Below are 264,649 nucleotides of genomic sequence, written 5' to 3'. Positions count from 1 at the left end.
ACCCGGTGGTGGTTGGTGAACTATCAGAAGATACTTCACAGAATGACGTGTATTGTAGATACTGATAATAACTCTTACTTTGCAGGTACTGCTACAGACATTGATACAATTATTCGCCAGTTTTCCTCAGTATTTTTAGGTCTTGCCTGAGCCAGCGCATGCGCTGTCTCAAGCGAGACATTTAGTAAGCGGGTTTTGAAAGTGCTACCCAGGGGCTTTTGTTGACCACCAGCTTGCTGTTAAGCGCACAAGCGCGCGAGACGTGCACAGCTGCCGTGCTTGCCGTTGCGGGCGCACACCCCTGCTTTTATTTTTGCCTTTTGCGCGCTGCACCCTTACGGCATGCCTCGCTCTGCCCCCCCCCCCTCTCCCCCCACCACAGACCGCGTCCCCGCGATCACTTTTGCGTTTGGGGGCCGTAAACTGGATTCCACACTAAGCAATCTCCACGCCGATGCGCTTTGCTGCCTGCCTTCTCTCAGCTCCCCGCTGTTAGCTGACCACCAAGATCCCATTCAGGAGGGCGCTCCCCCCACCCCTCCCAGTTGTTTGTTTTTCTTTTTAATGCATTACTTCGCATTGGAATGCATGTCTTGGTTTTTAAAACGCGATCTTTAGCTTGACTTCTTTCCCTCTTCCCAGGACTTCTCCTTCAGCACACAAGGGGCTGGATGGCGGCCTTGGTGACACTCTGGATGTTCTACTTAACCAGTCTCTTCCCCTTCCAATGCTCCTTAGCTGCGTGCCAGGCGCCAGATGGTGACCTTGTGATGCCCTCGACGTTGTCATGTTGTACATTCCAATGTTGCTTCTCTCCATGGTCGTAGCTGCTATTGGCTTTGCCATTGTTTGAGGATTTTAAACTCTGCTGCCTTTGCAAAGTTAATAGCAGCGACAAGACATTTTGAAAATATAGAAAACAATGGGACTATTGTATTCTATACTTTCAAGATGGCCACTGCAATGTGTGATTCACCGTGCATTGTGTTAATGTTGCAGCAGGGAGGATGACGACGCAAAGCACCTGTTGGAGGGAAATGCAAACAAGCCATCAGATAGGAAGCACGCTAGCTTATTCTAAATGTGCTAATCTCGTACGAACTCTAATGCACGACTCTAAAAACCTAAAGACATTTCTCGCTATAATTCAAACACTGTTATTTTTCTTTAAACACCCACTTTGCAACTAACTCAAAAGGGAACAGAAGCAGTTTCATGAATTAACTGATTTATAGCTGAAGCTACGGATTTTTTTTTATAATGCACTGTTTAGATGGATTCTTTAATTTACTTAATTGTGATTTCCAACAGTCACACGCCGTCTGTTTCGAAGGGGAAAAAACGGCTTCTTCTAGGAAACGTTTTGTGGAGTACACTTTGTTAGTGTTCTTTTTACAAATAACCATGCCAATGAATTACTCACAAAGTACATTAACTATTGGCTGAGGTTACATTTACACTAATTATTGGCTGAGATTACGTTTTATTAAAATTACAGTCCCTTGGAGCGCTTTGTTACCCTTTTCCTGAAAATAATGCCCAAAATTCCCACTCAATGCTGTTAATATTTTATTTGCTTGAACTTCAAATATTAGTTCCCCTTCAACTGACAGCATATAGGTAGGAGATGTTAAATTATGTTAAGAACTTTTTTAAGGTGCCTGTATACCTCAATGGGTTTTGTGGCACTGACAACAAGCATTGGCATAGCCAATAGGTCTCGCTTTTGGGACCTTATAAGTATTTAGTTATGCAGCACAATATCCTTGGTGCAACAACATCTGCTGTTGCATGGCTAAACCTTGTACCTTATAAGTGTTTAGCCAAGCAACAGTTGATGTTGTTGCACCAAGGATATTGTGCTGCATAACTACAGACTTATAAGGTCCCAATAGCGAGACCTATTGGCTATGCCAATGCTTGTTATATAAGGTGGTGACCGTACTACGTTTTGCACATTGTATTCGGTTGATGCCCGAAGCTCACTGGTGGTACATAAGGTTTACCCTTTTCCTTTGAGTGTCCGGGATTAATTGAAAAGGGTATTGAAAAATCTTTGTTCTGAGGGGATAATTGTGCCATGTGATTCCTCTTCATGGGTGTCTCTCGTAGTTGTTCGTAAAAAATTCTGGGGAAGTTAGACTTTGCATTGACTTGCGCTCTCTTAACAGCAATATCCTCATAGATTATCATCCCCTTCCCAAAATACATGCTCTCTTGGCTAGCCTGGGGGGGCTCCAAGTTCTTCACCATAATAGATCTGCGGTCAGCCTACCCCCAAATTCACCTCACTGCTTTGTCTCAGGAACTTACAACATTTGTGACCCCATTTGGCGCATTTAAGTACCCCAGGCTGCCTTTTGGTTTGGCCTCCGCTGTTAGCATGTTCCAGAAGTTCATGGACACCCTCTTGGAAGATATACTTAGAGTCCAAGCTTACCAGGATGACATTCTTGTGTTCTGTCAGGCTCTAATTACGGTACTCAAACTTACACAGGAACAGAGATGCTAGTTCCCAAATCCACCCCGACAGCAATCCAGAGCTTAGTGTGACAAGTCTCTAGAGTGGCTATCTAGGGGGAAGGGGGAAAGTGGATAAAATAACAAAAGAGAGAAGAGACTGTTCTGCGGCTTCCTTCAGGAGTCCGTCCAGCAGACTTCTTTTGCTGAAGAGATAACCTGTAGATAAGAGTTATTGTTATAATAAACTTTAGTCCTTAACATCTCTTATCTCTCAACCCCAATTGCCTTATTTCCTTACCATGCCAATTTCAGAACTCTGCTTCTCTTCTATTTCTTTTCTGTGTGTGCTTTTATTTCATTAACTATATTCTTCGTCTGCAATTAAAAAAAAAGGAAATAGCTAGAACCCAAGGTTTATCTGCCTCATATAAATCTTTCTCTCTGAGCTTCTCACTTACTTTCCTATTTTTCTTTTTACTCTCCTATGTCTTATCTTCCTTGGTATCTGCCTTAATTCACAGCTTCTTTTTCTTTTTGCACACCTGTAATATAGTTACATTTATCTGTTAAGAACTTCTGCTTTCTTTTAAACCTGACGTTATCTATTTTAATTTGGTATACTACTTACTGTGTTTGAGGTCTTTTCCTATTGGTAATTATTCATCTGTGTGTTTAATGCTTTCTCCTCTTTTCGTGGTGGTATTTCACTCTCAGTACTTAGCTATTGGTCGACGACTTATTTCTGTGGTAAGTATGGTTTTATCTTATTCTATTATTTGTAGTTGCTCAAGAGTTCTAATCTATGTTGCAATTCTCTCTTCGACTTTTTCAGGACTTGTCGTTACTATTCGTTACCTCTGTGAAGAATTGCAGTAAAGCCACTTCCCTCACAGTAAGTACTATGACTCTGTTGCTTTCGGTAATTTACTTCAGTTCTCTGACGTGACTAATATTTACTTCAGTTCTCTGACGTGACAAATATACACTCATTAACTTAGCTTCATTTTTTCTTGTGCTTCCTTCAGATGCTCCTGTTGACGCTGCTTCCTCTCCCTGACGACTCGGTGCGAAATCTCCACAACTAAGATTTGCTGTTCTCCTCAAAAGTCACTTTACTTCATGGAACTCAGATTTCGAACTTGTATCTACTGACTTCAGAAAACTCTTCAGGGTAGATTCTGAAAAGCCTTCGAGCGAGAACTAAAACACTTTTAGTCAGAGCGCACTGGAATGCGCACCTGACTCTCTAGAATTCTTGGTGAAGTGCGCAGTTCCTAGGCAGCGCGAGCCTCACCTAGGATTCCAGCGCGTTCTCTGCCAAACACTAGAACGCTAACCTCTACTCAGTTCTGGTGGCCTTTTCTGGCGCCATTTCCGAGTCAGCTCCACCCATGAACCTTCCATTGCTCGGGGTGTACAAACTTTGAGTCTTTGATGCGCAATTAAACCTATCTGTAATCTTGGGTTCCTGACAGTACCCTCCAACAAGGTAGGTTCTCTCCTCTGGGGTTTAGTTGGTGATCGTAGGTGAAAGGCCTTGACTAATCTTGGAGCATGGACATCTTCCTCTCGTTCCCAAGACCTTTCCTCGGGCCCATAACCCTTCCAGTCCACCAAATAGTATAACTTCCCTTTTTGTATTTTGGAGTCTAGAATTTCCTTGACTTCAAATTCAGTACCAGTCTCTAGCTGAAGAGGCCTTGGAGGCAGGTTTTTTCGCAGATCTTCTGGAGCCTTCTTCAACAGGGATATGTGGAAAACTGGATGTATCTTCAACTTTGGTGGCAATTGAACTCGGTAAGTCACCGGATTTATTTTCTCCTCTACCAGATATGGACCAATAAATCTCGGTTGAAACTTCCGATTACCTTTCAATCTCAAATTCTTAGTACTTAACCAAACCTTGTCTCCTATTTCCAATGAGGGGCCTACTCGTCTCTTTCTGTCTGCATAACTCTTATATTTTTCTTTAGCTAGTTCAAGATTTTCAATTGCCCTCTTATGTACCTGATCTAACTGTGTTACAATCTCCTCCACCGCCGGAACTGAGATCTCGGTTTGCCTGAGGGTCGAGTTGGGATGTCTTCCATAATTCATAAAGAAAGGGGAATACCCAGTGGAAACATTCTTTGCATTATTATGTGCGAACTCTGCTGCCCACAAATAATCCGACCAATTTCCTTCTTGTTTCAAAAGAAACAATCTCAGATACTGTTCAAGTTCCTGGTTCACCCTCTCGGTTTGACCGTCAGTTTCTGGGTGGTAACTGGTGGAATAACGGACTTCTGTACCCAACCCTTCCATGAAAGATTTCCAAAAGTGGGAAATGAACTGTGGACCCCTATCTGTGATTACTATTTTAGGGATCCATGTATTTTCACTATTTGAGCACTAAAATGAGTCGCCAACTGCTTAGCTGTTGGCACACCCTTTAAAGCTGTAAAATGAGCCATTTTAGAAAGGGAATCTACTACTACTAAGATGGTATTGTAGCCCTGACTAAGAGGTAAGTCAGTTATGAGGTCTAATGTAACAGTGTGCCAAGGATAAGGTGGAGTGGGTAAGGGCATAAGTAAACCTTTTGGGGCCTGCCTTTCGGATTTTCCCTGAGCACAGATCTCACAAGTCTTAACATATTGCTCAATACTCTTCGACATTTCAGGCCACCAGTAGTGTCGCTGGATCAGTTCTCTGGTCTTTGCCTCTCCCTTATGTCCTGCCAACTTTGCATCGTGGCATTCCTTGATAATCTGTTGCTGCAACTCTTTAGTGGGAATATACAGAGCTCCTTGGAAGTAGAGCAACTGATTACGAACCTCTCTTCCTTCCTCCTTCGCCCACTCTTTCAAGGTCTTTTCATCCATTGCGTCAGTGATACCCTGTTCAAGATCAACTGAAGTGATTGCTCCAATAATCTTCTCACTTGGGATAATGGATTGATTTCCTACAGGTGTCTTTTGATTTTCTGTGTCTATCCTAGACAAGGCATCTGCTTTTCCGTTCTGGGCCCCTGGTCGATAAGTAATGACGAAATCGTAATCAGCAAAGTACAGCAACCATCGCAATTGTCTTGGTGTTAAGGTTCTGGCTGTTTTTAGAAATTTTAAATTTCTATGGTCTGTATATACTGTGACTTGATGCTGTGCCCCCATTAAATGATGTCTCCAATCTTTGAATGCGTCTTTTATGGCCAATAGCGCCTTCTCTGTGATGGTATAGTTTATTTCTGCCGGAGTTAATTTTCTTGACCTATAGGCGACTGGATGCAGCTGCCCCGTTTGCTTGCTTCGTTGGGACAAAATTCCTCCCACCGCCTGGTCAGAGGCATCGGTCTCCACATAAAATGGTTCAATCGGATCTGCATGTTGTAGGATTGGGGCTGACATAAAACTTCTCTTTAGGGATTGGAAGGCTTCTTCAGCTTCAGTTGTCCATTCAAATTTGACCCCTTTTTTCAATAGACGGGTGAGTGGCAAAATCTTATGCGAAAATTCTCCAATGAATCTCCGGTAAAAATTGGCAAAACCAATAAAGCTTTGTACTTCTTTGACGCTCTCGGGGGACTTCCAATTTATCACCGCTTCGATCTTCTTGCGGTCCATAAGAATGCCTGTTGGTGAAATTACAAAGCCCAAAAATTCAACCTGAGAGACACTGAAGGCACACTTCTCTAGCTTTACAAACAGTCTGTTTTCTCTCAGCTTCTGTAAGACCCTTCTAACCTGATCCTGATGTTTTTTTTGTTCTCAGAGTAGATAAGGATGTCATCGATATACACCAGTGCACACTGGTCGATGAATTCCTTCAATACATCGTTAATGAAGTGTTGAAAGGCTGCGGGAGCGTTACATAGCCCATATGGCATAACCTGATATTCAAATAGGCCGAACCTCGTTCTGAAAGCTGTCTTCCACTCATCGCCCTCCTTCATTCACACCAGATGATACGCTCCCCTCAGGTCCAACTTCGTGTAAATTGTTGCTCCTTTCACTTGATCTAGCAAAACAGATATTAGCGGCAATGGATAACGGTTCTTTTTTGTAATCTTATTGATGGCTCTGTAGTCAATGCAAGTCCTCAAATCTCCTTCTTTTTTTGGCACAAAAAATAGGGGCGAGGAGACTGGGGACTGCGAGGGACGAATGAAGCCGTTTGCTAGATACTTGTCCAAATACTCTTTTAGGTGACGGTGTTCTTTTTCCGTAAGGACATACACACGGCTGCAAGGTAGATTTGAACCGGGTTCGATCTCAATTTTACAATCATAAGGTCTGTGGGGTGGTAATTGTTCTGCCTCCACTTCATTGAATACGTCTTCAAAATCTCGATATTCCTCTGGTATGTCTTGCACATGAATTACACAAATTGATTCTCCCGTCTGACACAATGAATGTGCAGGATTCACCTCTTGCTCCTGCAGCTGGCCCCTGAAACAATTTCCCAAACAATAATCTGATTCCATCTTAATGGCTCTGGTACTCCAGTTGATTGTTGGATTATGTTCAGTAAGCCAGGGAAGCCCAAGGATCAACTGGAATTGGGGGGCATCGATTAAGTTAAACTGGATCTTCTCCTCATGTCCGTCATTCGAGATCAGATGAATTAATTCTGTGTGACTGACTATTGGACCAGAGGACAGGTTGGTTCCATCCACTGCCCTAACGGTCTCTGCTTTTAACTTTTTGATGGCTTCGATTCCCACCTTGCTCGCAAACTTTAGATCGCAAAAGTTTCCGGTGGCTCCCGAGTCGATCATCACTGAGACTTCCCTCAGCGTCACGTGTCGAAACCTGATTTCCATGGATAAGGTTAGATGTGGCGCTGCAGACTGTAGAGTATTGGCCACCCTATGTTCTTTTGGAGTCTGATCGAAAATCGCATCCACCTGTTCAACTCCTCCAACAGATGGTGCCTTTAGTTTTCCTTCGGCTTGAAACTTCCCTTGGGTTTCTTCGGACACGCACGTACAAAATGACCTCCCGATCCACAGTACATGCATAGGTTGTTGGTTCTTCTTTTTTCCTTCTCTTCTTTGGAAAGAGGACCCCGTATTGTACCAATCTGCATTGGTTCGATGCCCTGCTGACCTTCATTGCTTCGTCCTCCTTCCGACCTTACTCGATCAAATCGTGGAATTACTGACTTGAAATTCTTCATGACGGAAATCGATTTCCAGCACTAAATCCACCAACGCAGAGATTTCTGTGGGTCTATTGGGTATTCCGGCCAATGCATCCTTTAGCTCATCTCTTAAACCTCGATAAAAAACCGCTGCTCTCTTACTCTCAGGCCAGTTGGTTTCCACCACTAGTTTATTAAATTGAGCCAAATAAGAGACCACATCGCGGTTGCCCTGTTTCAGGTCGAGTAGTTCGTTGTCTATGGCTTGGGATATCCGCCTTCTGTCAAATATTCGAAGGAACTCTTCTTTGAAGTTCTCATAATTCCGCAATATGGGATCGTCTTTTGAAATCAGAGGCAAAGACCAGGATGCTGCATCCCCACTTAAGTATGACAACACAAAGGCCACTCGAGACTGAGCATCTGGAAAAATGGAAGGGCGGCACATGAAATGTAATGAGCACTGCGTAATGAATATTTGAGCCTTCTGCGGATCCCCACTAAAACGCTCGGGTGCCGCTAATGGAATGACAGGTGAGAGGGAGTGAATCACCTGAGTTGTCATCCTATTAGTCCCTTCTGTCAACGAAGCTTGAGCGTCCGACCCTGAACCAAAAGGTTGTCTAAGTCTTTGCGCCAATTCTGCGGTTTCTTTTCTAGAATTAACTACTTCTAATCTGAGGTTCTGGTTTTCCTCTCGGACTGCACTTAACTCTTTTTGTATGGTATCTAATATTGTTCCTAAACCTTGTACGTCTATTCCCTCAGCCATCTCTGTTCGGGTGTAAAATGCAACGTGGGCACTTCACTCTGTCAGGCTCTAATTACGGTACTCAAACTTACACAGGAACAGAGATGCTAGTTCCCAAATCCACCCCGACAGCAATCCAGAGCTTAGTGTGACAAGTCTCTAGAGTGGCTATCTAGGGGGAAGGGGGAAAGTGGATAAAATAACAAAAGAGAGAAGAGACTGTTCTGCGGCTTCCTTCAGGAGTCCGTCCAGCAGACTTCTTTTGCTGAAGAGATAACCTGTAGATAAGAGTTATTGTTATAATAAACTTTAGTCCTTAACCTCTCTTATCTCTCAACCCCAATTGCCTTATTTCCTTACCATGCCAATTTCAGAACTCTGCTTCTCTTCTATTTCTTTTCTGTGTGTGCTTTTATTTCATTAACTATATTCTTCGTCTGCAATTAAAAAAAAGGAAATAGCTAGAACCCAAGGTTTATCTGCCTCATATAAATCTTTCTCTCTGAGCTTCTCACTTACTTTCCTATTTTTCTTTTTACTCTCCTATGTCTTATCTTCCTTGGTATCTGCCTTAATTCACAGCTTCTTTTTCTTTTTGCACACCTGTAATATAGTTACATTTATCTGTTAAGAACTTCTGCTTTCTTTTAAACCTGACGTTATCTATTTTAATTTGGTATACTACTTACTGTGTTTGAGGTCTTTTCCTATTGGTAATTATTCATCTGTGTGTTTAATGCTTTCTCCTCTTTTCGTGGTGGTATTTCACTCTCAGTACTTAGCTATTGTTCGACGACTTATTTCTGTGGTAAGTATGGTTTTATCTTATTCTATTATTTGTAGTTGCTCAAGAGTTCTAATCTATGTTGCAATTCTCTCTTCGACTTTTTCAGGACTTGTCGTTACTATTCGTTACCTCTGTGAAGAATTGCAGCAAAGCCACTTCCCTCACAGTAAGTACTATGACTCTATTGCTTTCGGTAATTTACTTCAGTTCTCTGACGTGACAAATATTTACTTCAGTTCTCTGACGTGACAAATATACATTCATTAACTTAGCTTCATTTTTTCTTGTGCTTCCTTTAGATGCTCCTGTTGACGCTGCTTCCTCTCCCTGACGACTCGGTGCGAAATCTCCACAACTAAGATTTGCTGTTCTCCTCAAAAGTCACTTTACTTCATGGAACTCAGATTTCGAACTTGTATCTACTGACTTCCGAAAACTCTTCAGGGTAGATTCTGAAAAGCCTTCGAGCGAGAACTAAAACACTTTTAGTCAGAGCGCACTGGAATGCGCACCTGACTCTCTAGAATTCTTGGTGAAGTGCGCAGTTCCTAGGCAGCGCGAGCCTCACCTAGGATTCCAGCGCGTTCTCTGCCAAACACTAGAACGCTAACAGCTACTCAGTTCTGGTGGCCTTTTCTGGCGCCATTTCCGAGTCAGCTCCACCCATGAACCTTCCATTGCTCGGGGTGTACAAACTTTGAGTCTTTGATGCGCAATTAAACCTATCTGTAATCTTGGGTTCCTGACATGTTCCCTAGTCGAGAGGCCCATAATGGCATCTTCGACAAGGTTCTTTACAAAATGTGCTGTGCTGGTTTGGCCATTAGGCGTGAGAAATATAAGTTTGGATTTCAGGAGATTGATTATTTAGGACATTCCTTGTCTCCGGAAGGTATCGAGCCCAAATTTTCTTTATTCGGAGCAATATGTGATGCTGCTCCGCCCAAAGATAAGGATGCCTTGCGTTCATTCTTGGGCTTGGCAGAATACTATGTTCGATTTGTATATTGTTATGCACAGACAGTAGAGTCATTGAGAGATTTGTTAACAAGAATTGGTATAGCCAATAGGTCTCGCTTTTGGGACCTTATAAGTGTTTAGCCTTGCAACAGTTGCATAACTAAACACTTATAAGGTCCCAAAAGCAAGACCTATTGGCTATGCCAATGCTTGTTTTAACTGCTGAAATCTATTGAAGCCTCACGAGAACATCAAAGCAGCCGTGCGGCAGCGAAAGTGAAAGTAATTGCGGTGAAGCGCGACGCGTGCGCCCGCGCACATGCACTGTAGCTCTAGGCTGGCCTGGTAGCACTTTTTGGAGCCCTCACAAAATGTCTCGCCAGACCAGCGCATGCGCTGGGTCAGGCGAGACCTAAAAAAGGGCTCAGAGTACACCTGGACCAATGATTTACACAGCAATTTTGACAAAGTTAAACATCTAATTGTGGAGACACCAGCTTTGCAATCTTTCCGGGAAGGTGACAGATGCTTTGTGAATGTGGATGCTAGCTTGTCTGGCCTTGGTGCTGTTCTTGGGCAATGGATTGGTGGTAAAGCACATACCATTGCTTTCGCTTCCAGGACACTGCATCCTGCTGAAAAAGGCTACAGCACAATCGACTGTGAAGTGCTTACATATGTATGGGCAATACACAAAATCAGATCATATATTTGGAGGTGTGAGCTTGAAGTGTATACCAACCACAAACCACTTATGCATATCCTTAGTGTTGAGGGAAGAAACAAGACTTCAGCTTGGTTAGTATGTTTATTGTACACGTTACAAGAGTACCATTTTGTCATCAAACATTTACTATGAGGGAAGAACTTTAGAGCAGATTGCTTGTTGCGAATGTCTCTTGGTGGTGAGCAGGATGAAGTGGAGGATACGGAATGTGTTGTGGCAGCCTTGGACGAAGTTCTGGAGTGAGCACCTATTTCTGAAGGGAATTGGCAGGAGGCATATTCCAAATATAGCAATCTCACACAAGTCAGAAAGTTCATAAGCAAGGGCTGGCCAGAGAGTATAACTCTCTCCAGGGAAATGAAAGATTTTGCATTTGGGGCTACTGAACTCTCAGTAGTTTAAGCGATAGAGATGCGTCGTGACATTTTTGTCCCTCCAGAGAGTTTGCGCAAGGAAATTATTCAGACAGCACATCAAGGTCACATAGGGATTACCCAGACTTTTCAACGCCTTAAACAATATTACTGGTGGCCTTCTCTTGCATCTCAAGTTGAGACCATCATTGAGGGTTGTGCGGAATGCTTGCTTACGGACAAATATTGGAAACACACCACTTCATCCGTTGCTACGTCCCCAAGGTCCCTGGTACAAGGTTGGTCTCGACTTCTGTGGTCCCTATGAGGTCTTGCCCATTGAAAACAGATTTGTAATTTTAATGGTGGATCACTATTCAAAATGGGTGGTTTATTGGTTTTGTGATGACCATGCCATCAAATTTCTAGAGCACATATTCAAGTTAGAAGGACCACAAAAGTGTCACTGACAATGGAACTCATTTTTTGTCACAACGAACGTGTACGTTTCTTGAGCACAATGCTATTCAACATCTTAAAGTGGCTCTCCATTCTCCCTCCTCCAACGGATTAGTTTAGAGGGGGGAACAGAATAGTCAAGGAGGGTGTCCGGACAGCAGTGTACCCAGATTTAGATGTCCAAGAATTTGTATGAAACAAGATATGGTCCTATGATGTTACCACTCACAGGACCACTGGGCGGCACCTGTCACGTTACTTGGAGGTAGGAAGGTTCACACCAATTTGTGTCCTAATTTGCTGTTTGATAAGAGTGGTCTGGATCTCGAATCTTGGGATATTATGAAGTCGTAGGTTGATCTGAAACAAAAGGCCATGAAAGCTCACTTTGATGCTGGCAAGCATTTTGATAATGAACCTTTGAAAATAGGAGATTGGGTTTTAATTAAAAAAAGAGTGATTAAAGGGACACCTAGGTTCTCTTCACCTGTTTGGTTCCAACAGGCGAGTAAAGGTTCAGCACTTTGGAAAAATAAGGCCTGGTAGAACAAAATGAGTTTGGTGCACCTTACCAGTTCACAAGTGGACATCATTAAGAAATGTTCTGGCCTTAACACAGACCAGTGTGAGTGATATAATGGGCTGCAAGATTTTAAGACCTCCAGTTCAGTCACAGGAATCCCCACTCCTGTAGGCAAAACAATGTTGACGGAGTGTTCTTCGGTTCCTGGGCCACTTGCTGGTGAGGTATCAGAAAACGGGGGTTATGGCCGTCCTAGGAGGTTGCCTCGCAGGTTTAAAGACTGTGTATTGGAGTAACCAGATTACCTTCAGGAGTTAGTTTTGCAGGTTTTAGGACTAAGTATCAGAATAACCAGATTGTTATTTTCCTTATGTTTGTTGAAGGAGGAAATGTTGTAGTCTGAGGTATGTAGGGTCGTGGGTGTGAAAGAACCTCCACAAATCTTCATGAAAATCTTACCTCCTGCGTGCGGTTCAACTTACTACATGTACAAATACATATAAGAATACATTGGGAGATAAAACAACAGAGTAGTGGGTTACACAACTTTTTTTTCCCAAAGTTGTTTTCAATTCTATGAATTTGAGAACTGCAAACTTTTTGTCCAGCATTGGCACCACAGGAGTAAAGCATAGTGTGGTTTAAGTATCCAGATTACTTTTATGTCCTCCGACACAGATGAATCGAGTTTACCGGGAGTTAGGACTGGCACAAGTGTACACCCTCCACGCTGCTGGGTGGTTGTCTGATATCCATGCCATCTCCCTAGCTAGGTTTCAGCATGAGCTGTCCATGTTTGAAAGTGGTGGCTTTGTGTATCCCAAACAATACTTTACACAACACAAGCCTACGTAAAACGTGTAGAAAAGTTTGTTTGCTTCTAAATGTCTAAATGTGTCTATTTTTATAATAGATGGCTTCAGCCATTTCTTAGCGCTTCAAGATAAGTGAATTCTTGTAAAAGGAGATAAGTGTTGGGTCAAGGGAACACATTTTTTTTAATTCACCTTCGCCCGCAATTGAGATTAAGAGAAAAGGACTGCCAAGCTTTGCTATGAGCAAGGCATTAGTACTGTAGTTATTCAGAATGTTCTGTGTAAATGTAGATGTGTCCCGTTTGACACACAAGTTCCCATCTGCTGCACAGTTTGTAGGTTTAATGTTGCCAAAAAGATGTGAATGGAGTGGAAAACAATTCGGGAAATGTTGCCATGAGTACCTTAGAATGCTGGACTTCGCAGGTACAAGTATATTAGGCATCGAAGGCTGACGATGGGACGATGCTCTTAGGTTGCATTAGGTTGAAAGGTCGCAAGATGTCTATTCCCATCCACACCCCTTGTGGGGCACTACTGTATGGAATCCCTCGTACTGCAAAGGATTTCCCACACTTAGGGAAGGCTGTTAGACAACCCTCATCCAAAGAGCTCCTTCAATGGATAAAACCAAAGCTGCAGAACATAGGGCCTCCTGTACTAACAATGGATTCAGTAAAAGTTGTCTCAATTTGTTTAAATGCATTTATATTTTGTGAACTGACCTATGTACTAATAGGTCGGCTTACAAAATATCTAATCGTGTGGGTTGCAATATGACCTACCACAGGAATATTAATGAGGTAAGTCACAAAATCACAGGGTTGGTCGCCTGTTGGGATTAGCAAACCAGGATGTCTTTGATTGCTTTTGAATAAAGCGCTTTCTTTTTTTTTATGCACTTTTTTTTTTTTTTAATGTAGCCCGTTTTCCTGAAATATAAATGGGATGTGTTTAAAAACTAAAATTAAAACTTTTACAAACATTTGCAGGAGCAGGCAGAAGTCTCATTGACCTTCCTGCTTCTAAAAATGTATCTGTCCACATTTACAAAGGACGAGGGGTCCCCTGGGGACTCCTTCCTGTTTGCGAATGAGTTGCCACATTCTTTGAGGTGGTGGTAAAATATTAATGTTTTGTGACCAGATATCAGTCACAAAACATTAATACATACGATAAGGAATCTGTATGTGGAATAGGTCGCCTAGCTCATCCCTTCCAAATACTACGATTCCTTATGGTTTCCTAACCCCATTTAAGGATTTGGAAAACCTTTTCTGAATGATGAAATGGGCGTAATACTTTTCAAAAAAGGGTTTTCAGCATTCACAAATTCTCTGATTTACTAATTCATAAATGCAAAAATGCTTTGTGCATGACACCCATAGTCTACAATTGTGCTCGTTGGTATGAATCTCCTGAGCCGGGCTCTGTAACGCCTTGTTGCCATATTCTTTGACTTTTTAGTGGGTATCCGTGTGTGTTGGCTCTCCAGCACACTCACAGTGGTGACGGTGTGTATAGTCAGGAGCTGTTTTTTTTTCTTCTTCTATCTACCCAGGTTGGGGGTGGGAAGGCAGCCTTCTGGCTCTTCCCGAGGGAAGTCTGTGCATCTACATGACCTCATGATGTGTCAGACACGCATGAAAGGCTTCTGTCCGCATGCATGTGTGTGTGGCTGTACATATGTACTTTATGATTTCCAGCAGCACTCTTCAGTAAATCACCTTAGCTGCTAAACATGATACCAGTGCTTCTTGCCAGATAATCATTGTAGTTTCACATGTATTCCTGGATGGGTGAATGATGGAGTCCAGTGGACTTCACTTGCTTGACCTGCTCAAGATGATGTTTGTTTTTGTGTGAGGCTGGTAGTGGGCTTCATGTATACTGAGACCTGCAGGTTAGACTACTTATTAGAGCTGCATTATCCATGCCACAGTAAAATAAAACTTTGTGGCCACTCTTCCTGCTGGACATATGCATTACTTCAAAAACTGCCTCCTGTCTGCATCCATTCTACAAACTACCTCAGCCAACTCAAACAGGTCCCTCGAGCAGCTGCAGAGCTTCATGGCTTGGATATGAGCTGGCCACATCCCCCCAGGACTGGCGGTGCCCTGAACATTTGAAAGTTCCAGGTCACTTACTGCCACTGTCGCTAGTACCCATTGAGACTGGGTCGAAACCTGAAAGCATCTGAGGAGCCACCTTGGTGCAACTCTGGAAACGGATATACATGCCTGCTGAAGAGCTGTTGTCAGGAGCAGTGACTTGCTTGACAACTCAGCTGGTGAAAGGACCTACTGAAGCAGGGTCTAGTTTTACCATATAGTGCCCCAGGCCCATTCTGTCCACATCTGAAGCATGAGAGTCTCAAATGTCCCTGCCAGCCCATAGACAGGGTTGTGCTAAAATTGCCCACACTGCCTTGAGCAGCTACAGAGGCAGTAGGCCTCACGCCCTCCTGTAACCTCAGATGTATCTCTCCAATGAAGGCCAATAACCTCAGGTCACTGTCCTTTTGATGAACAAGTCTCCGAGCCCCTGTCCTCTGCATGTACATCTTTCTAAACATCAAGAAGATGTAGCAATAACAGGATTCATCTAGAAGAACAAGATGGGCTAAGAGTAGGAGTGTGGGCCAACTGTGACTTTCCGCAGCTTCACACCAGATGTTTTGCTAGCTTAGGAAACTAAGATAGCGACATGGCTTAAAATAAACAACGGCCTTATAAGGATCCTCCGCCTTAAAGCTTCCGAGAAGTGACGCAAATTGTTTTTAATAAAATGTTCAGCTTTTGTTATGTTCTGTGGTCCAACACCTGCTAAAGTTAGACTATACGGTCAACGGTTCCTAATTAAAGGTGTATAAAAGGGCTACTCACTAACTTATTAGTTGACCACCTCACAGTGTATTTTCGCAAGACCGAGGTGCTCCCAGTTAACTGATTTATTTAGCATTTTTCATAAAGGTTATTATGCTTCATTGTCTTTGATATTCAATTTCTCTCTATCTCCCTCTCCTTTGCATTGCCGCAATTTAAACTTATTAGATTGCATGTTTTTGCTCTTGATCAACGATATGTCTTTGACACTTGTTACTTGCTAGATTGCACGGTGTTATTTTTGATTAATGATGTGTCTTTGACATTTACTATTTAGTTATTTGAATAAATAATGTCACTCCTGACTCAATTCCTGCATTTTCAGGCGTGTCTTGTTATTTTAGACAGCACAGTTCTGTGCCAGTTTATGTGGTTCAAACCACTCTCCAACACTACGCAGGACAGCCTTGACGGACGGAGCCTGATCCAGAGATGAGGCAGGAACCCAATGGATGCAACACCAAGCATAACCATACCTGGGTTTAGGAAAAGCCTCCACTCATTCAGCCACTGAGAGTGAGAATCTGATCCCTCCTCGACCCGCCATTGGCCCGTGGGATGCTCGTACTCTCTTCTTAAAATGTCCTCTGGAGCCACGAGGAACCTTAATGTTGCCACCTAACATGGTGTCCCATCAGCTGGAAGGTCTGTATGGATTGTGCAGGAATTTACGCTGGTTTAAGCCAAGTTTGAGATTACCCAGTAATGGTCAGAAGTCCAAGACGAGAAAGGTGGACTATCCCCTCACCCACCAAACTGCCAACTGGATCCTGAGCCTGGAGTCCAGTGACTGTGCCCATCGACCTCCAGGCACTGGTCAGCAGATAAGTGTGAGAAGTTGGCCTGGTATATGATGTCCACTAGTTGTAGTGGGCATCTTGCACCAGTCCAAACACCCCTTATTGATGATAGGTTTATTGAAAGCTATCCTAGTGGTAGCTATGGAGAGCAGCCTTCAGGCTAAGTCTTGAAGGAGTGTAAAGCAGCTTGGTTTACCAGATTATAACCTCTTGAATCACTAACTGAAAGGAGAACCACACAAGGTATATATACAATATATGTATTTATTTCTAAACACTCTCTACTAACCACTTTATGAGATTAAAGAACAAGGTACAAAATAATACAGTTCTAAAACGACTGTAAATAGCACAATATACAATGGGCCCCAGGGGGGGGGGGCTAAACCAAATATTAAGAAAGTGGTATAAGAACCATGACTTGACTAGACACAGTGCCTAGAGCACGTAGAATCGCTGGGACCCCAAGGAACCACCCAAGGTAGTGACACAGGAGACCCACGGGGGACGCGTGCAGTGTGAGAACACAGGCGCGAGCCCCGTACTATTTTATAGGACAGTAGTGGTTGGAATTTTAGAAGTTAAGGACACTTAGGAGAGAACTTTGAGCAAACCCCTTTAGACTTAGGGGGTTCTAGGGCCAGCACCCATGGGAGCACCGGAATACTTGAGTTACCTCACCCAGGGAAGCCGGGTGCATAGGTGTCAATGATGTCGGGAATCGTCGTTGATTTGAATGAGGATCTGCTGCAAAGTGCTGCTGCCGGAAAGAAGAAAAGTGTCCGGTGTGATCCAAGCCTGGATCGAAGATCAGAAGAACCTGAAAGCAGAGGGGACAGAGTCTGGGTCACTTGCCAGTGACCAGGGGCACGATAGACGAATGCCCACTGATGTCGAGTGGTTCAGGTGCAAAGCGGTGAAGCTTGACTCTGCAGCCACGATGACCAGGAGGCATCGACGAGGACCAGGAGCTGGATTCCAGCTGTCCCACGAAGGATGTCGAGTGCTGCAGTGTCGGTGCTCAGATTGAACCCAACAAGCCTTGGCAACAGCAACGCATGCAGGAAGAGAAAAGATGCTTCGGTGCGGACCAGGAAGGTCCTGGGGACTCCCCAAGCGATGGAGAGTTAGGGCACATCTGGAGCAACCAGGTAAGCCCAATTAAAGTTAGATTTACCTTTACAGGGACCCGCCAGTCGACGGACCAGGGATCGCATAGGGACCTTGAGAGGAATCACACAATACCAGCCCACTCGGGGAGTGTAGGCAAGTAATCTTTGGTGGAGACACTGCTTGGGGTGTGGACTACAAGTAGCCCAAAGCTCAGCCTCAAGGATCGACGAGAAGCATATGGATTTGCAAATGTGCACGGTGTCCAGGGGTTCTGGTTCCACGCTTCCCACGAGGGCTATGGGTCTCAGCTTTGCTGGGAGCTCGGGTCGGCCTCCTCAAAATCTGGGAACCCACCTCCTGTGTTGCAAATTCTTCGGAGTCTGGCGGGAGCTTCGGAGATGCAAACCGGTCAGATGTGTCTTAGGTGCCTGCCTTGCAGCGGAGTAACTCCTTTACTCCAACGGAGATTCTTCAGTCATCTAGCACCTTGTAGATCGTCGAAGTTCCAGGATTATGTATCAGAGTTTCATCCAGGTAAATCTAAAGTCCTGTAGCCAGGGGTTCCTATCTTATACCCAAGGAAGGGGTGGGACAAACTCTAGGGACCCACCTATGGGAGGGTCAGGAAAGAGGGGTGGCTGCACCCATTTCCTTTGTCCAGTTTCGCACCAGAGCAGGGGCTGGTAGCCCCTGCAACCGGTTTGAGCTGGACTATGCACAGGGACACCAAATGTGCCCCCAGTGTAGACTTCAAAGCACTCTTGGAGTGCACCCACCTAGCCCCAATACACTAAAGCCTGTCTGGGAGGTGGTGACACCTCCCTGAGACAGGAAACCTATTGTCCAGTCCTCCCCTGCCGGAGTCTCGTCCAGCAGCAGGAGGGCAGACTCGTGTCTGTGGCTGGCAGCATCCATTTTGTTTTGCCAGGGCTCTGTTAGCTGGTACTGGGTATACCGGTGCTGTCATGGTTCTCACTCTAGAAGGGTGGGATCATACTCTCACACCAGTTACTGGTGTAGGGGTATGATTCCAAGGTGTTTGACACCAAACACGACATGTTTCCATGCAGCCATACCAAAGTTAGCATTTACCGCGAGGTTATAATGCACTTAAGAGTATATGGTTTGGCTGCATCACAGACAACCCTGGAATAAAGGTTCTGAAGGCTGCAGACGGGCTCTTTACATGCATGGGCACCCTCTCACATAAAACCCAGCAACCTGCCTTCAGGATTGGTAAGGCCTGCCATAGGGGTGACTGATAGGTTTATATGTGCAGTGATAGGGAGTGATATAGTGAACCTATATCTCAGTAAGGGGTGCATACACCACCTTACACAGGCTGCTGTAGCAGTCCTGTTGTGTCATTTTGGAAGGCTTCCCAGGGGTGGCATAATACATGCTGCAGCCCCTGGTAGGCCTCTGGGGTACCTATGCCCTGGGTACATAGTATACCATATACTAGGGACTTATAAGGGTACCCCAGAATCCAATCTGGACTGTACCTAAAGTACTGGTTATCAATTTAAAGGGGAAAGCAGATAGGCTCGGGTCCTGAATAGCACGATCCCAGCCAAACTAAGTCAAAAACCAGCAAAACACCAGGAAAAAAGTGGGAGCAACCATGCAGTCAGATTCCACCTTCCTACAAAAAGTTGCCTGCCTGGCTTGCAAAAGAAGGGATTACATACTGGAAAAGGTGCATTCGTCAGTTCTTTGGGTGGTGGGTCTATAGAGCATATTTTGGACATCTCTTTTGTTTTGTAGTAGATGCATCCTTGAGTATCAATATCAGAAATGTGAAAACGTTTGAAGAAGGGAGATTTTTGGGGTTTGGGGTGTACTGTGATGTTTTAGAGCAGCACCGACCGTTCCCCACAGGATAATATGGGCATAGGGCCAGCGTTAAATTAGACTATGGTACCTAGCATTAAGAGCTAAACATACTTTCGGGGTCCTAAGTTGAGCTCAGGAGGTGCTAGGCACTTCCGGTTTTCAATGCTAATGTCTATTTCTAAGGTGGAACATTTTCTATACCAGTCAATATATTCATTTTCTTTCTAGAGTTAAGAACTGTCTGGACACTGAAATTATTGCCTTTTACATGATGTGTAAATTCATTGAGTGTCTAACTTATCACTGTGCCTTGAGTAAGCCATGGCTGTTTTCCCCCGCTACTCTGTGAGAGTCATGGGCTAAACAAAAGCTCTTGGTTATCTAGTTCCAGTCCCAGGAAACACGTGCTGAAAGATGTTCTTTATTACACTTGGTGCCCAGTAAACTGAATCTCCTGGCACCCCAAGAAAGTGCCTCAGGTTCGCCTAAAAACCGAAAATCTCAAGACACCAAGAGATTTTTGAGCGCAGAGCTATACAAAAACATTATAACATAACCAGGTATTAATAAGGTGAAAATGGTGCCCACATAGTTATAATACCTACAGTTGATGGACTCAGGAAATTAATTTTGTCTGCAGGAGGGAACAGAATCTCTTAATATTTTAAATGTAATTCAAATAGGGTTTAAAATAATTATTTGTCATAAATATAGTTTGTATTAGAAATGATGCAAATTCATTCTTTCACCAGTGTTGCCAAGACAGACGATATTTCAAGAGAGCACTTGGAATTTAGACGAATCCCTAACATTTTATATCTCTCTTCAATCTGCTGCTTTGATTCTGTGGGTGAGCAGCTAAGCATATCAGAAGGTACTGCTTAGCCTTTATTGCACACACAAAGGCCGTAAGTGAGACATACTAAATAAATAAATCTAACACCAATATATAAAAATAACACATACTTTTATATGAATTTAGATCCCAAGATCATCGGAAGCCAGCCTGGCTTCCCGCCAGGCTGGCTTCCGACCTAGGCACTCGACTGAATCAGTCGTGGTATCAGTACTGGACAACCTCAGGAAGGGCATGGATCACAACAAACACCAGGCGCTGGTACTCCTCGATCTCTCCGCCGCATTTGACACGGTAGACCATACCATCTTACTGTCCCGTGTCAAGGCGGCCGGAATTGAGGGATCAGCCCTGGTGTGGCTTTCCTCCTTCCTGAGGGACCGCACCCAGGCGGTCCGGCTAGGAGATTTCACAACCACCCCACTCCCCGTCACCTGTGGTGTCCCCCAGGGTTCTTCTTTGTCCCCCCTACTATTTAATCTTTATATCTTTCCCCTCACCTTCGCTCTCCAGCAGCTGGAGGTCACCGTGTATAATTACGCAGATGACCTCCAGCTCATATTTGATCTATCCTCCTCTCCTCTTTCTGTCTCCAGCTTCCACCACACCATTACATTCATCAGGGACTGGATGAATCACAATCATCTCAAGTTAAACCCGGACAAAACCGAGTTGGTTCTTACCGGAGGTTCTTCCAGTCCCTGGAACTCTCTCTTCTGGCCCCCTACTCTTGGTCCCGCCCCCACTCCTTCTATCACGGTCAAAACACTGGGGGTTAAAATGAATAACCAGCTCACCCTTCACTCTCAAATCAGCTCGGTGGTTTCCTCCTGCTTCCTCACCCTCCGAACTATCCGCACTGTCGCTCGTTTAGACTCCCCCCAGGCACTCAAAATGATTATGGCCGCTCTAGTGATATCACGACTGGATTATGCCAATGCTCTCTACAATGGCATACCAGCATACAGTCTAAGGAGGCTACAATTGGTCCAAAACCAAGCTGCCCGGCTGGTTTTTGGCCTCCCACGCTATCATCACTCCACACCACTCCTCAGGGAGCTCCATTGGCTCCCCGTTAAGGAACGCTCTCTGTTCAAAACCGCCTGCATGGTTTTCCAGGCTCGTCAAGGCACCGCCCCCGCCTTCATTTCCTCATTAATAAATGAATACGTTCCCTCCAGAGCAATCCGTTCCTCCACCAAATCCCTCCTTCAAATTCCACGTTTCAGGCGTAAAAAGTGGGGTGGGTCCAATTTTTCCACCCTGGCCCCCACGTTCTGGAACTCCCTCCCGGACCATCTACGCGCGGCCACCCATTATGTATCCTTCCACAAGGAACTAAAAACGTTTCTTTTTAAACAGGCATTCCCTGTGTAATCCTCCCTTCCCGGCTCTACCACCGGTTCTCACCTTAGCCTCTGTAGCCAATACCCTTCACTAGCGCCAAGAAACCGTTCGGTGCACGTTGCGCTTTATAAATGTTTTAAATTAAATTAGGTCACCTCAGGAGGCTCTGGGGCGTCCAGGTGCAGAGGTGCGTCACGGCAACGGGTGTCAAATTCACTTAAATGAAGAATGGTCAGATCTGAAAGAGGCTGCAAGCTGGGACCGAGGACCAGTCCGTAGAACCCACAGGGGGGCTCGACCCTTGAGGTCCTTGGGCACGTAGCAACACCATTGGTCCACTTCTGCTTGGGCTGTGAGACTCAGGTGCAATGTTTTGTCTTTTGGAGTCAGGTTCTGTGCTATTGTCACTCACATTTGGAGGGGGCCTGCAGAAAGAGGCTGCAGGCAGTAACTGGAAGTCCAGTCTTGGCAATCCCAAGAGTGGACTGTAGGAGAGTAGGATCTGCTTCACATGGGTACCCCCACTTTTTGCTGGTGTTTCACTGTTTTTCGACCTTAGTCTGGCTGTGGCCCTGCTAATCAGGACCCCAGCCTAGCTGCTTCCTCTCTAAAATGGTTTGCATGTACATTAGATACATATCTAATTGGATTCTGGAGTGCCTTATAAGCCCCTAGTATATGGTATACTATGTACCTAGGGCATAGGCACCTCAGAGGCCTACCAGGGGGTGAAGCATGTATTATGCCACCCCTGGGAAGCACTCCAAAATGGCACCACAGGTCTGCTACTGCAGCCTGGGTAAGGGTGTGCTTGCACCCCTTACAGTGGTATAGGCTACCTATATCCACATATATATACAGACAAATATAAACCTATAAGTCACTCCTATGGCAGCCCTTGACAATCCTGAAGGCAGAGTGCTTGGTTTTGTGTGAGAGGGTGCCCAAGCATGAGCTGAGCCCCTCTGCAGCTTTCGGAAATCCTTCCTTATAGCTGTTCTGTGATACAGCCATACCATATACTCTTAAGTGCATTATAACCTCGGGGTAAATGCTAACTTTGGAATAGCTGCATCAAAACATGTTGTGTTTGGTGTCAAACGCTTTGGAATACTACCCCCCCCCCCCTCCGCCAGTCCTGGCGGCGGGGGTAGCATTCCACCCTTCTAGAGGGAAAGACATGTTCACACTGGTCAAACCCGGTAGGACTTTCCTGAGCCCTGGCATCACAAAATGGATGCCTCTGCCACAGACACGGGTCTGGCCTCCTGCTGCTGACCGAAACTCCAGCAGGGGAGGCCTCGACAATAGGCTTCCTGTTGAAGGGAGGTGTAACCACCTCCCCAGACAGGCAGATGTGTATTGGGGCTGGGCGGGAGCACTCTCTGGTGCTTTGAAGTCCTGCACTGGGGGCACATTTGGTGTCCCTGTGCATAGTCCAGTTCAAACCGGCTGCAGGGGCTACCTGCCCCTGCTCTGGTGCGAAACTGGACAAAGGAAATGGGTGTAACCACCCCTCTTTCCAGGCCCACCCACAGGTGGGGCCTTAGAGTTAGTCCATCCCCTAAACTTACTATAAGTATAGGAATCCAGTCCCTAGGACTTTAGATTACCCTGGACGAAACTCTGCAACATATATCCTGGACCTTCGACGTTCTACTTTAACTAGAAGACTGAAGAAATCTCCCTTGGGGTCAAGGAGTGACTCCCCTGCTTATCAGGCACCAAAGAAGCAACTGACCGGTCTGCATCGCTGAAGCTCCCGACGGACACCGAAGTCTTTTCATCACCAGAGGTAGATTTCCAGACTTCCCTGAGGCTACCCTTAGTCCACAGCAAAGCTGAGGCCCGTGGCTATCGTGGGTGACATGGAATCGTGACCCCTGGACACCGTGAACGTTTGCAGCAACACTATCTTCCTGGTCCTCCTCGAAGTTGTGCTTTGGGCTTCGAGTAGCCCCAGCCTTGAGCACCTCCTGCACCGAAGATTGCTGGCTTCCACTCCACGAGTGACCCGTGGGCCAGTTTCAAGTTCGATTGCTTGAGGCTCCTTCGCGATCACTAGCCTGTTGGCTTGCAGGTCCCCACGAAGGCAACTCCTCTTCTGCTTGGGCTTTCCTGGTTGCTCCAGACGTGCCCTGACTTACCCTCGCTGGGTGAGTCCCTCAGACCTTGCTGGTCTGCACCGCAGTCCTTTCTCTGAATTTCAGTGACTTGCCGTTGCCAAGGTTTGTTGGGTCCAATCTGGTCGCCGACACCACAGCACTCGACAGACTTCGTGGGACAGCTCGAATCCGGCTCGTGGACTTCGTTGATGCCTCCTGGACCTGGTGGCTGAAGAGTCAAGACACCCATCAACTCACCTGAAGCACCCAACATCTGTGGGCATTTGTCCATCCTGCCCTCGGTCACTGGCAAGTGACCCAGACTCTGTCCTCTCTGCTTTCAGGTTCCTTCCTTCCTAGATCCGGGCTTGGATCTCTGCGGACACTTCTCCTCTTCACGGCAGCAGCAGTTCTTTGCAGGCTTCCATTGACATCGACGACGCGACCTCACACCAAAAGACACCTATGCACCCGGCTTCCCTGGGTGAGGTAACTCGAGTACTCCAGTGCTCACGTGGGTGCTAGCCCTAGAACTTCTTAAGTCCAAAAGGGTTTGGTCCTGACTCGATTAGAAGTGTCCCTAATCTTTAAATTTCCAACCGCAACATTGCCCATAGAAGATAACGGGAACCCGCGGTTGTGTGTACACACTGTATACAGTCCCCGTGGGTCCCCTGTGTCACTACCTTGGGTGGTTCCTTGGGGTCCCAGTGATTCTACAGGCTATAGGCCTAGTGTCTATTCCAGTCGTGGTTCTTATACCACTTTTTTGGTATATGGTTTGGTACGCCCCTAGGGCCCAAACGTGTATTTGTGCTATTACTGATGCTTGCTCACTTGTAAACAAAGTACTTCGAACTCCAGTCTCATAAAGAGACTATAGGGGTGTGTTTTATCTTAAATACATATATTTTGAATATATACCTGGTGTGGTTGTCCCTTCATTTGTTCATTCAGGAGATTGTAGACTGGTAAAACAAGCTGCTTTACATTCCTTCAAGACTTAGCCTGAAGGCTGCTCTCCATAGCTACCACTAGGATAGCTTTCAATAAAGGTTGTCTTTAACCTATCACCATAAGGGATTGTGTGGACTGATACAAGGTGCCCACCAGAACTGGTGGACAGCATATATCAGGCCACCTTCTCACAAGAGCTTAGCCTTTGAGGGTCTCAGGACCCCGTTGGCACCATCACCTTACTGGAACTAAGGCTGTGGGGTGCAGGTGCAGCGGCACTTTGAGGTGTCAGCGGTCAGAAACTCTCTCTTTGTCTTGATTTCTGCTGGTGAGGGGCAAACAGGACAGCTGGGCCACTCACAATATGGGTCTCACTGTCCCTGAAGTCCCTCGACGTGCAGGTCGGTTTTCCTCGGCATTGGTGTTCGGACTGGACACATCAAGCCTTGGTTGCTGCAAGGGGTCCAGTGTTGTGCAGCTCCCGTTGGTTCTGTCGCCCCAAATGTGGAGGGAGGATGGATCTGACCTGTAGGAGCACAGCTACTCTTCCTCGGCAGCTGCTTCATCAGTATTCCAAGTGAGCAGCAGGTCAGTGGAACCGACTTTGCTTATTTGATGCCTGCGGCTGCATGGAAGTAGCTCCTTTACTCCAAGGGAGCTTCTCTGGTGATTGGCGAAGCATTGGCAGCCCTCTGGGTTTCTTGGACTCTTCACAGTGGCATGACAACTCAGTTACTCCATGAGGGTTGTGTGCAGCAGGCAGGTTGGCAGGGTTGGCACCAAGTCAGTCGTGTTCCTCGGTTCTTGGGTCAGCAGTCTTCTTTGTCCACTCCTTCTTTTGTGTCCGTTGAAAAAAAGTTCAAGTCCTGATTTCAAGGGGTCGCCTGTAGGAAGCTGGCTCTGTATATACTATACCAAAATGAGATATAGTGTGCACACAGTCCAGAGGAACCCCAAAGGTAGGCAGAGGTAAAAGTGGATAGCACCTCAATCTTCTATTTGTGGTATTGTGGTCGAGCAGTAAGGCAGTATCAGAAGGAAGTGTTAAGCATTTGTTGTACACACTCAGGCAGCAAATGAAGTCACACACTCAAAGACTGAACTCAGACCAATTTGTTTGTATCAAAAATATTATTATTTTTTTATTTCTAGAACCAAGCCAAGCCTGGTGCAGGAAAGGGAGATAATACTTTGCAAAATCGTATGCAATGTTTTACAGTTGAATGCAGGTTCAAATGCAGTTGGTTGAATTACAGGTAAGTCAATATTACTTTTTAGTTAGTTTACAGATTACTGTGCATGTCATTATTGGGTTACTTTTTAAGTTACTTTTGCTAATCAGTGTGATATGCCTAGATATCACACTGAGACATTTCTTAGACAAAAGGTAAGTAATTCACTTTTGGTACATTTGCTGTTTTTCAAGTTTTTATACAAACCAACTCCACACAGAAGAATTTTCATAGAAAAGCAGTCAATGCAATCCTATGAGAGGTAATTAAGTTATCGGTTTACAGGTAAGTCCCCAGGGTCGAGGATCCACTCTCAAAGCACCCTCAACGGCACTAGGATTGCCGGGTGCAGAGTGCTGAGGCCCAATGTTATCCTCCGGTTGGTGGCTGCTCATGAGCAGGCCACAAGGTTGTGGGAGCAAAGCTCCTGGACCTAAGCTCAGGGCAAAGGGGGATCCGAGCTAGCACACAAGGTGCCCTGTTGTTTTCAATGGGAGTTGCCAGTTTTGGATTTTGGCTGCAGTCTCGGTCCAGGGAGACTTCCGGGAGGAACCAACAGCTGGGCAGGTAAGTTGGAGGGCTCAGGGACGTAGGTGTATATTGGGTTCTCTTCTCTAGGGTGCAGGGCGGCAAGATGCAGGGGTGTCTTTTGAGGTCAGATTTCACCTTACCGGGCCAATCGCGGTTGGGGGGGTCTCCGTGCAGAGGCGGCAGGCGACGTCGGGGAGTCCTGGAGGGGTCAACCCATGGTGGACTCAGACTCTGGAGAGGTGGGGGACCTCGCTGGGACCAGTGGGCCACCCGGATTCGGGTAGTAGGAGTCGGGTTTCTTTGTCCTCAGCAGGCTCAGAGTTTGTCCTGGGAGTTTCTTTTGAACAGAGCTGCTGTTCACAGGAGATCCCATCTTTGTTGAAGGAAGTCAGTCCTCCCAGGGTTCTGGTTGTCGCTGGCTGTAGGACAAGTTGACTTTTGGTGCAGGATCTCTGGAAACTGCAGACTGGCTGGTAGGGCTGGGGCCAAGTCAGTTCTTCTCTGCAGTCTCCTCTACTTGGGATCTTCTTTCAACCGTCTTCTTCGTAGGTTGCTGGAATCTGTCTTCTTGGTTCAGGGCTGCCCCCTAAATACTGTATTTAGGGGGTGTTTTAGGGGTCTCGAGGTCAGAAGCCAATGGGCTACTGACCTTAGGGTGACTACACCCTTGGTGTGCACACCACACTTGGGGGAGTGGGCACAGTCCCTAATCCTGATTGGAGAGTGACTGCCATATACAAGATGGCAGGCACTGAAGAGTCGGCTTCACCTCTCCTCCCCAACTGAGGGGTGGGGTTGGCAGAGGTTAGCAGACCATCTGGGCTGTGCTAATTTTTCCCCAGCTGCCATCCCACCGAAAAGGAGGGGAGACAGGAAGGGGGCCTGCTCCTGATAGCAGGAGAGGCTGGGGGTCACGTTACAAAGGTGGCAAGGCCTTTAAAGCTCCCCTGCCACAGATGACTCTTGCTGGCCTGGGGGAGGTGTAACCACCTCCGCCCAAGAAAGTCTTTGTTTCTGGGCTCAGGGAGTGAAGGCTCCCACCCCAGGGGTTCAGAAACATGTCTCATGGTGGCAGGCTGGTGTGTACCAGTCAGGGAACCCACCAGAGGCTGGTCGTTTTTCAGGGGGCATCTCTAAGATGCCCTCTGATTGCATTTTTCATTAAATCCCACACTGGCATCAGTGTGTGTTTAATGTGCTGAGAAGTTTGATACCAAACTTCCCAGTTTTCAGTAAAGCCATTATAGCGCTTTGGAGTTCCTAATGACAAACTCCCAGCACCATATACTCTTAATGGCCTTACTGCACTTACAATGTCTACGAATTGGTCTAGACACTGTAGGGGTACAGGGCTCATGCACCTGTACCCTCGCCACTAGTATAGTGCACCCAGCTAGAGGGGTGGCTGACCTATGCCAGGGCAGTGGGTTGTAGGCATGGCACACAGGGATGTGTGCCATGTCGTCTCTTCACTTTCTTCTGCATCTAGACAGGCAGCCTGCAATGGCAGTGTGTGTGTGTGTGTGTGTGTGTGTGTGTGTGTGTGTGTGTGTGTGTGTGTGTGTGTGTGTGTGTGTGTAAAGGTACAGGGCCTCTAAGGGTGGTACAATAAGTACTGCAGCCCTTAAAGGCCTTCGCTGGCCACAGTGCCCTTGGTACCCATGGTACCTTTTACAAGGGACTGACATGTGGCCAGAGAGGTGCTAATTGGGGGTACAAGGTACAGTTTTGGGGAAGAAAACAGGCCCTGGGAACCCAATTGGCAGGCAGGGACCCAGGGCACATCAAGTCAAAGTGCATCAGTAGTCTGGCAAAAAGTGGGGGGGTTACTGCAAGAAAAACACAGCTTCCTACAGTCCCCTAAATAGTACTCAATTTAGGAGCGTTCAGGGGAGTGAGGGGTAGTAGCCAATGGGCTACTTAACTTACCCCCTAGGCTCACTACAACCCCTAGATGACCACTTCCATTCCAGAGTTCCTAATCCCACAGCACACAAGATGGTGGAATTTCTGTATGAGTTCGGTTCTGGTTCCCTTAGAGTGGCACAAGATAAGCTACAGCTCTTCAGTACGCCCTTTAGGACCTACGCCCTAGGTACCAGAGATACCACTTACTAGAGACTTACAGAGGTGCTTAATGCCTGGTCAAATGAGGATCAAGTCACCAGTTGGTTTGTTTTGGGGAGGAACACTGGCACTGGAGACCTGGTTAGCGGAAACCCACTGCACTTTAGTCAAAGTTGCATCAAATACCAGGCAATAAGTTGGGGGACTACTGTAACAAAAACTTTCTTACAGGCGCTATAGAGCAACCGTGAAACTGAAGAGAGGTTTTTAAAAAATGGCTGGGATGCATAAAATAAATGAAACACGCCTTTCATTTCATGAAGTGTGCACATCTAGGCCTGATTTCTTCTGAGTGCAACATTGTGAAAGTATTGCATAAGTACTTTTAACCTAGGAGGTGGAAAAACCTGTGTTAATAAAATGGCATTCCGCTGCTTCCAAGAAGGACAACATCATTAATTGTCGGTGCATAACATTTTGAGTAGGATCTACAGAATATACGTAGTTTGGGATTTTAAGTGATACACACCCTTTTTGTAGCATTAAGATAATTTTTCATCTGTTAAAATAGCAAGTTAATAACAAAATCTTACAGATGATTTGCCTTTCCTCTCACAATATGCAGCATAATGTTGCCTGGGAAGATTAACACTTCCTTTGCTAGGGATAAGTGATCCCCATGCACACAATATTCAGTAAATTTGCCTTGGGAAAATAATACTTTCTGTGCTAGTTGCAATTAATACATTTGTTATTGCACACTTAATTACAATCATTGCAATTAACACAAAAGCTGTTAAAAGTAATTTCCATTCTCTGTTAAAAAAGGGGTTTATATTAAAGGAGGGTTCATGACTGGCATGGCTGAAATTCATGGCGATCGTCTACAGGTAAAATAGATTTGATCTCAGACATGTATTTTACAAAACGGCGGCCATCTGGGCTGAGTCACTCTTTATAAATTCCTCTACGGCCTCTTGACATGTCAGCACATTGAGGGTGCGCCTGATTGGACGCAGCCAAAAGCTTTGCAAGGGGTGCAAGGTCCTGCAGATGCATAAAACCTGAATTAAGGATTCTTCCCCGTTGCCACTGAAACGGCATTCTGCCGGGTGGGTCTTCCTTATACCTCTGGCCATACTTGTACGCCATCAGGCGGATTAGGCCAAAACGTAGTCTCATTAAATGATGTTTCACTGATGGCTTCAGGGTGGATGACAAACAGTGTGGTGGAGTTTCACAAGCGTAGAGTTTTTTTAACCCAGCTACCATGGGAGAGATTCTTCACAGCAAGTGCATCATCGTCCACTGACAAGAACTTCGCTTGTTTGGTCAATACTTTTGCAGCCACCCCTGTGGGTAGCGAGCTCGCCCATATATCTTGGGCGTCTAATGCATCCAAGCAGTGTGTTAAAAATTGACTCTAGATGGTTTCTAGGGTTTTTTAGCAGGGACCAGATGTAACGTTTTAGTGTGAGGTCACAAACCTTTTTAGTTTTTTAGCAGTAGGCGATGAATCTTACTCTCATGATCCAATGTTGAGATGGCAGGCTAAATTCCATACGGATTTGGGAGTGAGAGGTCAAGTTGGGTAGATGGAGCACTCTGCGAAAACAGGCTGATTGCGCTCTGTCTAACCAAGTGAACATTTTGTCTTTGAAGGTTAGTGCGCCAAAGGCTAAAGTTGGTAAAAGTTTGGCACCTATCATTTGGATGAACTGCGAGAAATCGGGGGAATGAAGGGCTTTCTTGGTTCTTAAGAAGGACCCCTCCAGGCAGCGAGCCACTCCTTGCATTGCAGCAATATGTGGAGCCGGTCTTCCTCTGTGATCTATCCGGACTCCCAGGTACTTGTATGCGGTCACTACCTCTATTGATTTTCCTTCAATATACCAGAAGCACTTTTATGCTCGTTGTCTCAAAACTATCCTCACCTTAGTTTTGGCAATGTTGATCTCTAAATTATTTATTTTGCAATACGAGGCCAAAGAGTCAAAGAGCCTCTGGAGGCCCATCTGGGTTTGATCGAGGAGAATCGCATTGTCTGAATATTGCATTGATTGCGATTCTGAGCCGAAATGCTCGAGAGAGAGAGAGAGACAGCCACTCAGGCAGGTCTGCTAGGTACACATTGAAGAGTAGTGGGGCCAATATGCATCCTTGCTTTAAGCCTCTGTTGGTCATCATTTTATTGGCTGTTGTGCTAGGTGCAAAGATTTCACGGTTCAAAGGAAAGAGGAAGAATTGATAATAACAAAACAATGAAGTAGAAGCGCTCCTAACAGTAAACAGATTAAACAGGGAGACACTCTCATAAAGAACAACATAGTAATATATTTGAGGCGGTAGCAATAACACATATTACATAACAACTCGTGAAATATATCAGTTCCATCATACGCTCCTTTGGATTCAAATATCAAAGATTTGATTACATCAGATTGTTCTAGTTAGTAAATACATATAGTTTATTTTTAGAATGAGCAAAACTTTGTAAGGTAACGCCCTGCGCATCTGGTGCTGAGATCCAAAGAAGTATTTGTGACTTCCGCTGTGCATGGTTGTACAACGTTCTTTATGTTGAATTTAGAAACAAGAATTGACCAGGTGAGTGAACAGGACCAAGAAACAGCCGGCATTTGTTTTGCTGCCGAAGGACCTTTTTTTAAGGCTGCAAGAGTCCAGTGCTGAACCAGTGGGCAAGTAAAACATTAGGAGTCACCAAAGAACGCAAAATTGAAGAGTAGGGAATACAGAAAAGATGTGCTCTCTTACCCTAAACCACATTGCTGAAGAGTAGGAAGAAACATGCTTTGTTGTGTCATACTAGGGCGGAAAAGGCATATGTCCATAAATGAATAAGTGTAAAGGTAGGTGGTCTATTAAACTATTGGATAGAACAAGTTGAAACATAAGGAAACCTGTAGCAGTGTAGCAAAGTGTGAAAATATAAGGATAACTGAAATGACAAGAGTGTACATACATATAAATATATATATATTACCTACTGGCGGTCGCCAGTAGGTAGTTATAGTTAGGACCTAGTATATATATAATCGTACTTTTAAACTCTAGGCAAAATGTATAGTTGTGTAATGGTACTGTAAGACTCCACGGGGATGAGAAACATTGTCTCTGTGTAAAAAGTGTATAGGTTTTAACCTCACATATTGATATTAAGTGTTAACAGAACATGTCAAAGTAAGGTGTATTTACCTAGTTATAATGATGTCTGTAAGTCCTTATACCTAGGATGGTGCCTCAAGTAGTAGAACGAGTCTTGGAGTACATGCATGTGACATCTAGCATTAATCTAGCACAGAATTAAAAACGTACTTAACCCCTTCCCCGCTCATGACGGAACCGCTCCGTCATGAGCCACGGTTGCCGTGTGCTCATGACGGAGCGGTTCCGTCATGCCGCGACCGTTGGCGGCTGCTCCGCCCACGCGGCGCTGTTTCCCCGCCTGTGCGGGAGGACAATGCAACTGGGCGGAGTCATGACGGAACCGCTCCGTCATGAGCACAGCTCAACCGTGGCTCATGACGGAGTGGCTCCGTCATGAGCACAGCGCCACCGCGCTGCCCCCCCACACCCCCCAGTGCTGCGGCGGAATTCCCGCCGCAGCGAAGGGGTTAAAAGAGTGTGCAATATATATTTGTTGTTTTGTTTTATTTAACGCGAACTAGACCCGAGGATATCAGGTATCAGAGTGCATTACATGAGCACCAGTTTCTTTACAGATGGACACATTCATTTTTGTTAGGCACGGGGAGATTAAGTGATTTGACCAGAATCACAGGATGTTGAGCGTTGTTGCAGAGACTCAAACCCGTTTTCCCAGATTCGAGGTCCACCGCTCTAGCTGTAAGGCTACATCCTCTCCCAGATAAAGTAAAAATAAAGTGAGATTTAGTCTGCTTGGACTGAAGATATGTTGAGAATTCACTGCATCTGTGGGAATCTATAAGTGAATAGTAACTAAACTGTGCTGGAGGATGTGCGGAATTGTAAAGCTTAAGAATAAAAATTGTCTCTATCTATTGGGTTATTCTTTGTTTTTGCTTCATCCACATTTTGCACATGTACATCATTTGGGGGTCATCATGGGTCACAGCTGCAACCCCTGGCTTGCCCCTTGTGCCCCAGTGTGAAACAAGTATCATCTGAAAAGAGTACCCAAACCATATCATTATATAGTCGATTTTAGTTCCACAGTGTATAGTCCAAGGACATATAAAATATGACTTACATGTGGTCCTTAAACCCGAAAGCCAATGCTTGTCAGGTTCTGCAGCTCAGGGTGAGTACATACCCATATTGCAAGAGATCCAAAAGTAACATATCTGCCTGGAGACAGATACATATTGTCAGTGTTTAGAAAAAAGAAAATAAATAAGACATAACGTGTCAAAAAAGAAAAGTGAAGCTACCCCAAGTGTTTGGTGACAAGTAAAAACTCACTGTAACATTTCGGAAAATCCTGTTGCCAAAAGGCATGCCTATCAAGGAGTCTTATCTTGGACAGAAAAGTTACAATAGTACAACATGAGTAACTATCTCCATTTCATAAGTTCAAGAGGAAGGAGTGAGAGAGGGCATAGCGTAAAAATCCAGAAAATATCTTTACCCTATTAAAGTAACATAAATTTGGGTAAAACAGAAGAAGTTGTCCGGTCTCAAACCCTCGGTTTTAGCGACGATATGTGAGTTGGTAGCTGTATAGTAAAATCATAAGAAAAAACGTCCAGTCAAAACATAGAGCATACAAAGTCTATAGAAGGCCACTGATGCCAAATGACCACGGGGTCTCTTACCTAAGGACCCTGCGAAAAGTCGGATAGTCTAGGATGTACTGTGTCTGATAGATCAGGTGGGAACTGAGCAGACTTCCTACCTACATAAAATGAGAAATAAAATAGTGAGATGAACAATTAAACATCTTTATTTATAGTAGTGAGAAAGACGAACTACCTTACCCATAAGACCGTATTCAGGTATGGCGGTCGAAGTGTCAAAGGTAGTGGTAGGTGGAGACCATAATAAGTTCCTACCTATGATGTTAGAAATAAAAATAAAGATAAAATTAGAATTTAATTTTGTGTCATACAATAGGTCCTACATGAACCAATAATAGCCCTAGATGTCAATACTGGCAGTAAGTATACAATAGTATCTATGCAATTGGAATGGAAACGGAATAGTACTGTTGGTTTGCAAGCATGGGTTAGTATGTTGAGCCTGTATACAATCCTGTTTACATGTGACAGGTGCGTAAAATATATAAGAGGCAAGTAGAAGTACTGATATTTCCCTTCAGTAAGTAAAATACGGTATGAATGTACACATGGATCAAGTCCGTAGACAGTACTATTTGGCGGGAACATAGATACTATGAATAAGGCAAGCAAGTAGCAGCACTTTACTCTGCACCAGTGTATGCCATTGTACTCTACACCAATGTACTCTATGCCACTCTACTCTACACCACTGCACTCTATGACACTATACACTCCAGCAGTGCACTCTCTGCCACTGAACTCTACTTTGTACCACTCTACTCTGCACCACTTTACTCTATGTCAATGCACTCTACTCTGCACCACTCTTTGTCACTCTGCGCAACACTCTGATCTACTGTGCACCACTGCACTCTGGCACTGCACTCTACGCCTCTCTACTCTACTCTTCGCCACTCTACTCTATGCCAGTGCACTCTATCCCACTCTACTACACACCATTGCACTCTTCGCCACTGCACTCCAGTCCATGCCACTCCACTATGCAACACTGCATGCTACACCAATGCACTGTACGCCACTGCTCTACACCACTCCACTTTACCCTGCACCACTCCACTCTGTGCCACTAAACTCTAATCTGAAACAATCTACTCTACACCACTGCACTCTATGCCACTGCACTTTATGCCACTCTACTCCACACTGCACCACTCCAATCTATACCTCTTCAATCAATGCTGCACCACTCTACTCTATGCCACTGTACTCTATGCTGATGCACTCTACGCCACTACTCTATGCCACTGCAGTCTACCTTGCACCACTATACTCTATCCTGCACCACTTCACTCTACTCTGAAACAATCCACTCTAAGCCATTTCACTCTATGCCACTGCACTCTGTGCCACTCCACTCTATGCCACTGCACTTTACGCTGTGCCACTCTACTCTAAATCACTGTACTCTACGCCAATTCCCTCTCCACCAATGTACTCAAAACCAATGCACCGTACACCACAGTACCTCTGCCAACTACTATGCACCACTGCACGCCACTATACTATACAATATTCTACTCTATGTCACTGCACTCTACACCATTGCACGCTATGTCACTCTACACCATTGTGCTGTACATCATTGCACTCAATGCTACTCTATTCTACTCTGCACCACTGTACTCTGTCACTGCTCTCTGCACCACTCTATGCCACTGCACCACTGTACTCTAAGCCAATGCACTGTACACCACTCTACTCTGCATCACTCCACTCTAATCTCTCTGTATGCCACTCTACTCTACGGCAATCCACTCTAATCTACTCTGCACCACTGCAGTCAACGACACTCTACTCTATACCACCAGCACTCTACGACACTTCACTCTACTCTGAAACAATCTACTGTATGCCACTGCATTCTACGCCAGTCTTTTGCATGCTGCGCTAATCCAAACTACGCCATTCCACACTACGTTGCTCTCCACCAATTCTCTTTACACCACTTTACTCAAAACCAATACACTCTATGCCACTGCACTCTATACCAATCTACTCTGCACCACTGAACTGTACCCCACTACACTCTACACTACAACACTGCACTCTATGCCACTCCACACCATTGCACTCCACACCAAAGCACTCAATACCACTCTACTCTACACTACTGCACTCTACTCTGCAGCAGTGTACTCTGTACCACTGAATTATATGCCACTCTACTCTGCACCACTTTACTCTATGCCACTGCACTCTCCTCTACACCAATGCACTCTGCGCCACTCTAATCTACTTTGCAATACTGCACTCTTTGACACAGCACTCAACACCACTCCAGTGTAGGCCACTCCACTCCATACCACTCCACTCTGCAACACTGCACTCTATACCACTACTCTATACCACTCCACTCTACCCTGCACCAGTCCACTCTACACCACTTCACTCTACTCTGAAAGAATTTACTGTACGCCACTGCACTCTGTGCCACTCCACGCCACTGCAATCAATGCTGTGACACTCTACTCTACACCACTCTACTCTATGCCACTGTGCTCTACTCAGCACTACTATACTCTACCATGCACTACTCCACTCTATTCTGAAACAATCTACTCTACGCCACTGCACTCTACGCCACTGCACTCTACGCCACTGCAGTTTATGCTGCTACTCTACTCTAAACCTCTGCATTCTATGCCAATGCACTCTACACCACTTTACTCAAAACCAATGCACCCTACCCTACAGCATCTACGCCAAGTACTGTGCCCCACTGCACTTTACGCTACTATGCGACACAACATTATACTCTATGCCACTTCACTCAACACAACTGTATGCTGCGTCACTCTACACCACTGCACTCTACGCCACTGCACTTTACACCACTCTATTCTACTCTGCACCACTGTACTCTACGTACTGTTCACTGCACCACTCTACTCTGCAACACTCTACAACCCCTCACTCTGATACTCTACTCTGCATGACTGCTCTCTATGCCACTGCACTCTACTTTGTACCACTCAACTCTATGCCACTCTACTGCAGGCTACACCACTGCACTCTACACCTCTGCACTCTACCCCGCATCATTATGTCATTTCACTCTACGCCACTCTACTCTGCGCCATTCAACTCTACACCATTGCGCTCTACGTTACTGTAATCTACTCTGCTCCTCTGTACTCTTTGCCACTGCACTCTACACTAATCTATGTCACTGCACTCTACGCCACTTTACTCAAAACCAATTCACTCTAAGCCACTGCACTCTATGCCAATGTACTCTGCACCATTGTATTTTATGCCAATTCACTCTAGGCTACTCTACTCCACTCCACTCTAATCCACGATACTCCACTCTATGATGCTCTACTCATTAAACTCTGCTCCACTGACACTCTACTGCACTCTCTGTCACTCCACTCTACAGCACTCTACTCCACTCTAGGACATTCCACAACACTACTCTACGACGCTCTATGCCGCTCCCTCTATGCCCCTCCATGACACTTTACTCCACTCTATTCTATGACTCACTACCCCACTCTTGTGGAAATTTAGCTTGTAACTGAACATTATCTGCGCCATCTTGCCTCTCCCCAGCGCCACGCACAGCGAACGCACGGCCGCCATTTTTAGGCACCCCACTCTCTCCCCCGCTCATTGTCGATCGCCAGCACGTTCCCCATGCGCTGCAAGCATCCCCCGCGCGCCGGCCACCCCCGCTCTCTCATACACGGGCCATAAACCCTCTCCTTCTGCGCGACCCTGCCATGGAACCACATCCTACGCCTGACCGACATCCCATACATGGTCATGCATCTCTTTTTGATAACCCCCTTCCTCTGCGCCCCATTGTCCGAATCGATCCCAGGCCATCACCTAGCCCTGCGGATGCAGTTTATTGCCCCTACTTTAAGGGAAACACCCCACATCAAAGGGATTACAGTAGATCAAAGCCCCTACTCCCTGAGACCCGGCCGGTCGCACACACCGCCGGGAATTGGCGGAATGTCCAGCTGTGTGATAGCCATCTCCTACTGTGGATGGGGTGGGGACTTCCACTGTAGATATGTGTGGGAACGAGCTCGAAGTGGGGATTCCGAGGATGTTCTTTCATGTTCCAAGACAATCTCAAGAATGTGCCATGTATGATAAACCTGCAATAAAGTCATAAACCTGTGTATAAGAGGCCAGGCCTCAGAGATACAGTTAGGGCATCTCGTGACGATACCTTGCTGTCTGATCTGATGTGTTCTGCTCCGACGGAATAAAAACTTTGTTTCCTGCCTTCCAGTCTCCGGCGCCTGCCTCTTTCATTGGTAAATTATCGAATGGTATGAGAGGCGATTACCGCCGGGCAATACTTGAAGGGTTATCGACTGAAATTGCCGCTACCATTTAACAATTGGCGTCCCAAACGTGGGGCCCATCAGCGACACGTGGATCCAGTGGGAGAGGTCCTGACGACAGAGTGAACGACTGCAACGATCGGGAGAGCTCCTGCCCGATAGACCCTCGTCTGGCAGCCGATCATCCGAACTTCACTGGTTCCGAGCAGACCTCTCTCGAGTGATCTACGGTCCTGACTGGGAACCATCAGGAGTGCCGCGGCAAATACGGAGAGTAGAGGACGATCGGGCGCTGGAGGCGGAAGACGAGAAACTGTCCACGCGGTCCGGGTAAGGTCATGAAACACGACAAATTGCGAAATAATTGATTGATTGTTTGAAATACTAGTATTGCTCATTGATTGTTCTCTTTGAGATATTCGCTGTCTACAAACGGGGAGGAGTAGAAATACTCTCTCTCTCTCCCTTTGCAGATAGTGAAGGGTAGGTAACGCAGACTTTTGTCTCCGTTGTAACCCGTCGTGCCTATCTTTATCTCCCCACTGATTGATTGTCCGAACATTGATTGTTTTGAAGAATAGTGCTCTTTGAGATATTCTCTGTTTGCAAATAACGTAGAATAGAAATATTCTGTCTAGTCTTTGCAAATAGTGATGGGTAGGTAACGCAGACTTTTGTCCCCGTTGTAACCCGTCGTGCCTATCTTTATCTCCCCATTGATTGATTGATTGATTGTCCGAACACTAGTTGTTCGATATTGGTTCTTTTGGAGGTATTCTCTGCTTACAAATAACGAGGAATAGAGATATTCTGTCTAGTCTTTGCAAGCAGTGAAAAGATAGGTAGTGCTGACTTTTGTCCCCGTTGAAACCCGTCATGCCTATCTTCTCCCCACTGATTGGTAGTTGGTTCTGCCCGGACCGCTTATTAGAGGTGAACCATCCGGCTCCTCTGGAAGGCACCCCTAATAAGGACATGTTCACTAAAATACGAACTAATCGCCGTAGTTTATAGCAAGCTATGGCATAAAATATACAAAGGGGGACCCCGAGAGTCAGTGGCCACTGGTATGATCCTTTTTGACCCTACAAAACTAAAGAAACGCTAGGAAATAGCCCTTTGTGGGATATATGGAACTAGGGGAAGGAACCAAGCTCGCGGTCAAGACGGCCACGAGGTAGCCCGGCTCCATCGCTCTCGCTGCCTAAACATGTCTGCCCTACCACCCACCCCGCCCAGTAGACACAACCGGAAGTCTGTTGATACCCACCATCAACGTCACCGAACTTGACTAGGATCACGCGTAATTGGATAATGCCATTTTTCGATTACACTAACTAGATTGCAAATATGTGCAACACTCCAACAAAGTAGTATGGTTAAACATTTTAATAACTTATAGGTATAACAACATTCCGACAAGATGAACAGATTAAAACACATTTTAAACAACTATTTACATGACAGTCTGCTGCGACCTGCATCCCAAAGCATTTACGTCCACGTGACACCGTCCTCGCCTCTCCTTCCTCGAAGTTGCAACATTGGCCTGTTTTGGGCGGTCCTTTTAGTCGGTTTTGGTCTATAAAAGCCATGCAAAAATCCATTGGCATCAGTGGCGGACAACTGTGCGAATAGTCCGGAAGCCATACGCGGCGCCAAGACCCTGGCAACGCCGAGGTGGGTCTGCCACGACGTGCGGATCTTCCCATTCTCTTCTTCTTCCTTCAATAACGGAGGGTGCCCTGGCGGGGGGAAGCGACGCGGACAGGCCTCCCCCACCTCCCCAGGTGGAGGCTCGCCAACAGATGAGGGCACCCCAACCGTCTCTTTCACCAGCCAGCCGAGTTGCGCCCTGCCACTTCATTCGCCGTTCGGCTGAGTTGGCGCCCCTGCACTCGACCGCCGGACAACCACCCAAGCACGGGTTCACCAGGGTTGCCACTAGCGCCCGACGCGAGGAGTGGGCCCCCGCAGCCGAGTAATCGGGGACCCACCCCGGTGGCGATACCATCCGAACTGCTGCCGTTGCTGCTACTGGACCCACCCCGGTGGCGATACCATCCGAACTGCTGTCGTTGCTGCTGCTGGACCCTCTCCGGTGGCTGTACCGAAGAGCTGCTGCTACTGCTGCCTTTTGACTCCGGCGGTCGGTTCTCCGGATCCAGGCCTAGCCCACCGTGAGACGATTCTGACTCGAAAGCTTGTCTGCTTGGGCGTGGGCCCCACCTTTGACAAAACGCCCCCTCAGCTTTGCAGAGTCTGCGGGAGTCATTGGCACTCGACTCCCGCGGACTTCCGGTAAAGGACAAACCGCCGCCATTGCTCTTTGCCCCGGACGGCAGCCACCTTGCCTCCGCTTGAATGCAGTAAGGAAGACTGATTCAAGGCGTCGGCGGAAGAACCCGCCTGCTGCCCCGCCCCAAGAACGGACCACGGCATTGCTACAAGATCGCGGTGACGCCATGCTGACGCAAGCTGACGCTAACGAAAGTTCTCGAACTACCGAAAGGAATTCTGGTCCAACAGTTAATTCATGGAAAGACTTAGACTGTACACTGGCCCGACCTCGCCCCAAAATGGCGCCGATGTAGGAGAGGCCTGCAACTCCTTGTGGCGTTCCAGTCACGTGGCATTTGTGTTAAAAAGAGATATGTATGCGATGTTTCCACACATGATGGTCGGGGGGGGGCGGGGAGGGAACCGATTTTATGCTAAAGTAGTGTTGCTCATGATACTCGACGCCTCTCACGCCATGGCCGGCCTATAGCGATTGTAAGCCCGTATTTGCATACTGACATTGTTTTAAATAAAGGGCTTCTTAAAAGGAATTACGGAATCAGTGTCATGACAAATCATCTAGGTTGGTAAAGGTTTTTTCTTTTGGATAAATGATTGTTACTCCCAAGCAATAGAAAACAGATAATGCAGACCCCATTTGCCTGAATCTTTTTGATTAACGGAATTTGTACCCATCACACCTGTCTTTTTCCAAGAGTTGTCAAACAATGGTCAACTATAGCTTAAGGCATATGCCGAACGCAAGGTATGGTATCTTGCACCATAATACACGACCGATTGAGAAATGCATGTACGACCAGGGAACCCGAATTTAGGAGATGAATGAAATAGAGCATCTTTGTCTCGGACAAAAAAAAGAATAATAGGTCTGTGGTATTACCCACTCCTGTGGCTAGCCTGGTACGTGGTAAGTAGAACTTTTTCGTGTCTACACGCGCTAAGGTACTTTTGAATACTGCGCATCCCCTCCCCTCTTTTTCCCCTCTATAGGTCACGACGAAGTTCCAACTGAAGAATGGAGTGGACATGGACCGCACCGTGTTCAATATCAGGAAAAACATAGACAAACGTTGTGGGATAGTGCGTAAAGTGCAGACCACCATTGGGAACATGAAAAACTGTATGGTATGATTGTGCGTGTGTGCTACGATTATACGGTATGAATGTGTATGCATTTCATGCTTGGGTCACTTGAAGAGAGCGTCACCGTATGATTGAAGTGCTCGTCCATCGATCAAAGGGAGGAGAGTAAAAGGTCCGAAACCCCCCCCCCCCCAAGATAAACTACAAAATACTGAAAATACGCAGCATGTATAGGAAAGAGGACAGGAAAGGAGAGGTCCCCATACTCAACGTAGCCCCGAGTCTCCGTCTTAAGTTTCTGCGCTTGATGCATGTACTGTCACACCCTATCCGGCATGTGTGTATACGTGATCACCAAATTTATGTCTTTTCCCCGCTTGTGTTTTCTTACATAGAACAGACCCATGCTACTCCATGTTGTGTGTGCACCAAGTGGCCTATTATCGTACCCATGTCTCTCTCTCTCTCTCTCGTTTTGTGTCGTACGTATGCCAAATAGCCTACTTGATGCACACATCTCTCTCTCTCTCTCTCTCTCTCTCTCTCACTCTCACTCTCACTCTCACCCTCACCCTCACTCTCACTCTCACTCTCACTCTCACTCTCTCTCTCTCTCTCTCTCTCTCTCTCTCTCTCTCTCCCTCTCACTCTCTCCCCCTCCCTCACTAAAGGCTTTCTTGCCCTCTTTCTTTTTGAATAAATTAACAACACATACCTCTTCGGTAAGTGTATAATTGGCCTGAAACACGGTGGTGTTCGAACAAATTGACAGAAACAAAACGACCATACTTTACCACGTTACTACCTCTCCTTTCTGCAAATGTTGAGCTTAATTGGCTGAGAAAGAAAGGACAGGTAAGACGACTGATGTCTCCCAATCTGGCCCTCATCACGGGGACTATATGTCAGTGGTTTTTGTTTTTAGAGACACCATCTCCACCGCCCAGAATTGCCCCCGCCCAATTACCCCGAAATAGAATGTCTAAAGCACCCCGTTCTCCCAAAATAACCCCAGCCCTATACTAGCCGTCTCAGAGTATTTCGAACGAAACAGCTGATGACCTTATTCTCTAAAAATACATCGCCTAAACTGATAAGGGTTACCTATTGTCTCCAGCAAGAATAATGTTTAGCTTATGTTCCTCCCCGAAATAGGATACTCATGAACCCATGACAGTAGCACCTCGCACTTTTTCATAAACTTAGCAGTCCTCGGAGGAAAATGTGTATTAACAAAACTTGTGTTGAAATGAACGAGTCTCTACCGGAGAAGCCGGTTCGAATTTTAAATAGACCAGAAGGTTGACAGATGTCAGGCTTCCTGCAACGATTATAGGGCGCAGGAATCGACACCTAGAAGGCCAGACGATGGACAGGGACACCCACAGAAACCTGCACCACAGCAATGATTAATAGATTAGTAACACGCACACTAACATCAGAGTTAATAGACATCAATCATACAGCAACCGATAAAAGCATTTCCGCAACTACTCGGTGGTTGGGAGAGAGGATGAAGTATGTAAATGTCTTCCCTGCCAACTCTCTAAGATTTTTGTTTCTTGTACCCATTCAAAGATAACCTGCGGCCATCGGAAGAGAGGGGTCGGACTTGACGCACAGCCTGGCTGCGGACTGTAGGAAGGTGGATATCTGACTATGGTTACCCCCAACTTTTTGCCTAGTGTCTAGCTGGTTTTTCGACTTAGTTGGCCTGAGATCCTGCCATTCAGGGTCTCAGGCTGTCTGCTCTCTCTGTAAAATGGACTCCATGTACCCTAGGTACATAACCAATTGGTAAGGATCACCTTATTGGACCCTGTACAGTGTACCCTAGGTACCCAGGGCATAGGTGTACCCTAGGCCTCCCAGGGGCTGCAGCATGTATTATGCCACCCCTGGTCTGGCCTTCCAATCAGACACAACTGGCTGATCACTCAGCTGGGGCAAGGTCGTGTAATCACCCCTTGCTTAGATATAGTATACCTATATCTACCCTTTTATATAGACACATGTGTACCTATCAGTCACTCCTATGGCAGGCCTTAACAATCCTGGAGGCAGAGTGCTTGGTAACATGTGAGATGGTGCTCTAGCATGAGCTGAGCCTGTCTGCAGCTTTCGGAACCATGTCCTTATAGCTGTTCTATGATATAGCCTACCATATACTCTTAAAGTGCCTTATAATCTTAAACGGTTATGGTAACTATGGTTGGGCTGTATCAAAACATGTTGTGTAAGGTGTCTAACACTTTGGAATAATACCCCCATACCATTTCTGGTGATGAGGATATTATTCCTCCCTTCTAGAGGGAGAGACATGTTAAAATCCTACTTTGCTGTGTAACCTCTGACCAAAGCCTCAGCATCACAAGATGGATGCTGCTGCCACAGACACAAGTCTGACCTCCTGCAGCTGGGAGTGATCCCAGCCAGGGAGGCCTGGACAATAGGTTTCCTGCTTGGGGAGGTGCTAGCACCTCCCCAGACAGCCTTTAGTGTATTGGGGCAGGGTGGGCTGAAAGGAATGAGACATGCCTGGGGCACACAAGGTGTTCCTTGCATAGTCCAGTTCAAACCAGTGCTGGGGCACTCCAGCCCCAGCTCTGGCGCGAAACTGGACAAAGGGAAGTGGGTGTAACCACCCCCTCCCAGGTCCCACCCATAAGGCGTGACCTAGCAGGTATCCCAGCCCCCCAGATTAGTATAAGAGTGGGAGTTGGGCCTCAAGACTTTAGATTATCCTGAACCTGCAAAACTGAACAGAAACTCTGGACCTTCGACATTCGACGAAAGAAGAAGACTGAAGAATCTCCCTTGTAGCCAAGGAGTGGCTACCCTGTGCAAACAGGCACCATCAAGAGACTACCCTTTGCTTTGTGAAACGTTCGACGAGGAACCGATTGCAGAGCCCGACCAGAGCCTTGATTTCCAGACTTCTCCGACCCTCATCCACATCTGCAGCAGAGCTGAGATCCGTGGAGGCGACGAGCGACGTGGGACCGGCTACCTGGGAAAAGTGGCTAGTAACTTACAGCGCAGCTTCTGAGGTACCCTCGAAGTTGTGCACCGGGGATTGAGAAGCCCCAACCCCAAGCACCAACTGCACCGAAGATCAGCCCCCCACACTCCACGAGTCCTGCGTGGGGCCCTTCAGCATTTTCCTGCTTGCCGCGTCTGTCCGGTTGCTTGCCCGCTGGCTAGTGGCCTCTGTGACGACGCTCCCTGAAATCTTCTGCGCTGGTTTGGCTCCTCCAGACTGGCTCCCGCTTCTCTGCAAAGAAGAAGCACCCCAGACCTTCCTGGTCTGCACCAGAAGCAAGTCCCTTGTTCTTCGTGGGTTCCGCTTGCCAAGGCTTGGTGAGTCCTAGTCCAACTTCGACGCCGCCGACAGCAAGAGCCTTCGTGGGACAGCTCGCCTCCTGGTCCTGGTCGTCCTCGACGCTTCCTGGTCCTCCTGGCTGCAGCGACAAGCTTCACCTTCACCTGCAACTCTTCACGACATCGCCTGGTTCCTTCCTGGTTCCACGTGGTCACTGGCTAGTGACCTTGACTCTGTCCCCTCTGCTTGCAGGTTTCTTCTCTTCTTGATCCCAGGCTTGGGATCCACCGGACACTCTCTCCTGACTGCCTGTCAGCATCTTTCTTCAGGCATCCATAGGAGTCGACGACGAAAACGACGCATCTTCACCCCTATGCACCCGCAGCCTGTGGGCTAGGTAACTTGGGTACTCCGGTGCTCATCAGGATAGTGACTATCCTAGTGTCTAGTTTTCAAGTCTCAACTCCCTAGCTACTCCGGAAGTGTCCTAAATCTATCTATTTCTAAACTGTAACATTGCTATTGACTTTTACGCATTACGCGTGAGTGTTTCCACTCTGCACACGAATCCCGTGGGCCTCCCACTCCCTAACTAACGCTAGTGTAGTGTAGCCCCAGCGATTCCCTAGGCCTAGGCCTATTCTATTTCCGTGACAGTGGTTCTTATACCACTTATTTAGTATATGGTTTGCGTGGCCCCTAGGGCCTAACTGTATTACTTACCTGTGTGACTTACTGTATGCATTAATAAGACTGTGTTGTACTTACCTCTAAACTCATAAAGAGTGCTGAGGGTTTGCTTAGAATAAATACACTTTATTTTATATATATATCTGTTGTGGTGTCCTTTCATTTGGTATTCAAGGGATTATATATGGTATCACAGCTGGCTTCACATGCCATTCAGAGTTTAGCCTAAGACTGCTCTTGTCCATGCTACCACTAGGATAGCTGGTCTATAAGGTTGACTTTACAACCAATCACCATAAGGGTATTTGGACTGATATAAGGTGTACACTATAACTAGTGACATCATACATCAGGCCAACTTCTCACATTGGTGGGCAGCGGTTGGGATCTGAGCTTGCTGTTGTAATACCATTGTAATCTTGAGATACTAAATTGAAAGATCACACAGATATTGTCTAGGTACATATAACATAGTTTATAATACTTAAGTCCTACTGGACTTAGTAGTTGTAGGGTGAAGGGAGTAACACACCCTGACTACAACTACTAGAGAGGTTTAGTAGATACAACTAGTGTAGGTAGGTGCACACACCACACCCTCACTAGAATCATGCCCCTGGATGGAGATCACACTGATGCTCCCTCAGGAGAGGAGAATCCTAGACAGGTTCCCTCTAGGTATGATGCATTCACATTCCAGGAGATGAGACAATTGTGTACCTCCAGAGGAATAAAACAGGGTGCAAACCCTACCCTTAGACAGCTAGTGGAGCTTCTGGAGGCCTATGATGCTGAAAGAGCTGCCAGGGATGGTGCCATAGCTGTAGATAAGGGTCTACCCACCACAGATGAGTCAGATGGGACTTCAGAGGAAGAGGTAGACAGCCAGAGCCAAGTAAGGAGACTTAGCCAGGCTAACTTAAGCTTACATGGGAGTTTGCATGGGGTCCCCCCATACAGACCCACAAGTAGGCATTCACAGAGAAACAGGAGGGACAGATCCCCTTCAGGGGAATCCATCCACTCCCATGTCTCTAGCATCTCTAATGCTTCCTCTCACAGGGGAATGACTTCACCTGAGAGAAAGGAGCATAAAGCCAGAATGAGGGAAGCTAATCTGAGGATTCAGAGGGAAGAAATTGCCCTTGCCAAAGAGAAGCTTGCTCTGGCTAGAGAGCAAAAATTGTGTGGGTCAGAGCCCACTGGTGGCAGCAACATCCCTAGAGATAGGGATAGGTCTTATGACCATAGAAACCTAAGCAAGATAGTCCCCCCATATCAGAATGGGGATGACATCCACAAATGGATGACTGCTTTGGAGAGGGCCTGCAAAGTACAGCAGGTACCCCAAAGTCAGTGGGCAGCTATCTTGTGGCTCTCCTTTTCTGACAAAGGTAGGGACAAGCTCCTCACAGTCAGTGATGAGGATGCAAACAATTACAAAGTCCTGAAGAGTGCTCTGATAGATGGGTTTGGCTTAACCACTGAGCAATATAGGTTGTTGTTCAGAGACACCCAGAAGACACAGACACAGGACTGGTCTGATTTTGTGGATTGTGCCACTAAGGCTTTGGAAGGTTGGTTAAATGGCAGCAAGGTGCAGGACTATACAGGATTGTACAACTTGATTATGAGGGAGCAGATCCTTAGTAATTGTCAGAACCAGCTTCTCCATCAACACCTGGTAGACTCAGATTTGACCTCTCCCCAAGAATTGGGAAAGAGGGCAGATAAATGGGTCAGGACCAGGATTAGGCCTAAAAATCAGGGTGGTGACCAAAAGAAAGATACCACCAAGCCTCAAGAGAAGGGTGGGGATAAAGCAAAAGAGAAATCTTCCTCAGGGCCCCAAAACTCCACACAGGGTGGTGGGTCCCAAGCTCCCTCCTCTACCACAGTTAAAAAGCCTTACTGCCATGTGTGTAAAACACCTGGGCATTGGAAAACTGACAGCAGTTGTCCACAGGCTAAAAACAAAACTGTTCCTCCAACTACTCCTGTCACACCACCTATTACTGTCAGCAGTAATCCCCCAGGTGGTGGGAGTGCCCCCAAAAATTTGGTTGGGTTTTCTTGGGGAACACAGGGGGATCCTGGCTTAGCCAATTCCCCTGCAGCAGCTACTCTTGTCTGTGATGGTGGCATGGGGTTTGCCAACTTCACTGCCTGTCCCAACACTTTGGGTAGGTACAGACAGGAACCCTACATCAATGGTAGAAAAGCTGAGGCCTACAGAGACACTGGAGCTAGCATCACTATGGTGGCCCATAGGCTAGTTCCCTCTGAGCAGCTTTTGCCTGGTTTCTCATACCAGGTAACTAACATTGATGGCAAACAGAACAGTCATCCCATGGCAGAGGTATGTCTCAGCTGGGGAGGTGTCACTGGCCCTAAAAGGGTGGCAGTGTCTCCAACCTTGCCTGTGGACTGCTTACTGGGGAATGACTTAGAACTCTCAGCTTGGGCTGGAGTTGAACAAGACACCCATTCTAAAATGGTAGGCCTTTCTAAAAAGGGTAGTGGGGTTGTGCCAGTCACAACCCCTGTCCAAGTAGCTTTCCTCCCTGAAAAGGTTGGAAGGGCAGTGGTAGCCACAGCCCAGGCACAGACAGACTTCCCTGTAGAAATTGGCAGAGCTGTGACAGTCACAGCTCAAACACAAACTGAGTGCCTTCCTGAAAAGGTTGGCAAGGCTGTAATGGTCTCAGCCCACACTCAGACTGATATAGGTGTAGTGAAGCCTGAAACTATGGATCACTCCACACAAACAGAGAGTAGTGGGGAGGAAGAAAAGTCTCCCTCTCCCCAGACATTAGGAAAAGGTCAGCCTCCTCAGGGATCTGACCTCACCCCTTGTGAAGGAACTGCCCCAGAGGTAGCCAGGCCTGGCCTGGCAGAGCCTCTGATGTCAGTGGCCCCTTCCAAGGTGGGACCCAGTCTGGTGCAGGTAGCCTGCCTCTCTCTACCCTGCCTCAGTCAGCCCAGGGCTGCAGAGGTCAGGGAGGCCAGTGGACCCCAAGAGGGCCCCTGTCCACAAGAACCCCCCCTTCAAAAGAATGAGGATTGCCTAGTTAGTTGCCCTAGCCAGGTGATGGGTAAAAACATTCCTGAGGGATCCCCTTCACAGGTAGTTAGGGACCTCCCCCAGAGGGATTCTGTTGGGCACAGGCAAACATGGGACCTTAGGGCCCCAAACCTGACCTGTCCCTCCAGTAAGCCCACAAAAGGGACCCAGCCTCCAGCTTTAGGTAGCCAGAGGCTGACCCTGAGAGCACAGTGCAACTCAGTTAGAGAAAGAAAGGCATCCATGGTGGAGGATGATTGGAGGAAGCTGAGGCCTCACTTTGGGGACACTCACTTCAGTACTCCATCTCAACACCAGCCTTTTACTTTGCAAAGACACACCAAAGGTAGAAATTCCCTATGGTGGAGACCCTATGATATCTTTAGGATGAGGGATTGCTTAGTGGACCATGAGACAGGGGGTAACCATGCCAGTGCTGGTTCTTCCTTATATGGCCACTCAGGCAATAGAGGCTTACCTTGTCAAGGCCAGCCTTATCTCCTTTCGTTTGGGGGGGGGTTGTGTAGGAAGGTGGATATCTGACTATGGTTACCCCCAACTTTTTGCCTAGTGTCTAGCTGGTTTTTCGACTTAGTTGGCCTGAGATCCTGCCATTCAGGGTCTCAGGCTGTCTGCTCTCTCTGTAAAATGGACTCCATGTACCCTAGGTACATAACCAATTGGTAAGGATCACCTTATTGGACCCTGTACAGTGTACCCTAGGTACCCAGGGCATAGGTGTACCCTAGGCCTCCCAGGGGCTGCAGCATGTATTATGCCACCCCTGGTCTGGCCTTCCAATCAGACACAACTGGCTGATCACTCAGCTGGGGCAAGGTCGTGTAATCACCCCTTGCTTAGATATAGTATACCTATATCTACCCTTTTATATAGACACATGTGTACCTATCAGTCACTCCTATGGCAGGCCTTAACAATCCTGGAGGCAGAGTGCTTGGTAACATGTGAGATGGTGCTCTAGCATGAGCTGAGCCTGTCTGCAGCTTTCGGAACCATGTCCTTATAGCTGTTCTATGATATAGCCTACCATATACTCTTAAAGTGCCTTATAATCTTAAACGGTTATGGTAACTATGGTTGGGCTGTATCAAAACATGTCGTGTAAGGTGTCTAACACTTTGGAATAATACCCCCATACCATTTCTGGTGATGAGGATATTATTCCTCCCTTCTAGAGGGAGAGACATGTTAAAATCCTACTTTGCTGTGTAACCTCTGACCAAAGCCTCAGCATCACAAGATGGATGCTGCTGCCACAGACACAAGTCTGACCTCCTGCAGCTGGGAGTGATCCCAGCCAGGGAGGCCTGGACAATAGGTTTCCTGCTTGGGGAGGTGCTAGCACCTCCCCAGACAGCCTTTAGTGTATTGGGGCAGGGTGGGCTGAAAGGAATGAGACATGCCTGGGGCACACAAGGTGTTCCTTGCATAGTCCAGTTCAAACCGGTGCTGGGGCACTCCAGCCCCAGCTCTGGCGCGAAACTGGACAAAGGGAAGTGGGTGTAACCACCCCCTCCCAGGTCCCACCCATAAGGCGTGACCTAGCAGGTATCCCAGCCCCCCAGATTAGTATAAGAGTGGGAGTTGGGCCTCAAGACTTTAGATTATCCTGAACCTGCAAAACTGAACAGAAACTCTGGACCTTCGACATTCGACGAAAGAAGAAGACTGAAGAATCTCCCTTGTAGCCAAGGAGTGGCTACCCTGTGCAAACAGGCACCATCAAGAGACTACCCTTTGCTTTGTGAAACGTTCGACGAGGAACCGATTGCAGAGCCCGACCAGAGCCTTGATTTCCAGACTTCTCCGACCCTCATCCACATCTGCAGCAGAGCTGAGATCCGTGGAGGCGACGAGCGACGTGGGACCGGCTACCTGGGAAAAGTGGCTAGTAACTTACAGCGCAGCTTCTGAGGTACCCTCGAAGTTGTGCACCGGGGATTGAGAAGCCCCAACCCCAAGCACCAACTGCACCGAAGATCAGCCCCCCACACTCCACGAGTCCTGCGTGGGGCCCTTCAGCATTTTCCTGCTTGCCGCGTCTGTCCGGTTGCTTGCCCGCTGGCTAGTGGCCTCTGTGACGACGCTCCCTGAAATCTTCTGCGCTGGTTTGGCTCCTCCAGACTGGCTCCCGCTTCTCTGCAAAGAAGAAGCACCCCAGACCTTCCTGGTCTGCACCAGAAGCAAGTCCCTTGTTCTTCGTGGGTTCCGCTTGCCAAGGCTTGGTGAGTCCTAGTCCAACTTCGACGCCGCCGACAGCAAGAGCCTTCGTGGGACAGCTCGCCTCCTGGTCCTGGTCGTCCCCGACGCTTCCTGGTCCTCCTGGCTGCAGCGACAAGCTTCACCTTCACCTGCAACTCTTCACGACATCGCCTGGTTCCTTCCTGGTTCCACGTGGTCACTGGCTAGTGACCTTGACTCTGTCCCCTCTGCTTGCAGGTTTCTTCTCTTCTTGATCCCAGGCTTGGGATCCACCGGACACTCTCTCCTGACTGCCTGTCAGCATCTTTCTTCAGGCATCCATAGGAGTCGACGACGAAAACGACGCATCTTCACCCCTATGCACCCGCAGCCTGTGGGCTAGGTAACTTGGGTACTCCGGTGCTCATCAGGATAGTGACTATCCTAGTGTCTAGTTTTCAAGTCTCAACTCCCTAGCTACTCCGGAAGTGTCCTAAATCTATCTATTTCTAAACTGTAACATTGCTATTGACTTTTACGCATTACGCGTGAGTGTTTCCACTCTGCACACGAATCCCGTGGGCCTCCCACTCCCTAACTAACGCTAGTGTAGTGTAGCCCCAGCGATTCCCTAGGCCTAGGCCTATTCTATTTCCGTGACAGTGGTTCTTATACCACTTATTTAGTATATGGTTTGCGTGGCCCCTAGGGCCTAACTGTATTACTTACCTGTGTGACTTACTGTATGCATTAATAAGACTGTGTTGTACTTACCTCTAAACTCATAAAGAGTGCTGAGGGTTTGCTTAGAATAAATACACTTTATTTTATATATATATCTGTTGTGGTGTCCTTTCATTTGGTATTCAAGGGATTATATATGGTATCACAGCTGGCTTCACATGCCATTCAGAGTTTAGCCTAAGACTGCTCTTGTCCATGCTACCACTAGGATAGCTGGTCTATAAGGTTGACTTTACAACCAATCACCATAAGGGTATTTGGACTGATATAAGGTGTACACTATAACTAGTGACATCATACATCAGGCCAACTTCTCACACGGACCATGGAACATCTATGTTAAATGGTAGCGGCAGTTTCAGTCGATAATCTTTCAAGTATTTGCCCGGCGGTAATCGCCTCTCATACCACTCGATGATTTACCAATAAAAGAGGCAGGCGCCGGAGACTGGAAGGCAGGAAACAAAGTTTTATTCCGTCGGAACAGAACACATCAGATCAGACAGCAAGGTATCGTCACGAGGTGCTCTAACTGCATCTCTGAGACCTGGTCTCTTATACACTGGTTTATTGCTTTATTACATATAGTACATTCTTGAGATTCCCTTGATGCCTGAAAGAACATCCCCTGAAGCCCCGGCTCAGATCCGATCCCACACATAGATACAGTAGAAGTTCCCACCCTACCCGCAGTGGGAGATGGCTATCGCGCAGCAGGGAATTCCGCTAATTCCCGGGGGTGTGTGCAACTGGCCGGGTCTCAGGGGGTAGGGGCTTTGATCTACTGTAATCCCTTTGATGTGGGGTGTTTCCCTTACAGTAGGGGCAGTAAACTGCATCCGCAGGGCTGGGTGATGGCCTGGGACCAGTTCAGACAATGGGGCGCAGAGGAAGGGGGTTATCAAAGGAGAGGCATGACCATGTATGGGTTGTCGGTTGGAAGTGGTTCCGTAGCAGGGTCGCGCAGAAGGAGAGGGTTTATGGCCGGTATGAGAGAGCGGGGGGTGGCCGGCGCGCGGGGGATGCTTGCAGCGCCAGGGGAAAGCGCTGGCGGTCGAGAGTGAGCGGGGAGAGAGTGGGGTGCCTAAAATGGCGGCCGTGCATTCGTTGTGCGTGGCGCTGGGGAGAGGCAAGATGGCGCAGATAATGTTCAGTTTGCACGCTAAATTTCCACAGTCCTCCCTTTTAACATGTCTCGCCAGCTTGCCTAGTTTGGATCTATCCCCATAATACCCCGTACCTCCACCTCGTTCAGAGCTTTCATCCGCTCAGTTTCAAAGTCCAAAGTCTTAGGGCAGATGCAGTTCATAAAAAGCGAACATAAAGGTGGCAGACACTGAATCCCCAAGCAACATCCACATAGTATCACAATCGGTATCAGGATAAATGAAAACAGCCTCCATCCCCAACCTTTAATAGTGTCCCAAAACCAACTCCCCAGTGACCATTCTTCTTGTTCTTGATGAACCTCTGCGGACAGTCTGTGGAGATGTTCAATTGCTTTGTAGACTGAGGGTGAGTTATCCGGTACGTAGGTACAACAGCTGGACCCAATGATGCGACATGCTCCTCCACGATCTGCCAGAACCACGTCTAGAACAAGGCGGTTCTGGAGAGCCACCAGGCGGACGGCCTGAAGCTCAGCGGTGTTGTTGGCGAGGGCGCCAGCTGTAATGTTCATTGCCGTTTCGACTGCCTGGGTTAAGTGGCGGATGGCACGGCTGTTTGCCATTGGACCCCAGAGTGGAACAAGGCCTTTGACTGCGTCCATGAACTGTGCTCCGGTGGAGTCGGCCTGCACAATGTCTTTGGCCCGTTTCTGTCGGTGATGGTTTGCTGGAGCCACATACGTCGGAGGAAGGACAAAGGCGATGTAGCAGGTGCCTCCCCAACCTTTCGGAAGCCAGGTGTAGGCCTTAGTACCACAGACGAAGTACATATTCGGGGAGGCAACAAAGGAGGGTGGGTCAACTGAGTCCAATGTTCGGGTGATGAGGCAGGAGCTGTGGCCCACCAGCTGTGCCCCCAGGCCTTCGAGGCATACAGACCCAGTGATGTTGATGACGGACAGGGCCACTGTTAGGGTGGCGGCCGTCCGTTTCCGGAGGTAAGAGAAGGTGGGTCTGGCTGGATTGTTGAACACTTGCATTTCAACTCGTTCTTTGGCAGGGATGTCCATGTGAAAGGAAGTGTTCGATCTCAGAGGGCAGAAGAGGGCAGAAGTTCTTCCAGTTTTGTTCAGCCAGAACCCATGGTAAAAGTGTGACATGGTTCTGCCGGAAGTGGCATTGTCCTTGTAGCTTTCTTGCAGGAGGATTAGCCAGGCGAGGCAGGAACCATGGACAGAAAAAGGTGAAGGGATGAAAGGGATAGAGTGTCCAGTGGCATGTGGTAGCAGTCCACAGATCCAGCAATTAGTGGCGTTGGTAGCAAGATTGTGTTGGTGGAGCAACTGCACAAAAGAGTTATTCCAGAACTCCTTACGCCTTTCTCGGAGTTGGGGTGAAAGCGAGATCAGATGATGTTCTTTCGTGGTGGTAGGTTGAACGGTGGTCAGTAATGTCTTATGAGCGGGTGTGCTCTCCTCCATGATCCAGAAGGTGACCATGAGGAGAAGGCAAAAGAGAAGGGTAATGAAAAGTGCAATAGTCTTTAAGCTGTGCATTCGGTCAGTCTTTGGGTTTCTGTAGTGGATCTTCGGACGTCCGGTTGCTTCCATCATCTTCATGTTGGGCGCTTCCATCACCTTCAAGAGACTCGGTAGCGGGCAGAACCACAGACTTTGTTTTAGTTTCTCTCCTGGTGGCCTTTTAGGTGACTAGGCTACCGTTCTGAGATTTCCGCTTAGCCTGTGGTCTGCTTAGCCGAAGTTCTCTCCTTTCGTCGCAAGTTATACCCTTCTTTGGATGGCACAGTGGGATCGGGATATTCAATCAACTCAAGTGTCTCTGTATCCGGGCAGCGGCTCAGGGATGGTCGGTCTTTGTCCAGTAGTTCCTCTTGGGCGGTGATGTTGTCCGTGGTTGTCAGGGTCGGTGATACCTTCTTGCAGTGGTGTGCATGCAGCCAATTGCGTTTCCCTTCCACTCGAAGAGCTGTTCGGGTGGTGATCAGGACTTGCAGGGGGCCCGTCCACCGGGGCTCCAGACTCTTGGTGCGCTGGAAGTTACGCACTAAGACGAAGTCACCGGGTTGGATGTCGTGTCCCGGGCCCCTGGAAACATCGGGAATGGCGTGCAGCACCTGCTGGTGGATAACAGACAACGTCTTAGTTAGGTTATACAAATAGTCAGACATGAGGACGTCCAGGACGTCGTGGATGGATGATGGTTTTGGTGCAGTCCAAAGGTTCATGGGCCGCCCAAAGACGACCTCGTAGGGGGTTAAGTGGTGTTTGGTGGGGGTGGAACGCATTGATAGCAATGCCAGTGGGAGAGCGTCTGGCCATCTTAGCCCTGTGGTGGCGACTATTTTTGCTATTTTAAGCTTCAATGTGGCATTGTGTCGCTCAACCAAGCCTGCAGATTGGGGATGGAAGACCGCATGGAACTTCTGTTTTACACCCAACCCTTTTAAGATGAGTTGGATAACTTCGGCTACGAAGTGGGGGCCGTTGTCGCTCCACAAAATTCGACAAAGGCCGTATCGGGGGAAGAACTCCTTCAGTAGTACTTTTGCGGTAGTCATAGCGGTGTTGTCGTGGGTTGGGTAGGCTTCCACCCACTTGCTGAAGGCACACACAACGACAAGCACATACTTTAAACCTTGGCACCGTTCTAGCTGGACGTAGTCCATTTGTAGGACTTCAAAGGGGTGATTGGGGACCCCAAACCCTCCCCGGGGTACAGCAGTTCCTTTCCCAGGGTTGTGTTGGAGGCATACTAGGCATTGTTGGACCAGACGTTTGGCTGAGTCTGGTATTCTGTCGTTGTGCCAGACTTTGGAGATGAGTTCGATCATGGGGGCAGACCCTATGTGTGCGGGGGAGTGTGCCATGGTCAGCATGGGGATCAAGTATGAGTCGGGTAGCAGCCATTTGTTCGAGTCTTTAGTTCGCCAACAACCGTCATCGTCCTTCAATCCTACCCGGGCCCATTCAGTTAATTCGTGTGGTGTGCTGGCTAGTTGGATATCCCTAATCGTTTCCCTAGCATCCTTCCATTTCTCAGTTTGTGACCTGGTCACGTACATGCGGGTCGTGGACCTATTCTCGGCTGTGGTTCGGGCAGTAATGTCAGCTAGTGCATTTCCCTGTCCTATAATGTCTGTCACCTTCTTGTGTGCCTGGCATTTGATCACAGCTAACCGTGTGGGGAGGAGGACTGCTTCGGTCAGGGCAGAGACTAGGTCTCCATGCAGGATGGGTGTGCCATGAGAAGTCAAGAATCCCCTCTCTTTCCATAAGAGCCCGAAGTGGTGAACTACCCCAAAGGCATACTGACTGTCTGTGTAAATGTTTGCGGTTGTCCCTGCTGCCAGGATGCAGGCTCGTGTGAGGGCAATTAGCTCAGCCGCCTGTGCGGATCGCTGTGTGATGCGGGCTGTCTCAACAACTGTTCGGGCTGTGGTGACTGCATAGGCAGCTGAGGTGGTGCCATCAGGGAGCTTGATGCATGAGCCATCCACCCACAGTTCTCCGTCAGGGTCCGGGAAGGCGGTATCCCGGAGGTCAACCCTACTCTTGGTTTGTTCGTCGGTGAGGGTCACGCAGTCATGTATAGGGGATGCATTGGGGTCAGCGTCAGGGAGAGGTAGTAGAGTAGCTGGATTCAGAGTGGTGCATCGTTTCAATGTGATATGGGGTGCAAGCAGAGTCAGTTCATACCCAGTCAGTCGTGCGCTAGTCAGGTGTTGAGTCTTGGTTTGGTTCAGGAGGGTATCAACAGCATGGGGTACCAATACTGTGAGGGGGTTCGAGAGCACGATCCCCTCACTTTGTCGGATAGAGACAGCAGCGGCGGCTACTGCTCGAAGGCAGGCGGGCAAGGCTCTGGCTACGGGGTCGAGAGTGGCAGAGAAGTAGGCACAAGGGCGTTGCTTAGGGCCTATGGACTGGGTTAGGACAGACAACGCACATCCCTCCCTTTCGTGGGTGTAGAGGGAGAAAGGTTTAGTGTAGTCTGGGGTTCCTAGGACTGGGGCCGAGCAGAGGGCGTCTCGTAATTCTTTGAAGGAGGATTGGCATTCGGGTGTCCAGGGGAGGGGGAAGGGGACATCCTTAGCCAGCAGGGAAAGCAGAGGCTTTATGGTGAGACTGAAGTTTGGCAACCACTGTCGACAAAAGGAGGTGAGGCCCACTAGGGATCGTACTTGCTTCTGAGTTTTGGGAACAGGGGTTTCTAGGATGGTTTGAATTCGGTCAGGGGTAAGTTTCCTCCCGTCTTTGGATAGTAGGTGGCCTAGATAAGTTACCTGGGGCTGGCAGAATTGCAATTTCTTTCTGGAGACCTTGTGACCGTTCTCCGCAAGGAAGCGGAGGAGGTGAATGGTGGCTGTGACGGCAAGAGGAGTGGTGTCGGCCGCCAAAAGAATGTCATCGACGTACTGTATCAATACCACTCCATCGGGTAGTTGGACTGCATCCAGTTGCCTCTTGAGGGCTTGGCTGTAAATACTGGGACTCTCAGTGTAGCCTTGGGGTGCCCTGCAGAATCTGTACGAACGGGCTTTTAAAGTGAAGCCGAACAGGTAGCGGCTGTCTGGGTGGATGGGGATGGAAAAGAATGCGTTCTTGAGGTCAATAACAGTAAAGATGGTGGCGGTGGATGGAATCAGGGTGAGGATGGTGGTGATGTCTGAGACTACGGGGTACTGGGGTATGACTACTTTGTTAACCTCTCGCAAGTCAACAATGAAACGGTAGGCTTTCTCATCCCCCTCGCCTTGCTTCTTTACAATGGGTAGGATAGGGCTGTTGCAAACATTACTCACTACTTCTTCTACCACTCCTGCCTCGACCAGGGACTCGATGATTTCCACCAATGCCTTCTCGCCCTCGGGTGATATCCGATACTGTGGAAGCTTTGGGAGCACTGCGTCCGGTCGGACGGTTATGTGTACCGGGTCGATCACCATGCGCCCTACATCTGAGTCGGTTTTAGCCCATAGATGTGAAGGTAATGTGTCGAGTAGGGACATATCAGCATCGGTTATAGAGAGCATACGCCGTGTGTGACAGGGTCTGGACAGATCTGGGTTATCGTGTAGGATGACTCGAACTCCGTCTGGGGAGCATCTGATAGTGGCTCGAAAATGTTTTAGCAAATCAAGTCCCATAATAGCATCGGGGGTGTTGGAGGAGAGCAGAAAGGTCGTGTCAGTGGTGTTATCTTCTAAGTCAAAGGAGATTGGTGCTGACAAGGGGTTAGTGGAGGGCGTTCCGTCAAAGCCTATTGAGGTTACGTGTGAGCCAGACAAGGGTGCCCTAGGAATCAGTCGTTTAGATAACGCACTACGTGTCGCCCCAGTATCTACCAGGAATGGAGATTTTGTGCCCAAGACCTTAGCGGTGACGTAAGGACCTTGCTGGTCAACACGGAGTTCGACTGGATCCCTCCCTTGCCCCTGGCGGTCCTATGCGAAGTCATGAGTGCTCTCATAGTCGGACTGCTGACACTGGTTTTGGCGGGGGCGATCAAAGGCGTTTGGTCTGCCTGGCCTGTCGTTGATGGTGTTGTTCGTGTGCCCTCGTCCCTGTCCTCTATTTCTGGGGTCATATGCTGCGTCTCTGGGGTCCCTATTCTTGTTTATTTCCAGAAGGACCGGGCACTGGGATTTCCAGTGTCCGAACCCTCTACAGAACGCACATTGATTTCCATCTAAGTCTCTCCGTCCGTTGTAGGGTGTAGGTGTATGGTCTCTAGGGGGTAGCTTTCTAGGGGCGGTTGGTTGGTAATTCTCTTTTGGGGGTTCCCTTCCTATGGTCACCCCTTGCAACTGTGCTATCATCACCCTCTCCTTTAGTTCCTTTTTCTTCTTCTCTGACGCCCTATCGTTCTCGTTCTTCTGGTTTTCGTAGTATTGGGCCATCTGGAGAATTGCTGCGGGTTTGGAGGCTGCCCAACTACTCTCGCTGGTCTGTAGCTTCTGGGAGACTTCTTGAGACAGACCCTTTACATAATTCTGGACAAAGAGGTGGTGTCCGGTTGCGGTGGTCATGTCTTGGCCACTGTAATCGGAAAACACAGTCTCGAATCGGGAGAAGTATTCAGACACATCCTCCTGGGGTTTCTGGCGGCAAGCCGTCACTATCGACCAGTCTACCTTTCTTTCTGGGATTAGAGTCTTCAGCTTTTGTACAATCTTGTCTGGGAGCTCTAAGATGGCTTTCGGGGGTTTCTGTCCTGGCTCTCGCTGTTTATCTATGGTATCGAGTTGTACCCAGGTATATCCGAACGGCTCAGCGTGGTCAACTTTCCGGATTTGTTTCCACACATCAGCCGGCAGGCATAGCCCAAAGAACAAGTCGATATCTGCTAACGTCATTATCGTTGAGCCTAAGGCTGTGCCTAATTCAGTGTAGAAGGCAGTCGGGTTCTTTCTCAAGTCGGGTAGGGTCTTTCTAAAGGTCAAAATATCTTGCCGGTCCCACGGCTGGTAGACCCAGTTATATACAACCCTTCCCTTCGCATCTTGGTGGTTGATGTCGTCGTGTGTTCCCTGACCCCGTGGGGGGACCCAGTAGGGGGCAGCTTCTTTAATGGGCATCATGGCATCGGCCCTTCCTCCCTGGGGCTTAGTTGCTATGGGGGTTTCCGTTTTGGTGGTCTGTCCATGTTCTTTAAGGTGTCGGTAGACCTCGAGTGTACGAGTGAAGAGGTTCGTTACATCGCCCTCTCTTTCTTCCCCAATGTCTACCTTCCTATATAGGGCCGCTAGGCCTTCGGGACCTTTATCGTGGTACCTATCCTCATATGTATTCAGGGTGTGATAACAGAGTCGTACGACGAAGTGTCGTCTGCGGCTGTCGGCATACGATTTATACACGTCCGTTATATACTCCTCACTTTCTTTTCGCTCCACCAGCGTCCCTACTATCTTGTCAACTCCTGCTCGTTCATCTTTAGTTAACCGATTCATTCTGGTGGACTCTTTCTTTCCTATCTCATGGTCGTCTATCGTTGTAGTCGACGTTAGGTTCAGTACAAGAGGCTCAGCCGGCGCGGAGGCCGTGAGGGCCGAGGCCCCTGTACTGCTTTCGTTCGTGTTCGGGGGTTGTGGGTGTTGCACTACCGATTGGGAGGGTGCATACGGAGGGGGCATGTAAATGGTCGGGGGACCTAACAGTAATTCGTCATTCGTTTGCTGCTTGGAGGACAATACAGGGTAGAGCAAAGAAGGGGTCCTAACAGCGTACTGGCCTGAGGTTTCGGGCTCCTGTCTTAGTTTAGTTTCCCTTCTCTCCTTTATGTCTTCTTCTAACTTTTTAGCGGCTAGGTGAGCTGCCTTTCGTAATTCCTTTTCTGCTTTTACTTCTTCCCTCTTTTTCCGTTGCGTCGCTTCTTTGCGCCACATGCCAATACTGTCAAGCATAGTAGGCGTCGTCTTATTGCTATGCAGAGCTACTTCTAGCGCTTCTATCTTGCGGTCGTCGAAGGATCCCATCAGTGGCCACTGACTTTCGGGGTCCTTCTTGGTATATTTATGCCACAGCTTGCTATAAGCTACGGCGACTAGTCCATATTTAGTGAACATGTCCTTATTAGGGGTGCCTTCCAGTGGAGCCGGGTGGTTCACCTCTAATAAGCGGTCCGGGCAGAACCAACTACCAATCAGTGGGGAGAAGATAGGCATGACGGGTTTCAACGGGGACAAAAGTCAGCACTACCTATCTTTTCACTGCTTGCAAAGACTAGACAGAATATCTCTATTCTTCGTTATTTGTAAGCAGAGAATACCTCCAAAGAACCAATATCGAACAACTAGTGTTCGGACAATCAATCAATCAATCAATGGGGAGATAAAGATAGGCACGACGGGTTTCAACGGGGACAAAAGTCTGCGTTACCTACCCTTCACTATTTGCAAAGACTAGACAGAATATTCCTATTCTACGTTATTTGCAAACAGAGAATATCTCAAAAGCACTATTCTTCAAAACAATCAATGTTCGGACAATCAATCAATGGGGAGATAAAGATAGGCACGACGGGTTTCAACGGGGACAAAAGTCTGCGTTACCTACCCTTCACCATCTGCAAAGGGAGAGAGAGAGAGAGTATTTCTACTCCTCCCCGTTTGTAGACAGCGAATATCTCAAAGAGAACAATCAATGAGCACAATCAATGAGCAATACTAGTATTCAAACAATCAATCAATTATTTCGCACTTTTGTCGTATTTCACGACCTTACCCGGACCGCGTGGACAGTTTCTCGTCTTCCGCCTCCAGCGCCCGATCGTCCTCTACTCTCCGTATTTGCCGCGGCACTCCTGATGGTTCCCAGTCAGGACCGTAGATCACTCGAGAGAGGTCTGCTCGGAACCAGTGAAGTTCGGATGATCGGCTGCCAGACGAGGGTCTATTGGGCAGGAGCTCTCCCGATCGTTGCAGTCGTTCACTCTGTCGTCGGGACCTCTCCCACTGGATCCACGTGTCGCTGATGGGCCCCACGTTTGGGACGCCAATTGTTAAATGGTAGCGGCAGTTTCAGTCGATAATCTTTCAAGTATTTGCCCGGCGGTAATCGCCTCTCATACCACTCGATGATTTACCAATAAAAGAGGCAGGCGCCGGAGACTGGAAGGCAGGAAACAAAGTTTTATTCCGTCGGAACAGAACACATCAGATCAGACAGCAAGGTATCGTCACGAGGTGCTCTAACTGCATCTCTGAGACCTGGTCTCTTATACACTGGTTTATTGCTTTATTACATATAGTACATTCTTGAGATTCCCTTGATGCCTGAAAGAACATCCCCTGAAGCCCCGGCTCAGATCCGATCCCACACATAGATACAGTAGAAGTTCCCACCCTACCCGCAGTGGGAGATGGCTATCGCGCAGCAGGGAATTCCGCTAATTCCCGGGGGTGTGTGCAACTGGCCGGGTCTCAGGGGGTAGGGGCTTTGATCTACTGTAATCCCTTTGATGTGGGGTGTTTCCCTTACAGTAGGGGCAGTAAACTGCATCCGCAGGGCTGGGTGATGGCCTGGGACCAGTTCAGACAATGGGGCGCAGAGGAAGGGGGTTATCAAAGGAGAGGCATGACCATGTATGGGTTGTCGGTTGGAAGTGGTTCCGTAGCAGGGTCGCGCAGAAGGAGAGGGTTTATGGCCGGTATGAGAGAGCGGGGGGTGGCCGGCGCGCGGGGGATGCTTGCAGCGCCAGGGGAAAGCGCTGGCGGTCGAGAGTGAGCGGGGAGAGAGTGGGGTGCCTAAAATGGCGGCCGTGCATTCGTTGTGCGTGGCGCTGGGGAGAGGCAAGATGGCGCAGATAATGTTCAGTTTGCACGCTAAATTTCCACATCTATGGCATCGACCAAGGGGGAAGCATCGAAGCAAAAAGGGCGTGAGACGAGGCACCATTATCAGGATGATAAGCGATAGAACGAAGGGCTATATCAAGGCCCCCTGCTCACTGACCAGCGTGCCTGAAGTCCCAACCCGTCGGGCCCGATTGATGGGCCCAGTGCTGGAAGATTCTGCTCTCCTTGGTCCGCATTTTGATCCGATCCCACTCCACCCCCTCTTCCCTCGGCATCCCGAAGCACGTCACACCCTTCTCTCTCTCTCCCTCTTTTATATGGATTATGAATTTGACTTAACTACAGAAGAACAAAAAGCGGGTACCCTGTCTCAAAGTACCTATGATGAACTGTGTTAAGGAACAGGACTGTGATCGGAGAACAGCGAATGGTCACACCCTGCCACGTGAGAAATTGGATTTGAGCTGGACCTTAGCTCCACCGCCGGTGCTCAACAGTGCCAACGAAAGAAGAACAACAATAAGTGCTTACCAGTGATGGCTCTTTATAATAGGACACTGGAAAGAAGAACCCATGTTAAGTTGAAAATCCTCTCCCAACCACCTTTTTATATTAACTATCTTCCTATCGAGTTTTCATGATGTTGCATCAATCACTTCCGACTGTACACTGAGAAGTTAAGAAAATCTAACTTTGTATAATGACATTCATACAACACCAGCCATGCACACGACTATACTGACTATTTTTGATCCACACGAAGTCTGGGCCTTAAGTAATGTACGAAATATCCCTTGTTTTGCCAGAAAATTTTTTTTTGCTTTACAGTATCCTATTTGTGCTCAAACAAGCTCCCCTCCTCCTATCCCTGGGCCTGACATGCGGCGCAGCTGATGTAATTTTGTATGTACTACCTCCTCGCCTACTTTATCAACTGTATGTAACTATGTATAAATGTGTCAGATTACTCCTGCCTGCCCTAAACACTCTGTATCTTTAAGGAATGTATGGAAAACATTAACGATATTATAGCTGGAGGGTTAACGAAGGTGAAATGTCGGCCAGGCAAGCTGGCGAGATATGTTAAAAGGGAGGACTGTGGAAATTTAGCTTGTAACTGAACATTATCTGCGCCATCTTGCCTCTCCCCAGCGCCACGCACAGCGAACGCACGGCCGCCATTTTTAGGCACCCCACTCTCTCCCCCGCTCATTGTCGATCGCCAGCGCGTTCCCCTGGCGCTGCAAGCATCCCCCGCGCGCCGGCCACCCCCGCTCTCTCATACACGGGCCATAAACCCTCTCCTTCTGCGCGACCCTGCCATGGAACCACATCCTACGCCTGACCGACATCCCATACATGGTCATGCATCTCTTTTTGATAACCCCCTTCCTCTGCGCCCCATTGTCCGAATCGATCCCAGGCCATCACCTAGCCCTGCGGATGCAGTTTATTGCCCCTACTGTAAGGGAAACACCCCACATCAAAGGGATTACAGTAGATCAAAGCCCCTACTCCCTGAGACCCGGCCGGTCGCACACACCCCCGGGAATTGGCGGAATGTCCAGCTGTGTGATAGCCATCTCCTACTGTGGATGGGGTGGGGACTTCCACTGTAGATATGTGTGGGAACGAGCTCGAAGTGGGGATTCCGAGGATGTTCTTTCATGTTCCAAGACAATCTCAAGAATGTGCCATGTATGATAAACCTGCAATAAAGTCATAAACCTGTGTATAAGAGGCCAGGCCTCAGAGATACAGTTAGAGCATCTCGTGACGATACCTTGCTGTCTGATCTGATGTGTTCTGCTCCGACGGAATAAAAACTTTGTTTCCTGCCTTCCAGTCTCCGGCGCCTGCCTCTTTCATTGGTAAATTATCGAATGGTATGAGAGGCGATTACCGCCGGGCAATACTTGAAGGGTTATCGACTGAAATTGCCGCTACCATTTAACAATCTATGCTAATCTACTCCACTGTACGCCACTCTAATGAACAACACTCTACGCATAACCTGTACTCCACTGTGCTCTACACTCTCCACAACAGTCTATGCCACTCCACTCTACAACACTCTACTCAACTCTAACACTGTACTCCACTCTACGTCACTCAACTCTACGGCCATCCATTCTACGAAACTTTACTCCCTCCACGACATTCCACCACACTGTACGCTATTCCAAGACACTACAGTTCACTTCACTCCTCTCCATGCCACTGAACTCTATGCCACTCCCAAACACTCCACTCTACGATACTCCACTCCACGCCACTCTCCTTTATCATACTAACTTTTAGCCATGCTGAACAGCACCCACTTTGAAGTACAACATTGCTAAAACATATTGGCAATGCAAATAGCTCTTGCATAGGCAAAACCTATTAGATTTGCCTTTGCGTGTTCTCCAGGTCCGCGCCTTTTGAGAGCTTGCTTGTGCTGCACCTTGTACAGATTTTAGAGCAAACCTTGTCTGTAAATAACAAGCCAGCTAACTTGTCCCGTGCCACAAGATGGCGATGGATGCTAGTTCTATCTTATCTTTCCTTGCAGAATATTTTGTTTTAAACTTTGAAGTTGGGTCTCAAATCAGTTTTCTGTCCCAGGCAATAGCCAGGGCCACTGACATAAACAGAGGGTCAAATTATGTGGCAGGGTTTCGTGAATTATGCGGCAATAAATGCAAAAGATGCAGCATAACGCGGCACACTTTGTAATAGTATTACTTCATTATTTTGAAATTTGGTAACACTCTCTGGGCACTGGTTGCACCTGAATTAGTACCACTTTAACAACGAAATTTGGCAATAAGTAACAGAAGAGTGTCCGGTCCAGTTTTGCAAAGGGCCTTCCACCACAGGGTACGTGTCGCTGCATTTTTATTAATATTTGAACCATTTGAGATAAAAGCAACATTTGTTTCGGTTAAATTCTGCAGATTATGGCGCAGGTGATGGATTATGTGGCAAATGCGGCGGATCTATAATTATGCGAAAATCGCCGCAGCCGCACAATGGCATAATTCCGGTGGCCTATATATAAATGATAATTTCCCGCCTTCCATATATTCCAGGATACGGCCACTTACTATCCAGTCCTAGATTAATTGGAAAATTGTGTGTTTCCGTACGATAATTGTTTATCCAGGGTTGTAAGAAATGGTGCTTCAAAAAATACAGTGGGGCTTATTTACAAGCCCCTTGGGCCGTCGGTGGGACGCTTATTCCCTTGTTAAAAGTGACGCACAGTTGACGCAAGGGGCTTGTAATTAAGGCCCAGTGATTTATATCTCATCCTACACCTGCGTGATAATAAAATCGTAAGTAGCGCGGCTGCCATCTTGGAAGAGAAGTCGAATGAGCTGAAAGAAGAGCGTTGTGTGAAAGAGGCGGCTACCTCTGAATGACTACTACAAAACTATAGGGGTCAACTTTTATTAACAGGTTTTTAGACTATTCTTTTTCTGATCATATATTTACTACTTTAAGCATACTATTATCAATTGCAGATTAAATATGGTTAATACTAGTTCTTGAAATTTAGAGTTTTTTTTATCAATGTTTTCTCGTAGTTACTGACTTTACCATAGCGGAAGAAATACATTTTAATAATGTCATGTTTTTTAGGCCAACTGCTTTTTACAAGATTCGACCTATTCCAACATGGCTGCCGCTGCTTCATCCGCTTGGTTAGACCGCGTCCATGATTAATACTGCAGAGAAAGCTTCCGGTGTCCTACATCCGGGTCTTGTCTTGAGTGCCCAGGCTCGCATTGAGCACCGTGCGACGGCCGGAAGCCCTGGTTCCTTTTTGTGGCGGCTGAAGGTGCCAGAGAGGTAAGGCGGCTGGAAGTTCACCGGCAGGGCGCCCAGGCTTGGTGCTCAGCGGGGTCCCCACTCTTCTCCTTTCTTCCATTCCAGCTGTCCCGCATCACCTCTCTTTCGCCAGGCGTCCTCCATCCTGTCTACCCTCCTCTCCCGCAGTTCTTCGGTTCAGCTCTCCCACAGCCCTCCTCGGCTACTTTAATCTCTTCCAGTCCCTCTGCCTCATTTTAAGCCCCGTTGCATTGCTCCTGTCCTGCCCTACCCCTACAGTAACTTCTTGTTCGCCAGTGCATCCATCCTCTCAAAGCTATCAGCACTTGTCCTTGCCACCCCCTCGATGGCTCCTTCAGCTTCCCTCCCTGCAGCCTTCGTCCTCTCCAGGTACCTACAGCTTTGCTGCCCCTGCTCCTTTTTGCCCCCATCCCTCTCCCTGCGCCCCACACCTAGCCATGGTGCATTTACACCTTGCACCCTTGATCTTTGCATCATTGTTAGTTTAGTATGTGTGTGTATATGTATGTATGTATATATATATATATATATATTCGTTCATTCATTCATTGCAAAACCCAAAGGTTACAGTAAAAAAAAAAATAGTAACACAAAAAAAAATCCAAAGGTTGCAGGGACGTTATAGTTGGGTTCAGAATTTACAGACCCAAAACCATAGACATTCAGCAGTTAGTTATCTCAATTAAGTAGAACATGTGCCCTAAGGTAACTATAACTCGCTCCCTCGCCATGCATAGTTTTCTCATCAATAATATTATTGCAAATGTTTTAGTGATATTATAAATGATGTCATGACTGATGTAATATGTGGCATAATTATCAATGCATGGCGAGGGAGCCAGTTATAGTTACTGAGAGAACGTATATAATAACTGCTAAATTTATATGGTTTTGTGTCTGTAAATTCTGAACCTAACTATAACGTCCATGAAACCTTTTCGTTATTTTAGTGAAAAATTCATATATATATATATATATAGTTCGTATTTGTTGTGGCATGATTACAATGGAAATGTTTTGTGTGCAGTGGCGCAGAGCTGATGGTGCTTAGCCGCCTCATTGTTCCTGAAGTATGTTTTGGGACGCAGCGTAGAGGGAAGTGTACTGTAGCAGTGAAAGTGAGGGCTGGTCAGAGCACCTATTCTGAATTTGCTATGATGGTAAGAGTGTCTATTTCACACTGATCTGCACTGTATTAAAATAATGGCTGGTGTATTTGTTTTAATGCAAATTACGTTGTCAACATATTGAATCAGGTGACAATGCACACTGGAGGGCCACCCCCTGCAGCCTTTGTCCTTTGGACATCCTGAGTCGTGGTGCTGCTTACCTCCTACCGCAACCAAGCACAACGAAACCCCTCACCCAAGAAAATGACAAGTGATCTTAGCCCTTCTCCCACAAATGATCTACAAGCAGTTTGCATCTTTAGGTCGTGGTGGCCAGACTGGCCACTGGGAGAAGGAACTTTGACCATATATTCAATCCTGATTACATTTATTTGCTCCTTGTAGACAGAAGTATTGTTAAGGGAGCCTGCTTTATGCAGAAGACTGCTTATTTTACCTCCCTAACTTATCTAGCCCAGATACTAAAGCAGACAGTGTTGGTTGTGGAGTGCACAGCCTCAATTACTTAATCTCCCAAAACACTAAAGCAGTCTTGTTTACTTACAGGGGGTTTATCGCCCGGCCATTGCTTACCATGGGGTAGCTTTATCATCACACTAATTTGATTACTCCTCTTATGCCAGCGCGTGTGAGGCCCAAGTATAGCTTCCTTGTTCTTTGCCTTCCACTGCTTGTGCTTCGAGAAGTAAGAGTATATGTTTGCCCTGTCCGTCGGTTTGGTTGTCCCCTCCTGCTGTCCTTGGTGTTCTCTCCCACACACACATCTTCTGCTGTCTGTCATGTTCCTACCCTCTCCCGCTGTCCCTGTTGCGTGTCCTACCCATGTTTTAGCTCCCCCCTGCCCTCTTATGCTTTGCTTCTCCTACCCCCCTCTCCTCCTGTGTTGTTGCTCGTCCCTCTCCTCCTGCGTTGCCTGGCTCGCCCCCCCATTCATTGCGGTGCATGCGCACCCCCTCTCCTCCTAAGTTGTGTGTTTTCACCCTCCCCTCTTGCGTGGCTCACCCACCATCTGAATTTCATCCCCTTCCATGTTGTGTTGCTTTCCCCACCCCTCCTGTCAGAAAAAAGAAGCTTTATGACATGGCCAGCACTGGTTCATCTTAGCGCTTCTTTTCTAACTTTGTCATGCAGCCCCTCTGCTGTGCTGCACTGCTAAAAGAGATTGACAAAGCTATTAGCTCTTGTATAGGCAAAACCTATTTGCTTTCCCAAAGCTTGTTCAGAGAAGAGACATTAAGCACAGCATTATTGTGTGGTACTCTCAGCTGAGTAATTCTGTTACAGCATCTTGCTTTATTACCCTACAGCGGAATTTGTATCCTAATTCAGAGTTGGTGAGCTAAGACTGTGTAATAACATGTAGGTGAGTTTTTACTCACCAGAAATCCACACCTACCGTATTACCAACCATTTTCCTTGCACTAATTTCTTCTTGTAATACCTGGCGAAATTTGTACAAGAGAAATTTGTACAAGTAACCCTCGGAGGTGCTGTAATCGTTCACAAGTTTGTACGTTTATAGACTATTATCCAGTAGAAACATCAATTATGAGGAAATGTGTGTTTTTAAAAATAGGGTTTTGTCATGTCATTTGATTTCATATTTGATTTGTGACCTTTTAGACAGAAAGATGAGAGGCAATACAAATTACACGGCAAAGCTTCAATGTTCAATAATAGTTCTTTCACTGGTTTTTTGTGTACTTAGAAAGATTCTTTATTACTTAAATTCCTTTGACAACTAGGCACAGCCAATGCATTTAGCCCTAGAAAGGGCTTCTTCAGAGCAATGTATTTTAGTAAGCACTATCCAAGTAGTCCTGGTGGGAAACGCCAGCATACAAGTGTGCTTGTACTGTCCTTTGGTCACTCATGTAATTCCTCTAGTGCATAAAGTGCTACCCTTTATCAAAAGAGTTAAAATATGGATCAGAAGGTGTTCCATTTAATTTATCTGGCGTTTCTGAGTCCGTGGGTTATTTCGAGTAAGGATAGTCCCGTGTCCGGAGAGTCGTCATGAGTGACCAAAGGATGGTACTAGCACAGTTGTATGCTGGCATTCCCCACTAGGACTACTTGGATAGTGCTTACTAAAATACATTGCCTTTAAGAAGCCCTTTCTATGGCGAAACGTGTTGGCTGTGCCTACTTGTCAAAGGAGTTTATGTAATAAAGAATCTTTCTACATACGCAAGAAACCAGTCAAAGAACTATTATTGAACATTGAAGTGTCACCGTCTAATTTGTATTGCCTCATCTTTCTGTCTAAACTGTATTCAATTCATGACCATGTGGCAGCTGGTCGTTTGAGGTGGGCAGTTCATGTGCTGTAATACAGGAGTGACTAGACTAGCCTTGCTGCCATCTTCTGCAGCGACCATTGATCTGTGATCTCTTGCACTATTTGAGTTGTAAATTTTGTGGTTATTGGATTTTTCCGGGTGCTACAAAAGTTGAGGTGGGTGCTGTTTTTAATCATTGAGTAGCTGGTTACTGCAGAAATGTACTGGTTCTCCGCCACCTTCCACAGAACTGCCTCATTAGCCCAATTAAAAGCATTTCATTTTTGCAGAGAAGTTGTGCAATTGCCTACCTATAAATATAGTTTGCCAGCACAAAGTGTCGGTTTTACCAGATTAAATATATGCCTTCCCTGCCGTTGTTTACTATTGCAACCCCTTTCACAAATGCTTGTGCTACATATTTTAGTATATATTTTACCGTGGTTAAATTTTAAGTGTTTACTACTCCGGTGAGGTGTTAAAATGCTTTATGCCTGCAGAATGCTGCTCTGGAACACAATGTTAGTGGTTATTGTTGGTTACTGGGATTAGTCTTGTGCTCTCAGGGGAACCATTCCATGTATTTACTCTAGATTTTTGTGGTGGATTGAATGCATGAGAGTTAGGTGTGATAAATAGTGGGGGTACATGAGTTCATACAGATAGCGGTGGAATTAATGGATGTGCTATTGGAGAGTGTGCTATTGACTAGAAGTACCAACCTTGCAAACGAGAGCTTATATTGTATAGTCTTATTTTAGCATGCAGCATACCTGCTGCAAACTGTTAGCAACATAATATTTTAATTATGCAAACAATTTTAGATGCACCAGTACTGCAGCGAAGGTAACCGAAGAGTTTACCGAAGTTTACTTTGCCTCTGCAGTCTATTACCTGACTGTGGCAGTAAACCACCTTAGTTCTACCAATTGTATCCCTCCTCTCTTCTTTGGTGGGTACCCAATGGCACAGTTTCATCTATTTCCACCGCTGGATATGAGACCCTCTTTACCCATCCATAAGTTGCGTGCCAAGGCTAACTTGATGCAGTACATTTTTGAGTGGGAGGCTCTGCCAAACTCGTGGAGCAGTTTCCTTTCAACACTTGATGTCTCTCCGTGCGTGCTGTCTGCTGCTGAATGACGCCAGCCACACCGTGTTGCGGTCCCAGCTGCAACACTTGACTTAACACCTTCCCACTCTCGCCTCAACTGCCCTCTCCCAAATTCACCCACTTCTAATAATACAGTAAATCACATATTCAGGCTTGTGTCTCTAGTATGCACCACAGAATTTGCCCTCAGCTTCCTTTTTTCATGCTTCTATTAAAAAAAATAAAAAAAAACAAAAAAAAAAAAAACTTAGTAGATTGCCCTGCTCTGTACTTTCCTCTGTTCGATTATGACATTCTGTTTGGAAAACTTTAGATGGATAAATATACTGTATAGAAACAACAACTTCAGTAATGTGTTTTCCTACGGTCTGTTCAACATGATTAGCATTGGTACTTTTTCATTGAATGCCTAGACTGAGGACAGTATTCTGCAGCTCACAAACACTAGCAACGCTTGTTTGTTCTTTCTGTTAAATGCTGAATTGTTTCCATCTATTTGGCACAACACCCCTTCCCTACTCCCCTCCCCCCTCCAACATACCCACCCTTCAAGTTTCTTATGAATAATTGTGGTGCAGGCATGGTCTCCAAGACTGGCACAGTGGGAACAAACCCCTCCGAACTGGACATCTCACTCCACATGTAGCCAGTGCCAAGCCCAATGTGCATGAAGTAGCCTCTAAGTGCAAGAAGAAGCCTCTGTAAGTAGCAGTATTGCACCACTTCAGGCATCAAAAACAGGATATTACACTCCAGAGCGGTCCACAGGCGTTGGTTCTCAGGCACTTGTCTCAATACCTCATGTTACCTCTCCACTATTGGGCAAAACAAATACCAGATGTGGTTATTAGGTCAAAGCCTACCAGACAGCAAGCTGTCTGGTTTACTAACTACTCCTTGTGGGCATTCTGAAAGCTTCCTTGGGAATGCATTCCTCCCATTGCTTACCATTGGCTTTGTAGCTTGTTGCTCACTGTTGCTTGCTTCCTATGTTCTGGCTTTATTTGTTTTAGGCTGTCCAGCCTGAGTTCGTCCTTCAGTGAAGCATGACATATTTACTGTATCCTTCCGAGGGCTCGCTTTCTGTAAACAGGCCTTTAAATCTAAACTTGTCACATGCTGTACATTTAAAGACCGATGTCAACTGCCTGGCTCTGTCTTCTAAGGGAGCTTGGTGTTTACTTTTCTTTCTCTGACTTCAAAGTGAGAGAATTTATGTGACATTCTTGCTGTGAAACAGGAGCCTTTTTTTCCTGCCACACAACAAAAATGAACAGTGCTGATATTTCAGAATTAGGAGAGTACAAATTAAACAATTTTTGGGGAATTCTGAAGTGTAGTGGAAACAAACATATGAATTCCATCAAAACACTAGGTGATCACATTCCCATACATTGTGTATGCCCAGGAAACTGTGTCTGTGCAAATGTAATGGTCATTTCAGTTGAAAACGTGTTTTAAAAAACAAAAAAAAAATGATAGTGCCTTACTACACCATGCATATGCCACACTATGCCATGCCATTCTATGGTTCTACACTTTACTCCACTGCACTTCACTCTACTACATGCCACTCCATGACATTCTAATCTACTTCCCTCTACTCCACTTTATTTACTATTCTCCAATGTACCCCACTCCACCCTACAAACTTTTAGCCATGCTGAACAGTCACCACACTGGTGTAAAACATGCCTAAAACAAATTGCTGAAGCCAATAGCTCTCACATAGGCGAGACCTATTGGCTTGACCAGTGCTGGTTAAAAGTTTCAGCAATACTCCTGATGAAGCATCAATAACTTGTCACGATATTCCAAATGAGCCCTTTAGTTCTGGATACAGATCGATCTGACATATGCACTGCAAAGTTGAAGCAAAGAATGTTTTTTCTTGTTGGCCTTGCAGTATATTTATAAATTTCATGGAAGTTCAAGATGAGGTCTCAAATATGTTAACGGGCAAGAGACTCTTATGTGGCTTCATGTACTGTACCTTATTGGGTGTGGTGTACAGCTACTGGCACCAAAGTATAGTCGCTCTGTAAAAGCCATAGAGTTTGTGTTGCCTGTGCTTGTTATTTGGCCATGCGCACCTGTGCCTGGTTTGAGGACTCTGCTTATAGTTATGGATGATGCTGCCTTACCCTGATGCATAAACCAAAAGTGAACCAGTGGTCTGACTTTCTGAAGGAGCTACACCTGCCAAGATAAATCATAATTTTGTCATCCAGCAAATGCAGTACTTCCTTTCTCTTCAGAGGAAGGATACAGAAATAAACCACTTCTCGAAGTATGAAAGGGAAAAATTATCTTCAGCAAAAACGTACATTAAAGGTCGAAACTACAATTCCAGAGAAAACAAAGCTTCAATAGATGGCCCTGGAGAGACTGAAACCCTAAAGGAAGATCCCCATGTTGGAGATGTAGAACAAGCTGCAGGCCTGGATGGAGGGGGAAAAAAATCTTTATCTCTGATTAACACGGCACTTTACTTCACACGTTCCAAGGATTCACAAGAAGCTTTGACACCAGTTCAGTGAAATTTTAGAGTGGATAGAGAAAGAACATTGAAACACATGCCAAAGGAGTTGCAGAATACAAGGAAGAGGGCAATCGAGAGACAAGATTGAATAAGCTGTATAGTACTTATAAAATGAAACCTGATGCTGATTGTGAGATTCCAAAATGGGTCTGAGAATTTGGGATAGCTTGTATGGAAGACCTTTGCAGACACCCGGTACAAGTACCACTGTATGCAAGGATTGAACACATTTCCATTATCGATTCCACTGTCAGTGTGTTGTCAAAGCACACTTAGACATGGTGAAGCTGAACTTTAGATTTAATATGCAGAACAGCACAAAAAACAGTTGTCTCCATCTTGCAGACCAGTGAATCTCCATCAAGGACCATCGGGCTTGGCATGGCCGAGTCCAGTATTCTTCCCCCCCCCCCCCCCCCCCCCCGGCAACTGGCATTTTTCTTTAATGCCAGTGGTGTTCTTGAATGCGTTGTCAAACATTTGGAAAGTGTTAACGATTCAGCCACCTCTGATGGGCTGACTTTTCTGATGTCAGTGAAAACATTGCTTCAGTTGACTGAAGTGCAGTAAACTAATGTCTCTGAAGATATGTAAACAGTGGTCTAAGGAAGTTTGGCCCGTGGAACTGCAAACGCACTTTTTCTACCGTGTGACTCTGAACTTCCACTGACTTGCGGAATCCTCCTTGAAGATCCAGTAGAGATGGGGGTGGGAAGCTAAGTCTCTGATTGCTTGGTTCTGGTGGGAATATCTTGCTCATGCCTCTCGGTAACACTTGCGCTGCTTCATTCTCTGCTTGTATCCACCGTTTCTTCCAAAAAAACATATTAAAGAAAACAAGCAAAGGGAATAGGCTTCGCCAATGTCTTGCTGCTTTTGAGCATGACTAAAAGGTAGTGAAGTGACGTTGAGTGGCTTGTATGCCTGTGTTAAAAGTAGGAAAGCACATTGTATGTCAAGATAAAACACAAACGCTTATTAAAAAAAATAGTTTGTTGTGAAAAGAGAAGGAATAACACGTACTTGGTCAAAGGAGGAGCTAACATAAGAAACGATGGGAATCTTATGGGAGCTAAACAAGCAAAATATTACAAATTCGTGACCACGAAAACCGCGAATAGTATGCTGTGGGCATGAACGGACAAGAATTCGGTCCTGGTGCCAGGATTTTCTTAATTGTGATCAGTTGGTATATGGTATAAGGGAAAGTCCTTTTTTTAGGCCTCCCCTTGGCAGCTGTATTCAGGTATGGACTTGATGCTCCGCCCATCTATTTAATTGGCTCCTGTTGGTGTCCTTTCTAAATGGTTGCTTTTGATACGTGATTAGGCTTAGTAGCCCCTCCTTAGTACTGCAGTTTCTCCTTTGTAACCTTCCATGAGGACCGGTCCTCTTACGTGTATTGTTACTCTGTATGTTCTATATACAGTCTGTGAGCACTATTGTATTTCTGCCTTTCCCCTATCTGCTGTTCTAGGCACGATAAGCTTTCCCGCTTTGTCAGCAGCAAGGCACACCTTCATCTTCTTAACAATGGCGGCTGCGCCTTTCTTTTCTTGGGCGAAACTGGCCAAACTCTATTTTTTCAATATTGATGCTTTTACAAAGCAGCACAGCACAGTCTGCATGCTGCATCACTAACGAAAACGTAAAATATTGAAATTCTAGAGTTTAGCGAGTCACACCTGGCTTTTCTTGGGAGCTGCTTGCCCAAGTCGTTTGTTTCAATATTATATGCTTTTAGTAATCGGCGCGGTACATGCTGAAAACTTATAATATTGAAAAAATTGTTTGAGCCGCACCTTTCTTTTCTTGGGTGCCGCTCACTAAACTCTATTTTATTTCATTCAACTTTAATTCTGGCGGCCGCGCCTTTCTTTTCTTTGGTGAGGCCGCCCAACTTCCTTCTCTCCCTTTCTCGCCCCATGCATATTTGCAATGCAATAGGTCTCGCATTACTGAAAGTTTGAACTATTGGCGTTGCAAATAATAATGCAACGGCAATAGCTCAAACTTTCAGTAATGCGAGATCTATTGCATTGTAAATGCTTGTTTTTTAAAAAAAATTATATTTTTTTAGGGCAAGTTAGCTAAGAAGTATGTGGGCGTTAGTCATCCAATGAGGGAGAGGATGTTGTGTTGCATCCCGAGATGGCATTTTATTAACAAATTTGAAATCGGCAAATTAATATCAAATATGCAGTGTTGCAAACAAAGATGTTGTGTCAGGTTATGAAGATACCAGCATACTTCTTTACTTTTGATGCTATTGGTTAACATTATGTGTTTTTAAGTCCCGATATTGGGACGCTGTGTCACATTTACGTGTAAAATGTGACACTTTTATTGCAAGAGGTGGAAGGTTGCAAACTGGGGTTAGTGGGGGAAAAAGAAGGATAAAGTGAGGGTGAGAACAAGCAGGCATTAGGAAAGACATGGTGCCAAGAGTTTGGATTAAAAGTTCTCCATGGGGTTTATGGCCAGTCACAAGAAATGCTGGTATGTTACGTGTTCAAGGAAGCCAGCTAATTGGCATGAGAGATTAAAGGCAGAATAGGGTTGTTTGTGTTCTAAATTGTTAATTTAACCTACTGGGATAATGTTCCGAATGAGAGATTTAAAGAAGGAACAAACGTGTTTAGAGAGTAGGTGTGGAAATGTGATCCAAATGCATTGTGGTCACATTCTTCTCATGCGCTGTCGTGAGTTACCCCAATGAGACATTTAGAAGCGTACTCTTGGCACCAGATGTTTTTTTCTATAGAATACTGTAATGCTGAATAAAACCACCTCTAAATTCTAAACTACCAAATTTAAAAACAAGAAAGTAGACGCTACCTTGTCGAACATTACATTTTTGAAAAATATGGTGTGGAAACTGCATCAAATAAGTGAGTATGTTTAGTGAGTCCTAATCGGGGACAGCAGCACACTAACCAAATCTTTGTTTCTGACCTTGTATATTTGCTATAAATGATGCTATGAGGGATTTTAAGTGCACATACGTAACCTTTAAACCAAGAACACGTTAGATTTGAATGTATCTCTTTATCTCTAAATGCTAATAACCAGCAATATGTAAACTTTGTAGCATGTACGCAACACAACTTATTTTTGTCGGGCTGTCACTTGAAATTATTCTAAAGTTAAAACATACTTATTTACTTTGAGGTTGTGGTCAAACTTTGTGTTTGCAAAAGAAACTTGCTGCGGTGTCCTATTCGTTTTTTTTTTTTTTTCCATTTTTTGTTGTTGTAAATTTTGATCATTTTATTTAGCTGTTAATAAATAAATATATTCTACTGGCGGTCGCCAGTAGATAGTTATAGTTAGGACCCTGTTTCCATAGGAAATCCGCAACATTCTATTTGGAATAACTTTGGCGCCGGTCGACTAATCCTCGCGAAATTTTCAAAATAGGTGGGGCGCTACGCTCCGCTCCTACCCTGAAAGTCTCGGGGGGGATTCGTCAAGCGGGGGCTGAGAAAAAAGGGGGGTCCCAAAACGCGTTTTTCCCATGCATTTTTCCATAGGACCTTTAGACACAGCTACAGCCCGAACGGCTGAACAGAGTTACTTGAAATTTGGCAGAGAGGTAGTCCTCAGGTCAAGGAAGTGCCTTTTGTAGGTCTGGTGTAAATCTGTTCAGTAGTTCCTGAGAAAATAGCATTTAAATCAATATATATATCTGAGCCAGCTTACGGTAAGCTTACCGTACGCGTACGGTGACGAGCGCGATTCTGATTGGCTGTTAGATCTTAGTAAACATTCGAAACCAGGAAGCGGCGGCCGCCATTTTCTCTCTCGCACTCTTAAGGGAGGAAGAATAATAAAGGCAAAAAACATGTAATGGGACTGTTTAGACAGCTCCTAACCACCTAGCCATGATTAATGGGTCCCCAAAGTTCCCCCAAGGTCAAATTCATTTTTATTTTTTTAAGAAAAATCGCCGATTACGCTTAGCGTACGCGTACAGTAAAAAAAAAAAATTATCCCCACTTTCCACACCCCGTGTGCAAATGGGGCCAGACGTGCACCATTTGTGCATGGCATATGTACAATGTCGAAAATTTAAAAGCTTACCTTTCACAACGAAGCGCATAATATGTCCTCCATGTGCGCACGGTGCGCATCGTGCGTACATGGGCCATCCACGGCACTAACTGTGTAAAGTGGGCGCGCGGTGCGCGAAGCCACGAATGGCGTAAAGTAACTTAGCATTTAAAAAACCGTACAAATTCACTGAAAAAACCATAGGTTTCACACACGTTATAGTTAGGAATTAGCATTTAAAAAACCTTGCAAATTCAGTGAAAAAACCATAGGTTTCACACATGTTATAGTTAGCTGGACATTTTACTGATAAAAAACCAATGAAATTCCCCCGTTATAGTTAGTGCAGGCAACTATAACTCACGCGACCGCAATCCTCTGCTGATGACATGTGTCTTTATGAAAAAAAAATATTTGTAATATATGTATAGCTAAAATTTAATGGAAGAAGACATGGGCAAATAAGTGTCTAAATACAGTATTAGCATCAGCAGAGGATTGCGGTCACGTGAGTTATAGTTGCCTGCACTAACTATAACGGGGGAATTTCATTGGTTTTTTATCAGTAAAATGTCCAGCTAACTATAACATGTGTGAAACCTATGGTTTTTTCACTGAATTTGCAAGGTTTTTTAAATGCTAATTCCTAACTATAACGTGTGTGAAACCTATGGTTTTTTCAGTGAAAAAAAAAAAATATATATATATATATATATATATATATATATATATATATATATATTCCATATGCATTTGTTTTATGTTTGTTCTTCAACAAAATTACACTTAAAATTATTTTAAGTATGCGTCCAGGATATGCATCTGTTAATGACATAGTCACAGGGAGCTTTTAAATTGTACTTGCAAATGTAAATACAAAATAAATAAAAGCAGTTGAACCAAGTATTTAAAGTATGCTGCCAGGATGTGCACCTGTTAATCACTTTCAGAAAATCGTAAGATGAAGAGTGGGGGCTGGATTGGCTGACTAAATAAAACCAGCATTGGCAAAGACAAAAAGCCTCGGCAGTGCCCAAACTATTTCCATTGTCAATTTCATTTAGCCATGTTGTATAGCAACACATCTGTTACTCCGATACAAGTCTACTATGGAATCCTGAAAAACCAGAAGCCCCAGTACTTAAGTTATCGTTATGAGTGCTCACAAAATCCATATGATGACCCCCTTTGTGCAGTAAGACAGATCGTGTTGATAAAGTGGCTGATATTGGTACATTTGTCAGTGTGGTATGGGCAGGGACCATGGAATTATGTGACTGATGAGGGCCAAATTGTGTTGCAGTGATGACCAAATTATGTGGCAAGAAACGGCAAATAGTGCGGCAAATTTTGTGATAGTATTACTTCAATATTTTGTCATTTACACTTGCTGAAACTGTCTGGGCATAGGTTGCACCTTATTAGTACCAGTTAAACACCCAGATATAGTAGGAAGTAACAGAAAGGAGGCCAGTCAACCTTTGCCAAGGTCATTCCACCGCGCTGCCACACATGTTGCTGCATTTATTTTGGTAATGTTTGAGTTGGGAACAAATCTTTTTGTTAAAATCTGCAGATTATGCAGCAGATGATTGTGGCAAATGCTTCAAAAACATAATTATGCATAATTCCAGTAGCCCTGAGTATGGGATGCCAAGTTGTAGGAATGAGTGTATGCAGTCTTTGACTACTTCAAACAATGCCTTTGTTTCATAATCAGCCGAACGTATGGTCTTGGAACATGACATTGCTTTGTGAACGATGATTTTTAGGCAGCAGTAAGCAGTCTGTAGAGCTAAGAGGCTATATATCTAGTATGAATGTCCAGTGTTAATAGACGTTGAATATTTGTTCCATCTTGGTGGTGGTGATTGGTCTGTGAGTCAATGAGTGCAAGTACTGTGCTAGTAAAGTAAGTGAGGTGTATGGCAACATTTTAGTTTTTTGATAGATCAGCCAGGCTTTAAGAGTGGGTGTCGCGATATTTCCCATAATCATCTTTAATTTGGGCTGTCTATTGTACAGAGACCTAATAGGGAAGAAAATAAGCAACAAGACAAAATTGTTCATCCAGTCTGGAGGGAGATTGTGATTTGGAGTCGGTAGTGCTGTGATTTTGCGAACCACAGGCTTTATGACCGCAAGCAAACTATTCATTAGGCCCAAGATCGTGTAGTTTGTTGGTGGCACAGGTAATTCATAGAAGCAAACCTTGAAAAATTTTACTTTTTTAGATTGTTTAAATCATGCAGTGCAATACATGACAAGCCACTAAAAATGAGTTGCAGGAAACTGAGAATTGTGTTTTTTTTTTTTATTTTTTTATACAAAATTGAAATTCACTCATCCTCTATGCATGCTGGTTGGAAATTAAAGCAGTCTAGTTTGTTTGGGGTCACAAACAAAACTGAAACCACCTTGAAAAATGTCAAGAGCCGATGGGTATAGTGCAAGTGCTGACTGTGAGCGCATAACTCTGGACCTTGATAAATTACGTCCGCTGGGTCCCATCTCAGTCGGAATCAGATCTTGCCTATTAATGCAGTAAACATATCACATTGGCATAATTAGTAAATGTAGCACAATGCTCTGCCTGCGTCCCTGAGTAACACTGTTGTTTAACTACTGAAACTAGAACTTTGTTTTCATCTCAGCGCCTTGTGAAATGTAAACTTCAAAGAAAACTCTCTATCTCCCAGTTCTAGCTTATGGGTGCCTTATAAGTGTAATGTAGAAAGGCAGGCTTAGCGATAACTGCTGAGCAAAGGATGACGTGACACTGAAACACACTGTAAACTATCACAGAAGCACGCATTTGTAGCTGAGAACTGCTGCTCCACAGAAGACACAAGTATCTGCTGTCTCGGATTCAGCAATGAAAATATATGTAACCTTACCTTTTAGAAGTGCAGGTTAGATGCATAATGTGATCGTGCTTAGCCACAGTCCAGTGGTTATAATGCAACAAACAATACATTTTACCCCTTATTCAGTGGTTCGGCATAAACACTTTAATTGGGTGCACTGGTCCCTCGCACCAATGTGCCGCTACCATATATTTGCTGCACTACTGATTGTTTTTTTTTTCTGGGGGCATAACTGTCTTCTTCGCACTGCTCGGTCATGAAAAGAGGAGGACAGTGTCGGAGACATAAAGAAAGAACTAACGCATTACTCTGAGAGGAGGAGGAGACGGAAAGAGTGGCCAACAGCAATAGGGAGCACTGATGGATGGAGGGGGGCAAGCATCGATGAGGGAGGGAGTGGGGAGATGGGTCAAGCAGCGAAGAGGTTGGGGCACGAAACCGGTGCCCTCGGAAAACAGTGTGACATTTTTGATCTGTCTTTTAATGCTTAGCAAATGTGACGAGAAGAACAAGATTTACAGGCCCATTGACAGAAACAGCGCTCGAAGGGAGTGAAAACACGAGCAATCTTGTGAAGTTCTCAAAATTAAATAAAGTAGTTCCTTAAACAGTTGCTAAAATGAGAGCAATGGATGGATAGTAGTAATTGGCCCCGGCTGTTGGGAAGGGCTAAACACAGACAGAGGCATGTTGCATGGACCAATGGGGAGAAAGAATAGGAGAGCGAAAATGGAGCCAGCAAATGGAAATCCTAAGGGCATGCTGAAGCCCACAAAGTATATGCAACGTGTCTTTACGGGGCAGTGCATGCCCTGTCTAAGCCCAGACCTAATAAACCAATTCAAAATGACAATGAAGCAAACCAGTTGTAAGAGTTGGGCTGCCTATTTGCCCATTGTAAGTAAACAACATGTCTCAAGAGTGACAGTGCACGTGCTGGCTTAGGCTCGATTTTAAAAAGCGCTTCCAGAAAGCGAGCCTTCATGGAAGAATATTCGGAGCCAGTCACAGGTGCTATGTTTCAGTCCACTACTGAAAGCTGTGCCCTAGTGTGAGAAAGTGGGTTTCTGTTACAGTAAACCCCCCCCCCCCCCTTTTTTTAAAAATGTATTTTCTTTTTTTTTTGGTTCACGAGCCCTGTACCCTTACAGTGCCCAGGTCTATTCCTGGGCCCTGTAAGTGCAGTGCTGCCATTAAGAGTATATGGTGCTGGGAGGTTGTTATTATGAACTCCACAGCACTGAAGACTGGGAAGTTTGGTATCAAACTTCTCAGCACATCAAGCCCACACTGATGCCAGTGTGGGATTTAATGTAAAATACACAACAGAGGGCTTCTTAGAGATGCCCCCTGAAACTCGACCAACTCCCAGTGACCTAACTGAGTGGCTGCACAGGCTGCCACCACCAGACCTGTTTCTGGACCCCTGGGTCGAGAGATTGCTGCTCTCGGGGGCCTGAAACAATGCACATCCTGGGACGAGGTGCCAAGCCTCCTCCCCCAGGATGGGCAGGGTTCACGAAGGAGAAGCTTCAAAGGCATGCCACCTTTGTGAGCTTCTCCAGACCACTTGCTGTACTCAGCAACTGGTCCCCACTGGTTCTACCCCCCACTTTGGGCGGGAGACCCGGCGGGAAAAACAAAATGAGGAAGAGAGGTGTGCCCACTTCTGCCAACTCCACCCCTAAGGTGGGGGGGGGGGGTGAAGCACAACCTAGAGTCCCCGCCATCTTGAGGATGGGTGGGACCCAGTCAACCAGGGACACGCTCCTGCCCCCCCCCCCTCTCCTCCCACTGGAGAGTGGCCGAATAGGGGGTGTACACAACCCAGGGAAGGGACCCATTGGTCCCTGCCCTTTACCTACCTGTATTGCCCCTGAATTTAGTATTTAGGGGCACCCTGAACCACCTTCCTCAGATCCAGCAACCGCAAGAAAAGGACGAGAAGCCGTGCAGAGCTAATAAGTTGACGGCGCCTACTGACTTGGCCCCAGCCCTATAGGCCTGTCTCCCCTCGAACCTGCTCCTGCAAAACCCCGGCGTGTCCAGCTGCCAGCAACCTCCAAAACCCCGGAGGACCTGCCTGCATTCACACTCCAAGCTGTCTCTCCCGTGAACACCGGACGTGTTTGAACTGCAGGTTCTGGTGCCATACAGAAACCGCAAATCCAGCACTCTGCACTCACCGAGCCCAGCCTGTGTTTGAGTTAACAAACCCCATGAGGAGGTTCTTCCTCCCCCCCCCCCCCCCCCTCTCCCCACCTCCTGCGATACTGACCCGAGATCGGCGACCCCTGACCTGCCTCAAGCCTCCAGACGACACCTGCAGCCTCAGTCCAGGAGACCATAGAGCAATAAAATAACAGTGAGCAAAACCACCCCTTAAGAATATATCAAAGTAAAGGGCAAATCACCCCACCATGAAATCTTGTAAGTGTTGAGGGAGTCTCCTAGCTCGTAAAGGTCTTTGACAGAGCCGAGTATCTTGGGAACCTGAGAAGTAGGAATATTAACATAGGGCCTAAGGTTGTTACTCAAATGATCACCACTGGGACCGGCCACTCTCAACTCTGCATCAGTGCGGGAACTGTTGAGCAATTGGTGATCTTGAGCCAACATGTATCCCGAACAGGAATTTCTGTTGGCTGTGACTTTAGGAGGGTTGTCTCTTGAGACATACTTGGCTATCCTACGTAAATTCCACTTTTCCCCATTAGCCAACACCACATACAAAGGATGCACTTCTTGAACTTTGAAAGGATCTCGAAACTTACGTAGGCGTTTGATCTAACGACCAGATCGGACTTTGACCCAGTCTCCTACAAGGAATTTGGGGGAAGACTCGTTTTGGGAATGTACGGGAGAGTGTGCATGCATGGGGGTACCCTGGTCCCTGTCACACACATTTCCCTTCCACCAACCCTCTGATCCGTGAAGGCACTAGTTTGGAAGAAGGTTTTCTACCTCGCATGGTAACGAAGGGAACAACGCCAGTAGTAGCATTTTCAGTGGTACGGTAAGGCCACACCAATTCATTCAAAGTTTCATCAATGTCCAGGTTGTTGGTGAGAGCCAAACCAATAGCCCCTTTAATCATGCGGTTGGCTCTTTCCACAATACCATTTGATTGAGGATTGTACAGTGTGGTGAGGGAATGTTTGATGCCGCACTCACGAAGGAAGTCGCACATTTCTGTAGAAGTTAATTGGGTGCCATTGTCCATAATAAGGACCGTGGGAAAACCTTCCTCTTTAAAAATGGTACACAGCACTTTAATGGTGACTCTGGTGGTTATCTCTGGGAGAAGATACACAATAAGCCATCTGGAGTGGACATCCATTACGACCATGCCAAACCTTTTGCTAGGGTGGACTCTGGGCATGGGTCCAATGAAGTCAAGGCAAATACTATGCCTCACCACACCAGGATCATGGATGGAACCCGGGACAGACTGTGGTCCAACCTTGAGTCTCTTCTCACATTCTATGCATTCACTGCACTTTTCAACCCAATCAACTACTTCCTTATCCATTCCTGGCCACAAATTCATTCCGCCAACTTTTTTTTTGTTGTCAAAGTCTGCCCTAAGTGTCCTTCATGGGCTAAGTTGAATAATCTTTTGCGAATGCCAAACGGGGGAATAATCTTGTCGCCGCGAATGACAATCTGGTTGGCAACAATGGATAGTTCGTCAATGACCGCATTAAAGGGCCTAACGCTTGTAGGTAGGGTACGCTCTCTCCGCCTACCTTTAAGAAGGAGGTTGAGAACACCTTTAAAGACCTCATCTTGTGACATGGCTTCTGCCCACTCCTCTCTACTGACAACACCACAGCTCCACTGAACAACATCATAGACGCTGGAGATGGCTCCTTCTCTCTCATACTTTGACACACAATTTGTCCACTTGCTCCCAGTCTAAGGGCAGGCGCGACAGGCAGTCAGCTTGAATTTTTTGCCAACCAGAAATAAACTCCATGTTGAAGTTATATTCTTGCAGCCTGGAGGCTAAGCGAGCTAGTCTAGCTAACCCCTTCCTAGTTCCACCAGGTGACAGAATTTTTAGTAAAGTTTTGTGGTCGGTGCGAAGGAGAAATCTGCGCCCCCAAACATACGTTCTGAAATATTCTACACCCCATGTGGCAGTTAGGGTTTCTTTCTCTATTACTGAGTAATGACGTTCAGTAGAAGTCAAAGTCCGGGATGCAAACGTTAGTTTGTTCTGGGGTACCATCCTTCTGAGATAAAACAGCCCCAATGCCAGTATCACTGGCATCAACAGTAACTATTGTTTTAGCATTGACATTGAAAGGAACCAATATTCCAGCATTACAGATTTCAAGCTTAATATTGTCAAAACAGTTTTGTTGATCAGTGCCCAACATGAAATTGATTCCTTTCCTCATGAGTACGTTTAACGGTTCAGTTTTACTCGTGAAATTCTCACAAACTTTTGGTACTCAATTAAACCAATGAAGGAACGCAACTGGTCCCCGTTACTTGGAACGGGAGCCAACTGTATAGATGCAAGTTAACCTCTTTTGGGTTTTCAGGGGTGTGGAATTTAATAAAATATCTACTTGTCCATGGGGCAGGTTGCTTCATAAATCTACTTGTCCTGTAACAAACTCCACTTGTCCCTTTTGTGTAATGCGGCGACAAATAATGGCAGCAATCTTATTATATATAAGTGCTCTGAAATATCCTCTCTGATTATGCCAGGGCTCCTTCCATAGTAGGGTTTGAATACTAGCAATTCCCTTATGGTGCCATGTTTCCGCAGATCTACATATTGGGGCTGAAGGTAGTGGTAGGCAACAGTTCCAGGGTTGGAATGCCCATTTGAGTCTGTGCATACCTACTAACCTGCATGTTTTAAGGGTTTTCACTAACTCTTCTCTAATCCTTTTCCCATACTGAGAAAGGTTGGACATTTACTCCTGACAATGGCAAACACAAAGCTTCTTCCAGGGTTGGGATACTATTTCTTGGCCTACTTGTGTAAAGTCTTGTGAATTCACAAAAGTAGTATATCTGTACTCCATACAAGGATATGGGTGCACTTTTGAGACTTTATTTAATAATTGGGCCCCTAACCGGGTCTGGCGTTAACCACAACCTTTTGTGTTTATTAAAAGTCTGTCTGTCTCTCACTCTATCAGCTAGCTTCACAAGGAGCATATCAACACACAGTCGTTTTGTTCAGTGCCAGGAACTACTGTAGCAATGTGTGCTTTTTGAGACCAAAAGAATTTCTGCTTTTGCCAATGTTTGTTACAATGGTGAGGCCCCCCCAACTCCCACACCAATAAGGTTTTACAAAAACCATGCCAAAACAAGTTGTGCATTAACAAAACCAAAAGGATGACCAACAATTTCAGGCCTACTGGCTTTACCAATGCTTGTTTATTTTTGTTTCCCATAATCTTATTAAAACTGGTTACACTGATTTTCCATTATATATATTTTCGGGAAATACTAGCATACATCAACACATTTTACTAAATGATGTTGCAAAGAAATGGTACCAAAAATGTTACAGTAGTTCAGCGAAATGTATTTGCATTTTTAGTGAACATTTTATTTTGAAAGCAAAGACTTATCAATCTTGCTTTCAAGCTTCTGCAAATATTTACATCTAATCCGAGAGCATTCTGGGAGTAGTATACTTAGCCTCATATCGCTAAACATTGAAAACGTGTTTTTACGTTTTTATCCTGGAACATCCATTAGTAGAGCAGTCCGAGCTTACAACATTTACTTACCCTAATAATAAAGGCTTTACATTAATGAACCATATATACAAGTTTGAACAGCATTAACACATGGACATAAATATTACCTTAACTGCAGTCAATGCTTTACCCTGATCTACAATGTGGTACTGTAAACTGGCAGCCAAAGGGTTTGTGCTGTAGGGGGTTGGGCCTTCTTGTCCCAAGGACAAAATACACATGAAAACTTTTTGCCCTTGACCCCAAACAATATGTCCCGGGCGTCGGGCTATAGGAATTCCATATCCCTGGTTTTACACCTTCAGAAGAGATTGTGTCCTAAGTTCTCCACTTCTGTGGCAAAGAAGGAACACTTTCCTCTGCGTAGCATTAAACCAGATTCCTAAAGTCTGGCAAGGGCATCCTTTAACGCCACATTATGGCTGTTCACAGTATCGCCAAAGACCAGGATATCATCTTGAGAGTAGATGATATTTTTCAGACCGTTAAAAGACTTCAGAGACCATCCTCTGAAAGACACTAGCAGCCGATGACAGCCTGAAAGGCATCCTGCTAAATTGAAAGATGCCTTCTGTGGTGGTAAAGGCTGTTAAGTGTTTCGAGGAGTCGTGCAAGCGTATTTGGTGGTAGGCATGACGAAGGTCTAATTTAGAGAAAAATTTAGCTCCTTGTAACAACATCATCAAAAGTGTCAGGAATTATATTTTGCTTTAAACTCCTCAAATCGATACAAATGCAAATTTCGATGGGAGAAACCTAAGGGGAGCACTCAACGGGCTCGATGACACCGTTGGATCGCATATCATCTAACCTCTTCTTGACTTCCCCTCTCACCATGATAGGGACTTTCCTAAGCTTATGTTGAATGGGGATGGCACCTTGTTTGATTTTTATTTTGTAGATGTAACCTTCCAAATTACCTAGTTGGTCTCTGAAAACTTGTTTACCTCCCTCTAAAATGTCTTCAACTGAGAGGTCATCTACCACCACAACCTGTTCAACAGCGTGAGGGTCAATCCTAATATGGAGGTCGTACTGATGATACCAACCAAGTATGGGAGGTCCAGATTCCGCTACATAACTTTTTCCTTTGACAGACCTGTTTTGGAAAATAATATCAGACAAAATGTAACCTAGTATGTCAATCTGCTCCCCTTGATACCCACCGGGATTTATGTCTTTGGGTAGTAAATTCATGTGGGGCCATTCCTGTTGATATAATCTCTTGGGTATGATGGTATATAAGGACCCCGAGTCCACCATCAGATCAACTTTTCTGTCCGCAATAATGAACTCCGCTTTGGGTCTACGTCTCCTTTTACAGTCTAAGGTGACAGGATTGGTGAGATGGTCATCCTCATTACCTACTTCATCCATTAGGGAAGGTTCCACACATAGAATTCTGTCTGCCCTGAATGAACAATCTCCAATGTTTGCCTCCTCAGACAACATTGCCACCTTTCCCTTGTTAGCATCTCTACACATCCTAGCAAAATGACCTTTACGGCCACACCTCCTACATTCTTTGCCAATGGCCCAACAATTTTTTGAGTCCGAGGTGTGATGAGTACTACCACACTTACCACAAGTCTTGGTGCCAAACTTACTTGGATACAACCTGCTGCCACTGGTACCCCTCCCAAATTTACATTTGGTAGAGGCAGCCACATCTCCTTCACCACCCTCTACAACAGATGTTTCACATTCATTTGTAATGTTCAGTTTAGAATTCCTGCGATCCATTTCCTTCATGCAGTAGTCAGATTCCTCAACAATTTTTGCAATGTCAATTGCATCTTTGAGTGAAGGGTCTTTGGCAGCCCATAAGCGTTCCTGTGTCTTTCTGCCTCTACATTGCACAATGTGTTGGTCTTGTATCATTTCTTCAACCATGGTGCCAAATTTGCATTTTAATGAAAGTTCACGGAGTCTTGTGACAAAGTCATCTATGGATTTGGCTACTTTTTGGGGTTGAGTATAAAACTTGTCTCCTCATTACTACGTTAGTTTCCTTGGCAAATTTGACCTCCAACCTTTTATGCGCTTCTTGAAAAGGATCCTCAATGGGTTGACCACGTTCATTTGTGACCACAGGCAAGTATTTAAAAATATGTTGGCCTTCTTTTCCAAAATTGGGTGAGCAAAATCGCTTATTTCCAATTTGAACTGTAATCTTGAGCATCTAATGCTTCCAAGTAATTGTCAAACATTTCTATCCACTCATCCCACTCTATGCTGGGCCTGCCTGGTTGACTGAGGAATGCGGAGGAGAGGAGACAGCTGACACATCTAAAGGTGTGACCTCCATGTTTTACTTCAAGGATGTGCTTCGTTATACATCAAAGATTTCTAGAATGAAAAACAAGGGTTTGTGCTTCCAACCTCTCACCAGCAGAGGGCAGCGTCAATCACCTCAACTTTTGACTGCTACCGCAATAACATGCAGGGGTTAATGAGCTGAGAGAAAATGATCGTAAAGCGTGACAGTTCCCAGTCAGCTGCTCACACTGCAGTCAACTCTGCATACTCTGCCTCCCTCAGAGCCCAGAATGAAAGAAGAAACACCACACTTGCTGAAGCGAAGAACGATGATGTGGTGTCGAGCTAAAAGCTGAGTTACCAAGATTATTGCACTCTCCACACTCGCAGGGGCGATTCTCAAAAGTTCGATGCGGGCGTTTCTTCAGGTAACTTAGAGGGCACAGCGTCAAACTTCAATCCGAAATTATGGACACACCATTTGCTTAACAATTTTCTGCGCGTTACGTTGAGGTTTACTTCATGCGTCTCTCCACCTTGCACAGCAAACTGTTTCGACACCACACTGCAGGCGTTAATTACAGGCCCCTCACCACATGTCGCTCAATACACCACAGAGCACAGCTTTATTCACGGTCCTAGTGTTCTTCATCGGTGTCAAGACGTGCGTCACGTTGGTGTTTCACAATGGGCGCTTGATCTGCTGAAGACACCGCTCTCTGATTTCTCACAGCGCTTCACATATTTTCAGACAGATTGTGCCGTAATAAACAAAAGGGTATTCTTAGGGTGTCAATGTCGATAGCCAAGCGTAAATTTATCTCTAAGTAAGTCTTGCCACGCGGTGAAGTTCCTGTTCCTGTTCATGTGCAGGTGTAACGCCGACACCCAACACGCATAGATTCTTCGCTGTATGTTACGTGCTCCGCTGACCGCAGCTCGTCACCAAGAACATGTTGTAGTCACAACATGGTACAGAGACAGTGGCTAGAATACTCTGAGTTTATTTCTCCTAGCAAGTAACATCAGCACGCCTCATCCTTCAGTCCACAGTTGTTCCACTGACAGGACGCGAGCGCACCGTTCACATTAGAACATTCGCATTCCTCTGAGGCGTACGTCGTGCTGCTGCAGTGACAACAAGATCACAACACATTTATTCACCTGTTTTCAGGAAATGTCCCAGGGCTGAATCTCGGATCCAGTCCTGTGGTTAGAAAAGTAATCTGAAAAGTAATTAACTGCATTTTACTTAAAAAGCCCATTCAGCCGAATGTACTATACCTGCAATGTGTTGCAAACTGCTTTCTTAAACCTGTAATCCAAACCAGTACCAGTTATACTGCAATTCTGAACTGTGTTCAAACAAGTCAATTACTACTGCAAAGTATTTATATGCCTACCTGTACCAGGCTTGCTTGGTTCTAGAAATAAAACGGTATATTTGTTTTTTATACAAAACAATTGGCCTAGAGTTCAGTTCTTGAGTGTGTGCGACTGAGTGTGTACATCAAATGCTTTACACTGTCCTCTGATACTGCCTTACTGCTCGACCAAGCTACCACTTTAGAGAGTAAGGTTCTCTCTAACTTTAACCTCTGCCAAACCTTTGGAGACCCTTGGGCTCTATACACACTGTACCTCACTTTGTTGCAGTGTATATACAGAGCCAGTTTTACACCTAGCCACTAGTTCACTATGCAGTTCACCTTGAGTTCAATTCACAAAGGCAAATTTACATAAATATTCCCTGGGTGCATTTGCCGCGACACCTACGTGCAACTCTCCACTCTTCTACTATTCACCATTTTAGAGTAGAGATTTACACCTAGGTGTAAATGTACATGTTCCCCCTTCAGTGTGGAATTGTGTGCTCCTATAATGGTATTTACAACAGTAAAGCTACTGCAGACAGCTTTACAGCAGTATTTTACATTCTGCCTAGTTGTTAGATAAGTCTGCCACTGGCGCAAAGTCCCCTGCCATGCATATGATCTCGCTGTCGGAAAGTAGAGGGACATTTAATAAAGTTTATTAGTTAAACATATTTTAATGCATAGTAAACTCTTAATTATTTTCAATTATTATCCTGGATTTGAGGAATGCATTTTTACAGCACATTAGATCCTCGAATTAAATAAAATTAACTTTATAATTTTCTTTTTAATGTACTCCCACTTACTACCATTTGTTTTTAGTTATGGTAAACCTGGTTAAGGTATTTAAAATATATATTTAATGCTAAAAATTTGAGCTAATTTAATTTCACATTAGCTCCTATTGGGTGGCGCTTTAAATAAGCCTGGGTGGATTTTCAACTACCCTGGTGTAATTCGTATCACCCTTTTTACGCAAAAGCACGCCATTGCTCCTCAAGTAATTGCTGTGTGTCTACACTAGAATTATGGGACCGGAAAAATGTGAGAAACTGTTAACACCACTTGTGCATTTTGCTCTATTTTTTGCCACCAAATGCATCTTCACATGTAAAAAAAAAAAAGAGGGAGCATTTGTGTTAACAAAAATCTTGCTAAATGTCGTATTTACAGTTCCCGCGATAATGCAAATGTCACACACCCCTAGAAAATTCCCTTCCTTCGTTGACTTCTGTGAAAGTGTGCTGCAGAGCTGGTGGTTGGCCATGTGGTGCTTGATATACACTATTTTTCAGCCAATCACTCGTGTCCGCCCCACGTTTACTATGAAAACATATACCTATATGTGCGGGATCTCTGCTCATGTGGAGACTATAACATAAGACAGGTCCAAGTCGTTATGTGTAAGTCGATTTATTCTGTAAAACCCAGCAGAAGCGAGGAGGACAGTGTGGACACTCCTCTTCCAACATCGGTCGGCCAGCAAGTGATCTCACCGGATTCCACAGCTACAGAATGTGCTAGTTGGAACCCAATGAGGTCACCTTGCCTCAAGCACAAACACAACACTTCCCCTTTCTTATACAAATTTCAAAACATATATAACAATAAAGCTTGAATGAAACATAGTAAATAAATTTGTATGTGATAACATGCTCATTCACGAAGAACAAATATGTGTAATGTAATCCTTTAAATACAGCGGTTTTACACAAACCCGACCAGCTCTGGTAACATCATAATTAGGAATGGTACACTCTTCAGACTCTTCAGACAGGGCGTTTGATAAGGCGTTTGTGTCATCAACACTCTCTTCCCCTTCTATAGCAGAAGAAGACTGTTCAGGATTACATGAATGTACATTGTGGGTGATAATTTCAGCAGTGCAAGAAGATGAATCAATTTCAGAGGGACAATCCTCAATCCAATCATATTCAATGGGCCGAGTATTATTCTCATCTGTGAAAGAATCATCTACATCACCCCTGAATTTGGCAATCTTGCTAGCATGCCACACCTTTCCGTCGCTTAACAATGCAGCATTGCATAACACTTTAATTACCCTTAAAGGAGTTGAAAATTTGCTTTCTCCTTTACGCACCAACCTTCCTTTTTTTACTTTAACAATGTCATTCACACAAAGTTGTACTTTTTTAACGTTATGCATGTGATCAAAGTAATTTTTTTGTTTCTGTTGATTATCTACTAAAGTTTTCCTTACCACCTCAGGAGACCAGGCTGCAGATCTGGTATTTCTTAACCAACCCATGTTATCGTTTGTGCGTGGTAATCTACCTCTCATTAATTCAAACGGGGCATAACCTGAAGACTCACAACGAGTTACTCTATATGCATTTACAGTTTTCCGTAGTTCATCTACCCAGTCTAGATGATTACTGCCCGAGAGTTCGATAATACCTTTGATTACTCTAAAGCGTTCCACACAACCATTTCCCTCTGGATGGTACAGTGAGGTGGTTCTATGATTGATACCTGCTTCTTTAACAAATTTTTTAAATGATTCGCTGACAAATTGTTCACCATTGTCGGAAATAATATCCTTGGGAAGACCTTCACGACCAAATATATCAGCTAGGAATAACAATATAGCTTCAGTGTCAGCTTTGTCTACAATCTTGTATTCAGGCCATTTTGAAAAATGATCGACAATGACGATAATGTATTTCGCAAAATTATGGTTATGCTGAACCGGGCCAAAAATATCGATGCCAATTCTTTCCCATGACATATGGGGAACAACAATGGGATGTAAAGGAGTTTTGTGAGTAACTAAACTCTTGTCCGAATTAGAACATTGGACACAATTTCTTATCTCCCTCTCAATATCCTTATCTAGACCAGGCCACCAATATGACTGTTTTACCCTGGCCTTGCACTTTACGATTCCTAAATGACCTTCATGACAAAGGTTAATGATTTTGTTGCGAACGTCTAAGGGAGGAATTAATCTTCCACTTCTAAGTAATAAATCTTCTTCCACTGAAAGGTCATTCCTAACCTCCCAAAAGGCAATTAGACTATTGTGTATAAGTGCCTTTGCTGGCCATCCTTTTTGAACATACTCAACTACTAATGTCAAGTTTGAATCCTTTCTCAAGCTTTGTGTCCACTCAGAATAGGAAATACTTTGTAACTCATTACCAAACACAGAGGCAACCATCCACTCGTCACTTTCACTCTTATCCTCACTAATATAGTGAAGTGGACATCTGCTTAAAAAATCAGCAATTCTATTCTTTACACCTGGGACATACACTACATTGTAGACGTAGTCTAATAGTTGAATTGACATTCGTGAAATTCTGGGTGACACATTGCTCAAACCTTTTGAAGTAAGGACTTTAGTTAAAGGTTTGTGATCTGTCCTAAGCGTTACACACGTACCCCAAATATACTGTCTGAAATTCTTTAAAGCCCAAATACAGCCTAAAGCCTCTCTTTCAATCACTGAGTATTTTTCTTCTGTCTCAGTGAGAGCTCTAGAAGCAAATGCGACAACAGACTCACTCCCATTATCCTGGATCTGTGACAACACTGCGCCTAAACCTTTCCCACTGGCGTCTGTGGTGATTATACTCTCTAGATCTGGGGAGAAGCCTTTGAGCGCTGGTGCAGAGCATATATCCTTTTTTATGCTCTCAAAACTTTTCTGACATTCGGGGGACCAAAAGAATGTACACCCTTTCTTCATTAGTTGTCTAATACTGTACATTTTTCCTGAGAAGTTTTGTACAAATTTAGAATAAAATTCGGCTAAACCTAAAAAAGATCTAACTTCATCTTTGTTCTGGGGAACTGGAGCATTTATAATAGCATTCACTAGTTCCGATTTCGGGAAAATTCCTTTACTACTTATTTCATGCCCTAAGTAGGTAACATTACTTCTTGCTAGTTTACATTTAGACTCTTCAGCAGTTAATCCTTTGAGCTCCAGAACTTCAAGAACTTTGATCAAAGTATTATCATGCTCAGTTTTGTTCGAACCCATGACCAAAATGTCATCCTGAAAGAAAACAATGTTTTCCAAATCTTTGAAAATTCTATACATCAACCGCTGAAACATGGCTGCAGCTGATGCCAAACCAAAAGGTACTCGTTTAAATTGAAAAAGGCCAATAGGAGTAATGAACGCTGTTAGGTGTCTGCTTTCTTTATGAAGTGGAACCTGATGGTATGCAGAGGTTAGGTCAATGGTGGAAAATAATTGTTTGTTTCTGGTGGCAGAAAGTAATTCTGAAATTCTTGGTAGTGGAAACATATCAACAAAAATATTCTTATTGAGTTCTCTTAAATCCACACAGAGGCGGACGCGGCCGTTGGCCTTGCGTGCAACTACCAAGGGGGCGACCCAATCTGATGATTCAATATGTTCAATTAAACCATTCTGCACCAATTTGTCTAATTCTTTGATAACCTCATCTTTGACACTCATTGGAATGTTCCTGACCTTATGAATACATGGACGGGCATCACTCTTCAGAATAATCTTATGAGAAAATCCTTTTAGTTCTCCTACTTCCCCTGAAAAGACTTTAGGAAATCTTGCCGTGATTGTGTCATACTGTTTCTTGTTGAAATCAACAATACTTAGCACTGGGTCTGCGCTATTAGGATCCAATAATATTCTTAATTCACCCTGGTCCCACCATCCTAGGACACAAGGTCCTGACTTAGAAACATAAAGTTTGCACTCAGCATTCCTGCCTTTATATTCGAACGGTAGTTTCTTAAATCCTATAAGGTCAATGGGTTCGCCTGTATAACTTACAGGATGCACATCAGGAACCTCAAATTTGTTACCCAATTTTTTTCTAAAAATTTCGTTCCATGTATTACGATTAATAATCGTGTATGGTGAGCCAGAATCAGCCATAAGTGAGACTGAGATATCTTTGATAATATTACAAACTGGTTTCTTTCGGACAATTTTTCCCAAAACCTCAGGTTCTTGAATGATACAAATAACATCATCAGTGTCTGAACCTTCACCCTCACCTGCGTATTCATCAACTATGCATTTTACAGATCTTGATCTTTTTTGACACACTTTTGAAAAATGACCCAAAACTTTGCAATTAGTACATCTTTGTCCCAATGCAGGACATTTTCTGTCATGAGCAAGGTGGGATGTGCTCCCACACCTATAACATTTTCCTCTTAGGTCACTTATTCGTTCATTCTGGTAACTTTTAAAACTTTTTTTTTTCTCTAATTGTAACATCTTTATCATTTTTTTTTTTTTGTTTGTTCATCTGAACGAATAAGAGTCCTAACAATTTTTATGACTTCATCACTTTGTGTACTATTACTATTGCTAGATGCAATTACTGTTTTTGCACATCTGGAAGTGAGTTCAGCCTTGGAAATAATAGTAGTTATTTCTCTTAGGCTGGAATCACCATTCATCCATAACTTATCCTGTAAATGCGTATTGTTGCAATGCATCACCAATTGATCTCGGATCAATTCTTCTTCTATTGTTCCAAATTTAGCTGGTAACGCCAAGTTTTTTAATGCTGCAATATAGTCTCCCACTTTTTCATTAGACCCTTGTTTGCGCTGATAGAAATTATAGCGATGTACTGCTTTGCAGACTGTGGGAGCAAAATAAGAATCCAGATCAGCTAATGCGTGTGAAAAGACGTCTCCTTCATCTCCACTTCTAGTCTTTTTATCCATCCTTTTGTAGATACTTAATCCACCAGAACCTAAACAGTGCAAAAGTATTTTTTTTTTCCTTTGTGGTGATAACTCCTCATTGTCAAAAGCTTCCAAATAATTTATAAAATGATCTTTCCATACTTCCCACTCCAAACTAGTCACTTCACATTCTTTAACCATAAAAGATTGGGGGGCTGGTAAGTTCATTGTTGTTGTCATAGTGTATTCTTTGCTCCTTTCTCCTGTGCTAATAGCAGTTTTTAAATGCACAAGACTAATGGAAAGGTACAAGGAATAAAAGAGAAGAAAAAAAAATATCTTTAACTTGATACACGGTGTGTGTATCACCGTAGAAAGACGACCTTTTGTTTAGGTTTTTCCTGTGAACTATTGTGGCTGAACGCGTGTTAAACGCGAGATTGTTCTCCGTGTATCAGTTGCTAAGATACACTCTGATGCTCCCTAACTCCGTAGCGTGATGACGATTGCCCGTGTGCAGGCGTCGTGTTGCCAGGATACAGCGCGTGAACAGCGTTAATCTCAGTAATCTGCGTGTGACGTGTGAATTGTTACGCACGTCACAGCGCAAGGAAACTGAAAATGGCAGCGCGGACCTTGCGGATTCAAATCACGCTTAACGGAGGTTTCCAACGATGCTGTATACACAGCGTTACACTGACCTTGCCGATTTGCCGATCTTCACTGGTGAGGATGCAAAACACTTCCGTATAAAAGTAACGATGCGTTTAAAGACCGATTTTTTTATCTTTTGGAAGAACGAAGCGTTTCTATTCTTTTTGTCCTTTGATGTGGGTCCGTTGTTGCTGGGTTTAGTCGCTCGTCGCCATTATAACATAAGACCGGTCCAAGTCGTTATGTGTAAGTCGATTTATTCTGTAAAACCCAGCAGAAGCGAGGAGGACAGTGTGGACACTCCTCTTCCAACATCGGTCGGCCAGCAAGTGATCTCACCGGATTCCACAGCTACAGAATGTGCTAGTTGGAACCCAATGAGGTCACCTTGCCTCAAGCACAAACACAACAGAGACCTGCGCATAGAAACTGTATTCGAGGCAGAGGTCTCGGGCCATAGGCTTGTGAATTGCATTTTGTTATATGTGAATATAACTATTGTAGTGCTACTTAATGCGCTGCAAACTGCAGTTTCAAGGCAGAAATGTGGCTCAGAAAGGTGGTCAGTAGAACAGATTACAGTTTGGTTGTGGACTAGTCAGGTAACGAGACCCTGCCGAGAGGCGGATGTAAGGCTAATTAGTCTCTAAATGCAATTACAGGTGACAAAGTAGCAGCCTTTATAAAAGCGTACCAATTGCCTTCACATCTTTTCCCTCTCTCTTCCCCGCTTTTCACATTTCTTCACTGTTCGCCACATTCTGCCTTGCACATGACACACAGACCCAAGACCGCAGTTTTTAACCTTGAGTTTTTGAAGACTTTCAAACTAATGTCATCTCCTACTATAACGCCTCCAATTAGACTGTTATCCAGTGTGCAAATAGATCACTAGCTGTGTGTACCCAAAGTTCTCTGGAGCAGTTTAAATAGCATGCAGTGCTGAATAAATTATTTCTTCCCTAGTCCGTCAGTACACCTTACCTAGGCTTACTTTCTCCATACCGGGTCAATAGCTTTATGTAGCTCCACTGAATAGGTGGAGTTCAAAATATTTAATTGCCTTAGGGTTATTTTTCGATTGTTTTACTTTTCAAAAATATATGCACCTGTTACCAGTGCCCAGTCCCCTTCTGAGTCCTCAATTTTGGAAAGATTGATTTTCTAATCCTTTTCTCTCCACAAAGGTTCTTTGGAGACTCGTGGTGAGATGGCTGACAGCGATGATGAGTATGACCGTCGGCGGAGGGACAAGTTCCGACGAGAGCGCAGCGACTATGACCGGTCCCGAGAGCGTGAAGAGCGGCGCAGAGATGACTGGAATGACAGGTGAGCCGTCTGTCGCTGTATTATAAACAGGAGAATTACATGCGATTTTATTTGTTCGGAATTCAGGTTCAGAGAAAATGCTACTTGCCACTGAATAGGCACTTTTGCAGTCAAAACATTGTCATGATTACAAAGTGCTCCCCTTTCTTTAGTGAAAGTGTATCGATTAAAGTCATAGCTAGCATCCTTGTCTATAGTGCAGTTTACAGTTTAGCTTGTCTTTCTGGTCAGTACCATGAACCGTACCCTATAACTTTGTCTTAGTGATGCACGTCTGTTCTCTGTGAATTATGGAAACTTCCTACTTGGATTCATTAGACGTAGCAGCCAGTGTTGCAGTTCTCCATGTTTTTACATTTCCTTCCCTTGCTGGATATGGTTGTCAGAATGTTTTCTCTGTGAGGTCATCTTGTGATGTGGCTGTTCTCAAACAATGAATTATTCTGTGTTGCCCTTAGTTACACACCGGGGTTTGTGTTCTCTGCTCTCCTAGCATCTGTAGTCTGGCTGGGAAGTGTTCACACCACTCAGTGTCACAAAGTTTGTCCTGAATTTGGGGGAGATTTATTTAGTCTGCACTTTGGGTGTATAGTTTTTGGATAACAGAAAATCGTGCAACGTTTTTGTGAATCAGTAAGTCTTTACTGGACTTGCTTTTGGACATTTGAGTATTTACTGGCTTCATTACATAGTGTCCAGCATGTGGTTTTTTGTTTGTTTTTAGCAGCTGTTAGTGAAATGTAACCAGGTATATATAGTGTGTCACATTCTTGCATGTGATTCATAGTTGTCACTTTCTGTAGTGCTTTTCACAAAATCCCTTTACCAAAGTGTATGTGGGACAAAGCATTAATGAAATGATTATAAGTTTAACCACAGTAGTAAAAGAAAAAGACCAGAAGAAAATCCAGAAGAAACAGATGAGAGGAAAATCAGCATGATTAAAGGAAACAGGCAGGCTTTTAATAAGTGACTAAATGGTTAAAATGATATGAACCTAAAGTCCAGAGCCGTGGAAACCATAGTAGAGGGGAGACAAATCATCCTAGCATCATACCTGCACTAATCACGAGTTCACAGCTGAAGGAAATGACCACAAGGTTGGCAAAGATTGCCACAACCCAACATAGTCCACAAAAGTGAAGCAGCCAACGAAGCCACAAGATGGTGATCATGAGGGCCAGATGAAACATGTCCCGAAGTACCCCGGACAATAAGCTCCTTGCAACAGCAGGTCCCAGCTCCACTACTAAGTAGCACCCTTCCCCCCCCCCCCCCCCCCCCCCCCCCCTCCAAGCAGGGAAATGGAGGAGCAGTAAGGAAGTGGCAGGCAGAACCTTTACTTTTTGACTGTCACATGCAGCTTTGCTGTACATGTCCATCCAGCAGCGAACGGCCAAAGTCACAGCAAGGGACGTGGGAGCCCATCAGGACCAAAGCTCCCCTACAGCAATAATTCCGTTCAACCACTGGCCTCTGTGGCTCACTGGACATCGCCAAGCACAGCAGGTTTGGGAAACATAGGGTAGGAGCCGTCAAAAGCCGACACTACTCCAGCGGCTGCATCTCCTCTTCTGATGCTATCTGAGAATTGTAATGTCTATCCACAGGTCTTGTTGCTTTCGTGGCCATCATGCAAGCAGTCTGTACTGGCCACAATTTATCTGTCACGGAACCACTTTGTATCTCAAAGGGGGCTTGTTTTTTTTGGTTGCACTTCCGTATTGTGCTGCTCAAACTCTGACATTTCATTTTAGCTGCAGGGAACAGTCCTTTATTGCAATCCCACATTGCTGGCAATTCATGCAGATAAAATTAGCAAGAGGCTACTCCTTCCGGGATGTAGGATTGTAGCTCATGGCAATGGTCTCTTGCGTACATTAAGAGTTCCATCATATTAACTCCTATCGGTTTCTTTGGTCATTGTGTTTGGAAGAGAAATTGGCAGGCATATGCCATTGAATATTTTCCAGTTGGTCTTGTTCTTACTGATTTTCAGTAATGAGGACCACAGTCTGCCAGTTGTCACTTTAATTCTTTTTTTTATCATGATGCTGTGGGTTATTAAAGGCATTCCTGTTTTATTTATTGCTCAGGTGAACTTTCATTTCGTGCATGTGTGCAAAATTTGCCACAAGCAATTTCATTTTATAAAATTGCAATTTTAAAATATTTTCTTATGGCAACTTCAAATTATCTCTTAATAATGGAGTAAATATGCACTTGTTGTACCTACTTCACCCCAACAGTATTGGACATTTTCTTCCTTGTTTGTTCATCCACCCCTGTTAAATGTTTAAAGACCTGCTGAAATCAAAAAAACAATAATGGGATGAATACTGGGGAAATAGGGCAACAAGCAGTAAACATTATGGGGCTTTTCTTGCAACATATTTAGTGGGAAGGTTTGGCACACCTGTGGATTGTTAGTCGAAGTCATCTGTACCAGGAATCTCATAGGGATGCATAGAGTAGATAAGATAGGTCCCTTTGTGTTGTGGCTGTTTTCAGGGAGATTTGTAACTTTCACATGGCTTGGCTGAATCCTAGTTGGGCAATCAAGCCTGTTCGTCCTTTTGAGCTCAATTAAACAATTGTTGAATTTTGAGTACTAGATGGATTCAATGGCGTTACTGTTGGGAACCTAGGCCTTCCATTTATGCAGTTGGGAAATGTTGTCACTATGATCCTGTTGCTTCTAATCCCTTTCTATGCTTTTATTTCCTTCGCTACAAGGGAGTGGGACCGGGGTCGTGAGAGACGGAGCCGGGGAGAGTATCGCGATTATGACCGGAGCCGGCGGGATCGTTTCTCTCCTCCCCGCCGCGAGATGAGTCCTGTACAAAAACGCATGAGACGAGACTGGTAAGCTAGCTTTACATTCGCTGACCAGAGTTTGTGAGACTTGTTTCCAGGAGTTAAGCGTGTTTGTGTTTATATTGGCACTAGACCAGCCTGCTGACTTGTATAGTTTTTGGCAGGATTTTGTCCTCTGCTTGTGTGGTTTTTGATGTTTAGGTATGAAGATGGGTATCTTCAACCTATACCTTGTGTTAATTTAAAGTGTTCAAGTACAAGGTAAAGGACATAGTATTTTGGGCTAGAGTAGAAAACATACTCTACAAACATACAAAAGCCTCATGTTTGTATCAGGTTTATGCTGGACATACTTAAATGTTGCATTTCCTGTCTGGCTCCATCCTTATTTGCCAAGAATGCCTCTGCTGAATACAGAGCACCTCCTGACTGTTTTGTATTCTCAACCTCTAGGTCAAATGTTTTGGGCAGGATTCTGTGTCGCAATAATAAATTGTTTTCTCCGTAGGGATGACCATATTGCTGACCCCTACCACCCTGGCTATGAGGTACCTTTTGGCGGCACAGCAGGTGGTCCTGCATATGGACCCCCTCCGCAGTGGCCTCACGGTGAAATGCATGTGCTTCAGCACCATGGGCTTCCAATTCAAGCCAGGTGAGTGTGCTATGCCTACTCTGAATGTGTGACAACTATTGAGTGGTGGCTACGAGGATTTTCCAGATGTTAAACTTTATTTGAAAATATGCTTTTTTTTAAATTCTTCCTACTAGTCTTGTAAAACACAAACCTAGCCTAGTTTCACATTGAGATATATATATATATATATATCTCTATGTATGTATAATATATCTATATGCATGTATGTATAATATATGTGTGTGAATATATATATATATGTATGTATGTATGTATATATATATATATATATATAACACTTCTTAAGGTTTGGACCAACAGTTTGATCTACAAAGGTTTAGAGTTGGTGATTGGCCAGTTGTGTATGTTGCAGGACATCAAATAAGCTTCCTACTGATTTCCTTCCTCCGTCCACAAATTTGGAATCTGTGTGACTGGGAACTTCTGGGTGGGTATGGGCCACTCTTCTGGCAGTCTGCCTGTTGAAGATAGATCACAGGATACTTCTAGTTAAGTTGCAAGATAGATTTATTAAGACACAGCAGAGCACTACACCTCGCCAGCTGACCAGACCATCAACTGACAAGTGTGGAACATTCAAGTACAAAGTAGAATGCACACAGGTATTCTGGGAGGCTTAAGAGGTGAGAACACCGAGAAAGGTCTAATGACCAAAGGTGGCCATGTTGCGAGGAGTATACGTTTTTACTACACATCTTCCTCCTTTACATGGAAAAGAAAATAGACAATATATAAAACGAAAGCATAAAGCATGGGAGACCACAACAGTTAACATCAAAACAAGTAGATGGTCAGCGACCTCATGGACTTCCAGATGGTGAAGGCAAAGAAGCATTTCGGGTCAAGGGTGAAGAAAGGAACAGGATTATCATGACCACCTCCTCCCCTTCGATTGACCAAACAGGAAGAGATAGTCTGCAATCCATCGTTGATCAGCAAAAGGAGAAAGACAGTGTATTTTCCTTGTCCGACGTGGCTTCCCGCTCATAGTTGAAGATGCACAGTTGAACGGGTGCCTCCATGCTCAAAGTTCTGGAAGGATGTTCCCGAAGAGACAGTTGGAGCCAGTTCTCTCACAGTCCAAGTTGAAGTTTTGGACCAGGTGACTCGGTTCTGGTTCTCTTTCTCGGGTTATGGGCCTCTTTCTGTGGTTCAGGCCTCTGTTTCTTTTATTTTTCTGTGGACTATCTTTCTCAGTACTGTGGGCTATAAAGCCCGGTTCTAGTCGCGGAACATTCGTCCCGGTTCTGGGAACCGCTGTCACAATTTTGTGTCGTGGTACTGGAAACTTTGTCCTGGCTCTTCTGGGAATCGCTCTATCACGAAACTGTGTCGTGTTTTTGGAACTCTTGTCCTCTTCTGGTTCTGAAATCTTTGTCCCCTTCTGATTCTGGGACCTTTTATCCTTTTCTGGTTCTGGGATGACCTTTATCCACTTGTAGCTCTTGGGGCGACCTTTGTCCCCACCTGGTTCCGGGACGACCTTTGTCCCCTGCTGGTCCTGGGACCACCTCACCGGTTCTTGGACCTTAGGACGATCTTAGTCTCATCCTGGTTGTGGATCATCTGGCCTAGTCTTGGATTCTTTTCCACTGTACTTTAGTTTCCTTGTTCTGAGCTCACAGTCGCTGTCCCTGAGAGTAATTATACCTTGTTGATGAAAATGACGCGCTAATATTGGCAACGGGCTTTGCTGCTGGAAGTGATTTCAAGTATTTCTCTCACTTGACTCGTACTGCCTTAAAACGGAACACAGATAAAATACTTTGAAAAATCCACAAGTTGGCACTCTTGTCAGATATTTCACACTGTCACTTGTATCGCTGTGCTACTCAATATCACGAACGCTGTGAAACTGGTGGTCCTTTCATTGAACATGTGCATTGTAACATTTGTGATCTGGTGCCAAACTCAAAGCGTGAACAAAATACACATATTCCAGTACAGCATTGACACACACAACTCTTGTCATACTTTTACTGTCTCCCAGTTAAGATGGCCAACGTAAAAGGTTTTCCATGCTGGATAACTGTTGCCGTTCTGACACCTTTAGCAGCTCTTTCTCTTGAATGAAATCAAGTAAGATCATGTTTCTAGTCCGGTTTTAAGGACAATATAATTACTATATTTTTGGTGATTTCGAAAAGTGAGATGGTTTTTTGGTAGTCAATGGATAGAAAGAAGGATCCCTTCATTTGATGCCTCCTGTAATCACTTGCTCTGGAGGGAAGATTCCTTGATGACCACTTTACCAGTCTCGACTTCCTGCAAGAATTTTAACTCTGCCATAATTTTGCTTGAGACGATTGACAGGCGGAGACTGCAGGTGTCAGATGTACTGCGTCAGCGTGTGAAGTGCAATGAGCCGTGTCTTCATGCTGGGAAACTGGCAGTTTAGCTCTGTGTTCCCATAACCAACGTTGCCAGCTGACCAGACCATCAACTGACAAGTGTGGAATATTCAAGTACAAAGTAGAATGCACACAGGTATTCTGGGAGGCTTAAGAGGTGAGAACATAGAGAAAGGTCTAATGACCAAAGGTGGCCATGTTGCGAGGAGTATAAGTTTACTACACTGCCTGTTATCCGGTTGGAATGAGACCTAGTTTAGAAATTGACGCAACTCTGTCTTCTTTAGCTACTCTAGGGAGGGGATGGATAATGCACTCTGTTCCACTGGAGTTGAAATTTGTTTCTGAACTTGTCACAAGTCCCTGGAGTGGATTGGCTGTGTACTCCAAAGAGAAACGCAGCCGAAGGAACCCAGGTGGCTTTTTATGTAAAGGCGAGCTTGGCTGGTATAGATGTGTTTCCATGCATGTAGTTGGACTCCACACTATGCCCAATGGGTCAGATTTGTATGTATTTCTTTGAAAATGATCCCCTATAGTATTAATCCCCCATGTGAGTGCCTATGTTGGTTATTTGGGAGACCTCATGTGGCACTTTACACACCCACGTTTTGGCTGTATAATTTAACATTATTGTCTACCAGAGTTTGCATCTCTCTTCATTAATTCTAGGGGGACAAAAATCCACGTGCTGTCTAATTGCCAAAGCCACCACACTGGCAGAAGAGCGCTAACCAGACTATAACTTTTTGACCTTAAATGCTGTCTCTACATTTCATTTCCTCTAGTATATTCTGGTAAATATGAATATACCTGTCTTGTTAACTGAACATTAAATGAATTGTCTTGTGCTGTTAATAGTGTAGGAACAAAACTCCATAATTCAGATCACCCCAAAATTCAAATGCCCAACATCTGGTAGTTCCATTCCAGGGTTGATCTTGTATCTGAGACACTGCAGCGTCCTGCCCAGCATTAGTTTGGCAGAGTAGCAAATAAGTATCTGGGTCCACTCAATTTAAGTTCTAGATCAGGAAAAAAATTAAAGGGTTTTATTTCAAAATCGCAAAAATCAAGCAGGACAGAACAATTAGTAAATGCCATAATGCTTTTCAAAATTCCAAGTGCATATTCAGAAGTCAGAAATATTTTAAATCCCAAATGAACAATAAAGTTATAAAAGAAATGGGTAGCATCCCTTGAGGCAAATCTTTAAAATCTGGCCCACCACCAAACTGCAGTTTAATCGTGGCATTATCAAATCTAACCAATATTGGGCAATATTGTCACATCGTAAGTGCATAACATACCCCACTTTTAAGAAAGAACGGAGTGCTGACATAGGAAGTTCAACTTTTATGGAACATTTCTAAACCATAGCCTCTGCACGAGTGAAAGACTCCTGAGCTCAGCAACGGAACTATAGCGAAAGATCCTGCAACATTAGGAACATGAAGAAATGCATCCACCTTACATGCATGTTAAGAAAAAAAAACTACATCACTTGTCTTTGCTTCTGCGGAGCCTGTGGGGAGAGCAGATGTGCAGAGGAACAAGATTGGAGGGAAAGTCTGGAATGAGACCGCAGACAGTTAAATAAAATAGCGTTTTCGACAAAATGTGGCATAAGGAAAATGTTAACAATTACATTTCTATACTTCCTATTAAACTAATTTCAACTGTAATCGTTATTTTACAATGTACGCACTAAATGCATTACAAAAATAATTATTCATCAAAAAGGTTTCCTAAAAATACAGAACCCAGAAAACTTTGACAATAGCAGTGCTTCTGTCAGCTTTGAGGTAGGACCCTCGCACTATACAGCCATACTCTGTTCTGTATCTTCTTCATACCGGTCTCTTTTGATTGTTTCTTAAATAGAATGCTTCTGTGTTTGGTAGCAGTAGCTTTGCACCATTTTCTTTTTCCTCTGATTACTAGCTTTTATGTTCTTGCTCAAAGATACAAGATTTGATAGCTAATTAAATGAAAGTACTTTTGGGGCATCAATCTGTGTTGTTACCCTTAGTCAAAATATGCATTCTTTTTCCTTCTTAAAGATCAGTATGTTTCGTCAAAGATGGTACTGAAAAATATTCAGTCAACAAAGATAGTTTCATGTTCTTAGTCATGTATAGGCCGTTTAGCGGCCACTCAAATTTCCCTAGCCAGTCTTTGATTCCTGAACAGTGATCTGGTGGAAATGACAGGCAAGCCCTTTAGTAAGTGCTATTTATTGCCCCTAGAACTAATTTGCTTCCTGTAGGAAGTTGGCTCTTTATATAGTCTACCAAAAAGAGGTACACTATGTAAAGACTCCAGGCAAACCCCAAAGGAATTAATGAGGCACAAATGACACCCCAAATGCTCTTTTGTGGTAGTGTTCGGGTCCAGTGCGCCGCTCTCCAGCCACTCTTGCCGCCAGCTTTGTCAGTTCACACTAAGCCAGAAGATGCCGGTTTGGTCCCGGGTGACCGCTGCCAGCTAAACTCCATTGAGCCCATATCTGCTTTATTTTGCCTTATTTGCTTTAATCTCTTCTCTGTATTTTGTGCCTTTGTGTTTCTGCTGCTGCGCCAGGTGACTTGCTGCAGTCACCACCCCCCTCGCACTACCGCCTTACCCCGCTTCTGCCCTTCTCGGTCCCCGCCCTCTAGCCTAGCCCCTTCCAGGACTACAAATAAAGGCTGCTGCATAGCTGCCCACTGGCACGCCAAAGGCAAGCCTGTCTGCGCCCAGCGCAAGGACCCCTGGTCCTCCCACCTTCCACTGCTAAACCTCCAAGGAGTTCCTGGCCATGAACCTCTGACGCCGCAAGGCCTACTGCTTCACGTCCTCTCTGCGTTCTACCAAGGACCCTTTACCTGTCGCCACTGCCACTTCTCCTACTACACAGGACCTCCTACCCACACTGGACCCAGCGCGGCGACTGCTCAGAAGACCACATACAACTCAGACCCACTCCAGTGCATCCCGCTCAACACTATCCATCATCAAACGCACCACGTACATCTGGGACACCATCACCACCCTCGTCCCGGCCTTAACCACTGAGACGTAGCTCAACCCCACTGCGAACCCCTACATTGCCACTGCAACACCCGACAAATACAAGATGATACACTGAGGCTGCAGCCACAAACATGGTGGGGGGAGTAGCCATAATCTAAAAGGAAACTGTGAGATACACCGCCTAAAATGACGACGCAACTCCCCTCATGGAACTGCAAATCGACTCCAAGACCACAAAAAGAGGCATCCTTGTTTACAGACCCCATGGACCCCGACCACCCTTCTGCAACGCCATCCCCCCTCGCCATTGAATCCCTCCACTACGTCCTGCTCGGCGATCTCCATTTTCACATTGACGACCCCAAGCACTCCAACTCAACCTCCATCCTAGAGAACTTAAACAACATTGGCCTCGCCCAACTAGTCACTGAACCTACGCACAAAGCTGGACACAAACTCTCCGCCCTCTTTCCCTCCAGCGACCGAATCAAATTCATGCACGTCCAAGGGCTCACCTGGAACCGACCACACCATCACCAAGCACCACAGCACCACCCACCAGTGCTCGGACATGGTACACCACCCAAAACATCAGCAGATCTCGTCTAAGCCGTCCACCACTTCTCCCCCGGGATCAACAAATGCGCCAACCGAGTGGCCCTGCTAAAGTCAGCAAAAACCAACATAACCTCAAGCAAGTCGCCTGGTATACCCCAGAGATCAGGACCACCAAAACAAAACTGTTACCAACTTGAGAAGCTATTGTGCATCACCAAGGACCCCTCCGACAGAGCCACTCTCAAAGCAACCCTGAGTGACGACCACCTGCACATCTAGGAGGCAAAAAGAACAGCCATCACTAACCGCATCAACACCGCGGCAAACCGCACGCAGGAACTCTTCAAAATCTCCAACCCAGCAGCCACCGAGAAAACCGTGCACCCATCCCAACAAGTCTGAGATACCCTCTCGGACTACTTCCACAGCAAGATTGCCACCATCTACAACAACTTCGACCCTACCCCCTCCCCAAACCCACTACACTAGGCCTCAACAACATCAACCAACCTACGAACACCAGCCAAAGGATATCAACCTGGTCTCAATTTAACATCCAGACCACCACGAACATCTTGTCATCTGTCAACTCCGGAGCACTCAGTGACCCCTCCCACACCGCCATCTCTTCAACGTCGGAGCCAACATAGCCTGCCAGAACTTGCCAGCATCCTCAATTCCTCGATCTCCGCAGCAGCTTTTGCAGATGGATGGGATCCAGCATAGGTCAGAACCCTCCCAAAGAAGCCCTCTGCCAACCCCAGCGACCTAAAAAAAAAGTACTGACTGATCTCTCTGCTCCCATACCCAGCCAAAGTACTTACAAGCCATCAACCAACTCACAGACTACCTGGAATGAAACCACCTATTCAACACCGGACAATCAGGATTTCAAGCCGACCACAGCACTGAGACCATGCTTATCGCTGCCTCAGACTCAATCAGAAGTCACCTCGACTGGGGAGATACTGCAGCCCTGATCCTCCTCTACCTCTCTGCAGCGTTCAGCACAGTCTTATCTCCACATCCTCATCGGCAGACTGCCCAATATCGGCATACAATAACATTCCCTCGAGTGGATTACTTCCTTCCTCTCAGGACGCTTCCAGCTACCTCTGTTCATCTCCGCTCCTAAGGAAGTCATATGTGGCGTGCCCCAAGGATCATCCCTCTGCCCCACCCTGTTCAACATCTAAATTCGCCCCCCCCCCCCCCCCGTAGATGCTTTCCGATCCCATGGACTCAATATAATCTCCTACTCTGACGCCCTACCCATCCTCTCTCACCGACAACCCTGCCAACGCCAAACCAACTTCTGCAACGCTGTGACCGATGAAGCTAAATGGACGAGGGACGGCTGTCTCAAAGTCCACTCTGGCAAAACCGAAGTGCTGATCTTTGGAAAAGACACCTCCACATGGGACCACAGCTTGTGGCCAGCAGTACTTGGACCAACCCCTACATCGACGGACCACGCATGCAACCTTGGTATCATCCTCGACAGCCAACTAACCATGAAATGTCAAGTACAAGCAGTTTACTCCTCATGTTTCCAAACCCGGTGCATGCTCTGCAGAATTGTCAGATGGATCCCAATCAACGCCAGAAAGAACGTCACACAGGCCCTCGTCACCAGCCGCCTCGACTACGGCAATGCTCCCTACGCCAGAATTTTCAACAAACTCAAGAGACTCTAGACCATATAGAACCCTGCAGCCAGACTCATTCTGGACCTCCCAAAAACGGACCTTCCACTGGCTTCCCGTTCAGAAGAGATGCCAGTTTAAGATCCTAACGCACACATACAAGGCTCTACACAACCAAGGACCTTCCTACATCGATTGCCCAAACTTCCACCTGCCTGCAAGACACCTGAACTCCACCTCACTTGCCCTCACACGCATCCGCTGCAGCAGGGGGCGCTCCTTCTCCTATATCGCTGCAAAGAGCTGGAACGACCTGCCCATCCACCTCCAACACCACTCTTCCCCCAACTCACTTCAGAAAGCAACTCAAGACCTTGCTCTTCGACACTGCTCAGTCAGCGCCCAGATACCTCGACAGACACTGCACCATCAACGCCTTTATACCCTTAGGGGTGACAGTGCTGCGCTATAAAAATACTGATTGAGTGAGCATTTAGGCATATCGGAGGGTAGTACTAACACTTATTGCACACACAGCCAGTAAGTGAGAAACACGCCATGAAGAAATCCAACACCAATTTCTAAAAATAACCCTTCTCTTTTATATCAATTTAGATACCAAGAGAATCAAAATCGGGTAAGTACTTTTCGAGTTATGAATTTTTTATCCGTTTCACAGGCTCCAGAAAGCATGATCATATCACACCTGACTTAATTCAACTCAACTGGCTTACCATTGAAGCTAGGATCCGCTTCAAGATAGCCTTTCTGACGCATAAAGCTATTCACTATGACGCACCCCTTTACCTGGCAAAAAGACTTGAGCTCTCCGGCTCTAGTGGCAAGTTGAGAAGCTCTAATATTCTACCTTTTTGAAACCTCCTAAATTCAACAAAAAAAGGAACTTATAACCGTGCCTACTCTGGGCTTGTTCCAAGAATTTGGAATACCCTTCCGCCGAAGATCAGATCCAACCCCTTGACGGCTTCATTTAGAAAACATGTCAAATGGCTATTCCTGAATGAACTTCATCAACAATAGCCCTGAGGACATTTGCAAGCCCCTTCCTTCTCCTGCTTGACAATCGTTAATTACATTGTGTTTCAAAATGTATTTTGTTGTCCTTTTGACGTATTGCTCTGCTAAAACTTCACTGCGCCTACTAGTAGGGCTGTTACCTGTTTATCACTTGTTGTTTCGTCTTCCCCCTGCACCCCCATGTACTTTTTATGTTTCAGGTATTTCTTATGTCTCCTTATAGCATTGTACTCCTGCTGTTAACTCATGCCAACGTTTGTTACTTTGTACAGCGCTCTCATACCCATTTGGGTCTTGTTCGTGCTTTATAAAACATTTCAAATAAATAATTATGTTCCGCTGCAATTTCTCGAACTGTAATGTTATCCTATGGGGTAAAACACGTATTGCATTTGGGCACTTGTCAGTGACTTACAAGACCCTTCTCCTGGAATTAATTTAAGTATGGGGGGGAAAGATCCATGGCCATACCATCAAGGGCTTCTCGAGAGGCTCTGGAGTGTCTGATTGCAGAGGTGTTACTGTGTCGGGTGTCCCATTTCCTTCTTTGGGAAGCGGTTTGGTTAGACAGAGGCTGCAAGCTGAGGCTGGGGCGGGCAGGGGAGGGGGGGCGGCAGTCCGGGGAAAGGCAACGGGGGGCCTGACCCTTGAGATGCTCGGGCACAGAGACACCTTTGATCCACTTCTCAGGCTGTAGAGCACGTGTGCATTGGTGTCTGGATCATGTGCTAGAGTCACTTTCGGTTGGAAGGGGCCTGTAGAGAGAGGCTGCAGGCAGTGAATGGAAGTCCAGCCTGAGTAAACCCAAGGGTTGACTTGGCTCCTGTGCGTCTTGGGACCTCGTTAGCACAGCCACCTCCCTTGGACTCTGGCTGTGGAGTGCTAATGCAGAGGTACTTTGAGGTGTTGGGTAGCGGCGGTCGATGGCTCACTTCTTTGTCCTGCAGTAAAGGGACAAACATGACAGCTGGGCCACTATTGATGTGGATCTTGCTGTTTCTGAAGTCCCTCGATGTGCAGGTCTGTCTTCCTTGGCGTTAGTGTCTGAACTAGACAAAACAAGCCTTGGATGCTGCAAGGTCTCCGGTACCCCAGGTATTGGTACTGCGTAGCTTCGGTCGGTCCTGGCATCCCCACACTTGAAGGGAGGATGAATCTAACCTGTAGGTGCACTGTGGCCTTTCCTTAGGTAGCTGCAGCGTCGTTAGTTCCCGTAGGTGGCAGGACAGTAACCAAGACCTTGCTTCTTTGGTTCCTGCGGCTGGAGGGGTCTACTCCAGGTTTTTTTTCATGTGATTGGCGATGCACTGGCACCCCTCCGGGTTTCTTGTATTCTGCACAGTGGCAGGACGAGTAAGTTGCTCCACAAGGGTCTGGTGCAGCAGGCAGGCTTGCAAGGTTGGTGCAAAGGCAGTCGTGCTCCTCTGTTTGCGGGTCAGCAGTCGTTTAAAGTTGTAAAGTATTGGCCTTAGGGGTGCCACCTAAATACTCTATTTAAGGGCGCCACCTAAATACTCTATTTAAGGGCGTTGCAGGGATTGTTGGGTATTAGCCAATGGACTACCTGCTTTTTGGGTGACTACACCCTCTATATGACCACTTCCTGTGGGAAGTTGGCATAACCCTGACCCAGAGGACCAAATTCTACCAAAAACCAAAATGGTGGAAATGTCCTAGTCCTGTTCACTTCAGGAAGCCCACCTTGGGGGTGGTACTAGCCGGAGGGTGAACACGCCTTCTGACTAGATAATTTTCCCTCTTGTGCTGGTGCCTGTTAGAATAAAGTAGACTGGTCCACTTAGTATCTTCAGGTATCTTTATTCAAGTAGGATGTTACAAGATGAGCGCCACACCAGGAGCAGCCTCACTGCAGCTCAGCCCATCACCAACTGACTCTCTCACAAATGAGCATTCCATTCACCAACATTCTCTCACGAAGTCTTCCAGGCCGCGCAGCTGTATAACACCGCCAAATGGGCCCAGTGCAGGGGGTGGTTTCCCCTGTCTGAGGGAAGCCAGGGCTGCATATCACAGGGGGTGGAGGCCTTTGATGCCTCCAGCCTTGATATGCAGATGACTAGTCATCCTACCAGAGCAGCCTTTGTTTCCGACCTCCCGTGAGCATTGGCTCTCACCTCCAGGGGGGGTCAGACACACGTCTGTGGTGGCAGGCTTGTCAGAGCCAGTCAGTCAACACACTAGAGGTCAGTAGGCTTTCAGGGGGTGCATGTATTGATCCAACACTGGAATCGGAGTGGGTTTATTAATATGAGGTGTTAGATACCAAACACACTAGGTTTCAGTGAAGCCATTCTGTAGCTAGGAAATTCATTCTGACCAGTGCCCAGTACATACCTTAAAATCGCTTCCCTGTTCACTTGTACTGTCAGTAATAGAATGGGCCAGCACTGGGGCACATCTGCTTATGCAGATATGTCTTCACATGTAATATGATGCACCCTGCCTTAGGGCTCTTGGTCCTGCTGTAGGGGTGACTTACAAATATTACGTGCAGTGTTAGGGGAGATGGCAAACAGGGTGTTTGTTTTGTCATCTTTTGATTTTTAAGAGCACCTTGTCACACAGCCTGCAGTGACATTCTGAGTGAATTGGTGCTGGGTCCCTTAGAGTGGCACAATATATGCTGCAGCTTTTTGGACCCTCTTTATTACCTATGCTTTAGGTACCAGAAGTACCACTTACTAGGGACTTGCAGAGGTGGTAAAGGCCTGGTCAAGTGGGGATCAATTGATCAGGGAACTCGTTTTGGGGGAAACACTGGCCCGAGGGACCTGGTTAGCAGGAACCCAGTTATTTTGTCACAGTTGCATTAAATTCCAGCCCAAAAGTGGGGTGATTTCTGCCTCAAAATCCCAGTTTCCTCTGCTTCCGGACTTGGTTTTTGATTTTTGTGTACTTGTTTTCCTAAGTAAAATATATGAAAAGATTAGAGATTTCAGATTTGTGTTTATGATGAAAAACAAAAGCATTGACCATGCCATCTGTGGCTGCTCCTTCAAAAAAGTTGTAGTTTATTATACTTAATCTATCCACATCTTTCACCTCTTCTCTCTGGTGCAATGACTGTGTGGAAAGGAGGGTGGGGAGAGTAGTGCATAGATGACCTTGCATGAAAAGATTTTTTATTTTTTTTAAATCATCGCTGTTGAAAATGTGTGATACAGGCTTACATTTTATCTTGATCACTTACTTTCAAAGGGCACTTCCACTTGCCGAGCTGTAATGTCGGTGCACAAATTCTGAGTTGCCTTATATATATTTTCTGTTTAGGGTTCATTATTCAGTATGGAATGTGAAATATTCAAGGGTCTGCAGTTGCCTTCACACTTGACTGGACAATCATTTGTGGTTGCCAGTATTTCGGGACCTCATGGCAACATTGAGCCCTGGATACCTGTCCGAGCCCTGGATACCTGTCCGAGCCCTGGATACCTGTCCGAGCCCTGGATACCTGTCCGAGCCCTGGATACCTGTCCGAGCCCTGGATACCTGTCCGAGCCCTGGATACCTGTCCGAGCCCTGGATACCTGTCCGAGCCCTGGATACCTGTCCGAGCCCTGGATACCTGTCCGAGCCCTGGATACCTGTCCGAGCCCTGGATACCTGTCCGAGCCCTGGATACCTGTCCGAGCCCTGGATACCTGTCCGAGCCCTGGATACCTGTCCGAGCCCTGGATACCTGTCCGAGCCCTGGATACCTGTCCGAGCCCTGTTCAGCTCTGGTTTCAAACATAATCGTAAACTATCGGTCGGTGAGCGGACCCCGCATAAAGGGTTTGGGTAAAGCTGCAGGGGTTGAAACCTACAATATGTATTTCGGAGAGATTGTCAAAACAAATGTTATTCAATAACTAATTTGAACTTTCACCATCCTCAATATTGAGGGGGTCCCCGTCTAGATGCATAAAATAATTTACCTTTAAATGCCCTGTGTTAGACCTGTCAGCCCTTTGGCAGTTCCCTCCTCATTTTATTATTTTTATCCCTTGTCCCCTTCTCATTTTTTTTCTGTCTACCAAACTTTTTGGGGTGCTGATGTAGAGGTTCTGGGCGCCTTTTCCACCTCACATGAGAAAAAGGCGCAAGGTGCTCCACTGAGGTAGATAGAGGAGGAAGGTAGGATTCACAAAATGGTGGCTCCAACTGTCACCTCAGCACCCGGGCCATGACTGCCATGGGAGGTTCCAGAACCTTCTGGACCCCTCTGGCAAGTCCAGCCCAAGGTGATAAGTAGAGGTGACAGGGGGGCGGCCATTTTAGAATCAAGCTGGGCTGTGGAGTAGTCAGGAGTGAGGCACCTGAGTGGTGAGGTGGTTGCGCGGGATTGGGAGAGGACAGACCCTAGGGTCTGCGCGAACCCCCTACTCAGCTAACATCACCCTCTATCATTTGACCAATCCCTGAACTCAGCCATCGACCCTGGGAGGCATTGTGTTCTGGTTAAGGATCCCTAGCGTAACCTGGAGGCCTGAAGAGGGATTCCGTGTGGGAATTGCCGTTGGGACTGCCTAGACCTCCCTGGATGACATTTGGGAATCCAAAACTTCCCCCCCAGTGGCGTCAGCGACAGCGCCCCATCGTGGACTTCAGGGCAGGGAGTTGTGCTAAATACTCCCCGGGCTAGTGGTTCTGCCCATCTGATCTGCTGTGAGCCAAGCCCCTTAATCTCTGCCTGCCCGCCTGGCCGATCTAAGTTCCTCACCTTTGTGGATTCGAGGCGTGGGCCTATCTGCGAGACCCCGGTGGAGTCCTGAGGGATCAGTGAAGGCTGGTGGGGTGCTGGGACTCTCTGATGGGGCTTGCGTCCATCGCGCGCGTCAGCTGTGTGTAGAGCTGTCATCGCGCCGATCAATTGCTTGGAGAAGTGGCGGCCAGGAAACTGACTCGTAACTGGCTGTGAGGCTGTCCCCTGGGTCACGTGAGCCGGGCCAACAGAAGTGCCGCCCCTCCCAGCAGCCGTGTGATGAGGCCGCACCCCCCACGAGTTGCGCAGCGGTGAAAGAGCCTGACGGAGTCAGGGCCGCGCCCCCGCAAGTCGCGCTGCAGTCGGCAGTGGCGGGAGCGCTTGTCGAGTGTAAAGCCAGGAAGCGTCGAGGGGAAGGCCCGTGGCAACAGAGGACATCCGCTGTATGAGTGAGCGCCGGGTGAGGTATTTCAGCGGGGAGGGGCCTAGTGAGACGCCCTCTAACCGTATGACAGGATTTCCCCATCGGAGGTTGTAAGGACGGCCACCCGGGAACTGGTTCCTCCTGTGCAGGATTGTGCCCTACTACGCGCAGGTCGGTCCGCGCGATTACAGTAAGCAGGGTATCCCGGGAGGGGGGGTTCAGTTCCTGGGGAACACCAGCACTCGGCGACTAGCACGAAGAAAGTGACTGGAACTGACTATTGGGGGATACAGTCCTGTTGCTCAGTGTGGGGAGGGAAAATCTCTCAGCCAGTGATAATTGGGGATTGTATCCCATGCTCATGAAACTGTTGTGGGTTGATTAATAAGAAAGAAGGCGGGGTACAGCTGTGAGGGAAACCCTCGGATCGAATATTTTGAGGGGACTAAATTCTCTTTTGAAAGGCAATTTGAAAGTACGCCATGGAGAAATGTGACTAGGTCTCCCTATCCGGGGTGGGAGAAGCTAAAAGGGCGATTCCAAGACTACTGTATGAAACGTATTGTTTGGAGTGAATTGTTATTTCCTCTGCAAGTATAAGGTACATTGTTGTCATGTGGAATTGAGGATTCTTGTAGAGTAAGACAAGTTTATCTAGTACCGTAACGTACAGGTTTGACCTTGGACAATAGAGAGAGGTTCTTATGCAAATGAAATGAACCGGTTCCAATTGTAATGTCAAATTGAAAACTGAATCTTGATCAGAAAAGAAATGTTATAAAGTTTACAGTAACTCTTGTACAAAAATCGGTGTAGTGTTCTTTTTGAGTGATGTGGCGCAGGATTGCGAGCTGAGTGGGATGCAGGCCTGAAAAGCCAAATGGAGTGATGAGCCAAGTGACCTGAGCCAAGCTACCCCCTTAGACGTAGGTCTAACACCCAGTTATAACATAACTCTCGAGCCAACAGCAGGAAGAACCTCACTCGTGAAAAAAAACGAATTGGGGAATGACTGGGCAAGTGTCAACTTCAAAATGACTGATCCCACCTGCAGACTCGAAGTTTAGCTTACCATTCCTTCTCCCAAGGTTTCATCAGCTGTCTCAATACTCTGTACCCTTTATCTACACCCTGCTTGTAGCAAGTGTGTCCTTTTGCGGGGCTACTCTTCCTTCCAGCAAATCTTTTATAACCACCATCTGAGAATCAAAGGGCTTGCAGCTGAGATGTAGATTTCTGCCTGAGCTTGTAGTCCCTTTTTAGGTATCTGCTGGTGCATGCGCTGCTCTCGGCATTCAAGAGCTTCTTGGAATCGGTACAGAATCCGAAGCTCTCGGAGGCGGAGTTGAAGCCCCGCCCATTTGTTTAATTGGGTAGCGTCATCTTCCATGCAAAACGCTGGCTTCTGATTGTAAAGGAGGCTTTTTAGTCCCTCCTTGTTGCCACCTTGTCTCCTTTTGGCCCCACCCATCAGGATTGGATCTCTCACTTGTGGCGTTACACACTGTCCTTCATTAGCTGCCACGCACTATATTTTTCGCACAACGCTCTGTATGTCAATAAGGTTGGAGTAAAAGCCAGCGGAAGCGCAAGCTGCATCCAATGGCTCATGTGAAAAGCTATGTCCGCTGAAAATGCTTCTTGGCAAAATGTAATATTAAAGCAAAATCCACATCTGTACAGATCCCCCTTGGATCATAAACCTGCTCTTGGACTCCATTCCAATCTCAGAAGAGAGCCATCAAATCCCTCCTCGGGAAACGATAAAAACATTTCGGATATTTCTCGGCGATGGCTCTTTGTGCATCACTCCCAAAGATCACGATCAAATAAAGCCCGGGTAAGTGGTGCGTGTGCCCAGCGTGGCGGAGCTGTACATCGCCAAGTTTGTCCTGCAGCCTGTGCCGGCTACCTGCATTTGCACTGCATGTTAGTAATCTGTCTGCAGTACAGTGAGCGATCCTCCGCTGATATTTCAGTCTCTGAGCTCAGCTCCATACTCCATACTGCAGGGGGGGCTCCTCTGCGCCCCTCCCCGCAGGCGGCGCTTCGCCAGTGCTTCTCCCAATTCCCAGGTTCATCTTTTAGCGCACCTCACCCCACCTCATGCTCAGAATTTTCAATGAACAGTGAAGGGGGAAAAAACATATATTCATAGACTCGTCTTACACCAGTCTCATCATTTCATTCCCAACATTGATTTTCTTCCTCTGGAGGTTCTGGGCTACTACGGTGTTTCATTCACTGACTGAGCTGTTGTTGCAATGAAAACCAGAGCAGCGTGCGGTGCCCTTCGCAGCACACTGCCACGAGTGCTGCGGCGCACTTCACAACTCCGCACTGCACACGAGGGATTTGTTGTGGAAACGTAACGTTTTATATGTATTACTATTTATTATCACGCGATCTGTGCTTCGCAAATAGAATGTGCCCGGGACAGTATTCCCGGGCAAGGCGAATTGTTGATTTCATTCATCGTGGTTGCGAGGAGTCTGGGAAAGGCCCTTTGAGATGGCCCATGTGAACTGCTGCTCTCTCCCTAAGGCAGGGCTCCCTCCCCTCGCGGGTGTGCTGATACAAAATTTGCCCGCAGAGCAAGTATCTCCTTGTGGCTTCCTCTCTCTGCAGAACTTCCGCATCCTTTCCACATTCCAATTCAGGAGGTACTGTGGGCGCCACGCACATCACTGCATGCATATCACAGCATCCTTGTAGGCAGGGCGATGAAAAGGTAACTGGCACGGTGCAGACTGTGCCCTTTGGTAGAGCTGTTGTGTTAGTGTTGGATAGCGGTACCCCGCAGCCATTGCGGGGATCAGTCCTTAAAATCGACTGTGCTCTGCAGATAGGCGCTCGGGGTTCAGTTCATAAGATGAAAACGGCATGTAAAACAACTGCTTGACACAAGTCTAATGTTGTGTACTCGATTGATGTGAAACGCAGGCTCACGAGTGAAAAGAAGGCTTCTTAGTCCCTCCTTGTTACCACCCTGTCCACTTTTGGTCCCGCCCACCGAGATTGGATCGCTCACTTGCGGCGTTACGCACTGCCCTTCATTAGCTGCCACGCACTATATTTTTCGCACAACGCTCTGTATGTCCTCTACGGCTTCCCATCCAGCTGCCCCTTGTCCGCCTCTACTAGCGTCGCATGTAACGCTAATATTCCTCGAGGCTATCCATGCTACCCCTGTGTACGGCTAGCACTGCTCGGTGACTTCAACATTCCTCCCTCCTTTGTTATTCTTTGCTGTTTAACTACTCCTCTCTTCTCCTGCCTCCAGACTCTTATTTACTTCTGCCTGATTGAAACGCTGCCTCACTGCGGTCTTCCTGCCTGGCCTCCTGGCGTGTAAGCAGTGCCGCCTCACTTCTGTGTCACCTCCCACTGTGCGGTCTTCCTATAATTCTGAGCCCCTCCTTGCTTTTGGCCTCCCTGCCGTCACTCTCTGCTGGCTCATTGTTTTCATGCTGGTAACCTACACTCCCACCTGCTGTGCTGCCCCCCCTTATTATGGGCAGCCTCCGTGTTCTGCTGTGTTCCCTCCCTTTTATATCACTCCTCGGTTGTTATTCAACGCTGCCACCGCGCTAGGATGCCTCCGTTATTCCAAGGAGCCTCTTTAGTCTGCTGCCTTGCTGCTGTGCCATCGTGAGGTGCCGCCACTGTTCTGAGCAGCCGGTGCCCTGCTGCCTCACTGCTGCTCCTCCGTGCTGCCTCCGCACGATGCAACCTCCCTGCTTTGCCATGCGGATGCCCCACATGGAAAAAGTAACTTTTCACCCGCCCAGAGCCATATCCAAGAATCGAACTAAAAAAAAATCTTACTAAACGATAAGCTCGGTTTATAAAATAAAACTTAATAGTTCCTAAGATTGGCCAGTTATAGTTAACAACTCATGCCCCTGCCATGCACTGCTTATGACCTCACACATCCCCACTGGTGACGCCTCAACCGACATCATTAATGAGCTCACAACATCACTGTGCAACTAGTGTAATGTATGCTGTGGAGCGTGTACATGTCCAGAAACCACAAGAAATCATTAACCAGCATGGACACAGCCAATGGGCCTCACCTTTAGGACCGAATGGATTTGCCAATTGCTTCTGGTGATGCTTCACAGGCTAGGGGGGGTGCTGTGCTGCATTGTAAAAGGAACATTTAGTAGAAAATGTTTTAGAAAGTGCAATTGCGGCTGTCTTAATCCCACTGACATCAGCATGCCTCAGAACATGTGCGCGCCAGCAGAATGACATGGGTACCATGTGTACTGATCTAGGATGGCAGAAAAAAATGATTTTTTACACCAGAAACCAAACCAAAGAAAAGGAGAGAATAGCGCGCAGGAAGAATAAGCGGATGGGATGAGAGAAAGCAACACTAAGTGGGGGGAAGCACTTGTGGGAGACGGCTAATAAAACCAGCATTAAAAATGCAATAGGCCTCGCTTTGATTAAGTTAAAGCCATTTGCTTTGCTAATGGTATTGTATAGCAAAGCAAATGGCTTTAACTTCATAAAAGACGAGACCTATTGCATTTTTAATGCTTTTTTAGTTATTTGGTAACGTTTGGGTCTGAGGCACCCACATAGCATTACAGCACAGCATCAGATTCTGTAGAATTACTGCAGTTGCTTTTGGGCAGTTGGAACTTGCTTCCTACCTAATGGGAGAAATGAGACCTCTTCCAAGTCGGGCTGGGGTAATGACCTCCGGCTCAGCTGACGAGCACAAACCAGGCGTAGTAACTTGCTTTCTATTGAATTACTAGAAGATGCAGATAAACTAGCAACAGCAAAAACACTTTCCGCAGATAATGGTTATAATCTGCTCCCTTCTAATTCTTTCCCATTTATAATTTTTTTTTCCTTCTAGGTCTTTATTCTTTAAAGTAGATCTTTAAACTACTCCATGATTTTTGTGACCTGTTACGTTGCACCCGTCTGTTGCCTTGCTGTGGTCTGTTCTTGTTTGTGGACAGATAATGAATGTCATGGTTATTCAGATTGCAGCCTCGTGACCCTCCGTGCAGAGGATCTATCGTACTTCTGCAGTCATAGAAGTCTAATGTAGCTGTGTATGATGTTTTGAAGTTGGGAACGTTCCATTCTTACTCTGGCATTACTCCGACTTTGGCATAATGTGACCCACCGTGTTCAAAACTAGAATAATTAGGCCGGCTCGTGATCACTGTTCTTGATTTGTCATTGATTGTGCCACTCCGATTTGGGAGCTGTTAGAGGGAGCACTTCTCACACCATAATTTGTGGGTGAAACCTATTTATTTCTCTGTTTCTCTGTTTTTGTTTATGGAGTGCTATAGAGCAAACGTAGGCAAGGCGAGAATAGTATCCAGTAAAATTTGTAACCAGAGTTGGAAGGAGGACTTACAGAAATAGCTAATAATTATAAAAACTGGGACACGGATATAACTGATCTGTTTGCCACTTATCAGACCTAAATGATTTCACACAACTCATTCAAACTGCACATTTGGTTACAGGTTAACTATGCTCTGCTAGTGTAGTAGACACGTCTGACCCTCAAACATTTAGCTTAGAGTAAAGGTTGTTTGATGTAAATTGACTGCATAAATATTCACAAGTTTGTTGTAATCTCGTTCTTAAAATGTTCTACTGTATTTTCCTTTCCCATGTATTCGGCATCAGCACCAAGTTTTCATCTTTGGACCTGTTTACACCTATACTTTGAGATTTTGCTTCTAGTGTAGTCTGTGGATGTTGTCAAAGGTGTTTGGACTGCTCAAAAAACAAAATGACCGTAGATGGAATGTCTTATTTAAACAAAGCTCTACCTAATACTTCTAACATGACAAAAGGCAACACATTATTCAGTGAAACTGATCCCTCTCCCTTTTGTTATGCCAGATTGGGAAATCTTGCAGAAATGGACATCGGGCCTCCTGCGCCTGTCATGAAAAGCTTCAAGGAGTTTCTTCTGTCCCTGGATGACTCTGTGGATGAGACGGAGGCCGTCAAACGCTACAATGACTACAAGCTGGACTTTCGCCGCCAACAGATGCAGGACTTTTTCCTTGCGCACAAGGATGAAGAATGGTAAGACCCACCTAAATCTCTGTGCTGTTGTCCACATCGCCTCCTGGCCCTACTTTTCCTTGGACATCATCCCAGTCGCACAACATTTTTGCATGCCTGTGTGCTCAGAATGTGTTTTTTTTTCTCCTCCAGTGCTGTATGTAAGACCGACACCCCTGCGTCCTAGCAGTCTCTGTAATTAAAATGGTTCAAAATCTACAGTAGGAAGGAGGTTCAGGAAGTAAAGTTATGTTGGCGTCCTCACAAGGATGTCCTCACTGAATACCTACTCAGCTGTTGGGTGATGGAGTTCAGAAGGGTCACTAGAAGTATTCTGTGGTGTAGGAACACATTATGAGACGGGCTTGGTTAAATTATGTAGCACCAAAAAGCCTCTTTTGTCATGCATATAAGTATTTAAGGTTTGAGTTTCCTGCTGTAGTCACACAAACCCAGTCCAACTAGGGATGTTAATACTTTAGTAGCATCAATGTCACCTCTTAAAATGACTCCTGGTAGTAATCGACAACCAAAGGTGGCCACTCAGTGTTTGATACAACATTACACTGTGTGTGCTGAATAACTTTTGATCCGCTTGGATGAAACTTTTTGTCAACCTTATTCAGCAGATGATTACGTGAAAAAATACTGCTGAGTGGCTTATGGTTTAGATCTTAGGGATGTGTCGCAGTGGAAGTGGGATAGTAAAACAGGCTATTTGTATCTTGTGCCCTCTGCAAATGTTTGTGGCAAGAGGAAGACTGGCGTGGAAGAAAGCTTTATCCGAATCTGAATCTGGTGCCCTTTGTGTCAAGCAATCTTCAGCTTAAGCCTTCATCCACGTGTACAGGCTAAACTTCGATCCCTGTTCCCACAGTCTGCTGGCTGCATGCCCTTTGCAGGCCATGAAATCCCATCTCTAGCATATATGCGTATCAATTACCAATTTGAAAAGGAGCTAAAATCTCCATATTAGTTTCTGGGAGTTGAAAAATAAGGAATCTCTCCAAGCAATATTGTCTCATGGGAATAGGACTAGATCTGTAAGTGCCTTAAGGCCTAATTTTGCCAGAATGAGTGTAGTTCCATGTTATTGCTTTTCATAGAGGACACTCTTAAAAAGAACTAAAATAATTGCCATTTGAATGTTGCGCAAAGATGTCTAAACGTAACATTTGTTTGCACTACTGCTTTTTTTGGTTTCGAGTCCCCTAGTTGTTGGTGTGTGGATATTGTTGCTCCTCAGTTATTTCTCCAAAGATTGACTGAAGGAATATTTCATGTTGAACTAGCACACTGCCAGTGAGAGTAAGAATGCAAAAAAGAAAACACCAGATTTGCTATTGATGTGCGAAAACCCAATGCATTCTCCCTTCTTATCCAGCCCCCTTTGAGTTCCTTTTAGGACTAGTAGGGTTTGGAAAACACTATGGCTTCAGATCCGGCCACGCAGCTTCCTCTTGCACTGTGGCCCTTGACCCTGGTGAGGTCTTGGGCTACACAGCCTCAGTGTTTTTCCTTTTTTTTACAATAACCTCATGGTGGTAAATTGTGAAAAAAATCTTCACTATAATGTTGCATGCGTAGGGCCTGACTTTTCTTTAACTGCAAAAATCTGCTGTGGTTCTAATCTGTAGAGCTCAAAGACCTTACTCGTTACGGAATATTCCACCCGATTTTCTACTCTTTAACTGATGCCCTCTCAAATAATCCCAATACCCTCCTTTTAGGTACTTGGTGTTTTTTTTTTTGGTGTTACAGGGGTTTCATGATGTGACCAAAGGTAGAAACTGGTGGGATAAGTGAATTCTCAGGGTGGCGATAATGATGTAATTTGTGAGGAGTGCGGCTCTGAGAGGAAAGAAGATTGAGTGTAAAGGTGATTGATATGGCATGGAACATTTAAGTTGTAAAGGTAAACTAGTTGTGATGGAGAACGTAGCGGCATGTAACTAGGAGAAAAATAACAGCAAAGGAGGAAAAAGTTGAATGAGTGGTACAAAAGACTGGGTGAGATCGAGAGAAGGGATTTAAAATTGGGAAATAAGTGATTGTGACTAGGGAGAAGTTACAGTTGGGGGTTGTAGAGGTGCCCGACTAGTGCATGAAATGTGAAAAGGAAGGAGTTTAATTATCAGGATGATTGAAGTAGTCAGATTGGGACCAAGGACAAAATGGATCAGTTGGAGAAGGAAGAGCATGGGTGAACCTGAGCTAAACACGGAAGGAAGTACGAGAGATCAGTGGAAAAGTCATGCGTTTGAAATGCAACTCAAAAGGATGAGAATTTTTCCAGCTGGAGTGGGACTCTCATGTTGCTGGAAGGGATAAGATATTAAGGGGCAACAGGGAAAAGTTACATAGTTGTAACAAATTGCTCATGCGTGGAGCGTGGGCCTTGAACCATGATTAATCTACTGTGAACTAATTTGTAGCACTACTGTGTTGGGGTTTCCAGCAAGAAGAAATGTAGAAGATAAGCAGGACTGTATTATCCAGACATTCCTCTAAAAGTAAATCTCCTTTACTATCTTTAGCATGTCATTTGGAAAAGTGACCTCCGTAAAAATGGAGCTAGGAAGCAGGAGTGAAAAACTAATGACTAACCAGGCTTTGAGCGGATGTGTACGATTTGTGGGTGCAGCAAGTGTTCGTAGTGTTTCATACCTAGGAGATGCGTTCAAAGGTGGAACTTCTTTGATGGAAGGCACAGAAAACCTGTTTAAACTTCAGATGTTCAATACTTCTTGGGAGGGGGTTGAAATGTTGTACCAAAATGATTTTATGGGGTAGAATTATTTGGCAAATGCACACCAATCCAAAGCTCCTGATTTGTGCAATCCATCTGGCCTTTATAACAATTGTGATTCACCCACCTCTGTTCTTTGACTCCCTTCTCATTGTTTTCCCAACTCAACCCCTTTTCACCTGCAGATTTCTCTCCTAGTTTTATGTTGTCTTTGATGTTGATGTTTAATGACCACTTTTTTCCCCTCAAAAGCCAGAAAACAGGAGCAGATTTTGCCGCCCGCATCCTGAAGCAGTTGTGCCATCTTTGGTGTCCAATTTTTTTTTTAGCTAGATAGGGCATGCACTGCGCACAATGCAGTGTTTAGACAAAATAAGTGTTGAGGAAGTAGATAGACAGCTCGGAGACGGCAAAACGTTTTTTAACCCCCAAATATCTGAAGAGAGACCGTGTTGCGCTTGAAACCAGCCAGTCGGAGGTCCATAAGTATGAAAAACATGTAACTTATTATTTGTCTGACCTCGCCTCTAAATCCGCAGAATACCGAAGGTAAAGATGGAGTAAGAGGTTTTTTTTCATTTTACTGTTTGTTAACTTGCAATGACTTTAAAGTTGTGTTTAATGCTTTTATTATCTGGCATACATTGGTGTGATCGGTGTTGGCTGTTTTGATGGACCAATGGGATTACTGGGTGGGCTCAGGACAGTGGAGTTTCATGTCAGATTTGACTTCAGGTCTGCATGAGGTCCCAACACTTTGTCTCGACTCTTGTTAACGCTGAGCCAGATGTGCCTCTGACCCAGGGAATGTTTTGTCTGTTGTATCTCTCCCAGATCACCAAACACAAAGCATAATAGTTTGTTTAAATACATCTGTCCACAATGGGAGGAGGGCATCCTGGGGAACAGAATGCTTCTTCCTGCAGTAAAGGGACATTGTTTGAGGCAGGAATAGAAGTAACCTTGTGAGAGAACAGAGCATACAGCCTTATTTCCTCCTCTCCTTGTTTGGTTTCTCCCCTATACCTCTGTTTTTAAAATCTCATGATTTGTTTCTGACCTATGTCCTCCCCACAACCCACCATTAAAAGGTGTGGTGATCGGCCATATGAGTACAGCTGTGTTTTTTATTTCTCTACCTTGGACAAATCTACTGTTCTCCTTTCATTCTTGCCTTTCTTGTCTACATTGCCCCATTTCGATTGCTGTGTCTTTTCATTTTCACTCACAGCGCCTTTCTAGAATCACCTTGTCGGTCCCTACATTTTCCCTGAAATATTTTTGTGTTATCCTGCCCGAAGTCTCTTGTACCTTCAGCGCCCTTCGCTTTCTCCTCCCTGAGCTGTTTTTAATTGGCATTAAGTCTCCTTCAGTACAGGTCACCCACTGGAAATAGCGTTCTATACTCCAGACTATTACTCTAACATACTTAGGTGACATAAGCAATGCATCTTATCTAACTGTTTGAAGGTATGCATCCAGTCTGGGATTGACTATTTTTAATGCATGTCTAGCCTTTGGTCATCTCTCCATATTTAAGTGGATACTTTCACAAGTGTTGAATAATCTGCAGCTATTTTTTGCTCCGTGGAAAGGATGCACTCTGCTTTAAAGCCACATCTTCGAACTTTAGCGTCTGGGCATCGTGGCAAGAGGGGAGTCTAACTTGTGTTGGGGCCTCATGAAAAAGCATTTTTATCCTGGATGGGGAAAGTGGCCTAGTTTAGGGCGGGAGGTGTTGCTAGACATGCTGTCGAGGCCTAACATAAACTAATGTGCCTTTAAGATCATGGATGAGAGTGGGTGGCCCTTGTTGTGTCCCTTACTAAAGGCAAACTTTTGTCCAAGGTATCTGGTTTCTATAGCTTGCTGCTTTAAACACAGTGTTAATGTGAGCCCAGCGTCCTGAGAATGGTAGAAAGTGGTCTCCGCTTGGCTCTACAAAAAAAATTATCTAATTGCATAAAAATAAAGTTTGGTTATTGCTGTGTTTCTTGTCTCTTCTGTCTTGTCAAGACTGTCTTGTTTTTTTTGCTACCTATTCCTCTGTTTTGACGTGTCCCTCCTTTCCGTTTCTGGTGCAAAGGTTTCGTTCCAAGTATCACCCAGATGAGGTGGGCAAACGAAAACAGGAGGCTGCCAGTGGCCTCCGCAATCGCCTCAATGTCTTCATGTACCTGATGGAGAACCACTGGTTTGATAGCATCATGCTTGACCATGAAAATGCCACTGCCATCATCAAGCTGCTGGATGCCGGTAGGTATCAAGCACGTGTCCCTCACAGTAAAAGCCTGGTTTATTTCAGTAGCAGCAACCACAGCATTGCTTTAAGATTGTTGCACCACTGTAATAGGTGGTTAGATGGAGCGGTTTACCGGAAGTGTTTTGGCTCCTCTAGGTTTGGGGAGATGAAATGTTTTTTGACAATTTTCATTGCACCGGTGGCTGTCGCACCAACGGCCAGCATGCCTCCGGCCATACCTACCTGAACTATTTAGTTTTGCAGCGTGACTCTTTCTGGATTCACTATGCTGTGCATTATTCCGCCATCTTGTGGTTGGGTCCGGAATCGTAGTATTTTCTCTTTAAAAAAATGTTTGTGGCCCGGGTGGGCGGCGACGTCCCACCATTTGGTGTCCTTCGTGACATCGGCGCGCTTCCTGCGGAAGCTCCCACCTTTGGTCGCTATCTTCAGATTCTTTTTTCCGCCGTTATCGTTGCCGAACAGTTCCAGAGTTTTGGAAGAGGAATCCAGCAAAATCAAAGAATCGACGAAGAAAAAGTTCAACTACACCGGACTTCAGATCAGGTACCCGGAGCGACGAAGGAGTAGTTTTAACAAACAAAACCTCAACGTTCAGAGAATGCGCTCACAGGGGACTCACTGAGCGCGGGGATGGACAAAACACCATTCAAGTTTTGCACCAATTGCCACCACAAGTACACCCGGAAGGATCAGCATCCAGTCTGCAACCTCTGCCTGCCGCTCGACCACAGAAGTGAAGACTGCAACGCCTGCTCTGCGTTTACACCCAAGACCCTTAGAGTAAGGGAGAGGCAGAGAAGGGCAAACCACAACATGCAGGGGCAGGGGCCACCTCCAACGCTACAATACTTGGGCCTCTCCAGTGGAGAAGATGACAACATCACCGGAGGACTGCACGGTCGTCGAGGTCCATAAGGAGACATCGAAAGAGGTAAGGGAGTCGGCGACCCCTAAACATCCAAGCGACACTCGAAAGAGTGAAGCCCCGGGCGACACTCGTAGAGGTGAAGTTAAGTCCTCGAAAGGAGCTCTGCCGCCGAAACACTCGACAAAAGCAACAGCCTCCAGGGACAGTCAACCGAGCGGATCCTTCGAAAAGGAGTCCCAATCTGGGAAAACCCTCAGACATCAAAGGTTGCCCTCGAGAAGGACACCTCTGCACCGAGGAAAGAAGGGCCGACATAGTCGTCGACTGCCTCGAAGAGAAGCGCTTCAACCCTCCACGCGAACATGCTGCCGAGATGGAGAGGAAGAAGAGGAGGCTCGAGGCCGAAATGGCGTGCATCCTACAGCTGAAAAAGGACTTCGACGAGAAGATGGGTCAATACACCATCCCGCGTTCGAAGTCGAAAGGGATGACGAAGACGCGGAACCACCGAAAACGCCCCGAACCAGTCGAGGAACTGGGAGAAGACTACTACTATTTCGAGGGAGATGGCGACTAAGAGCTGCAATCCTACCGGGACTTTACGTCCTCGGAGGCACAAGACGTGGAAATGGCAAGACCTCGACGCAGAATCGACCGAAGAAGGCGTAGACACTTACTCTTCGAGGCCCTCGCCGCCAGACGACATGGGGATCTATAACCTGGTCGTACAGAAGGCTGCACAAACTTATGGAGTGAAAATGAAGGAGGAGAAGCCCAAGGCATGTTTCCTCCTGGAAACTCTACTGCCTCAACAGACTAGGAGCCAATTCCTGCCCATGCTCCCTAGTGTGCTGGACCAGGGAAGAGAGGCCTTCAAGGAGCCAGCAGTATGCAAAGCTGTGACACCTAGGACAGAGAAGTACAAACATTCTTCAGAGGACCCTGCATATATCCAAGGGTCAGCGCCAGCTGACTCCATAATTGCAGCAACGGCTAGGAAGAGGGCTAATGTTCCCACAAATGCCGGACCACCTCCAGACAAGGAGAGCAGGAGGATGGCTCTCGCAGGGAGAAATGTGGAGAGAAATGTGGCAATAGATTGGCGCATCGCAAATTCGAATGCCCTGATCAACAGGCACGCATACCAACACTGGGATGAAGTGGGGCAGCTGCTAAAGCATCTACCAGACCAGTACCAACAAAGGGCAGCTCACCTGGTAGAAGCAGGAAAGAACATGGCGAACACATGCCTGAAATCGGCATTGGATGCTGCAGAAACCTTGAGAAGGCTAATGATGATAGAAGTGACTGAGAGAAGACGCGCATGGCTCAGAATTTCGGGATTCAAGCCAGAGGTACAAAGTAACATCTTAAATACACCCTTTAATGGAGAGCAACTGTTCGGCACACCAGTGGACGACAAGTTGACACAGCTCAAGAAGAACGAAACAGCAAGGTCCATGGGAGCGTTGCAGTTCAGAGGAATGAGAAGAGGCACACCCACGAGAAGACCGGGTGGTAGAGGAGGCAACGTGCCTAGCACATCTCACCAAACGTCCCAGCAAAGCTACCAAGGCCACCAGCAGCAGGGGCAACAGAACTGGCAGTACTAGTACCGGGGACAGTCCTTTCAAGGGCGCGGGAACGGAAGAGGACAAACACGAAGAGGAGGCCAGCAGCCCTCCACCAAGTGACTCCAACATGGAACAGGCCCCCACCCTAGCAACACCTCTGGGTGGGCGGAAAGACATAAGGAAGAACTGCAGCCGAACGTTCCACGACGAGCAGTACCTCGAACACTCAACACCGGTAGGGGGAAGAATAAGACTTCATCCCGGAATCGAGGAAGGTCACATCGGACAAATGGATACTAAACCTTATACAATACGGATACTGTATAAAGTTAGAAACACAGCCTCCGAACAGAAAACAAAGAAGCAAGACACTCTGCAAAGGAGCTCTCTCTCTTGCAGCTAGAGGCGCAGGATCTGCTCAGCAAGGAGGCACTAGAGGTGGTACCAAAAAAACAAAGGAACAAAGGGGTTTACTCAACTTACTTCCTGGTGCCAAAGGTGGACGAAACACTAAGACCTATCCTAGATCTACAGTTCCTGAACAAATTCATAAGAACTCAAAGGTTCAAGATGACTTCCCTACAAGAGGTAATACCGCAAATACAACTAGGGGACTTGATGGCTACTATAGATTTAAAGGACGCATACTTACTCATCCTCATCAACCACAAACACAAGCGCCTGCGAAGGTTTGTGATCAACCAAAGCCACTACCAGTTCACAGTACTGGCATTCGGCCTGAAATCCGCATCCAAGGGTGTTTACAAAATACCTAGCAGCTGTCGCAACACACCTACGAAGGCAAGGAATACACGTATACTTCTATCTCGACGACTGGCTCGTAAAGGCAAGTTCGTACAGCCAATGCAAACTGCACATCCAGCAGGTCATACTAACACTGACAAGACTGGTTTTCTTGATCCATTGGGAGAAATCATCAACAGAACAAATCAAGATATTCTTAGGGGCAGAGATCGACACCATACAGGCCAAAGTGTTCCCCAGCAGGAAGAGAACATTGGCGTTACTGAAGGAAACGCGTCATTACCACAAGGGGCAAGTTCTGACAGTGAGGACGGCGAGCAAGCTGATGGGGATGATTGCATCATGCATCCACCTAGTCCCAAATATCCGACTACATATGCGACCATTCCAGGAATGGATCCAGCAGGAATGGTCACAGGGAGTTGGGAAGATCTTGTGGTTGTCACACACGCAGTGAATTAGGAAATAGCGTGGTGGAAGAAGGAAAACATATCTCTGGGGAAGCTATTCACACAACCAACTCCAACAGTGACCATCACAATGGACACCTCCCAGCTGGGATGGGGCGCACACATGAACATGCTCAAGGTGAGGTGTCTATGGTCACAGCAAGATGCGGTCAGACACATCAACCACCTGGAGCTAAAGACTGTGTTCCTAGCCTTAAAAACCTGTCAGAGCTATATGGGAACAGGGTGTTAGTCCAAAAAGGCAACGCAACCACCATGTTCTACATCAACAAACAAGGAGGAACACAATTTGTGGCACTATCAGGGCTAGCACAGGAAATATGGAGATGGGCCATCCCACTAAAAATAGACCTACTAGCAATACATCTCCCGGGGAAGGACAATGAGGAAGCAGACCGACTCAGCAGGCAGACGTCGGCATCATGGGAGCTCAACCAGCTGGAAATAGAGAAGCTTTTCCAGAAATGGGGACTCTGCAAATATACCTACTTGCAACACACAAGAATGCAAAATGCCAGCCCTTCGCATCCAGACAACCAGATCATCGGTCCCAAGGGAATGCGCTATGGATAAGTTGGTCAAAGACATTTGCATACGAGTTTGGTATCAAACTGCTCAGCACATTAAATCCACACTGATGCCAGTGTGGGATTTAATGTACCAAGCACCCCAGAGGGCATCTTAGAGATGCCCCCTGAAACCTAACCTACAATCCACGTCTGTTCTGAGGCTGCCACACAGACATGTTGCTGGACCCCTGGGTAGGAGAGCCCCTGCTCTCCTGGGTCTGCAACAATGCACATCCTGGTCGAGGTGCATAATCTCCTCCCCCAGGATGGGCAGGGGGAAGCTTCAAAGGCATGCCGCCTCTGTGAGCTTCCTCAGGCCACTGCAACCCCCACTCTGGTGGGAAGCTTGGCCGGAAACCCCAAATAAGGACAGGGATGTGCCAGCCTGCAAACCCCACCCCTCAGGTGGGGGAGGCGAGGTGAAGCACATCCCCGGGCTCGCGCCATCTTGAAGATGGGGAGCCCTGCCCAATCAGTATTAGGCTACTGCACCCCTCCCACCGGAGAGGCAGGATAGGAGGTGTACCCACCCCAGGACAGGGGCCCATTGGTCCCTGCCCTTCACCTACCTGTAACTCCCCTAAATCTAGTATTTAGGGGCACCCTGAACCTTCCTTCCCCAGATTCCAGATTCCAAAATCCTAAGAAGAGCTAGAAGCAAGAAGACCTGCCCTGCAGCTGGTAAGATGAGGAAGACACCAACTGCTTTGGCCCCAGCCCTACCGGCCTGTTGACCCTCGAACCTGCTCCTGCTCCAACCCGGCATCTCTTGTGGCCAGCAACCTCACAAACCCCGGAGGACCTGGCTACCTTTTGACTCTAAACCCCTGGGACTCCCATGAGAAGAGGCTCTGCTCAAAATCTACTTGTAATCCCTGGCAGCAGCCCCGAATCGCGAACCCCGCACACTCTGCACCAGCCAAGCCTGGCCTGTGCCGGAGTGAACAAAGACCACGAGGACGACCCCACGGCGACTGTGACCCCGAGTCCGGCACCCAAGGACCTCCCTCGACACTCCTGAAGTCTGCAGGCTCAGAACAAGGTGCCCCCCCAACCGCGATCAACAGAGGGTGAGATTTCCCGACACCAAAAGGCACCCCTGCACCCGGCGCCCCACGGCCCCCTGTGCCCAATCCCGGGGTACCTACCTATCCCCCAACTTGCCTCTCGAAGTGGTGGTAGCACCTGAAGAATGCTAGTCACCGAGCTTGCAGTCTTTTTCTAAACCGGAGATTTCCCATTGAAATCAATTGAGCGCCCCAAGGCTCAAAAGCACCCTGCACCCAGCCGCCAGAGTGGCCCTGGCAGTGCAACCTCTACACCTATCTACTTCCCCACTTGCCCTGAGTAAGTGACCAAGAGCCCAGCTCCCACAGCCGCGTGGCCTGCTAGTCCGCATCCACCAACCAAGGCCCCCCTACCTCTCATAGGATAACATTGGGCCTAACCGCCCTTGTGCTGCTGAGGGTGAACCACCTGTACCTACCTGACCCTGGGAGACCCCCGAGTCTATGCCCAGAACCTTAACTCTGCCAGTCGAGTACTTGCCTCTAAACCGATAACTCAATTTTCTCCATATGGTAACATTGACAGGCTTTTCCTGAAATTTCTTCGAAGTGTGGACTTTTCAAAACTTAAAATATTCACCAAAAATCAGCCGAGTAACAAATACTCACCTGCTCTTAGGTGAGCTCCCAGTGCTGGATCTTGGTGCCCAGCCCGGACTCTAAAAAAAAATACTTACAACTGTACTCACCCCTAACCCAATGTTCTCCCATAGGAAATCATTGACTGTTTTTCTGTGAAATTTCTTCTAAGTGTCAATTTCTGCAGTCTTTAAATATTATTTAAAAATCTTATATCTGAAAACGTAATTACTTACCTGTTTTGGATAAAGGTCCCAGTACTGAGTCTAGACACCCAGTACTGGATTACAAAAGTAACGAGAACATACTATACCTACAACTTGAATTTTCTGCCATAGGGTATCATTGACTGTTTTCTATGAAATATTTTCCTAAGTGTCAACTTATAAAATAGCAAAATATTGTCTAAAAATCATCACGGTTATTAAGTTGACTTTTATCACTTGATTCCAAGTACTGACCCAGGACTGAATCTAGGATCCAGTCCTGGAATTCCAAAAGTAATCCGTGGCAAATAACTTGAAACTTCCATTGAACTCAATGCATTATTTTGTTTAAAATTGTGTTGCCTATTGCAACCACTTGTAGCTTTCTACAAAAGTCAATTGCATATTGCAAAAGTATTTATATAAAGCATCTCATTCTGAGAAAGTATATTTTAATACCTATTGTTGGTTCTAAAATAAAACAAGCATGTATTTTTTATATATAAACCATTGGCCTAGAGTTCAGTTATTGAGTGTGTGAGACCATTTGCTGGCTGAGTGTGTGCAACAAATGCTTTACTCTGTCCTCTGATACTGCCTTACTGCTCGACCGAGCTACCACTTTAGAGAGTAAGGTTCTATCTAACTTTAGCCTCTGCCAAACCTCTGGGACTGTGGACTCTGTACACCCTGTACCTATTTGGGAACCGTATATACAGAGCCACTTTCTCACACTATCCTCTTAAGAACTGCCGGTTTTCCTGTCCAAAGTGGGGGTGTAAACTGGAGGCTGACTCCTGCTCCTAGCAGCAGAGGCTGGGGGGGTGGGGGTCACATTACAAAGGCAGCAGACCTTTGAAGCTTCTCTCTCGAGCACTGTGCCCATCCTGGGGGAGGAGGGGGAGACACCTCTGCCCAGGATGTGCATAGTTTCTGGTCCCAAAGAGCAGAGGCTCTCGACCCGGGGGGATCCAGAAACCTGTCTGGTGATGGCAGGCTGCTTCGAGCCAGTCTGTGACCACACGACTGTGAGAGGGTTTTCAGGGGGCATTGCTAAGGTGCCCTCTGATTAAGTTTCAATAAATCCCACACTGGCATCAGTGTGGCTTTATTGAAAGGATTAGTTTGGTACCAAACAATCCTGTGTTCAGGGAAGCCATTGTGGTGCTGTGGAACTAGAGCGGTCGAGTTTCCAGCCTATGTACTCTCTATGGCTTCCTTGGCATTTAGAATCTCTCCAAATGGCCGTAAATAAGGAGCATATCCGATATGTTGACACCTGTGGTATAGTGCACCCTGTCATAGGGTTGGAAGGCCTGCTAGAGTGGTGACATTGTTTTGTCTACACCAGGCCGTGCATGCTGCAATTGGTAGTCTGCCTGGCCTACGTGAGAGGTCGGTAGGGGACCCTAGTCAGTCCCAATGCCCTAGGTACCCAGGTACATATTTACTACGGACTTGCAGGGGGCCTGAAGGGCCAATTGTGGAATCGTTTTTAGGGAAGAAACCCTGGCACAAGGGTCCTGGCTGTCAAGGACAGAGTGCACTACAATCAAAACTGCATAAATACCAGGCCAAAAGTGGGGGCTAACCATGTCAAGAGGCACTTTCTCACAGCAGGGTGCACTATATGTCCGGTGTAGGCATATCTGCATGAGCTGATCTGCCTCTACAATATTTAAGTCTATTACTTCATAGTGTAAGTGCCACGGAAGCCATAGGTAGTACATGGGCCGGAAACGCGACCACTAGAGTTCCCAGTACCAAGATGACTTCACTGAATCCAGGACCCTGATATCAGATCTACGATGACCTAAGAAGCCGGGACGTCCAAGAACCACGCCAGCACGATAAAAGGATTAGTGACTGACTGTGCGCAAGCCCTGACGGCCTGTCTGCTACCTTTTCTCTGCTACAAAAAGACAACTCGTCCTGCAGGCCCAGTGACCTCCAAAACCCTGGGAGGACTTCCTACCTTCAATTACGACTCTAAATCTCCCGTGGACAGCGGCCTGTCCAGAAGAAACCATCTTCAAAGAAAAAGAACTCTGCCTTGAGGCACCGCAAGCTCTCCTCCGGATCCACCTCTGCACCTCACATCCACTGCCAGAGTCCAAGTGGCCTACCCGTCCTGCGAAGGTTCCCCAGCGCTTCTGAGCCAGAGTTCACCATGGGCTGACTCCTGTTGGAATCCACCTCGACGCCTGCAGCCTCAATTTCAATTCTCTCTCTAACTGCGATCTGCCTAATAAGAGATTTCCGATGCCTATGGGCGCCCCTGCACCCGAAGCCTCTGTGGACCTCAACCATTGGTATCCCTACGTCCCCTAGCATCCTTACTTACCTGGGCAGCAGGTGGTTTTCTTCGTCCAGCCTCCTGGCCTGAACCTGCAGCCTTTGTTTGAAACCAATCTCCTCCATTGAAGAGCGTTATGCTCCGTGTTGGCACTCTGCATCCGGCCACCCTTGTGCCGGTGTGGGTGTAAGCTTGGTGCTGCCTTGTGGATACCCACCCCACCCCACCCACCCCTTCACTCTCCCCTGCTTACCTTAATTCCAGGAGATCAATCACAGGAACTGCTTTACTCACCTGTGAGTAGCGCATCTTCAATCCCACAGTCTCCATCGGTTAACTTTGGGTGTTCAACCTCGACTGACCTCTGCATCCTGCCGCCCCTGTGCCAGTGGTGATGAACCTTTGGTCCCAACTTGAACTTGGCCAGGTGCTGACCTTAAACCCCGAAAACTTGATTTGTAAGTCATGTACTTAGCTGTGAAACTGCATTATTGTTTTCCTCCCGTAGGTTAACAAAATGAAAATTGCACTGTGTTCACTTTTGAAAGTATGAAGTATTTTTTCTGAAAAACGTACTTACCTTTTTGCGAACATTTTGGTCTTAAAATAAATGTTGAAAGAAGCTTAGTTTTCAAAAATTGGTGTGGATCTCATTTTTTAGTTGTGGTATTTATTAATCGCTGTGTACATAACAAATGTCTTGCACTCCTCTGTATTAGGCCTAAGGCTGCTTGCCCACCCCCCACCCCCCCAAAAATAGAGCACTTTGGGTTTACACTTCTGGGGGAATCTCTGGACTCTGTGCACAATATAACAACTTAGTGGTGTACCTTATACAGAGCCCGCTTCCTACACTTGTAGAATCTATATCTCCTCAACCCTCCTCCGGTGGATCTTTTTGTTTAGTGTTCAAATTCTTTTTATTCATTGGTGTCCTATTTTTGGTGTGTCCAGTACATTTCTTAAATTGTTTTGGTGCTATTGCTGCTCAGAGCCTCAGTAACCCAGGGTTGAGCTGAGGGTTCGCCAGACTAAACCTAGGGGTCCTTCAGGGATTGGTAAGTGTATTACACAGTGGGTCACACAACTACACCATATGATATTCCCCATTTCCCCACAGCCATGATCCTTAGTACTTCTAAAAATATCTGTCCACCATATGAGAAACGTTAACGGGTCTGCTAACCCAGCATGGTCACCCAAGATATCCATACCTCCGAGAAATTAACTTACAAATTTGATGTCTAAGGTCCTTGAATTTAGAGACCTTAAACTACCAGAAGGCTCCATTTAAAACTTGCAAGAAGCCCACAAAAAGAGCCTGTTACGTGGCAAAGTGCAACCACTTTGTGCCTCACAGTGTAAATAGACAGAACCTCTGAACTCGTTGATGCAGGTTCTTTTTTGTTCACTACACTTTTTAAAGGCATGCTTGGCATACACATGCATCTGGCTACGTTTACCAAGAAGTAGCTGCTTGCATGCGGAACAGACCACATTCATCTTCATTCGTAATCCCAGTCATTTAGGCATTATGGAGGGTCTTAAGAATAATTCCTCCAAGAACAGTGGTTCCTACATGCAACCGTAATGCATTCCACCCTAGATTTATGGAACCCCTTTTTGAGCCAATGCAGATACATTTATTTGTGGCAATCACTTCCTTACAAAGGGGAAGGTGAGTTGAAGGCCTGAACAGGAGAGGTGCCTTTCAAAGAGGTACACTAGGATAGAGTAGTCCTAATTACAAATCCCCACTTCAAAACCAAACCATTGCGTTACCACTTTTTTAGTGCGCCATGAAACCGTGGCAAGAGAGCATTGAACACATTAGAAGTTGAGTGCCAATTTATTTAGATGGAACAAAATGTATTTGCAAGACCAAGCCAAGCCTTTTTGCTTTCGCAAGACCCTGCTTGGGAAATCCTGTTTCAAAGTCATGTCTTGAGCACTGCCTAATCAAATGCATCCATGTATGTCTTGCTTTACAAATTCAGCTATGCAAAATGAAGCCCCCAGTAGCTTTCCAAAGTAACATACCTCTAGCAGATATTCTTGCTACATGATAAACTCCACGCACTTTGATTAAGACGGTTTCATATCTTAGCCTGCCAAGGAAGTGAGGAGGGGCAAACAGTACATAGCTGTTTTTTCAAACATCTGCTCGCTAGCCACTTTAATGGGTAGTGCACTGCTTTATACAGTTGTTGCATAGTATGTGATCTACAGCAGAACGTACAATAAATGTAAAATGTTATCTACTGTGTCCCTATCGGTTTTCAGATTTTAGTGCAGTAGATTTACATGCACCCTCTTGCCTCCCCCAATGTAAACGTATGCTTTTAGATGTTTTCTGAATTCACACGTTAATTCATTCATAATGCATCTATACACATTTACTGCGAAAAACACATTTTGATGTGCAGTCAGTCTTGGTGCACAGAGGATTCACGAGTTATTTCAAGGCCAAAACCTTTGTAGGAAGGCAAAAAGCAAATTGCAAACATTCATACTCGTACTAGATGGTAGGAGTACGCAGAGCTTGTGAATCACCATGAGCTTATCAACCAATAGTTACAGGATAAGCCACTCTTTCCTTCAAAAAGGTAACTGGACCAGGGCTGGGGGGGCTATCCAAATGTGTGCCCTATTTACTTTCCTGGAGAAGATAAACCTGCTTGTTTTTTAGGAACCCAAACACATTTACAGGCAGCTTAAAATATTGTGGCACTCGTACAAGCAGGGAGCGTGGAGACCAAAAAGCACTTTGCTGCCTTTGGGATTAAAAGCTGTGTGGAAGAGTGTCTGCTCTCCAGGCCTGCATTCTCTCTGTCTCATGAGCTGCTGTTGATCTTAAAATATTCATGCCGGTTGTGGTTTGATATTTTCTTTTTCCCAGCGGTGATCAAAATGGAAGGAGGAACAGATCATGATCTCAAAATCCTGGAGATCGAGGAAGAGGAGGAAAAGCAGAAGGCTAAACGGGCCTTGGAGGAGGCACGGCCTGTGGAGAATGACAAGAAGGCGTCTGACAAGGAAGAGGAGAAGGAGACTAAAAAGGTAAGAACAGTCAGCGGTCTGTCTGAACCGGCTGTGGCGACTTCATGAAGTTGGCCATGACCTCGCTGTAGCTTGATTTCCCACTCTGTGTTCCATCATTAGAATGTATCATTGAACCAGGAATATCCCTTGAATCACCCCAGCTGAGAGAGATGGCACTCTGACTCCTCTGGGCGTTCATCGATAAAGCTTCATAAAAAGAAATAATTATCTCCACTTGGTATTGATGAAGCCTGTGCTTACTGCCCTAATTTAACATCGTGCCTATTGCTGTGATTGTTAATGATGTAAAGGTTCCTAAAAGTACCAGACATTTCCAAGAAACACAGAGTTGGTACTGAAACGGAGTTAATATATTCTTGATCACGCTCCTGATTACTCACACTTTTGTACCTTAACCCTTTTTCATTGATTGCTGTGTTTTAATTTGTGCAGTATTTGCACCACCTTTTTATTTTTTGCTGTAGCTTCCATATGCTCAAAGTAGAATGATTGATCGTTTACATTTCTGGCCCAACATATACATCATTATCTTCCTTGCGGGTGGCAAATTGAATTCAGACTTTTGATGTTTGGTACCAGAACATCACCGTAATCAATACCTGTGTTTGTGTTTTTCCACAATGGACCTTGAATAGACTGCCTTATTGTAGCCCACCCAAAGTTTGCACATGCTTGTGGTACTTCAAGCTGCAACATCCCCTGAATTGGGTAGAGCTTTTCTGTTATCCTTTCAGGAAATTCTCCATCGTGATACTCGGCTCATGATGGAGTATTTCTGCTTCCCTATTACACACTCCAAGTTTTTAGTGATGCAGAGCTCAGCATTTGCCCCTGTACCCTTAAAAGTTCACTGAACCCAATTCATAGGCTACTCGCGAACTCAAGAGCCGCTTTTACACCTACTAGAAGGTTTTGTCGTCCCCCCCCCCCCCCCCCCCCCCATTCAAATTAATTTGAATCTGAAACAGACCTCCGCCACTTTTCAGTGGTCGAGTAATGTCTGGACACAAACTGGCTGCTTTTCATTGGTGAGGAAATCTAAATCCTCCCTTGGTTATTAGCCAATTCCAAAATCATCATTATCTTAATTTACGCTCATGATCTTCTGTGATGTTTCCCTATTTAACCCCAAACTGGGCATTAAATCTCTAGGCGTCCTCTTCACCACAGAGTTGAAAAACAGGAATGCAAATGAAACTGGTCACCCCAAATTACTTTGATAAAACTGTGCTTCTAAATGCAACGAATTTACCAGAGGATAATCATGTGAACAACCGTCTGAGCCAAAATAAACTTTCACTACCTAAAACCCACCTTAAAAATGTAGTCTGCAGATGGAACTGCTCTACCCCACCATGTCTCCCGCTTACTACACACTGTGTCCAGCCATGTTGCCTGTAGTTTGTCAACGTTCCACTTCTTGCTGTTCCTCAACGTTTTTGTTTTGACCATTTGAGCTTCTTAGTCCTCCTAGAATGGCACTACTATGAGCACTGAGCCACACGCTCACATAGTTTCAGCACAGTCTCCGATACCACCTGCTCATCTCGGAAATACCATGACCCTGGACTCCAGATACCACCTGTGTCACTGCTCCTCCAAATATATATATTTTAATTTGCTACATACATTACAGTAAAATAAAACAATCTGTTTATCCTGTGAATGTGTTGCTTATTTAATCAGGCTGTCTTTATATCTACACCTCAACTGAAGAAATCTTGTTGCTCAATTGTGTCTATTTAACCATTAAGGTAGTTAGTTCTTTTTGAACAGCGCAATGGTACACACAGCACCAGTTCAGTAATAAATATAACAGAACATTGCAGTTGAGGGCGTTAAGGAGACCCAAATTCTCCCATGCTGCCTGCATCATGGAGATTCTGTACAGGCCTAAATTTCCAATCACAAAGGACAAACGTGTAGTATTGGCAACACGGAAAGATTTTAAGTCTTTACAGGACACCCACGTTTTGGATGCATGTTAGCCTTGCCTGAGCAACCCTTATACATTCCAGGGTGAAGAAGAGCTCTGAACTAGCTCAGTCCCACATAATTACTACTTTAGTGGCAAAGAAACATTTAGAGCTAACTCTTAAATGGTTCTTTGTGAGACAAGAAACCACCTTTAAGTGTGACTCGGCTTCTAGCTTTTGCAAGCAGTCTTTGCTTCATCCTTGAATATTCTCTCCATTCTGAAGGGGGAAAACAGCGAGACACCTCCATCTGAGGAGAAAGCCAAAAAATCGCCGGATGCTGAGGAAGAGAAACCAGTGCTGAAGGAAGAGGTGGACAAGGAGCCGAAGAAGGTAATTTGTGTGTTGGTGGTAAAAGGACTTGTGGAATAGTTCTGAGAGGTGGATGGTGAAGTTTGAGAAGTTGTAAAGCTTGATGGTCACTCAATTGATCGAAATAAGTGAGGAGTGTTTGTTTGGTGTGATATAAGTTCTTGGGTATGAGAGGGAGGTTACTTTAGAAATTCAAGGGTAGTCCGGATGATATCTGACTCAGTAGGGGGATAATTAATCCCCAGCCATTGACTTGGCACCACTTAATCTTGCAGTTAAAGAGCACCATGCCACCCCCTCTATTCAACAAAGTAAATTCAAGGCACTTTCTCCTTGCCCTTGTAGTGGTCTGCCACACCTTTATTTTTACTGCATGTTTGATCTCCCACATTAGTCCTCTGCTGTAGGCTAGTTCCTGCCTGGCGCCTTGCCTCTCTATTTTAGTAAGTTATAAACCATTTCAGGGAATTGTGTATGGAGTCAACCACTTAATGTTTTTCTTTTTGCAGCAGCTGGTCATCTGTTCCCTAAGTGAATGCTTTCAGTGACCAGAGGGCTGGCGCCTGATTCTAAAAGCAGCTAGAAATGTTATCCCCATACTTGGAAGTGCAGTTTTCAAAACACAATGTTTTTGACTACTGTTTTAAGTCGTAAGCACCCACATTCCAAGGGGACCCCTGGGAAACTGAACCTTCTGTCTACTTGACTTCTAGCTTTTCCATTTCTCTATCACAAACTCTCTCCCCCTCTGCCTTCCATTACCCCATTACCTCCAACTGTGTCTCCCCAACACCAGTGCCATCCTAATGATTTTTGGTAAACTGCGCAAGATCTATTTAAACAGTTTTTGTGTAATTGTGTTAAAATGTAATATATCATTTAGTATTGTTTGGAATTAGTTGGGCTTGAAATGTGTAATAAAATTCAAAAAAGTTCTGTGCAATAGGCTCCAAATCCGTTACGATGACACTGATTTTTTTATTCTCTTTTGCAATGGTGGCATACAGCTTTTCAGTAGGAAGGTTAAGCTTCAGAATCCCTAATATTGTCTCTCCCTGTGCTGCATTTGACATCTTCTGTTAAAAGAAGGCCAAGGCGTAAGACCTAAAGTATGCCAGTGATGGTTCTTGATGTCCGCCTCTGCCAGGCTGATATTATTTGTAGTGATGTTCATGGGAGCACAATGATAGTCTAATTCATTAGATTTTCAAATGTAACAGGCCCCTAATTCGTAAAGGAACAGTTTTGGGCTGAGAAGACTTCTTGGAACATGTTGTATCAGTATAAGCCATCAAATTATATATTTGGTCCCAGGGCAAAAACGGTACAAGAGTTAGAATTCTCATAAGTGAATAATTAAAGCTGTATCACAATTTTGGTCCTATGTAATACCTAATTTTAATATGTTGATGCATGATGAACGGGACATCATAGTATTACGCATGGCACAATTGGGCTGGACTAATGTTAGCAGTACAAAATACAGTTCCGATTCCCTCTTCTTTAATTTGTAAACTTTGTTCCCACCGGTTTATTAAGATTGTGCCTAAATGAGCCACCAGCTTTTGTTGTGTGCAGACTATTGTTATGCGATCCATTCTTTACTTTAACCTTACCTAGTTAGGGTGTTACAGGATCATGCACTAATTGCACCACAGGTGATGCTCCTGACCTTTTGACAACTAATGTGCTTGGTGGTGATCCTTCAGGAACCTGTGATTAAAGGGATACCCCTTCATATCAGACCAATCACCAGTGCCTCTTCACGTTTCCTCAGTCAAGCCACATAGTCTACCATCTGCAATTCCATGTGAGATACAGTGAGGGAAAGTGTTGCGCGTGTATCTAAGGTTGGGGATTCAAACTTGGGGTCTTTATCAGAAAGTTTAGATGACTTTTATTTCTTCTGGTGAAAATCTTGATAATCTCATGGGTTTGTGTGGATTTAGGTCTCAGAAAGCACTTTAGGAAATGCTGGTCAGAGAATTGTCTGCATGTTTCCTTTACTAATCCCACTCCTCTTGCCCTTTTTCACACACATCAAGACCACGCCGAAGAAGCCCAAGAAATCAAAGAAAAGGAAGAGGAAACGCAGTGGAGATGACAGCGATGAAGATGACTGCAGCGCTTCGGAGTCCGATTCTGAATCGGAGGGAGGGCCAGTGGAGGAGAAGGTGGTGGTGAAAGGTGAGATTGGGTCTGTTATTTGATTGGCTTCTTGGAGTCTCTCTCAATCTTGTGTGCACATGCGTGTTGGAGACCTGTGGCTGAAGGATCCTGGTTAGGTTATTCGATGTCCACATTCCACCTGGTTCCCATTATTTCTAATCCAGGACGTTCACTGAAGATCAATTGATCTATGGAGTAAGATTGCAGTGGTTTGTAAAAAGAAATACCTGTAGTAAAAACTAGCTGTCCCGCGTGACTTGTTGCGTGCCATCGTGCCGGGAGATGTTCCAACTTTACCACATATCCAACCATTGAGCAGCTTGCATTGTGATCCTGAATTTGAGTGCCTTCAGTTCTGTTTATCAATAGAACACTATGGGGCATACCCAAATGACCCTCCCTTACCTGGGTATAGAAATATCTAATATATAAACGAAATGGGCTTAGTGGGATCAATCTCTTATTTATACACAAGAAACAATACATTTTCTCAGTAATTAATGTTTACTTGTATCCAAAATTTTTCAAAAATTATTTTTCAGAAGCGAATCTCTCGATAGACATTGTCTCATATAAATTCCCCTGACTCTTGTGTGAGAAGTTGGCCTGATGTATGATGTCACTAGTTATAGTGTACACCTTATATCAGCCCAAATACCCTTATGGTGATTGGTTGTAAAGTCAACCTTATAGACCAGCTATCCTAGTGGTAGCATGGACAAGAGCAGTCTTAGGCTAAACTCTGAATGGCATGTGAAGCCAGCTGTGATACCATATATAATCCCTTGAATACCAAATGAAAGGACACCACAACAGATATATATATAAAATAAAGTGTATTTATTCTAAGCAAACCCTCAGCACTCTTTATGAGTTTAGAGGTAAGTACAACACAGTCTTATTAATGCATACAGTAAGTCACACAGGTAAGTAATACAGTTAGGCCCTAGGGGCCACGCAAACCATATACTAAAGAAGTGGTATAAGAACCACTGTCACGGAAATAGAATAGGCCTAGGCCTAGGGAATCGCTGGGGCTACACTACACTAGCGTTAGTTAGGAAGTGGGAGGCCCACGGGATTCGTGTGCAGAGTGGAAACACTCACGCGTAATGCGTAAAAGTCAATAGCAATGTTACAGTTTAGAAATAGATAGATTTAGGACACTTCCGGAGTAGCTAGGAAGTTGAGACTTGAAAACTAGACACTAGGATTGTCACTATCCTGATGAGCACCGGAGTACCCAAGTTACCTAGCCCACAGGCTGCGGGTGCATAGGGGTGAAGATGCGTCGTTTTCGTCGTCGACTCCTATGGATGCCTGAAGAAAGATGCTGACAGGCAGTCAGTGAAGAGTGTCCGGTGGATCCCAAGGCTGGGATCAAGAAGAGAAGAAACCTGCAAGCAGAAGGGACAGAGTCAAGGTCACTAGCCAGTGACCACGTGGAACCAGGAAGGAACCAGGCGATGTCGTGAAGAGTTGCAGGTGAAGGTGAAGCTTGTCGCTGCAGCCAGGAGGACCAGGAAGCGTCGAGGACGACCAGGACCAGGAGGCGAGCTGTCCCACGAAGGCTCTTGCTGTCGGCGGCGTCGAAGTTGGACTAGGACTCACCAAGCCTTGGCAAGCGGAACCCACGAAGAACAAGGGACTTGCTTCTGGTGCAGACCAGGAAGGTCTGGGGTGCTTCTTCTTTGCAGAGAAGCGGGAGCCAGTCTGGAGGAGCCAAACCAGCGCAGAAGATTTCAGGGAGCGTCGTCACAAAGGCCACTAGCCAGCGGGCAAGCAACCGGACAGACGCGGCAAGCAGGAAAATGCTGAAGGGCCCCACGCAGGACTCGTGGAGTGTGGGGGGCTGGTCTTCGGTGCAGATGGTGCTTGGGGTTGGGGCTTCTCAATCCCCGGTGCACAACTTCGAGGGTACCTCAGAAGCTGCGCTGTAAGTTACTAGCCACTTTTCCCAGGTAGCCGGTCCCACGTCGCTCGTCGCCTCCACGGATCTCAGCTCTGCTGCAGATGTGGATGAGGGTCGGAGAAGTCTGGAAATCAAGGCTCTGGTCGGGCTCTGCAGTCGGTTCCTCGTCGAACGTTTCACAAAGCAAAGGGTAGTCTCTTGATGGTGCCTGTTTGCACAGGGTAGCCACTCCTTGGCTACAAGGGAGATTCTTCAGTCTTCTTCTTTCGTCGAATGTCGAAGGTCCAGAGTTTCTGTTCAGTTTTGCAGGTTCAGGATAATCTAAAGTCTTGAGGCCCAACTCCCACTCTTATACTAATCTGGGGGGCTGGGATACCTGCTAGGTCACGCCTTATGGGTGGGACCTGGGAGGGGGTGGTTACACCCACTTCCCTTTGTCCAGTTTCGCGCCAGAGCTGGGGCTGGAGTGCCCCAGCGCCGGTTTGAACTGGACTATGCAAGGAACACCTTGTGTGCCCCAGGCATGTCTCATTCCTTTCAGCCCACCCTGCCCCAATACACTAAAGGCTGTCTGGGGAGGTGCTAGCACCTCCCCAAGCAGGAAACCTATTGTCCAGGCCTCCCTGGCTGGGATCACTCCCAGCAGCAGGAGGTCAGACTTGTGTCTGTGGCAGCAGCATCCATTTTGTGATGCTGAGGCTTTGGTTAGAGTTAAACAGCAAAGTAGGATTTTAACATGTCTCTCCCTCTAGAAGGGAGGGATAATATCCTCATCACCAGAAATGGTATGGGGGTATTATTCCAAAGTGTTAGACACCTTACACGACATGTTTTGATACAGCCAAACCATAGTTACCATAACCGTTTAAGATTATAAGGCACTTTAAGAGTATATGGTGGGCTATATCATAGAACAGCTATAAGGACATGGTTCCGAAAGCTGCAGACAGGCTCAGCTCATGCTAGAGCACCACCTCACATGTTACCAAACACTCTGCCTCCAGGATTGTTAAGGCCTGCCATAGGAGTGACTGATAGGTACACATGTGTCTATATATAAGGTAGGTATAGGAATACTACACCTAAGCAAGGGGTGATTACACGACCTTGCCCCAGCTGAGTGATCAGCCAGTTGTGTCTGATTGGAAGGCCAGACCAGGGGTGGCATAATACATGCTGCAGCCCCTGGGAGGCCTAGGGTACACCTATGCCCTGGGTACCTAGGGTACACTGTACAGGGTCCAATAAGGTGATCCTTACCAATTGGTTATGTACCTAGGGTACATGGAGTCCATTTTAAAGAGAGAGCAGACAGCCTGAGACCCTGAATGGCAGGATCTCAGGCCAACTAAGTCGAAAAACCAGCTAGACACTAGGCAAAAAGTTGGGGGTAACCATAGTCAGATATCCACCTTCCTACATCTTGCTCCAAACAATGTACACTTCTTGTCAACAGTATCCCTACCCTTAGCATGTATTCACACCTGCATGGGGTTGAAGGCTGTTTTGGGCCACGTTCCCCGGTTAGGAACACCACCGGTGGTTTATTCATTCTTGAATTAGTTGTCGGGTGTGTGATTCTATCCACCGACTGCTTTGAGTCCTTCCGAGCACTCCATGGGCAAATTAGGGATAGTTTTATTAGAATATGTTTGATGTTTATTATATTATTTTTATAGATAGTCTGTAATCCCCGTCCTGAGGAAGCCAAATAATTGGAGGCTGAAACGCGGACGCGTCGACACACTGATCTATGAGAGTCCACAGATTGGGTTGATTAAGAAATCAGTTAATATTTTTGGCGCATATACAAATAACCAGGAGAAGAGTAATACCTCCGACGCCAAGAGGACTACCTTTGAATGTATTTCTGTTAACAAGAAGTGTACATTGTTTGGAGCAAGAGTCAGGGGAATTTATATGTGACAATGTGTTGTGTATATAAGATATGTATATAGGTTGGAGGAAGTTGTTGGAGGAAGTTGTATATAGAGGTTATGTGATGAATTTGCCTTTATGTATGTTAAATGTATATATTATGTGTATAGTACACTGATGTCTATCGAGAGATTCGCTTCTGAAAAATGATTTCAGTTCTGTTTAAGCATCGAAATAAACATTCTTCTGAAATACTGGCAAATGCTATAAGATACATCTAATTTATTTTTCTGGCAACTATAACTTTTTGTTGTCTAAGAATATTGAGGAACAAAAGCGCAGGCATAATGCAAGCAGGAAAAGCGTGTAGATTTACATAAGGTCCCACATTGTGCTAAAGCGCGACTCATTTCAGGCTCATTTGCTGCACTTGCCTTTAGATCACGTTTTTACTCTGCTGTTAGTTTATATGTTTGCTTTATAGTGATGGCTCACTCTTCCATCTATATTCCTGCGCTGGTTGGCTCTGCTCAGAAGAGCGCCTCTGTTTTCTCTTAGGCAGTTTATCAAATTACTTTGCTTCAATTTTGTAATTTAGAAGAGGTGAAAGAGATCAAGGAGGAAGAGAAACCGAAGCCCAAAGATGAGCCAGAGAAAGAGAAGGAGGCTGAGAAAAAGGAGAATGGCAAAGAGGACTCTGACAAAGAAAAAGAGAAGAAAGAAACTGATGAGAAGCCGGTCGAGAAAGAGAAGGAGGATGAAGTCAAGCCCCGGCCCTTGCACCGAACCTGCTCGCTCTTCATGAGGAACATTGCCCCAAACATATCCAGGGCCGAGATTGTTGCGGTAAGTCAGCTTCTCTTGTTAGGGCAGAATGAAAGCTCCTGGGAAGTAGGAGAAAGACATGCTACCTCTTGTTTTTCCCAGAGCTGCTGTGTCTTTTTAGTCTCCTGCCTCACCTGATACTTTGGCATTTCTTAATGCGGATTGTCTCCCTTAGTTATTTTCGTCATTCTGTGTCCCTTTTTGTCTTTGGTCGCCCAATGGTTCATACAGTGCTCGTCTTTCCGCAGTCTAGCATTTACACTCCGAGAAGGCAGTCTTGTGCCTGCTGGACAGTGTCCAACGACTAGCTCAAACATCTGTCCTCCGTTGTCCTTATCAGTCCTGTTCCGTAGGTCAAGCACTGACTCGTCTCCAGTCAGTGCTCCATGTACTGTAAACATATGCAGATCTTTGACAACCCTCCCTGGCCCAAGTACGCATGCGGACTGCTTCTCTTTTATATCAGTCCTCCTGTGGGCATAAGTCTGGTCCCCATTCTGTTTTTGGTGATGCCTCTTTTACCATGATCAGGCTAGCCACCTTTTCAACCTTCTGGATTTTGGATTCCAAATGACTCCCACCATGGTTACAAAAGCAGTCTAGTTTGTTTCCACTAGTCCAATGTTCTAAATGTTGATTCACAGAAACATGCTTGGCTTCCCTATACCCCCTATCTAGAGCAGCTGTTTTCAAGCTGGTGATGTTTTTGCAGTGCTTAATTAAGTTTTCCATTATCCTGCTCCATTAGGTAAAAAATGATACAAGTAAAAAATATATTTTCTGCACTTATATCCCCTCTTTCACATCTCTTCCCAAGACTTTCCCAGCCTCCCACAGTTGTTCCCCCACCTCTGAAACCATGGGGTCATGTCCACAGAGTTCAGTCAGGACTGAGTCGCTCATGGTCTGCTTAAGAGAGTAGGCAAGCAAGCTTTCACTTTGTGGGTGGTCCCACCCCCCTTGTGGCCTCAAACACTTTCCCACTGTCCGAGAAATCGTGTCAATCGGCGGTCTTGCCTGTTATCCTGGTTTCCTATCCACCATTGATGAAGTTCCTGTGCCATGCTTGACATCTGAGACTTGGGTTTTTTAGCCAGTAATCTATTTTTAGCATTATTTAATTGTGCTTGAAATTCTCACTATTTTAAAATCTTGTACGAAAAGCCAGGAAGTGACAATGTAATTTCATGGGTTTGCTTGAATGTTATGTGAATGTAGCAAACCTAGCTAGGCACAAAAAAGTCCTCTGCATAAAAGCCACACGGCAGGCAGTTATTTTCGCTCTTGAATTGGAAGAAGTTCATAGATTTGTGGTTTGAATATACTCAGCCATCCAGCTTCAAAACCTCTATTCGTGATTTATACAATATTGAATAGTCGATTCGCTTTATTAGTGATTCCACCCAGTTTTGAAATTTGTTTACTGTTATCCAACAGAAAATGGTCACTTAGCTCTTCCCTGTCCCATTCTTTCAACTGTAATCCAGTGCAGAGCCACTGGAAGTAGGTGGCAGGAGAGGGCCAAATTAAGCAGCAGGGTTGAGTAAATAATGCGTCAAGAGGTAAATTATGCAACTTAATGCAGCACATTTTTTGATGAGATTACTTCATTATTTTGTACTTTTTACAGCTGTTAACACTGTCTGGGAATTGGGTGCACCTCACTAGTTCCAGTTTAACACCCAATTATAGCCATAAGGAGCAGAAAGATGACCAACCAACCTTTGCAAAGGGGCTGCCACTGCGCAGCAAAACATGTTTCTGAGTATTTAATAACTTTTGAACAGTTTGAGCTAGAAACAATTTGTTTGGGGGCAGGGGAGGTAAAATCTGCAGATTGTGCAGCAGACGATGAATTATGTGGCAAATCTCTGATTATGTGAAAATCGCTGTGGCTGCACAATCGCCTTATTCCAGTGGCCCTGATCAAGTGCTAGCCTATTACTTTGTTGGAAATGCTTGATCTGTACACTTGCCATCACCCGTACCTAAACATATCGATGTGTCTGCTGGGGCTCTGAGGGCGGATACAGTTCATTGAGGATTTGCCTTTTGCGGCTAGCATGTCCCCTTGGATGGAGGTACTGCTGTTTCATTTGGGATCCTTTGAAATTCAAGCTGTATCTAAATGGAGCATGGTTTGGCTTTGGGGTTGGGAGGTGCAAGGTCTAGCCGTCCAGTTCTTCTGTGTGCATTTCACAATTAAGGAACAATGCCTTTGTGTTATGGTATCCAACTCTCGGTTTCTTTGTGTAGTAATATGACAATGTTAATGTTAACTGGTATTTGCATAGCGCATAATCACCGGCAGGTCTCTTGGCGCTTTGGTGAGAGAAGTCAGAGCTGCTAGCGGTACCATAACAGTACAGGGCCAGGGCGCTAAACTGTGTATAAGGCTTCTCCAAACAGGATCGTTTTGAGCTGCTTTCTGAACGGGAGCAGTGTGGGTTCCTTGCAAAGGTGTTCAGGCAGTTGGTTCCATAGTTGTGGAACCGGGACGTAGAACGCTCTGCCCCCTTTGGATGCAGTATTGCAGCGTGGAAGGGCTAGGCGGTGGACCTCGGCAGACTAGGTCCTACAGTTGTCTGTTCTCTCCTCCTCTGGCAGTTTGCAACATTTTTTACATTGTTTTATTTTAGTTCATCCAATGTAAATGATTTAGAATTATTTCTCTCATCCTGGTTTTGTTCACATGAGCAGAAGAAAGGTATTTTCCTGTTTTCAGCGTCTTGGCTGGTCTCTGGGCTTTTTTTTATGGTTTTAATCGGAGGTTGAAACATGCCCTTAAATGATGGGCAAATGCATGTGCCATTTCTCGTCTTTGTGTATTTTTGGAAACTGGTTTGTCAAGCTTTCACACAACCGCACTCAAAGGCTTCACCGGTGTTCCCACTTAACTTGACTGAAGAAAATGCAGGCTTATTTATTTTTCTAGTTTTCTTTTCATTTTCCTGAATTTTTAATTGCCCACTGCTTGTAGAAGGGAGCTGTCCTGACTCTTGCATATGTTTCCTGCTTGTCTAAAGGCATGGTATGGTCATTTAGGACAGTTGAAGTCAACTTTTCTGTGCCCAGATTGTTGATGCCAATCTCTGGACAGATGTCATTCCCTCGGACGTCTGCTGATGGGAAAATTGTGGGCAGTTGGCTAGCAAAGATCCACAGTGGGACAAAGGCTGCTTTTGGGTTGGCCGTGCTATGCCCACTCAGCACTGGACAAACTCATATTTTACTGTATGGTAACGGAGTCCAGGGAGGTGTGTAATCTCCCATTCTGCCACTTCGAATGGCTGCATCCTGCAGACCAGTTGTGAATGGTTGATCTGCAGCCACTCACTATTACTGAAAGAACCAGTTGGTTTATTCAATCTGAGCGGTTGCCTTTCCACCAGTCAAAGTTGGTCCTTATGTGCAGACCAGTCAAATTAGTTGCTTGATGCCAGTCAGAATAGCCAAGGCAGCAGAATCTTTTACCACCACCTTTGAGGTGTTAGTAGCCACAGAATGGCGTCCTGGATTGCCCTTTTGTTCAGGAAATACGGTTTGTGAATTTAGATTCTAGGCACAGCTATTGCTCATTTTCTAGCAAAAAATACCCACATCTTCAGAGGGTGGTATCTCTGATTGCTGTCACTCATTCAGCTTGTTTTGGCCACACATCCGTAAGAGTGCAATACTTTTAGTGTGCGTGCACAAGGGGCGTGGCTGCACACTGCAGCAAACCTAAACTACTGTTAGGTCATAGTAAGGAGCGAAATGTCCAATATCACATAGTGATGTAAAATGCAAAGAAACTTAACACACATGGGTTTGTTTCAGGGAAAGGGCCTTGGTTTCAAACATGTTAGCAGGATTTCTATGGAGTTAAATGCTTTTTAAATCCAGTGTAATTCATATCCGACCAAACTCTATTTTATTCTATTGCATAGTTCATGTCAAACCATTGGCTTCTTGGTTTTTTTTCTAGGCAGGAGTGTCTGCAACTTTGGGTTTATATGACAGTCTTTATAAATGTGCGGGTGATGTCTGTAACTGAGCTCAGTCTCTGGCTTGTTAAATGGGATTTGCAAGAAAAATATATAATGTTTTCTAGCCGATTATACGTGACGAGCTCCACTGATCCATCTTATAGCAGAGCCTCGAATCTTGCACTTGTAAATATCTTATTATGTACATACCACACCCCTTACTCTGGAGAACTAAAGTATTTGCTGTTGGATCTTTAAGGATATTGAAATTTATAGACTGAAGTAGAAGAAAAATTGACAGATGTAATTGCTGCCCTCGTGATGATCATGCTTCTGTTTTTTGGGTTATACTTAATTAAATATTAGCCATTATCTCGGATTCTAATATAACTTGTTGGTTTTGCCACATCTAGAGTTTGAAATAATTCTCAATTATTTTCCATTTCTTCCCCACTTTCTTAGCTTTGCAAGCGGTTTCCTGGTTTCATTAGAGTGGCGTTGTCTGAGCCTCACCCCGAGCGAAGGTACTTCTTTGTTTCTCAGACTGCCTTTCTCATACAGCGACTGTTCTCACCAGTACAGTGTGCATTTATTTACCATTTGCATTGAACTCAAACATTACAAAAAGTATAGCCATCTGTATATAAGGTTATTTTAAACTGTGGTTGATGCCCGAGGTTCTGTTTGCTCCTCAGCTAACATTACATTTTGGATCTCTTACCTTCATTGAACACCAACATCTGATTCTGTTTATTTAGTCTGTTTTCAGTCTCTGGTCTGGAATTAACTCTGAAACAACATTTTCATGACTGCCTACTGATTACTGTTGATCTGTTCTGTTTAAGCATATCCAGCTAGCTGATGTAGACTATTCTTTGCCTATATTAGTCATGTTTAGAGTGGAGAACAATAACCCTTTAACTGCATGTTACCTCAGGCTACAGCTCTGTGTGTAATCCCTGCTGCTGCAAGATGTTGGAGTGTTGATCTAATGCATGGTAGGGCCACCTATAGTGATTCACCTGCATAATTCCATTATGTGGAATGGCCAGGTGTTGTGGTTAATATGTGTAATTTCATTGTGTGGAATTGGGTGCGGTGGTTAATCTGGAGTTCCATTATGTGGAATAGCCATGTGTGGTTGTTAATCTGTGCAACTGCATTATTTGGAATAGCCAGGTGTGGTGGTTAATCTGTAATTCTATTATGTGGGATAGCCAGGTGTGGTGGTTAATCTGTAATTCTATTATGTGGAATGGCCGGTTGTTGTGGTTAACATGTCATTCCATGTTGTGGAATGGCCCGGTGTGGTGGTTAGTCTGTGTAATTCCATTAGGTGCAATGGCCATATGTGATGGTTCATCTGTGTAGTTCCTTGGCAGGTTTTCTTGTTTAGCTCTGTATAATCCTATGATGTGGTAAGTCCTAGCAGTGCACCTCCCAGTCTCCTGCCAATTGAGATGGTTCAGCCGTGTCCATATCCATGGTGCCTGACAGCAGTGGGGGTTTGTCCATGGTTCCTCAGCCATGGTAGTTGATCTGGGTCTAATTCCCATGGTCATTTCAGTTTATAGTTGTTATAATCATGTATTTCTATTGTATGACCAGCTGTGGTATCTCAGCTGTTCATAATTCCATGGTACGGGTGTTATGGCACCGCTGTTTGTAATTCTGTTGTAGTTCTGGCCAGCCATGGTGGTTCAGTGCTAGGTAATTACATTGTTTGCTCATGCCTTTGCGTGCCAACTTTACCATCCCTGGGATAAAGGCGGCTAGGCTGTCATGTCCCACTAGTACTTGAATAAAACTAACAATTTATTGTATGACTTCTGAAGCCTGCTGTTTTCAGCCTTTTTTGAGTATGTTTAAACATGGTTTTCTTCTCGTCTCTCTTCCATCTGTTTCCCACTCCTCCCTCCCCTTCCTAGGTTCTATCGCCGAGGCTGGGTCAAATTTGATCGTAGCGTCAACATCAAGGAAATTTGTTGGAGCCTTCAAAATATTAGAGTACGTTTTGAGCATGGATAGATGATTGTATGGTTACTTTTAGCCTTGTCTCGCAGATGTGATCTACGTTAATAGGCATGACTCTCTTCTCATGTGTTGCCATTCACCTCGAGTGAGTCAGGTCCTGGTAAATAAAGGGCCATTCGACCAGTAACCATCTGCTGTATGTCTTGTTCATTTATATTGTTTAATTGGGGCCACATCTTACTTACTTTCCTTTGAGACTGAAGCATTATCCCAATTCTCTACTTTTCTCCACTCCAGCTTCGGGATTGTGAGCTGAGTCCCCTGGTTAATCGTGACCTGAGCAATCGAGTACGCACCGTGAATGGCATCACGCAGCACAAGCCAATCGTGCGCAATGATATCAAGTTGGCAGCCAAACTCATCCACATGTTGGATGACCGCACCTCGCTGTGGAACCGGGAGGAGAAGCCGGAAGCCAATGACTCTGCGACTGGAAACAGCACTTCTGTGGGTGTCGATACCCCCATTGTGATTGATGCTTCGATCGGTATCAGCACCACGGTAGGTTTCTGGCATAGCAAGAGCGATAAACAAGATGCTGCGCCGAGTCACGTCTGCGCCCAGTTGTGTTACTCTAAGATTTGTTCCCAGATTCAAGGGTGCTGTGCGCATTAGCACAAGGATGTTTACAGGTCCTTCTATTCCTCAGGAACCAAACCTTCTCTTCCTCCAAGTTCACGGAAAATCTGCGTTAACAACTCCCTCCCCCCCCCCCCCCCCCCCCCCCCCGCTCTTATATTTGAACTCTTGGTGGCTTTAGTGGCTTGTGTATCACTAGTGTCAGATGCAGACCAGTAAGAATTGTGTATAACATGGACGGTTAGTCTTAGTTTCAAAGATGCATACTGCAGTTTATCTAATCCTTTCCGTTGACCCTCAAAAGATCGGCCATTACTCCCTTTTGATCTACTATAGGCTATGCTATTTTTTTTGTTTTTTTTTGTCTCAAGGCTACTGGTTTCGGGGAGTCCTTAGTGTTCCAAAAACATTTCTTGCTAAATGATCTCTAATTTTTACATGAAGCATGTTATTTCACTTCATTTTCTCTTGATCTAAAAGGAGTTGGCCTAACGGCCAGGGTGGTTGATCTCGAATCTGGGGAACTTGGTTTGAGTCTCGGCAAGGACTCTAAACATCCTGTGATTCTGGGCAATCACTTAATCTCCCTGTGCCCAACCAAAATGAATGTGTGTTCTCATGTAACATAACTGGTGCTATGTAAAGCGCTCTGATACCCGATTCGCGCTATACAAAACGCTTCAAAAATAAAAGACCAGATTTTGTCACTAGCAAGTCTCGATAGTTATTAGGTCTCTCCTGACCATGCGCTGGTCTGGCGAGACTTATTGAGAGGGCTCCAAAAAGTGCTACCAGGCCAGCCTAGAGGTACAGTACATGCGCGCGCCGCGCTTTACCGCGATTACTTTTACTTTAGCGGCCGCTTTAATGTTTGATCGCGATCACTTTCCCTTTCGCAACCGCTTTGCATAGGCAATAGGTCTCGCTTTTGGGACCTTATAAGTATTTAGTTATGCAACAGTTGCATGGCTAAACACTTATAAGGTCCCAAAGGCGAGACCTATTGGCTATGCCAATGTTTGTTTTTTTTGGTCACTGGTTTGTTTCGGTTTTTGGTATTTTGTATATTTCTTATTCTTTATGAGCGGAGGCCGGGCATCCTTCCCTTGGCATTTGCATTTTCGGTTTCCGGTTTTGTATTTTCAATGCATAACTTTGATTTGCAAAGTGGCTCTTCGCAATGCTCCCCTGAGCCCGCCTGCACCTTGGCCACAAGACAGTCCATTTTCTGCTGTGACTATGAAAGCTATTCTGAAATGTGCCACCAGGTGGCGGTGTGGTCACAGATCACTTGTCTTCAAACCTCTGAATTCCACACCCATCCATTTTGACAGAATTGATGTACATCTTGCCTTTTATCAGTCATGCCACGTTTTCACATTCACCCAGCTCCATGTAACTTTTGACACCTCCAGCAAGTGTCTGACATTGTAGCCAAAAGCACTTTGCATGCTCGAATTCTTGAGCTCGTCCTTGGTGTTTAACATGAAACTACAACTCCCAAAACCTATTGCACTCTTGCTCAATTCCCTGTGCTCTGGTAGACCGTGTTTCACAACACACTGTGCCACGTGACCGCTCTGAATATAGTTAAGAATTCCAAAATAAGTTCTGTTCAATTATCCTTTTAAAAAGTGCCATCACATATTTTGTCTACATGGTATTGACAGCACGGTATTTACAGTGTGTGATCCTTAAGTGAAATACAGGAGACGAGTGATTTTGTCCCTAAATAGCACTGGGTCTCGCAGCAGCTGTTGGCTGTCGCATACTCCCCACACTCGTGCAATATGAAAACTGTGTTGTACCTGCTCTGTTTTCAACAGTTAATTTTCCAAAATGTCTCATGATTATAACTTATTCTTTGGATCGTACTTAATATTGCACTTTTCCCTTTTTAAATGCTGCAAATAGCAAGTGTTGATGTCGCCCACGGTATTAAGTTTATTGACCAGCAAGGGGCGAAAGGCTCTGTAGATGTTTTCGGGCTTTGAACGTGTCACCTGCAAATAACACAATGTCCACATCAAACCGGTCACCCTTTAATTCGCCTTTCACCTCGTGTAATAGATGCATGTGAAAAGGTTTTCAATAAAGGCAATATCTTACTAGTTTGGTGTCTAACCCGCCAGTTATCAATTGTATTCCAGTCACTGAGCGGAAGCTGGACTGTCCAAGCTTTCCCTTGGGTCCTGTTGTCACTCTCCCATGAATTTTATGTATCCTGTCACACTATACAAGTTTTAGTCTTCTCTGTTATTATGTTCCCTTTCGCAAAATTACAGAAATTCTGTAGGTAGAAATTGATTTCTGAAAGTCATCTTGCCCAACTGTTGGAGTCCACCCTTCCAAGTTCTCCTGGATGCTGATAACCTAACTCTTGCTAGAATATTTTCCACACACACGCTTAGCATCCCATTCTCCTCATGTTCCATTTTCCTATAATAGAGCAGTATTTTTCCTGGTTCTTTTCCCTGTTCTTTGCTCTCTTCTCCCTTTTTGTAATCTCTCTTGAAGAGTGTCTGCTCCTAGTCTTTAAAAATATTAAATAACCTCTCCACTGGCTTGGAGAATTTAAGTCATTGACATTCTAAATCAAGATTGTTAGGGAGAGTATCCTTTTTGGCGGGGGGCTGTTTAAGAAGGGTGTGTAAGACATTCTACTAGTCTTCAAGGTTCAATAGAAATGTCTAAGCAGCTGCTTGCACACCGGCCAGGTGTGCAAGCAGATTTGTGAGCTAGCAGGCGGTGCATCTCTGGCACCATGGATGGCCTCGCTCTTCCACCATTTTGCTGTTTGAGCGATTAACAAAAAGATTTTATTGTTGACCACAATGTTTTTAATTTTCTCCAGCTTTTGTGGACTTATTTGCTTCTTTTCTTTCTGTCCCTCCCCCTTCATCTTTACATAGAAACTACCATCCCAGAACCCGATCCTGAAGAACATCACTGATTATCTCATCGAGGAGGTGAGCGCAGAAGAGGATGAGCTATTGGGCAAGAGGACTGATGTGGCTGATGATCTCCCCAAGGACGGTGCGCCGGGAGAAATTCCCATCGAGAGAGATGACAAGCTCGTCAAGGTAACCACACTGGAAGTGCAGGGCTCCAATCAGGTTAACATGCTTAGTTTATGCTTTTTTTAATTATACCCATCATGCCAGGAATTCTGACTTCATTCTGGGAAATAATTTTGAAAGGCATTTGTCAATCTATGAAAAATGTGAACTCGCCACAGTGTCTGGTCACGTACTGTAGACTGCACATTTCACTAATCTCTACCGATTTCCCATTGAGCGGAAAACCCTTTCTGGTGATTGCATACTAGTTTTAGGCAGCACTTTGAGTGGTATTTTCATATTTTCTCTCTGATCTTTCTCTGATATGCACTGAAGAGTAAAAACAACCCGGAGTGTTACATTGGGCGCTGGGCATTTCCCATTTAGACATCTCAGGCTTTCAGTTCATGATTAAATTTCATGTCTATTTGTCTTAATTAGTGCCAGTGTACCAGTTGTGGTATGAGTGGTATGTGAAACCAGGGGCCACTTACAAAAAGGGTCCAGAGGCTGCAACAGGCTTTGCCTCACTATCTGGGACACTTTGGTATTAAAGAGAACCTGCCGACATGCGTAGTCCCTTATGTGATGCAGATTGCTTTGGTACTACATGTGCACTGGTGTGAACTCCAGCATACATTACCTCATTTGCATGGGGTCGTACTGAGCTTCCAAGGTGACCGATTTACTGTATGCCACAACGAGGTGGTTCACAGCCAGTATGGTTCCGTGGGAGACTCTTGAAATGGGTGTCTAATGGACCCCTTTCCCACTCCTCCTAAACATTCCCCTTTAGGTGGCTGCAGTCACTCATTGCATCTATCTGCAAGGGGGATTTGGCCCCCTAGTGTGGTGCAGAACAGGGCATTGCAACTTATAGCTAATACAGCCCCAGATGACATAAGCAAGCCTAAAGCTTGTGTAGTAAAATTGAGAGTATTGATGCGAGTAGTTGATTTATGTTTCTCTCATAGTTCCAGCTTCTGCAGTAGGGCCTTAGTTGGCCTTTTTTCTCCAGAATTATCCTTCATATCTTTAAGTTTTGAATTATTCCTCATAGTCCGGCTACAACAGCATTGGAAAATATACATTTAATACATTTTTGTTTGTACCCTATGTTCCTCCTATTTTACACTTGCTTTGCAGTCGGTTGGTTGGTGATAATGACACTTACATAGCACACTAGTGCGTGAACAGATTTGTGGTGCTGCGGCTTCCAGTAATTGGAGCAGCTTGGGAGGACTTAAGAGAACCTGTGTTTAGAGAACCATTTTGAAAAGAGGGAGTTGTTTACTAAGGGAGATATTCAGTTAGGCATATGTATCTAAGAATCGCCATATGGGTGAAGGAATCCATTTGAGTGACAGCAAGCTTGCCTACTTGCAGTTGCATGTGCCTTTCCTCCATAACGCTACAGTAAGTCTCACTTGTGTATTTAGAGTAATATAAAGCTTGTACGAAGGAACTGAGTTGTATAAGGGTTATGAATTGTCATAAGCTGGTTTTGACTTGACCAGAGCTGCATGTGAATCTATGAAAGATGCCAATGCTGGTCAACAGCCGCTTAAGCGTAGACTTTTTTTTCTTCTTCGCCATTAGATTGTTTGTAGTTGCATCCTTTGAGCTATTTCCCTCCAAAAACAAAAAGTGATGGATGGAATACTTGAATTCATCTCGGCAACTGATAATGCTTGTGGCTACTTTCCATCCGTTATTTTGTCTAATGCACCACCCCACACAGACTAGCCATGCACAAATCTATCTAGTTCTATTCAGAACTGCCAGGTGATGTCCTCTCAGGATGGGAACTTCAGCAAACCTAGACTAGTTTTTACCTAGGTGAGCCTCCTCGCTGAGGTGATGAATTTTATTATGAATTATTTCCCATCTTCGGTCTAAGTGTCCCTAGTATATTATGCTCAGCAATATTGAAACCACATTTAATGCAATAATTTAAAGAAGAAAATCCAACCAAAACTTTTGGTAAGTTCCAATTCCAGCATCTCCCAAATTTCTTGTAGTCGTATCGATTTATGCTAAATTTCATCAAAGACTTTCAAGTTCTTAAAGCAGTTTCTACCTCTCCCTGTTCGCAATATTTCTTGGAGTGCTTGGCTGTTTTTTTCTGCTTATCTTCAGCTTTTCTTTGCTTTGGGCATGTCAAGTGCGGTGCAATTTCCCTCTCTATCAAGGATCACCTGGGGGTTCCGAAGACTAAAATGAGTGAGGCCTTGACTGCCCAGCACGGATGTTCTTGGCTCGTGGGACATGCTTGAATGAGATGGATAGTCCTGCATTCCTCTTTATTTGTCTATGGACAGCAGCTTTCACCTTAATGACTCTGCTGTGCAAACTGTATGACTGGGATTCTGGATCTCTCCATAAAGGAAGGATGAGCAGGTTTCAGTTAGGCTTGCTTTGCCTGTTTGCAGTTCTCCAGATTTAAGCCTCGCCCTGAAGTTTCTTTTCACATGCTAGATATATTCTAAATTAACACAGGCTAGTGTACGAGGTACTTGTTGAGGTTTCATGATTTGATCGATTGCTACGGCTTCTAATGCTTTCTGTTGGCTTGTAATTGTGTTGGATAGCTAGAGTTTACATTTTGATCTCTTGTAAACAATTTAGTGAAGCCGTTATATTAAATGTATAATAAAGAAATGATATATTAAAGAAATATGATGTATTAAAGAAAATAAATGAGATCCTGATGTTTTTAACCATGTAACACATTCAAAGGAAACCTTTAATTTTGTACATAACTTCCACCTCTTGCACTCTTTAAATTCTTCATAAAATCTGTTTCTGTTCCACAACTTCCTATAGAAGTTTTTTTTTTTTTTCAACATATGGGCCATGCAGTTTATTTTTGATTGGCCTATCTGAAAGAGACACGTTAGTGATAGATTCCTTACCTTCGAATATCCCCAGGCGTCAGACAGCATCCGTAAAGTTTTTTCGTCAGCAGTACCCCTGCGCGTCGGTAGGTGGCGTCGTGCGGCTCCGCGTCCATCGCTGGCTTTGTATGTGCCGATTTGACGTCACGGAGACTACTTAGGCGCCACCCACGCGTGCTGACGTCAGTTCTTTCTTTTTCCGCGCCAGCAAGCGCAGATCCGGTTAGAGCACGTGCCCTAGTCACTTTTTGACTAACTTTTTGACACTTTTGTCTCTCCTTCTTTTGAGTCTGACTCCTGGTGCCCCGTAGGGATGCCTGGGTTTAAGTCCTGCGGGGCCTGTCGCTGTACGATGTCGGTGGCCGACCCCCATGGCGTCTGTCTCTACTGTCTGGAGCGCGACCATGACTCGCGGGTCTTTCCCCTGTGGCTCCGTTGGAGCCTGGGAGTTCCGCGGCTTACCCACCTTATCCGAGTTAGTCTGCGACTCCGGCCCAGGTGCAAGAGTTTCTGGCCGCCATGGAGTGCCTTTTCAGGCCTAGGGCTCCCGCAAGGTGTTCGGCCGGTGACTCTGGCCCCAGCGCCGCAGGGTCTGCCGGTGGCTCCGGCCCCGGCACCCCTCTGTGGCTCCGTTCCCGGTGCCGCCATGGGTTCTGTTCGTCCCACCTCTGCCCTTGCCTGAATATCCGGGCAATTTGTCTCCGGCTTGGGACCCCAATTGGGACATGGAGCCGGACCGGCGCCGTTCCTGGAGCCGTTGGAGCTTTTGTTTTCCCCTTTGCCTCCCCAGCCGCCTGTGCCACGGGGTGTGGAGGAGGGGGATGACTGGGAGGGGTCGGAGGACCCTCTTGCACGGCAGTGCGAGTCGGAACATGAGTGGGCGGAGAACTCTGAGGACGCCGGTGGCCTTGACCTCTCCTCCGAGCCCGGTATCATGTTTCCTCCCACGGTCCTGGATGAAGGCGCTGCATATATGGTGGTGCTCCGTAGAGCAACTGAGACCCTTGACCTCGATCTACCTACTATCTACCTACTAACAAGACCAACCTCCTTACTGAGGTGCTTCAGCCGCCAGCAAGTTCTATGGAACCTCTGCTCCCGTTTAATGAGGCCTTGACGGATGTTTAAATGGGCACCTGGTCTAGGCCAGCCACAGGGGTTCCTGTGGATAAGAACGTGGCCAGGCGTCATCGCCCATCACCGGGTGACCCGGCCTTTCTGACAAATCATCCAACTCTGGAGAGCCTGGTCATTTAGGCCTCCACCTCCCAAAGTGCGTTCACTACCGCCCCGCCTGATAAGGAATCGAAAAGGCTGGAGCAGTTTGGCAAGAGGTTTTCCTCTGCCAGCTTGGGGCTGCGGTCAGTCAACACCGCATGCCTCTTGGGCCGCTACTCTCACGCTGTGTGGGACACTGTGGCGCTGACACTGCCCCAGTGTCCGGAAGAGGTTCGGGCTGTACTTTCCCAAACTGTGGCGGAGGGGAAGGATGCCACGAAGTTCGCCATTCGGTGTGGGCTGGACACGGCAGACTCTTTAGGGAGAGCGATCTCCATTACAGTAATCTTGCGTTGCCATGCCTGGCTGCGGTCCACTGGTTTTTCGGGAGATGTTCAGAGTTCCCTCATGGACATACCTTTTGATGGTACTCACCTACTTGGCAATAAGTGTAGCAAAGTGGCTCTGTATATACTGTTCCCAAATCGGTACAGTGTGTACAGAGTCCACCGTCCCCAGAGGTTTGGCAGAGGCTAAAGTTAGATATAACCTTACTCTCTAAAGTGGTAGCTTGGTCGAGCAGTAAGGCAGTATCAGAGGACAGTGTAAAGCATTTGTTGTACACTCAGTCAGCAAATCGTCTCACACACTCAAGAACTGAACTCTAGGCCAATGGTTTGTATATAAAAATATATGGTTGTTTTATTTTCGACCATACACAATAAGGAGCTATAGGGGCAGAAAACAGGTCATCCCCCACTCAAATAATACATAACGGACATGTTCACTCGGTGATTATAATACTCAAATCCCTACTAATTCGTTGTCATGCATTAAACAATCTATTAGACATGGGGTTAAACATATACCATCTATACTGTTGGGATTTGAATCACCAAATTTCTAAGAGATTAAAATCTGTCTGTTGTGTTACTTCTAACCCATGTCTCCCGAATTCAAACCCATCCCTTCATGTAATATGGGTAGTTAAGCCAAAACAAAGTGTGAGAAAAATGTGAGAGAGGATTGGTGGTGCCTCACGGTAGTAACACCAAGGGAGTAAGCAGGAAGGTACTCGCCTGCTACCTCAGGTTCTCATCAGCTGCTACCACCCATCCAAAGCAAAACTGTGACCGAATGAAAAGAAAAATATATAGACCAGGTGTTAGACCTGTCAGCCCTTTGGGTGGTCCCTCCTCATCATTATTTATTTTGTCCCACTTCTGCCTCATACCCTGTTATACTTTTTCCTTTTTGGGAACCACCAGACTTTTTAGTGTTGATGCAGGGTCAGGGCGCCATTTTCCCTACCCCCAGGAACTTTTGTCTGAGGGCCTGAGACACAAAATGGTGGCCACCCATTGTCACCTGTGACACATCCAGAACTCACTGGAGGTTTCTAGAACCTCCTGGAACATTCTAGAATCCTGTGATAGTGGGAGGCAGTTTAGAATGTTGAGAGGCCATCTCAGAGTGGCAGTTGGCATCTGACTGGAGAGGAGAGAGGACAGAGATAGAAGGAGGTCGGAGTAAGGCAGCAGAGGTGGAAACCAGTGCTTGGAGTGGGGTCCAGAAACCCACCCTTGATGCTAGTCCCTACTGACCAAGCCCAGCCTAAAGCCCTGTGTGGGACCAAGACCATAAGAACCATCTTAAGGATCTGAACATTTGGAACAGGCCTTAAAGAGGAAGAACAGCAAGTTCCTGACCTGTTCAGCAGTGTCCTCCTGGAGTCCTGACGTCGAGAAGCCTGGAGACCTGGGGCCTGAGGTAGAGAAGCGGCGCTGACAAAGCAGACGTCGTACCCGGAGCCGTCAGAGGTCGAGTGAGGGCGCCGACGGAGGTCGTGGAGAGGCACCGGAGGTCGAGTGAGGGCGCCAACGGAGGTCGTGGAGAGGCACCGGAGGTCGAGTGAGGGCGCCGACGGAGGTCGTGGAGAGGCGCCAGAGGTCGAGTAAGGAGTCACCTGAGGTCGAGGTGAGGCGTCAACGGGGGAGTGAAGTCCGCCCACCGGAGTCGCCGGAAACTGAAGTCCAGCGCGCCGGAGGTCGGGAGTGGAGATCGCACTCCGGAGACACCCGGAAGCGGGGAGACCGTGTCCCTGCGACGCCGGAAGGCGACGTCGAGACCGCCCAGCGACGTCGAGACCGCCCAGCGACGTCGAGACCGCCCAGCGACATCGTTCCGCAGCCGCCTCACGGCGTCGACACGGGGCCGATCGTCGAGGAAGGGACAGTAAGTGGTAGAGGGGGCGTCTGAGGCCTCGTGGAGCCCTAAAAGACCATCCTAGGGGTTAGAGGGGTGTTAGGACCAACCTGGGAGAGCCAGGGGTGAACTGAGACTGGTACAGTGACCTCTGAAAAGGGCTGTGTAGTTTGGAGGGCCAGATCTTTAGAAAGTGATCTGATCTGAAATTGTCATTGATTGTTTTACCTTATTTATTGAAGGTGCTTTATTTCTTGTCTTCCACTAATTTATTCTTGCACTGTATTTATTGTCTGACTGTATTTATTTGCCGTCTATATTTATTGCACCCCTATTTATTCTTTGCTTAATGATGACCTGAACCTATTTATTGAAATTCTGAAGTAGCATTGTTTATTTGACCTGCTCGTTTGAAGGAAAATCCTATTGTATTGTATTTATGATGTGAAGCCTGCAACTAAGAGAAAATAAGATAAAGACATATATATTTTCAACTTGATTTCCATAATTTTTACGGTGTAGTGTCGTTTTTGGAACGGATGAACGCATGGTTATTGTGTGGGTGTGACGTACGCTTAACACGGTGCCTGACCCCCAACCGCTCGAGCCAAGCTACCATTGTGCTGGGAACCTGGTGACTGCTAACCCGGTTGCCCGGTTTCCAACACCAGGTACTAGGGTGTGTTGTCAAATATTGCCTGTGCACCAAATGGTGCGGCAAAATCAACCCCACAATTGAAACAGAGGCGTCAACAAACTATAGCTCCACCAGTCCCAATGTAAAATCGAGCTAGATCACACTCGCTATCAGTTTTATTCAGTGCTGTGTCTGCTCATTAAAAGCCGACATGTTTCGTTGCCAAGGGAAGAACTCAGGGCAGTTTCTTCAAGGCGTGGGTCAATCACTCCACCCTGCACCAATACGTGTCTGTTTTAATATTCCTACGGGAGACACAAGATGAAAAACACACACACAGAACATAACCTATTCAGTTGGCATCTGATCACAATTAAAACAAATTTTTCATTGTGGGAAACCTCCCCCACATATTTTCACTATTTACTGGGATATTGCCCGACTTGGGCATACCTGTACCCTTAAGCACTTGTGAGTGTGTGCGCAATCACTATTTCACTGGCTCTCACAGTCCCTTCCAACCGTCAATCTGCAAAACATAGCGGAGTGTAGTGAGTCTTTAAATTTTAAAAAAAGGCAATTCAATATCACTCATTCACTGTCATGCTTTGCCAGCAATTGCATCTAGCAAATGCGAAGGTGAATTGATATCCTTATTACACTCAACACCCCCCATCTCAATAATCTGCTTACACTTATTTCAATACTGGGGTCGAACCTGTCTTTGTCAATAAAAAGAAAGGGGAGAATTGCCAATACTCTCATAGTGCCATTCTCCTAAACCTCATGTACTCGGTACCCGTTTCCCATACTGCTTACCATGACCGCGTCGGTGTCTGGTATTAACTCAGCACCACGTAGGTCCGGATCATACTCGATACTTTTACCGGGCTTGGCGCGCTGCGTCATCGAACGCGCCCAAGCCCCTCCTTCGAATGCTCGTTCACTGCCTATTAACTGCATGCCCAAACCAGCGCCATTATTGAGTGGGGGTTTCTCCGCTACCCAGCTGTTTAAATCGGCACTTGGTGGTGATCAAAGGCTTGATATAAACAAACTCCAGCTTTTGTTATCCATGTATATATCTCCATAGTGTCTAAATATTTTGTCTTATACATATTATGTAGTTTATTCAAATGCATGCTGCACTAAGCGTCATCATGCTGTCCGTTACGATGTTGCAATATATACATATATGGACTTGCACAGATGTGCAAGCACTAGTATTAGCCAAACAATGGCAATTTGAATTTATTAAACTACTAGCGAGTTCTTTGTTTAGACTCCCTAGAGTTGTTTTCTTTAAAAAAACGCGATAACTTTATTGAACTCGGGGTGAACATAGATAGTCTTCCAAAACTCCTCAAATGATGTTTATTGTACTGGCATCCTCCATATAAAAACGGGGGCTTGTGATATTCATACCATACCCCCCTAAAGAGAAGCTATGTTTTCTGATGCCAACTACAAATATAAAATCAGCAAGGTATACTCTGCTGTAATCTGGAACCAATTCCTATTTTGGCAAAGAACCTCATATGTTTATCAAGAGTCGGTGCATGTACTTTAAGCACCTAAAAAACATTAAGAGTCAGACCAACGTTCCTAAATTACACTCTGACCTTACTCCATTCAATGAGGTCGTTCAACCCAACCTGGTCTGCCCCCTCTTGATAGATCCAATGTGCCTCTCTAGTACTGAGTCTAGTTTCCATATTGTAGTGGTCCCCCACTACCCTCTCAAGGATAACCCATCGAACATCCCTCTGCGCATGTTTGAGAGCTTGAAAGTGCTGCACCAGTTTTGTTGTGAGTTTCATTGCGCGCAGTGTGCTCAAGTGTTCTTGTATCCTTACTTTAACCTTCTGTGTCATGAGGCCTTTCTTGTTTAGGTCTGGTGTGCACTAATCGGTCACAGATATTAACTGATAGTTTAAAGGCAAAACGAGGCTGTGGCATGCTCATATTAGAGGTATTTAGCAAAATGCCAATGCCTCCTGATGATTTGCCTGATTTTAGTCGAGAGTGGACCAAAAGTAGTGACCACCGGGACACGCTCTCCACTTTTCTTGGGTGTCCTTTCCAATAAAGCGGCACGCGGAGTGTTATATGCTTGTTTTCTTGCCTGCTTAATGACCTTCTTGGGATAGGCACGTTTCTCCAATTTTCTGGATAGTTCAACGGCCTGTTCTGAATATGTTTGTAGCGAAGAACAGTTCCGACGGTACTGTAAAAACTGGCCCACAGGCAGATTATCTCGGAGAGCCCTAGGATGGTATGATCTGTAATGCAACAGTGAGTTTTTATCGGTTGGTTTTTGGTGCACATTGGTCACCAGCTTGTTATTTTCTGCTTGAATGTCAAGGTATGTCGCTGACTATCTGCTAACCGTCCATGTGAACTTCAAGCACTCAAGACTATTTAGCCACTCTAGAAACTCCTTGAGTCTTTCTTCTGTGCCTGACCATATGCACAAAACATCATCTATATATCTCTTCCAGAGGACAATATTCCTCCTGAAGAGATTGGTGTCAGGATTGATGTAATAAGCCCCAAACTGGCCTACATAAATGCAGGCCAGACTGGGAGTGAATGTCACCCCCCATCAAAGTACCAGACACCTGTAGGTACATCTGGTCCTTAAAGGCAAAGACATTTTAGGTCAGGGCAATCTCTATACATTGTAAAACAAATGTCTGAGGTGTATCGTAAAACCACTCTCATTCCCCCAGGGTGCGTGCTGCTGCCACCTGTGTTGCTTCCTGGGGGATGCTCATGTACAACGATTCAATGTCTATAGTGACTTAGAATTGGTTATGCGGATCGTATATTATATCTTCCAGAATTCTTAGCACGTCCGTTGTATCTTGAACGTAAGATGGTTGTGTAATGACACATTCTCTCAAAAAATAATCTGAAAACTGTGACAAAGGTTCCAAAAGTGACTGAATCCCCGAGACTATCGGGTGTCCCTGTGATGGTCACTGGGCTTTGTGAATTTTAGGTACTATATAAAATGCCGGCACCCTAGGTTTCGTGTTGATAAGGAATTCAGCCTTTTTATACGTTAACCATCTCTTCTCCTTCGCTTCCGTAACCAACTTGATAATGGTTGCCTGCAATTCTTTTGTGGGATCCCTCACCAGAGGTCTATAGTTGTGATGATTTCCCAACAATCTGGCGACTTCGATCTCGTAGTCCTCGGTATCCATCACCACCACCGCCCCGCCCTTATCGTCCGGTTTGATGGTGATGGCCGAATTACTCTGTATAGTCTTAATGCTTGCCAGTCCCGACCACTCCTATTGATATGTGTGGTACCCTTCATATTATGTTCCAGGCCTGAAACAACTGTTCGAGGCGTATGAGCTGCAGATTGTACACTTAGCATAGATCGCCATCTGGTGTTGGGCCCGGATGTTTGCAGTTTGTTTTTGTTCTTTGGACAGTCTTTGGAAGTCACGAGTTCGGTGACTCCTCCTTCGGTCCGTACTGCGCATGGGCTTCGGCTCCATCCTCAGATTGTTTTTTTCCGCCATCGGGCTCGGATGTGATACTTCGTGCTCCGGCTTCGAACTTCTACGGTTCCAGCCTCGACGGAAAATCCTCGTTCTTCGAGTTTCTTCATCTATCTTCATCTCTCGAAGCGGCACTTTTCTCCATTCTGCACATCGGCACCGGCCTTCGGGCCCTTCTCGACTCCGGTCCCGGCCGATGGAAAGGACTCCGTTCAAAAAGTGCCCAAAATGTGGGTCTAAATTTCCCCACACCGACCTCCATCAGGTGTGTAACCTTTGCCTCTCTCCAGAACACGAGGCTAGAGACTGCCCCGCCTGTAAGTCTTTTCGATCAAAAAAGACCATCCGGGATCGAAGAGCTCGACGCACCATGGCGCACTCATCGACCGCGGCTCCACCGGACATCTTCGGAGACGACACCGAAGCTTCGGGGCAACAACACACCGAGCAGGAGGAAGACGTCCGCGCTTCCGAGGCCGACGACTCCGACGTGGAGGACATCACACCGGCGCAGAGGGTCGTGAGTACTCTACCCCCTCCCACCCCTGCGCCCAAAACCAAAGAGACTCAGGTTACACCCTCGCCTGCAGGCCTGGGTAAAACCAAGCACACCGCTTCTATCACCCCACCTTCGGGCCCGGTGTCGAAGCCTCACAAGTCTCACGGCAGCTCAGGCTCGAGCCAGCCGACGCCTGGTGCTGATAAACACCGTCCGGCACCGAAGAAAGTGACGCCCAGCTCGACTCCGAAGCCACCGGTGCCGAAGCCTGGACTCTCGGTGCCGACAAAACACAAACACAAATCCCTCGACACCGACGCTCCGGCGCCGAAAACTACTTCGACGCCGAAAAAACCGGAGGTTCCAAAAAAGCATGGCGCAGAGAAACCATCAAAATCCTCGGCTCCGAAAACATCGGCGCCAGCGGACAATTCGGTGCCACTGGACCTCTTTACACCAGATCCTTTACAAAAGACTTTATTTATGGATCCAAAGACTGGGCTATTGACTTTAGTTGTCAAGAAAAGACGTCTTGACACACCGGCTCCTCCTCCACCGCCCAAGCGGAAGGACTCTGCTACTTCTCCTCTCAGAGTGCCCTCCCCACTACCACCCCCTCCCAGGTCTCCGCCACCCTTGCTTCATCATTCCCCGACCCCGTCCCCAGATCCGGATTACGGGGATCCAGATTATGACCCGGCGGACGCCCCAATGGACCCCACTCCACCGGGGACCCCAGACCCATGGGAAGATTACCAAAACCCTGACATACCGGATGTGCCTCAGGACGACCTATACCCATCCAGGCCGTCTCCCCCAGAGGACTCATTAGGGTTTCACCCCTTAGTGCAGAGAGCAGCACACTACCATGGGGTGGAAATGCATAGTGAACCAGTGGAAGACGACTTCTTACTGGATACATTTGATATTCAGGACAAGTCCACAGCTATCTTGCCCATGCTTAAGGGTGTCACCAAGCATGCTGCAGAGGTGTTCAAAGACCCTGTCAGGGCCAGGGTCTTAAACCCTAGAATAGAAAGAAAGTATAAAGCGGCACCCACAGACCCTACATACGTTAAGGGCCCTGCTCCCTTAGATTCCCTAGTTGTGTCCACAGCTAGAAAGCGGGATACCTCCCAGTCCTCAGGAGAGGCCCCACCGCCAGATAAGGAATCCAAACTTCTAGACGCGTCTGGCAAACGCACCGCCTCACAAGCCGCGAACATTTGGCGCATTGCAAATACACAAGCGCTGCTTGCGCGCTATGACAGAGCACACTACGATGAGCTTGAGGCTCTTATACAGCACCTCCCAGAAAAACACAAACGCAAAGCTCATGACCTGATACAGGAGGGTAAGCTAATTACTAACACCTCCATTAAATGTGCCCTCGATGCAGCCGACACTGCTTCTAGAGCCATAAATACTAGTGTCCTGCTTCGTTGTCATGCCTGGCTCAGGATCTCCGGGTTCAAGCCTGAAGTCCAGGCATCCACACTAAATCACCCCTTTGACCAACAAAATCTCTTCGGGCCAAAGGTGGACGAAGCATTAGAAAAAATGAAAAAGGACACAGACACAGCAAAGTCTATGGGGGCATTGCAATCACAAACCCCTAAACGCTCCTTTCGACGCTCATCCTTTCGTAGCAGAGGCTACTCCACCGATAGCGCCTCTACCTCCTACAAGTCCCCTCCTCAAAATACCTTTTCAAAGGGCTATCAAAGGGGTGGTTACAGAGGCAACAACAATAAGGGCAGGGGCAAAACTAACACCACCCGTTCTGCCACCCCGCCCGCACAAGGACTTCCCTCCGCTCCCCCCAGACCATCCCACTCCGGTCGGGGGCAGACTGCAAAACTTTATCCACGCATGGGAATCCATAACATCGGACAAATGGGTGACCCAAATTATTCGGTCAGGGTACTGTCTCGAGCTAACATCTACACCACCCAATATCCCACCAAGGCACCGTCCAATGTCTCAAGAACATTCTTCACTGCTCAAACAGGAGGTGCTCTCCCTCCTCCAAAAACACGCTATAGAGCAGGTCCCCGTCAATCAGCAAAATCTAGGGGTCTACTCTCTGTATTTCCTAATACCGAAGAAAGACGGGACCCTGAGGCCCATTCTGGACCTCCGGCCTCTAAATGCATACATACATTCAGACCATTTCCACATGGTCACCCTACAACAAGTCCTCCCGCTCCTCTGTCAGGGAGACTTTCTCACTACCTTGGATCTGAAAGACCCATACTTTCACATTCCAATACACCCTTCTCACAGAAAGTACCTCAGGTTTGTGGTGGACGGTAAACATTACCAGTTCACAGTTCTCCCCTTCGGGGTCACCACCGCAACACGGGTGTTTACCAAATGCCTAGCAGTTGTAGCAGCACACCTCAGACGTCAACATATTCACGTCTTCCCTTACTTAGACGACTGGCTCATAAAAGCCGCGTCCTACAACCAATGTGTGCAACATACCAACAGCACCATTCAACTGCTCCACCAGCTAGGCTTCACGGTGAACTACCAAAAGTCCCACCTCCTACCATCTCACACAAAGCAATATCTCGGGGCCACTATAGACACCTCCAAAGGTATTGCCTATCCAAACTCAGCCAGAATCGCAAGCATACAAGCCTTGCGCCAAACATTCCTTCCTCAACATTCTCTTCCAGCAAGAGTGTTTATGAAGCTCATAGGGATGATGGCATCTTGCATTTTCATAGTGCCCCATGCAAGACTCCACATGCGTCCACTCCAAGAGTGCCTAGCACGACAGTGGAACCAGGGTCAGCTGACGGATCTGGTGTTGGTGGACGGCCGCACCCATCACTCTCTGCAGTGGTGGAACACCACAAACCTTTCCAAAGGGCGGCCCTTCCTGGACCCGGTTCCTCAGGTGATTCTAACAGCGGACGCATCGCTCTCCGGCTGGGGAGCGCACCTCTTACACCTCACAATGCAAGGTCTATGGACGCCACAGCAAAATTCGCTCCACATCAACCATCTGGAGCTCTTGGCGATCTCTCTAGCCCTAAAATCTTTTCAAAAACAGATTTCGGCCAAAGCAGTCCTCATTCGCACAGACAATATGACTGCAATGTATTATATCCAAAAACAGGGGGACACACACTCTCCCCAGCTCTCCCGCTTAGCCCAGAGCATATGGAGATGGGCAATTCCTCAAAACATCTTTCTCCTGGCACAGCATGTTCCAGGCGTACACAACACCATGGCAGATCTGCTCAGCAGACAAACGCAACAACTACACGAATGGGAACTGCATCCACAGGTTCTTCGCCCATTCTTCCAAAAGTGGGGGCATCCTCAGATAGACCTCTTCGCCACCCACGAAAACAAAAAATGCCCAAGCTTCGCCGCCAGATACCCACACCCATTGTCCAAAGGCAATGCGATATGGATGAACTGGTCAGGCAAATTTGCATACGCCTTTCCACCTCTCCCGCTAATTCCATTAGTGGTAAGGAAGCTACAACAGCACTCCCTCACACTCATTCTGGTAGCTCCAACATGGGCCAGGCAGCCATGGTACACCACACTACTACAGCTCTCAGTGGTACCACATCAATAACTGCACCTGTCCCCATGCCTCCTAACTCAGAACCATGGAGAAATCAGGCACCCGGACCCAGCTCAGCTCAACCTTGCGATCTGGCTCCTGAAATCTTAGAATTTGGGTACCTTAACCTTCCCCCTGATTGCATGAACATTATCAAGGAAGCCAGACGTCCTACCACTCGAGCATGCTATGCCGCAAAGTGGAAGAGATTTGTGGTTTACTGCCGTAACAATACAATCAACCCTTTAGATGCATCCATACAGCACATCATATGCTATCTGCTCCATCTTCACAGGTGTAACCTGGCATATTCATCCATACGCCTACACCTAGCAGCGATTGCTGCTTATCTACAAAACAGACAGCATTTATCACTGTTCAGAGTGCCCGCTATTAAAGCCTTTATGGAAGGTCTTAAACGAGTAATTCCTCCCAGGGCACCACCTTCCCCTGTATGGAATCTAGATGTAGTTCTTACATGGCTAATGGGTCCGCCCTTCGAACCAATGCATAAATGTGAGCTACAGTTCCTCACCTGGAAAACCGCTTTCCTCGTAGCTATCACTTCCCTTAGAAGGGTTGGTGAAATACAAGCGTTCACTATACAGGAACCCTTCTCACAAATACATCACAGCAAAGAGATACTTCGTACAAATCCAAAGTTTCTGCCCAAGGTCATTTCCCCCTTATATCTCAATCAATCGGTGGAATTACCTGTCTTTTTCTCGCAACCTCAATCTGTTGCGGAAAGGGCCCTACACACACTTGATGTTAAGAGGGCTTTGCTGTACTACATACAAAGAACGCAACCTTTCAGGAAAACTAAACAATTGTTCGTTTCCTTCTCTCCACCACATAAAGGCAACCCCATCTCTAAATCAGGGATAGCTAGGTGGATTGTAAAGTGCATACAAATTTGCTATCAAAAGGCAAAAAGAACATTATCTGTTCCACCTAAAGCCCACTCTACAAGAAAGATAGGGGCTTCTATGGCTTTTCTAGGGAACATACCCTTAGATGACATCTGCAAAGCAGCCACATGGTCAACACCGCACACCTTCACAAAACATTACTGTGTAGACGTGCATTCCAAGCAGCAAGCTAGTGTGGGCCAGGCTGTACTAAAGACACTTTTTCAAACTGCTGCAACGGATACCGGTGGTCGCCGCTAAGGTTGGGTACTGCTATATAATCTATGCTAAGTGTACAATCTGCAGCTCATATGCCTCGAACGGAATATGCTACTTACCAGTATGCATCTGTTCTTGGCATGTAGAGCTGCAGAGTTGTACACGCCCACCCGCCTCCCCGGCTACCTGTATCCGTTCCAGTCCATCTTATTTAGATACAACACACATGGGTTTCTCACTGTTATTACTACGCTCCATCATTTCCCTGTTGGCGAAAAACAATCTGAGGATGGAGCCGAAGCCCATGCGCAGTACGGACCGAAGGAGGAGTCACCGAACTCGTGACTTCCAAAGACTGTCCAAAGAACAAAAACAAACTGCAAACATCCGGGCCCAACACCAGATGGCGATCTATGCTAAGTGTACAACTCTGCAGCTCTACATGCCAAGAACAGATGCATACTGGTAAGTAGCATATTCCTTCTGCTCAAAGACTTGCACTTCTGGACCTATCAAGTTATTAGGTGGACAGAATTGTGAGGGGCAACGTAGATTAGTCGAAAAAATAGAGGGATTAGCCTGTTCTTTACCTTCTTAAAAAGTTTTGTTTGATTCTTCTCATAAGGTAATGTAGCTCACCCCGAAGTTTAAAACCATCATGTTTAGGGGTGGGGACATACCCCAAGCCCTTAAGCACTCTCAGTTCGTCCTCAGTCAATTGATGTTGTGAGAGATTGACTACTATATTGCCATCACTCTAGGTTAGAGGGGTGTTATGCCCCTGCTGCGTGTGATCCTTGGGGAGAACGTCTGCCAGAATTTGAATTCAATGTTACCCTATGGAAGAAAAGTGAGTTATCGGCTTTTTGGTAAGTACTCAACTGGCCGAGTTAAGGTGCTGGGCATAGACTCTGGGTTCTCCCAGGGTCAGGTAAGTACAGTTGTTACCCCCTCAGCGGCACAGGGGCAGCCGGGTGATGAGGGAGTTGGGCCCAATGTTATCCTATGGAAGGCAGGGGGCCCTTGGTTGGTGGCTGCTGACTAGCAGGCCACACGGCTGTGGAAGCTGGGCTCTTGGTCACTTGCTCAGGGCAAATGGGGAAGTAGGTAGGAGTAGAAGTTGCACTGCCAGGGCCACTTGGGCAGCTGGGTGCAGGGTGCTTTTGAGCAGTCTGGCGCTCAATGGAAAAGCTCAACGAACAAAGGCTGCAAGCTCGGGGGCAAAGATTCTTCAGGTGCGACCACCACTTCGAGAGGTAATTTGGATAGTTGGAGGATAGGTAGGTACCCAGGAGTTGGGCACAAGGGGCCGCAGGGCACCAGGTGCAGTGATGCCTTTTGATGTCAGGAAATCTTACCCTCACTTGATCGCGGTTGGGGGGGGGGGCTCCCTGGTTGTGAGGCTTCAGGCGTCGTCCGGAGCGTCGAGGTGGGTCCTTAGGTGCCGGATTCGGGGTCACAGTCGCCGGGGGGGGACATCCTCTGGTCTTTGTCCAGTCCAGCACAGGCTTGGCGGGTGCAGAGTGTGCAGGGTTCGCGGTTCCTGGCTGATGCCAGGGGTCAGTTACTTGCTTTGAGCAGTGCCACTGCTCGTGGGAGTCCCAGATGCTCAGTCACAAGGTAGCCAGGTCCTCCGGGGTTTGTGAGGTTGCTGGCCACAGGAGAATTCGAGGTTCGAGGGTCGACAGGCCGGTAGGGCTGGGGACAAAGCAGTTGGTGTCTTCCTCTCCTTAGCAGCTGCACGGCAGGTCTTCTTTCTTCTTGCTCTTCTTTGATGTTTCGGAATCTGGATCCAAGGAATGTTCAGGGTGCCCCTAAATACTAAATTTAGGGGCATCACAGGTAGGTAAAGAGCAGGGACCACTGGGTGCCTGCCCTGGGGTGGTTACACTCCCTATCCTGCCACTCTCCTGTGGGAGGGGTCAGTGGGCTAGTCCTGATTGGGCAGGGCTCCCCATCTTCAAGATGGCGAAAGCCTTTGGATGTACTTCACCACGCCTCCCCCACCTCAGGGGTGGGGTTGGCAGAGGCTGGCACACCCCCTGTCCTTCCTTGGGGTTTCCGGCCAGTCTTCCCGCCTGAGGGGGGTTTAGAACCGGTAGGGGCCAGTTGCTGGGTACAGCAAGTGGCCTGTAGAAGCTCACAAAGGCGGCATGCCTTCGAAGATTCCCCTGCCCATCCTGGGGGATGAGACCTTGTACCTCGCCCAGGAGGTGCATTGTTGCAGGCCCAGGAGAGCGAATGGCTCTCTACCCAGGGGTCCAGCAACATGTCTGCTGTGTGGCAGCCTAGGGAGCCCCTCAGACCAGATGTGGATTGTAGGTTAGGTTCAGGGGGCATCTCTAAGATGCCCTCTGTCGTGCATTGTACATTAAATCCTGCACTGGCATCAGTGTGGGTTTTGTGGTGATAAGTTTAATACCAAACTTCTCAGTCTTCAGTGAAGCAGTCATGGTGCTGTGGGGTTTGTGTTGACTCTCTTCCAGCACCATATACTCTCAATGGCAGCACTGCATTTACAGGGCCCAGAAATGGGCCTGGATACTGTAGGGGCACAGGGCTCATGCTCCTGTAGCCACACCACTGGCATAGGACACCCAGCTAGAGGGGTGGCTGATGTATGCCAGGGCAGTGTATGTTGTGGGCATGGCGCACAGGGATGTGTGCCATGTCGACTGTTTTGTTCTATACCCAGACACTCAGCCTGCAAGGGCAGTTTGTTTGTGTCAGGGTACAGGGCCTCTAAGGGTGGCACAATAAGTGCTGCAGCCCTTGGGGGGCCTTCCCTGGTCACAAGGACCTGGGTACCTAGTGTACCATTTACCAGGGGCTGACATGTGGCCAGGATTTGCCAAATTGGGTTTGTGGTTTCAGCATAGTTTTTAAGGGGGGGGGGGGATATAGGCCCTGGGAACCTGATTGGCAGGAGCCCAGGGCACACTCAAAGTACATTCAGCAATTCAGCAAAAAATGGGGGAATACCATACAAGAAAGATGGCACTTTCTCACAATAAGGCAGACAGTGTGCTGGAGCGTTTCAAGGAGACTCTGGCTACGGCCAAGTCCTTGGGTCTCTCCACCACACGCCTGGCCAAGTCTACCTTTCGTGGCCACGGAAGGGGTGCTCCTGCACGTTCGTTTAGCCAGAAGCCTGTGCAGAACCAGACTCCGCGCGGGAGCCACCGTGGCGGCACGGGGGTCAGCGGGCAGGGTCAGTCCACCTCCACTCCCGCAACATCCACCTCAAAGCCTTCCTAGTCCGAACTTTGGGGTGCACCCCACGCCAGTGGGCGGCAGGACTCCGCATCACCTCCCTCACTGGCGTTCTGTCACTTCGGACAGGTGGGTGCTGCAAATCGTCCGAAGGGGTTACTACCTCACCTTTGAGTCTGCCCCCCCCTAGCCATGCCACCTCAGTTCCATCGCATATCGAGGGATCACTTTGCGCTTCTCCAGCAGGAAGTCACGGCCCTCGTGGCCAAGGGGGCCATCGAGCACATTCCTGGCCAGAAGTAGGACGTGGTTGTTGTTCCCTCTTCTTTCTGGTTCCCAAGAAGGACAAAGGGGGCCTGCACCCCATCTTGGCCCTCAGGAACGTCAATCGCTTCCTCCGGAAGGAGAAGTTCAAGATGTTGACTCCGGTCTTGGATGCCCTCGACCCTGGAGACTGGATTGTAGCGTTGGGCTTGCAGGACGCATATTTTCACATCCCCGTCCTGCCAGCCCACCGGTGTTACCTGAGGTTCATGGTAGGCCACGAGCATTTTCAATTTGCAGTGCTCCACTTCAGCCTTACCAGCACCCCTCGGGTGTTCACCAAAGTGATGGCGGTGGTCGCAGGTCCTCTGCGCAGGTCAGGGGTGTCAGTCTTCCCCCTACCTCGACATCTGGTTGTTGAAGGCGGGCTCACCCCAGACAGTTGTCACCCACCTTCAGACTATGGCCGACCTGCTGCATTTGCTGGAGTTCTCCATCAACGTGCCGAAGTCGCACTCTAGTCCCTCTCAGAAGCTCCCCTTCATCGGAGCGGTTCTGGATTTGACGCAGTTTCGGGTTTATCCTCCCAAGCAGCGAGTCTGGGATATTCAGGCTATGATTCTGATCGTTCAGCCTTTAGCCCGGGTTTCAGTCAGGATGACCCTCCGGCTCCTGGGCCTGATGGCCTCCTGCATCCTACTGGTGCAACGTGCCAGGTGGCATATGCGGGCTCTGCAGAGGGACCTGAAGTTCCAGTGGGCACAGCATCAGGGCAACCTGTCCGATCATGTCCAGATCTCGGAGGGCACTGCACGACAATTGCAGTGGTGGCTTACGAATCGCGATTGGGTCAATCGCAGGTCCCTCTCCCTTCCCCAACCAGAGCACACAGTGGTGCGTCCCTCCTGGGCTGGGGAGGCCACTTGGGAGAGGCGGAGTTCAGAGGCCTATGGTCTCCGGCTCCATATCAACCTTTTGGAGCTTCGGGCGATCCGTCTTGCACTGAAGGCATTCCTTCCCTCTGTCCGGGGCAGTGTAGTGCAGGTGTTCACGGACAACACCACCGCCATGTGGTATTGCAACAAACAGGGCGGGGTGGGGTCATGGGCCCTATGTCAGGAGGCTCTGCGCCTCTGGACATGGCTGGAACATCAAGGCATTACCTTGGTGGTTCAACACCTGGCAGGTTCTCTGAATGCCCGGGCAGATGAACTCAGCTGCCGGTGTTTGATGGATCACGAATGGCGTCTGCACTCGGATGTGGCGCAAGGTCTCTTTCTGCAATAGGGAGAGCCTTGGTTAGATTTATTAGCCACCGAAGAGAGCGCGCAATGTCATCCGTTCTGCATGTTGAAATTTCCAAGGCGGCACTCGCACGCCGACGCTTTTCGGCTCGAGTGGAGTTGCGGTCTGTTGTACGCCTTTCCGCCTATGCCACTTCTGCCCAGAGTGCTGAAGAAGATTTGACGCAACCGGGCCCAAGTCATCCTTGTGGATTGGGCACGAAGATACCATTATCCCGAGCTACTCAGCATGGCGATCGATCCTCCGATCCGACTGCCTCTTCGGAAGGATCTTCTGTCGTCGCAGCAGGGCACAGTCCTCCACCCGAACCTGTCCAGCCTCCACCTCCATGCGTGGAGATTGAGCGGCGACAGTTGACAGCTTTTGATCTCCCCCCTAAAGTCTGTGATGTCATTCTGGCAGCCAGGCGACCCTCCACTAAGACTGTGTACGCCTGCAGGTGGAACAAGTTTGTGGCATGGTGCACAGCAAAGTCTGTGGATCCCCTTTCTGCCCCTCTTTCTGAGGTCCTTCTGTTCCTACTATCCTTGGCCCAGCAGGGCTGTGCTCTGGGCACCATCAAAGGTTATCTTTCGGCCATGTCTGCCTTTCTAAGGCTTCCAGATCAGCCTGCTCTCCTTCCCGGTTGTTAACCGTTTCCTGAAAGGCATTACACACACGTTTCCTTCCGTGCCTTTCATCATGCCTCAATGGAACTTAAATCTTATTTTGACCTATCTGATGTGCGATCCTTTTGAGCTCCTTCATAACTGTCCTTTACGAATTCTAACTCTAAAGACGGCTTTCCTGGTAGCTATCCCCTCTGCCAGAAGAGTGAGTGAGCTCCAGGCTCTTTCTTCTAAACCGCCTTTCCTTTCTGTTCTTCCGGACAAGGTGGCTTTAAGGGCCCGTTCTTCTTTGCCAAAGGTTGTCATGCCCTTCCACATTGGACAGACTATCACTTTGCCCACCTTCTTTCCGCCTCCTTCAAAAGAGGAAAGAGAGGCTCCACCGTCTGGACCCAAAATGTGCGCGCTCGTTCTCTCTGAAGCGCACACAACAGTTCCGGCTGGATGACCAAAGGTCGGGCTGTGCACAAACGGACCATTTCTCGATGAGTCGTTCTGTGCATAAAAGCGTGTTACTCTGGCTAAGAAGGAGCCTCCTGTGGGGCTGTGTGCCCATTCTACCGGGGCGACGGCGGCCACTACTGCCTTGGAACGTGGCGTTCCCTTGCAGAATATTTATCAGGCAGCTACGTGGGCTTCGCTGCACACATTTACCAAGCATTACTGCCTTGACAGCCAAGTCCGGAGAGACGGCTTCTTTGGCCGTCTGTTCTCCGTGACTTTCTGGTGTAAACTTATTCGCAGACCCTCCACCGGGGTTGGTATTGCTGGGGTATCTATTCTAAGGTAAAGAATCTATCACTAACATGTCTCTTTCAGATGCACAAGTTACTACTTGTGTAACGATATAGCTGTAAGAGACATTAGTTAGTGATAGTCCTTACCGCCCCACCCATCCTCCCCGTTCTGCGAACTGATATCTAGGGTTAAGGTCATCCCTTTCAGGGCCCTAGTTTCATGGCATCAGAGGTCAGTTTCTTGCATGGGTCTGCGTTCCTGGTGCAGAAAGTCGCGTACAGAACTGACGTCAGTGCGCATGGGTGGCGCCTAAGTAGTCTCTGTGAAGTCATCTTGGCGCATACGACGCCAGTGACGGATGCGGAGCCGCACGATGCCACCTACCGACGTGCAGGGGTACTGCTGACAAAAACTTTCCGGATGCAGTCTTAACGCCTGGGGACATTCTAAGGTAAGGAATCTATCACTAACGAATGTCTCTTACAGATATATCGTTGCACAAGTAGTAACTTGTGCTTTAGTTGCAGTTTTAAAATATGCAATACTTTCTAGAGTTACTTTGCTGTGTCACTTCTTATTCTTGAAAGGTGCTACAGATGGATCCTTATTTTGTTGAGATACTGGAATTAAACAAACTAAACATTTCTCCACGAGCTCAGACTGGTGTTTGGTAATTGTGGCGTGTTTGATCAAACTGTCTTAATCCTTTAGGAGCGGTTTTCCTGTCCTTTCAGATAATACACCATTGCTGATGAGCTAAGTGTATTCTACACGCACTCACCTTTACCTGTGCACTACAAATTCTGTGTGCGTCACTTCAAATAAGTACTGAGTAGGAAGGACATAGATGTCTCTTTGAAATTTGTTTTTGAGAAACTAAATCACTTGGGTTTGCATGTTTTATGAGCCGCTCGTTATCTTCTCGCTATCCAAGGTGTTTTTTTCTGCTTGATTTTAACTTTTTCTTTCTCCATTATAGGTTTTAGACAAATTATTGCTGTATTTGCGCATTGTGCATTCCTTAGACTACTACAACACCTGCGAGTACCCAAACGAAGATGAAATGCCAAATCGGTGTGGAATGATACATGTGCGTGCGACGATGGCTCTCAACAGAGTTACTGTGCGGGACGGTATGTGGCCATACTTATTTTCCTTTTCTTCCCCTGTCCCATCTCATGCTACCTGACGCCATAAACTCGAACCCTCGGTAAGTGTCGTCTTTGAATTCTGCTCTTGAGTCTTGCACATGTTGGTCTTAATGTTCCGTATATAGTTTTCTTTTGATGGTAACTCTCAGATAATAAATACCAAGTCTTTGCCTGTATACAGAGTAAGAGTGGGAAGACTGCATCCATTTAGAGCAAGCTTGTGCCCCAGTTTATCTTCTGTTGAAATACGTGAACCTTAAACACACGCACTCTGTAATTGTTGCAGTCATGGAATGGCAGAAGACCTTTGAGGATAAGCTGGTGCCACTCTTCACTGTCAGGGAGACCCTTTCAGAGGAGGAGGCCCAGAAGATGGGAAAGAAGGACCCTGACCAGGAGGTGGAGAAGTTTGTCACTGCCAACACGCAGGAGCTGGGCAAGGACAAGTGGCTGTGCCCACTCAGTGGGAAGAAGTTCAAGGTAAGATCTGATCTCTTCAGTATGGTTTGGCGGCAGAGTTTTTTTTACATTGCTCTTAAAGCACATAGTAAATTGCACAGAGGGCCAGACATTGGGTGTTTTTGTCTCATCCAAACATCACCTGACACCATCTAGCTCGTTGTTCCAGGTTAAATGGGGATTGAATTATGAGATTCACTTTGGAAGGTGATCTGTAGATCACTAGATCACCTATGCTGTGCTAAATCATCTCTAGTTTTTAGGATGACTCTGTTCCAGATAATCAGTCGATCCAGATCTGATCCACAATGCACCACAGAATGTGTAAATCCCAGAATGACTCGTAATGTGCCACATAGTATTGGGTTTGCGCCAGAGAACACTCTTATAGATGCTATATTGCTCACAGTAAGGGCCACACTGCTAGATAACCTGAAAATCCCACAAAGTACTGGTTCCATGCACTGTCCAAAAGAATAATTATGCACCTTGCCTTTACTGCTTTTCTGTGAGCTAAATTGGTCTAAAGTGCTTTGTTCTGTTAATAGGAGAGCTGGCGCATGGTTTGTACATCTGGAATCACTCACTTTTATTTTCCGAAATATAAATATTGCTACCAATCTAAAAACCATTAATGAAAGCCCTGCCTGAAAGTTTAGCATGAAGTATTGCTTTTTGTGTAAACACAATATTCTTCAGAAAACTGTTGGCAGTCTGCCTCGGTTTCATCTTGTGTGTAAAATTCTTGTTTGTCCTACTGGCATTTTGTCCCCTGCCTGTAAAGCATCTTAAAGCTAGCTGTACAGGTTTAGTAGAAGTTATGCCTTAGTGTCTGAATGCTTTACGAGGTTTTGAATGGTGAAACACACCAGTATCTGGTAATAATGAGCAATCTAGCCATGTAGGTGGCAGGTGTTTGTCAAAGATTGCCTTTGATGGGTTTGAGTCTTCCAGGTGTCCTTCAATTTACGTCTGTGCTGCCTTCACTTCCAGGGACCAGAGTTTGTGCGGAAGCACATCTACAACAAGCACAGCGACAAGATAGAAGAGGTGAAGAAAGAGGTGGCATTTTTTAACAACTTCCTCCTGGATGCAAAGAGGCCATCACTGCCAGAACTGAAGCCTGCCCAGCCCCTGATGCAGGCACAGAGTAAGAATTAAAATGGAGATGGGTTGTTTTGTGGGTAGTGGAAGCAAATGGAATCTAAAATTGGTGTGGAAGTTCATGCTAGTGGTGTTTTGAATGGTAAACTATGTTTAAAGGCAGCCTTAAAGACACCGCTTAAGATCTAATCCTTCACATGAGCCTTAATATTAAGCTACTTCCAAGGCCCAATTTTTCTTGTGTGCCTGGAAACTTGTACGATTCTATGTCGTAAAGGACGGTTTATGGCATTGAGTAGCAAAGTCGCATTCTTGCAATCATTCATGGAGTCTGGAACGAGTATAGCAACTTGCCAGCTCCCTTAGCATTCAAGGAACATGCTCACTCATACAGTGATGCACAATTGTGAGCTTAAAAGTATGAACTCCATTATTAAAGATTAAGTTTGGCCTGCACCCGGTTTCCTAAATGAGTTCCCTTGAAAATAAGTTAACAAATAATGCATCTGTTAGCACTCCGTCAACATCTGACAGCACTTAATTCTTTGAATGTTTTTTTTTTTTAATTAGCACTTATTACCACACTTCTGCCATTGTCCAAACACTGCAGAGAACTGTGTTTTCTACTACCCATTTTACTGATGCACTGTTATTGCTAAGATGCCCCTCTCCTGGGCTGATGATGTTTATACAAAATAAAAAATATGAAGGGATATCGCTGTTGGTAGTTTTTATTTGTTTTAATCCCTTCAGTAGTATTGACTGCTCTTGGGTCTACTTGAAATTATCTGATGTTTCGACCCATTACGGCAATGAAGTTCAAAGGTCATCAGGTCAAAAAGGGTGCATAAAGAGTATGCTGTACAGCATTAAAGGTGTGGTCCAGTTATAGCCCAGTGAGAAGGAGCTCAAAGCAATCCTACCTTTAGAGGTAAATTAAAAGCAACATTAGCCACTGTTAACAAGCTTCAGGTTGTTGGTAACTAATCAGAAGACCGGGGATGTTTTTATTGAAGATGAATCTTGTGTGATTAATCTAACCTTTCAGATGAGTTATGATTTCTATGAAAATAGCTTCTCTGTTTTTGTGACAGTCTAATACTTTTTAAAACCTCGTATGGGTGCAGCGTTAGAGCGACATTTCCTGCTAATGGCCTATGCATGACCACCTTTATTGTTGAGAGAAGCATGCAGACTCCCAAATATGTCATGCATGGATAGCTCAACACTCCCACGATGCAGATTTGGAGCAGTTTTCACGTTCTACTAGAGAGTTTACTATTCTTTTCTGATAGGTCTCGAACTGCAAATTGCTCACCATTTGAATATTCCCCAGGTGTCCGGCTGGACCCTGAAACATTTGAGCAATACCTCTACTTGCTGGTACGTCCGAGACTGTGAAGGCGCCATTCCTGCACGCTGTCAATGGTTTTCAGGTTGTCCATGCCCCCAGATGCAAAGGCCGTACAGCACTTTGGGTTTGACCAGTTGGCAGATTCCTAAGATTGGGATCTTATTAATGGGTGGAGCCCAAATAACAGAACTGGGAGGATGGAACGGTTGGCGGGGAATCTGCTGTTAGAGCCTCTACCAGAAAGAGCATTATCAAAGGTAAGTAACTTTTTCTTCTGGTAGGCACTTCTAACGTCAGTTGTCACCTTTTGAATAAATACCAAATCAGAATCTATTAGGATGTGGGTCTGTGAATTGGCTCAAACTAAGAAGTCCTGTAGGACAGGGCTACCAGAAAGAGTTCTGCAACCTACTCATTAGGGTGAAATAGATGAGTGATGGCTAGTGAGAGTCCTCTGCTGTGGTCTGCAAAATATGGCTGAACAGTTGATAATGGGCCAGCCAAGTTGTGTTTTTTAATATGCATTTTTCTAGTCACCACCCCGCTGGGTAGAATGCCATTCGCTGGCTCTGCTCTCACCAGTTTCAGTGACCTGTTGAGCTTGCCCATGCTGGAGATGTGCCTTGGAGCTTCTGGGGAAGATTGAACAGGCTTCTAATCAACCTCAGTCAGTCATGTGTTTGTCAGCTCTGCCCAGTCTCAACAGTCAGTAATGCTTCCAGCAAATGCCTTTACCTCAATCAAGTAGATTGGAGTCAAACAGTGATGCCATAGAGCAATCCTATTCACTTCATGAGTTGTTTGGCAGTGGGGGAAGACAGAGTTTTAAACATTTGTATGATTTCTTCTGTATTAGTCTGTCACAAATATTGTTAAACATGCTTGCACTCTTGGAATAGTTCTCCTCCCTACATTAATTTTAAATAATGTATAGTGTACATCGTATGACTGAATTGCTTGTACGTAATAATGAGGTAAATCTGGCCATTTCGGGTAGAGGTTGTTAGAATAAAATGGTGTTCGAGACATATGAGCTGCAGATCACACACTAGCTTGCACGTTGTTGTTGTCTTGGAAGAAGTCTTTGTAGTCACGAGATAGGTGACTCCTCCCTTGGACAATAGTGCGCATGGGCATCAACTCCATCGTTGGATTGTTTTTTTCCGCCATTGGGTTTGGATGCAACTTTTCTACTCCGGTTTGAAATCTCAATTCCAAGCTTCTCGAAGCGCAAAATTTACAGAAAAACCATTAAATCACCTTCATCTTCGACATCGATTTCATCGGCTCGATTCCGGACGTCAACGTGGGCCGCTGGGCCTATCCATGCCGTAAGTCCTACGGCTCATGGAAAGGACGCCTTTCAAAAAATGCCCCCAGTGTGGAGCAAAATGTCCGCACAGTCACCATCACAAGGTCTGCAACCTATGCCGATCACCTGAACACGACGAGTCCAGCTGACCAGCCTGTGCATCCTTTCGATCCAAAAAGACCATCCGGGATCAAAGGGGTAGAAGACTCACCATGGCACAGAGACCAGCTCCGGAATCAGAGGACATCTTTGATGAAGGCCCTGATGTCCCAGAAGACAACCCCTCCAAAACCAAAGGCAGTGGTCCAGACTTCGCCTGTTGGCCACAGTCGAGACCGAAAACATCCTTCAGAAGCCCCGCCTCCGGGCTCGGCTCCGAAGAAAAAAGACAAGCCTTCCGGTAGCTCGGGACCGAGCAAACTGCATGTCGTTGTCCCGCCGGCACCTTCAGCACCGAAGCCAAAAGAACACTCTGCACCGAAATCGGCCCCAAAAACGCCAAAGGCCATAGATAAGCCGGCTTCGAAGGTTCCCAAGCCTAAAGATCCAGCTTCGGCTCCAAAACTAACCATCTCGGCACCGAAACAAACGGCTAAGGACTCTGATACACCTCCTAAAGCCAAAACCTATAAGGATCAACCACAACCTCGCTCTGAACTGAAAAAATCAGCACCGAAAACTGTTAGAGGAACAAGAACTTTTTCACCCAGATCCCATCGATCCAAGGCAGAAAAAGATTTATATCAACCCAAAAACTGGACATGTCACGGCTGTGCCATGTAAAAAAAAGAAAACTGGACACACCATCTGCTCCAGTTCCTGTGCACAAGAAGGACTCTGCAACATCGCCTATGCCCCCTTCTTCTACACTGCCTTCTAACCCACCTCCTCTGCCTACACCACCCTTACCTGTAACTTCTCCACCCCATACACCACCTCCGGATGATGATGATGACCTAGGTGGTGGGGGTGATCCTAATGACCCGTTCACGGTTCCAGATACCTCACCACTTGATGATTGGGCATTCCCTATCCCAACAGACCTACCAGACCCACAGCCATATCCCTCAAAACCATCTCCCCCAGATGATCACCTGGGGTTTGGCCAATTATTAAATAGCGCTGCACTTTTTCATGGTGTTACAATGCACTCCGACGCACCAGAGAAAGATTTCCTCTTCGATACTTTTGAACAATCTCAAAAGTCAGTGCAAATATTACCTATGATCAAAGGAGTCATTAAGCATGCCCCCGAAGTATTTAAAGACCCCGTCCGTGCCAGGGTTCTTAACCCTAGAATAGAAAAGAAATATAGGCCTGCCCCTGAAGATCCTACTTGCATCAAAGGACAGTTGCCTTTGGATTCTCTGGTCGTTTCCAATGCTAGGAAACGTGCCAACTCCCAGACCTCCGGAGATGAACCACCCCCGGATAAAGAATCCAAACTACTAGAAGCTTCTGGCAAAAGGGGAGCAGCACAAGCAGCTAATCACTGGCGTATTGCCAACACCCAAGCACTACTGGCACGATATGACAGGGTACACTACGACCAGTTAGAAAATCTCTTACAACATCTGCCTGACCAGTATAAAACGCAGGCAAATGACCTTATCCAAGAGGGCAAGCTAATTTCAAATGAGTTAATTAAATGTGAACTTGACGCAGCAGACACTGCCTCTAGATCAATTAACACCAGTGTGCTCCTTAGACGAAATGCCTGGCTACGCATTTCAGGCTTTAAGCCAGAGGTACAAACTACCATACTCAGTCAGCCATTCAACCAAGAACAGCTATTTGGGCCGGCTGTAGACACTGCCCTTGAAAAAATAAAAAAGGACATCGAGACTGCTAAGTCCATGGGAGCATTACAGTCTCCACAAATGCGTGGCTCCTTTCGGCGCTCCTTCTACAGAGGAGCCTCCAAAAATATGGGCGTAGACACCTCATCTACATTCAAAGCCACTACACAAACATCCCCCAGTAGAGGATATTTTAGAGGTGGATAAAGAGGTAACAACAAGGGACGAGGTCGAGGTAATAACACTCGCAACTCCCCTGCCACAAAACAGTGACTTTCCTCCGCTCCCCCCAGACCATTCCACTCCAGTCGGGGGCAGACTAACACAGTCCCTACCTGTCTGGAACTTCATCACAACAGACAAGTGGGTAAGACCCCCCCCACACACACACACATACCACCCAAACAGCGTTCCATGTCCGCAGACCATCTCACGCTCCTCAAACAAGAGGTTCTCTCCATGCTTCAAAAGCACGCAATAGAGCCAGTTCCCTTAGAGCATCAAGGAACAGGGGTATACTCGCTGTACTTCCTAATCCCCAAAAAGGACAGAACTCTGAGACCAATACTCGACCTCAGACCCCTAAATCTGTATATACACTCAGATCATTTCCATATGATCACTCTTCAAGTTCTCCCACTGCTGCAACAAGGCGATTTCCTTGCTACACTAGATCTCAAGAACGCCTACTTCCACATTGCCATGCATCCTGCTCACAGGAAGTACCTAAGGTTTGTGGTAGACGGACAACACTACCAGTTCACAGTCCTTCCATTTGGGGTAACAACCGCGCCCAGAGTATTCACAAAATGTCTTGCAGTAGTAGCAGCACATCTCAGAAGACAACAAATTCATGTCTTCCCGTTTCTAGACGACTGGCATATAAAAGCCAAGTCATTACTCCAATGTGTTCTACACACTCGCCAAACCATCCAACTATTACACAACTTGGGGTTCACTATCAACTATCCCAAGTCTCCTCTCCAAACCTCTCATATACACCAATATCTAGGAGCTACCATAAACACCTCCACAGCCCTAGCATATCCCAGTCCAGCCAGTATACAAGCGCTTATCACAAAATTTCAAAACCAACACACTCTTCCAGCCAGAGTGTTCATGCAGCTCATATGCATGATGGCATCTTGCATCTTCATTGTGCCTTGCATCTTCATTGTGCCTTATGCAATGCGTCTCTTACTGGAATGTCTAGCATGTCAGTGGAACCAGGCTCACAGACAACTCGCAGATCTGGTGTTGGTGGACAGCCGCACACATCGCTCTCTACAGTGGTGGAACATAACAAACTTGTCCAAAGGGCAGCCGTTCCTAGAGCCTCTTCCACAGATAGTGCTGACAACAGACGCATCACTCGCAGGATGGGGAGCCCATCTCCTCGGACACACCACTCAGTGCAAATGGACCACTCAACAGAAAGTGCTCCATATCAATTACCTAGAACTGCTAGCAGTATTCCTAGCACTAAACTCCTTCCAACTGCATGTACAGAACAAGGCTGTCCTCATCCGGACGGGCAACATGACAGCCATGTATTACATACGAAAACAAGGAGGCACAAATTCTCTGCAGCTCTCCCAGCTCGCACAGATCATTTGGAGATGGGCCATTCCTCAGAACATATACCTACTTGCAGAACACCTTCCAGGGGTTCACAATCAGATTGCCGATCTGTCAAGTCGACAGACACAACAGATCCACGAATGGGAACTACATCCCCAAGTTCTACTGCCCTTTTTTAGGTCTCGGCTAGCGATGGCTGCGCTTGCGCAGTCTCGCTCGCGAGACATAATGACTTGGGAGAAGAGGGGCTTGAACCCGCCCCTCTTCTTCCCTGTTCTCCATTGGCTGGCCTAGTAAATGCTGGCCAGCCATTGGAGAAGAGGTCCCGTCACTCTAATCCTGCCCTGTCCTTTTCGGATCGAGGGGCGTGTTTTTTGCGAGAAGTCTCAGGGAGGAGACCACAGCAAAACACGCCCCCCAATCCGAAAAGGACACTCCCTTTCTCCGAGGCATTTTCTGCTGTGCCTCGGAGAAAGGCGGTGGTGTCCCGGCGTTGCTCCCTCACCTGATCTCCTACTGTACGGCAGGAGCTCTGTGCTTGGCCGCTGAGGTGACGGACCCGCGTCATGGGCAGCGTCCGTGCTCATTCCGTAACCCGGAGTCTCTGCTCTGCTCTAAAACAGCAGGGCGTTAACAGGGAATTAAAGCAGGCGCGCTCAGTTCCCGATATACCCGCAGCACAAAGACATTCGCAGAAAAGCATTCCGACATACCTCCGGCGCATCTCTCATTCCGAGGTATTTCATGGACTTAGATAGCAGAGCTGTTGAGAAGTGCAAGTGTAGCACTATTAAGTATTAGCACTGCTGTAAGACGTGATGAACCAACCGTACAGTCTGCCAGTTCAAGCTGTGCTTTCAAAAAAATAAAGTAATCCGGGTTGAGTCTCGGCGTCGGCTCAACATCCTGTGATTCTGCGCAAATCACTTAATCTCTCCGTGCCCATGGACAGCGCCTAGAAGAGCGGAGGGGCGGGGCACATCCAAGGTATCCACACAAAGGCGCTGCCCCCCACACCTGACCCCAAGCACAAAGAGCCCTGCTGAATGGGCAAAGTTTGCACTTTAATTTATATCGCCGTTTTTGACTCGGCAGCAAAACATTTAGCCAACATGGCGATCTCTATCAATTAAACAAGCAGGCGTTATCAGGACTCGGTTCGCATGTAACACCAAGTTCACAATTTTCTGTTTCAAAATTTACCTGACACAAAACAAGAAACAACCACTTTTCATCCAGCAAGAAAAAAACCCGCAAACCTTTCGGTTTAATGGTGGGGACGAGAAAGCTACTCCTAAGTGATATGGCGTAGCTACGGGTTATGGTATTTTTTGTAACTTGTGCCTCAACAGGACAATATGGTGAGTTCTCTTCGGGATTACTCAGTAGAGTGAAGCACCCTTAACACTCTCCCAGACACAGACCCCCTCTCTCGTCACAGATCGGACCTTTCGTCGAGCCCCTCACACAGCTTTCCTCCCTCCATTTCCACTTTCACCAAAGCAGGCTCCTCACTCAGCACGGTCTCGGTTTGTCCGTCACCGATGTCCCTGCCTTTCCTTCCCAATGGTTAGCGGTGCTCCCGGGCTTGTATATAGATAGAATAGGCGGGAGAGGCAGTGGTATGAGTTTAGCACCCTAAAACACGAGGTGGACACTAGTTGCCGATCCTTGCAGTGGGTCTAGGCCTCCAAAATATAGAATGGTGTCCACAGCGCCTCTACATACCTCAAATCTGACGGGCGCGTGCACCTCGAAACGCACCAATCCGATGTTTCAGATCAGACCGCTCCTGCGACTTCACTCCTCTAGAGGGTGCTGTTCCTTTGTTGTTTGATCCTAAGAGCTACAAAGCTAAACATACACTTATGTGCATTAGGATAACAGTTAAGTGCCAGGGCCACGGAAATTATGCGACAGGGGGCAACCAAACTATGTGTCGGGAATTACTTAATTATGCGCCAATTAAAGGCAAAATATATTGTGGCACATTTTGTAAAAGTATTGCCTCACATATTTTACATTGTTTATATATGTTAACACTTACGGTTTCATTCACATCATTAGAACCAGTCGGACACCCAAATACAGCAACAAGCAACGAATGACGACCAGTCATACTTTGCAAGGGCCTTCCACTGAGCAGCAACACGGGTTGCGGCGTTTTAGTAACCTGATCCGTTTGGCCTAGAAAGTTTTTTTTTTTTAAATCAGCAGATTATGCAGCAGGTGATGAATTATGTGGCAAAACCATAATTACGTGGAAAACGCTGCAGCCGCAAAATCCCAGCATTTCAGTGACCCAGATTATATATAGCACGCTTCATAAAGTGCAGACTTTGAATGAAGATATCATTGTAAACTAGCATAGTGAATTAAATAGTTTATGCCGAGATCTATGTAGAACTGCTAGCGCAAAGTTTTCAGTTCGAGAAAAGAGGATTGGGCCTTTCATCTATCCGAAGGTCGATATAACGAGCATCCATTTTGATTCAAGGAAATAACCCTTTACAAAAATGTTAAAAGTTAAGTGCTTTCTATAAATTATTTACACTCCTAGAAATCTATTTTATCTCCTACATTTAAAAGCAAATTAGTAAAATGCACCCATTTCACAAGTACATTTAAAACCCGCCTGTTTTAGAGTACCGAAACAGCAAAAGGAAAGGCACCGACCTGAGGCTAAGCAGAGGCACTTTAATAGAATTTAGTAAAATTATATATTTATAGAAAATTTCTATATAACCAGTCTTAAGGTGCTAATCACTAATAGACCCCACAGATCCTTTCCCATGGACATAAAATAAATGACAGTAAGAAGTACGAGCGCGCCTTTTCTTAGTCCTATGCTAAATGCCTCAGGTGAACTCAAAAATATTAGTTTCAATGTAAAACTGTAGGATTCTTCACAAGGACCGGTCAGCTCTCACTGTCCCCGCCCCAATTTGTGCCGGAAACATGCGCATGCGCACTGAATACAGCACTGGACGTTGGTGATCTGCCAGGAACGATAGTGATCGAGACAATCAAACTCCCTCCACGTGACTTTGGATTGGAGGTTCTTCAACTGAGGACATTCTACAGCACACTTTAGAAGCACAAAGTGCCCTGTGAGGCGAGAATAGAGATGAGGGTGCACTATTCTCCCACACACGACACCTGGGAGGAGGGTTGTTATCTCCAGGTATATGGCACCTCAGTGGGGCTCACTTCGTGCACCAGTCCAACAGACAGTGAACCTAGAAGGACAAAGGGCTCTAGAGTGGCTGCACTTCGAGGGGCCTTGGGCGTCCATGCCTAGCAGCTTGATACCACATGTCGAATTAGCGGGCATTTCCCATCATCAAAGTCATCTCTAAATGTACATGGCGGTCTACACTCCATATTATTTTTAAGTTCATTGTATGTCTTTCCTTGCGATGCTCTTCAAGTCAGCCCCACAGTACGCTTTTAAAAGAACAAACCACGTGCACATGCACCTCAGATAGATCTTAAACAGTTGTAATGGTTCATCAACTATACTCAAAACTAAAATTACCTTCTACAGGACACATTAGACAGAGCTCAGTTCAGACAAACGAAACCGTCCAAACATGCCATATGGTTTCCAAAAGCGCTTACCACCACCAATGACTACCCAAGCCTTCAAAACACCGTGTTAGATACAACACCTCACACACATCCAAAAAATGTAAATGTGAACGGGTGTAGAACTTAGGTGGATATCGACGTGCCCACAGCAGCATTCACCCATTACCCTGTACCATCCATCATCAGAGGTGGCCAAGAACTACACGGGCAGAGCCGAGAGTCTGGCTCGGCTCTGAGAGCCCTGGTATGAGTAGAGCCATGAAAATATTTGGCAAGTGAACCGTGCCACAAACATCAAAAACTGACATAAAGTCTCTTCAAAGTTCAAACAAATATACTTCTTTAGCCTTCGGAACCGTTTCACTTTACTACATCAGATTAGATCACTGCATTGAGAAGCATTTATTCAAAGTTTATAAACCTGAATTTGGTAACATTCACTCTCTCCGCCCTGAGGACAGCGCCACCAGTGAACTAAGAGGCAAGCGCATCTTCATGTGCGCCCAATATGTGGCCTAGAATCTTATTATATACATGGAGAAAGAATAGAGTACATTAAATCAAACACGAGGGCTTTTGTACAGCGCACATCCTGAACGCATATATTTTAATCTGCTTTCATATGTGCTAATTAAGAAAGAAGGAGGCTTCGTGGAATACGCAATTTGCTACAGATCACTATTTGGTTACGCAGGGAAGCCGGGACTCATCCTAGGTTTTACTCTTCCATGTTGTGCAGTTCAGCCTCCAAATGAATCTTTCTTTCACCCATTGTTACATCAAAGGTTACTGCTTTGTCTTTCTTGTAATTCTTGGCAGATGGGGTTAGAGCACGAGTGGCACCCAGGGGCGTAGCTTGGTCAGCAAGATTAGGGGGGGGGGGGTGAGCTTCAGGTTTTCTGACAACCATGCGGGCATACCATGTTAAAACACATTATAATAGAAAAGGTGCAAAAGAGGAGTTTAAGTGACGGTGGAAAGGAAGCGGAGTGCAGACTGTAAGGAGCGCTTAAAACAATATTTTGTAAAATAACCAACACTTTTGTAAAACAGACGAGAGACAGTGTTTGTGTGGGTGTGATTTGTCTGTGTGGTTATGTAAAACTTCCAGGTGGAATCCGACAGACTACTCACCATACCCAACTGAAAATACCTGTACCCAATTATTTTACTAGAGAATAGAATTGGCACCCCAATCACCCCCTACGCTACGCCCCTGGTGGCACCATGTGAAAGGCTGGCACGTTTTTGGTCTGAGGGTCAAAGAGGACCTTGAGCTGAGCTAAAGCCCGGCATCTGACTCGAGCTTACAGGGACTCGCCCAACTCGAACCATCATACACAGTATATCATACAGGACACTTACCACACACCAAACATCATCCTACAACAGCGTATCATACAGGACACTAACCACCCACGAACACCATCATACAACAGCGCGTCATACAGGACACTTACCACCCACCAATCCCCATCATACAACAGTACATTAAACAGGACACTTACCACCCACCAGACCCCATCATACAACAGTGCATCATACAGGACACTTTCCACACACCAAACCCTCATACAGCAGTGCATCAAACAGAACAATTTCCACCCACTAAACCCCATCATGCAACAGTACATCATACAGGACACTTTCCACCCACCAAACAGTGCAGTTACATCAGCAGGTGTAGATCAGGCTAGAACTGCATCAGCAAATGCCTCAAATTAATTAACTTACAAGAAATCTAATGGGCAACGCACAAGCCAAACAACCAAGTTAGCACGTAAGCACCTACACCTTAACCCTGGGCACACCCAACAAACTTATAAAGGGAGACTCAAAGAAAATCCAATGCTGCCATGGTGTGGCTACCTGCTAAAGTGTGGAGCGTTCAACAGTCCCAAAGAAATGATCGAAAAAAAGTATTTTGTCATCACTATCAACCTATAAAACATCTGAAAAGCAACAGATGATGAAGGCAATTAATAAAATGCAATTTTGCATGGTGCATCACTTCTCATAGCATCCATTTTCCTTTATACCTTTTGCTTAATTTCATCATTGCATCCTGCTCGTGGCAAGTAAACCGCCATACGTCATGGCGAGTCTCCTTAGGATGAGAGAGGGTGGCAAGAGTCCACACAACTTCAGTCTCAGGCAGTATCACTACAGAGCCAGGAATATTTTGTAGGCTTCTACAAGAATTACGAGCACCTTAGGTTCAGAACGGCAGGTACATTACACCAATGGTACATGTTAGACACTCAGACTGCGGCCATAATTATCACTCAAATATCAGCATTACAAATATATATTTGGAAATGCAATCTATATCCACTAGCACCATCTTCATATTTTATGGAAGTACCGACATTTTGCTATTGTATTAAAATCCAGACCTTATAGTTTATTAAAAAAACATAAGCCATGAAATGGCAGCTTTTCGTTTTTAGTAAATACATTTGGTTCCCAAACAGTCGTTCAAACACATGCAATTGAAAAATGTCCACATAACAGAATAAAATAACCCCTTACGTAGGAGTTTGCGGAGTTCCGCGAAGTGACCAAAAAACGCAGCTGCGCTAAGTGAAATTCCGCTAGTGGCAGAGTGCATTAGATCGTGCCGTTTATGCTGATTTTTAGCGTCAGGTGTTTGCCCAGTGCAGGAAAATCAGTGCGAATGTCACCATGCACAGCGGAAGAGGGCACTGTTTTTTCTGCCACTACAGTAGATTTTCTACTCTTGCGGCAACTTCGGCAACACGAACGGATGGTTTTTCAACGCGAGCAGTCGCGACCATCCGCGACCACCTGCTTTGAGAAATCTTGCTGGGTGGTGGCCTAGTGTTGGATTTTCCTCGCTCACCAACTTAACATTGGCGATCGTGGAAAAAACTCCACGCCGCAAACGGAACGCTGCGTGCTCCGCGGAGCGAGGAAAACTTCACTAACTAAGGAGAATTCACTGCCCAGGCCTAGTTATACCTCCAATGCCCAGCTACAATTATTTAACAAGCATTTACAATGCAATGGTCTCGGCATTGGTAAAGTTAGAGCTATTGGCATTGCTCATGACATTATTTTTGTTTGTTTTTGTTTTTAAAACATTTCAAGAAATGGCATTGTTATTTACAATGTCAATAGCTTAATCACTCTCCAATGCGAGACCTAGTGCATTTGCACCCACACACAGATTAAGCTATTGACATTGTAAATAACAATGCCGTTTCTTTACATGTTTTAAAAACATAAACAAAAATAATGTCATGAGCAATTCCAATAGCTCTAACTTTAACAATGCCGAGACCGTTGCATTGTAAATGCTTGTTTAAAAATTTGGCCAACCAGACACAGATCTGTTCGCCACATACAAACGCAAAATGCCCAACATTCGCCGCCAGGTTTCCCCACTCAGAGTCAAAGGGCAATGCGATATGGATGAACTGGTCAGGCAGATTTGCGTATGCTTTTCCGCCTCTCCCACTCATTCCACTAGTAGTACGCAAGCTCAGGCAGCAGTCTCTCAAACTGATCCTAGTAGCTCTCACATGGGCACGCAAACCGTGGTTAACACTACTAGATCTCCCTCTAGTTCCACACCAAAAACTGCATCTCTCCCCGTCCTTAATAACCCAGAACCATGGAGAGATCAGACCTCCAGATCCAGGTCAACTGAATCTGGCGATCTGGCTCCTGAAGTTCTAGAGTTCAGTTACCTTAACCTGCCACCAGACTGCATGAACCTTATAAAAGAAGCCAGAAGACCTACTACTAGAGCTTGCTATGCTGCAGAATGGAAAAGATTTGCCATTTACTGCACTAACAGTAATGTACACCCACTGGATGCATCCATGCAGAACATCATTTGCTACTTACTACACTTGCAAAGATGTAATTTAGCATACTCATCCATACGTCTCCACCTAGCAGCATTAGCAGCTTAGTTACAAAATCGACAGCACTTGTCACTCTTTAGAGTCCCTGCGATCAAAGCCTTCATGGAAGGACTTAAAATAATTATTCCTCCCAGATTACCACCCTCTCCAGTGTGGAATCTAAACCTTGTTCTTACTAGGCTCATGGGACCCCCATTTGAACCTCTACATAAATGCGAACTACAGTTCCTCACATGGAAAGTAGCTTTCCTTATCGCAATCCCATCCCTCAGAAGGGTAAGTGAAATCCAAGCTTTAACCATACAAGAACCATTCTTACAATTACATCTTAGAACCAATCCAAAATTCCTTCCAAAAGTTATATCTCCTTTTCATCTTAACCAATCAGTAGAGTTACCAGTGTTCTTACCAAACCCAGACTCTGTAGCGGAAAGAGCTCTTCACACCTTGGATGTTAAAAGAGCCCTTCTTTACTACATTGACAGAACCAAATCTTTCCGCCAAACAATTGTTTGTAGCTTTCTCTCTACCACATAAGGGCAACCCCATCTCCAAATCTGGGATAGCTAGGTGGATAGTTAAATGTATCCAAATATGCTACCAGAAAGCTAAACGCACACTAACCGTTCCCCCTAGGGTGCATTCCACGCGCAAACTAGGGGCTTCCATGGCATTCTTAGGGAACATTCCCTTAGACATTTGTAAGGCAGCCACATGGTCTACAACACACCTTCACTAAACACTATTGTGTTGACGTACAAGCAAAGCAACAAGCTTCTGTGGGCTAAGCTATCCTTAAAACTTTATTTCAAACTGCTGCAACCGATACAGGTGACCACCGCTAGGGGAGATACTGCTATATAGTCTATGCTAGTGTGTGATCTGCTGCTCATATGCCTCAAACGGAATATGCTACTTACCAGTATGCATCTGTTCTTGGAATGTAGAGCTGCAGATCCACACACACCCACCCACCTCCCCGGGACCTATATCTGTTCCAGCTTTATCTCACTTAGATATCACACATGGACATCTTTCTCTTCTACTAACTCCATCATTTCCCATCATGGCAAAAAACAATCTAACGATGGAGTTGATGCCCATGCGCACTGTCGTCCAAGGGAGGAGTCGCCTATCTTGTGACTACAAAGACTTCTTCCAAGACCACAACGTGCAAGCATCCGAGCCCAACACCAGTTGGCGATCTACTATGCTAGTGTGTGGATCTGCAGCTCTACATGCCAAGAACAGATGCATACTGGTAAGTAGCATATTCCTTTCAGTTCTTTTCTGATTGCCTGGAAGTAGTTGGAGTTGTTGAGGCAGGTTGTTTCATTTGCGAGGTTTAGCCACTGAGCTTTGTCTCCTCTATACCTTTTTTTGCAGTTTGTATTATGGACCCACTGGGAGGTTGACCTTGTTAGAAGCGAATGACCAGGACTAGGTGTATTTGTTTACATTTGTTCTATAAGAATTTTTGTGCTGGGCGAGGGAATATTTTGAAGGTGACCCTGTTATTTACCCTCAGGGAGTGCAAGTTTCTGCAATGCTGATGGCTTCGCTTTGCACAGGCTTTAGACATATGCACAGTGTTATGAAGTGTGCTAATTCGGCAGGCAGATGGGCCAATGAATAGGGAATTGCACTTGCGGTGCGGGTCCGTCACCGACATCATGCGGGGACAAACTTTGCAAGATTTAAAACCAGGCATCCCTACAGCACCAGGCGTCGATAGACTCAAAAAAGACAGACAAAAGTCCCCAATAACTCACTCAAAAATTGACTGGGGGTACCGCTCTCTCCGGATCTGCTCTTGCTAGTGTGGATAAAGAAAGATCTGACGTCAGCGTGCAAGGGTGGCGTCTAAGTAGCTGCCGCAACGTCATCCGGGCTATCACGACACCTACGACTGATGCGGGCCGTACAACACCACCTTCTGACGCGCAGGGGTACTGCTGACAAACTTTTCGGATCTAGTATGACACCTGGGGGTAATTCTAAGGTAAGGAATCTATCATTAATGTCTCTTAAAGATATATCGTTACCGAAGGTAAGTAACCTGTGCTTTACTAGATCTCAGACAGCCGAGAGGAATGGTGTTATATGTGTGAATGGTAAGGTTTTTGATGGGAGTTTTAGTTGGCAGTATGAGGTTTTGACTACCCCGATTTGCGAGTTGTCTTATGTCAACATCCTAGATGGTACCCAGGTTTTTTTAACCTTACTTTTGATGGCCACACTTTTTCCAAAGAAGACTGGATCAGGGTAGATTGTGTTAGTTAACTTCAGGAGATAGGGAAGACCTAGTACCAGGATTTCCAGACAGAGTGTTTAAGGCTGTGTTGATTCCCCCAGCATGCAACTGCATTTAGGAAACTGAATTGGTTGGGGGAATGAAAGAATTTCATTATATACATTGGTGACAGTGGGGAGTGAGCAGGGAGAGGCAGGTTGTGATATATCTTTGAGGAATGATTTGATCCATTCAGGTGATTGGTTTGTGACGTTGGCCTGATGTTTGTGCAGAAGAATGCCGTGGTAGTGTTTCAAAAGCAGCACGCAGGTCCAGCATGTAGAGTGTTTCTCTGGCCAGTAATTTACAGGATGTTCTCCCAGACATTTAGAAGGGCTTCTTTTGTCTCATGAGTGGGGCAGAAACCGATTGGCTGGAGGCAATATGCTGTCGGGTTTGAGCGGGGATTGGAGTGGAGCATTGACCACTTTCCACATAATATTAGAAATGCATGAGAATTGTGATTAGCAGAGGTGAGATTGGCCTTTTCTTTTTAATTGAGTGGGATGAAAAGAGACAAGAATGTGAGTAAAGGAGATTTCCCCTTGTTGAAGGCATTTGTTTTTTTAATGCACTTGCAAGCGATTGCTTGTGATTCTACAAGTTCAAGGACCGTGTCAATAGGGCTCGAGTCGGTGGGTTTTGGCTTATTTTGAAGCCTTGCAGCACGGACATTATGAAAATTTTCTGTGAAGCTGAATGTTGCAGAATTTTCTTTTGTTGCTATCTGAGGATTATCTTTGCGGATGAGGAAGCTATTATGTGGTGGGGGTGCCAACAGGCAGGAGCAGCATTAGCCGGATGTAATGTTCCGTTCAAACTATGTTTGGGAAACCTGGACTGTATAAGTGACTTCCCTTCTCATAACCCCTGAAAGTTAGTGATCTTAAAGAAACACGTTAGTTCTATATTTCTTACCTTAGAATTACCCCTAGGCGTCAGACTGGATCCGGAAAGTTTTTTTCATCAGCAGTACCTCTGCGCATCGGAAGCTGGGGTCAGTCAGCTCTGCGTCAGTCATTGGCGTCGTGGTCGACCGGGATGACGTTGCGGTAGCTACTTAGACGCCGCCCTCGCGCGCTGACGTCCGTTCTTTCTTTTTCCGTACCAGCCAGCGCAGATCCAGGAAGAGCGGTACCTCCAGTCACTTTTTGACTGACTTTTTCATCGACTTTTGTCGACTTCTTTTTCGAGTCTTCGACTCCTAAGGTGCACTAGGGATGCCCGGCTTCAAGCCATGTGGTTCCTGTCATTGGATAATGTCAGTAACGGATCCGCACCGCGTGTGTCTCTTTTGCCTGGCGTCGTGCTCTGACTGCAGGTCGATGGCGCCGAAGGCTTTGCGGGAGCGGTCCCGAAAGCTGCTTGAGCACCGGCAGTTGGCTCCGCGCCATTCGAGGTCCAGGTCGCGAGGGAGGTCGACGGACTGGTCGCGGAGCCACCACCATTCGTCCAAGTCTTCGCACTCTGGGTCGGGTAAGTCGAAGCATAAGAAGTCGTCTAAGAAGAATCGTCGCTCTTCAACTTCTCGTCGGTTGACCTGATTACGTGTCCACCGGCGCCACTTCCTCTGGCACAACTACCGCGTTCGACGCCGGTCGGCCCCCCCGGCCTGCGTCTACCCCAGCCTCCATCCTGACATGGAGCCGGACCGGCATTGTCTGGGGTTTTTGTGCCCCTGATTACTCCTGGGGTCCCTTTTCGACCAGAATGGCATCAGAGGATGAGGACTGTGAGGGGTCAGGTGACCCTCTGACTGACCAGTTGGACAGTGAACAGGACTGGAGAGAAGAACTGGGGAATGCCAGTGGTTTGGACACCTCCCCTGGCCTTGGCATGTTGTCTCCTCCTACTGTGGCTACGGAGGAGGGAGTGTCCTAGGCAGTGGTGTTGCGTAGGGCGGCAGAGGCTCTCAACCTCAATGTTCCTACAGTGGCGGTCAGGACTAACCACCTGACAGGTGCTTCATCCGGCTGCGAGCTCTTCGGAACCCTTGCTGCCGTTTAATGAGGCCCTCACCAACGTCTTTATGGTCACGTGGTTCAGGCCCAACACAGGGGCTCCCATGGATTGGATGATTGCCTGACGCCACCTCCCGGCAACCCAACTTTCCTCTCCCAACACCCCACCCCGGTGAGCTTGGTAGTCCAAGCCTTCACTTCCAAAAGCGCATTCCCTACCGCACCACCGGAAAAGGAATCCACCAGCTTAGGACTGCGGTCGGTAAACACCGCATGTCTCTTGGGCTGTTATTCCCACTCTGTGTGGGATACGGTTGCGCAGGTGCTGCCTCAGTGCCTGGAGGAGGCCTGGGCAGTGCTCTCCCAGGCTGTCGCCAGCGGGAGGGATGCAGCAAAGTTTTACCATCCGTTGTGGGCTGGACACCGCCGACTCTCTGGGCAGGACCATTTCAACGTCATTAGCGCTTCGTCGCTACGTCTGGATGAGATCGACTGGCTGTTCAGGGGATACCCAGAACACCTTGATGGACATGCCTTTTGATGGCTGTCGCCTTTTTTGCGACAAAGCAGACAATGCTCTAGAGCGTTTAAAGAACTTGCGGGCTATGGCCAAGTCCTTCGGCCTCTCCACACACCCTGCGCAGTCTGCTTTCATGGCTACCAATGGGGTGCCCCGCTACGTCCTGCCCAGAGCCACAGGCCGCAGCAAATTACCCAAACTTTGCGCGCTTGGGGACATGGGAACCACCGTCTTGGTTCCGGGGGCCAGCAGGCCGGCCAGTCCACCAACCCCCTCTCTGCAGCAGCCTCCAAACCCTCCTAGTCTGACCTTTCAGGCCATCAAACGCGGATGTATGACGTTACAACGCACACTTTTACAACGCATGCACTTACAACGCATTTTTTACAACGCAAAATCCATTACAACGCACTACACTTACAACACATGACACTACAACGCATTTTTAAAAACTACCTTTACAACGCATACCATTACAACGCATAATATTAAATTGCATTTAAGGTAAGTATTAGATAGTATATGGGTACAAATTACTTTTCTAACTCCAGGGGGTGCAACAGTAGGGTAAGTGTTGGATAGTATAGGAGTCAAAATTACTATTCTAACTCCAGGGGGTGCAACAGTAGGGTAAGTGTTGGATAGTATAGGGGTAAAAATTACTATTCTAACTCCAGGGGGTGCAACAGTAGGGTAAGTGTTAGAATAGTAATTTTTACCCCTATACTATCCAACTCCAGGGGGTGCAACAGTAGGGTAAGTGTTGGATAGTATAGGGGTAAAAATTACTATTCTAACTCCAGGGGGTGCAACAGTAGGGTAAGTGTTGGATAGTATAGGGGTAAAAATTACTATTCTAACTCCAGGGGGTGCAACAGTAGGGTAAGTGTTGGATAGTGTAGTGTAATATTATGCGTTGTAATGGTAGGCGTTGTAATGGAATGCGTTGTAAAGGTAGTTTTTAAAAATGCGTTGTAAAGGTAGTTTTTAAAAATGCGTTGTAGTGTCATGCGTTGTAAGTGTAGTGCGTTGTCATGGATTTTGCGTTGTAAAAAATGCGTTGTAAGTGTAGTGCGTTGTAAAAGTTGCGTTGTAAAGGTTGTTCCCCATCAAACGGATTCGCCATCACCTCCCCAATTGGCGCACCATCACGTCGGACAGATGGGTTTTGCAAATAGTCCAAAGGGGCTACTCCCTCCCCTTCGAGACTATCCCTCCAGTCATGCCACCGAGATACCACAGCATATCGGAGGATCATCCGGCCCTTCTCCAGCAGGAAGTTACAGCTCTCTTGGCCAAGGGAGCCATTGAGCGCGTTCCTGTCCCAGAAGTAGGTTGTGGTTGTTACTCACACTACTTTCTGGTCCCCAAGAAGTACAAGGGCCTGCGTCCTATCTTGGATCTCAGGGACGTCAACCGCTTCCTCCGGAAGGAGAAGTTCAAGATGTTGACACTTGCTCAAGTCTTTGCTGCCCTCGACCCGGAAGACTGGATGGTAGCGTTGGACTTGCAGGACGCTTATTTTCCCATCCCCGTCCTGCCGGCCCACCGTCGTTACCTACGGTACACTGTAGGCCACGAACATTTTTGATTCACTGTGCTCCCCTTTGGACTTACCAGCGCCCCTTGGATGTTCAAGAAAGGGATGGCGGTGGTCGCAGCTCATCTGCACAGATCAGGGGTTTCAGTCTTCCCCCTATCTCAACAACTGGCTGTTAAAGGCAGGCTCACCCCAGGCAGTCGTCTCCCACCTCCAGACTACGGCCGACCTCCTGCATTCGCTGGGGTTCTCCATCAATGTGACGAAGTCACACCTGATTCCCTCTCAGAAGCTCTTCATCCGAGCGGTTCTGGACACGACGCGGTTTCGGGTCTTGCCTCCCGAACAGCGAGTTCGGAATATTCAGGCTATAATTCCGATCTTTCAGCCTCTATCCCGGGTTTCGGTCAGAAGGCTGCTGGGCCTCATGGCCTCCTGCATCCTGCTGTCGATCATGCCAGGTGGCATATGTGTGCTCTGCAGTGGGACCTGAAGTTCCAGTGGGCGCAGCATGAGGGGAATCTGTCCGACTGCGTCCAGATCTCAGAGGGCACTGCATGACAACTTCAGTGGTGGCTCACGAATCAGGATTGGGTCAGTGGCAGATCCCTCTCCCTTCCCCAACCAGACTACACGGTTGTGACGGACGCATCCCTTCTGGGATGGGGCACCATATGGGAGAAGCGGAGATCAGAGGCCTCTGGTCTCTGGCGGAGTCCGGGCTCCACATCAACCTTCTGGAGCTCTGGGCGATTAGTCTTGCACTGAAAGCATTGCCTCCTGAAGTCTGTGATGTAATCTTGGCAGTCAGGCGTCCCTCCACTAAGACGGTATACACTTGCCGGCAAAACAAGATTTTGGCATGGTGCACAGCAAAGGCTGTGTATCCCCTTTCTGCCCCTCTTTCTGAGGTTCTCTTGTTTCTTCTTTCTCTAACCCAGCAGGGCTCTGCTCTGGGCACTATCAAGGACTATCTTTCGGCCATCTCTGCCTTCCTTCGGCTTCCAGGTCAGCCTTCTCTTTTCAAGTTCCTGGTTGTAAGTCGCTTCTTGAAAGGCATAACTCATCTCTTTCCTCCTATTTTCTTTGTTATGCCTCAGTGGGACTTAAACCTGGTTTTAACTTATTTAATGTGCGCTACCATTGAGCCTCTTCACAACTGTCCTTTAAGACTCTTGACTCTCAAAACTGCGTTCCTGGTGGCCATCACCTCTGCCAGACGAGTGAGTTAGCTCCAGGCGCTTTCTTCTAAGCCTCCTTTTCTCTCTGTACATCCGGACAAAGTTGTCCTTAGGACTCGTCCATCCTTCCTGCCCAAGGTTGTCCCTGCCTTCCATATCGGGCGGACTATCACTTTGCCCACCTTCTTTCCACCGCCGCATCTTTCAAAAGAGGAAGAGAGGCTCTACCGTCTGGACCCAAAACGTGCGCTTGCTTTCTATCTGGATCGCACAAAACCGTTCCGGGTGGATGACTAACTCTTTGTTGGCTACGTGGGTGCCAAGAAGGGTCGGGCCGTACATAAGCGAACCTTTTCTCGATAGGTCGTTTTTTGTATAAAAGCATGTTATTTTCTGGCTAAAAAGGAGCTACGCGCCCATTCCACCAGGGTGACTGCAGCCACTACTGCCTTGGGAAGAGGAGTACTCTACATGACATCTGTCTGGCAGCTACATGGGCATCACTGCACACGTTTTTGAAACAATACTGTCTGGACAGCCAAGTCTGGAGAGACGGCTTCTTTGGCCGTTCTGTTCTCCAGGACTTTCTGGTGTGAGCTTGGTTTGCAGACCCACCTTGGTATTGCTGGGGTATCTATTCTAAGGTAAGAAATCTATAACGTGTTTCTTTCAGATGAACAAGTTATTTACCTTCAGTAATGATATATCTGTAAGACACATTAGTCAGTTATAGATTCCTTACTGTGCCACCCATCCTCCCCGTTCTGCGAACTGATTTCTTGGGTTAAGGATATCCTTTCAGGGCCCTAGTTTTTTGCACCAGTGGTCCGTGTCTTGCATGGCTCTGCGTTTGTTACGGAAAGTCGTGTACAGAACTGACGGCGCGCGAGGGCATCGTCTAAGTAGCTACTGCGATGTCATCCTGGCGATCACGACGCCAACGACTGACGCAGAGCCGACAGACGCCACCTTCCAACGTGCAGAGGTACTGCTGACAAACTTTTCGGATCCAGTCTGGCGCCTAGGGGTAATTCTAAGGTAAGGAATTTAGAAGTAATTAATGTTTCATAAAGATCTATCGTTACCGAAGGTAACTTGTTAGTTGATACAGGACTGACGGCTTCTTGTTTGTAAAATATTTTGTTGGGCTTGGGGACACATTATTAGATCTGTGGCATTCCTATAGCCCAACACCTTGGTCATACTATTAGACGAAGCAGAAAACATGTTTTCATCACTATTTCCTCTAATGGACCGGTAAATACAAGCCCTTGACAGCTGGTTTACAGTGTGCTATATGGTTGTGCTCAGTTGGCAACCTAGGCACTGGAACACCAATATCATCTGTTTATTTTCTTGTAACGTTTTGTTAATTAAAGTTAGTGCCTAAAGGTTTGCCAGAGTATTCTACAGTGGCTTCCTCAGAAACAAAAGGAGAGCAATGGTACTGTCAAAACAGACTTCTTGCTTAGCAAAAGCACGGTCATATTCAGAGCCTTAATGTGAACAAAAAGCCGCCCTTAACAGAGGAGTTCATAAACAGTCTATTAATAGTCCCATATTTGACAGAACACTGTTCTGTTCACCGTTTGCTGTAATCATAAATGTGACATTATCAAAGCCTTGCTAGAACTGAAACCCTTACCCAACATGAACCCTGCCATAATGAGACCACGCCATCAGAGCTCCAATATGAGAAAGTTTGCGTAAGTTGTAGCCGCATGACATCAAATAGGACAAGTGGATTTTTTTTCTAAAAGTAATGTAGATTTAGGCAGTATTCCGTCCTTTGGCCAAATAGATATTTTATCAAATTCTTTACCCCTTCCAAATAGACAAGTCTTTATCTGGTCAACCATGCACAACAGGTTTACCTTGAATTCACACATTTATTGAAATAATCCACACGATCATACTGCGGTGTCTGCAGCTGCCATGGAAATTGTTTGTGTGCTTTGGATAGACCTGTTTCTTCTTATAGTGTGGGTATGTAAGCAGTCTGCCCTAAACTCATCAACATTTTACACAGCCAGCATTGTTGCTAGTCCTGTCCTGTTCAGTTGCGAGTCAGAGGCTGTAAAATTCCTCCTTCCCACATGCAGTCGTGAGGAGTCAGAACTGCTGCTTGGAAATCTGTCAGGCTGTTGATACCAATTTAACGGAGTGGTTCCTACAGGTTTTAAGGAACTCTGCAGAACAAGTCCCTAAAATCAGAGGCAAGGATTCTTTAGGTATAGTCCTAGGTCAAAGTGTGAGATGCCTTTTCTTCTTCTAGTGAAACAGTTTCTACTTTACTATATGTCATTTATGGTTTTTATCCTTTAGTGGATTTAGATCTGTCAGTGGAAAAAAAAAGATTAAGGCAGTAATATCGGTACCCGTTCGTAGTAACCCCCGATGATTCTAGTGCTTAACAATGTGTTTGCTTTTTTCCCTACATTTTAGTAAATTTTTTCCATTTCTTGTTTCTTACAACCCCTCGTGATACTATTCATCTTTTATTAATGATGTCAAAACAGAAGATTGCAGGTCCTCGTTCAGTGTTTTAATTTGATTGGTGGGGCGAATATCGGTGATTATGTTGCCCCTTCCAGTTTTGGCAATAAGACAATGGAAGCAGACGAGGCTGTACAATGCATGAGATGTGGCTTTACCCCAACAAAGCACTTAGTAGAGCTAAAGAATGATGAGGATTGGTTAAATGATGGCTCTTGCGCTTCATATTCCCACAGAATAGGCTACTGTAAAGATATTAGCCCGCCAACTAGAAAGTAGACGTTTTAAACCGGGAATTACAACCTGCCACACTGAGAGATGACTGAACGGGTTGATGCCCGAATATCCTGCCATCGATTTGACCCTGATTTAGGCAGTCAATTATTGCAATCTTGAGAGCTAATATTTTAATCCATTCTCTCGGTTAAGAGTCCTGCTGGGCTGGTAGGTTTGACACTTATTCAGAAAAAATTAGGTGCGGCGAGTCCCCGTGTTGCGAACAAAGCAGATTTACTTTTCTGGAGGGGCAGCGAGTGCAGGAAGCACGTGCGCGGAGTATACTTGATCCCAACATGTGAGGCCTGCTGGTACTCTTGCTTACACATCTATAGACGCTGTAGTTGCTACGTTAATTGTTGAGGCAAACCCAAATGAACAATGAATAGTCCACCCCTGATAATCCATTCATCTTGGAGTGGTGTGGAGAAAGTAACTAAAGGTAAAATCGGCATCAATCGTGCGTTTTTGCCCCCATCATGGCTATGGTGGTATTAGTCTTTAGGGTGAGGCTGTGTAATCTCTCCCAACTCCTTCAGGGTCAATTTATTGACTGTCCATACTTTTTTTTAACCTTTCATGGTATCCCAGAATACGACACACGTTTTCTTTCCAGTACCCTCACACCTATTTTAACTTTTTTTTTAAACCCAAAAAATAAATAAATCTCCAATTGTTGGCTAGATTCGGTCACTGGGAGCATACATGTAAGCTGGGTGGCCAGAATATTGCATTTATTTGTTCTGTATAGGTCTTACTGAGAGCGGATTATGTAAATACCAGATTCTAGTACTGGTTATTCAAGCACGGGGGCTCAAAGCAGCACCAAACATACACCACCATCGGCACAGGGGCGGCCGGGTGCAGGGTGCAAATTCAGTGTCGGGCGCCCGATGCTTTTCACTGGAGACTTTTCTTCTAACAAACAGGTTGCAGGAGGAAGACCAACGGCAGCAGAGGTAGGTACAGAGGTAGGGGGGGGGCTCCTAGTGGCGCCTTCAATTCTTCTTACCAGGGGCTTCGGGTGCAGGATTGCCTTTCTACATTGTAGTCTTCTTGCCGGAGCTGGTCCTGGTCAGGGAGAGCCTCTGGGTTAAGTCGTCTTGGTGTCTGAGGGGTCAGCTAATGCTGGACTTGAGATCAGGATCGCTGGGGATCCTGTTCTGGGTTTGACACGGGCCGAAGGCGTTTGGTGCAGAGTGGGCAGGACTCACGGATCCTGAGAGCACCGGTGTCCTTTGTGTTGGCTTCTTGGGCATAGAACCGTTGTCCTCGGGAGTTCTGGTCTTTTTCAAAGGTTATGCAGTCTTCCTCGGGTTTCTGGAAGTCGCTGGCTGCACTCCAGGCATAGTCTTCTTGAAGGGTCTTGGAAGCTGGAAACAGGCCAGTAAGGCTGGGGCCAAGTCAGATGTCTTCAGGCTTCGCTGCACAATGTCTTCTTCACCATTCTTAGGTTGCAGGTAACTAGTTTCCAGGTGTCGGGGAGCCACCTAAATACTAAATATAAGGGGTGTTTTAGGACAGTTGCAGGTAGGGCAATGGGCACCTTACCTGGGGTGACTACACCCGCTATTATGCCACTCTCCTGTGGGATGGGGCACAGACCTAACCCTAATTTATGGGAGTCACGTCTTTTTAGGGATGGAGGAGACTGAAAAGTGTGCTTAACTTCGCCTCCATTACCAGAGGGGTGGAGTTGGCAAAGATTGGCACAACTCCTAGCCTTTTAAATAAAATTTTCCCACCCAAAGTGGGGGTGTAAACTGGGAGCGAACATATGCTGCTAGCAGCAGAGGCTGGGGTTCTCTGTACAAAGTCGGCAGGCTTCCCCTTTGAGCACTAAGCACATCCTGGGGAAGAGGTGTCACACCTCTTCCCTGAATATGCATTGTTTCTGGTCCCTTAGAGCAGTGGCTCTCCACCCAGGGGGCCAGAAACATGTTTGTGTGTGGCAGGCTGCCTAAAGCCAGTCAGTGCCCACACCAGGGTCGATTGGTTTTCTGTGATCACCTCTGAGTACTTTTAATCCCACACTGGCATCAGCGTGGGTTTGTGAGAAATAGTTTGGTACCAAGCACTCGTGTGTTTAGTGAAGCCATCATAGTGCTGTAAAACTCGAGTTGTCTAGTTTCCAGTCCATGTACTTTGGCTTTCCTGGAACTTGCAACATTAAGGTATATACCCCAATAGGGGCATCTCTGCTAATGCAGATATGCCCATACCTGGGATATAGTGTACTCTGTCCTGGGGCTCGTGAGGCATGCTAGAAGGGTGACTTGCCTATAGTGCCATGTCGACTTTATCGTTTTGTCTGCACCAGGCCATGCATGCTGCAGTGGCAGTCTGCATGGCCTGGGCGAGGGGTTCCTGGGGGACCCTCTTCAGTCCAAATGCGCTCGGTACCCAGGTACCTTCTGGTAGGGACTTACAGGGGCCTAAAGGGCCAATTGGGGAATTGCTTTTAGGGAAGAAGCGCTGGCATAAGGGACCTGACTTGCAGGGACCCTGTGCATTACAATCAAAGCCTAGTCAATTTCCAGGCAAAAAGTGGGGGCTCACTCATGTCAAAAAGACACTGTCTCACACAAATTTCCTGCTACCATTGAAGGTGGCAGAGGCAGTATTCTATTACAGCCCTTAATAATCTTTACACGGAGGCCACGACTAGTAGGGAGAAGCACACTAAATTTCCTACACTGATTTCCAAACTGCCTGCGTCCTCTGTGTCCTAAGAGCTGTGGAAAACAGCAGATAAATTGAGGCTTGTGTTGTGATTGCTTTTATCGCGCCCATCAAAAGTTCCTCGTTAATACTCCGCATATGTTTGTTAGCTTAAAGTGTTCTAAGTTTCTCAGCTGGAAGAAAAATCTTGTGTGCTTATTGTGAAATTGCAAATGTTCTGATCTGTTCGGCACCTGGCCCTTGGATTTAGGGATAAGGAGGCTGTTCCATTTTTTTTTATCCACAAATAGAAATTTCATACCCTCTTTTTTTTTTTTTTTGTTAGTCACAGGTCTGGCTCCCGGCATGCCGTTCCCTCATCAGACGCCGCAGCAGACGATGATGGCTTTTGGCCAGCCACGGCCGCCTCTTCTGGGCTATGGTGAGTTGTGAATTTTTCTGGCATGTTTTAGAGTGAGGGTAGAAAGAGACCATTATACAACGGAACAACTTGAAAGTAGAGCAGTAGCCGTATGAAGCCTTAATTGGTCCTCTGCTGTTTTGCTTGTAGAATCCCCAAAAAGTTAGTCTGTTGCTCTACATGCCATTTGATGTGCTCTGCAGGTTAAGTTGTTGAATTTGTTTCATGTGGTAGACACGTTGTGTCTCAGCAATGTCATCTCCGTTAATATTACAACAGAATGCAGTGTTCGCCGGGCATACGGGAGGGCGGAGGGACGGGGTAGTTAGTTATAGTAAGTTAGATATAAAATAATCGGACGTATATACTTGATTTTACAAACTTACAACGGTATGCATTGGGTAGATTGTTGATGGATGCGTATGAGTCATAATGTTGCACACTGTTTTGCAATCATAGATTTACCCTATTGTACTAAAGAAATTACGCACTGTTAATCATAAGAAGTTCTCAGGGATTCTGTTGAGACTTATTGTACAAATGTTGAAAGCGCATATGATATGTGACGCAAAAATGTTAATACGGTGCCTTCTCCCACATGTGCAATCGATGTATAAAATCAATAAAATATGTTTTTAAAAAAGAAAAAAAATATATACATACATACATACATACTAAAACCTTTACCAGTATTGTATCCCTGAACACCTCAACATAGAGATTTGGCTTCAACACTGTGCTTCTTTAGAGGTCCCATTTCTTTCATCTTTTAACAAAAGTAAACTGTTCCATTGGAAAGTTACTAAAAAGCAAAATTTGGTTTGTGCTACTTCATTGGTACCCCAGTGTCTGCTTTTTACCCCTTTTTAAAAAAAATGGAAAATGTATTTATACTGTTCCCATAGGCATATGTCTCAAAGGGGAAATGAGCAAGCTCTTTTTAAGACAGCCAAGAGCCACCATAGTTCCAGCATATATCGCACAAGGCCGAACCTTTGTTTGACTTTGACATTCTAAAGAAAGAAGATCTCAAATCTATGCTATTTTTTTCTGATGAGACTGGGGGATAAAGGTGGGTTGATTCAGAATGTAATGAAGAGACCTGTTATGGGAAACCTGTGTCGCGTTTAAATAACTTTCTTCTTCATTGTGGGATCGTCGTTAGTATGTATGAATATTTGACTAGGTTTGTAAACTTTTCTTTATCGCAGAGGAAACTAAGCTGTTAGAATGACAAGAAAATTAAAACTGCCAGTGTAGATACCTAGAACTTCTTTTATAGAATAATTTGTGGACCACCTCTGAACCAGTTTTGGTGGCAAAATTGAAGATTATCATGCGTTCCTATAAACAAAATGTCACTTTCTTCTGCTGTAAATTCTGCATGTAGGAAAGCCCATGAAACCAGGCACAGAGGCATTCGATTTCCATACTTAAACTCGACAGTTCTTTAGTGCATCCATTGCTCTTTATACATGCTACTAATTTCTGGGGCTAGCCTCACTAGTTATTTCACTTCCAGAGGGCTTACCTTGTGCGCCAACAGTGTTGCCAACTATAAAGAACAGTTTGTGGCTTGTCAAAGTGAGCAATTTTGTTGTGGTTTTTTCTTTGCATTATGACTCACTGATGGTTTGAGAACTACATAGTTCAGTACCTCCATCCTAATAAAGTTTACCTAGAACATGCAGCAAGTGATCACCGGAAAGCCTAGATCACCACATAACAGTAGTTGAAGATTGTAGACGTGAGCTTTAGGAGACTGTGACCGTACATTTCAGGCTATCAAAAATGGATTTTTAAGCAGCCTCCTTTGGAAAGCTTCAGAGAAGCCCTCAAATTTGTGTAACCACATACTCACAGAAGTGAAGATGCAATACACACAATTTGTGTTCAGAGGGTTACAATGTAAATAGGTTTAATGTGGGAAAATATTCATTTTGAAGTCTCTCCGCCACTGAATGGTAACTCTGAAACTGCCATATCCCCTGGTGGCCATAAAGGGGTGCTGAGGCTGGGATAGCCAATACTGAGTTAATGGCAGACTCGAACTCCCATGCACCGTACCCCTTTTACAGTACCAACCATCTTCATGACCAGCAAATTAATTTTGAAGAAATCACAGCAATTGCTTGCCATGTGTTTCCCCTCAAAAAGTATTACCACAGTGAACCTATTTTTCCAGAATAAAACCAGGACTACAGAAAAGAGACCCCACAGACTACTTAGTTCTAGCAGGCTTTAACCTTGAGTACGCCCTGATAGCAAATAACTTTAGGTTTAGGGGAAAGCTAATAACAAATGCTATAATGAAAGGGCAAAACATACTGTCCTTAAGAGCAAATTTTGGTAGAATTAAGACACTTAATGTAGTGTGAAGCAAACAAATTATCTGCTTTATTCTGATAGAAATTTTTAGCTACAGATTCCTTACCTTTGAATGTCCCTAGGCATCGGACTGGATCCAGAAGATTTTTCATGAGCAGTAGCACTGCGTGCCAGTAGGTGGCATTGATCGGTCCGCGTGCGCCGTCCGCGCCAGATGTGGCGACGTGGGGCCTATATAGGCACCGCCACAGTGTGCTGATGTCACTTCTTTCTTTCAGCACTAGTCAGTGCTGATCCAGAGAAGAGCTACCCCTCAGTCATTTTTTTAACTAGATTTTTTTCAACGCTTAGTCAAGTGTATTTGAGGTTTTTCCTCCTAGTGTTATCAAGATGTGATTTAGGTAGAGAGGCTTCAAGCCCTGCTAAGCCTGTCATAGATTGATGTCTGTCTGTGACGAACCAGCACCTTGTCTGCCTGTGGTGTCTGGAAGCATGACCACAAGTGGTGCTCCTATTGCCGCGCCATAAGTCAGTGGCTGCGGAGTAGGGAGCCTCAAATGTAATGGTGGTGCAGAGGGCGGCTGAGGTCTTTGCGATCGGGAGTTTCCTCGTCCATACTTATACTCTCATTCAATGACTCATTCATTGTCATCCTTTTGGGGACTTAATCCAAACCCAGCACAGGGGCTCCTGTGAATAGGACGATCGCCCACTGCCAATGCCCCCTCTCCAGGGGATCCATACATACTCGCCCAACACCGGAGAGCTTGGTGGTCTTTGAACACAGCATGCCTTTTGGGCCGTTATTACCACACTCTGTGGGATACAGTTGCGCAGGTGCTGCCACGAGTCCCGAAGGAGTTCGGGCCGTACTTTCTCAGGCTGTTGCCGATAAGAGGGATGCAGCAAAATTCACATTACGATGTTGACTCGACCTCCTCACTGGGCAGAGTGGTTTCATCGATGGTGGCCCTGAGTCACCACTCCTAGTTGTGGCTGACTGGCTTTTCTGGGGAAGTCCAAGCTTCCCTTTTGTACATGCCCTTTGATGGTGTAGGAAACAGGGGTGTTGTTGCAGCACCCCCCGCACACTTTTTGCCTGGTAGTTGATGCAGCTTTGACTGAAGTGTACTGGGTTCCTGCTAACCAGGTCCCCAGTGCCAGTGTTCTTCCCCTAAAAATGTACAATTGTCTCCCCAATTGGCAATACCTTTTAGCACCCTCTGTGAGAAAGTGGCTCTGTATACACTGTTCCCAAATAGGTACAGTGTGTACAGAGTCCACAGTCCCCAGAGGTTTGGCAGAGGTTAAAGTTAGATATAACCTTACTCTCTAAAGTGGTAGCTTGGTCGAGCAGTAAGGCAGTATCAGAGGACAGTGTAAAGCATTTGTTGTACACACTCAGTCAGCAAATGGTCTCGCACACTCAATAACTGAACTCTAGGCCAATGGTTTATATAAAAAATATATGTTTTATTTTAGAACCAACAATAGGTATCAAAATATACTTTCTCAGAATGAGATGCTTTAGTTAAATACTTTGCAATAGGCAGTTGACTTTTGCAGATAATAGTTAGTTTTGTTGCAATAACCAACACAATTTCAAACACAATAATACATTGAGCTCAATGTGAATTTTAAGTTATTTGCAAGTGATTACTTTCAGGATTACTTTTCTAACTCCAGGACTAGATCCTAGATTCAGTCCTGGGACAGCTCTTGGAAACAAGTGAGTAAATTCGTTTTAGTTACTGTTGTGATTTTTAAGCAATATTTTGCTATTTTAAAAGTTGACACTTAGAAACTTTTGCTAATCAAATTACCAATGTTATCCTATGGAAGGAAATTCACTAAGCAGGTAAGGGGGGTTATGGCCAGTCTTCCCGCCAGAATGGGGGTCAGAACCGGTGGGGGCCAGTTGCTGAGTACAGCAAGTGGCCTGGAGAAGCTCACAAAGGCGGCATGCCTTTGAAGCTTCCTCCTTCCCCATCCTGGGGGAGGAGACCTAGCACCTCGCCCAGGATGTGCATTGTTGCAGGCCCAGGAAAGCGGGAGCTCTCCACCCAGGGGTCCAGCAACATGTCTGCTGTGTGGCAGCCTCTCAGACAAGACGTGGATTGTAGGTTAGGTTTCAGGGGCCATCTCTAAGATGCCCTCTGTAGTGCTTTGTACATTAAATCCCACACTGGCATCGGTGCGGGTTTAATGTGCTGAGAAGTTTGATACCAAACTTCTCAGTCTCCAGTGTTGCCATCATGGTGCTGTGGAGTTCGTGTTTGACAAGCTCCCAGCACCATGTACTCTTAAATGGCAGCACTGCACTTACAGTGCCCAGGAATGGACCTGGGTATTGTAGGGGCACAGGGCTCATAATCCTGTGCCCACAACACTGGCACAGGGCACCCAGCTAGAGGGGTGGCTGATGTATGCCAGGGCAGTGTAGGTTGTGGGCATGGCACACAGGGATGTGTGCCATGTTGACTCTTTGTTTTGTCTTGTACCCAGACACTCAGCCTGCAAGGGCAGTGTGTTTGTGTTAGGGTACAGGCCCTCTAAGGGTGGCACAATAAGTGCTGCAACCCTTAGAGGCCTTCCCTGGTCACAAGGCCTTGGGTACCTAGGGTTTACTAGGGGCTGACATGTGGCCAGGGTTTTCCAATTTGGGTTTTAGGGAACATATGCCCTGGGCACCTGATTGGCAGGAGTCCAGGGCACACTCAGTCAAAGTACATTCAGCAATTCAGCCAAAAGTGCATATCATGCAAGAAAGATGGCACTTTCTCACACCCTCTAAGTCCCTAGTAAATTTTACCCCTGGTACATAGGGCCTGCTGTACTTAAGAGGGACCCTAAAGGCTGCAGCATGAATTACAGGACCCCTCCGCAAGCACATGCAAGACTGCCATTGCAGGCTGCGTGTCTTGGCGCAGACACAAGTGAAAACACGTAACACATCCCTGTGTGCTGTGTCCCCTACCACTGTGTGCAATATTTGTAAGTCACCCCTACAGCAGGCCTGACAGACCTAAGGCAGTTTGCTTAATATTACACGTGAGGGCCTATCTGCATGAGCAGATATGCCCCTGCGCTGGTCAGTCCTATTGCTGTCAGAACAAGTGACCAGGGAAGCTATCTTAAGATATGTGCTGGACACTGGTGAAAATTACTCTTACACCCCCACCCCCCCCCACCCCCCCCCCCCCTCTGTTCTTGCTTACTGGTCTTGGCCAGCCTGCACCCAAGACACTGTTCTGACGTCCTAGGGTGAGAGCCTTTTGACCATAGAGAGTTCCGGTGCTAGAAGTTGTCTGCGGTTGCTATTCCTGCTATTTTCTGGTACCCAAAAAGGACAAAAGCCTTTGACCTGGTCTAGATCTCCGAGCCCTCAACTTCCTCAAAAATGATAAATTCAAAATGCTCACGTTGGCTCAGTGTAAGAAAGTGCCCTCTTTCTTGCATGGTATGCCCCCACTTTTTGCTGAATTGCTGATGTACTTTGACTGAGTGGGCCCTGGGCTCCTGCCAATCAGGTACCCAGGGCCTGTGTTCCTTCCCTAAAACTGCATTGAAGCCTAAAACCCAATTGGCATCTCTGGCCACATGTCAGCCCCTGGTAAATGGTACCATAGGTACCCAGGGCACTGTGACTAGAGAAGGCCCCTAAGGGCTGCAGCACTTATTGTGCCACCCTTAAAGGCCCTGTACCCCGACACACACGCTGCCTTTGCAGGCTGAGTGTCTGGGTGCAGAACAAAACATCCCTGTGTGCCATGCCCACAAACCACTGCCCTGGCATACATTAGTCACCCCTCTAGATGGGTGCCCTAAGCCAGTGGTGAGGGTTCAGGTGCATGAGCCCTGTACCCCTACAGTGCCCAGGTCCATGCCAGTGTGGGATTTAATGTAAAATGCACCACAGAGGGCATCTTAGAGATGCCCCCTGAAAAACGACCAACTACCATTGACCTGACTGAGTGGCTGCGCAGGCTGCCACCACCAGACCTGTTTATGGACCCCTGGGTCGAGTGACTGCTGCTCTTGGGGGCCTGAAACAATGCACTTCCTGGTACGAGGTGCCAAGCCTCCTCCCCCAGGAGGGCCAGGATTCACGAAGGAGAAGCTTTAACGGCATACCGCCTTTGTGAGCCTCTCCAGACCACTTGCTGTAATCAGCAACTGGTCCCCACTGTTTCTACCCCCTGCTTTGGTTGGAGACCCGGCAGGACAAGCATTGGCATAGCCAATAGGTCTCGCTTTTGGGACCTTATAAGTATTTAGTTATGCAGCACAATATCCTTGGTGCAACATCAACTGTTGCATGGCTAAACACTTATAAGGTCCCAAAAGCAAGACCTATTGGCTATGCCAATGCTTGTTTAAATCCTAGGGTTTGCTGCATTTCTGCCCCTGTGCCTCAAACCCCCCTAACCTCCCTCCTGCAAAGCTAAGGATAGCTTTACTGACTGTTCATCCCTGCCGCTTGGAAAGTGAGGCGTTTGTATCAATGTATGTATCATGCAAGAAAGGTGGGCGTACGTCTTAAACTACATTGCACACTTTCTTAAAAGCACATGGATTTAGTAACCAGGAGAGTCAAGATAACCACTCAAACCACTGTGTGCTAATCCACTTTAATTTAACTAATCACTAAGCTCATAGGAAATGTTTGGCATGTGTTGCAAGTCCAAGACTGTGAGAAGCATTGACTGAAAGAAAGTGTTGTTTGTAGCCACGCTGCACAGCGTCCGTAATGCTGTGCAGCATAGCTAAAGTAAATTGTAAGAACACTTTGCGTCGCTGCCAGCCTCATTGTGTAGGCATCATGCATGTTCGTTAACAAAATGACATGGACACTTTGTTTTTAGATACTGATCCAAGTAAGATCGGTAATCAAAAATAAAACGTGCAAAAGCTTTTTTTAATGCTTTTTAAAGCAATCGGGGAAATAGAAACAACAGGGAGAGCAAGCGGTAAAGCAACATGGGGAGGGCAGGGGAACACATCAACACGGGGATAGTCAGAGGGACACCAAAGCAATAGGAGGATGGCAGAGACGTAAACGCAAGATGGGGAGGGCGGGGCACACAGAATCAACAAGGGCAGTGCAAGTACACACAAGCAACAAGGGGAGGGCAGTTTTGGCACTTAAGCAACATGGTGAAGGGCTGTGTGCACGGAGGCCAAAAGGGTAAAGAGTGAGGTGCGGTTACAACATGCAAAAGCACACGGTTCAGGGAGAAGCTGTGAGGATAGAGTACAGCACGAGAAAGGGGAAGTAGTACATGAGGGGGCTGTCCCGAAAACACCTGATCTCTTGTGTGTTTACACAAAAAGAACAAGCCAGTAGAAGCTTGTACGGGTCAAAAGAGTGAGCAAGCTGCGAAGATCAGGTATGCATCACATCTCCCAGTGTGTGAAACATATTAAGGTGTCCTGTTGCACCGTGATCTCCAGGGAAACTGATGCGAAAGCCATGGAGCCTCGGAGCCATGTTTGGAACAAAGATGAGGCACGGTTGCTTGCTGTGATAGCAAAGGGGTGGAGGGGCGGGTCAGGTCTCGGTGACGATATGGTCACAGTAAAATGTAAGCACAGTGTCCTTGGCAAAATTGCGTTGGCTGATGGCAATGTCAGACTTGTCCTTGTCTTGTGCGGACGGAGAGTCTTGGTTTTGCAAGAGGGGGAGAGTGTACCGTCGGCATGGAAGGCATCTGTCGCAGGAAACCAGGCAAATTAAGTTCATGCTTCATGTTAGAACAAGCATTGGCCGTGCAGCTGCAAAAGTGACACGGCCGGACGAGAAGGGCGGGGGAGAAAGGAGGGGGGGGGGGGGGAAAGTATGGCAGATGGCGGCTGCGCACGGTCACGCGCACATGCACGCAAGCTTTAGGCCAGGAAACGCTTGTGGGTAGGACTTTGAAAAGCCCCTTACTAAAAGTCGAGCAACAGCGCTGCTGTAGGCTCAACCTAAAAAACAAAGTGAGGAAGAGAGGTGTGCCCACCTCTGCCAACTCCACCCCTAAGGTGGGGGAGGCGAGGTGAAGCACAACCTCGAGTCCCCGCCATCTTGAGGATGGGTGGACCCAGCCAACCAGGGACAGGCTGCTGCCCCCCTCCCGCTGGAGAGTGGCAGAATAGGGGGTGTACCCACCCACGGGAGGGGACCCATTGGTCCCTGCCCCTTATCTACCTGTAACGCCCCTAAATTTAGTATTTAGGGGCACCCTGAACCTTCCTTCCTCGGATCCAGCAACCACAAGAAAAGGACGAGAAGCCGTGCAGAGCTAACAAGAGGACAACACCCACTGACTTGGCCCCAACCCTACAGGCCTGTCTCCCCTCGAACCTGCTCCTGCAAAACCCTGGCATGTCCAGCGGTCAGCAACCTCAAAAACCCCAGAGGGGAAACATGAGTGACGCGTTATTCCTGAGAGGATGTGGGCAAGACGGCTCCTTCTATCATATTCTCTGGGAGTGTCCTCACATACGTGCGTTTTGGGTTAGAGCTACCACGAAGATGAGACACATTGGGCAAACACATTCAACTCTCACCAAAAATGGGGCTCATATGGGAACCCACCGATTTAACGGAAGTTGAGCAGCAATGGGTGGCACTAGAATACTTATTTGTTAAGCGTGCAATTGCAATTTCCTGGGGTTCCAGTAGACTGCCACTTACGATAGGATGGGTGGCTGAAATGGATAAACGTATGATTGCAGAGAAAGAAGTTTATAAGCGTCGGGGCTGTCCCAGAAAGTGGGATTAAAAAGTGGGGAGGGTGAAACGCCTTTCGGGGAGAAATATGTACCTCTCCCACTGATTGGCAATGAGACGGCCTAGGCTTGCAGACTCTTAATGCCTTACTGTGTGACTTGCTCGACTTCACGTTCCGTGCTGCTTAAGTGCTATACCCTACAAATGTATTGTATTACTGAAATTGTGCCTGCTCTCAATAAAAAGTTTAATAAAAAAAAAAAAAAACCCAGACGACCTTCCTGCATTCACTTTCCAAGCTGCATCTCCCGTGAACACCGGACGTGTTTGAACTGCAGCTTCTGGTGCCAGCCAGAAACCGTGAATCCAGCACACTCTGCACCCGCCAAGCCTGGTCTGTATTGGAGTGATCAAACACCACGAGGAGGTCCGCCCCAGCGATCCTGACCAGAGATCCGGTGACCCCTGACCTGCCTCAAGCCTCCAGACGATGCCTGCCACCTCAATCCAGGAGCCCCCCCCTACCGCAACCAGAGCGGGTAAGAAAATCCGATGTACAAAGGCACCCCTGCACCCAACGCCCCCCGGCCTTGTGCGCTCAACCCAGTGGTGCCTAACCATCCCTCTACTTCCCAACTTACCCCTCGAAGTGGTAGTCACTCCTGGAAGATCTTCGTCCCCGAGCCTGCAGTGTTTCTTTATCCCGGAGAATCTCCATTGAAATCAACAGGGCACCCGACCTCAAAACTGCACCCGGCTGCCCTAGCGCCGCTGAGGGCGCTCCTTTGGTGCTAACTTGGTCCCCAACTTGCCCTGAGCTTAACCCTAGGAGCTTTGCTCCCACAACCCTGTGGCCTGCTTGCCAGCAGCCACCAACCGGAGTCCCCCTATCCTCCATAGGATAACATTGGGCCCCAACACTCTGCACTGGGCCGCCCTAGTGCCACTGGGGGTGCAACAACAGTGCATCACTGACCCTGGGAGACCCCCGAGTCTAACCCCAGAACCCTAACTCAAGACCGATTTACTTACCTTGAAACCGATAACTTATTTTTCCTCATAGGATAACGTTGACACTTTTTCTCCCAAAACGTTTCCAAGTGTCGACTTTTGAAAACTACAAATATTCCTTAAAAATCAGCCGATTAACCAAAACTCATTTACTCACCGGTTTTCAGGAAATGTCCCAAGGCTGAATCTAGGATCCAGTCCTGTGGTAACAAAAGTAATCTGAAAAGTAATTACCTGCATTTTACTTAAAAAGCCCATTCAATTGAATGTACTATAACAGCAATGTGTTGGAAACTGCTTTCTTAAAACTGTAACCAAAACCAGTACAAGTTATACTGCAATTCTGTACTGTGTTCATACAAGTAAATTACTACTGCAAAGTATTTATATGCTTGCCTGTACCAGGATTGCTTGGTTCTAGAAATAAAACAGTATATTTGTTTTTATACAAAACAATTAGTCTAGAGTTAAGTTAGAGTGTGTGAGACCATTTGCTGACTGAGTGTGTACATCAAATGCTTTACACTGTCCACAGATACTGCCTTACTGCTCGACCAAGCTACCACTTTGGAGAGTAAGGTTCTATCTAACTTTAACCTCTGCCAAACCTCTGGAGACTCTTGGACTCTATACACACTGTACCTCACTTGCAGTATATATAGAGCCAGTTTCTTACACTCAGGTCTTGGCTGCGCTGGACCCAGGAGACTAGATGGTAGTGTTGGTCTTGCAGGATGCCTGTTTTCACATTCCCGTCCTACCTTCCCATCGGCACTATGTGCGGATTACAATGAGCTACAAACATTTTCTGGTCACCTGCTCCCTTTTGGCCTTACTAGCGCCTCTTTGGTGTTCACCAAGGTGATGGCGGTGGTTGCAGCTCACGTGCGAAGATCTGGGGTGCCAGTTTTCACCTATCTCGACGACTGGCTGCTGAAGGTGGGCTCTCTCCAGGCTGTCTCCCACCTCCAGACTACGGTTGTAGGAAAGTGCCCCTTTTTTTGCATGGTTCGCCCCCACTTTTTGCCTTATTCTGATGCACTTTGACTGAATGTGCACTGTGTTCCTGCTAACCAGGTTCCATGTGCCTGTGTTCTTTCCACAATTTGAACACCTTGTAAAAGGTACCAGTGGTAAACCAAGAGTGTTTCTAAGTGCTGCAGCATGTATTATGCCATTTTAAGAGACCCCTCACCAAACACATGCACACTGCCACTGCAGCCTGCATATGTTGGTGCAGCTAAAAGTGAAGAGTTGACCTGGCACACATCCCTGTGTGCCAGGCCTGCCAACCAAGAGACAGGCAGGCATAGGCAAGTCACCCCTACAGCAGGCATTACAGCTCTAAGACAGGGTGCACTAACCTCTTGGGAGGGTACAACTGCATGAGCAGATATGCCACATTAGTGTGCAAGTCCATTTTTAGACATAAGTGCATAGTGAAGCCATACAGAGTACATTGCCTGCGAGCTTGTCAATAAGAGTTCCACAGCTCCATGATGGCTTTACCGAATCCCAATATATTTGGTACCAAACATCTCCGGTTAATAGACCACATTGATGCCTGTGTTGGATTCATTAATAAATTTACTCAGAGGGCCCCTCAGAGGTGCCTCTTGAAAACCTACCAAACCACTAGTGTGTGCCCGACTGGTCTGCACCAGTCTGCCACTTCTAGACATGTTTCTGACTCTCTAAGGTGGGAGCCTTGCGCTCTCGTGGGTCAGAAACGAAACCTGCTTTGATTGTGGAGGTGCTTCACACCTACCCCCAAGCAGGAACAGCATTGAAGGGCGGTTAGCCTCAAAGTCTTACTGCCCTTTGTTATGCTAACTAGGGTCTCTCCAGCTAGTGGAGACGCCTGGCCCCTGACCAAGCCCCACTTTTGGCAGCAAGGTCGGCAGGAAAATTAGTAAGCTCGAGAGGTGGGTCCCCTCTCACCTAGGGCCACCCCTACGGTGTCCTGAGCTGAAGTGACCCCCTTCTTTGAAAATCCTCTATAGTTTGTGAGGATTTTAGCCAATAGGATTTAGGGGTATGCCAAAGGGAGCGGACATACAAAGGGTGTAGTCACCACAACAGCGTCTGCAGCGTTAACACGAAGGAGCCCCAAATCTGCGAGCGGCTCCGGTAAGGATTTTCCGACCTCAAAAGGCACCCTCTGCACACACGGCCCACGGGCCTTGGGTAGCCAGACTTATGGTGCTTAAGTGACCCCCAGGCACTAGTTTTCTTCGTCCTCTTTCCTGGTCCTAGCCTGCTGCCTTTGTTTGAGACTGTTGTCCCCCGTTGATTTGTATTGGGTGCCTGACGCTGTGTTGGCATTCTGCAGCCTGCTGCCCCTGAGCCGCTGCGGGTGTATGTTTGGTGCTTACCTGTAATTAACATGACTTTGAAGGCAAACACCCCCCCCCCCCTTGCCCCATTGGTTCACATCACATTGGGCACCAGACTCCGAATTACCTCTGCACCCCGCCGCTCCAGAACCGCTGGTGGTGCAGTCTCGGTTTGTAAGTAAAGTACTTACCCGTGAGATTGCATTCTTGTTATCCTCCCATAGGATAACATTGATCAATTGAGCTATTGCAGTAAGTGAATGTTTTTTTTTGACCTGCAAAGTATTGGTGTTTTTAAAAACTGTATATATCTTGTTGAACTGAAGTCCTTGCCAGTTTGAAAACTATACTTACCTGCAACTAAGCTTCTTTGGTTCTAGTAATTAAAGTAACAAAGTTTTACATCCATTGGTCTTGGATTTAGTCATTGTGTGTGTAGTAATTTTTTGCCTATGTTTACGACAAATGCCTAGCATAGCCCTCTGATAAGCCTAGCTGCTTGCCCACGCTACCACAAAAGAGAGCATTAGTATTATCTACTTTACCCTCTGTAAAGCCTCTAGGGATCCACTGGGCTCTGCACACTATACCTTACTTTGGGTATAGGTTATACATAGCCTGCTTCCTACAGCGGCAAACCTCCTGCACTTGCTGTGGTTTACTATCAACATGCTGAAGTCACACCTGACTCCCTCCTACACTCCCTTTCACCAGAACTGTTCTGGACGCAGTGCAGTTTCGGACTTATCCTACCCAGCGGCGAGTCCAGGATATTCAGGCTATGATACCGATATTTCAGCTTGCATCCTGTGTTTCGGAGAGACTGAGGCTGCTGGGCCTCATGGCCTCCTGCATCCTGCTAGTGACACATGCCCACTAACACATGCAGGCTCTGCAGTGGGACCTTAAGATCTAATGGGTGCAGCATCAGGGGAATCTCTCCGACATGGTCCAGATCTCGGAAGACACGGCAAAAGATCTGTCTTGGTGGCTAACAGACCTTGATTGGGTCCGCTGCAGACTTCTTTCCCTTCCCCCAACCAGCTCGGACTATTGACAGATGTCACTTCTGGGATGGGGCAACCATCTGGGTGAGGTGGAGTTCAGAGGACTCTGGTCTCCTGTGGGATCCTGACTACACATGCTGGAGCTCCAAGTGATCAACTGGCATTGAAAGCCTTTCTACCCTTTATCAAGGGAAGGCTAGTACAAGTGTCCTCTAACAATACCACCAATATGTGGTACTGTAACAGAGTGGGGTGAGGTAGTGGACCCTTTGTCAAGCGGCTCTGGGAGTAGCTGGAACAGCAGGGCATATCCCTAGTAGTTAAACACCCCTGGGCTCTCTGAACGGCAGAGCAGACGAGCTCAGCCGTCCATGTCTAGCAGATCACAAATGGCGTCTCCTGCCGGAGGTGGCGCAAGGTATCTTTCAGCAGTGAGGAAAGCCATGGCTAGATCTGTTTGCCTCTGTCGAACATGTAATGTCAGCAGTTTTGTGTGCTGGAGTTTCCAAGGCGGAACTCGCTTGTTGATGTGTTTAGTCTCGAGTGCAGCTCTGGCCTCCTGTACGCTTTTGTGGCCATATTACTCCTGCCCAGAGTTCTCAAGAAGATCAAAAACGACCGGGCCCAAGTCCTCTTTGTGGCTCCGGACTGGGCACGGAAAGTCTGGTATCCCAAGCTTTTGAGCATTCCAATCGATCCTCCGATCAGGGTGCCCCTTCGGGAGGATCTACTGTCACAGCAGCAGGGTAGGGTTCTCCACCCAAACCTGTCCACTCTCCACTTTCTTGCACAGAGATTGAGCGGTGACAGATGACCACTTTCACCATTCCACCCGAAGTCTGCCATGCTATCTTGCCAGCCAGTCGTCCCTTGACCAAACCAGTATACGCCTGCCATTGGAAGACATTTGTGGCATGGTGTACAGAAAAACATTTCGATCCCCTTTCTGCCCCACTTTCTGAAGTTTTGCTCATAAGGGCTCTTCTCTGGGCACTCTCAAGGACTATCTGTGCTCTTTCTTCCTTCTTGCGGCTGCCTGACCAACCCGCTTTGTTCAAGTCCCCTATTGTTCATAGGTTCTTAAAAGGTCTTGTTCATCTCGTCACCATTCATTATGCCTCGGTGGGACATTAATTTTGGTTCTGACATTTTTAGTATGTGCTCCTTTCGAGCCTCTCCACAATTGCCCTGTCAGGCTTCTTACATTGAAAACAGCCTTCCTGGTCGGAATTATATCTGCTCGCTGAGTGAGTGAGCTGCAGGTGGTCTGTGTTGCCTTACTTTTCTGTCTGTTCTGACAAACTGATGCTTCGTACATGGGCCTCCTTTCTGCCGAAAGTGGTCACCCCATTTCATGTAGTTCAATCACCTTGCCTACATTCTATGCTCCTCCACATCCCTCTAAAGAAGAGGAGCGACTCCACCGCGTGGACCCAAGAAGAGCATTGTCGTTCTACCTTGAGCGCACATGAGTTCCAGGAGGACGATCAGCTCTTCATGAGAGATGCCAGTGCAAAAAAAGGTCGCATGGTGCAGAAACGACCCGTCTCTAGATGGGTCATGTTTTGCATCGAAATCTGCTATGCACTGGCCATGAAGCAACGGTGAGCTCATGCCACCAGAGCTAAAGCTGCGACCACTGTGTTAGCACGCTGAGCTGACCACTGCGTTGGCACACGCAGACCTGGTTCTGGACATCTGCCAGGCAACAATGTGGGTATCTCTGCACACGTTTTCCAAACGTTACTGTCGGGACAGTCAGGTCTGTAAGGAGGGGCACTTTGCCCGTTCAGTCCTGCAAGAATTCTTTGATAGAAATTGGTCCGCAGACCCACCTCCGGAGAGGTATTGCTTGAGTATCTATTCAGGGGTGAGGGATCTCTAGCTAGAAGTTTCTTAGATGAACAAGTAACTTATCTTCGATAACAGCTTATCTGACATTTTATCTAGCCACAGATTCTTTACCGACCCACCCATCTTCCCTGCAAACTGATTTCTATGCACAGGGCTAACCCCTTTCAGGGCCCTAGTTTTTCCACACCAGAGATCAGTGCACTTGGCTCTACGCTTCTGGTATGGAAAGTCATGAAAAGAAACTGACGTCAGCGCGCCTTTATAGGTACCGTAACGTCACATCCGGTGCTGACGATGCATGTTGAGCCAAACAACACCTCCTACAGGCTTGCAGAGGTGCTGCTCATGAAATCTTTCGGATCCAGCCTGACGTATGGGGAAATTCAAAGGTAAGGAATCTGCAGCTAGATATAGTCTCTACCCAATAAGGCATTACCGAGGGGGAAGTAACTTGTTCTTTAAAACACAGTACTAAATATGGAAAGATAAGAAACCTTCACCACTGAACAAAAAAAACAAGAGTTTGAGTAGTGCAATGCACTCACCTTTCTATGTAACATGACGTGCATGTGGGAACACTCACTTCATTTTGTTTCTCTCTGTTCAAAGCCTAATGTGTAGTATTTGGTTTACAGCATTTGTATGTTTCAGCCACAAGGCTGGTCAACATGAAATATCGCCTCTTTAGAGATCAACTACTTGAGACACAACTGATCCATGTAATTCAGAATGCTGCTCAGAGTAGGTCTGTAATTGTACTGAGGACAACAGGAATATATACCTGTCATTGCTTTTCACACCAGCACCTGTGATCCTGGCAACATTCCATGACTTTATGGATTGGTATTATGGTTGCTGATTAGATTCCAGCACCTCAGTCACTGACATGCAGCTGCTACAATTCCATGCTCTTTTGACAGGTCTCAGAGGGGTTTTACCTCCAGTAAATGTTGACATTGTAAGTGTTGCACTTTTGGAGGTTGAGGTACTTTGTTCTCTGAAATCCTGGTCCTAACTGAATGCTGGTGTCTTCAGGACTAGAGTTGGAGAGGAATACGTTTTTGGCTACCAGAAAGTGTTCCTTTAATTAGACGCGTGGGTGAAGATTGAATTTGTTTCCAAAGTGTTTGTCTAAACTGCACAGTTTCTCGTCATTTAGCACCATATTATTCTCAGCCGATGTTCCGTTCTTTGCGGAATTTGTTTACAGAAAAAAATGAATGTGTGCTTTGAAGCATGTTAAGCAAGATATGAAAGGATAAAATTCTATTTCCCCTATGTTTGCATCATTTGCTTAGAAAAGGCTTAACCCAATGCTTGTGTTGATAAAAGCCAGTTTAAACTCTTATAGTTTAAATAATCGCCTGCATTTAAAACAAACCATTTCCCTTGTCGCTATCTTTTCTATTGGGAGTGCTGGTTATATTCAAGCATTCTCAGATGATCTCCTTATACTTAATTCCACGGCGTGTTTTGTGGGGAGAAAGCCACCGTAGCAGAGGGTGCCCTGCGGTTCACCGACTTTGAAAATAAGTGCTTGTCCAAAAATGGTCTCCTGCTTTCTTTTCAACCAAACAATTCACATGCATGTGTTTAACCCCAGGGTGGTGTATGTTTTGCAAGCATCCGTCACAACCTACAAGTAAAGATTATTTTGTTGTTGTTTAACGTATTCTTACTTTGTAAAACTTCAAGCTTTTTCTGGGTCTTCCAGCTGGAATGCTTTTGGACAATCTCTTGAGGTGCCCATTGTCCCTGGACAGATAGTGTTTCTATTGGAGTTTCATCATGGTTCCAATTGGGAGTCACTCCGTGGTTTCAGCTGCTTCCATTGAGATGTGCAACAGTAGCATCTGTTTATATTCCTTTATAATAGTAGCCCTCCATTGGATAACACAGTAACAAGCATCTGCTTTTCTAAGGGGGGGGGGGGTGAACTCTCATCTTGACATTGGTTAGACGGCTGCTTGGTCTCTTTCAAATAAACACTATTTGAACTTAAAACAATTCCTCATGTCTGGTTTGAGGTGATCCTGTCTCCAGTTCATTCGCAGTCGCATGGTGTAGCATCCTTCTAGTATTAGTCAGAATCACAGAAACCACCCATATCATGCAAGCGGCAGGGATGGGTGCTGGTGTCCAGCAGTCCTTCCTTACACTTCTCTGATTGAATACCTGCCCCGTCTTTTGCTGTGATTGTCATCCAGTAAAGCCAGCTCAGGTTGCCTTGGTATAGTTTTATCCAGTCACACGCGCAGCACTCTCCTTCTCTTTGAAATGGATAAAACCAGAAGCTTAAGGTTATGGACATTGGCATCCATGACATGTTAACGGCCAAGTTATTCAGTTTTCGGGGTGTGGGGTGTTTTAGAACCCACAGAAGTGGGAAACTCCTACTAACGCTTTGCCGAATGCTTTCTATCAACAGGTGGTGGCCCCTTTCCTCCAGCTCCTTACGCTGGAAGAGGCAACTATGATTTTCGGGGACAGGGCTACCCAGGCAAACCCCGCAGCAGGTTTGTATTGTGCCTCTTTTTTTTAGTGCTTACTTTTAACTCTGGGGAGCTGGTGACTCCAGTTTAGCATGTGCAGACATGGCTCACTCAGTTTCTCACAAGAATATATCCTAGTGTTTTAACAGTGGTGGTCTGCTTCATTCTGCTTAAACAGTTGCTCAAGGGGTTAACGGCTGTAGATCCAAGTGGCTAAACTTGACAAGACAACCACAAAATAATCTCTTCCAGAGTTTTTGGTCTATAACTCATTCAGTACAGAGCACAAGTGAAGTCTGCCGTATTAATTACAGTCTAAAGGGATGTGTTGAACCTGGTCTTCCATCAAAGTTTCTGTGTTACATTTTCATTACATTTGTTGATCACCTTTACTGAATACATCCATGCATGCGTACATGTCTACGTCTGTGTATACTTGACCGAAGTGCTGTCATTGCTTTGTATTGCACTGAGGCCCATGAGAGTGCTTCAGCAGTCACTTTGTTCCCCCAACACTAATTCCTAATCTACAAACTAATTTGAATTAATGGAGAAGACCATTACACACCTGCAGAAACCTGTTCAGGAGAGTTGGGCCAGGGGTACAGTAGACATTTGAGGCGGTAAGGTGATCGTTCAGTGTGATCCAGAATCTGGCTGCTTGTTTTACAGTCTAGTTGTTTTAATGCCTATCCTTCTTGTGTTGTCTCAACAGGATGCTTAGAGGTGACCCCCGACACATTGTAGAATACAGAGACCTTGATGCCCCAGAAGATGTGGACTTCTTTTAAAAAGAACAGACATTAAATGTTTTAAATACACTTCAGTCATTTTGGATCTGAGATTCCAGCCGTTTTGCTTGCTGACCCATCCATCGTCACTGTCCATCCCTCAAACTCATTTGGCAGCTGCCGGTAGGGACTCTAGTCTTTACCCTGGTAAAAAGCATTCATGTTTTGTAAATTATTTTGCCTCTTTTGAGCTTGTTATAAATGTGACCTTTTTCCAATAAAACGTTTTACCAAACAGTATTTATTGACATCTGGCATTTGTTTTTGCTGTCTGATTGATTGGGTTGATTGGACATGGCTGGTGTAGAGGCCGGAATTAGTAAGCAAGTTTCATTGCTTCCCATTAGCTGTGTAGGAATCTGAACCATTTAAAGCATGACTGACTTTTTTTTTTAATTGCGTTTTTAGACCTGGTAATGTTTTTCATTTAAATTGGGTTCTTTTGTATTTATTCAATGACACTACAACATAGGGCATTGAAGTAATTCGCACTTTTAGGTCTTGCCTGCCAGATAGCGCAAGTTGACCTATTGAAGGTTCACTAAGAACGCACAGTGCTTACAGCCTACCCGTTGCTTCCCATTAGTTGGCGTTATTGTCGTTGTCATTGCTTCCGTTTTAGGTCTCGCCTAGGCAGCGCTTGCGCGGTCTCTTAGAGACATGCTGTATTCAGGATATGTGAATAAAGCTCCGCCCACTTTCTGCCCATCTTTTTAATTGGCTCTGGTCCCTGTCCTTTTGTAAATAGTGGCTTTTCATTGGTCAATAGGCTTAGTAGTCCCTCTTTAGTAACCGCCTTGTCTTTTCTTGTAATCTCACATAAGGACACCCCCTGTTACAGGTGTCGAGGCTGTAATTAAGACCTAGGGAGCAACAAGAGGCTATTTTCTTAAAGGCTTCAGGCAGGACATTCACTTGGTCCTAAGCTAGGCCGGCAATGCTTACTGTACTCACAAGAACGTCTCGCATTTATGAGACAGTCTATTAATTTCCCTTAATCTGCTCCCCACAGTGTAGAAACTGATCTGGAATTAATATATAAATTATTTTGTCACATTTCAAAGCTACTAATTTTATATAGTTAAATTTACTCGTGGTACTGTCTTGCATGCAATGCATTATGGGCAGTGTGGATTTACCATATCTTCTGCAGTACCAGATGTGGCCAAAAGAGGTTTCATGGTACCCCTTTTGGCCACATATCGTACTGCACCCTGCAACATGTCTAGATAAAAAAAAAAATTACAATTTGTTTATACCAGTAACTCCAACAAATGCAAGACCAATTGCATTTCCAATGCAATAGGTCTCGAATGTGTTAAAGTTAGAGCTTTTGGTGTTGAAAATGACTGTTTTTACATTTGCTTTTTATTACCATTGGCAATAGTGCAAAGCAAATGTAATGATTCCACTGCAAATAAAAACAAAATGAAACTTTCTGCCCCTCTTTTTTTTTTTTAGAACACAAGCTATGTCCTCTGTAAGGCTGCCAGTGGTTACTTTGCTCACTACCACATCTCACATTTATGAGACTTTCTATTAATTTCCCTTCATCAGCTCCACACGGAGTAGAACCTAATCCGGAATCAATATAATCATTTTGTCACATTTCAAAGCTACTAATTTTATATATGGACATAGCTAGTTGAATGTACTCATGGTACTGCCTTCCATGCAATGTATTATGGGTAGGGTGGATTTATATCTTCTGCAGGGTGCAGTACCATAAGTGGCCAAAGAGGTCCCCTGGGACCCCTTATGGCCACATATGGTACTGCACCCTGTAACATGGCTAGTAGAACAAGCATTGAAAATGCAATAGTTCTCGCCTTTGATTACGTTAAAGCCATTTGCTTTGCTAATGGTATTGTATAGCAAAGCAAATGGCTTTAACTTAATCAAAGGCGAGACCTATTGCATTTTTAATGTTTGTTAATTTTGGGTAGCATCGCTGCTTTCCAAAAGCGCGTCGGTGCAGTTTCTCCAAACAGCATCACCAGGCAGCACTGCCATGTCTACTGACGTGGACTACTTCTGCTGACGTTAACAGGCTCTCTGAAAGGAGCAACAGTATTGCAACGTGTCCCAAACTGATTAAGAGATATCCAGAGAGTGAAAATCTAGTGCCATACTTGGCTTGTAGCATGGAGAACTCGACTCAAATCCCAGTTTGGTACTTGACCAAAAAGTGTATGATTTTGTGCAAATTTAAACTGAAATTTTCAGCTTGTAGTTAAATATACAAAACTATGGTAGAGACTGCCCTCTCCTGGCCTTTAATGCACAGGTTCTGTAATCTGAACCTCATCTAACCACACACCATACTAGTCTACGGGCGATTTTAGAGTCTCTCCTGCTACAATAAAAGCATTCTTTGTTGTGCACTTGTGTTGTCAGCGCTACAACACACAACAATAAATAGGGATAAATACACAAACTGCCTGTATCTGTAATCTTAGAATACATGCCCTACAGTATCAAAGGAATCCGCTTCTAATCTCTGCTTCCTTGTGTTGCTGAATTGTGTGATTTTTGGGTGAACCATCCTGCTTTACCTCAATTATCTAATCTAGTTATTACCAATGCCGTAAATCGGGGTTTTCGGGACTTCTGGGTGCTATATTCAACCCTAAACATTTACTCAGCAGGCATGTGCACAGTTACGGTCCGAGGGAGCAAATGTCTCCATCGTACTGGTGAACAGTGTGCTTAGCTAGGGTGGTATTCACCAAGATAGGAAGTGATCGTGACTCAGCATAACTACTGCTAACTCCAGTTAAGGCGCTGACATGACAACATGGTGGGCAGATGGCAAGCCTAATGACCGACATAACGCCCACCTGCTGTGGTGACAGCGTGAGGCGCGCACACACTAAACTTCACGACTCATTTACATAAAAATTACTAAACACTCCCGTGGCATGTCATACATGAGCCCTAAACAACTACCGACTATGTAGCATGGGGTCAGTGGTATTTTTTTAGGGGGGGGCGTGAAATTCTTCCTGATTTTGACATAGTTTACCCGATTAGCAGTGTTTTGTGGTGTTTCGTGATGTTTCAGTATTTCACAGGAAAGGCTCGAGACCGAAAATTCCATGATATTTTTTCGTACGTGAAATTGTTTAATAGGCAGATTTCACCTTTCGCAAAATGTTTCGCTCTGTGCTGACGGTAGTCCTAACCAAGACTGGTCTGTGGCAGACTCCTTGATATCAAGAAGTAAAAGTACCATAATAGCGCTGTGAGGCCATAAGCATGTTCAATATCGCACCGTGTGGCAGCATTATAACATAACACATATCCAACGCCAGTCCTCTTACATCCAGCCCCTCCGCCATGGCCCTCACAGACACCCTCCTGCATCAGCAGAGTCTCCTAGGGAGGCGTACATGGATCATCGCGAGCCAGTGGGGCCTGAGGCGGCGGTGAGACAGCCCAGCTTGTCAAGGCCACCCCCCAGCGAAGACTGACCCCTCCCCCTCACAGCCATCAGCAGACACAGCGCTGATTGAATGGGAGTCGTAGGCAGCGAGTGATTTATATTAAAGTCACTATCTGAGAGAAACAAGTTAGTTAGATTCCTCACCTTAGAATATCCCCAGGCGTCAGGCTGGATCTGGAAAGATTTTTGTAGCAATACCCCTTGCGCGTCGCTAGGCGTCGTCTGCGGCTCCGCGTCCGTCGTTGGCGTTGTGCGCCGGAATGACGTCGTTGGAGTACTTAGACGCCGCCCTCGCGCGCTGACGTCAGTTCTTCTTTTTACCGCGCCAGTAAGCGCCGATCCGGGAAGAGCTTACCCCTAATCACTTTTTGACTAACTTTTTGACCTCTTTTGGTTCCTCGACTCGACATCTGCAGCCGGTAGGATGCCTGGATTCAAGCATTGTGACGCCTGTCACCGACTGATGTCGGTAACGGATCGCCGGTGCCTGTACTGCCTGGGGGCCGACCATGACGCGGAGTCGTGCCCCGACTGTCAGGCCTTGATGTCGAAGGCTAGGCGGGAGCGGTCCCGTAAGCTACTCGAGCTTCGACACTCTGCTCCGCGTCGCTCTCGCTCCCGGTCCAGGAGGAGGTCCAAGGACCGTTCGCGGAGCCGCAGCCATCCACATCGCTCGTCTGGATCTTCGGGTAAGTCCCGTCACTCCAAACATTCTAAGAAGTCCAAGCGGCGTCCTCTCTCTTCGGACTCCCTTCGCCGGTCGCGCGACCCGGCCGAGGGTCCGGGTGGTTCCACCTCCACGGCTCCGTCGGAGCCGCAGGAGCCGCGCTCGTCCCCATACCCTCCGGTCCCTGGGACTGACGCGACTCCGGCGGAGTTCAGTGCCTTCCTCTTGGCTATGAGGACTCTGGCTCCGCCGTCGACGCCTGCCGGCGCGCCTTCGGGCCCCGCAGGGTTGACTGGACGACCTCGCGTGCCGGCGGCTCCGGCACCGCCGAGGGCTCCGGACCAGACGCCGCAGGTCCCCGAGGGATCCAGGCCTGGATCTCTGCCGGCACCAGTCGACCTCACGACGCCTCCTCCGCCGACACCGGTTCCGCCCCCGACGCCGTCCCCGCACGGTGTCGACCCTCAGTTTAGCCCTATTCCGGACCCGGCGCCGTCTGACGCCGTTACCGGCGCCGATGGGTGACCGCTTCATCCACCGTCCAGCTCCGATCATTCCTCTTGTCTACCAGGAATCGGATGATGAGGGCGACTGGGAGGGGTCTCGCAGGCCCAATTGTCTCAGGACTGGGCAGAGGAATTGGGAAGCCAGCGGTTTGGATACCTCTCCAGACGCTGGATTCATCTCTCCTCCGACTGTGGCCTCGGAGGAAGGTGCAGCCTTTTCTGTGGTGCTGCGCATGGCGGCTGAAGCCATAGGGCTCGAGTTGCCTGCTGTGGCTGTGTGGACTAACGTCCTCACCGAGGTCCTTCAACCGACAGCAAGCTCCACTGAGCCTCTGCTGTAGTTTAATGAGGCCCTCATTGACGTTCTCCAGGGCACTTGGTCCAAGCCCTCCACAGTCCCTCCTGTGGACAGGAACGTTGCCCGGCGCCACCGCCCTGCTCCGGGCGACCCCACATTCCTCTCCCACCATCCCACCCCCGAGAGCCTGGTTATCCAGGCCTCAACCTCCCAATCCTCCTTCCCGTCCGCTCCTCCGGGTAGGGAATCCAAGAGGTTGGAGCAGTTTGGCAAGAAACTGTTCTCGTCCCTGAGTTTGGGACTGCGGTCTTTAAATACCGCTTGCCTTTTGGACCGTTATTCCCACTCGCTGTGGGATACGGTGGAGAACGTGCTGCCCTTGTGCCCGGAGGAGTCCGGGAGCGACTCACCCAAGCACTTGCTAACGGGCGAGATGCAGCACGGCACGCCATTAGATGTGGACTAGACACCACGGACTCGCTGGGTCGGGTGATTTCCACCACGGTGGCGCTTCGGCGTCCCGCCTGGCTGAGGTCCACGTCGTTTTCAGGGGATGTCCAAAGCTCCCTCATGGACATGCCCTTCGATGGCACTCGCCTTTTTGGCGAGAAGGCGGACAGTGCGCTGGCCCGGTTCAAGGACTCCTGGGTCACGGCCAAGTCCTTGAGTCTTTCGGCCCCGCAGCCGCAAACTTCCGCCTTTTGCCCCTTTCGTGGCCAAGGAAGGGGCGCCTCCTCACGTTTGCCCAGCCACCGGCCGCAGAACCAACCTGCACGCTGTCGCGGACGTGGTTTCCGCCGAGGCGGTTCTGGAGGACAACGTGCCGGTCAGTCCACATCCACCCCGGCAGCATCCGCCTCAAAGCCCTCCTAGTCCGAGCTTTCAGGCCCATTCAATGCCAGTGGGGGGCAGAGTTCGCCATCACCTGCTCCACTGGCGCTCCATCACTTCGGACAGGTGGGTGCTGCAAATCGTCCGAAGGGGCTACTCCCTCCCTTTCGAGATGACCCCTCCAGCCATGCCACCGCAGAACCACCGTATGTCGGGGGATCGTTTGCATCTTCTCCGGGAGGAGGTTTCGGCCCTCTTGGCCAAAGAGGCCGTTGAGCGCATTCCTGGTCCAGAAGTAGGTCGTGGTTGCTATTCCCACTACTTTCTGGTTCCCAAGAAGGGCAAAGAGGGCCTACGCCCGATCTTGGATCTCAGAAGCGTGAACGCCTTCCTCCGGAAGGAACGGTTCAAGATGCTAACTTTGGCTCAGGTTCTTGCTGCCCTAGACCCTGGAGACTGGATGGTAGCGTTGGACTTGCAGGACGCTTATTTCCACATCCCCGTCCTGCCGGCCCACCGTTGCCTGCGGTTCACAGTGGGTCAGGAGCACTTTCAGTTCACCGTGCTCCCCTTCGGCCTCACCAGTGCCCCTCTGGTGTTCACGAAAGTGATGGCGGTGGTCCCAGTCTTCCCCTATTTCGACGACTGGCTGTTGAAGGCGGGCTCTCCCCAGCAGGTCGTCTCCCGCCTCCAGACTACAGCAGACCTCCTGCATTCGCAGGGGTTCTCCATCAATGTGCCGAAGTCGCACCTGAGTCCCTCCCAAAAGCTCTTTTTCATAGGGGCGGTTCTCGATTCGGCACAGTTCCGGGTCTATCCGCCGGAACAGTGGGTCCTGGACATTCGAGCCCTGATTCCCATCTTCCGGCCTCTGTCCTGGATTTCGGTTAGGTTGGTGCTGCGGCTTCTGGGGCTGATGGCCTCCTGCATCATGTTAGTACCTCACGCCAGATGGCAGATGCGAGCTCTGCAGTGGGACCCGAAGTTTCAGTGGGCCCAGCATCGAGGCAACCTGTCCGACCACGTCTTGATCTCGGAGGGCACTGCGAAACAGCTGCAGTGGTGGCTCACGAATCGTGATTGGGTCAGCGGCAGATCCCTCTCCCTTCCCCAACCGGAGCACATGGTAGTGACAGATGCATCCCTCCTGGGATGGGGGGGCCATATGGGAGAGGCGGAGATCAGAGGACTCTGGTCTCCGGCAGAGACTCAGCTCCATATCCATCTTTTGGAGCTGAGGGCGATCCGACTTGCACTGAAAGCCTTCCTTCCCTCTGTCCGGGGAAGTGTCGTGTTCACAGACAACACCACTGCCATGTGGTATTGCAGCAAACAGGGCGGGGTGGGGTCGTGGATCCTTTGTCAGGAGGCCCTGTGCCTCTGGACATGGCTGGAACACCAGGGCATCACCCTAGTGTTTCAACATCTGGCGGGCTCTCTGAACGCCAGAGCGGACGAACTCAGCCGCCGGTGCATGATGGATCACGAATGGCGTCTGAACTCGGACGTGGTGCAAGGTCTCTTTCTGCAGTGGGGAGAGCCTTGGTTAGATCTATTCGCCACTGAAGAGAACGCGCAATGTCAGCAGTTTTGCACGTTGGAGTTTCCAAGGCGGCACACGCTCAGACGCTTTTCGTCGCGAGTGGAGTTGCACTTCTGCCCAGAGTGCTGAAGAAGATCAGGCGCGACCGGGCCCAAGTCATCTTGGTGGCTCCGGATTGGGCACGAAGGTACTGGTTTCCTGAGCTACTCAGTATGTCCATCGATCCCCCTCTATGACTGCCTCTTCAGGAGGATCTTCTGTCGCAGCAGCAGGAGACGGTCCTCCACCCAAACCTGTCCAGCCTCCACCTACATGCGTGGATATTGAGCGGCGACAGTTGATGCCATTTGGCTTGCCTCCTGAAGTCTGTGTTGTCATTCTGGCAGCCAGGCGTCCCTCCACAAAGACGGTATACGCCTGCCGGTGGAACAAATTTGTGGCATGGTGCACAGCAAAGGCTGTGGATCCCCTTTCTGCCCCTCTTTCCGAGGTTCTCCTCTTTCTTCATTCTTTGGCCCAGCAGGGCTCTGCTCTGGGCAACTTGAAAGGTTATCTTGCTGCTATCTCTGCCTTCCTATAGCTTTCTGATCAGCCTTCTCTTTTCAAGTCCCCGGTTTCACGCTTTCTCAAGGGCATTACTCCTCTGTACCCTCCTGTTCCTTTCGTAATGCCTCAGTGGGACTTGAACCTTGTTCGCACTGTTCTGATGTGCGCTCCCTTTGAGCCCCTTCATAACTGTCCCATCAGTCTTTTGACTTTGAAAACTGCTTTCTTGGTCGCAATCACCTCCGCTAGGCGGGTGGGTGAGCTCCAGGCTTTGTCATCCAAGCCTCCCTTCCTTTCAGTTCATCCGGACAAAGTTGTCCTCTGGACACGTCCTTCTTTCCTGCATAAAGTCGTGACTCCCTTTCACATCGGGCAATCTGTCACGCTGCCCACCTTCTTTCCGCATCCTTCAAAAGATGAAGAGAGGCTCCGCTGTCTGGACCCAAAACGTGTGCTATCCTTTTATTTGGACCGCACAAGACCGTTCCGGGTGGACGACCAACTTTGTGTTGGATACGTAGGGGCTAAGAAGGGTAAAGGTGTACACAAGCGGACCATCTCTCGGTGGGTCGTGTTGTGTATCAAGACCTGCTATTCTTTGGCGAAAAAGGTTCCTCCTGTTGGGCTATGGGCCCATTCTACTCAGGCCACGGCGGCCACGACTGCAATGGGACGGGGAGTCCCCTTGCAAGACATCTGTCAGGCGGCAACGTGGGCTTCGCTGCACACGTTTGCGAGACATTACTGCCTGGACAGCCAAGTCCGGAGGGATGGCTACTTTGGCCGTTCCGTTCTCCAGGACTTTCTGGTGTGATCTTGGTTCGCAGACCCACCAACGGGGTTGGTATTGCTGCGGTATCTATTCTAAGGCGAGGAATCTAACTAACGTGTTTCTTTCAGATTAACAAGTTACTTACCTTCGGTAACGATGTATCTGTAAGAAACATTAGTTAGATTCCTCACCGACCTACCCATCCTCCCCGTTCTGCGATCCGACATCTAGGGTTAAGGTTCTCCCTTTCAGGGCCCTACATTTTTTGGCACCAGCGTCGGTCTCTTGCATGGCTCAGCATCCCTGGCGCGGAAAGCTATGTACAAGAACTGACGTCAGCGCGCATCGGCGGAGTCTAAGTACTCCGACGTCATTCCGGCGCACGATGCCAACGACTGACGCGGAGCCGCAGACTACGCCTAGCGACGCGCAAGGGGTATTGCTACAAAAATCTTTCCGGATCCAGCCTGACTCCTGGGGATATTCTAAGGTGAGGAATCTAACTAATGTTTCTTACAGATGCATCGTTACCGAAGGTAAGTAACTTGTTATTCGATCTAACCTCAGACCACTGCCGTCCCCACAGCATTACCACAGTTACGGAATCAGGTCCTTTAAGTTTTGATGGCAACAAGAAATTATGAGGACTGTTGCGCCTCTTGCCAACTAGCCCACGTCTCTACCCTTGTTAGCAGTCTGCAAATTGAACGTAAAAACAGAACGTTTATGTGCCCCACAGACCTAAAAGAAAATACACATTTGCAAGCTGGTAGCATATAATTGAAAAGCACATCCACATCACCTCACTTGCACTGATAGCTAATTAAAGAAGGAAAATAAACGAAAACCTAAAGTGTTCGTGGCCCGGGGAAGCCATTGGCAGGCTGCAGCGACCTGAGAAAGAGGAGGAGCGAAGAGGAGAAAAATTTCATTTATAATGCCAATAATTCCAACTTTGCAGGGTGCAGTACTATATGTGGCCAAAAGAGGGCCCATGGGACCTCTTTTGACCACACATGGTACTGCACCCTGTAACATGGCTATTAAAAATAATTGGCATTTATAATGCCAATAACTCCAACAAATGTGAGACCGATTGCCAACGGTCTCGCATTTGAGCTCTTGGCATTGAAAAGGAGTTTTTTACTTATGCTTTTTTATACCATTGACAATAGTGCTATGCAAATATAATAATTCCACTGCAAATAAAAACTAAACTAAACTTTCTGCCCCATCTTTTTAATTGGCTCCTGTCCCTGTCCTTTGTTAAGTGTTTTTTTTTTTTATTGGTCAATAGGCTTAGTGGTCCCTCCTTAGTACCACCTTGTCTCTTCTTGTAACCTCCCATGAGAACAATTCCTTGTATATGTGTTGTTGCTTCCTAAGTTTTACTTACAGCTTCAAAGCACTGCTTTCTTACAGGGTTTACAGACGGGACACAAGCTTTGTCCTTTGTAAGGCTGGTGGAGGTTACTGTATCTACTAGCACATCCCAAATTTATGAGACCCATGAATTTCCCTTCATCAGGTCCACACAGAGTAGAACCTAATCCAGAATTAATATAATAATTTTGTCACATATCGAAGCTACTAATTTTATATATGGACATAGCTAGTTGAATGTACTTGTAGTACTGTCTTGCATTCAATACATTGTGGGTAGGGTGGACATACCTTTTCTTCTGCAGGGTGCAGTACCTTATGTGGCCAAAAGAGATACCCTGGGACCCCTTTTGGCCACATATGGTACTGCACCTTGTAACATGTCTAGATAAAAAAAGAAATTGGCATTCATAATGCCAGTAACTCCAACAAATGCAAGACCAATTGCATTTCCAATGCAATAGGTCTCAAATTTGTTAAAGTTAGAGCTGTTGGTGTTGAAAATGACAATGTTTTTTACTTTTGCTGTTTTATACCATGGCAATAGTGCAAAGCACATATAATTCTACTGCAAATAAATTTGGTCAATAGGCTTAGTAGTACCTCCTTAGTACTGTCCTGTGTCTTCTTGTAACCTCCCATAAGGACACTTCCTGGTACATGTGTTGCTCGCTAAGTTTTAATTACAGTCTCAAAACACTGCTTTCTTTAAGGGTTTACAGACTAAACACAAGATTTGTCTTCTGTACGGCTGGCAGTGGTTACTTTATCCACTAGTACATCTCCCATTTATATCAGACCTTCTATTAATTTCCCTTCATCAGCTCCACACAGTGTAGAAGCTGATCCGGAATTAATATAATAATTCTATTGTCTCATATCAAAGCTACTAATTTTATATATGGACATAGCTATTTGAATGTATTTGTGGTTTTGTCTTGCATGCAATGCATTATGGGTAGGGTGGATTTACCATATTTACTGCAGGGTGCAGTACCATCTGTGGCCAAAAGAGGTCCCATGGGACCTTTTGGCCACAGATGGTACTGCACCCTGCAACATGGCTAGGTAAAACAAGCATTTGCAATGCAATAGGTCTTGCATTTACCCAAGTTTGAGCTATTTGCATTGTAAATGGCAATGCCTTTTATTTATGTTTTGGTTTAAACTTGCGTAAATGCGAGACCTATTGCATTGCAAATGCTTGTTATTCACGGTCTTTCCTGGTCCCATCGAGTATAGTCTCTATAGCATTGCTTTGATTGGTTGACTTACAGCCTTCCACTTTTACCTAAAAGTGAGCTTTTTTTTTTTGAATTTTTTTGTTTTTAGATGAGCTCTGAGTGCATGTTTTCCAGCTCGCTTCTTCGTGTGCTTCCCCTTCAAATGGCGGCCCGAGCTCAGTGTTGCGCTCTCATGTGTGCTGCTTGCTCTCTTGTGTGCTTCTGCACTCGCCCAACTGCCCCCATGTTGTTTTCACCATCTTGTGCTTCTTCCCCTGCCTCCAGTGTTCATGGATGTCAATTCACCAAAAAGCCAGGCGTACTGAAAGCGGCATCACGTACACTTTGACCAGAATGACTTCGCAATTGGTGACATCACAGGATCTGAGAGCTTTCCATGACAATGGATGGGTCTGGCATGGATAAAGTTTCATAATGGGTCCTACCACTTTGGGCATTGCCAGTGTAGTGTGGGGGAGGAGACTGTGATAGTTAGGTTTGTGTACAGGGCAGAGGGTTACCCTAGGGTCCCTGGGTGATACAGAGATTGTATCCGAAGCTTACATGCCTGACACCTAAAAGTAAAGGCAATGGTTTGCCATCAATGAGCAGAGTGGAGGATCTGAGAGACACAGGAGCCAGCATCGCAACCGTCGGGTGTCATCTGGTGTCTGCAGAGCAAGCTGTCCCTGATGCAGTTGTGACAGCTGGCAACCTAGTTAGCAACTGTCCTATGGCTTTGGTCTCCTGGAGTGGGTGGAATCTCCCGATCTTGGAAGGTAGCTGTGAGTCCAGGTATGCCTCCGGATCAGCAATCCAGCAGGGTCCAGGGTACCTTGGAACTGATCAGCTCTGGGCAGGTGCATGAAAGGCCTCTTGTAGTTTGTTATGCCCCTGTAGCTTCAGCAGGAGATCAGTCTTATGACCCTTGGAGTTCATGTCTTTGTCCTGGGTACAAGAGAGAGAAGGTATAGTTCTCATCCAGGGGATACTCATCAATAGTCATAATCTATGAATAATCCCCGCCGATGTGCGGGATCACGGAGCATATAGAAAATACATATATATACATATATATGTGAACCTATACATGCAGCCTAAAATGTTTCAAACATGGTAATGTTGTAAATTACATAGGTTTGCATAGCAGTGCCCCCTAACCCATAAGGAAAAAAGGAAGCACCAAGCCAATTGTAACACAGCACTGCTTTATTGCCATAAAGCAAACTTGTAATTGTAGGCATTCGCCTGTAGGCTGCAGTAGAGTATAAAGAAACAAGGAAAACTGACACCTTGCCTTTAAGGCATTAGAGTAGGGGGACCGTGCCTTTAAGACCTGCAGGAGACCCCCTGCTCCCATGATGCACTACAGGTGGCAGTTGGGCAAGTTCTTTTTTCCGGCTCCTTCTGTGAGGATCCTGGAGCTTAAGCTCTTCAGTCTTTGACTGAAAGTTTTGAAAACATTTTTTTCTTGAAAATTTCGACAGCTTCTGGCTCCTGAAGGCATTTTCTACTGGTGTACTGTAAAATTTCGAAATTTTTCCAGTCAGTATGCCTCCTTTATTTAGGAAATGCCCTTGTGGAAATAAGATGGCACTGGCAGACCCACACTCGGTGTGTATCGTGTGTTTGCCATCTAAACACACTCCTGACCGGTGCCCCCACTGCCACAAGTTCTCCAAGCGCACTCTTAGGGATAGAGAGCGCATCAAGTTACATACCCAGCTGAAGAAGGAAAGAAGCCGTCGTGATGACTATCATTCTTCTTCAAGACCACCTTCTTCAGCTACCCAGGCTCAAAAACGGCGACATACCACCTCTGCTGACTCAAGGAAGACCAAGGTTGCACGAGATTAGTCGTCGACGTCGAAGGTACCGTCAACACACAAGAGGACAACTTCGGCGTCAAGAGATTCATCTCACCGTCGAGATTCTCCGCCGCGTAGAAGTAAGTCTGTGTCGAGGCGCAGTCCTTTGGGCTCGAAGGCTGCTAGTCCGATGAGATCTGAACTGTCTCCGTCGAGGCTTCCGTCGACGTCGAGACACTCTCCGCCGCCCTCGAGGGGTTTGGCGTCGAGAGATGCGGCGACGTACGTTTCGCCACGAGTGGGTCGCTCTACATCCAGACAAACTCCCACTCGGCGACATGGAAGGTCGACGTCTAGGTCACCAGGTCGACGTCGTAGAAGGTCGCCGTCGAAGTCCCCAGGTCGCCGTCGAAGTCCCCAGGTCGCCGTCGGGGACGGTCGCCGTCGGGGACGGTCGACGTCGGGGACGGTCGACGTCGGGGACGGTCGACGTCGGGGACGGTCGACGTCGGGGACGGTCGACGTCGAAGTCCTCCGGTCGACGTCGGGTACCGTGGCGAAGACTATCAGTGTCTATGTCTCCGCAACGCCGTAGGCGTTCAGCGTCGAGACCGCCGTCGGTCTGAACACCAGACTCAACCCTTGGCACCTATAGTGACGCAAACATAGTCGACGTCGAGGGGGGTCGATGTCGAAGGATAAAGGTGCAGTGCCCGCGGAGAGACGAGTCCCTTCAGAAGAGCGGTCATCGTCTCCAGGCCTGCACATCGTGCAGATCTCTCCGGAGAGGTCGTCTAAGGCTCAAGAGAGGTTCGGACTTTCACCTCGCTGGTTGGAGGATGTGGGTGCTGGCACATGTAGGAGTCCGGGATCGGAATACTCCCGCACGTATTCTCCATCCCGCTTCTCTCCGCGTAGGAGTAAGTCTCCTCAAGGGAGTCCGAGGCCTCCTACCCCACATCGGTCTCATTCCAGGGACCGTCGATCCACGCACAAACGGCCAAGATCTCCGTCAAAGCACAGATCACGGTCCAGGGCTCACCACAGCGACCGCCCCCACAAGAGGCGACGCAGCAGATCGTATACTGGCTCTTCATCCACAAGGTCCTCGGTCCGGGACTACTCTCCGACCTTCTCTTCTACACCTCCTTCTAGAGTGTCCCCGGTGGATGACATCACCACTTTCTCCGACGTCCTGGGTAGAGGTGTGCAAAAACTGAATATCACATTGCACACCCCTCTGGACTCTTACGGCAGAAAGATGTGCAACACCTCTGCCTTGCACATGAAGGTGGCTAGCGCTTCAGCCCTTCTAGGGCGATATGATCGTTCTTTGTGGGATTCCCTTGCAAGGTTCGCTGAGAAATTGCCAAGAGAGGACAGGCAGGATTTCACAGAAATTCTCCAGGAAGGCGGGCTGGTTGCCAACCAAATCATCAGCGCGGCTGCCGATGCCTCGGATCTCGCCGCGCATGGCTACTCGCAGGACGTCTGCTCACGGCGATCTGCCTGGCTGAGGCTAACGGGCCACAAGCCGGATGCACAAAAGAGGATTCTCAATCTCCCCTTTAACGGGTCGTCTTTGTTTGGGGCTCACGTGGATGACCAGATGAGCAAGATGAAGGCGGAGTTGGACACGGTTAAGGCTGTGGGGCTGGAAAAGCGCAAGGAGTTCCGTAAGCGCTTTTGTCAGGGCGACAAGCGTGCATTTCATCAGCGCGTTCAAACACCCCAATGGTCCTCCCAAAATCAACAGAGGTCCCAGTTCCAGCAAGGAGGCCGCGGCAGAGGAAGAGGACATGCGAAACAGCAGCAGTCCTCCACCAAGCAGCCCTCAAAGCCGTGAGTTCTTACTTCCTCCGCGCTCGTTCGCCACTCCGGTAGGAGGAACTATCAGTGTTCACCTGGCAGAGTGGGAAGCAATTACAAAAGACAGATGGGTGCTGAATATTGTGCAGCATAGCTACTTGCTGCGGTTCGTCTCCCCCTCCGCAGATACCACCACGGAGGCAGCCACTCCCTCAAATCCAAAAACTAATTTTACAGGACGAAGTGGCCACACTCCTCTCCAAGAACGCCATAGAGGAAGTTGCACCCGGGCAGAGAAATCAAGGAGTGTACTCCCGGTATTTTCTGGTTCCAAAACGAGGAGCGGTCACGGAGTACAGACCCATTCTCTATCTCCGGCTACTGAACGGATTTGTCAGAAAAGAAAAATTCTGAATGCTGGCCCTGCATCAGATCTTCCCACATCTCCACCAGGGGGACTGGATGTGTGCCATCGACCTCCAGGATGCTTACTTTCATATTCCTGTATCAGCGAAACATCGCAAATTTCTCCGTTTTCAGATCTCTCGTCGGCACTATCAGTACAGAGTCCTGCCATTCGGCCTCAAATCCGCTCCACGAACATTCTCAAAGTGTATGGCGGTAGTAGCTGCCTTCCTCCGCAAGCGGAAGATATTGGTCTACCCTTATCTGGACGACTGGCTCCTGAAAAGTTCAGCGCGGCTCGTCTCCGGAGTCATCTCTCATTTTGCCTCCGACTGCTACGATCATTGGGGTCTACAGGTCAATTACAAGAAGTCGGTCCTCAATCCCACTCAGCGGATTCACTACCTGGGCGCCTCTCTGGACTCCGCAAAGGCAAGCGTGTGTCCTTCGGAGGAGAGGTTATCATCCATGCTTCAGAAATGCCACAAGCTTCTCAACACCGCATTTCCCACAGCCAGGCAAATGTCTTCTCTTCTGGGGTCGATGGCTTCGTGCATTTACATTGTACCCAATGCACGTCTTCACATGCGACCGCTGCAACAAGAGCTAGAGAATCAGTGGTCACAGAGGTCTGGCCGATGGGACGATCTCCTCTCCTTTCACCAAGCGGCCAAAGACTCCATGAGGTGGTGGATGAAACGCTCCCATCTACTTCACGGCGTTCCTTTCCATCAAGCGCCACCAACACAGACCGTGGTAACGGATGCCTCCATGCAGGGCTGGGGTGCTCATATGGGCCAGCTTCAAGTACAAGGTCTCTGGTCCGATATCGAGCAGAGTTATCACATCAACTTCTTGGAGCTCCGAGCGGTTCATCACGCGCTCGAATCCCTGTACCCATCCCTCCACACCAACCATGTGCAGGTTCAGACAGACAACACCACGACTATGTTCTAGCTGAACGAGCAAGGAGGCACCAGATCTCGAGTGCTGTCTCTGGAGGCTCAGTCCATCTGGAGATGGCTTCTGGCGAGAGACCTGTCGATCATCGCTGTCCACCTGCCAGGGACCCTGAACGTGCAGGCAGACTGCCTCAGCAGAGACTTCGTCGAAGCGCACGACTGGGTGCTCAACGAAGTCGTCGCTCAAGAGATCTTCCGGCTGTGGGGAGTACCGGACATCGATCTCTTTGCAGACGCGACAAACACAAAATGCCCCGTCTTCGCCTCCAGGTTCCCTCAACGGGGGTCTCAGGGGAACGCACTTCTGATCAGCTGGTCCAGGACATTGCTATACGCGTTTCCTCCTCTCCCCCTCATCCCAGCTGTGATACAGAAATTCTACAGGGCCAGGACTCGGATGATCCTAATAGCCCCGGAGTGGCCCCGCCAATGGTGGTACCCAGATCTACTCCAGCTGTCGGAGGTGCCACACCGGAGGTTGCCTTGCCTTCCGGACTTGCTGACCAAGGACAAGGGGAGAGTGTTCCATCCCAACCTCCCCTCCCTCCGGTTGACAGCATGGCTCCTGAATTCGTCCAGTATGGACATTTAGATCTTCCACCGGACTGTATGAGCATCCTCCGGGAAGCGAAAAGACCCTCTACCAGGAAGTCTTATGCCTTCAAGTGGAAGAGATTCTGTATTTTGGTGTAGGGATAACGCCCTTGATCCGATCCGGGGTCAAGAACAGGTTATCCTTCCCTACTTACTGTACTTGGCGAAGTCTGGGTTAAAATATTCTTCCATCAGAGTCCACTTAGCTGCGATCACATCTTATAGGAAATCTCCTACCCAGACTTCATTCTTCCAGATGTCAGTGGTTAAGGATTTCTTAGAGGGGCTTAAGAAAGTATTTCCACCAGTGAGGTCTCCTTCCTGGGAACTCAACATTGTACTCTCTAAGCTGATGGGGATCCCCTTTCGAACCTATCCATAGGGCATCCTTGCAACACCTGACCTGGAAGGCTGCCTTCTTGGTGGCCATCACTTCTGCCTGCAGGGTGAGCGAGATTCAGGCCCTCTGCTGCATGGAACCTTACACGGTTTTCCATGCTAATAGAGTGGTGCTCCGTACTCATCCGAGCTTCCTGCCCAAGGTGGTCTCGGACTTCCACATTAATCCGGTGATCACGTTGCCCACCTTTTTTCCTCAGCCAACCCCTCCCCCGGAGAGAGCCTTACATTCTCTTGATCTCCGGAGGGTATTGAAATTTTATCTGGCTAAGACCCTCTCACTTAGAAAGTCCGACAGGCTCTTTGTTAATTACGGGCCCACTAACACAGGCCTGGCTGCTTCCAGGAGGTCCATTTCTACATGGATTGTCTCCTGTATAGCCTTGGCTTACCAACTGTCCCATAAGGTTTTGCAGGGTAGACCTAGAGCACACTCTACTCGAGGGAAGGCTTCAACTGTAGCTCTCCTTCGCAACGTTCCCATGTCTGAGATTTGCAAAGCGGCTACATGGCGCTCAGTACATACTTTTACGCGCCATTATTGCCTAGATTCAGACGCATAGGCCGACGCCCAGGTGGGGCAGGCTTCTTTGAGGAACTTGTTTGCATGACGGTTATGTTATGTGATGTGACTGCACGTTTTAAATGCTATAGTGCTCGTCCGCGAGACTTTGGGTATGGGCTTGCTACCCTATTCATAGATTATGACTATTGATGAGTATCCCCTTGATGAGAAGGATTAGTTACTTACCTGTAATCCTAGTTCTCATCCAGGGTTATACTCATCAAAGACATAAGCGACCCACCCACCTCCCCGGACGAGCATTGTTCTCCTTAAGGTATTGTTTCTGGAATACAGATATGTTCAGGTGCGAATGCACCGCCAAAAAGAACTGGCCCAACTGCCACCTGTGGTGCATCATGGGAGCAGGGGGTCTCCTGCAGGTCTTAAAGGCAAGGTGTCAGTTTTCCTTGTTTCTTTATACTCTACTGCAGCCTACAGGCGAATGCCTACAGTTACAAGTTTGCTTTATGGCAATAAAGCAGTGCTGTTACAATTGGCTTGGTGCTTCCTTTTTTCCTTCTGGGTTAGGGGGCACTGCTATGCAAACCTATGTAATTTACAGCATTACCATGTTTGAAACATTTTAGGCTGCATGTATATGTTTTCACATATGCATATATGTATTTTCTATATGCTCCGGGATCCCGCACATGGGCGGGGATTATTCATAGATTATGACTTTGAGTATACCCCTGGATGAGAACTAGGATTACAGGTAAGTAACTAATCCTTCTTCTGGGTTCTTTTCAGGTCTCAGCAGGTTGAGTCCACTTCAGATTTTCCTCTGGTCTAATTGTTTGGAGCGGAGCAGTTGGATGCCACATTTATACCTGGCACCAGCTTGTGGGTGGGGTTGAAGTCTGGATCGTCCCGAAGTATAAAAGCTTCCCAGGTTACCTTATCCACTTTTGCTAGGACAAGCCTGCAAATCCGACTGGTGGGTTGCCCCATGGCTAGAGATTTAGGTTTCTCCCACTTTGCTTTTCCTCAGTAGCAAAAGCAATTCAGTGGGACCTCGCTGAGAATGTATCTAGCCTTCTTAAGCCCTCTTCGGCTTCAGCCTTGCCATGCTGGATGAACCTAAGCTCCAAAAAAGTAACTGACTTAAGTGTGAAAAATCTTGACCAAGCAACTGTGCCAAAATTATCCGGCCAGCCAAGGACCACCTTTGGCCATGAAATTTGAATTTCTCCTGCTCAGAGCTTTCGAGACAAGTAAAGGGCTTCACTGGAATCTCATCTGATGGCTATCTGACTTTGTGGACATCTCCTCGGCCACAGCCTGCTGCCTTGCCCCGCCAAAGGTTTTAGACTTAAATTTCTGAGACGAAGTACAAAGGTAAAGCTTCAGACAGGGTGGATCCTGGTTTCTGTAGTCCACCGGCACTCCATCACAGCCAGCCTCAAATTACGCCTCTGATCGGGTCCACCACAACCAGGTGACCACTGTTTACGCTTAACTCTTGTTGCCTGTGTTTTTATTCAAAAGCTTCAAAATTCATCTCTCCGGTTTCCATTATTGGATGTTTTCCATTTTTGTGGTGTTTAATTATTCAAATTGACTCTATTGTCATACGTTGGTTTGGGATTTTTCTTGTGTTGTGACCTTATTACTGCTTTGGTACACATTACTCTAAGCCTGGCTGCTCTGTGCCATAGATGCCAGGGGGTTTAGCTACAATGTATTAAGTGACCTTAGTGGTTCACCTTGGCAAGGATTGTGATTATTACCGGAGGAGGGTAGTTAACAATCAACTATTTTTTTTTCAAATCTGTCGGCATTATCATACAGAACAGTGCAATAACATTTACAAAGTTTGACGCTTAGTGGGAAACCAGGCTGCACATAATATTGGTAGCAAAAAGAATAAAGACAAAGCAAACCATACCTCGCAATTATGCATGTCTATGAATGGTGGCCGCTTTATGATCGAGTCAAGCAATTGACACACCCTCTTAGTCTCAAACTACACATCAAATGATTAATAAAACAAAAAACACGACTCTGCCGAGGGTCCGGGTGGTTCCACCCCATAGTCCCCATACCCGACGGTCCCTGGGACTCACACGATGCCGGCGGAGGTCAGTGCCTTCCTCTCGGCCATGAGGAGCCTGGCCCCGCCGTCGACGCCCGCTGGCGGGCCTTCGGGCCCCGCGGACTCGACTGGCGACCTCGCATGCCGGCGGCTCCGGCCCCGGTGCCGTTGGAGGCTCCAGCCCCGACGCCGCAGGTCCCCGAGGGGCCCGAGCCTGGGCCCCCGTCTACGCCGGTCGACCTCGTTGCGCCTCCTCCGCCGACACCGATACCACCCCCGACGCCGGCTCTGGTCGACGTTGATCTCCGGTTCAGCCCCTGTCCGGTCCAGACGCCGATGCGGCGCCGCCCGACGCCGCTAGAGACACATTGTCTATCGACCGGCTCCGATCATTCCTCCGGTTTACCAGGAATCGGATGACGGGGGCGACTGGGAGGGGTCTGATGACTCTATGGCCCTTCAGAGCCAACTTGCACAGGACTGGGCAGATGAACTGGGGGAGGCCAGTGGGTTGGATACCTCACCGGACACTGGATTCATCTCTCCTCCCGACTGTGGCTTCGGAGGAGGGAGCAGCTTTTTCTGTGGTGCTGCGCAAGGCGGCCGAAGCCCTTTGGCTTGAGCTGCCTGCCGTGGCTGTGAGGACTAACATCCTCACTGAGGTGCTCCGCTCGGCGACGCTTTTCGTCGCGAGTGGAGTTGCGGTCTGTTGTACGCCTTTCTGCCCAGAGTGCTGAAGAAGATCAAGCGTGACCTGGCCCAAGTCATCTTGGTGGCTCCGGATTGGGCACGAAGGTACTGGTATCCCGAGCTACTCAGTATGTTGACCGATCCTCCGATACGTCTGCCCCTTCGGGAGGATCTTCTGTCGCAGCAGCAGGGGACGGTCCTCCACCCGAACCTGTCCAGCCTCCACCTCCATGCGTGGAGATTGAGCGGCGGCAGTTGATGCCATTTGACTTGCCTCCTGAAGTCTGTGATATCATTCTGGCAGCCAGGCGTCCCTCCACAAAGACGGTATACGCCTTCCGGTGGAACAAATTTGTGGCATGGTGCACAGCAAAGGCTGTGGATCCCCTTTCCGCCCCTCTTTCTGAGGTTCTCCTCTTTCTTCTTTCTTTGGCCCGGCAGGGCTCTGCCCTGGGCACCTTGAAAGGTTATCTTGCTGCCCTCTCTGCCTTCTTACGGCTTCCTGATCAGCCCTCTCTTTTCAAGTCCCCTGTAGTGTCACGCTTTCTTAAAGGCATTACTCACACGTTCCCTCCTGTCCCTTTCGTAATGCCTCAGTGGGACTTGAATCTTGTCTTAACATTCCTGATGTGCGCTCCCTTTGAGCCTCTTCACAATTGTCCTCTTCGTCTACTGACTCTTAAGACTGCTTTCCTGGTAGCCATCACCTCGGCTAGACGGGTTAGTGAGCTCCAGGCTCTATCGTCCAAGCCTCCTTTTCTATCTGTTCATCCGGACAAGGTTGTCCTTCGGCCTCGTCCTTCCTTTCTACCGAAGGTGGTGACCCCCTTTCATCTTGGGCAATCTGTCACCTTGCCCACCTTCTTTCCGCATCCTTCCAAAGAGGAAGAGCGGCTCCACCGTCTGGACCCAAAACGTGCACGCTCCTTTTATTTGGACCGCACTAAACAGTTCCGAGTGGACGACCAGCTTTTCGTTGGCTACGTGGGTACAAAGAAGGGAAAAGCTGTGCACAAACGGACCATCTCCCGGTGGGTCGTTTTGTGTATAAAAATCTGTTATTCCTTGGCAAAAAAGGACCCTCCTGTTGGGCTGCGAGCCCATTCTACTCGGGCCACGGCGGCTACTACTGCTTTGGGATGGGGAGTCCCTTTGCAGGACATCTGTCAGGCGGCGACGTGGGCTTCGCTGCACACGTTTGCCAGGCACTATTGCCTAGACAGCCAAGTCCGGAGGGATGGCTTCTTTGGCCGTTCTGTCTTCCAGGACTTTCTGGTGTGATCTTGGTTCGCAGACCCACCACCGGGGTTGGTATTGCTTGGGTATCTATTCTAAGGTGAGGAATCTAACTAACGTGTTTCTTTCAGATGAACAAGTTACTTACCTTCGGTAACTATGTATCTGTAAGAAACGTTAGTTAGATTCCTCACCGACCCACCCATCCTCCCCGTTCTGCGAACTGATATCTAGGGTTAAGGCTTTCCTTTTCAGGGCCCTAGATTTTTTTGGCACCAGTGTCGGTCTCTTGCATGGCTCTGCATTCCTGGCGCGGAAAGCTATGTACAAGAACTGACGTCAGCGCGCGAGGGCGGCGTCTAAGTACTCCGTCATTCAGGCGCACGACGCCGACGACGGACGCGGAGCCGCAGACGACGCCTAGCGACGCGCAAGGGGTATTGCTGACGAAAAATCTTCCGGATCCAGTTTGACGCCTGGGGATATTCTAAGGTGAGGAATCTAACTAATGTTTCTTACAGATACATCGTTACCGAAGGTAAGTAACTTGTTCTTCAGGTCATCAATGGGCCGGGGTGACTACTTTCATGCAGACACTTTAGAAAGACTTCGGAAGCAGTGAAGAGAGAGGGGGTGGAGAGGAGGAGGAGGAGGGGGAGCCAGGAAGGAGGAGAGACAAGAGAAGGATGAGAGAGGGAGAGGGGAGGGACGTTGCGCATATCTCATTATCGCGTACACGCAAGAACCAAAGATCTTACCTAGGTAAACGAGGACCTGCCTGAAAAGATGGCCATCCCGACTCACTCACCCCCCCCCCCCCCCCCCCCATATGGCATCATGTTCTTATAAATGCCCAACGTAGAGTGCCCACTCAAGCTGATAAGATGCTAGGCGTATTTAGTTTGCCTTCCACAAACGATAAGTAATCCTGCCATTGCATGGGGTTGGCCTGCGGGAGCTCTTGAGGCGCCTTCCGTGTTTGTGCCGTGTGCTCCGCCACCAATGCCTTGCGGAGATCCAATAACCATGTGCGCATAGTGGGAGCTACACTTGATTTCCATGGCATTGCTATTCTACGTTTTTTTAAGCACCAGGGCTAAATCTAGGAATTTATTGAGGTTTTTTCTTGCAGTCGTACGCTTTGTGACACCAAGTAGGAAATATAGGCCTTGTACGGGGAGTATAATATCAGTTGCTTCCCTTAACGTTGCCGCGACCCAGTTCCAATAGGCCCCGAGATCAGGGCATGTCCAGACCATATGGAGGAACCTCGCGTCCGTTTCTGAGCAGCGAGGGCATATATCAACAGACCTAGGATACATGCGGGACAGCCTGTACCGCGTTAAGTATGTATGGTGTAAATAATTAAACTGCGTGTATTTTAGTTTAGCATTTGTAGATACAGTTTTGAGGTGCTCTATACACTGCAACCACTGTTTATCACTCATGACAACTTACAATTCGGAATCCTAATACACTCGAAGCTCTGTCAATAGAGAGCCAAGACCAGGTCTAATAGAGCTGTACAGCACTGTCACCGCCCGTTTGCTCTTCTCATGTGTGAGCAATGTCTGTAGCACCTGTGAGGAATCTGGTTCTGTCTCGACGTTGCCCCATGTTTGGTGAAATTGACGCGCTAGTAGCGTGTTTAGTATAAATGTGCCCTGTGCAATACCAAAGTTCTCGATCAGCCCTTCCAGACTTTATAATTGTGTATCCGCAAATAAGTCACCCCAGGCTACCCTCTCAACTAATACTCCCAATTCCTTGCAACTATAATATGAATGTGTATATTTTTATGGTTTGTTAATTTTGTGTAATTGTTGCTTACTTTTTTCTTATTCAAATGTCCGCACGTGGGTGAAACATTGTTCCTCATCACTTACGTTAATAGTGCTAAACGCTTCTGAAGGCAAAGAAGCTTATCTAAAAATAGGACAAGTACTGGAGTCCATCAGATAACATGTTCCTGGGGCTTCAGCCCTAGAGCCCAACAGGAGCTGGGGTACATGCTTCATTCTCTTACATTGACAGGAGAGCGGTTCCATCTTAGGTTCTCTGACATTGGAAGGTTGGCTGATAGCTCTGTTTCCTTATCAAGCAACCAGTCTTGTGGGAGAATGTTTCCGTTTCACTGACATTGAAACAGAGACAGCTCTCTGCTTACCTGCAAAGTACCTAGTGTCTTGGAAGAATGTTTCAGCCTTCGTTTACAGTGACCTGACGTGCGTGGCAGTTATTTCCATTATACATACGTTACCCAAAAGTTTTGCCTGATTGTATGCCCTCAAGAGAGCACAAACTCCTTAGAGGTTGTGCACGGCAGGCTTGGGATCTATAAAACGAATATTTTGAATGTTCCTAACAGTAAATGCTAGATCGTCATAGTTTCAGAAAACCTTGTTAGAGCTGTGAGTTGAGTCGCTCTTACAAAATAGTTATCTGTAAACTTTCCACTCTCTGAAGGCTGCAGGGCTAGATGCAGTTATTAGAGCTACAAGACCATCCTGTCTTTTGAAAGGAAGTAGAAATGGTTACATTTGCCTGTCCTTTGTATGCTTCTCTAAAAGAGGCATTGCTAATATTCTGGAGCAATGATACGAATAACTGCACAGGAGTTTCTTTTCCCTTCTCTATAGAGAATAATTGGAGGAGAAAGTTTAAGGGGAGGTGAAGATTTAGGAGTGGCAGACGTGGTAACTGGTTGCTAAGGATACACACTGAAGTGCCTATAATCGTCTGGAAACCCTATGGCTAAATAAGGCATGCGGGGATACCTAGACAGCTTTGTGTAGAAATAATTAGGGAGTTACAATAGCCATTCAGCCAATAAGTGTCATGAGGCTGAGAACACAAATATTGATATTGGATATGTCCTAATCGAAGTGAGTACCTCTTCGACTATGGAGAATGCACGTGCAGGGGGATCCCTGTGCATAGTGGTGGAAAAAAATCTGTTGAAGTTATGCAAAAATGGCCATCACAAGTTCGCTCAGAAGGACCAACATCTAGTCTGCAACCTCTGCCTGCCCATAGACCACCAAAGTGAAGACTGCAACGTGTGTTCGCTTTTCATCCCAATGACTCGGAGGGTGAGAGAGAGGCAGAGAAGAGCCAACTAGAACATGCAAGGCCAACATACACCACTGACCCTACGAGATCTGGGCCTCAAGTGACGAGAGCGTTGTAAAAGGACCAGAAGAAGACTGAGAAAGACATCCTGATCGTGGAAGTCGAAGGAGAAGGGGGCAAGAAGACTTCTCAAGAGGTAAGAGCCACCGTCCGCTATATAAAATTAAATGCGTCCCAAAAGACTCTGTCCTCGATGGGAGCCTCAGCGTCCAAGCACTCGACGACCACAATTGTGCCTCGAGACAAAAATACCCTTGGATCCTTTGAAAAGGACTCCACAGTGGAAAAAGACCCCATGAAAAATCCAAGACATCAAAGGATAGTCGAGGAAAAGATGCATTGACGTCAAAACAGGAGCGGACGAAATCTGAAAGACGGCTTGCCGCCGGCACAGTCTATAAAATAGCCTTTGACAACGGAGAGAAATTCTTAAACTATCGACGCCGAAACACAAGCGTGAGAGATGGAGAGGAAGAGAAGGCTCAAGGCTAAAATGGCTAGCATTTTGCATAAAAAGGACTTCGACAAATGTCTAAAGCAATGTTGAATCCTTACTAAGAGCTCGACGATAATAGAGCAAGGGGTAAAAAGCGTCAAAGACATAGCCACCCTTAACTCCTGAGCCTCAGGAGGAACAAGAAGAGGAAATCTTCTACGAAGACTAAGAACAGATGCACATAGGTTCTGAGGCTTCAGAATATCAAGCAATACAATGGCAGGATCTCAAAACCAATTCCTTAGAAGAGGCTGTCAACACATATCCTTCGAGGCCGTTACCACCCGATGACATTAGGGGGTATAATCAGTTAAGTAAGAAGGCAGCAGATAGAAATGGAGTTGAACTTCAGGAGGAAAACCCCCAAGCATGGTTTTTATAAGAGACTTTCCTGCCAGCCCAAACTAGAAACCAATTTCTCCCTATGTTACCAAGTGTGTAAGATCAAGGGAAAGAAGTTTGTAAGGAACATGCCTTGCAAGGCAGTAACACCTCCAACAAGAAAAGTGCAAACACTCCTCGAAGGACCCAAATTACGTTTACGGGTCAGTCCCAGCAGATCCTAGTATATCATCCACTGCTAGGAAAAGAGCAAATGTACTAAGCACAACAGGCCCGCCCCCCAGATAAGGAGAGTAAGAGGATGGACCTTATGGGCCCTTATGTAGAGAGATGTGCGACAAACTAATGGCACATTGCAAATTTGAATGTGTTCCTCAACCGCCATGCATATCAACATTGGGAAGAGATGGGAGAATTCATGAAATAAATACCAGAACAGTATCAGAAAAGAGCAGCACAATGGGCAAAATATCGCTAACACGTGCTTAAAATCAGTCCTAGATGCTGCGGAGTCCTCAAGCAGACAAATGATTGGTATCACAGAAAGAAGGCATGCATGGCTGCACATATCTGAAAGAAACATTTTCGTTCTAGATTCCTTACCTTAGAATAACACCCAGGCGTCAGACTGGATCTGGAAAGTTTTTTTCGTCAGCAGTACCTCTGCGTGTCGGAAGGTGGCGTCAGTCGGCTCTGCGGCAGTTGTTGGCGTCGTGTCACCGGGATGACATCACGGCAGCTACTTAGACACTTCTCTCGCACGCTGATGTTGGTTCTTTTTCCACGCCAGCCAGCGCAGATCCGGATAGAGCGGTACCCCCAGTCACTTTTTGACTGACTTTTTTTAGCAACTTTTGTTGACGTCTTTTTTGAGTCTGACTCCTGGTGCACGAGGAATACCCGGTTGTAGGGCATGCGGTTCCTGTCCACGACTGATGTTGGTTAAGGATCTGCACCATGTGTGCCTCTTTTGCATGGAGCGTGACCATGACCCCAAGTTGTGCTCTGACAGCCGGTCGTTTGCGCCGAAGGCTTTGCTGGAGCGGTCCTAAAAGCTGCTTGAGCGCCGGCGGTCGGCTTTGTGCCTTTCGAGGTCCTGGTCGTGAGGGAGGTCTAGGGACCGGTTGCAGAGCCATCACCACTCGTCCAAGTCATCGAAGTCTTCGCACTCAGTCGGGTAAGTCGAAGCACAAAAAAGTCCTAGAAGCAACGTCACTCTTTGACTTCTCCCTGTCGGTCAGTTAAAGCGGCGAGGGATGCGGGCAGTCCCCCCCCTCCCGCGGCTCTGCGCGTGGAGCCCGAAGAGTCGACTCCAGGCTTCCCTCCCTTCCCGGGACCCGGAGCGACTCCCTTCCAACTTCGTAAGTTTTACGAGGCAATGCATGTAATCTTTGGGCAGCCCAAACCCGCTGGTGCACCTTTGGACCCTGCAGACTCTGGAGGGGGCCTAGGCCTTCTCCACCGTCTGCTCCGGCCATGGTGCCGCAGGCCCCCCTTGGATCCAGGCCTGGATCCGGAACGGTGCCGGTTAACCTGATTACATCTCCACGGGTGCCGCTTCCTCCGGCACCGCATCCGCAACAAACGCCGGTTGTGTCCCCGGCTGGTGTCGACCCCAGCCTCCGTCCCGACTTGGACCGGTAGCTGGACCAGCGTCACCCGACGCCGGATCTGGTGCTGAGTGGGGTTTTTGTGCCCCTGTTCACTCCTGGGGTCCCTTTTCAGCCAGATTGGCAACCTGAGGAGGAGGACTGGGAGTTGTCGGGTGACCCTTTAACTGATCAGCTGGAATCTGAGCAGGACTGGAGAGAGGAACTGGGGGATGCCAGTGGTCTTGGCACATCCCCTGACCTTGGCATGTTGTCTCCTCCTACCAAGGCTACGGAGGAGGGAGCGTCAAACGCAGTTATGTAGGGCAGGCGAGGCCCTCAACCTCGAGCTTCCTTCGGTGGCGGTCATGACTAACCTCCTGACAGAGGTGCTTCAGCCGGCAGCAAGCTCTTCTGAGCCCCTGCTGCCGTTTTAACGAGGCCCTTACCGACGCCCTTTAGGGCACGTGGTCCAGGCCCAACACAGGGGAGCCCGTGGATAGGATGATTGCCCGACGCCACTGCCCGGCTCCGGGCGACCCAGTTTTACTTTCCCAACACCCCACCCCAGAGAGCTTGGTGGTCCAAGCCTCTACTTCCAAGAGCGCATTCCCTACCACTCCACCGGAAAGGGAATCTAAGAAGCTGGACCATCTTGGGAAGAAAATGTTCTCTTCCGCCAGCTTGGGACTGCGGTCGGTAAACACCCCATGTCTATTGGGCGGTTATTCCCACTCTGTGTGGGATATGGTTGCGCAGGTGCTGCCTCAGTGTCCGGAGGAGGCCCGGACAGTGCTCTCCCAGGTTGGCGCTGCCGGAAGGAATGCGGCTAAGTTTACCATCCATTGTGGGTTGGATACCGCCAACTCTCTAGGCGGGATGATTTCCATGTCTGTAGCCCTTCGTCGCTGCGCCTGGATGAGATCGACTGTGATGTCCAGAACACCTTGATAGACACGCCACTTGATGGCTGTCTCCTTTTTGGCGACAAAGCGGACAACGCTCTAGAGCATTTCAAGGACTCGCATGCTAGGGCCAAGCCCTTGGGCTTCTCCAGCCGCCCAGCACAGTATGCTTTTTGCCCCTTTCGTGGCTACGGAAGGGGTGCCCCACTACTTCCTGCCCAGAACCACAGCCCACAGCAAGCTTCCCAATCTTAGCGCGGTAGGGGACGTGGGAACAACTTCCGTGGTTCAGGGAACCAGCGGTCGGGCCAGTCCTCCAACCACCCCCTCTGCAGCAGCCTCCAAACCCTCCTAGTCTGACCTTTCAGGCCCATCAAACGCCAGTGGGCATCCGGATTCGCCCTCACGTCGGACAGGTGGGTTTTGCAAATAGTCTGAAGGGGCTACTCCCTCCACTTCGAGGCTACCCCTCCAGCCATGCCACCTCAATACCACCGCATGTCGGAGGATCACCTGGCACTTCGCTAACAGGAAGTTTTGGCTCTCTTGGCCAAGGGAGCCATTGAGCGCGTTTCTGCCCCAGAAGTAGGTTGTGGTTACTATTCCCACTACTTTCTGGTGCCCAAGAAGGACAATGGCCTGCATCCTATCTTGGATCTCAGGAATGTCAACCGCTTCCTCTGGACGGTGAAGTTCAAGATGTTGACGCTCGCTCAGGTCTTGTCTGCCCTCGAGACTGGATTGCAGCGTTGGACTTGCAGGACGCTTATTTTCACATCGTTCTTCCTGCCCACCGGCGTTACCTACGGTTCACGGTAGGCCACGAGCATTTTCAGTTTACTGTACTCCCCTTTGGCCTTACCAGCGCCCCTTGAGTGTTCACGAAAGTGATGGCAATGGTTGCAGCTCATCTGCGAAGATCGGGGGTTCCAGTCTTTCCCCTATCTCGCTGACTGGCTGTTGAAGGCTGGCTCGCCCCAGGCAGTTGTCTCCCTCCAACAGACTACGGCCGACCTCCTGCATTCGCTGCTCAATGTGCCAAAGTCACACCTGATTCCCTCTCAGAAGCTCCTCTTCATCGGAGCAGTTATGGACATGATGTGGTTTCTGGTTTATTCTCCCGATTAGCAAGTCCGGGATATTCGGGCAATGATTCCAATCTTTCAGCCTCTATCCCGGGTTTCGTTCCAGATGGGCCTCATGGCCTCTTGCATCCTGCTGGCCGATCATCCCACGTCGCATATGCAGGCTCTGCAGTGGGACCTGAAGTTCCAGCGGGCGCAGCATCAGGGGAATCGGTCAGATTGCGTCCAGATCTCGGAGGCACTGCTCGACAGTTGCGGTGGTGGCTCACGAACCAGGATTGGGTCAATGGCGTCTTTCCCATCCCTAACCAGAACACACAGTGGTGACGGACGCATCCCTTCTGGGATGGGGCGACCACACTGGAGAGGCGGAGATCAGAGGCCTCTGGTCTGCGTCTGAGTCCGAGCTCCACTTCAACCTTCAGGAGCTTCGGGCGATTCGTCTTGCACTCAAGGCATTCCTTCCCTCTGTCCGGGGAAGTGTAGTGCAGGTGTTCACGGACAACACCACCACCATGTGGCACTGCAACAAACAGGGCGGGTGAGGTCGTGGACCCTATGTCAAGAGGCCCTCCGCCTCTGGACATGGCTGGAACATCAGGGCATATCCCTGCTGGTGTAACACCTGGCAGGTTCCCTGAACGCCAGGGCGGACGAACTCTGCCGCAGGTGCATGATGGATCACAAATGGCGTCTTCACTCGTAGGTGATGCAAGATCTTTCGACAATGGGGAGAGCCTTGGTTAGATCTATTCGCCACTGAAGAGAACGTGCAATGTCCGCGGTTCTGTGTGTTTAAATTTCCAAGGCGACACTAGCTAGCCAGTGCTTTTCGTCGCAAGTTGAGTTGCGGTCTGTTGTACGCCTTTCCGCCTATACCACTTCTGCCCAGAGTGTTGAAGATCAGGTGCGACCGGGCCCAAGTCATTCTTGTGGCTCTGGATTGGGCACAAAGAGTTTGGTATCCCGAGCCGCTTAACATGGCCATAGCTCCTCCGACCCGTCTGCCTCTTCGGGTGGATCTTCTGTTGCAGCAACAGGGGACATTCCTCCACCCAAACCTGTCCAGCCTCCACCTCCTTGCGTTGAGATTGAGCGGTAGCAGTTGATGTCTTTTGACCTGCCTCCCGAGGTTTGCGATGCAATCTTGGCAGCCAGGCGTCCCTCCACTAAGACAGTATATGCCTGCCGGTGGAACAAGTTTGAGGCATGGTGCATAGCAAAGGCTGTGGATCCCCTTTCTGCCCCTCTTTCTGAGGTTCTCTTGTTCCTTCTCTCTTTAGGGCTCTGCGCTGGGCACTATCAAAGGCTCTTTCGGCCATCGCTGCCTTCCTTCAGCTTCCCGATCAGCTTTCTCTTTTCAAGTCTCCGGTTGTTAATCATTTTTTGAAAGGCATAACTCCTCTCTTTCCTCCTATCCCCTTCGTTATGCCTCATGGGGACTTGAATCTAGTCTTAACCTTTTAAATGTGCGCTCCCTTTGAGCCGCTTCACAACTGTACTTTAAGGCTTCTGACGCTTAAAACTGCTTTCCTGGTAGCCATCACATCTGCCAGATGGGTGAGTGAGCTCTAGGCCCTTTCCACCAAGCCTCCTTTCCTGTCAGTCCATCCATACAAGGTAGTGCTCAGGACTCGTCCATCCTTCCTGCCCAAGGTTGTCACTGCCTCTCACATCTGTCAGACTATCACTTTGCCCACCTTCTTTCTGCCTCCTTCGAAAGAGAGGAGAGGCTCCACCGTCTGGACCCAAAACGTGCGCATTCCGTTTATCTGGATCACACAAAACAGTTCCGGGTGTATGACCAGCTCTTTGTTGGCGACGTGGAAGGCAGTACACAAGCGGACTACCTACTGATGGGTCTTTTTGTGTATGGAAGCTTGTTATTCTCTGGCAAAGAAGGAGCCTCCAGTGGGCCTGCGCGCTCATTCCACCAGGGCGATGGTAGCAACTACTGCTTTGGGACGTGAAGTTCCTCTGAATGACATTTGTCAGGCAGCTACGTGGGCTTTGTTGCACACCTTTACCAAACACTACTGCCTTGACAATCAAGTCCGGAGAGACGGCTTCTTTGGTCGTTCTGTTCTCCAGGATGTCTGGTGTGATCTTGGTTCGCAGACCCACCTCCGGGGTTTGTATTGCTGGGGTATCTATTCTAAGGTAACTAACGTGTTTCTTTCAGATGAACAAGTTACTTACCTTCGGTAACGGTATATCTGTAAGAAACATTAGTTATAGATTCCTTACCGCCCACCCATCCTCCCCGTTTTGCGAACTGATTTCTAGGGTTAAGGATGTCCGTTTAGGGCCCTAGTTTTGTGCACCAGTGGTCAGTGTCTTGCATGGCTCTGCGTTTCTGTCGCGGAAAGTCGTTACAGAACTTACGCGAGTGCGGCGTCTAAGTAGCTGCCAAACGTCATCCCGGCAACCACGATGCCAACAACGGCCGCGGAGCTGACCGACGCCACCTTCTGACGCGCAGAGGTGCTGCTGACGTAAAAACTTTCCGGATCCAGTCTGACGCCTGGGGGTAATTCTAAGGTAAGGAATCTATAACTAACTAATGTTTCTTACAGATATATTGTTACCGAAGGTAAGTTATTTGTTCTTCAGGCTTCAAAACCAGAAGTGCCAAACATCTTAAATTCACCATTCAATGGGGAGCAACTCTTTGGATGTGCAGTAGATGACACCCTAAATCAATTAAAAAAGGATAAGAGCATGCATAGAGGAAATACCCCTTCAAAAAAACCTTCAGGAAGGGGGAATTTAGATCCAGCCTCCTCACACCAAGCTTACCAACAAACTTATCAGCAAGGAAATCAATCACACCAGCAGCATTTAAGTTGGCAGTACCAGCATGGAAAACAGTCCTTTCGAGGACGCCCACTCAGGAGAGGTCAACCGCAAAGGAGAGGAGCCCCTCCTTCAACCAAGTAACGTAACATCAAGCATAATACACACTGGAATAAGATCTGGGAGTGTGTTACCAAGGGATAAGAACAAAAGACAGACTTACAACACCAGGTATTCCTACATCCAACACAGAGGCAGGATAAAACATTTCCTTCACAAATTGAGACAAATTACTTCAGTCAAATGGGTTTTAAGCATAATACAATATGGATACTTGTAGGAAAGTCGGTTCCTGTTGCAGTAACCCCCCCCACATTTTGTCAGACTACTGATGCACTTTTTCTTGGTGTGCCCTGGGTCCCTGCCAATCAGGTTCCCAGGGCCTGTGTTCTTTTCCCAAAACTAACCCAATTCGCATCTCTGGCCACAGGTCAGCCCCTGGTAAACGGTACCACAGGTACCCAAGGCACTGTGACCAGGGAAGACCTCTAAGGGCTGCATCACTTATTGTGCCACCCTTGGATGCCCTGGACCTTTATTTTTATATATATATATATATATACACACACTATAGCTCCTCAAAAGATGGAATATTCTTACATCATGTAATCCTCAAATTAATGTTCTCTTCCAATTCATGTCACTGGGATTTGTTGCAATATTGTATATTTAATGGTTTTATTTGTATTATAGTATATCTAGTTTTTAAGTATTGTGTATACTTTGAAATTATATGACTATAGCACTTTATTTGGTGAGCACTTTATATTTTATGTACATCGTGTAACGAATCAATTTATGAGAAATCCAAAACGTATTGATGATACTCATTATATATTTCCCAACCACACATTATAGAGATATATATATGTATATGTAAAATATATGGGGCATTTATGCCTATATCTTATGTGTTAAATTATTTTAGCAATTGGGGATTTTCCGAACATGAGTGTGAATTTAAAAGCATGTTTTGTGAATAATGATGGCAAATTTGCGATGATCTGCAGTAATGAAATCACAGTATGTTATTTATGTCTATTGTTGATGGTTGCACTTGCACTTTAAAAACGGGCTACTCTGTGATGTATGATCAGGTGATCAAGGCCGCTTGGACGGCCGAAACGCGTCCTGACACAAGAGGAGATTGAGAAATAAAAAAATAATGCTGCACAAGTTGGTCTGCACTGGTGATTTCCGCGCACAAGCGGAAGTGTATTGCGAGTTGCTGTGAAGTGATATATATATATATATATATACACACACACACACACACACCCCTTTTGCAGGCTGCTGTGTGTTTTGGTGCAGAACAAAGTAAAGAATAGACATGGCACACATCCCTGTGTGCCATGCCTACAACCCCCTGGCATAGATCAGTCACCCCTCTAGTTGGTTGCCCTATGCCAGTGGTGAGGGTACAGGTGCATGAGCCCTGCACCCCTACAGTGTCGAAGTCCATTCTTAAGCATTGTAAGTGCAGTGCTGCCATTAAGAGTATATGATGCTGGCAGCTTGTCATGATGAACTCCACAGCACCATAATGGCTAAACCGAAAACTGAGACGTTTGGTATCCAACTTCTTTGCACATTACACCCACACTGATGCCAGTGTGGGATTTAATGACAAATGCACACAGAGGGCATCTCAGAGATGCCCCCTGAAAAACGACCAGCCTCTGGTGGGTTCCCTGACTGGTACACACCAGCCTGCCAGCACGAGACATGTTTCTGGACCCCTAGGGTGGGAGCCTACGCTCCCTGAGCCCAGAAACAAAGCTTTTCCTGGGCGGAGGTGTTCACACCTCCCCCAGGCCAGGAAGAGCCATCTGTGGCAGGGGAGCTTCAAAGGCCTGGCCGCCTTTCTAATGCGATCCCCAGCCTCTCCTGCTATCAGGAAGCAGGCCCCCTTCCTGTCTCCCCTCCCTTTCGGCAGGAAGACTGGCAGGAAAAACTAGCCAGCCCAGGAGGTGTGCCCACCTCTGCCAACTCCACCCCTAAGGTGAAGGAGGCGAGGTGAAGCTCACTCTCCAGTGCTCACCATCTTGCAGAGGGCAGGCACTCCCCAATCAGGACTAGGGATTGTGCTCACTTCCCCACGTTGGGTGAGCACACCAAGGGTGTAGTCACCCTAAGGTCAGTAGCCCATTAGCTACTGACCTCAACGCCTAAAACGCTTCTAAATACAGTATTTAGGGGGCAGCCCAGAACCAAGAAGGCAGATCCAGCCTACCTACAAGAAGAAAAGGAGGCTGAAGAGCTGTGCAGAGCTAACAAGAGGACAACACCCGCTGACTTGGCCCCAGCCCTACAAGCCTGTCTCCCCTCGAACCTGCTCCTGCGAAATCCCAGAGTGTCCAGCAGCTAGCAACCTCACAAACTCCGGAGGACCTGCCTGCCTTCACTTTGCAGACTGTTTCTCCCGTGAACACCGGACGTGTTTAAACTGCAGCTTATGGTGCCAGCCAGAGACCGCGAATCCAGCCCACTCTGCACCTGCCGAACCTGGCCCGAGCTACAGTGGAAAAACACTACGAGGAGGTCCCCCAGGTGATCCTGACCCGAGATCCAGCGACCCCCTGACCTGCCTCAAGCCTCCAGGCGAGGCCTGCAGCCTCAAACCAGAGGACACCGCGACCAGAGCGGGTAAGAAAATTCGACGTCAAGTCACCCCTGCACCCGACGCCCCACGGCCTTGTGTGCAAACCAACAGTGCCTAACCAACCCACGACATCCCAACTTACCCCTCGAAGGGGTGGTCGCACCTGGAAGATGATCGTCCCCGAGTCTGCAGTGCTTTTGTCACGGAGGTTCTCCATTGAAAACAGGGCACCCTACCTCAAAACAGCACCCTGCACCGGGCCGCCGTAGTGCCACTGAGGGTGCAACAGTGCATCACTGACCCTGGGAGACCCCTGAGTCTAACCCCAGAACCTTAACCACAGCCGATTACTTACCTGAGAACTGTTACCTGTTTTCCCTCCATAGGATAACATTGACACTTTTTCTCTAAAAAGTTTTTGTGTGGAGTTTTGAAATCTAAAAATATTCCTTAAAAATCGCATAAATAACCAAAACTTGTTTACTCACCTGTTTGCAGGAAATGTCCCAGTGCTGAATCTAGGTATCCAGCACTGAGTTAGAAAAGTAACGTAAAAAGTAACTTACCTGCAATTTATTGTAGAAGCTCATTCATTTCAATGTACTGCTCCAAAAAGTTTTGCAAACTGAAAATATTCTTTCAAAATCATGCGAATAACCAAAACGTAATTACTTACCTGTTTCTAGGAAATGTCCCAGTGCTGAATCTAGGTATCCAGCACTGAGTTAGAAAAGTAACTTACCTGCAATTTACTGAAAAAGCATATTCATTTCAATGTACTGTATTTGCTAAGTGTTGCATACTACTGCTCCCCTGTAAATCAAACAAAATACAATTTCTATTGCATTTTCTAATTGTTCTATATCCAATAACTTATTACTGAAAAGTATTTAATGCTTACCTGTACCAGGCTTGCTAGGTTCCAAAAATAAACAGTATATTTTTATACAAACACAATTGGCCTAGCGTTCCGTTCTTGACTGTGAATTCATTTGCTGACTGAGTGGGTACATCAAGTGCTTAACTGTCCTCTGATACTGCCTTACTGCGCGACCAACCTACCACTTTAGAGAGTAAGGTTCTATCTAACTTTAACCTCTGCCTACCTCTGGGGACTCTTGGACTCTATACACACTGTACCTCACTTTGGTGCAGTATATATAGAGTCAGTTTTGCAGCGTGAATCTTTCTGTGCATTATGACATCTTGTGGTTGGGTTCGGAATCGTAGTGTTTTTTTCTTTTTTCTTTCTTCGTGGCCCAGGTGGGCGGCGACGTCCCACCATTTGGTGTCCTTAGTGACGTTGGCGCGCTTCCTGTGGAAGCTCCCACTTTTGGTCGCCATCTTCAGAATCTTTTTTCCGCCGTTGGGTCTGGATCATTACCGAAGAGTTCCCGAGTTTTTGGAAGAGGAATCAAGAAAAATCAAAGAAAATCGAGTTTTAAGCGACACCGGACTACAGGTCAGGTAACCGGAGCGACGAGGGAGACCAAAACCTCGAAGTTTGACGGAGGATGCGCTCACAGGGGGCACCCTGAGAGTGGGGATGGACAAAACACCATTCAAGTGTTGCATCAATTGCCACCTCAAGTACGCCCAGAAGGATCAGCATCCAGTCTACAACCTCTGCCTGCCGCTCAACCACAGCAGCAATGACTGCAATGCCTGCTTGGCGTTTACACCGAAGACCCTCAGAGTAAGGGAGAGGCAGAGAAGGGCGAACCACAACATGCAGGGCCAGGGGCCACCTCCACCGCTCTGAGACTTGGGTCTCTCCAGTGGAGAGGAGGACCTCGCCGAAGGACCAGAGGACTGAACGGTCATCGAGGTCCATAAGAAGACTTCAAAAGAGGTAAGGGAGTCATCAACCCCTAAACACTCAGGTGACACTCGAAAGGGCGAAGCAAAAGCCCCGAGCGACACTCATATAAGTGAAGCTAAGTCCTCGAACGGAGCTCTGCCGTCTAAACACTCAATGAAAGCAACAGGTACCAGGCACAGTCAACCGAGCGGATCCTTCCAAAAGGACTCCCAATCGGCAAAAGCCTTCAAAAAACGAAGTTCGTCGAAGGTTCCCCTCAAAGGACTCCTCGGTGCCGAGAAAAGAAGGGCAGACTTCGTCGTCGGCGTTCACAAAGAGAAGCGCTCCAACCCTCGACGCTGAACATGCCGCCGAGATGGAGAGGAAGAAGAGGAGGCTCAAGGCCAAAATGGCGAGCATCCTTCAGAGGACAAAGGACTTCAAGAAGCTGAGCCAATACACCATCCCGCAGTCGAAAGAGACGACGAAGACGTGGAACAGCCGAAAACTCCAGAACCAGTCGAGGAACTCTGAGATGAAGACTACTATTTTGAGGGAGAAGGCGACGAAGATCTGCAATTCTACCGGGACTCGACGTCCTTGGAGGCACAAGACGTGGAATGGCAAGATCTTGTTGCAGAATCGCCGTAAGAAGGCGTAGACACTACCCTTCGAGGCCATCGCCGCCAAATGACATAGGGATCTATAACATGGTCGTACAGAAGGCTGCTGTTGTAATCTCTCTTTTCTTCTCATGGTTCTCTTCTCTGGGTGTTCTTCTCTTTTCCCTCCTCAGTGGTTGCTTCCCCCTCTCCCCCACCCCTCCTCCCTCTTGGAACGTTGTCTTCATTATAACAGCTGCACAAACTTATGGAGTGAAAATGGAGGAGGAGAAGCCCAAGGCATGTTTCCTCCTGGAAACTCTACTGCCTCAACAGACTAGGAGCCAATTCCTGCCCATGCTCCCTAGTTTGCTGGACCAGGGAAGAGAGTCCTTTAAGGAGCCAGCAGTATGCAAAGTTGTGACACCTAGGACGGAGAAGAAGTACAAACATTCTTCAAAGGACCGGAGACAGTCCTTTCGAGGGCGCGGGAACGGAAGAGGACAAACGAGAAGAGGAGGCCAGCAGCCCTCCACCAAGTGACTCCAACATGGGACAGGCCCCCACCCTAGCAACACCACGGGGCTGGCAGAATGACATAAGGAAGAACTGCATCCGAACGTTCCACGACAAGCAGTACCTCGAACACTCAACACCGGTAGGGGGAAGAATAAGACTTCATCCAGGAATGGAGGAAGGTCACATCGTACAAATGGATACTAAACCTTATACAATACGGATACTGTGTAGAGTTAGAAAAACAGCCTCTGAACAGAAAACCAAGAAGCAAGACACACTCAGCAAAGGAGCTCTCGCAGCTAGAGGTGCAGGAACTGCTCAGCAAGGAGGCAATAGAGGTGGTACCAAAACACCAAAGAAACAAAGGGGTTTACATAACTTACTTCCTGGTGCCAAAGGTGGACGAAACACTAAGACCTATCCTAGATCTACGGTTCCTGAACAAATTCATAAGAACTCAAAGGTTCAAGATGACTTCCCTACAAGAGGTAATACCACAAATACAACAAGGGGACTTGATGGCTACTATAGATTTAAAGGACGCATACTTGCACATCCCCATCAACCACAAACACAAGCGCCTGCGAAGGTTTGTGATCAACCAAAGCCACTAACAGTTCACAGTACTGGCATTCGGCCTGAAATCCGCACCAAGGATGTATACAAAATGCCTAGCAGCTACGAAGGCAAGGAATACATGTATACCACTATCTCAACGACTGGCTCGTAAAGGCAAGTTCCTTGCAGCCAATGCAAACTGCACATCCAGCAGGTCATACTAACACTGACAAGACTGGGTTTCTCGATCCATTGGGAGAAATAGTCCACAGAACCAGAACAAATCAAGATATTCTTAGGCGCAGAGATCGACACCATACAGGCCAAAGTGTTCCCCAGCAGGAAGAGAACATTGGCGTTACTGAAGGAAACACATCATTACTGCAAGGGGCAAGTTCTGACAGTGAGGATGGCGAGCAAGCTGATGGGAATGATGGCATCATGCATCCACCTAGTCCCAAATATCCGACTACACATGAGACCATTCCAGGAATGGATCCAGCAGCAATGGTCACAGAGAGTTGGGAAGATCTTGTGGTTGTCACACACACGCAGTGAATCAGGAAATAGCGTGGTGGAAGAAGGAAAATGTATCCCAGGGGAAGCCATTCACACACCAACTCCCAACAGTGACCATCACAACGGACTCCTCCCAGTTTCGGTGGGGCGCAAACTTGAACAAGCTCAAGGTGAGGGGTCTATGGCCGCAGCAAGATGCGGACAGGCACATCAACTACCTGGAGCTAAAGACTGTGTTCCTAGCCTTAAAAGCCTTTCAGAAAGAGCTGTACGGGAACAAACAGACAACACAACCACCATGTTCTACATCAACAAACAAGGAGGAACACAATCTGTGGCACTATCAGGGCTAGCACAGGAAATATGGAGATGGGCCATCCCACTAACAATAGACCTACTAGCAATACATCTTCTGGGGAAGGACAATGTGGAAGCAGACCGACTCAGCAGGCAGACGTCTGCATCACATGAATGGGAGCTCAACCAGCAGGAAATTAGAGAAGCTTTTCCAGAAATGGGGTACTCTGCAAATAGACCTGTTTACAACACACCAGAATGCAAAATGCCAACACTTCGCAACCAGACCATCGGTCCCTAGGGAATGTGCTATGGATAAGTTGGTCAAAGACATTTGCATACGCTTCTTCCCCCCCCCCCCCCCCCCCCGATACCTCTGATACACAGGGTACTCAGCAAATGCAGAATCAGCAACATGACACTAATACTGATAGCACCTCAGTGGGCCAGGCAATCCTTGTGTCTCACAGATAGTGGAAGTGGCACAAGAACCAGCACACAGGTTCCCAAGAAGAAAGGACCTGTTAACAATGCAGAACGGAAGGGTGCTTCACCCAGAACCAGAGGGTCTCAGCCTAGCAGCACGGCTCCTGAAGACCTAGAATTTGCGCACCTAAAACTACCAGCAAGTACTATGGCGGTACGCAAGGAGGCCTACCACGAGAAAGTGCTACATAGCAAAATGGAAAAGGTTCTCCCAATGGTGCATCAAGGAGAAACTACAATGAAAGGTCACAAGGGAATCAACCGTACTAAGA

General features: G+C 46.9%; 1 protein-coding gene across 2 annotated transcripts; it reads left to right on the top strand.

Moving 5' to 3' along the window:
* Nucleotides 1–64,964: 64,964 nt before the first annotated feature.
* Nucleotides 64,965–225,111, top strand: SRRT (serrate, RNA effector molecule). Of its 2 annotated transcripts, XM_085638184.1 has the most exons (21): nucleotides 64,965–65,072; nucleotides 65,256–65,465; nucleotides 96,326–96,467; nucleotides 99,204–99,332; nucleotides 99,793–99,939; nucleotides 119,572–119,760; nucleotides 124,575–124,744; nucleotides 136,048–136,208; nucleotides 138,413–138,520; nucleotides 140,545–140,686; nucleotides 145,057–145,304; nucleotides 149,714–149,775; nucleotides 151,180–151,258; nucleotides 151,523–151,786; nucleotides 154,777–154,947; nucleotides 177,724–177,877; nucleotides 178,182–178,375; nucleotides 179,348–179,504; nucleotides 206,263–206,358; nucleotides 224,017–224,104; nucleotides 224,796–225,111. In XM_085638184.1, exons 3-21 carry the CDS (start codon nucleotides 96,349–96,351, stop codon nucleotides 224,869–224,871), a joined length of 2,754 nt encoding a protein of 917 aa, XP_085494310.1. In that variant the 5' UTR covers nucleotides 64,965–65,072; nucleotides 65,256–65,465; nucleotides 96,326–96,348; the 3' UTR covers nucleotides 224,872–225,111. The 2 variants fall into 2 exon arrangements, with proteins under 2 accessions (XP_085494310.1, XP_085494311.1); XM_085638185.1 differs by lacking the exons at nucleotides 64,965–65,072; nucleotides 65,256–65,465 and adding an exon at nucleotides 65,819–65,834.
* Nucleotides 225,112–264,649: the final 39,538 nt, after the last annotated feature.

Source organism: Triturus cristatus, chromosome 12 (assembly GCF_964204655.1).
Source record: "Triturus cristatus chromosome 12, aTriCri1.1, whole genome shotgun sequence".
Taxonomy (NCBI): Eukaryota; Metazoa; Chordata; class Amphibia; order Caudata; family Salamandridae; genus Triturus; species Triturus cristatus.
Note: the sequence above shows the minus strand (reverse complement) of the source record. Positions and strands in the feature narration are given on the sequence as shown.

Coding starts and splice junctions, on each gene's coding strand:
- SRRT (XM_085638184.1), top strand. CDS start 96,349: ATGGCTGACAGCGATGATGAGTATGACCGTCGGCGGAGGGACAAGTTC. Junction 99,940..119,571: donor GGGCTTCCAATTCAAGCCAG/GTGAGTGTGCTA, acceptor TTGTTATGCCAG/ATTGGGAAATCTTGCAGAAA. Junction 138,521..140,544: donor TGGACAAGGAGCCGAAGAAG/GTAATTTGTGTG, acceptor ACACACATCAAG/ACCACGCCGAAGAAGCCCAA.